General features: G+C 62.1%; 14 protein-coding genes and 2 non-coding genes across 54 annotated transcripts; 8 read left to right on the top strand and 8 right to left on the bottom strand.

Annotated features, from left to right (window-relative positions):
- Positions 1-971: 971 nt before the first annotated feature.
- PCSK4 (proprotein convertase subtilisin/kexin type 4) lies at positions 972-140,471 on the bottom strand. Of its 12 annotated transcripts, none has more exons than XM_053220215.1 (16): positions 138,742-139,094; positions 138,390-138,494; positions 136,835-136,927; positions 136,632-136,760; positions 136,473-136,549; positions 136,284-136,372; positions 135,891-136,063; positions 135,594-135,806; positions 135,002-135,102; positions 134,812-134,915; positions 134,624-134,741; positions 134,212-134,430; positions 133,866-133,990; positions 133,469-133,591; positions 131,398-133,331; positions 972-1,139 (listed from the first exon to the last, which is right to left on the bottom strand). In XM_053220215.1, the coding sequence occupies exons 1-15, from the start codon at positions 138,934-138,936 to the stop codon at positions 132,877-132,879; spliced, it is 2,319 nt and encodes a 772-aa protein (XP_053076190.1). In that variant the 5' UTR covers positions 138,937-139,094; the 3' UTR covers positions 972-1,139; positions 131,398-132,876. The 12 variants fall into 12 exon arrangements, with proteins under 12 accessions (XP_053076190.1, XP_053076193.1, XP_053076192.1 ...); XM_053220218.1 differs by lacking the exons at positions 972-1,139; positions 138,742-139,094 and adding exons at positions 139,840-140,197; positions 140,303-140,471 and having other exon boundaries at positions 132,876-133,331; XM_053220217.1 differs by lacking the exons at positions 972-1,139; positions 138,742-139,094 and adding exons at positions 139,840-140,182; positions 140,303-140,471 and having other exon boundaries at positions 132,876-133,331.
- On the top strand, positions 33,092-50,585 carry PWWP3A (PWWP domain containing 3A, DNA repair factor). 10 transcript variants are annotated; one of them, XR_008297376.1, is made up of 15 exons: positions 33,092-33,226; positions 33,981-34,106; positions 34,730-34,815; positions 35,933-36,003; positions 36,125-36,235; positions 37,502-38,329; positions 39,493-39,594; positions 41,457-41,527; positions 42,890-42,966; positions 43,638-43,698; positions 45,420-45,495; positions 45,822-45,917; positions 46,457-46,893; positions 48,060-48,133; positions 48,230-48,485. XR_008297376.1 is itself a non-coding variant. In XM_027049406.2 (15 exons), the coding sequence occupies exons 2-15, from the start codon at positions 34,050-34,052 to the stop codon at positions 50,313-50,315; spliced, it is 2,172 nt and encodes a 723-aa protein (XP_026905207.1). In that variant the 5' UTR covers positions 33,092-33,226; positions 33,981-34,049; the 3' UTR covers positions 50,316-50,585. The 10 variants fall into 10 exon arrangements, 9 of the variants coding, with proteins under 9 accessions (XP_026905207.1, XP_053076202.1, XP_053076210.1 ...); XM_027049406.2 differs by lacking the exon at positions 48,060-48,133 and adding an exon at positions 50,261-50,585 and having other exon boundaries at positions 45,867-45,917; positions 48,396-48,484; XM_053220227.1 differs by lacking the exon at positions 48,060-48,133 and adding an exon at positions 50,261-50,585 and having other exon boundaries at positions 48,396-48,484.
- Positions 52,780-52,852, bottom strand: TRNAF-GAA (transfer RNA phenylalanine (anticodon GAA)). The gene has a single exon. It is a non-coding gene; the product is annotated as a tRNA-Phe (tRNA).
- On the top strand, positions 52,994-53,067 carry TRNAN-GUU (transfer RNA asparagine (anticodon GUU)). Its single transcript has one exon. It is a non-coding gene; the product is annotated as a tRNA-Asn (tRNA).
- Positions 53,251-59,909, top strand: NDUFS7 (NADH:ubiquinone oxidoreductase core subunit S7). The gene is made up of 8 exons (XM_027049499.2): positions 53,251-53,366; positions 54,381-54,414; positions 55,291-55,359; positions 55,703-55,820; positions 57,104-57,283; positions 57,353-57,399; positions 58,096-58,184; positions 59,755-59,909. The coding sequence occupies exons 1-8, from the start codon at positions 53,351-53,353 to the stop codon at positions 59,850-59,852; spliced, it is 651 nt and encodes a 216-aa protein (XP_026905300.1). The 5' UTR covers positions 53,251-53,350; the 3' UTR covers positions 59,853-59,909.
- Positions 60,413-63,628, bottom strand: GAMT (guanidinoacetate N-methyltransferase). Its single transcript, XM_027049490.2, has 6 exons — positions 63,371-63,628; positions 62,258-62,403; positions 61,987-62,050; positions 61,611-61,678; positions 61,344-61,454; positions 60,413-60,807 (listed from the first exon to the last, which is right to left on the bottom strand). The coding sequence occupies exons 1-6, from the start codon at positions 63,549-63,551 to the stop codon at positions 60,667-60,669; spliced, it is 711 nt and encodes a 236-aa protein (XP_026905291.1). The 5' UTR covers positions 63,552-63,628; the 3' UTR covers positions 60,413-60,666.
- DAZAP1 (DAZ associated protein 1) lies at positions 69,748-94,593 on the top strand. Of its 9 annotated transcripts, XM_053220237.1 has the most exons (15): positions 69,748-70,051; positions 71,125-71,251; positions 77,527-77,591; positions 77,702-77,742; positions 78,369-78,535; positions 78,827-78,892; positions 80,763-80,873; positions 82,082-82,130; positions 85,376-85,458; positions 88,289-88,442; positions 89,815-89,844; positions 89,972-90,112; positions 91,457-91,633; positions 92,626-92,715; positions 93,635-93,752. In XM_053220237.1, exons 1-14 carry the CDS (start codon positions 70,023-70,025, stop codon positions 92,703-92,705), a joined length of 1,320 nt encoding a protein of 439 aa, XP_053076212.1. In that variant the 5' UTR covers positions 69,748-70,022; the 3' UTR covers positions 92,706-92,715; positions 93,635-93,752. The 9 variants fall into 9 exon arrangements, with proteins under 9 accessions (XP_053076212.1, XP_053076211.1, XP_026905251.2 ...); XM_053220236.1 differs by lacking the exon at positions 92,626-92,715 and having other exon boundaries at positions 69,768-70,051; positions 80,766-80,873; positions 93,635-94,593; XM_027049450.2 differs by lacking the exon at positions 92,626-92,715 and having other exon boundaries at positions 69,772-70,051; positions 93,635-94,593.
- On the top strand, positions 97,813-99,318 carry RPS15 (ribosomal protein S15). Its single transcript, XM_027049507.2, has 4 exons — positions 97,813-97,893; positions 98,255-98,340; positions 98,844-99,078; positions 99,170-99,318. Exons 1-4 carry the CDS (start codon positions 97,828-97,830, stop codon positions 99,281-99,283), a joined length of 501 nt encoding a protein of 166 aa, XP_026905308.1. The 5' UTR covers positions 97,813-97,827; the 3' UTR covers positions 99,284-99,318.
- Positions 103,232-124,986, top strand: APC2 (APC regulator of WNT signaling pathway 2). Of its 3 annotated transcripts, none has more exons than XM_027049373.2 (15): positions 103,232-103,378; positions 109,224-109,382; positions 109,521-109,611; positions 109,717-109,897; positions 110,871-110,979; positions 111,063-111,176; positions 111,732-111,809; positions 111,998-112,096; positions 112,635-113,022; positions 113,470-113,565; positions 116,263-116,402; positions 116,744-116,821; positions 117,063-117,179; positions 117,468-117,682; positions 119,431-124,986. In XM_027049373.2, exons 1-15 carry the CDS (start codon positions 103,325-103,327, stop codon positions 124,373-124,375), a joined length of 6,864 nt encoding a protein of 2,287 aa, XP_026905174.2. In that variant the 5' UTR covers positions 103,232-103,324; the 3' UTR covers positions 124,376-124,986. The 3 variants fall into 3 exon arrangements, with proteins under 3 accessions (XP_026905174.2, XP_026905173.2, XP_026905175.2); XM_027049372.2 differs by having other exon boundaries at positions 111,060-111,176; XM_027049374.2 differs by lacking the exon at positions 103,232-103,378 and adding an exon at positions 105,870-106,627 and having other exon boundaries at positions 111,060-111,176.
- Positions 126,657-127,959, bottom strand: LOC128315005 (uncharacterized). Its single transcript, XM_053220315.1, has 3 exons — positions 127,951-127,959; positions 127,292-127,895; positions 126,657-127,235 (listed from the first exon to the last, which is right to left on the bottom strand). The coding sequence occupies exons 1-3, from the start codon at positions 127,957-127,959 to the stop codon at positions 126,964-126,966; spliced, it is 885 nt and encodes a 294-aa protein (XP_053076290.1). The 3' UTR covers positions 126,657-126,963.
- CA2H19orf25 (chromosome A2 C19orf25 homolog) lies at positions 127,886-131,392 on the bottom strand. 3 transcript variants are annotated; one of them, XM_027049510.2, is made up of 3 exons: positions 131,271-131,392; positions 130,083-130,214; positions 127,886-128,305 (listed from the first exon to the last, which is right to left on the bottom strand). In XM_027049510.2, exons 2-3 carry the CDS (start codon positions 130,210-130,212, stop codon positions 128,079-128,081), a joined length of 357 nt encoding a protein of 118 aa, XP_026905311.1. In that variant the 5' UTR covers positions 130,213-130,214; positions 131,271-131,392; the 3' UTR covers positions 127,886-128,078. The 3 variants fall into 3 exon arrangements, with proteins under 3 accessions (XP_026905311.1, XP_026905309.1, XP_026905310.1); XM_027049508.2 differs by lacking the exon at positions 131,271-131,392 and adding an exon at positions 130,470-130,599; XM_027049509.2 differs by lacking the exon at positions 131,271-131,392 and adding an exon at positions 130,462-130,556.
- REEP6 (receptor accessory protein 6) lies at positions 139,925-144,288 on the top strand. 2 transcript variants are annotated; one of them, XM_027049502.2, is made up of 6 exons: positions 139,925-140,039; positions 143,048-143,141; positions 143,229-143,367; positions 143,546-143,714; positions 143,890-143,952; positions 144,113-144,288. In XM_027049502.2, the coding sequence occupies exons 1-6, from the start codon at positions 139,925-139,927 to the stop codon at positions 144,148-144,150; spliced, it is 618 nt and encodes a 205-aa protein (XP_026905303.1). In that variant the 3' UTR covers positions 144,151-144,288. The 2 variants fall into 2 exon arrangements, with proteins under 2 accessions (XP_026905303.1, XP_053076215.1); XM_053220240.1 differs by lacking the exon at positions 143,890-143,952.
- Positions 144,289-149,958: 5,670 nt separating this feature from the next.
- Positions 149,959-155,876, bottom strand: ADAMTSL5 (ADAMTS like 5). Of its 4 annotated transcripts, none has more exons than XM_053220210.1 (13): positions 155,746-155,876; positions 155,276-155,471; positions 155,075-155,166; positions 154,769-154,829; positions 154,508-154,616; positions 153,804-154,013; positions 153,029-153,156; positions 152,648-152,759; positions 152,211-152,297; positions 151,905-152,068; positions 151,565-151,763; positions 151,420-151,491; positions 149,959-151,084 (listed from the first exon to the last, which is right to left on the bottom strand). In XM_053220210.1, the coding sequence occupies exons 1-13, from the start codon at positions 155,799-155,801 to the stop codon at positions 150,783-150,785; spliced, it is 1,788 nt and encodes a 595-aa protein (XP_053076185.1). In that variant the 5' UTR covers positions 155,802-155,876; the 3' UTR covers positions 149,959-150,782. The 4 variants fall into 4 exon arrangements, with proteins under 4 accessions (XP_053076185.1, XP_053076186.1, XP_053076187.1 ...); XM_053220211.1 differs by having other exon boundaries at positions 151,565-151,751; XM_053220212.1 differs by lacking the exon at positions 153,804-154,013.
- Positions 155,877-158,961: 3,085 nt separating this feature from the next.
- Positions 158,962-173,657, top strand: PLK5 (polo like kinase 5 (inactive)). Its single transcript, XM_027049435.2, has 16 exons — positions 158,962-159,047; positions 161,203-165,324; positions 165,952-166,065; positions 166,179-166,295; positions 168,299-168,428; positions 168,500-168,587; positions 168,673-168,768; positions 169,272-169,470; positions 169,555-169,681; positions 169,889-169,965; positions 170,119-170,203; positions 170,480-170,557; positions 171,225-171,381; positions 172,111-172,240; positions 172,320-172,430; positions 173,360-173,657. The coding sequence occupies exons 2-16, from the start codon at positions 165,211-165,213 to the stop codon at positions 173,543-173,545; spliced, it is 1,809 nt and encodes a 602-aa protein (XP_026905236.2). The 5' UTR covers positions 158,962-159,047; positions 161,203-165,210; the 3' UTR covers positions 173,546-173,657.
- A 10,623-nt stretch (positions 173,658-184,280) lies between these two features.
- MEX3D (mex-3 RNA binding family member D) lies at positions 184,281-193,852 on the bottom strand. The gene is made up of 3 exons (XM_053220314.1): positions 193,718-193,852; positions 192,579-193,389; positions 184,281-186,446 (listed from the first exon to the last, which is right to left on the bottom strand). The coding sequence occupies exons 1-3, from the start codon at positions 193,850-193,852 to the stop codon at positions 185,083-185,085; spliced, it is 2,310 nt and encodes a 769-aa protein (XP_053076289.1). The 3' UTR covers positions 184,281-185,082.
- Positions 193,853-202,406: 8,554 nt separating this feature from the next.
- Positions 202,407-213,196, bottom strand: MBD3 (methyl-CpG binding domain protein 3). 3 transcript variants are annotated; one of them, XM_027049485.2, is made up of 6 exons: positions 213,038-213,196; positions 207,879-208,038; positions 207,026-207,163; positions 206,133-206,223; positions 205,643-205,820; positions 202,407-204,074 (listed from the first exon to the last, which is right to left on the bottom strand). In XM_027049485.2, exons 1-6 carry the CDS (start codon positions 213,049-213,051, stop codon positions 203,876-203,878), a joined length of 780 nt encoding a protein of 259 aa, XP_026905286.1. In that variant the 5' UTR covers positions 213,052-213,196; the 3' UTR covers positions 202,407-203,875. The 3 variants fall into 3 exon arrangements, with proteins under 3 accessions (XP_026905286.1, XP_026905285.1, XP_026905287.1); XM_027049484.2 differs by having other exon boundaries at positions 212,942-213,177; XM_027049486.2 differs by lacking the exon at positions 213,038-213,196 and adding an exon at positions 208,391-208,947.
- Between the last annotated feature and the right edge of the window lie 4,320 nt (positions 213,197-217,516).

Below are 217,516 nucleotides of genomic sequence, written 5' to 3'. Positions count from 1 at the left end.
GGCGGGCTTAAAGATGGAGGCTTAAAAAGAACAGCGGGTCCCCCCTCGGGCTGGGCTGTCCCGTGCTTCCCGTGCGCCCCATGTGCGAGGGGCCCGGCCGCGGGCTCAGGAGGCCTGGGGGCTGGGGCAGATCTCGGCCCCGCCCTGTCCGGGGCCCAGCTGAGGCCGCTGTGCACCTCGGTGTTCTCGGCTGTGGAAGGGGGCCAGTGTCCACACCCGGGTGGGATCCCCGGGGCCCGTCTGGGGTTGGGATGAACGGGCAGAGTCCCGGGGGGCCCTCCCCGGGGGAGCAGGCAGGGCAGGGAGGGGCTGGGGGCTCGGCCAGAGTCCCTGTATCTCGCCCCATGAGGACAAGCTGCCGCGCGAAGGAGGCCGGGGTTCCCTGTCCCCCTTCTTAGAGCCCAGGACAGGGACCCAGCAGCCCCTCTGGGTCTGAACCAGACCGGAGGCTCACATTCGCAGACCTGAGGGTGGCGGTCCCAAAGGAGGAGGCCCCAGGAGGGATGGCACAGGCCAGAGACCCCGGACAGTGGCCACTGTTCAGGGTGCGGGATTTGAGGGCCTTCCCAGGCAGCTGGGGGTTGGGTGCGAGCGGGCATCAGCCCTGGCGACTGGGGGCCTCTGCTGAAGTTCTGCTGGGATACACGGCATTGTCTACATCTCTCTCCCTGGAGGGCAATCTGGACTCGGGCGGGCCACTTACCTTAGGCTACAGTGTCTGTGACCATTGTTGTTGAACAGTGACCTCCCTGTCCCTTTCAGCGTAAACAGCGGAATTAGGAAGGCAGCTTTTTCATGGAGATGAAATTCACACAACATACAATTAATCATCTTTATATGTACAATTCAGTGGCACTTAGTACATTCACAGAGCTGTGCAACCATCATCTCTATCCAATTCTGGAACATTCCATCACCCCCAAAGGAAACTCCGTCCCCATCACTAGTCACTCCCCACCCCCCACCTTCTCCAGTCTCTGGCCCCCACGAGCCCCTTCCCGTCCGTGCACGGGCCTGTTCTGGACGTTTCACACACGCGGACTCACAGCCCGTGTGGCCTCTCGTGTCGCGTTCCCTCCCTGAGCGTCGTGTGTTCGGGGTCCGTCCGCGGGGCGGCGGGTGTGGACGCCTCACTCCTGCTCGCGGCCTAGGGATGTGCCCGTGTGTGGTTATAAAAAGGTAACTTTTTTGAAAACTTGTGTTGGCACGGGGTTCCCAGGGACTCGCCATCTGGGTGAACTGGGAGCCCCAGGGATAGCGGAGGGCCCCAGATGGTGTTTGTGGCCACAGGTGTCTGGGTCACCCATTGCCCCAGGCTGCCCTGGGGGCCTTCCAGTCAGGCTGGCCGTGGCCGTGGCCGTGGCCGGTGGGTCAGCAAGCAGATTAAGGCAGACCTGCAGTGGGTTTTCAGAGGCTTCACGAGCTCCTCCCGTGTGCTGGGCCTTGTGCCTGGTTCCCGGGAATCACGTCGGTGGGCCAAGCCTCCTCCGAGGCTCCAGGGGAAGGCTCTTCCTGCCTCTTCCAGCTCCTGGGGTCCCATTGTTCCTTGGCTGGTGGCCTGTCCCTCCAATCTCCGCCTCCATTGTCAAGTGCCCTTCTCCTGCCTCTTAGAAAAACACTTGTCACTGGGTTTGGGACCTACCCTGATCAGGATGATCTCATCTTGAGATCCTTAATAACATCTGCAAAAAACCTTTTTTTATAAGTAAGCTCAGGGGCGCCCGGGTGGCTCAGTCGGTTAAGCGTCCGACTTCAGCTCAGGTCACGATCTCACGGTCCGTGAGTTCGAGCCCCGCGTCGGGCTCTGGGCTGATGATGGCCCAGAGCCTGGAGCCTGCTTCCGATTCTGTGTCTCCCTCTCTCTCTGACCCTCCCCCATTCATGCTCTGCCTCTCTCTGTCTCAAAAATAAATAAACGTTAAAAAAAAAATAAAAAAAAAAATAAGTAAGCTCAAGTCTGACTTGGGCTCAGGTCATGGTCTCCTGGTTCGTGAGTTCGAGCCCCACGTCGGGCTCTGCGCTGACAGCCCGGAGCCTGGAGTCTGCCTCAGATTCTGTGTCTCCTTTGCTGCCCTCCCTGCTTATGCTCTCTCTCTCAAAAATAAATAAACATTAAAAAAATTTTTTTAAAAAAAGAAGTAAGCTCAAAATCAGTTTCCAGGGTTTATAACATGGACGAATCTTTTTTTGGGGCAGGGAGGGTCCCCAGGCAGAGCAGGAAGAGGCCAGGCATGCAGGCCCGGATCCCTAGGGAGCCAGGTATGTTTCCAAATGTTCTGTGGCCTCTCTGCAGCTTGAGGGCAGACTCGGGTCGTTCCCTGAAAGTTCCAGAGGCCCGGTGTTGCCGCTGTCATGCGACCTTGGTGTCGGGACAGCACGGAGCATCATGTCACCCAGGGTTTGCCGTGCTGCTGTCTCCACAGCTCCTGGGATTCTGCACGTGGCCTATAGGACGAGAGAAGAGAACGAGATAGGTGTGTGTTTAACTGGTGTTCTTGAGTCCGAGTTGGCCACCTGCATGGACGACGACACCAGGAGGCCTCAGCCCCGGGGAGCAGCCAGCCCAACCCTGGGACCCTGGGTTGAGCACCAACTGCTCCCTTTTTCCAATTTTTCTATTTGACATCATAACCATTACTCACAGCTCAGCAGCATGAAGCATGTCGTGCCGCCGCCCCCAGCACCCGTCTCCAGAACTTTCCATCTCCCCAGACTGAGACTCTGTCCCCATGAAACACGGACTCCCCGCCCCCTGCCCCACCCCTGGCTCCCACAGTCTATTCTCTGGCTCTGTGGACGGGACTCCTCTGGGACCCCCTGTGCGTGGGGTCGCGCAGGACGTGTCCTTCTGTGTCCGGCTCCTGTCACTGCGCACAGTGGCCTCCGGGTCCGTCCACGTGGTGGCAGGTGGCAGGACGTCCTTCCTCCCTGGGGCTGGGTCACATTCCAGCGTGTGGATGGACACACCGTGTTTGTCCTTCATCCATGGAGGGACCCTGGGGTGTTTCCACCTTTCGGCCGTTGTGAATCATGCTGCCGTGAACGCAGGGGTGCAGGTGTCTGTCTCAGCCCCTGCCTTCCATTCCCCGGGTGCACGCCCGGGATCTGAGTCGCCGGTCGCGTGGTGATTCCGTGGATAACTTTTGAGCAGCTGCCGGCTGCTTTGCACAGTCCTCCCCACTGCATGTTGTCCCCAGCTGCACACAAGGTCAAGTTTCTCCACTGGGCACCGGCTCCCGAGCCAGCCTTGCTCCCGTGGCGTTATTACAGAAGAGATCCTACGTTTGCTTGCTGAGCCTGTATCTACTACTTTTGCCGAAAATGCGGGCGTGGGCACCGGCCCCCAGTGGGTACGACCCTCTGCGGGACAGCCCGTTTGGAGAGATGCCCGCGTGGGAGCTCCCTGTCGGGGCCAGCTCCGAAGCAACGTTTGGGAGGGTGCCTCCTGTACGATGTGGCTGACCTGCGTCCCCGAGCCTGTGGCCCTGCTGGTGCTCTGCACCAGGTCAGAGTGACCGAGTGTGTGCGTTTCCCGCGGCTGCCACGGCAAATGACCGCACAGAGTGGCTTCAAACAACAGAAATTTGTTCCCACCCAGTTCTGGAGGCCAAAAGTTCAAAATCAGGGTGTCACAGGCTCGCCCTCCCTCTGAAGCCTCCAGGGGACGATCCTCTCCCAGCGTCTGGTGGTTTCCTGGCCATCCCAGGCGCCCTTTGGCTTGTGGACATGTCACTCCAATCCTCGTCTCCGCTGACACGTGGCTTCTCTGTGTGTCTGTGTCCAGTTCCCCTCCTCTTACGAGGACACGATCATCAGATTCAGGCCCACCCTGCTCCAGCGTGACCCCATCTTAACTAATTACTTCTGCAAAGACCCTATTTGCAAATAAGGCCCCATTCACAGGTTCCGAGGGTTGGGACACGTGGGGACCTTTGTCTCTGGGGGACACAACTGAACCCACAACACTGAGGGATGAGAAAACCCACCTTCTAGAGATTAGAAGGAATTCACGTAAATGCCAGTGGGAGAAAAAAGTCAAGCAAATTCTTTTTTATTTAAATGTTTATTTATTTAGAGACAGCGAGTGACAGCATGAGAGGGGGAGGGGCCGAGAGAGAGAATCCCAAGCAGGCCCAACGAGGGGCTCAAACTCGATACTGAGAGATCACGACCAGAGCCGATATCAAGAGTTGGTCGCTTAACCCACCGAGCCATCCAGGCGTCCCCAAGCAGATTCTTAGATGACAAGACGTTCTGGCCAGAGGAGCCTGGGCAGGCGGGACGACAGAATACAACGTGAAATCCTGGACGGGATCCGGGAGCAGACAGAAGACATTACCGGAGAAATGGGTGAAATCCGCTTCCTAAGGCTGGGATTTCTGTATTGTGACACAGGCAGGCCGAGTCCGAGGACCCCGAGGGAGCCCGGCAGCACCAGCCGGGAGGGTCCCCGGCTGCACGAGGGGTAGAAACCAAGTGCAGTGCCATTGTCCTGGAACACGTCTGGGATCCGGGTCTTTTCAGGTGCCATCAGGTGTGTGGGGGCGAGGAGGAAAGTAGAGAACGACCACCACCAACTTCCTCGCCTCCCCCATGGGGTGGGAACAGACCTCTGGCTTACTCGGAGGCAAGGGTTGCTACGGAGCGGGAGTCGCTGGGGCTGAGCAGAGAAACGGCAGAGACGCGGCCTTTTTGAACCTGAGCCCATGGCTCCAGACCTAGCGGTGTGCCGGGGCCACTTCCTGGAGGGAAGGTCAGGTGTGGACGTGGGGCGGGGGGAGCAAATCATTCGGAAATAAAAAGCTCACTTAGAAAACACGGGCCAGGGTCATTCTTGAACCATAACGTCCTAGAAGAAATTCCACATAGGGATTTTTTTTTAATCCTGGGGTGAGAGAATCGTTCGGAAGCACGCTCTAGAAGCCAGAAACCATAGGCAGAAAGCGTCCGCGATCTGACCATCGATCGACACGTTTAAAACCAATTACACATACGGGTGCACGGTGAATATCCTGAATTGAGAACACCTCTTGTAAATCATCAAGGACCAAGCCAAGAAAAAAAAAAAAATGAGCAAAGTGTGAAAATGCAGCTCTTAGCAGTGGGATGAGCGGGAAGGGGCCTTCGGCACTGGCGACCGAAGAGCTCACCCGAAGGGAGATGGCGTTTGTGTTCCGTTTTGTTTTTCCAGGAAGGGGTGGCCGTGTGGCTGATGAAGCTTTAAGCCGGTCACGGCGTGTATTCATCCTTCACACTTATATAGGTGAGCCCCACGCCGATATAAAGCGTAACTTTTTACTAACGGTCTGTATAATCTATTGTAAAAAGTTTAAATTATGCCACGTCAAGGAAGCTGGGCGGAGGAAGACAAACCCTGTGTGATCTCACTCCTGCGTGGAATCTGAAACAGAAACCGAGCTCAGGGGGCACAGAGAACAGACTGGCGGATGCCAGAGGCGGGGGCGCGGGAAACGGGTGACGGGGCTCGACAGGTGCAGACTTGCAGTTACAAAGTGAGGAGGTCACCTGTCACGTGCGGGATAGGTAATGGGACTGTATTGTGAATTCGAAAGCTGCTAAGAGAGCACGGCCTGGAGAAGACGGCGTGCACCTGTGCGTGGTGACGGGCGCCGACCAGGCCCGCTGACATCGGTTGGCCACGTACACGAACACCAAGTCATTGTGTTGTGTGCCTGAGACTAGTACGGTGTCACGTGTCCATTATATCTCAGGTTGCAAAAAAAACCCCAAAAAACAAAAAAAAACCATGCAACAGAAAAGAAAGTTTAAATGCACCGGAGGGCTCGTGGCATGCGCGTCAATGTGTGCGTGTTCCAGGCCCAGCGACTCCACTTCTAGAAACACGTCATCCGGGAGTCACCCCCTTCAAGGATGTGCTCTGTGCGTCCAGCGCCCGTGTCCCCGCCGGCAGCCAGAACAGCCCGCGCTCACCTTCGGGATGGCACTTTCACGTGGGGGGATCCCGAGGGGCCGCTCTAAACGAGAACGCACGTCCGTATCCGGGGACAAGGGAAGAAACGGCCCATCAGACGGCGTGGGAAACAGGCCGTGACCCGGCAACTGCCCGATTCGTCCCTGGCATTCACCCCAGAGAAGTGAGACTTTCGTATCCGCTCAGAGCCCGCGCACGAACACGACGGCCCCCGACGGGCACCAACCCAGGGGCCCCTCAGCAAGCCAGCCGGCACCCGCACGCCGCGGAAAACCGCCTGGCGAGACAAAGGCCACACTGCGGAGGAGCAACAGCCGGGTGGGCCCTCGGGGCTTGTGCTCCACAGAAGTGCATCTCCAAAGGCGGGGAGAGAACATTCTCACAATGACACACTCATGGACACGGACAGCAGATCCGTGGGGCCCGGCGGTGGGGGGTGGCAACGGGTCAGCCAGGGGGGGCTCTCCGCGGTGACGGGAACGCTCCGTATGCTGACGGGGTGCCGGGCACACACGCGGACACGCGGCACAGCAGCTCAGAGCTCCGGCCACCCCGTGCCGGCCCCGCACTAGGCGTCAGCGCGGACGGAGGGGGCGCCGGGTGTAGGGGCTTCCCTGTACGGCCTTTGCGAGTGCCCGTGAACCTGTGGTCATTTCTAAAGAAAGAGTAAAAAACAAACAAACAAAAAAAACCTTCAGCAGCACGAAAAAAAAAAAAAGATCCCATTTGCATAAAAACACAAACTCCCTGAGGACGCTCACGGGATGCTGACATCGGTCCACTGTGGGGCCGCGTCTCCTGGTGTCTCTCCCTTCCTCCTTTGTCCATTTCGGAGTTAAAAAAAAAAAATGTTGTTCAGGGCGCCAGGCCGGCTCAGTCAGTGGAGCGCATGACTCTTGATCTCGGGGTTGTGAGTTTGAGCCCCACGTTGGGCATGGAAATTACTTAAAAAAAAAATGAAGAAAAAAAATTTTAAGGAGAACGTATTCTTGCGATACAAAAAAAAAAAAAACAAAAAACCAGTTCAACATTTTTGGGAGACATCCGCCTGTATTCTGGGAGACGGTGTGCTAGGTTTTCAGCGCGCCGGGTGGTTGCACGGTCGCGTCATTGTCTGTGGTCCCCGGACCCAGCGGTCTGTGATTTTACAGTTGTCACTGTTTCTCACAGGAGGGTCGCGCAAGGGCAGCGCTAACCCCTGCTCTGACAGGGAATTAGTGTCAGAGCCGGCCCGGGGCCGGGACCTGCTCCCGGACCCCTGCCCTGTCGCCTCCCCGTGCCGACCGACCCCCGGCCCCCGTGGTGCCTCGCGGGCCCTGGCAGAACACTGGTGGCCTCCTTGCCACTACGAGCATGCCGAGAACGTGAAAGACGGGAAGGCGCCCACGCCGCCCGCGCAGTTCTCGGCGCACAGGCGTCCACCGGACCCACGCTGGCCCCGAGCAGGCGCATCTGCCTGTGTCCACACCCCCAGCCCGGTGCTCACGGACCACTTTTCTTTCCCCCGACGACGGACATGTACCCCGTGCGTCACTTGGCCCCGGTGACTGTCGCAGCCTTTCCCCCACGCACCCTGTCCTCCCCGCTGGGCTGCGGTCTGCCTTCGCAGCCCTGCCCGCTTGCCCCCGGCGCCCGGCTCTGGACAGACGTCACCTCCTGGAGGAACGGAGCCCCGCGCTTGGCCAGGCCGGAGGTGATCTGTCCGCGGTGGCTGACTTAAAAGTCCCCGAAGGCAGGCTGCTACCCCAAGCTCCCGTGACTGCCGTCGGGCTGGCGTCCTTCTCCTCTGCAGGTCAGTGGTCAGCGTTAGCTGCCTGAGCTCCGCCTCCCTCTCCCCGGGGCTCCTCTCCCCGGGCCCGGGCTCTCGTCCGGCTCCAGCCAGGCCGGCCGCCCTGCGTGCGCTTCTCTGGGGGTGTTGGAGGCGTGGGGCTCACGTGGTGCCGCCACCGTCTCTCGGGACCCTGCTTTCTCGAGGGCCCCGGGACCGCCCCACGTGCCGAGCGCTCGGAAGCAGAGGGACGGGCGGCGGGGGGTAGGTGCCAGGCGGCTGTCCAAGCTGTCCCTTGCCCAGGCAGCCCACCAGGCCGGAGGGCCGCCTGCCCACTCCTCCTACGGGCAAGAAACGCCGTGTCTTGTTCTGAGTGTGTTTTCTTTGGCTCTAAGCAGAGTGCTGCCTTCCTTGCCCTTCTGGAAATGTCCCCCTGCAAACTATAGTAAAGTCTTAAGACCAAAACCCGGAAAACCCCGACAAACCCTCCACTCGGTAACCCACGGGAAGCAGGGAGAACCTTCTCCATCCTGGTGCTGACAGGACGGCAGACAGGTGTCCCTGTTGGGGAGGGAGGCCGCGGTGGGGTCAGGGGGTGGAAGTCAGGAGGGCGGGATGGAACGAGTGACAAGGGGCAAGCCGAGGGCCCCACATCCAGCCCCGGGGCACTCACTGTGGGGCCACCCTCTCCGAGCTGTCTTAGGCCCCAGCTCTGACCCGTCCCAGTTCCAGGGCCCAGTGCTCAGCAGGACCTTCTCCCAAAAAGCTGTGCTGACTGCCCGCGGGGATGCTGGGCCCCAGGAGTCCTGGGGGGTGGGGGGGGCAGGGCAGGGGCACAATGGGCCCGCTGAACCCTCCCACGGTTCCGGTTCTCCTGAAATTGGATGGACACGGCTGCAGAAAGCCTCAGCCTCTCTCGCGGCCAGCCGGTGGTGCACAAAGCGGGCTGTCGTCCCACGTTTTCTGCTGTCCCTGCCTGTTGTCTGCTGTCCCCAGGGCCACTGTGGAAATCGGGGGCCGAGAGCCCTTCCAGCCAGGCAGGCTCTCTTTGTCCCTGTTTTGTGTGTCATTTTGGGGAGACAATAGGGGACACTTTCCTTTCCACCCTCCGGACAAGGCCTGGTAACAGCTCTCTGCCGACGGCAGTCACGGTCGCACCCTCTTGCGTCTGGGTACTTGAGGGCTCTCTAGGGAGAAGGGGGGCCAGCTCCCGGCCTTGCACCCACTCCTTCCCCCTGCGGGCTCTGCGGGGACTGGCTGTCCCGCCCAGCAGAATCCTGAACCGTGACCAGCGTCTATTTCCCCTTGGGGTCACCGGGTCTCCCTCGATGGCAAGCGTCTGCAGACGCCGTAGCCGTTAACCGGCCGCGAGAGCAGCTGGACGCAGGAGATGGCCTCGGGCCGAGGGGTGCGAGGTGGAAACCCTGGCAAATACCCGAGAGCCGCAGCCTGGGCTGGCCGGACCGGCGTCGGGTAGGATACGGGCCCTGAACCCACAGCCCGGCAGCCCGGCTCAGGGCCATCTCCGTGGAGCTGCCTGAGGCAACACTGTGGAGAATGCAGCATTCAGCTGACCGGAAGAAAAGTGGGCAGACACATCTTGGGGGACCGTCCAGGGCAAAGACTCACAGGCGGCAGGAAGCCAGAGCGAGTATCTTACTGCAAAAGAAAAAGTCAGTCGGTTCTGGAAACTACCAGGGTCAGCCCATTTCCCAACCCGGGCTCGTGTGGGGCGGCCGCGCTCTGCTCCTCGCCTCTGCAGCCCACCCTCCCTCTCACGGGTCCGACTCGGACACTGGGGGTCCGCTGCTCCGTGGCCCCCAGAGGGCCGGGCTGCGCTCCTCTGCCTCAGGGGCGGTCCTGTTTCATCCGACCAGGGACGGGGGCGGGGGGGGGCAGATGCCGGTTGCGTGGGCCCTGCCTGCAAACAGGACGGGTTTCTGTGCCGAGAGGGGGTGGCAGAGCCTGGAAGGCGCCGTGCGCACACCCGGGGTGGTCCCTGTTGGCCGTGAAGTCCTGGGTGGGGGTGTCGTGGCCCCCTGCCTGGACCTCAGATCGCCCCACCTGGAGGGCATCTTCCAGCCTGGCTAAACAGGGCTTTGTGAGGGCGGCTGGTGTCCCCGATCCTGTGGAATGCCCTGGCTCCTGGGACAAATTCCCCCTCTAGGTTTATTTTTTTGAGAGAGAGAGAGGGAGAGCGAGCGAGTGTACATGCGTGCTCGGGGAAGGGGCAGAGAGGAGACAAACTCCCCCTCTAACATCGTCCCTGAAGTCTTTTTTAAAATCAAGGTGAAATTTCCGTAACATAATCATCTTAAAGCTAACACTTTAGTGACGTCTCGTACATCTGAAAGGTTGTGCCACCACCACCTCTATCTAGTTCCAGAACATTCCATCACCCCAAAAGGAGAGCCCAGCCGCATTAGCAGTCACTCCCCCTCCCCAGCCCTTGGTGCCCAAGAACCCACCTTCTGCTTGTGTGGACTGGCCTGTCGCGACATCTCACATCAGCGAAATCACTTTGCGTAAGGAGGTCCCAAATACCGCACGGCACATACTTAACGCTAAAAGTTATCTGTTTTTATCTCAAACGTTCTGCTGGTCGTCCTGGATTCTTACTCTACACCCAGCCACCCATCTGGACGGGGCTGGTGGCTGGCACTCTCCTAGAGCGGGGCCCCTGCTCACCTTTGGGACTCTCCCAGCACGCGTCTGTGCCACAAGCAGCCCCACCCCCACCCAGGGCCCGGTCTCAGCTATGGAGACTGGGGGCCGTTCCTGTTGGGGGGGGGGGTCACTTCTGCTCTCCTGGAGTTTATCTGAAAAGCTGAGGGCGTGAGCCTTGGCCAGCCCCGTTCTCTGTGCACCTGCGAGGGGGTGGGGGGGGTGGGGACACGGCTCCTGAAGGCCCTGGCCTGTGGAAGTCTGGCCGCCGGCTGCGGCGGAAGCCACCCAGCTGCCATGGCGGGCACAGGTCTGGACACACGGCTCATCCCGTGCTGACGAAGCTTCTGCACACGGCCGGGAAGAACCAGGCTCCTGGCCCACCTAGGGCTGACCCAGGTACGCAAAAGGCAGCAGAGAAACCTGCTTCTCGAATCAAACGCTGAGTGAAACACATCATTTGCCTGGAGGTGAAAACGTCAATAGTCTCAAAGCCACAGTGGGTGACGAGGGAGACAGATGTCCGTGTGCTGCCCGGGGCCTGGGATGTGTCACCGCTGCCCGTGGCACCGAGGGACCCCCCCACGTCCCAGTACAGGCCTGAAGCCGCCACCCCAACGTCCAGGCTGGCGGCCTCTGGTCGCTGCAAAGGTGGAGGGCAGCGAGAGGCAGGTGGTTTCTGGTTCCAGGAGACTGGCTGTGCAGTATAAGCCCTCAGCTCTGTGACCCAGCGTGTCCCAAAGCGACCCCCAGGCGCCCCCAGGGACCAACAGGGCTCACTGCTTCCCAGGCCGAGGAATGCTGTGCTTTGAAAGCGTTTTCTGATCTTTCATCATCATTGCTATTATTACTAGGCTTTAATCTTTGGGACAGTCTCGGACTCACAGAAAAGCTGTGGGGACGGCACAGAGCCCCTGGTCACATCCAGGCCCCTCGAGGGTTCGGCTTCTCTGCCACCGCTGACGGCCGGCCGGGCTGCTGTGTTACTGCTCAGAGGCCCTCAGTCTCCCTGCGGCCCCTCTCTGCCCCAGGACCTGTTGGGATCCCCCACGACGTCTCCACAGGCCCCTCCGGCCGAGACCTTGTTTTTACGCTGAGGACGGCTTGGGGGAGAGCCGGTCAGTGATTTCACGGGATGCCCCCTACTGAGGTTTGTCCGGTGCTGCTCTCACGGTCGGGCCGGGTCATGGGTTTGGGAGGAAGATCAACATACCACACAAATCAAGCGTCCGTGAAGAATTTTTCGATTACAAAATTCTTGAATGATGGAGGTTTCTTAGAGAACGAAACTCAGAGAAGAGAATATACCCACTGAATCACACACACACGTACATACGGAATGCGTGCGTACGTAGGTTTGCATACGCGCGTTTTAAAAGTAAAACATCCACTTAAAAAAATTAAGACCGTATCACAGCACTGTTTTCTCAGAAACATCTTTATGAGATAGAATTCACGTTCTGTACAGGTCGCCCGGTTAGAATGTACGATCCAATTATTTTTGAAATACCGTACCGTTAATTGTTTCAACACGGTGGTAGAATACACGTAACACAGAATGTGCCATTTGAAGCACCGTCCGGTGTGCGATTCGGGGGCGTTCATTACAGTCCCGGTGTCCCTCGGCACCCGGCCCGGTCCCACGGCCGGTCTCTCGGGGCAGCTACCAGCCACGCAGCAGATATCTGACAATGTGGTTTTTGTTTTTAATTTGCCAGAGAGCGTAAAGATGTCGGGTCTCCCGAGCTCATCAGCCACCTGTAATTCCTTCCTTACCGATCTTCCGATAATCTTTCTGGAACGGTACCTTGTTTCTCGGCCTGATGGGGCTCTCTGGAACACGGTTCATCAGCCTTTTCCGGCAAAATCCTGCAGACGTGTTTCCAGACTGGGGAGCAGCACGCACGTGTCCGTCGCTGCCCCTCTGTGCAACCAGGGCCCCGCTCCCTGTCCCTGGGAAGTAGGTCAGGGTCTCAGTTCCTGGTCTACTCCCAAGGAATGTGAGCTGCTAAGACGGTAAAAACAACTGGAAACCACTGGACAAAAAAAGTACGATCGGTTTCACATCAGTGGGAGAGGGGGCGGGCACTACGGGAGCTGCCCGGCGACTCTGGCGCACCCACCCCAGGCCCACACTCACGGCTTCTTCCTTGAAAGTCGCCTGCCACTTCCACGGTGGCTCCCTGGTCCCCCGACTCGGCTACCAGCAGAATGGGCTTTCTACAGGCAGGTTTTGTCTCTTGGCTGTTTAGAACAGACTGCCATCGAAGCATGGGGTCCTCTGACGGGGAGTGAGCTCAGGGGTGATTCCTAAGCCTGGTGTCTCTGGACTCCTCATCTGTGTGGTTCCCTAGCAGAGAAGCCTTTTCAGTTTTCTACACAAGCCATCATAAACTCGGTGGCTTAAAATCATAGACATTGATTCTTTGACGGTCCCGGAGCCATTAGTCCCAACACCCAGGTGTGGGCAGGGCTGGATTCCCTCGGGACCCCAGGGAGCCCCGTCTCCTCCCTTTCCCGGCTCCCGGAGGCGCCGCGTCCTGGGCCGGTGGCCCCTCCTCATCCTCGTGGCCAGAGGCTCGGGGTCGGGGTCTGCCCATCTCTCTGCCTCCCTCTTCGTGAGGACCTCGTGAGGACGCCGGGCCCCCGGGCACCCAGGGTCACCTCACCCCCACTTCGGGGCCTTGACTTGCTCCCACCTGCAAAGTCCTTCTGCCGTGTGAGGCGGCACGTCCCAGGCCCTGACACCAGGATGGGGGCGTCTCTGGGACTGTGTTCTAAGCCCACTCAGTGAAATGGGAGCATTCTCTTTCCCTCTGGGCTCTCAGCACAGATCTCACGTGCCCAAGACAAGCTGTATACACAGGTTTGAATGAGCCGGTGGCCAGGAGGGTCCGGGGAAGGCTTGGAGTGGCCGGGGGCAGATACAGAGAACCCCTCCAGCCCTAGGCCTCCTCCAGGGGCCCGCACAGAGGCCTGGGTTGCCTCAGAGATGGGGGCCCGGCTCGGTCTCAGACGCCACAGATGAGGCATCGTGAGAACAGATCGGCAGCAAAGCCACTCCTGGACCCAGGCCACGTAGGCTCCCAGGCTCTGGAAAACCTGCTGATAGAAAAGCTACATCCACGTGTGCCCGAGTGGGGGGACCAGGCAGACGCTGCGGAGGGGCCGAGCGGCCGTTTAAGGAGGAAGCCGTGAGCACAGGGTTAGGGCCGGTGATTGAGGACCCCTGGGCTCAGCACTCTCCCCTCTCTTGGTCCCGTGTGTGCGTTTCGGGCTCTTCGGGGGCTACCGGTCACTGGGCTGCTCTCGCCTCGCTGCCGGCCGGCTGAAGACAGAAGCAGGCTTCTGAGGGGTGAGAATCTGTCACCGCTGCACACAAAGCCAGCGGCAGAGGCACCCGGAAGGAGGGCCAAGCTCCCGGCAGGCGCCCTCAAACCGCACAGTGGAAGGCGAGGGCCGGTCATCTAGACCCGGGATGCGGGGATGGGCACCGGAACGCTTGTCCGGCCAACGGGAAGGAGTGGGCAGGGCATCCAGCAAGCGGCGTGGAGATCTTGAGATGCCCACATCCCACGCATGAGAAATCACGTGGGCACACAGAGCTGCGAGGAAAGCGGGGCCTCCAGCCATGCGCCCCGGGAGAAGGGAAGAGAACGCTTGGGGACACGGCAGCCTGTGTTGGCATGAACTGTGTGTGTATTTGTGTCCTTAGAGTCTGGGTCTTGTTATGGGTTGTGCTGTGTCCTCCCCCCAGATCCGTATGTCGAAGTCCTGACCCTCAGACCTCAGAAGGGGACCTTATTTGGGAAGAGGGTTGTTGCAGGTATAGTTAGTTGGGGTGAGGTCACGCTGGAGTAGGGTGGGCCCTAAAGCAATGACTGGCGTCCTTCTAAAAAGGGGACGTTGGGACTCACTAGCAGGGAGAAGCCCCGCGACGATGGGGCCGAGATGGGGTGATGCTTCTACAGGCCAAGGGACGCCAAGATTGCAGTGATCCCCCCAGTGATGCTGGGAGAGCCTGAGGCAGATTCTCCGTCAGCAGGAACAGCCGTGTGACACCTTCATCTTGGACTTGTGGCTCCAGAGCCGGGACAGAATAAATGACCGCCATTTGGGCCGCCTGGTCAGTGGTGCTTCGTTACAGCTGCCCCAGGTAACCAACACAGGTATCTATTTTTATGAATAATAAATTACTCGTAGGGGGCCTGGGTGGAGGGGCGCCTGGGTGGCTCAGCCGGTTAAGCGTCCGACTTCAGCTCAGGTCATGAGCTCACAGCTCGTGGGTTCGAGCCCCGCGTTGGGCTCTGTGCCGACAGCTCGGAGCCTGGAGCCCGCTTCGGATCCTGTGTCTCCCTCTCTCTCTGCCCCTAACCCACTCACATCCTGTCTCTCTCTCTCTCAAAAATATATAAACCTTAAACAAATGAAAAACGTAATAAACTACTTGTAGAAGTAAGACCTGCTCCTCGTCCACGTTCAGACTCTCAGCAAGCAAACCACTAAACAGCTGGGGGGGGCGGCAGCGCACGGAGGCGGCTGGGACCGGTGCTCCGGTGCGTCAGGGAGTGTGGCCCCGAGGACGCCGCTGCACAGAGCCCCCCACCCCCTCCCCCACGCCCCCACCTCTCGCCGGGTCTTGTCAGGGCTCTCTGCAGTGTAGGCAGAAGGCCCTTCTCCATAGGAGCTGACCGAAGAACGTTCTGGGAGACCAACCCTGGGAGGCAGTGATCCACCAGCGGACACCTCGTGACAGGGAAAAGGCCGCCCAGCCCTTCGGTTGTGCGGGGGGGGGGGGGGGGGGGGGAAAGCCACGCACTGGCCTCGGGCTCCCCAGGTGGACAACCGCGCGCAGCTCCAAGACCCCGGGCCTCCCTTGCGGTTGCTCTGAGGTCGATCCCCGCCTCCCCTGCAGGGGTGGCCCTGGCCTCCCCGTTCGTTTCCCCCAGGTCTTCCCTCTGGTCCCTGTCCTCACGTGTCTCAAACCGTTTCTCAAGGCCATGTCCACTTCTCTTGCTGCTCTGGGGTGAATGCTGAGTTTTGGAGAGCTGTCCCGTGGACAGTAAAAACCGCGAAGACGGCATGGAGAGCTCTCGTGGTCCCCCCCGCCCGTTTCCCGTACTCCTGACACCTGGCCTCGGCGTGGTACGTTTGTCACAAGCAGCGAATCGATGTCGCTACACTCTATCCAGACTTCTGTTTCCTGTCATGTCCTTCTCTGTCCCAGGCCCTCTCCACCCCGGGATCCCACGTGACATCAGGTGTCACATTTCTGTTGGCCCCTCGGGGCTGAGACCGTTTCTCAGACTCGTTTCAGCGCCCTGGGCGGTGGCGTTTTGTAGGACGCCGCTCTGCCGGGGCTCGGCTCGTGTTCCCACGGTTAGACTGGGGTGGCCGTTTCGGGCAGGACCCCCTGGCCCACCCCCGTTTCTGTGGGTGGTTCCGCGAACTTCTCGGGGCACGCAAGTTGCCCTCCTGGACCGAGGCCAGGACGCACCCCGCGCTTCGCGCACACTTCCCCATGCTGGTAACCGAGGCGCTTTGGTTTCCTAGAGTTATTCAGTGTTGGAGTTTTGCGTTTTACTCATATTTATGACCTTTAAAGATTGAAGGATACTGCCTGTGTCTGTAATCCTCACTGAAATGTCTACTTTGCCCTGGTTTTCAACTTCAAATAAAAGGAACCATACTCTGAAAAAACAAAGGAAAACCTCAGATCCCAGAGCCTGAAAACAAAAAGTAACATCTCTGTGTCCTTAAAAAATACTCAAACGTTCTGGTCATTCGTATATATACTTTGAAATGTATGCCCTGTCTGGAATTTCAGAAGTAAATACTTTTAATAGCTGGTGGCTTTTCTCTAGGACCATTTTAGAATACACTGTATGGGTTTTTTTAGCTGAAAAAAGACAGGACATCAGCTGAGACCCTTTAGTGGAGACCCGCCCATGGCAGTGGTGCTCACTGGGCAGTCCCGCCCCAGGGACAGCAGGTGGCGTCTGGGACGGCTGTGGTCATCAAGACCACTTGGGGGGGGGGGAGCCGGCGATGCCCAGATGCCCTGATGGCAGCACTGCCGAGGGGGGAGACCCTGCCCCACTGACGGAGTGTCCTGTGTGTGTCCGCGCCCAGACTTCCCTTTTATAAAAACACTATCGTTGGATTGGGGACCGTCCAAGCTCCAGGGTGACGTCACCTGAACTAATTACATCTGCGTGGCCCTATTCCTAAATAAAGTTCTGTTCCGAAGTCTCGGACTCCAACCTGTGAGCTCGGAGGTCACAGCTGGAGCCCCTGCGCTGTGCACGTTTGACCCCCTGCCTCTGTGCTGTCAAGTCAAGCACCGTGTCGGGGTCCCTCAGGGCCCAGGCCTGTCTTCCCTGTGAGTCTCTGCGTGGGGACCACCTGCTTTGGGAGGAGGGGACGGCACTTAGAAGCTTCCTTTCAACTCACTACCTCCAACCTTCAACTGCACCGTTTAAGGAGCCGGGACGGACCCTGATCCCAGAAGGCACAGTCCTGCCGTGGCCCCGCACAGGCCTCGTGCCTGCCGCCTGTCCCCCAGGTACCGAGACTGCGTCCTGACAGACGGGCCCCCTGAACGCCGCCCTTCCCTGATGCTTTGCACTTCTGGGCCCCCAAAAAGAGCAAGGGGTGTGGCAGCTGTGGGACCCACCGGTTCCGGGGTGCTGCGAGCACAGGGGGACTTCATTGCAAGCCACAGCCACTCTCAGCTGTTGCCTCCTTTCGCCCGGAGGACTGTGGGTTCCATCGAGTCTGCATTTCAGAACAAACAGCGTTTTCCTGATGCTTCCGGAACCTTTGGTTCTCCAGTGGAATATTAACACCCTCCTTCTTTCTAGCAAGGACACAGGGAGTCTGTCTCCCGTGTAGGGGACTCTGGCCTTGACATGGGTTTGCAGAAACACAACATTCTGTGGAGTTTTTATTTATTTTTAGCTTATTTTTTTAGTAATCTCCACACCCAACGTGGGGCTCAAACTCACGACCCTGAGACCAAGAGTCACATGCTCCTCCGAATGAGCCAGCCAGGCGCCCCTGGAGTTACGGTTTTTAAAACATTTTATCGATCGGTTTCGCATTCAGAGAATGAAATTTTGGATGCTAAGGAGACCGATGCTTCCTGACCATGTGTTTCACTTCATTTTCGGAAGACTGTAAGTGAGTTCATCTGGTCTTTATTAAAAGAATTAAAAAGCCTAAACACACTACAGTTTGCCTCATAAGCTGACCCACAGGCTGTGGCAAATATGAAATACAAGTCAACTAAAACAGACGCTTGCGCTTTTAATTTCCTGCCCAGATCCGTGATGGAAGTGTCCCGTGCAGAGGACAGCAGCACGTAAGAAATAGAGCCCAAGTCTCAATCCTGCCCCTGGGGAGGGGGTAGTGTGTTTCACTGTCCCATGGGGACAGAGTCTCGGTCTGGGGACACGGAAAGTTGAGGAGATGGAGGGTGGGGGTGGCTGCACGACAGTATGCTCAAGGCCACTGAGGTGTGCACTGGAAAATGGCTAAAGTGGCAATTTTATGTCAAACGTATTTGACCGCAATTTTAAAACCCTGCCCCTGGCTGAGGGTCAGGGTAGAAACACACCCGGCCCTTTGGAGTCGGCCGGCTCTGAAAGCGCACCTGCCTGGGGAGAAGGGCGCGCCGTCGGTGCAATCGGGTGCAGACAGTTGCAAAAGCAGGGCACAAACCTACATCCGGACTTGGTTCCTAGCCCGGTGCAGCCTTCAGGGGCGGGGGTGCAAACCCGGCTTCGATGCGCGGTCAGTGCTCTCGGGGTTCCTTCACCAATCTGCCAGGCATCAGTGGGAGCCAAGGTTCTTCGGGATTGAGGAAGGCAGAGTCCCCTTAGGGGGATGACAGGCACAGCCCCCCGACTCTAGACAATGATGTTGCAAGAGTGGTGAGCGCAGCGTAACCTGCAAATCGCTAAGCTGTGAACCTGAGACTAACGTCACGTCGGGTGTCAGCTCTACTTCAGTTAAAACAAAAGGCAAATTCCTTATTTCCACTCAGTGTCTCGGGGGGAAATGAAACAGGGTGGGGTGACCCTGAGAAATCTGGGTACCGGGTACCAGGGGGAGCACTCGTATGGGCGTGGGCGGGGACTGGAAGGGGTGGGGAGTGGGGGCTGGTGGCTGTGTGACCGTCTGGGAACAATGTGAGACAATACCATGGAGGACCTCGAAGAAAACAAATAAAAGCAGCCGTAGATTACACGTCTGGGGGAAGAAGGAGGAAACAGAAAGGAGGAAGGAAACAAATCTCCCCGGAGGCGCTTGTTTGAAATGCAGATGACACTGTGCAGCGTGCCCTGAAATGCCTAATAGTTGAAATGAAAGGCTTTTTTAAAAAAATCAAAGGCAGACAGGATGGGAACTCAACGGGGCCTAATCCTTGACTCTTTGTTGAAGAGACTCCCCCCGTCCCGGTCTGGGAACGCAGGTGTCGCCGTGGTGTGGAGGATGAAGCCACTGGAGAACAACTGAAGGGGGCGGCAGAGGGGTCGCGTTCCTGACAGGGTGTCTGTCACCCTCTGACCCCACCGCTGGACACGCCAGGAAACATCCCAGATGGCATGGGAAATGCTGGACTCGAGGCACGGACTTAAAATTGTTTCTTAATGCCATACAATGCACACAACATCCACATCCTAACCATGTCTAAGTGCACAGCTCAGCGGCACCAGGCACACTCAGTGTCCTCCGGCCGCCCCCACCACCCGTCTCCAGAACTTTCCATCTCCCCAGACTGACCCTGCCCCCATGAAGCACGGACTCTCCGCCCCTGCCCCGGCCCCGGCTCTCGCCATCTATTCTCTGGCTCTGCGGACGGGACTCCTCTGGGGACCCCCTGTGGGTGGGGTCGCGCAGGACGTGTCCTTCTGTGTCTGGCTCCTGTCACTGCGCACAGTGGCCTCCGGGTCCCTCTGCGTGGTGGCAGGTGGCAGGACGTCCTTCCTCCCCGAGGCTGGGTCACATTCCAGTGTGCGGACAGACACATCGTGTTCACCTTTCCTTTGTCGACGGACACCTGGGTTGATTTCAACTCTTGTCTCCCGTAGATAGTGCTGCTGTGGACATGGGTGCGCAGCTGTCTCGTCGATATTTCAGCGCTTTCCGCGTTTCTGGGTAGATGCCCGGAGTGGGGCTGCTGGGTCATACGGTCATCCTATTTTTAGCTTTTTGAGGAGCTGCCATACTATTTTCCACAGCAGCTGCGCCTTTGCCCCCACGCCTGAGCTCAGCCAGCAGCCAGGGCCAGCGGAGGGTAGATGCCAGGCCCGGCTCCCGGCGCGGGGGTCCCTGCGGTGGCCGGGGCACACAAGCGTGCCGGTGTCGGTCACCCGAGGCCGCGACTCTATCGGTCTGCCTGGCCAGCCGTAAGAAAATACCACAGATGGGGACTTAGGTGTTCATTCTCTCCCAGCTCTGGAGACCAGGAGTCTGAGACCGAGGTGCTGGCGGGGCCGGTTTCGGCGTTGTCTAAGTAGGGTGTCTCTTGATCGGACGGGGGCCCCCAAATGTGCTAGCTGGGGGGCGCAGGTGGTGAAAGGGTCCCCTGGGGCAGAACGGAGGAGACAGAATGGAAGCGAACTGGGAGAGGGCAGGGCAGCAGAGGAGAGGCGGTGGGTGCGGGCGATTTTAAAGCGGGAAGGAAAGGAGGGGTGGCACCGCATCCATCTCTCCCCTTTGTGATAGCTGCCTGGCCGTAGGTAGCCCACTGGTCGGTGAGGACCTATGGATTTTCGGGGTGAGCCCCCGGAAGGGCCTGTCGGGATTCAGCCGGGTGGTCCGGCGGCCCTTTGTACGTCCCGTTGCTCAAGCCTGTTTGCCTCAAAGCGGCCTCGGCGGTCTCTCCCGAGGCCTCTCCCCTTGGCGTGTAGACAGCCATCTTCTGCCCGCGTCCTCATGTGGCCTCCCCTGCGTCCCAACGTCCTCCTCTTATAAGGGCGCCAGCCACGTCGGGTTAGGGCCCACCTTTGCAACCTCCTAACAGCCGCCGAAACAAGTTAACCACACGCACGCTGGGCGGTGAAAACATAAATCCATTCTCTCAGTTCTAGAGGTCAGAAGTCCCCTGTCATTCTCACTGGGTCAAAAGCACAGGTCCCATCCAAATCCTTAATCGCATCTCAACTATTCCTCTTCTGTTACACATTTCACAGGCTCCAGGAATTAGGACGCGGGCATCTTCCGGCGGCCGAGTTAGTTGACCACACCACCCCCGAGATCACTGCTCAGCCACGGAAAGCAATGGAGCGCTAATACACGTCCTGTAGATGGCCCCTGGACACACTCGGGGAGGGGGCCAGACGCGAGAGGCCACAGGGTGTGTGATTCCATGTGAGCGAAATGTCCGGAACAGACTCATCCACAGACAGGAAGGGGGCCTGCGGGTGCTGGGGGCTGGGGAAGGGGTGGTGATGGATGCTAATGGAGACAGGGACTCTTTTGGGGGTGATGGAATGTTCTAGAACTAGACAGAGGTAGTGGTTACACAACATAGCGAATAATACCACTGAATTGAACGCTTTAAGTGGGTAAGTTGTATTATATGTGAATTTTATCAGCATAAACCCACTTAACATTTGTTCAAATTGCAATAAAGTTAGTTTTAAGTGTTTGATTAAAAAAAAAAACGGGCAGCTGGGGCACCTGGCTCAGAGCTCAGAGCCTGGAGCCTGCTTCAGATTCTGTGTCTCCCTCTCTCTCTCTCTGCCCCTTGCCCACTCATGCTCTCTCTCTCTCAAAAATGAACATTAAAGTATACACATATGGGAATGCAAGCTGGTGCAGCCACTCTGGAAAACAGTATGGAGGTTCCTCAAAAAATTAAAAATAGAACTACCCTACGACCCAGCAATTGCACTACTAGGCATTTATCCAAGAGATAAAGGTGTGCTGTTTCAAAAGGACACATGCACCCCCATGTTTACAGCAGCACCATCGACAAGAGCCAAAGTATGGAAAGAGCCCAAATGTCCATCGATGGATGAATGGATCAAGAACACACACACACACACACACACACACACACACACACACACAATGGAGTATTACTAGGCAATCAAAAAGAATGAAATCTTGCCATTTGCAACTACGTGGGTGGAACTGGAGGGTATTATGCTAAGTGAAATTTGTCAGTCAGAGAAAGACAAAAATCACGAATTCACTCCTATGAGGACTTTAAGAGAAAAACAGATGAACATAAGGGAAGGGAAACAAAAATAATATAAAAACTGGGAGGGGGGGCAAAACAGAAGAGACTCATAAATATGGAGAACAAATTGAGGGTTCCTGGAGGGGTTGTGGGAGGGGGGATGGGCTAAATGGGGGAGGGGCACCAAGGAATCTACTCTTGAAATAACTGTTGCACTATATGCTAATTTGGATGTAAATTAAAAAAAAAAAAGACTTGATGAAAGGGAGGACCTGGAATAAGTGAGAAATTGAGATAAATTAAATTTCTTGGTGCAAATTCAGTGTAGGAATATAGTAACATTCATAAAGAATGTTTTAGTGTTTACAAATGTGTATCTTTACTATTCCTTACGTGTGTGCAGAATAAATCCCTCCCCCGGCAAAATAAAGAAAATAAATAAATAAAATAAAACATATATACACATGTATCTCAGGGGCGCCTGGGTGGCTCAGTTGGTCGAACGCCTGACTCCTGATTTCGGCTGAGGTCACTCATGATCCCAGGATCGTGGGATCAAGCCCTGTGTCATGCTTGGCACTGAGCATGAAGCCTGCTTGAGATTCTCTCTCTCTCTCTCTCTCTCTCTCTCTCTCTCTCTCCACCTCTGCCCCTCTCCCCCACTCCTGTGCACACACTCTCTCCCTCTAAAATAAAAATATATATACATATACATATATATACACACACATATATATCCGTATCTATCTCATGACCAATTTTCCTCAGTTTCTGGAGGCTTGTGTGACACACGCGCACCTGTTGAAAGCTCCCTGTTAAATGAGCCAAAACAAATGACGCCACCAAAGGTTCTCACGGAAATAGTCGAATCCACGTAATGTTCCTAGAAGCTCCATTTGCCCCTTTGGAGAAAAGTCTACACAAGTCCAAGTAATAAATAGGGTTGCCAGATTTGCCAAATAAAAATACAGAACACCCAGTTACCTATGAAACTTACATATGTAACAAGTATTTTTTTAGGATGCAATAAAGAGGACTCAGACTAAATCAGTAGCTGTATGTCAATACCGCATCTCACGTGTACTATGTATAATTTGCATGTAACGTGTACCTAGCGATTTAATCCCCTATTTTACCTGGCAAACCCAATGTATAAGGCTGTTGGTAACAACGCTGACCAAAAGAGGTATGGTGAGGAACTTGGTAACTGTGATGTTTTTATGGGTTGAACGTGTCTCCCAAAAGTCACGTTGAAGTCCTAACCCTCAGGAATCCATGAATGCGGCCTTATTTGGAAAGAAGGTCTTTGCAGATGTAATTAGTTTTCTTTCAAAAAATTTTTAATGTTTATTTATTTTGAAAAAAAAAATTTAGTGTTTATTTTCGACAGAGAGAGACAGAGCATGAGCGGGGGAGGGGCCGAGAGAGAGGGAGACACAGAATCCAAAGCAGGCTCCAGTCCCCGAGCTGTCAGCACAGAGCCCGACGCGGGGCTCGAACTCACGGACCGCGAGATCATGACCTGAGCCGAAGTCGGACGCTCAAACGACTGAGCCACCCAGGCGCCCCTTATTTATTTATTTTGAGAGAGAGAGAGAGGCAGAGAGAGAATCCCAAGCAGGCCCCACAGTGTCAGCACAGAGCCTGATTCGGGGCTCAAACCCATGAACCACAAGGCCATGACCCGAGCAGAAACCAAGAGTCGGGGCCGAAACCAAGAGCTCAACCGACTGAGCCACGCAGGCACCCCAAGATGAAATTAGTTAAGATGAGGTCACAGTGGGTGAGAGACCTAAATGCACTGAGAGGTGTGCTTGTCAGATGAAGGGAACGTGGACACGGACACAGAGAAAAGACAGCACCTATAAGCCAAGAGACACCAGGGGACACCGGAGCCACTGAGCGGCTGGAAGAGGCAGGAAGGTTCCTCCCTAGTGGCCTCCAGGAGGAGCATGGCCCTGCCACACCTTCCGTTTGGGTTTTTGGCTTCCCTGACTGGGAGATGCTCAATCTCTGCTTGAGGTGTTTTGTCACCACGGTCCTAGAAAAGTAATACGGCTATGATCTACATCCTGTGCAGAAACCCAGGCCGAGGGCCTCAAGCTGTCCCGTTAGTATTTCCTCTCCATGTGCTAATCCCGTGCACATCCCAAAGGACAGTCCCTGTGGATGACACCATGTCACGACCCCTGTGAGAACTAACCTCATACGTGCTAAATGCACGTAATGCACGTAAACAGCAGGGTCCTGAGGCGGACAGGTTTTGGTTCTCAGAAAGCCATGTTTGGGGGGAAAGATCAACTAAGCTCTGTTCACCGAAATCAGCTTCCGAATGTCAGGAGACGGCGGAGAGAGAAAGATGGGGCTCTCCTCTCCTCCCGCGGTGGCCTGCGCCCAAAGAGAAGCCCTGATGAACAGGCGGAAGTTCTCGAGAAGAAGGCTGTCTGAAGGGCTGTCTTTTCGTTGGTTTTTTCACGCGCCAGGCAGTGAACCCGCACTGGGTGCAGGGGCCAGGTTTGTCCTGAGGACACCGAGGGAGCAAGCTGGACAATTTGAGGCTACCTCTAGGAATGATGGCAGGAATGCAATTAGTCTATGGCCACAGGCCTCATCCAGAGTGATCCTGCCTCCAGGGAACACCGGGCAATGTCTGAAGACATCTGTGGTTGACGCGACTGGGGTGGTCCCGACATCGAGCGGGTGGGGGCTAGGGACGCTGCTCAACCCCGCACGATGCCCAAGGAGGCCCCAATGGCAGCGCTGAAGAGGGGGTACACCTTCTTCCTGCCCGTCAGCAAAGCCACCGATAAGCCCTGAAGGCCAAGTCGGGAGCCTGGGCCCCCAGGAGCTGACGGTGGGGCAGCGTGCTGGGAAGGGAGGTCAACGAGGTGTGGCACACACGGTTAGTTAGCAGGGCTACACGCCCCACCGGGGCCAGCGGGAGCCGGTCCGAGCAGGGAAGGGCTAGCACGATGCAGATGATCTTCAAATACAGCACAACCTTGGATTGCGAGTAACTTGTTCTGCAAGCGTTCCGCATGACAAGGGAACGTTTCTAACAAACTTTAACTTCATGAACGAGCGATGCCTTGCAATACGAGTAATACGTGACCTTGAACATCACATGATCACAACGGAGCCAATAGTTCTTGAAACTCGCTTTGATATGCAAGTGCTTTTGACGATAAGCACGTCCCTGGAACGAATCATGACTGCAAACCAAGGTTTTACTGGCATTTTACTTTTTGGGGCGCCTGGGTGGCTCAGTTGGTCAAGCATCTGACTCTTGATTTTGGCTCAGGTCATGATCTCAGGTTCATGGAGTAGAGCCCTGAGTTGGGCTCTGTGCTGACAGCAGGAACCTGTTTGGGATTCTCCCGGCCCCCCCGCCCCTCCCTGGCTGGTTCACTCTCTCTCTCTCTCTCCCTCCAAATAAGTAAACGTTAACATATATATATTTTTTACTTTTTGGTCACCTTTTTCAAAAAAACAGAAGTAACGCAGGCCCAAGGTAAGCAAAGCTCAGGAACGTGACAGAGTCCCATCCACCCCCTCCTCCAGGACTGCCCTGCACCCACCGACCGGCCTGCGTCAGCGCAACGTGAGGCCGGGTCAAGTCTATGGGCCTTGGTTCTCCGAGGAGCGTGAAGGCACGTTAGGGTTTTGTTGGTCTAAACCGTCGCTTGGGTCTCCTCCGGCTCCTTGCACGCGTCAACATTCACCTCTCCGACGGACTTGGCCGCACGCCGACGGCGGCTGGCTGGCAGGCTTGCCCTCTGCTTGAGCGGAGCAGGACCAGTTCAGGGAGGGTCTGGCCAACTGCTGGTATAAGGCACAGGGGCCCCCGAAAGGGATGTTGGCAGTTGCCATGGCGTCCATCTGCTCTGCCTTTGTTTCCCAGCCATGTCTCTGTCCCGAGACCTCTGGTGGGGCCCCTGCCCTCACGGCCCCTCGCCCTCTCCTCCAGAACAGCGGCCATTCCCTCACACTGAGGACCTCAGTGGCTTCTCCGTGAGCCCATTCGCCTCACATCCTAAGGGCCTCCCGACCGTTCCCCAGGACCAATTAAGGTATTTCCCTAACCAAGCCCACTCGTGTGTCTAAAGTATGTTCTGGTGCCCGCTGGTAAAACTAATTTTTCCCCATCCTGTACAATACAGTCGTGAATGACACGCCATCTCCCATTGGCGGGAGGTCAGTGTCTGGGGAAGACAAGTATGTAGACAAAAAATAACGTTACGGTGACAATCAGCGACGCTATGCCCCGTAATGGCCGCCGTAACAAACCCCTGCAGCTCAGCGTCCGTGAACAACAAAGGTTCATTTGCTCCCATGCACTACAAGGACTGGGTTAAACGGTCTTCCCCCCCATTTTCACCTCCACCAGGAACCTCAGAATGTGACGGAAGTTCGGTCTTTGCCAACGGCGAAGATGAGATTGTAATGGATCGGGGTGGGCCCTACCTCCAATGACTGGTGCCCTTATAAGGAGCAGGGACACACAGCAGGGAAGGAGCCCGTGAAAAGACACAGGCAGAGAGAGGAGGGACGCGTCCACAAACCAAGGACCGCCGGAGTCCCCAGAAGCCGGGAGGCAGATGTGGGACAGATGCTGCCTCAGAGCCCCAGAAGGAACCCATCCTGCTGACACCGAGATCTCAGACTTCTCCGGAAGCACGAGACCGTAAGTGTCTCTGGTTTCAAGACACTGGGTTACCATGCTCTGCTCCGGCAGCCAAAGGGGCTCCCACGCCAGTCCCCCACTACAGTCGGCGGGGCTCGGCTGCACCGCCGTCCTCCTCGCTCTCGGGCCCGGCCGAGGGGGCAGCCAGCCTCAGGAGGAGAACGGGCTCCTGGGGCGGACGGAAAGGGGCGAGGGGACACACGCGTGGTCGCCATGCCTTGCTCGCCTTTCATCCGCCAGCATACGTGCCGCGGCCGTCTCCGCGCTAAGTGGGGCAGGAAGCGCCGGTCGCCACGTGCCCCGGGCACAGGACACACGGAGACTGCGGCAGGGGCCACCGCGCTTTAGGTGCAGACCGGCCGTGGGTCCCCAGGGAGGGTCTCACGAAGGAGCTGGAACTTGAGCCGGGCCTCTGGGGGGCAAGGTGGCGGGCGGACCACGAGGAAGGCAAGTCAGGGAACGCGGGAACCCCACCACAGCGGATGGAGGAACGCCACGCACGTACTTGTCTCCTACCACCACGTAGCAAGTTATCGCGAACTGAGAGGCTGAAAGCAACGCTCTTCCGAACGTCTCTGTGGGTCCAGAGTGAGGGAACACGTGGCCCGGCATCCTGCTGCGACGGCCACGGTGGCGAACCTGGCGCGGGCTGGGCCTGTGCGGCCTCTGAGGCAGGGTCCCCTTCCAGGCTCACAAGGCTGATGACAGAATTCCCTTGCTGGCAGCCGCATCCCTGGTGACGGCCTGCTTCCCCAAGGCCAGAGGAGAGTCTGTGACCTCATGAGGACCCCAGTCCCTCTTCTAAAGGGCTCCCCTGATTAGCTCAGGCCCACCCAGAATAATTCCCTTTTTGATGAACGGAAGGTCACCTGAGCAGGAATCTTCATTCCATCCGGAAAACCCTTTCACGTTCGCCATATGTCACACCGCCATAGACACGACAGCCGTCACATCGCAGGTTCTACTCGCACTCGAGGACAGGGGATTCCACGAGGTCGTGAGCCACTGGGGACCATCTTAGCATTCTGCCTGCCACACCACCAAACACACAGCGCAGGTGAGAGATGGGGGCGGGAATGGCCCACGGGAGGCAGGCAGGCAAGAGAGGAGCTGGAGACGTGCCGGTGCCACCTGAGGTCTCAGCGAGAGGCGTAGGACGTGCGGGTGCCCTGGTCTTCGGGGTTTATTCTCAGTGCCCCAGAATCACAGCACCCGCCTTCCCCCGACTTTCCATGCTGTGGGGGCAAGCGTCCTGAGTAACAGAGACTCTGCTCTGGTCTACGGAGGGCTTCCTGGCCCGGTCCACGGGGCAGCCCCGCAGGGAGGCATCTGCCCACTGAATCACCTGCTTACTCTGTCACCCGATCATCATTTCTTCTGGACCCCAGCCGAGGCTCCATGCACCACAGACACTGGAAGGAAGGTCCCCACTTCTCCCCCAGGCTGGGTGGGGAACAGACAAAGCCCCCCTTCCCTACCACCGTGACCACAGGGAAAGGCAGTGGATATTAGGGGAGATAATGCGGTCTCCCCTACTCACAATGGGTAAACTGAGACACAGGCGACGTGCCCCAGGAGCATGACCCAAATACTTAGGTCTTCTGTCCACCCCACAGCACCTGCCTCCTTGAAATGAACCCTTCTGTGCTCGCCAGGACCCTAGGTGTGGGGTGCCAGGCACCACGTAAAACACTCACAGGCCAGGGCCCTCTCAACCACCCATGGGGTAAGGCGTGGACAGGTTCTGCTGGCAAGATTTGCTAGTTGTCCCCTGATGTCCCTTCTCCTCCAAGTAGGGGAGCCTCACTTATGACTGCGCAAGTGACTCCTAGAGTAAAGACAACTTTCCCAGCCTGCCTGCAGCAGCACGTAGCTGCGTGGGTACGTTTGGGCCCGTGGAGTGTAGGGCAGGCGTGGTACGTCCAGTGTTTCGGTCACGCCCTCCACGCCTCCTTGGTCCCCTGCATGGGACAGACGGGCCCCAAAGATGGTCACACTTTCATCTTTGGAAACCATGCATATAGGGGATTGAGATTAGGGGCTTTAAAATAGGGAGATTGTCCGCTACATGCACAGCATGGAACACGACTCAGACAAAAAGGAAAGAACTCCTGATCCGTGTGAGAATTCGAAGGCATCTCTGGAGTATTGTGCTGAGTGGGATCACCAGATCTCCAAAAGTTGGTGCTGTATGGTTGCATCTACAGAGCATTCTCAGGGGATTACAGAGATGGGCCGCAGATTTGTGGTACCCAGGGGTGAGGGGTGGCAGTGGGCGGCGGGCGGGGGGGGTGTCTGTCAGGGGTAACTGGAGGGTAGCTGGCCTGTATGTTGACTGGGGTGGTGAGTATTTAAGTCTATGCATCATCCGGCTCAGACTTCAACACACCGCTATGTGACATCACTGTTCTGGTTTTGATACTACGTTATAGATACACAAAATATAACCATTGGGGGAAGCAGAGAGAAAGGTACCAGGGACCTCTCTGGACTAATTCTGCAAATTTCCGTGGATGTATAATTATTTTAAAATAACAAATGAGAAAACAAAAACAGAAAACACTTGGGGCACATGGCTGGCTCAGACTTTTTTTTTTTAATGTATATTTATTTTTGAGGGAGAGAGCGAGCGAGCCAAGAAGGGGCAGAGAGAGAGGGAGACACAGAATCTGAAGCAGGCTGCAGGCTCCAAGCTGTCAGCACGCAGCCGATACAGGGCTCGAACCCATGAACCATGAGGTCATGACCTGAGCCGAAGTCTGGTGCTTAACTGACTGAGCCACCCAGGTGCCCCAGTACAGTGGATTCTTCATCTCAGGGTTGTGAGTTCAAGGTCCATGTTGAATACAGAAATTACTTAAAAATAACATCTTAGGGGTACCTGGGTGGCTCAGTTGGTTAAGCATCCGACTTCGGCTCAGGTCATGATCTCACGGTTTGTGACTTGAGCCCTGCATTGGGCTCTGTGCTGAGAGCTCAGAGCCTGGAGCCTGCTTTTGGTTCTCTGTCTCCCTCTCCCTCTGCCTCCCTCCCCCCCCCCACTTGCACTCTCTTTCTCTCAAGAATGAATAAAGATTAAAAAAACAAAGTAAAATAAAATCTTAAAAACAAAAACAGGGGTCCCTGGGTGGCTCAGTGAGTTAAGCGTCCTACTCTTGATTTCGGCTCAGGTCATGATCTTATGGTTCCTGAGACGGAGTCTGGTGTTGGGCTCAGAAGAACCGGCCCGGAATTCTTTATGCCTCTCTCCCTGCCCTTCCCCCGTGCATAAAAGCAAATGAGCATGCTCTTTCCTTTCTCTCTCCCTCCCTCCCGCTCTCTCTCTCTCTCTCTCTCTCAAAATAAATTAAAAAAAACCAAACCAAAAACCCTCACAGGGCACATCCAAGCCTTGAGGGACTCCCTCCGCTTTCCCTAACCCTTGTTCTTGGCCTTACCAGGCACCATTTAGTTTCTCTGACAAGCAGGGCTTTCCACCACCACAGGGCCTTTGCTCAACCCCCTAAACTCTGAAAGCTCTCAGTCCCCAGACCATTTAGAAACCAGGTTTTCAGGCTCAATGCCATTTCCTTGATCCCTTCCCACCCACTGAACCCTGGCACCAAACACCGTTGTCCCTGTTACTCTCATGGCTCCCTGAACCACTCCTGTATTAGGTCTGTCAGGGTCTGTATGCGTGTTACGGTACAAGAGTACAGTCTGGCCTTTGGAGCTAGACTTGTTTCACATCTTAGCTCCGCCTTGGACAAATGACTCAACCTTCTTCTCTTCGGGCTTCCTTGTCTGCAAAATGGGTTGTACTCCTGGGAACCTTGAGCGGCCACGTAAGCAGCCGGTCACCCCTCTGAGTGAGCGCGTGGAGAGACCGCACGGAGGGGGAAAAGCCCCGAGAGCACACAGGCAGGCTCCAGCTGACATGCCAGCTGAATGCAAGCCCACGGGGGACCACTGGGGAGAGCCGCGGAGGACGCACGCAGCTGAACCCGGGCCAGGCTGCAGACCTGTGAAGATCCGAAATCGGTTGTCCTGGGTACGAGGCTTTGTGCTGCTTTGCGGTACGGCGAAAACCAAAATAACGGGGCTAATTATTATACTGACATCTTAGGGTTCCTGCGTTAAATACATTTAATTAAAAACTGCTTTGATGTTTGTGGTCACTACTTTTTTTTTAATGCTTATTTTTGAGAGAGACACAGTGTGAGCGAGAGAGGGGCAGAGAGAGCGGGAGACACAGAATCCGAAGCAGGCTCCAGGCTCCGAGCTGTCGGCACAGAGCCCAACGCGGGGCTCGAACCCACGAACCATGAGATCGTGACTGAAGCTGAAGTCGGATGCTTAACCGACTGAGCCCCCCAGGCGCCCTGTTGTTCCTACTTTATTACATGTGTCTCCGTCACCCTGTGAGCTTCCTGAGTGTTATTTTCCTCACCATCGTATGCCCAGTCCCTGTCACCAAGCAGTCACTCATGTACTTGTTTAAAACATAAAAACATAGGGCCGTGGCGGGGGGGCGGGGAGGGTTCAGTTGAGTGTCGGACTCTTGATTTTGGCTCAGGCTGTGACCTCAGGGATTGAGCCTGCTTGGGACTGTGTCGCTCTCTCCCTCCGCCCAACTCCCCCACACGCTCTAATATAAAAATTAAAATTAAAAAAAATAAACATATAACCCAAATCCCTGAGACTCACAGCTGCATAAAAGGGTCTGCTTCTAAAGCAGCAGATTTGCCGAGAGAACGTTCTTTAACAAGGTATATCCTTCTTGGAATCACTTAAGGCTTTAATTAAAAACTTTCTCCTACTGGAACCACGTCTAGAACACCTCTCTTCTTCCGTGCGTTCAGAACACAAGGCTAACCACGCTTCTGCTGCTGGAAACTGAGGGGCCTCGCGAGGTCTTCCCTGGCGTAAACCTGCTGCAGTACGCCGGCAGCACGCCCGTCCTGGGACACATCTGACCAGGTCCTGGGGCCACATCCGTCCGTCTTGGGGGCACATCTGACCAGGTCCTGGGGGCACATCCGACCGGTCTTGGGGCCACATCCGTCCGTCTTGGGGGCACATCCGCCCATCTTGGGGGCACATCCGACCAGGTCTTGGGGCCACATCCGCCCAGGTCTTGGGGCCACATCCGTCCGTCTTGGGGCCACATCCGTCCGTCTTGGGGGCACATCTGACCAGGTCCTGGGGGCACATCCGACCGGTCTTGGGGCCACATCCGTCCGTCTTGGGGGCACACGTGACCAGGTCCTGGGGGCACATTCGACCTGGTCCTGGGGCCACATCGCCCGTCTTGGGGCACATCTGCCCATCTTGGGGCTCATCTGACCAGATTTGGGGGCACATTCGCCCGTCTTGGGGCACATCCGACCAGGTCCTGGGGGCACATCGACCTGGTCCTGGGGCCACATCGCCCGTCTTGGGGCACATCTGACCAGATTTTGGGGCACATCCGACCAGGTCTTGGTGCACATCCGCCCAGGTCTTGGGGCCACATCCGTCCGTCTTGGGGGCACATCTGACCAGGTCCTGGGGGCACATCCGACCTGGTCTTGGGGCCACATCCGTCCGTCTTGGGGGCACACCTGACCAGGTCTTGGGGCACATCCGCCCGTATCCTCACGACTAACCCCGGCTGGAAGCTCCGAACCCTCGGAGAGCACAGACGAGATCTTGGTCGAGCGGCTCTCCAGGCCCGCAGCCCCGACTTCGCACTGCCCGCTAACGCCCGGCGGCCGGCCCGCCCGGCGGGACGACCCCTCTCGTCCCCGTGAACGTGACGGGGGGGGGGGGGGCCCGGGAACGCCCGAAGCTCGCTCGTCAACCAGTAACACGAAACCCACGGTTACGACGGACACACGCAGCCCAGGAGGCGAGCCGCTAAACCACAGCGGAGTCCGAACTTCCTAAAACGATTCGACCGCGGTTGCAGAACTGCCTCCGAAGCTACACTCGAGCAGAGTTTCAGTCCGTTCGAGCCCCGGTCAGGCCTGGAAGGGGCCCGGGGCCCGGAGCCCGGAGCCCTAGAGCACGACCCGCGCCAGCAGGCGGGAGCCCGCCGGAAGCGCCTTCCCTCTGCCCGCGGGGCAGCCCCGCCCCCGGGGTCAGCCCGCTACGCCCCGCCCCCACCCGGGCGTCCCCTCCCCTCCCCCTCTGCCCCCCCCTGCCCGCGATAGCCCCGCCCCCCCGTCGTCAGCTTTCCCCTCCTCCCTCACCCCCCGCCCCCGACAGCGGCTGGACGTGAGGCGGAGGGGGGGGCGATCCCCGGGGTCGTCTTGCTGAGGGTCGTGCCTCGCCGAGCGCCGGGGATGAAGCTGGAGAGAAGCGACGCGACCCCGCGGCCCTGCCCACGCGCTGGTACCTGCTTCCCGGGCCGCTCCCAGAGGCTGCGCCGTGGGAGCCGCGGCAGCACGTGGCGCCTCAGGAACGTGAAGGTTCTGGAAGGCTCTGGAAGGTTCTCTCGCGCCACGGGAGGCCGCCTTCGACAGGCCGCGCCGCCCGGAGGCGGGTTCGCAAAGGGAACTCGGCCGAACCCTCTCACAGGCTCGCGTGCCGGGCCGGCCGCCGTCGCCGCCCGCTACGCGCCCCTCGGCTTCGCGCCCGCGCGCCCTCCAGGCGCCCGTCAGTCACTCTGCGTCTCGTGCGCGCGCGCGCGCGCGCGCCCGCCCGCCTGCCCGCCCAGCTCCTGTCCGTCAACCGCGCGCTCACGCCCAGCCAGACGGAAGGGGCGGGGCCCGGGGCGGGTACGTGCGCCCCATTGGTCGGCGGCGGGGGTGGAGCTTGGCGGTGCCGCCAGGCCGGCCCCGCCCCCGGCCCGCGGGGAGCGGCGGCGGCGGCGGCGGCGGCGGAGGCGGTGAGCGCGGGCTCGGGTGGGGAGGCTCGGGTGCCGACGCCGTTGGGCCGCCACGGCCTCCTCGCTCTCCGCCCGGGGCTCGGGGCCACCGCGCTGGGGAGGCCGGCCGCCCGGTGAGCCCCGCGGCCCGCGGTTGGCGGGCGGGGGCTGAGGCGGCCGGGCCGGGCCTGGGCGGGGAGGAGCGAACCCCCAAAGGAGGCCCTCCCCGGGGCGTTGAGCGCGGGGGGAGGGGGCCGCCGCTTTCGCCCCTTTCTCTGTTCACCGCGGCCCCTCGTCGGCTGCGTGCGCCCCCGTCCCTCCCCGGGTCCCCGTCTGCAACCGCTTTCGCCCGCCGCCTGCGCCCCTCTGTGCGCGAACGAGCCCCCCTCTGCTCTCCGTGCGTAGCCAGGCCTGTGTGTCCCCTGCGGTGACGAGCGGCCCGCAGCTGTCCCCGTCCTTCCAGGGCCAGAGCAGGCGAAAAGAGCGGCCGTTTCCTCCCATTTTATTTTTTTTGCAACTGGGGGCAACTGCTCACTCCCCAAACGGGGGAGGGTTGTAAGCTTTGTTTAAATCGCTTCCCGTGCGAAGGTGGGAGGCAGGCCTTCAGCACGCAGAAGAGTTGCTCGGGAGCCTCTTAGGCGGGAGCCAGACAGACCCTGGGGGTGGGGGGCGGCGGCTGCATTTGATTTCCGAGAGAAGGGCGGGCGCCTCCCCGGGTACCCAGGCCAGCCCAGCCGTTTCTTGACGCTGAGCATCTCCGCGCAAGATTACAGGAGTGACCCTCTTAACTCGAGGCGAAGCCCCAGTGACCCGTGCCCTTGAGGGTCCCGTCTGTGCTAAGGTGGCCAGCTATCGCTTTTATGAACCACTGTGCGCATCTTGTTGCAGGGGCACATCGAGTCAGACCTTCAAGTACTTTGTGCCAAATCACTACCACCTGCCACATGAGTCTAAGTCATGACCGACGCCAAGTATGTCCTCTGCAGATGGGAAGAGCGATTATGGCCTGCAAAGGTGACAGCCGTTGTTGTGTAATTTCAGGAGTTAGAAGTGACTTTTGGGTGACAAGTAAAATCTTCATCGGGAGGAGGCTGGGAGTTCTTTCGGTGACATGATTGAGCCCGAGCAGTTGGCGCCCGGATCTCTTGGCACCGAACCTCACGCATTCCCCGGTTAATGGGGTTCTTTCTGGTCTGCTGCTTACAAGGTTACGCTTCCAGAAGTGTCCTTTTTTCTACACTTAGGAAAATTAACAGACTCTGCTTTAAAAAGGGCTGTGAGGCAGTTTGTAATTCCAGGAAATATCTGGAAGGGAGCCTTGTGGTAGTAAATAATGGGAGTGCCTCGGGGACACTTTCTAGCAACGCAACAGGGAGAGTGCTGCACTGCCAGGCCGGGACCCTGCTCCCCGCCTGGGTCAGCCCCTGACCCCGAGGGCCTCGGTTTCCCCATCTGTAGAAGGGCAGGATTAGACAGGAGGTTGCTGAGGTCTGGGGGTGGGATATTTTAAGAGTCACCGGCCGCGGCTGCGCTGCCCAGTGCTGCTTTGCGTCAACTGTTTGTTGTGTCTTAGTGACAAGGATTTTGTGTTTTTGGTTTTGTTTTGTTTTGTTTTCTGCTTTATTTTTTTAATACAGGTTTTGGCCAGAACGGAGGTGGCAACAAAAACTAAGAGGAAAAAGGAATTTTTTCTAAGTGTTCAAATACTCTCCCTAGATGAAAAGTTAAGTGTTGTGGGGTCTTTTTTTTTTTTTTTTCAATGTTATCTTTTTTTCCGAATGGGATTTCTTTTACTGTCCCCCTGCCAAAAAGTGAAGTAAACTCTTAAGCGCTTCTTAACTCTTTAGTTACTGTAACTGACGTGTGTTCGTAATACCCTTAAGAGGCAAACGCTGATTTTTTTTTTTTTTTTTTTTTTTTACGTCTGTCTGGAAATGAACATTTATACGAAGGGCTCTGTGTGAGAGAGCGCGGTACAAAAACAACAAGCATAAATAACACGCCGGGGAAGCGCTTGTTGGGGTTCGCACGTGGATAGTTCCTTCCCGCAGATTTGCGTGTGTTTTTCTCAGAAACTGGTGGGACGGGCCCCTGTCAGTTTTGACGTGTTTGCTGTTTCAGCCTGTCCGTCCAGTAAGAAGCTATTATTTAGCATTCGGACGGCAAATGCTCGGCTACGGGGCAGCATTCCTCTCCTTTGTTATCCGGTGACAGAAGAACAAAATATCGGCCAGAATGATTAAAATGCTCACATCATGTAGGATTGTGGTATTGCTGGGTCTAACGGGAGAATTCCCCAGAGAGAATAAAAGCTCGTCCGCTCTGGTTACAGCTTCCCCAGGTCCCCGTCCCTCTTCAGAGCCGCCTCCTAAGCTCACTTGGTCCCCAGCTCACACTTTCCCTGCGGCTGGGAAGGTAATTGAATACTCGAGTTTAAAAGGACAGCGCATCCTTTTAAACTAAAACACACCTGCTGGGCTGTAAACAGCTTTTAGTGACATTACCTTCTACTCTGAGAACCTAACAAAGGAGTCGTTTGTGTAGTTGAAAGTAGGATTTGCCTCATAAAAGTCACAATTTGAATTCATTCTTACTCTTAAATCCAGCCAACCTTTTCTGTCTTAAAAGGGAGAAAAGCAAAAAAGCCACATTCACCAGGGTCCTTACTGCCTCTAACCTCGGGCACGCGAATTCCTAGTTGGCCGTGACTTTTGGTTTAAGCACAAGGTTGAGAAGGAAGAAAATGAATGTAACTCTTTTGTCATCTAAAGAAAACCACGTTTGAAAATGTCTTCGCGGCCTTGGCTGGTAGCAGGTAACGGGCGTTTCTGTCCCCGCAGGATTAAGGTGAGGAGCACGGAAGTGGAGGCCTTGAAGACGGCTCACATCGAACGAATCGCTTCCACGTTGGGTAAGAGCACATCTTTAGGTAACAAAGAGACAGCGTGGGAGAATGCAAAGACCCCGCTTCCCAGGGGACCCCGCGCTGAAGGAGGAGAAGAAAATGGATCCGCTTTCTTAAACCCTTGCAGAGTCTACCCTGGGACCGATCCTGTTCCGGACTCCCTGCGCGGCCGTCTGCGAGCGTTGGGATCTGCTGGTCGCATCCGTGGCCTCCGGTGTACATAAGAATGAGACCCGGAGTGCGTTTGCCTCCGTGAGGAGAGGGGGGAAGACGCGTCCTTTCTCCCCCCGCCCCCGTCCCATAGCAAGACTGCAGAAACGGCCTTGGCGCTGCTCTTTTCTCTGCCCGGGGGTTGAGAGCAGTGGGTTGCGTATTTACATTCCCTAGCTGGGCTCTGGGGAGAAAGGACTATGTGACCAGCATCACTGCGGGACGCCCCCCGCGTGCCAGTGCCCTCCTGGGTGGGCGCGAGGCCGGTGGGAGATGGGAGGCCGACACCCACCCCTTCACCTTTCCTAGGTGGGAGCACCCGAGCCTCACGGTGCTGGGGCTGAGTGCCTGCTCACCTGGTGGCCACTCGGCAGACCAAGCAGAAGTGTTTTCTGTCGCCTTGGAGAGGGGGCACGCACCCCGTATACCGAGAGCTGTTGGTCTTGTGAAAAGGCTGACCGGGAGTCCTTCCAGGGGTGTTTAGGAAATAGGATCTATTTTCCTATGTCGTTGGAAAACTGTTTTGTTCAAAGCGGCGTCCACTGGGCACATCTTAGGTGGCGTTGGCCATCACCTCTCGGACGCTCCTCGTCATTTGTTCCAATCATGTCAGGGGCCGGTTATTTGTGGGAGCCTTTAATATTCAACAGGGAAAAATACTGTGCCAATAGGTGTTGTGCCCGCTGAGTTGTGACATTGCAGCCGTCGTCTTGTTCAAATAAGCAGTCCGGGTCTGTGTGTCGGAATGAATAAACAAAACCATTGCAGCCGGGAGGTCAGGCTAAAATCTCAAGCTCGTGATGCTCGTTTCTGGCTTTGAAATGCTTTGCGAAGAAGTATGGAAAACCTACCAGCCCACGATGGGTCCCTTTCACGGGCGCCACCCAAGAATTTGGTGCTGGCGAGTTCTTTGTGGGGTTGGCGAGGGTTTTTCTTGACCTCATTGAATTTGCAGTTGTGAGGCTGAGCCAATTCGGGAAGCAGGAAGCGTCTGAGTAGCTGGCTGCATTGTTTGGTGACCTGGAGGGATTTATCTTTGTAAGCCACGCAGGTTAGGGTCAGTCAGGTTGTTTTTGGAAAAGCAGAGCACCCCGCCCCCCCTCCCCCCCCCCCCCGCGGTCCCAAACAATAGCTGTTGTTTTGTGGCCTTGTCCCCCTTTGGGGAAGATGTGGCTGAGGAGGGGCAGACCTCCCTTCAGGTGTGAAAGCCACCGAGGACCTTGGAGGACCTTGGGTGACCGGTGGCTTGGTGGCTTGGGCGTCACCAGGCTTTGTCTGCTTCCCGTTCTTGCAGCCTCCCAGAATGAGGTTCCTGCTGAACCCCTAGAGGAGCTGGCCTACAGACGCTCGCTTCGAGTGGCCCTGGATGTTTTGAACGAGAGCACAGGTCTGCCTCAAGAAAGCCCTTCTAGAGAAGAAAGAACCGCTCTGTGTTCACGAGAGAAGCCCATGGAACTGGCCTCCTTGCTCTGTGACCCTGCCTCTTCCTGCGTCCAGGAGGCTGTGCCGGACACATCTGGACCCGAGAGGAGGGAACGTGTCCACCCGAGGCTGTCAGGTTCCCCCACTTGTCAAAAGGACCCCAGGTGCAAGGTGGACCACAAGAAGGAGCTCAGGAAAAGTGCAAGCCCACACGCCTTGGTAGTCCCACCAGCCACAGGTGGTTCTCAGGATGGTCGTGGGTCGAGAACGTGCTGTGCAAGTCGGACAACCCCTCGTAAAAGGGGAAGAAGTGTAGCTCGGGAGCCCGCCGTGGGTCAGAGCGCACCTTCTGTCTCGGAGGGAGACGATGAAGAAAGCCGCCTGCCAGCCCCCGGCTCACCTCCCACAGTGAAGGAGGAGGGTCTCCGGGCCAAAGGACGAGACCCCAGCTTACCTTTGCCTGGCCCCACCGGGCCCCCAGCCTGCCCGGATGCCCAAGGCCTCCCTGCCAAGCGGCCTCGCCCCGATAGTGGCCAGAGGCCACCCGCGGCACGGCTGGAGCCGGGGGCAGTGGCGTCCCCCAGGCAGGGGCCCGGGAAATGCAGGGCTCTGCCCGGCGCTGCCAGACTCCACCTGCCTGCCCCCCGGGCGTCCACGGAGGAGACGGGAGATCTTCGAGTCCTCGTGGAGGAAGCTAAAGGTCTGTGGCCGAGAGTCGCCTTGTGCTGGCAGAGGGCGGATTGGGGTTCTCCCGTGGTCCGTGCGGGGCCGGCTCCGGCTCCGGCTCCGGCTCCTGGTGTATTTCTAACTAGAGCTTAAGGAGAGCAGATCAGAACGCAGGGCAGATGTTTCCTGGTTCCTGTTTAGGTGGTCTTTCCCACCAGGTTGTAACTAGCCCAGCGCCTCCCGAATCCCTGTGTTTTTGGTTTCGTTTTGAGCCGGAGAGGGGACGGGTCACTGGAGGCCGGGCCTGGTGCTTGAGGGACGCTGTGGCCGCACCCCGCACGCTCTCTGATGCTCAAACCTGCAGGAGCCGGTCCTGTTGAACGGGCGAGAACCTCAGAAGTGATTAACTCAGAACGCTTTCAACCTTTTTTTTTTTTTTAACGCTTATTTATTTTTGAGAGAGAGAGAAAGCGGGGAAGGGGCAGTACAGAGGGAGACACAGAATCCAAAGCAGGGTCTGTGCTGTCAGCAGAGAGCCTGATGTGGGCCTCGAACCCACGACCTGTGAGATCGTGACCTGAGCCAAAGTCGGACACTTAATCCACTGAGCCACCCAGGCGCCCCCGGGCTCCTGACTTTTTAAGAATTCCTGTGGAGACACACTTCTGTGTGTGTGTGTGTGTGCGCGCGCGCACGCAGTCACGCACCGTGGCTCCTTCCGGTCTTTCCGTGGCGGTATCCCACTGATTTCTGCGTGGTTCGGTACCTCGAGATCCCCTGGCTGCACACTCGGGTTTCTGCTGTGAGTTTAAACTCGGCGAGGCCGTGTCCCAGTGCCTACGGGGGCCGCGGGGAGGTGCGCCGCACCCCTCTCCCCGTGACCCTGCGTTCTCCCGGCCCCTGTTCGTTCACCTTGCCGGAGCTCGCTGCTTTGTGTGCCGGCCGTGCTCGGAGACCGAGAGCCCTCTCCCCTCCCTCGGTCTCTCCGCCTCTCCCCCACCCCCTTTCCCTCTCGTTTGTCTTTCTTTGGAATGTACGTTAGTCAAAGTGAGTCCTGTTTGAATCCGGCAAGGTGAGAGCATGCGTGACGCGGGACCTTTCATTTTTGCGTTTACGGTCTCGTATCACGACACGGTTTCTGGGGATGAGTTCCTGGAACGGTAGAGATGAAAGTAAGTAACCTGATGCCATTGGCAGCCCGTCCGACTTCGGGAGAGTCCGTGGAGCGTGCGCCCGTCCGTTCCGTTCTGGAGGAGGAGGAGGACGAAGAGGAGCCCCCCCGCATCCTGTTGTACCACGGTAAGGTGCGGGGCGCGGGGGTGACGGCCCCCGGCCAGTTCAGTTTCCTCCTGCTGCACTGACAGCTTCGGAAGCTTCAGAAGTGCCGCGTTCTGAGCGCTCTGTCTTGACAAGGATCACCACACAAAGGGGAGGGCGACTCCCTGGGAGGAGACGGGCCAGCCCTCCCTGCCGGCTCGCGGCTTCCTTTCTGTGTCGTCCCGTCCCCTCCGTGGGAAGGAAGGACAGCCAAGTGGAGAGAGGGGTCCGTCGCCACTCTTGGGGGGCGGGGGGGGGGCAGCCCGGTGCCGCCCGCGGACCTTTGGGGATGGCGTTTGCACGCGTGTCCGGAGACGCAGGGTCTCCGGCCCGGGGCCCCTCCCACACGTGCTGCGGGCCCCCGGCAAACATGCGTGCGGGGAGGTGCCCTGGCCCCCTGTGGAAGGGTGGGAGGCGCGGACCTGAACCAGCGACCGACAGCACGTTAGTCTGTTTCCTGGAGTAAATCGTTCAGAACGAATTTTCTGTTGAGACTTACTCCTGAGCTATCCGTTTGAACGTAGTCTGATATTTTTTAGCCTTTTCGTCACGAAACCTATAGATTCACAAGATGTCGCAGAAAGAGTACAGTGTGGGGGAACCCCTCCTTCAAGGGTCGCCCCACCGTACCCCGGGAGGCCACCGTGCCGGTCGCGCTCTTATGACTCGGCTCTTTTCGCCAGACATGCCCCGTTCCGTGCGGTTTTCGTTTTTGTAACTTGTTGACCCGACACGCTTTACGTTTCTGCGTGGTCTTCCGATGACTCTTCGTGGCAACGATTTGTTACTTCCTGAGCCCTCCCCCACCTTCAGTTACCCAGATAGTTCCACCATGGGGGGCTGCAGCCTGCAGGGCACAAACCTCGGGGAGGGAGCTCTGTGTAGGCTTGGCTCCCGGGAGCAGGGAGCAGGGCAGAGCTCACCGGCCGGAGAAGGGACACTGGGCCTTCTTCCTCAAGGGCGTCTTCCTCTCGGCCGCTGCCAGCGGAGGGGGTTGCTGGGTCCCCACGGCCCCGAGAAGCCGCCGCGCTTGTTCTCGGCCCTGTTTTGTGCTTCCATCTGGGTTGGTCGTCTCCCCCGCCTCCCGGCAGCCTGACGTCCGTCTGGGTGCTTCCCCAGACCTGTTTGTCCTCCCGGGGCCCTGACGGTTGTCTCAGAAACTGGGTGCTTTTCGCCAGATGGATGCCAGGCGTCTCGCCGGCCGGCCGTGCTGCTGTCGCTGCACCCGCTGGTCGCCGGGGCGGCTCCGCAGGCAGGGAAGGGCGGCCTCCTGTCTGCGGGGTTTTGTGACCTGATTGTCTCAGTTCCACCTGTGATTCTGTGCTGCAGTGTGGTGGTTTGGGGCCGGAAATCCTGTCAAACTTTGTTCACAAACACGGAGTTAGCAAGTGATGATTTCAGCGATTCCTTTTGGGTTTTTTTTTATTTTTTATTTTTTGCTTTTTAAGAGTCCCGTTTTTCAGACTGATGAGCTTCCTAGGAATCTGGTTCTCGCGTTGGGGTTTCTGTGCCACGCTTTTTAAAAAATGTTCTACTTTGGAAGAATTTGAGATTTACAGGCAAGTGGCAAAGGTAGCACCGAGTGCTCCCTGCCTGGCACCTTCCCGTGTCACCACCTGCGTGACCAGGCATATCGTCCCGTGAAGAAACCAGCTCTTAACCACAGGGTGTGCTCACGACTGGCCCTTGGATGCCGTCCCAGCCGCTGGGGTCTCTGACCGGAGTTAGGGCGCGTCAGATTCAGGCCAAGTCCCGACAGTTGTTTTCTCTTAAGTTGTTGAATTTGGTGCATGATGGGGAGCTGACTTAATGTTCTTTTTGTCTTTGTTTCTTTTTAATTCTAGAACCACGCTCCTTTGAAGTAGGAATGCTGGTCTGGCTGAAACACCAGAAGTACCCCTTCTGGCCAGCAGTGGTGAGCATGGGGCCGGCTCCGGGGGCCCCGCAGCAACCCCCACCCTTCGGCTCACTCGCGCTCTGCTGTTGTCATTTGGACGCCGGCAGATATTTTCCCCGGGGAAAACCGATGGGCTTATAATTACGAGCAAGGTTTCTGGAGACGTTTGCCTGAGTAAGGGGTGTTTGATCATTTGGGCGCAGTTGAGTGTGAGGGTCCTGGGCCCAATCTCTGCCGGGCAGGCTCAGGAAAACCTGCCTGAAGGGAGGTCTGCGATCTGCTCATGTCTGACTTCGTGCGCTTGAAACCTTTCCCCTGCGGGAGCGTCGAGCTGGGTGAGGTTTTGGGGCAGGGGCCGGTTGTGCACGTGCGGTGACTGACCCAGCACAGCGAACTCCTGGCTTTCTCCGGGCCGGGACGCTGCAGGCTGTCCGTTTGTTTTTGGGCAAAGGCAGCATCCTGGCTGTCAGCCCCTCCATCCCGTATCCTCCTCTGTGCCCCTGCGGTGTGGACAGGACCCTGCAATGCTAGCTGTAGTTCTTTAACTCGCGGTCAGAGACAGTGACGTGTAATAAGGAAGACGTTTGCCGGAGTCGGGAGACACTCCTGTTGCTGCGAGGCTGGCCTCCGTGGATGGGGCTGACTGGCCGTAGCAGCAAGTGTGGTTCGCATATGGGCAGAACGTGTGGCTTGAGCACAGGCTCAGGTAGAAGGGGGGGGGGTGGTCCTTGGGTCAGCGTCTTGTCACAGTTGTGGGGAGTCGTCGATCGGGGCCCCTCGGCTTACTTTCAGCACTCGCGTGCCCCTTGCGATTGGCACCTTTTCCCGGACCTCCTCCTTTTCTCCAGTGCCCTGGGGGCCCCGCTGGGGAGCGGATCTCCAAGCTCACAGGTTCCTGGGGTGCACCCTTGGTTTATGGCTGAGCCGGGGACCCAGAGGGGTGCCAGGGGGGCGGGGAGGCTGGCCAGAGTCAGGCACCCTGCTTCCCTGTGTCCTCGGCTGGTCGCCACTCTCTCTGTTCACGTTTCTCGTCCTGAAAATGAGGATGAGCTTGCCCTGCTAAGGCAGGGGAGGGTCCACGTGTCACACACGCAGGTGGTCAGAAGCAGTGGGCTTCGCGCTCTGTGTCACAAAAGAAAAGGAAGCAAAGCAGGAACCACGTGGTTCTGCTCCACTGTGAGCGCTGACGGCAGTGCATGAAGCAGCCGGGCGGTGTTTGAGCGTGTCCCACGCGGACTTTGTCCATTCTCCCGGCCGGCCATGTTCCTGGCCACGCGCCGCTCATGTGCGTCTGCACAACGGAAACGTGTCAAGAGCGTATTTCAGACCCGTGCCTTCTTCTGGGTTCTTGATGCTTTGTTTTCTCGGATTTGCCAACAGGTCAAGAGCGTCCGGCGAAGGGAGAAGAAAGCCAGCGTGCTCTTCATTGAGGGCCACATGGACCCGAAAGGGAGAGGGTAACCCAGCTCTCTGCTCTCTGTAGATGGTTCCCCAGTGAAGGCCTGGCCGCTCGGGGGCACTGAGGTCGGGGGGGGGGGGGGCCCTGTGATCCAGCTCCCGGGGGAAGAATCCAGACAGAGGGACCGGTCAGATGGTCCAGTTGTCTGCGCTCTATCTGCCGGCTCTGAAGTGAGGTCCGGACACCCCTTGGATCCCGCCATTCCCCACAAACCGTACTGTGACTCGGGCGGGTGCTGTGAGCGGCGGCCTGCCTCCCCGACTTCCGCCATTTGCTTGGTTGCCTGGTCACCCTCTACTGGTCCCCTGTCCCGGGATGAAAATGCACACGAACATCCCCTTCTGCTCAAAGGGCGCTTCAGAAACACGTTTTGGAGGCGAACACGTAGAGCTGGCCTCTGACCCTCTGGCCCTGGGTTGCTGCCTCCGCCTCCCGTGGGCGTCCTCGGCTGTGTCCCCTAGGGGTCCTCTCGGGGCCTGCCGGTCACCTGCCGGGCCTGTCTCTGAGGGGCTTCCTCGGGCAGCCCAGAGAGCGATGGCCTTCGATCAGGAAGCCGGTGCTGGCGGAGGCCCCCGTGGCCCTGACTGGTTTCAGCAGAGGAAAGGGAGGCGTTTTCTCATGTCGGGAGGTCGGGTTCCTTCATGTTAAGCTTTGCTCGTCTGCTTCTAGCATCACCGTGTCTCTCCGGAGATTGAAGCACTTTGACTGCAAAGAGAAACAGGAACTTCTGGTAGGTGGATTGTCGGTGTTTCTATAAACGACTCCCTTGGCGGCTGGTGGCCCTGCTCCCCGCGTGATCTGGTCCGCGGCGCTGTGCCTGGTGGGGACCACCGTCCCAGGGGAGGTTGCCAGCCGTCCCCTCGTCGTACAGGTGGGGCTTTGGCGCAGAGGACAGTTTGCCCGGTGCGAGGCCGGCCCCTTCCGCGGGTCGTCGTGCAGAGGCCGCCCGTGTGACAGAGATCGCGACGGTGCCCCACAGGGGCTTCCTGGGCTTCCCGGGGGCCGAGACCCCGCGTCGAAGCGCTGTGGTCGACTCTTGATTGTACAACGAGCCCACGAGCCGCGTGTCCATAGAACACGTGGTCTGTTTGACTCTGAGACGCCAGCTTTCAAAACGCGAGGCCGGCTGGGGGGCGGGGGGTAGGGGCCTGCTGGCCTCCCTCTGGTGCCGGTCTTTTTCCAGCCTGGGGAGCGGCTTCCTGGAGTTCAGGTCGCGGTGAAGCCTCCTGTAGGGGGAGCGGCTTGTCCCTGCTGTTTGCCAGGATTTCCCCGGGGCCTCAAGGGTGGAGGCCCCCCAGGGGTTGTGTGGTTCTGAGGACTGTGGGTGGTGTCTGGAAGGTGGCACCCTTCTCCTCCTCCCGCTGACGGGCGTATGTCTGTGCCGTGGCCCTGCCGTCCGTCTGTCTCGTCTGCTGTGACCTCACTTTGGCCCCTGAGCAGCAGCCTGCGCTGGGCTCCCTGTCCCTGTCAGGGTGCCCGTCGGCGTGGTCTCTTTCTCTAAGGGGGCCTGCCGTGGCCTCAGGACCTTCCACGCCCCCTGAAACACAGTCCCCCGTCGGGGCTCCGGGAGCTTTCCCAGGGTGGAGGAGTTGGAGAGGAGGACAGGAGTCTTGCTTTGAGGTCTGCGTGGTCTAACCACGTGAAGAATTGGGTTTTGTGACAAAGATGGCACGTGGCCTCGCGTGATCCAGACGCTGGGATGGTGCCTGTTCCCTGTCTTCCTGCTGACCTGTGGGGTGGGAGCGCGGGGTCTCCGACAGGCCGGTCTGGCCGAAGGAGCGCCCCCTCCTGGAGCGACTCTTTGCACTGCTTTGGTCCTGGTGTCAAGGCCATGGGCTGTGCCCTGGGCTTCCCTGATGAGCGCCCGCTGTCCCAGGGGCCGCTCTGCAAGCCCAGCCGAGCCCAGAGCCCCCCTCCCTCCAGAGCCGCCTGTGCTGCCTCTGTCCCACAGGAGGAGGCCGGGCTGAGGTGGCCCGGGAGGTGGAGCTCAGGTAGTGGGTCCCCGTCCTGGCTCAGGGGTCCTCGGTTTGCAGGCGAAAACCTCGAGGCCTAGGCGGGCGCCCCCCGCCCCCCCGGTGGCCAGGTGTCCTTCCTCCTCGGGCGGCCCTGCTCCCAACGGACCCGGCGCTGTCCCGAGCAGAGGACGCCGAGAGTCCCCTTGGAAGGGTTTACGTTGTGTGACTTTCAAGTCTTGCCTGTGTGAGGGTGACACCAGCCGCGTGTGGGGGCGTCCGCCTCTGTCCCGTAGAGTCCCCAGCTCTCCTGTCCTGAAGTGCTCAGCTCACACGTGACCCCTTTCCAAGCAGCTCGGGCCCCAGACCTGGGCCTCCGTGTGCATTGCCGCACCCGGCATGTGTCTGCTGACCGGACGTGGGAGCCGGGGCGTGGAGACGGGCGCAGGAGCCCCTGTGGCCTCCCGCTCACGTCTGCGTCCGGGCCTTGTCGTTGCAGAACGAAGCCAAGGAGGACTTCGACCAGGCCATCGGCTGGTGCGTCTCCCTGATCACGGACTACAGGGTCCGGCTCGGTAGGTGGGCCCGCGAGCCCTCAGACAGAGGGGCGGCCTGGGCGCCGGGGCGCAGGCCTGCTTCCGTGGGTTCCCTGCCTGGGCCCGGGGCAGCCTCGTCCCCGGCAGAGGCGAGGGCCAAGCTGCTAGGTGTGGACGGGAGGTGGAGAGCTGGCTTCCGTGTGCCCCAGGTTCTGTTGTTGGGAGTCTAGACGGCGGCCCTTCTGGGCACCTCCTGCGCCATGAGGCACCCTGACGGCAGTGCTGGGTTCCGTCAGCTGGAAGCGGTCTGGGTGGTGCCGACGTGACGCAGGTGTCCTGACCCAGCCACCCTGGGGCATTTCCAGAGCCGCCTCTGATGGTGACCGGGCTCCCCCCTGCCCCCTCTGCAGGCTGTGGCTCTTTTGCTGGCTCCTTCCTGGAATATTACGCGGCTGATATAAGTAAGTCCGCTGACTCCTCTTCAGAGCCGCGAAGCAGCTGTCTTCGGTGTCTGAAGCTCGGGAGGGGATGTCTGGGTGGATGGGCCGTGCCGGAGCCCGAGCCTGAGCCTGGATCTCCAGGGGCAAGCCCCGCCGTGCCTCCTGCCCCCTGTCCGCTGGGCACCGGGCCTCGCCTCTAAAGCGTGGCTGGCGGTGCTTCGCGCCTGCCTTCCCCGTGGCCCGGGTCTTCGGTTAACCGACGGGTACGCCGCACCCCCTTGTCCCCGGCTGCCGGTGTGGGGCCGGAGGAGTCCGTGCTTCCTTGGGGGGCCCGGGGGTTCCGCTCGGCTCCGCTCTCCTGGGCCACATTCGGATCGGGCCGAGCTGGGGAGGGATGTGGGGACCCGTCAGAGGAGGAGGCCTTGTGCGTGTTGCCTTGGGCCCTCCCCGGGGGCCCGGGGCCTCTCCCCCGCAGCCTGGGCGCCACAGTTAGCGACGGGAGGTGGCGGGAAGTCCTCTCAGCCGGGCCGGCGGTCCCAGGACGTGTCGGTGCTCCGCAGGTTACCCTGTCCGCAAGTCCATCCAGCAGGACGTGTTGGGGACCAGGTTTCCCCAGCTGAGCAAGGGGGACCCTGAAGAGCCTGTGGCGGGGAGCCCTCAGGGAAGGAGGCGGCCTCGCAGGAAGGTCCTCCCCGACCGCTCGCGGGCTGCCCGGGACCGGGCCAACCAGAAGCTGGTGGAGTACATCGTGAAGGCCAGGGGCGCCGAGGGCCACCTGCGGGCCATCCTGAGGAACAGGAAGCCATCCCGGTGGCTGAAGACCTTCCTGAACTCGGGCCAGTACGTGACCTGCGTGGAGACGTACCTGGAGGACGAGGAACAGCTGGACCTGGTGGTGAAATACCTCCAGGGCGTCTACCAGGAGACGGGCAGCAGGGCGCTGGCGCGGATCAACGCCGACAGGATCCGCTTCGTCCTGGACGTTCTTCTGCCTGAAGTGAGTGGCCGCAGGCCGGTTCCGCGCGGTGAGGGGTGGGGGGTCGGCAGCCGGCGCCCGGCGAGAGCCCCTCCCAGCTCTGCCCGGAAGCCGGGGCGCCGTCCACAGTGTATGGGGGGGGGGGGGTTGCTGCGGGGCTGGGGTCTCGGGAAGTCGGCGGGGGAGCGGGGCATCGTGGTGTGGAGCCAGGCACCCGCCCTGTCTGCTCCTGTCTGTGGGTGGTGTGATGGCCTCCGTGGTTAAGCCTCGTGGCCGGTGGGGGGGGAGAGGGGAGGGGAGAACGAGAGCTGAGTGCTTTGTCCGTGTATGCACGCGAGGACTTTTCCAGAACGGGAGCTGCCTGGGGAGATGCGGCAGCCGGGGTTTGCCGGGCAGGAGCACATGAGACCCTGCCGGTTATCTGGAGGGTCAGGGGCTTTGCTCGCGCGTACATGTGCGTGCAGAAAATTACCGTGCTCAAAAACCCGTAACTTTATACAAACTGGAAGCTTTCAGGTTGGTATAAAAGTAAAACACTGTCACGTAGCCTGTGCGGAATGGTGGCCTCTCTCCGTTTGTACCTCTAGCTCTCTCCACATAACTACGGGGGGAGATCCCCAGTTCTTGGTCCTGAAGTACTTCAGTGTGTGTCTCTCAAATAGGGTGGTTCTGCCCCAGAGATGCTGGTCCCCGTGCGGGGACGGCTGTGGTTCCCGCTGAGGGGGCTCCAGCCACCCAGCAGGTGGGGCCTGGGATGCTGCTGAACCCCCACAGTGCCCGGGACACCCCCAAGAGTAACGTGCCCCGACGTCAGCAGTGCCCAGGTTGGGGGGGGGCCTGTAAAGATTTTTTTCAGTATTTATTTTTGGGAGAGTGTAAGCAGGAGAGGGGCGGAGGCCAGAGGATCCGAGGTGGGGTCTGTGCTGAGAGCAGTGAGCCCGAGGTGGGGCTTGAAATCACAAACCGCGAGATCGCGATGTGAGCCAGAGTCCGACGCTCGACTGACTGAGCCACCCCAGCGCCCCTAAAGATTGTATTTTCAAGTAGCGTCTATGCCCGACGGCGGCCTAAGCTCGGGGCCCAGAAACCAAGAGTCAAGGTCTCCACGAGCCCAGCCTGCCGGGCGCCCCGTACAGGCTCTTTGAAAAGGCTTTCTGACGTAACCATGATTCCGTTATCTAACAAAGTGAACGAGGACTCAACACCAGACGTACCGCGTGCTCGGACCATCAGTCTTGTAGTTTTCCCTGTGGTGTGAACAGTAAGCTTACAACTTTTCTAAAACATCCTGGTTGGTTTGGGTCCCGCCTTCCATTCTCTGCTGCTAGTGACACGAACTCTCTCCCTCGTCCCCAAGACACGGCATTACTGACGCCATTCAAAAACGTCCAGAGACTTCAGGGAATCTGTGCGCGTTTGTGGAGGCTGGTCCGAAGTCGCCCCGGGCCCCACGCCCATCTCTCGAGCCCCGTGTGCAGCGTGGGCCCACCGCCCGTGGCTGAGCGCCCCCTGCCCTCTTGCAGGCCATCATCTGTGCGATCGCTGCGGTGGACGCTGTGGATTACGAGACGGCCGAGGCAAAGTACCTCCGAGGACCTTCGCTCAGCTACCGGTAGGCTGCTCCGGGCGCCGCCCCCGACCGGCGGCAGCGAGTCTGGAAGGGCTCGTGTTCGCTGGCGGCTGTGAGCCGGGCCCTCTTCCTGACACGCTGGCTCAGGTTCCCGGTGGGGGAACAAATCGTGAACGGTCAAAATGCACGTTAGCGCTTGGCCGGGAGTTGCCGGGGGGACCCAGCGAAGCCAGTGGTGGACGTTCCCCGCTAGCGAGTCTGGACAGGGGCCCGGGGTCCCCGAGCTGGTCAGGGCAGGCAGATCTGGACCCAAGCCCAGGCCCGCGCCACGGTCCGCGGGCCGTGCGCCGGGCCCGCTCCCTGGACGCGTGCCAGCCTTGCTGAGCCTGATCGCGGTTGTTGCAGTCACTCATTTCAAACTCTCTCCCCCTTGCCCCAATGCCGTGGCCGCTGAGAAAACACAGTAGGATTACGTGGCGACACTCGCCCTGGCCCATTCCTAGCTGGTCAGAAGAATGTGGTGATCAAGATGTTTCTCTTCTGTCGGCATAGTTCACCGCCCTTGGATTTTTGGCCCCCAGAGCCCCTAATCCTGTCTCTGGGCTTGCTGCCAGGCCTCGCTGGGAACAGGCGGGGCCCGCGTGGCTGTGACAGGCTGAAGACTCAACTAGAGTCACGGGCCAGGGTCTGTGTCCGGGTCCAGCTGGGCACACTGCCCCGGGCTGCTGGTGTGCGCCTCGGTGGGCGGGGAGGCCTCCTGCGTCACTGTCCACGGAAGAGCCAGTGTGGCTCTGCGTGCGGGAGGGTTGACCTGGCTGCACTAAGCAGAGCAAGAAGGGTCTTTGGGAAACTCGGTGTCTCTGGCCCTGGGTCTCCGTCCGGTGTGGCGCCCTCCACACACAGATAGGGAACGGTGTTCTCGGGCGAGCGGGGCGGGGGCGCCCATGTCCGGAGCGCCTCTCGGGGACTGGCCGCTCCGCCGGTGAGGACAGCCCCGTCTTCACGCTTTGCTGCTGCCCTGGGTCGCCAGCGTCAGAGCGTCGGGAGTATCCGCACCCTTTACCTGCCACGAATGTGTCGGGCACCACGGAGATGACGCTGGCCGTGCTGATGATGGACCCCAGGGACGTGGCCTCGAACCGAGGGCAGGGCGGCCGGTCTTCCTGCCCCACGAAGCGGCCTCACGTTCCGCCGGAGCCGCGTGCTCACGTGGACTTGCAGGCGCTTCGCTAGGCGCCGTCTGCGTCTGTGACTTCTGTCACTGTGGCCGCCTGGACAAGTGTGACACACCGTGCCTCGGTTATGTGATTCCTTAGCAGGGTGCGCTTAGCGAGGACAGTCTGATATTTCACTTTCTTTAAAGAGTTTATTTAAAAAAAATCGTGAGATGTGCATAACACAGAATTCGCCTTCTTCAACTGTCTTCACACACACAGCTCAGCGGCTTGCCCCCAGCTGTCTTGCCCCCAACATCTGTCTCCAGAACTTTCTGTCTCCCTAAATTGAGACCCTGTCCCCATGGAACACCGACTCTTTCCCACCCTTGAAGACACAGTGAATTCCTGGGGCACCTGGGTGGCTCAGTCGGTTAAGCATGAGGCTTTTGCTCAGGTCATGATCCTGTGGCTCGTGGGTTCAAGCCCCGCGTTGGGCTCAGAGCCTGGAGCCTGCTTGGGATTCTGTGTCTCCTCTCTCTGCCTCTCCCCTGCTCACGCTCTGTCTCTGAAGAATAAACGAACACTAAAAAAAAAAAAAAAAAAAAAAAAAAAAGACACAATGAATTATTAAAATGAGGTTATCTCCTTTTATTTTCTGAAGGGAAAAAGAAATGTTTGATAACCAACTCCTGGAAGAAAGGAGTCAGCGGTGCTGACGCTGGAGGGGCTGCTGCACGGGTCCTGTGGCCGGTGGGTCCGTGCCATCCTCACGGGGGCTGGAGTGTGCGTGCTTCTCAGCTGTGGCTTCTGTTTTCCTGGCTTTTTTTGGAAGGTACAGTTCCTGAAAGATTTTTGAAGCAAATGTTTTTATTTTCCTTCATATTATTATTTGTGACTGTGCTGTATTGTTTAACATAAGGTGCACATTTGTTTTTTTATGTTAAAAAGCATTGTATCCAGTATTAAAGAGTTTTAAAACAGCCCGACGTGCGTGTCTGCCTCCAGATCACCTGTGTCTGTCCCCAGGTGGGCCCTGAGTCCACGGTGTCGCTCCGGTATCTCGTGCTGTAGCATTCGCTGTGACTCCTCGTGCACGAGAACACGTGGAACGTACACTTGGCGACGGCCTCGTTCCACTCCGTCCCCGTGTGGGGCGCGCGTCACAGTGCGAGCCCGCCACCACAGTGTCCCATCGCGTGCATTTTCATGCGTGGCCGCGTCTGGCCTGGCGCGGAGCATCATCTCACCAGCAGGCCCCCGGGGTAGCTGATCTGCCTGGAGAGCTGTGACGTCATACTCGCAACGGCAGAGGTCGTTGTGTGTGTGTGCGGCCGTGGGGTTGCGCCGTGGGGGCCGCGAGTGCCACTCCGGCCGGCCGGTTCCTGCAGATGACGGCCTTCGTCTGGAGGCCAGGCTCCCGTTCCTGCCCTGACACAAAGAAAGGGGGCAGGTCTCGTCACCCCGATGGCCTGAGCGTCCCCATCTCGGGACCCTGACCTTTGGTGACCTGCCACGTAAAGGATCTTGACTTAGTTTCACCTGGCCGGGCCTTGCACGGAGTCCCAGACATCTGGCTACCTGTCACAGCCGTGCTCAAATGAATTATTTACTGTAAGCTGACGGAAGATTGTACTTGGAAGTCCACGGAGGGGAGGTTCGTTTCGAAACCCCGGCCCGGAGGCGCAAGGCAACGGTCCCACCTCTTCCTGTGGTCACCGCTGGCCCCCATCCCTACTTCTTGGGATGGGGATGTCCTTGCACGCACCTCGGTACCTCTTCAAGTCTACTGCTTATCTAAAAAAAGAATCTTGAGTTATTTGGGTGCTGGGGGGTGGGGGTGGGGACACCTTGCTGGCTCAGGTGGTGCCTTGACTCTTGGTAGGTTAGAGCCCCCCATCGGGCCCACTGGAAGTTACTTAAAAGTAAAATCTTAAAAGCAGGGCGCCTGGGTGGCTCAGTCAGTTAAGCATCTGACCCTTGATTTTGCCTTAGGGCCTGGTCCCAAGGTTCGTATCGATTCGAGCCCTGTGTGGGGCTCTGAGGTGACAGCACGGAGCCTGCTTGGAATCCTCTGTCTTCTGTCTCTGTCCCTCCTCCACTGGCGCTGTCTCTCAAAACAAATAAACTTTACAAAAAACAAAAGTCACGTACCGTGTACGGGATAAGAATCTGAACATCTGTTCAAGAAACTGCCCATCCCCCACCGTCCCGGGTCCCCCGATCCCCAATTCACAGTTCCCTGCCGGATGCGTGCCGTCCCCGTTCCAGGTTCTGCTCCCCCAGCCGGCCTGCCCTTGTGGGGGGGTTCTCCATCAGGCTCCGGGGGGGGGGGGCACCTCCCCTCCCCCTCCATCAACCAGCCTCGCATGCCCTTTGCCCCTGCGGGTGCCCTCTCTTGACTAACGGAGTACCCCAGGACCTAGTGGTGGACTGGAAACCCAAGAGCAGGCTGGCCATGACTCTGGCATCTCATGGGGTAGCCGTCAGATGGGCTGGGGACTCCGCTCCGGGTAGCTCGCTCTGCTCCCTTGCTCTCCTCGCTCACGGGGCAAGGACGTTCCACGAGAATGAAAGGTGAATAAGGCTCAGACTTACGTTAAAACTATCTATGTTCACTTTGGTTCGCGAATTGCCGCAGGTGCTGACGACAGGGGACTGGGTGTTGGGTACATGGGAATTCTGTGTTGGCGACTTTTCCGTGCCTAAAATTATTCCGAAATGCAAAGTTTATTTAAATTTAAAAAGAAATCCAGCTCCACAGGCTAGTGGGTAGTGGGAAGGAAATGGGAAGGGGCCTGGAGCTCCTCGTTGGAGCCAGACCTGCCGGCTGTGCCTGGCATTCGCGACCGGCCCCGGCGCGGGCTCCAGGACCCGACGGACTTGTCCCGCCTGGAGGCCAGCCTGCCGCTCACCTGCGCTTGCAGATGTGAGCCTGCGTCCCCAAGTGTAAAATCCAGCAGAAGGATCTTAAGAATTCAGTGACACGCAAGCGGCAAGTGTTTTTGCGAACTCTGTTTGGTGGGTTTTGACCGAATGGGCTGGAATCGTGGTCCAGGGGGTGGGGCAAGGGTTGTGAGGGTCCCGTTCTGGGTTCTGTCCCACCCACGCTGGCCCGGGGTGACCTTGGGGTGGTGGTGGTGGGCGGAAGGGCTTCCCTCTCTGCAGGGGCGTCAAAACGGCTGCCGAAACCCGGGCTCGAACCAGGGACCTTTAGATCTTCAGTCTAACGCTCTCCCAGCTGAGCTATTTCGGCGGGGCGGCAGGGGTCGCTCTCACCCGGAGTCCTCCCCCGCGCCGCGCCGCACCCCGCCGCCCGCGCGCCGCCTCGGCCGGCGCCTTGCGTCCCGGCCGCGCGCGCCTCATAAAGCCTCGCGGGGCGCCGGGCGGCAGCGCCGTCTCTGTGGCGCAATCGGTTAGCGCGTTCGGCTGTTAACCGAAAGGTTGGTGGTTCGAGCCCACCCAGGGACGCACTTTTGGACTTTTGTTCCTGAGGTAAGCAGACGGCGAGCGACGCCCCAGCTTTTGCCGGGACGCTCCTCGCGCCCCCCCCCCCCCCCCCCCCCCGCCGCGTCAGCCCGTCCCGCGTGGGGTGTCTGGCGGCACGCGTCAGCAGGAAGTCCGCGCGGGCGGAACGTCCCAGGCCCGGCTCCTCGCTTCCGCGCCCGGGCCGAGCCGCTTTGGGAGACGGCCCTGGAGACCCGGAGCGCTAAGGCGGACGGACCGCAGGGGTTGTTTGAAGGCCGAGGCCAACATGGCGGCGCTGGCGGGTGAGTGCGTCGGGGGTCGCGGGGTCGCGGGGCTGCCCCTCCGGGTCCCGGGAGGGGAGCGGCGCGGGGACGGCGAGGAAACAGGCACGCGGTCCGGCCGGGCGGGGACCGGTGTCCAGCCCGCCCCGCTGCAGAGACCCCCGTCCCCGGATTAGGGATTGAACGCGCAGGACAGAAGTCACAGCGCGAAGAAAGGCGGTCGCGCGGAGACACCGTGGTCAGGACGCTGCTTCGAAACGCGGGTGGTGCGTTCGTGGTCCAAGGGCCGAGCGGCGAGATCTGGCGGCACCTGAGGGGGGAAGGGCGTTTACTGTGCTGTGAGCTTATCCGCAGCCCTCAGTCTCCAACTGAGGAAACCGAGGCACAGAGAGAGGCGGCCCGCCGGGGAGCTTGGTCTTCAGGCCGAGCCTCCGAAACCCCAGAGCCCCGGCCCGGGGCCCGGAGCCCGGAGCCTCGCTGGTGTCTGCGGATTTGTTTACTCGCGCACACTTGTGGGGCACCAAGTCACAGGACCCCAGGGAAGCCGCATCTTGGGAGAGACAGGCACCGCACAACACATACATGGAGACGCCACAGGGTGACAGGATCTAGGGAGTCTGGGGAGCTGGTGTAGACCCGAACCCTGCCCGTAGGAAGCGCAGGCCAAGTGCACGTGTGGGGCAGGGTGCTCCAGGCAGCGGAAGCCGCAGGTGCAAAGGCCCTGGGGCAGGAGGGACACAGACGTGCTTGAGGAAAGGGAGGATGGTCCTGGTGTGGTTTGGCTTTTCGTTCAGGGCTTGGGGTATCGAGCAGGGCCGTGACACCGTGTGGCTCGTATTCTGAAAGACCTCTCTTCGCAAGGGTCTGTTAAGGGGAATTTAGATAGACCAAGGGTAGGAGGAAGGAAATGCCGGGCGGGGGGAACTTGTGGGGAAGCTCCCGGAGGCCGCACCCTGCGGGCCCATCTAGGTCCCGGGTTTACTGCCAGTGCTGCTGCCTGGGCTCATCGCCTCCACCACACGGTTCTCTCTGCAGCTCCCGGCCTTCTCCGCCAGATCCTTGCCCTGCGGTGAGTGTCTGTGTGTCCCTCCCCCACCTCAAGGCCCTGACACGGAGGGTTCAGTGGGGCCAGGGGACGGGCAGGGGGTGGGTCAGAGCACCTCGGAGCTGGGACGGCCCTTCAGCAGCACCAGGCAGGGGGCCCAGCTGCCGAAGGTCGCACAGCGAGTCGGGCAGCGCTGGGGCTGACGGTGTCCGGCGGCAGGTGGGGTTCAGGCCCCTTAGTGGGGACCGTCCACGTGGTGGCAGAGCCGCCACTCAGACCCGCACCTGCCTGCCCGGGTTCCCTCACAACTCGCTTGTTGCCTGTTGCGGGAAGGCGTCTGGCGCATCTGCTCAGACCGCAGCCTCGGGCAGGCCTCCTTAGGACGGGGAGGCAGGTGGCCACCGTGCCCGCTCGGTGGACGGAGCCCGGAAGTCAAACCTCCAGTGCCATGGGACCCGGGACATGGCCAGTCTAAGGAGAGGCTCTTCCTAATGGAGGGAGGTGGGGGGGCTTTGAGAAGCACACGGATTTGGGCTGAGTTTGCCCTGTTTGGATAAGGACTTTTTCCTGGGCATAACATACACACTCGGTGTGAAGTAAAGGGGAAAATGAGAGAATTATAAAACGAAAACCACATACTTTGCAGCCCAGGGCTCGGCAGACGTTTTCCACGAAGGGCCAGGCTGTCTCTGTGGAGACCACTCAGCGCGGCCTTTGTGAAAAGGGCCGCAGAAAAGCAGGAATGGGTGGATGTGGTGGCCAGTCAATAAAACTTTATTTACAAAAACAGGCAGAGGGCCAGATTTGGCCCCGGGTGAAGTTTCCCCCTGAGTGTGGCCCCTGTGACAGCGTCGCGGGGCACCCCAGGCTCGTCTTCACGTGCACCCCCTCTCCGCGCAGCTCCGGTGTGGGCGTGGCTCTGCAGGGTCGAAGTGTCCATTCGAGCGCGGCCGCTGACAGCCCCAGCAGGTGAGGCCAGCCCTCCTGGGCACCTGCACACACCCGAAAGCCTCCCCTTGGCACGGCAGCTGCCCATGGTGACTCCAGTCCCTCCCCCTGCCCAGGAGGGTCATACGGCATGGTCCCCGCCCTCAGGGCGCGCCTGAGACTCCGGCTGCGCGTCCCCAGACCAGAAGGGCCCTTCATTTCCTTCCTTCGCTCAGCAGGCACGTCCTGCCCCCGGCCCGGCGGCCCGGATGCTGGGGGCCAGCTTGGTGCTGCCCTCTGAGAGGCTGCTCTGGGCTGCAGGCTGTCCGGATGCCCGCCTGGCTGACGTCCCCTCCCTCCCCTGCACTCTGTGTTCTGTGTCCAGCACCCAGCCCGCTGTGTCCAAGGCCGGAGCCGTGGTCCCCAAACCCACCGCGCTTCCCAGCAGCCGGGGCGAGTATGTGGTGGCCAAGCTGGACGACCTCATCAACTGGGCCCGCCGGGTGAGCCCCCGCCCCCTCCTCCGTCCCTCGGGCCCCCTGCCGCGTGTGCGTGCACACGTGCGCACCTGCCCCTGGCTGCTCCTGGCCCTGATGTCCTCTCGGTGCCCCTGCCCTGCTTCCTGGTCCCTCCCTTGGCCCCCAGAGAGGATGGCCTGCCTGCCGTCTGTAGTTTTTCTGTTTCTGTTCATTCTTCTTTTTTTTTTTTTTTTCAACGTTTATTTATTTTTGGGACAGAGAGAGACAGAGCATGAATGGGGGAGGGGCAGAGAGAGAGGGAGACACAGAATCGGAAACAGGCTCCAGGCTCTGAGCCATCAGCCCAGAGCCTGACGCGGGGCTCGAACTCACGGACTGCGAGATCGTGACCTGGCTGAAGTCGGATGCTTAACCGACTGCGCCACCCAGGCGCCCCCCCCCTTTTTTTTTTTTTTCTTTAAAGCTTATTTATTTTGAGAGAGGGAGAGGGAGACCGAGTGGAGGAGGGGCAGAGAGTGAGAACCCCAAGCAGGACCCGCCTTGTCAGTGCAGAGCCTGGCACGGGGCTTGAACTCACAAACTGAGATCATGACCTGAGCCGAAGGCGAGAGTTGGACTCTTGGCTGACTTAGCTGCCCGGGCGCCCCACCCTCCCTCTTTCCTCTTCTAATATAGGAGTGATTTTTGTAATTGGGAGCGTTGTGCAGGCCAAGAACAGGGGCTCCTTCCTGGGAAAAGCCTGAACACCCTCCCCCACCCCCAGGACTGACCACAGAGCCGTGCGTGTTGGGTCCCCTCCCTCGAATCGTGCGCGTCTGCGCCGCCCACTGACCACCTGTTTCGCAGGACAGTAGCTCCTCTTGGTGTGCCGGGGGTGTCCAGGGGCCGGCCACCGTTAAGAGTCCCCCGCTGTTTCTGTCTGTGTGTAAGAGTGGGGCCACGGCGAACATTCTGCCAGGGCCTTCAGCCACAGCACGGAGGTGCCCCGCGCGGCATTGCCCGTGGCGGTGGAACCCCGCGATGCTGTCAGGGTCGACCTGCTGTGTGGCCTAAGCCCTGCCACCTGTATTAGCACGAAGCGGGCAGTGGGGGGCCACGTCCCGGTCCCTGACTGGGCAGACGGAGGAAGTGCTGCGCCCCCTGCCCCGGGGTGGCTCACTTCACCTTCCTGGAGGGCACACTGGGCCAGTGACCGGCACCGGAGGTCACGTGGTGGAGAGCAGGGGGGCGGCGTGGCTGGCGTGCCGTGAACACGGTGCGCCGTCCCCCCGTGCCCTTCCCGGGCTGACCGCCCTGGCCCCCGGCAGAGTTCCCTGTGGCCCATGACTTTCGGCCTGGCCTGCTGCGCCGTGGAGATGATGCACATGGCCGCGCCCCGCTATGACATGGACCGCTTCGGCGTGGTCTTCCGCGCCAGCCCGCGCCAGGCGGACGTCATGATCGTGGCCGGCACGCTCACCAACAAGATGGCCCCGGCCCTGCGCAAGGTAGGCTGACCCCGCGGCCCGCCCCCCGCCCCGGCCCGAGCCGCGCCCAGACCCCGCCGTCTCTTCCAGGTCTATGACCAGATGCCGGAGCCTCGCTACGTCGTGTCCATGGGCAGGTGAGTGCCGGGCGGGCCCACCACAGACACGCCCGTGATGTGCCGGCGCGTTTCCCGCCGGTCTGTGCCCGCTACCCTGCCGTCGCGGTCCCGGAGCCCCGGGTCTGCGTCCGCGGCCCGCCCCAGAACGTCCCTCCCGTCCGCGCAGTCGCTCCCGTTCTGTCTGTGCCTGCCTTGGCCTGCCCCGTGCGCGCTCCGTCTCCTCGCCTCCGCGTGCCGCCCACTGACCACCCTCCCTGCGTCGTCAGGCGGTCACGTCACTCAGCTCTTGTGTTGAGCCGCCTTAAGTTCATCCTGTTCCCGTGCGCGGGTCCGTGATTTTCTCTAATCCCAGAACATTCGATCGGCCCGGAAGGAAACCCTGTCCCCCTCCCCGGCCCCCGGCCCCCACGAGCCCCTCTCCTGTCCCCGGATGAGCCTGTTCTGGACGTTTCACACACGCGGACTCACACCCCGTGTGGCCTCTCGTGTCTGGTTCCCTCCCTGAGCGTCGTGTGCTCGGGGTCCGCCCATTTGCTTCTGCTCTGCCTGATCCCGCAGAAGGCGTCAGGTGGCCATTCTGTTTCCTGTGCCTCCACCCCGCACTCCTGCCCGCTCCTGACGCCTGTGTGCCCTGGAAGGCCGCCGTGATTGGGGGGGCGGGTAGGGAGGGCAGGCCGGGGTGGCCAGCGTGGCCCTCACGTGCCCCCCCTGCAGCTGTGCCAACGGAGGCGGCTACTACCACTACTCGTACTCCGTCGTGAGGGGCTGTGACCGCATCGTGCCCGTGGACATCTACGTCCCAGGTAGGCCCGCGCGGCCCCCGCGGCAGAGCCCTGCCCACACCCTCCCGCTCCACGGGGCACCTGCACTCCAGAGACAGTGGGCTCCCCCCATCAAAAGGAGGGTCAGATTTCGGTCCAGGCAGAAGGGTGAATCCCCGGCCTCCCCCTCCCCTGCCCCTCGAAGGTCTCCCCACCCGAAGAGTCTTGGCTTGTATCCAGATGTTGGAGCAGGCCGCTGCCGAAGCCTGGCCTGAGCCGGGGGGGCAGGGGGGCTGCAGGCACCTGCGAGCTTTAAACTACGTTTCGTGTACAAAACCAGAAAAAAACCAGCCAAAAATAAGGGAACCGTGTGCACGGTTCTCATTCTCGCCAAGGAGAGCGAGACTCCCCTGGCCCCAGATTGCCGGGGTGGCCAGATTCAGGAAATAAAAATCCAGGGCAACCCCCCCCCCCCCCCGCCCGTGATATTTGTCGGGAAACGAGTAATAGTTTTCTTGGCGTAAGTAAATACATCTCCTACGACGCGCGTGGTACACGGACACTGGAGAAGCACTGACTGTTTGTCTCAAGTGCACAGTAACTGGCGTCCTGTGTGTTACCTGGCCACCCGCAGGCCCCAGGCATCCGCCCCGCCGCTGGTTGGAGGTCAGGGGTCGGTGCGTAGCCTGCGGACGGGCTCTCAGTGCCGGCGCCGAACACCCGACCCGAGTGTCTGCGGAGCAGGGGTGCTCAAGGCCGCCATTCCACGTCCCCCGAGAAGCCCAAGTCCCGCCTGGCATCTCATGAGGCAGAGAAAGGGGTTTTGACGTTGGAGTCGAGTTCACCGTAACGTGGTGTTGATTCGTTTCGCATTCTGCGGATGTCCACGCCGGGCCCTGGGCAGCCCCCAGGCCGGGGGGACGGAGCCGGTCTGGTAGGGAGGGCACGTAGGACGCCCCTGCGGGCCAGGGGCCAGGCCCCGGTCAGTTCCCCTGCTGGGGACAGGGACTGTAGGGGAGCATTTCTCCAGGGCTGCCCATCGGTCTGTGGACCATATGGGCCTCCCTGCCCGCCCCCAGCCGCTCTGCCCCCTCAACTCCCCCCGCCCACTCTTTGAAGGGCCCGCCACCAGGCGAGTGTGACCCAGGGTCAGGAGGCAGGCCGCACGTGTCCCGCCAGGGGTCTCTGAGCCGGGTCGTGGCAATAGCGGGCAGGGCGGCTTGGCCCAGGAGGGGTGGCCTCGGCCTCCCCACTGCCCAGGGCTTGGAGGCCAGGGTCAGGATCCGGGCACCGCCCATCTTGCTGGCTCCTGCCCCGTGATGGGCCAGACCCGCCGCCCAGGCGGTAGCGACGAAAGCGGGTACTGGAGCGGGGGCCCCGCCTCACCCTCCGCCTGGACCCGGCTCTGCAGCCCTCGGCGAGGCCCTTTCACTTGCATCCTGGCTCAGGCACCCTCTGCTGAGCGGCGGCGGAAAACGAGGGTCGGCGGCCCCGGCAGGGAAGATGGGCGCGGGGCCTACCATGCAGCCGCTGGTCCAGGATAGCCTAGGGCCAAGGGGCCCCCCTCCCTGCCACAGGGAAACTGAGGCCCCCCCCCCCCCCCCCCGTGCAGGCTGCCCGCCCACGGCTGAGGCCCTGCTCTACGGCATCCTGCAGCTGCAGAAGAAGATCAAGCGGGAGAAGAGGCTCCGCATCTGGTACCGCAGGTAGTGCCGGCCCCTGCGGCAGCCCTGAGGATGGCCAATAAACCTGCTACACCCACCTCGCTGCCACCCTCTCCGCGTGCCACGTGTGGGCGGTGGGGCCTCGGGGAGGTGTGGGAGCTGCCCGCGCGTGGCCTCCCCGAGACCGACGACGGAGGGGAGCGGACGGGCCCGGGAGCCCGTGGAGGGGCACAGAGGAGGGCAGCGGGTGACCACGTGGGCGCCAGAGGGTGGGAAAGTCGGGGCGCGGCCAGCCTCGGGCGGCACGTCTCGGGCTGTGGTGTGGGTCCTCGCCAGCAAGGCTGGGCTTCCAGGGTTTGCTTTCCTTCAAGGCCCCGCCTGACGGTGGGACCAGAGACGCGGTGGCCCTGATGCGGCTCCGCACCCCGTCTGTACCCCCGCTGCTGACTGGAGGCAGGGGCTCACGAGCTCTGACGGCTACTCCGGTCCACCGGCCTGGGCGCCAGGAGGGTCACGTGCTGGCCCAGAGACACGGGGGCTCCCCAGAAATCCATTTAACACATGCTGCTCTTGGTTTTGGGGGGCAGAAGGAAACGAAAGTGCGGGTGCGGCGCACCGTGCTGGGCAAGCCCAGTGTTAGTGTTTATTTTACCCTCGGTGCCCCTGAGAGGAAGGTAGCGGTATCCCCTTGCAGGGAAGGTCAGGGAAGCTGGCCCTGCGTCCCACTGCGGGTGTGGGCCGGGACTTGAACCCAGGGCCACGAGAGCCCAGAGCCTGCACTCCCGGCTGCGAAGGCACCGAGTGGGGCACGGGGATGGGACTGCGGCCCCCCTGTGGTCAAGCCGGAGGCCCAGGCGGGCTCAGTGCTTGGTGACCAGGGGCGTGATCATCCGAGGGAAGGCGTAATAGCGGCACTCGGCCGGTGGGACCAGCTCCATCACCTCCGTGTGGATGTTCTCCCGCCTGAAGCCCGCTTCCAACAGGGCTGGCACCTGTGTCTCCTGGCGGCGGGAGAGACAGGCCAGGTCACTGCAAGCCACCAGGCCACACGAGACCCCCAAGGCGCCCACTCTTCCTGGCACAGCGTTTGTAATTGCCAAGGCCCCCGGGAGGGAGCCCCAGTCTGGGGGGGGGGGGGGCATCTCCAGGGGTCTCGACTCGGGCAGCAGTTTCCTGCTGTCATGGGCTGCCAGCCGCTGCCTACTGCACATCCTCTCAGGCAGCAGGGAGAACGTGAGCCGAGGCCGGAGACAGCGTGGCTAAACCAATAAAGACACGCTGGGTGGAGGAGGGCAGAAGGAGGGGGATGCCTGGGTGGGGAGGCTGGGCTGTATCCCTGTATCCTGAGGGCACTGGGGAGCCAGGAAGGTGTTATAGCTGGGGAGAGTCTTGACACACTTCTTCCTGGAGCTCACCTTCCACCCAAGAGATCAGCCCCTGAGGTCAAGAACCACCCCCTAGGTCACAAGCTACTCCAGCTGCTGCCTGGCTCGGGGGGTGGGGCAGGGACCCACGGGGAGCTCCCAGGCTGCCGCACCTGGAACATGGTGGTGATGTCCGAGTACTTGGACTTCATCAGCTCCCCCCACGACGTGAGGTTGCAGTAGGTGAGAATGCCCCCGGGCTTCAGCAGGCGAAAGGCATGGTCCTGGGCAGGGGACAGTGATCAGGAGGGATCACCCAGGGCGGCCTCCTGCATCCCAGCAGGCCAGAGAAACAGGAAGAAGTGTCCTGTGTGTGAATGGCAGGCCTCCCCTCCCCCGCTCAGCCCTGGGGGGTGACCATCCCACCCAGCGGGTCCTACCTTGATGAAGGCGAACTGGTGGGTATGCCAGGTCTCCTCGGACAGGGGATAGGTGTCATACAGGATACCTGCATAGGAAGTCACAGGCTACGCGGTCAGGGCCGGGTGCAGCCTCACCAGCAGCGTCTGCACAGGGAGACTAGACCCCAGAGGCTTCACCCAGCACTCAGTGTGCTGCCTCCTCTGGGAACGGGGTCCTGCTCAGTTGTCCACACACCTGCCGAGTGCCAGGCCCTGGCTCTCGGATCTGTACCCCCAAGTGAAACATTGCAGCGTGTGTTCCTTAGAGGGTCCCTCTGCAGGCCAAGGAAGGAAGGGGCTAGTGGTGGAAAATGAGGCAGGGGCTCCCCCCCACCCAGCCCCCAAGCCCGCTCACCATCAAAGTGGCCGTCTGGCAGGGTAGGGGCCACCTCCTCCCACAGGCCTTTCAAGGGAACCACCTTGGGGCGGGGGAGAAACAAAACAGATCTGGAGTCACAGGGGTCCAGGATCTTCCCACCTGCTGCAAGGGAGAGGGCTGAGGAGCTCCCAAGGGAGAAGACCACTTCCTCCATTTTTGCACTGCCTGGGCCCCCAGCCCCTCCCAGGAAAGGGCCTCGACCCCACAGGGTAGTGCTGAGGGGGGACGTGCAGGCAGAGGCGGGCACCTTGTGTGGCTGCCGCTGGGCCCAGTCCTGGAGGCGCTGGAAGACGCCATCATTGCACTCGATGATCCAGTGTTCGTCGATGGGGGCCTCTTGCACCCTGGAAGCTGCGATCGCCATGCCAAAGCCCACCTCCAGGACCCGGCCCCCTGGGCAAAGATCCCAGCATCACACACCGGGCTGGGGCTGGGGGAGCTGCCTGGAGGAGGGGGCCCGAGGGCAGGGTCTTTGCAGAGAGAAACGTTTGCCACAAGGACAGGAGAGCACAAGTGGGGCAGAGGCGGAGGGTGACACAGAACACACTAGCCCTGAGAGGGAACAGCGTGGGCTCTGGCCAGGGGCCAGAGAGGGTGGCAAGCCAGGGAGGCGTGGGCAGCGGATTTTAGGCCCAGCCCCAGTGGGGAGGTCAGATCCTGGACTTTGATTCCTGGTGGTGCTTATCTCTTGATTCGGTTACTTTTCTCTGGCCTCCCCCCTCCTGCTGCCTGCAATGAAGTTTCTGCAGGAGAAGGGGGGTGAGTTTGAGGCCTGCAACAGTTGGGGAGGAGGTGGTCCCCATTGGACAAGAGACGGGTGATAGAAACATCCCAACCACGCAGGGACACTGCGTGTGCAAAGGCCTGGAGGACCCATGCCTGGCCCCTGGGGACCTGGGGAGCCCTCGGCACCCCTCAGGCTCTGAACGAGGCACAGGGCCACCGGGACAGCTGTTTGGCAGGGCAGCCTCAGCTCTCCCAGAGCTATTCGTAGCCGGGGCGGGGCTTCTGGGAACTCCTGGGCAGCGCTCCCCCACCCCCCTCGCTTGGCCGCCACCGCGTCCCCGACTTCACGGGAAGACAGCGGCTGAGCTCCGCCCGAGGTCGTCATGGTGGGGCCCATTCCCTCGACCCAGACCCTTCCCCATCTGGAAGTTTCTGGTACTTAGTAGGCGCCTTCTGCGTGCAAGCCCGTGCCTGCAGCACCCCCTTTACTTCCCCGTTGCTCCCCGCTAGCCTCATTTTACGGGCGGGAAAACCAGAGACACGGAGAGGCTCCGATGCACATCGGCTGGAGAACCGGCTGGACCCCAGATCTGAGCGTCCTGCGGCCTCGGGTTACAAGTGGGTGCCCGGCTACCTTTGGAGGAGGCGGCGGCCGCCAGCTCGTGCATGTAGGGGGTCTCCCAGCGCTCCATCACCGGCTTGCCCAGGATCTGCAGGTGCATGTCCGCCGCGTCGTAGGCCGCGGGCGCCATCTGCCACGCGGGGCTGCAGTTCTCGCCGGGGGCGAAGATGGGGGGCGCGGCGGGGACACTCATGCTGCGGCGGGGACGAGCTACTGGACTGCGCTCGCGACGCGTGGGCCTGATCCCTGCGAGGCCTTCTGGGGCGGGGGCGGGGCGGGGCCGCAGGCCAGAGGGGCGGGGCCGCGGGCCAGAGGGGGCGGGGCGGCCCGCAGGCCGGAGGGGCGGGGCCGGGACAGGTGGGCGGAGCCGGGAGCGGATTGCACGGAGGTCTGATGGGCCTCTAGCGGCCACTGGGCCAAAGGCGCCCTGTGCATCCTGTGTAAACAGATGGCACTGGCTAATACCCAGTTTTGTTTTCTTTTTTATTTGAGAGGCAGGGAGAGAGAGCGAGTGAGGTAGAGAGGCAGAGGGAGGGAGAGAGGCTCGTGCCGCGGGATCCCACGACTCATAACCTGACCCAAAAAAGAGTCTGACGCTCAGCTGACTGAGCCGCCCAGGTGCCCCTAAATGTCACCCAGCTTAAGGGATGCCCTGGGATGGCCTGCCTGAGGCAGGAAAAAGCAGGCTACTATTTGCTAGCTATTGCTGTGTAACCAATTACCCCAAACGTAGCCACTTCAAGCAACATGGGTTTATTATCTCCGTTTCTGTGGGTCAGGACTCCAGGTGCTGCTCAGCGGGTCCTCTGTTTCACGACCTCTCACAATGCTGCAGGCAAAGTGCCAGCCAGTTCCGGGGTCTCCTCTGAAGGCTCATGCAGGGAAGGATCCACTTCCAAGCTCATTGACTGGCTGTTGGTCTCAGCCGGTTCCTTTGGGGCTGTTGGTAGGAGGGCCTCAGTCCCTGGCCACATGAGCCTCCCCGACCAGACAGCATGCTTCATTAGAACCAACGAGAGAATCTGCAATGTCAGAATTGTTTGGAATCTAATCATAGAAGCCGTATCTCTTCACCCGGACATACTGTATTGGTTAGAAGTCAGGCACACAAGGGTAGGGGTCACACAAGGCCACGAATGCTAAGAAGTAGGGATCACGGGGAGATTCTCCGAGGCTGCTGCCTACACAGACCCTAAGTGACAGCAATGAGAGGCAGTCTGCTTGGAGCCTCCCCTGTGGCTTCAGTGTCCCCAGAGAGGAGGGACCTCCCAGGGGTCACCGAGATGCAACCTGAGCTCCATCCCCAAAAGTGGCCATGGGCCTGGTACGGTCTGCCTGGCAACTTAGCCAAGTGCTTTCTGTTCCAAGTTCACCTTCCTCTCCTCCCAAATGGGGTGGCTATGCTTGTTCCCTCTCATGTGGGTGAGTGAATGACACATGGTCATTCCTTGTGTCCGCTCTTCGTGGGAGACCCTAGGGTGTGCTGTTCTCATCTGCATCTCACAGCCTGCAGACCTGGGATCAGAGAGGGAAAGTGACGTCCTCGAGGCCGTACAGTGAATCAGTGTCACAGACGACAGGAGGAGGGATGCGTCTGACTCCAGACCACAGTCTTAAAAGATTACACATATGAAGTATGTGTATTTCTGACTAGAAAAGTAACATGTTTGATCAATCCTTCAAGTGTTACACAGTCGGGGGGCGCCTGGGTGGTTCAGTCGGTTAAGCATCCAACTTCAGCTCAGGTCATTTTCTCATGGTTCATGGGTTCAAACCCCACATCGGGCTCTGCTGTGCTGACAGCTTGGAGCCCGTAGCCTGCTTCAGATTTTGTGTCTCCCCCTCTCTCTGCCCCTCCCCCACTTGCGCTCTGTCTCTGTCTCTCTCAAAAATAAATAAACATTTAAAAAAAAATGTTACAGAGTTGGCATCAGCCTGAAGGTTGCATCCCCCTGCTGTTGTTTCGGTACAATTTAGAATGGTTTTTATGTTTTTAAATGGCTGGAAAAAAAATCAAAAGAAGACTATTTTACAGCACATGATAATCATACGACGTTCACATTTAAATTTACGTGTGGGTAAATACTTTTATTGGCACATAGCCGTCTCCACTTATTAGAATTAGGACTCGGGAGTTTTCTGGCTATAACAGTACAGGTGAGTCATCGCCATGAAGATCTTGCAGCCAACAAAACCAAAATATTTCCTATTTAGCTCTGTACAGAAAAAGTCTACCAGCCCCATTATAGAGTAATGGGTCGTGGGAAGCGAAATTCATTCGTCAAACACACATGGAGTACCTTGCTTCGGTGGTCCCATCCTGCCCCTCCTGGAGCTCACAGCCTGTTGTGGGGGATGAACAAGAGTAAGGGATAAGTGGGGCAACTGGCTGGCTCGGTCGGTGGGACATGCAACTCTTGATGTCAGGGTCCTGAGTTTGAGCCCCAAGTTGGGCATGGAACCTACTTAAAAAAAATAAATAAATAAAAAGTTAAAGTAAAAAATCAGCAATATGTGAATGAGATTACTACAAGCCACGTGGCAGCTGTGACAGGACTCTCCCCGTGATTCCTGGCCCACGCCTAGCTGCTTTACCGGGCAATGTCCCTGTCACCGTATTTTTGTGTGTGTGTATAGTATTATATACAAAATTAATCTTCTTAAAAAAAATTTTTTTTTCAACGTTTATTTATTTTTGGGACAGAGAGAGACAGAGCATGAACGGGGAGGGGCAGAGAGAGAGGAAGACACAGAATCAGAAACAGGCTCCAGGCTCTGAGCCATCAGCCCAGAGCCTGACGCGGGGCTCGAACTCATGGACCGCGAGATCGTGACCTGGCTGAAGTCGGACGCTTAACCGACTGCGCCACCCAGGCGCCCCCAAAATTATACTTTTTAAGTGAAAAGGGACCAGGGGCGCCTGGGTGGATAAGTTGGTTGGGCAAACAACTGCAGCTCAGGTCATGATTTCGCAGTTGGAGCCCCGCGTCGGGCTCTATGCGACAGCTCGGAGCCTGGAGCCTGCTTCGGATTCTGTGTCTCCCTCTCTTTCTGCCCCTGCCCCGCTCGTGCTCTCTCTCTCTCTCTCTCAAAAATAAATAAGCATTGGGGCGCCTGGGTGGCTCAGTCGGTTGAGCGACTTCAGCTCAGGTCATGATCTCGCGGTCCGTGAGTTCGAGCCCCGCATCGGGCTCTGTGCTGACAGCTCAGAGCCTGGAGCCTGTTTCAGATTCTGTGTCTCCCTCTCTCTCTCTGACCCTCCCCCATTCATGCTCTGTCTCCCTCTGTCTCAAAAATAAATAAAGGTTAAAAAAAATTTATAAAAATAAATAAGCATTAAAAAAAAGGGGGGGAATCGGACAGATATTTGTATATCCATGTTCACTGCGGCACTGTTCACGATAGCTAAGAGGTGGAGACAACCCAAACGTCCCTCAGTGGATGAAGGATATACACAATGTGGTCTGTCCACACTGGAATATGATTCAGCCCTTAAAAAGGAAGGAGGCATGCCTCGTTGGCTCAGATTGAGGAGCGTGTGACTCTTGAACTCAGGGTCATGAGTTCAAGCCCTACATTGGGTGTAGAGATTACTTAAATAAATAAAACTTTTTTTATGGAGTGCCTGGGTGGCTCCATCAGTTAAGCATCCGACTGTGGCTCAGGTCGTGATCTCACGATTTGTGAGCTGAAGCCCCATGTCGGGCTTTGCGCTGACAGTTCAGAGCCTGGAGTCTGCTTAGGGATTCTGTGTCTCCCTCTCTCTCTGCCCCTCCCCCGCTCATGCTCTGTCTCCGTCTCTCAAAAATAAATAAAAATTAAAATAAACAAATACTAAAAAAAATTTTTTTTTAATATTTATTTATTTTTGAAAGAGACAGAGACAGAATGCAAGTGGGTTGGGGCAGAGAGAGAGAGAGAGAGAGAGAGAGAAGCACAAAATCCAAAGTAGGCTCCAGGCTCCGAGCTGTCAGCACAGAGCCCGATGTGGAGCTCGAACTCACAAGCTGTGAGATCATGACCTGAGCCGAAGTCAGACGCTCAACCGACTGAGCCACCCAGGTGCCCCTGAATAAAACTTTTTTAAATAAAATAAAATAAAATAAAATAAAATGGAAGGACATCCTGCCGCCTGCCACCACATGGACGGACCCAGAGGACACTGTGCGCAGTGACAGAAGCCAGACACAGAAGGACACGTCCTGCATGACCCCACTCACAGGGGGTCCCTAGAGGAGTCCCGTCCACAGAGACAGAGAGTAGATGGGGGGAGCCAGGGCTGGGGAGTCCATGTTTCATGGGGACAGAGTCTCAGTTTGGGGACATGGGAAGTTCTGGAGACGGATGGTGGGGGCAGCTGCATGACAGAGTGTGCTTGGTGCCACTGAGCTGTGCACTTTAGAAATAGTGACAATGCTAGAGGCACCTGGGTGGCTCAATTAAATGTCTGACTTCAGTTCAGGTCATGATCTCGTGGTTGGTGAGTTCGAACCCTACATGGGGCTCTGTGCTGACAGCTTGGACCCTACAGCCTGCTTCCGATTCTGTCTCTCTCTCTGCCCCTTCCCCGCTGGCACTCTCTCTCTCTCTCAAAAATAAACGTAAAAAAAAAAACAAAAAAAACAAATAGTGACAATGCTAAATTTTATGTTATGTGTACTTTACAATAAAAAAGGGACCCAAACCATATTTTGTGTCTTCAATATGCACATATTCATAGGAGTAAATTCAGAAGTGTCCACATACCCATTTTTGTCACAGCATTTGCTATGGGGTGGGAGGGAGGAAATGAGTCAGAAAGGAGGGAAAAATCCAGCTGGCTAGTTCAGTTTAAAAAGATATGAAGCAAACGTAACACTAACATATATTTGTTCCAGTGGCAGATAACATGGGTCTTAGTTATTTTATTCCTGGTTGGTGTCTGTACTTTTAATGTTTTTGTTGTAGTTTTTAATTAGGGTCCAAACCTAATGTGGGGCTTGAACTCTCAAACCTGAGTTCAAGGGTCCCATGTTCTACCAACCGAGCCAGTTGGGCACCCCGGTGTCTGTATTTTTAAAAATATATTATTTTCAAAAGTTTGTGTCTGACTTCCTTCATTTAACCACTTGCTGTGTATTTCATTCATGCCCTTCATGGTTTATTTATCCAGATACCAGTAGATGGACATGTGGGGTTTTTTTTTTTTTCCTCCAGGTTTTCTGATTTTAATAGCGGACTGTTAGCTTCCTGGGACATCTCTGTGCACACAGTGGGGCCAGCATTTGGGGGATACATTCCTCAAAGTGGGGTCGTGGAGCTGGCCCCATTGGAAGGACAATGCCACCCTGCCTCTCATGTTTGCTTCCCCGTCACCTGTCCCCAGTGCACTCATGTCCACGTCTTGGATATGTCCGTCCAGCTCCCCAGGAACCCCACAATGGGCTACCGGTCCCTGCCAAGTGCTACTGATTTCTTTCGACCTGCAAAAAAGCAAAGCAAAGCAAAGCAAAACAAAAACCGCGCACGAGGACGAGGTCGGTTCCCAGGTGGGGGACACAACGCCTGCCTGATGCTACCTGGGACTACGCACTCATTTCTCTCCTGCTGGCCTCCCTCTCCCATCTGCAAATGGGGACTGAGCTACTCCAAGCGGGTGACTACTGAAATTGACACCGATGCCCACATGCCTTGCAAACTATAAAGTGGGCGAGACGAAGTTGTATTTTAAACGTTTTGTTTTGTACCGTTTGCCTGCGACCTAGTTCCTTCACTCCTTCCATTCACTTAATTTTACGACGACGAGTAAGGGAACTTATGGCAGGCGGGGAGTAAGCGGAGTCCCGCGGCACAGGTCACCCGAACGACCCGACTGTCCCCAGAGCCCGTGGTCGCGCGCCGGTCGCCCAGCTCCGGGCTGCAGGGCCGTCCTGCGGGGCGCTCACGGGCGTGCCCGGCGTCCACCCGCGGTTCCATCTGCGGACGGGGCCCGGCGGGCCCTCCCACCCACCGTCACCGCGGTCTTGCCGGCAGCCGCCGCTGCAGCCGCCATCCCCTCCCGGGAAACGAGTTCCGGGAAGTAGCGGAGGTGCAGGCGTGGGAAGGGGCGCCTCCACCCGGCGTGACCCCGCGCCGGGCGTGGCCTTTGCCCACTGTTGACCCCGCGCGCCACTTCCGACCTGAACTCAAACAAGGAAGCCAAGCCGCGCCTGCGCCCCGCGGTGCCTAGCTCGGAGCGCCCAAGCGTGAACGCGCGCGCACGCAGCACGCAGCACGCACGCGGCTCGGCCCGCGAGCCCCCCTCCGCGGGGTGGGGCCGACGCCGGCGCGGGGGGGACTCCACTTCCCAGAACACCCTGCGGCGACGCCGAGAGCCGAGGAGGACCGAGGCCGCCGCGCGGTGGTGGCTACCGCACGCAAGGCACGCACGCAGGAACGCACGCACTTAGGCGGGCGCACCCCTGGCCCCGCCCCCGGAGGCCCCGTGCGGGAGCGCGCCCGGGCGTGCGCAGGGCGGCGGCGCGGGCGCGGTGGCGCGCGGTGACCGTTGGCGCTGAGGGGAGGAGGCAGCGCGGCCGCCGCCGTTGCGCAGATCCGGGCCGCGGCTGTGGGGAGGGCGCCGGGGCCGGTGACCTTCCGGAGGCGGGAGCGAGCCAGGGGGCCCGGGACGCCGAGCGCCGCCGCCATGAACAACTCGGGCGCTGACGAGATCGGGTGAGGACGCGCCGGCCTGCGCCGTCGCCGCCCAGACGCCGCCCCGGCCCCCGTCAAGGTCACGCCGCCGGGCCGCGCTGGGGCCCGGTGGCCTGGGGGTCCGCGCACCCGGGACGCGGCGAGAGGGGGGGTGGCGAGCGGGATCCTGGGAGTCCGGCGTCCCGCCGCTTCCTGGCCAGGGCGCCCCTGGGAGGGTCGGGGGGGACCCCGCTGTTTCCTGCCTGAGGTGGACTCGGAACGGGAGCTCCCGGCGGGTGGGGGGGGTGTCAGGACGTCCCCGCCGCCGCCGCCGCCGCCGCCGCCGCGCCCGACTTTCCCGCTGGGGGAATCGGACGCGGGAAACTGGGGATCCGGGTCGTCTCGTCCGCCCCCCGCGTCTGGGTTTTTTGCTGGGGGACCCGGAACGGGGCTCTGGGAGCGTCCGCAGGGACCCCGCTGCTTTCTGGCCGAGCGGGACCCGCAGCGGGAGCTCCGGAGGGGTCTGGGGCGCCTTGTCTTCCGCCTCGCTTGCACTTCCCGGTGGCGGAGCCCGAGCGGAAACGGGAGGGTTCTGGGGCGCCCGGGGCTCCCCCGCCCCCAGCCCGCGCACCAACTTGGCGGGTCGGCGCACGTGGCGGGCCCGGCCCCGGAGTGCCAGTTCCGCCGCCGCGCAGAACTTGTTCCAGCCGGGACTCGGGGTGGCGGCTCGCCCCGTTTCCGCTCTTGGCCCCTTCCCGAAGTGCTAAGAACGCGGAAGGTTCGCAGACCGAGGGCTCGGGGGCGAAGGTCACGGGGGGGGGGGGCGGCCGGGGCCGGAGCCCTCGGCAGCGTGTCCATCTCCGCGCGCCCGCGCCATCTGATGGGTTCGCAGCTGGAGCCCCTTGCGGCTCGCGCCCCGCGACAGACGTGCCGGGGGGTGGACAGCAGAGGCCCGCTTCCCGGGGCCTCTGCTTGAGCAGCTACTAGTGGGGAGTTCGTGTCGTAATTACAGCCCGTGTGATGCTCACGCGGCCCGGAGCGGAGCCCGAGATCCCCGAGGGGCTCGGAAACCCATTTCTGTCCTAGTTCGGGGCTCGGACTAGTTTTCTTTGCAGACACTGGCTCCTGCCCGGCCGGCGTGGTTTTTCGGTTACATTTCTCCGGCGGCCCCAGGGCGGGTGTGCGTGTCCCCACGCCCGGAGCTTTGAAGAGGCGCGGGTTTGTGGTCAAGCGCTGGGTTCGGTAAGTCCTTGTGCGGCCTCCAGGTCCAGGTTACACGGGCGGACGTGACAGGCATGTTGTGCCCCCCCCCCCCCCCCAAAACGGCACACCGCAGCGGCCCTGGAGGGAGACCCTTAGCTCCCCGCTGAGCTTGTCAGGGGCGGCGGGGGGGCCTGGACACCTGTGTTCTTCGGGTCACGTAGGTGGGGGGGGGGTGTCACAGTGTGTCCAACTGGAAACCAGGGAACAGGGACACCGTGCTCCAGAGATGGGGCAGAGTCTGACGGAAGAGAGCGTGCACCTGTCACCTCCCCATGGCCGTGGCCTTCCAGAGCGCTGCCCAAAGTGCGGGGTCCCTCACAAGGGCCAGCAGCGGTTAGGAGGGAAGGGAGCCTGGACACCCCGAGACCGGCCCTCGGGTGTGCTGCCAGGGCCCGAGCCCGGGTCTGCCGAGGCCGTGGAGCTGGCGGTGGGGCCGGGGGCCGGTGGGCCTGGTTCCCTTCCCCTCTCCCCTCGAAAAGCCACCCCGATCGCCCACCTTTGAAAGTTGTCAAGACAGGGGTCCCCGAAATCTCTTCGTGTTTTGCAAGTGGAAATCTGTTGCCAGGAAGTATCGATCGGTCTCTTTTCCCAGAGTATGCTTGTCTCTACTCCGTCCAGTGGGGTTTCGGGGTCTGCTTTGGTCTCCTTGCCACCACATCCCGGGGCGGGGGGGGGGGGCAGTGTCCCTTGGGCCCCCTGACGAGCCCTGATGCCGTTTCCCGTGAGGGGTCCACACCTGCCTGCTTTGGGGTGGTTCCCACGCAGGAGCTCCTGTTGTGCCTAGAGCCAGGTGATGGTGATGGCAGATGTGACCGGGACGTGACAGGTCTGAGTGACGTCCCGTGAGCTGCATCTTCATCTCCAGTCTCCTTCGCTCTGGTCTTTGGCCAGCCTCGTACTGAGGGAGCTCTTGATAGGTGGGAAGGGCTTGCTCCCCCTTTGCTAACAGGAGCCCTGTGTGTGGGGCGCCCACCAGCGTACGAATGTACTCGTGAGTTTGAGTCTTCAACGAAAGAGAGCCCCGCCAGGTGGTGACCGCTGAGCTGGCTCAGGTTCCTCTGAAGCGAAGGCTGTGGGGAGAGAGGAGGCTGGTGAAAACCGGGGTCCCGACTGTCCCAATCAGCCAGAGCAGAGGGAGGGCCGGGTCTCAAGGGCAGAGGGGTGATCGGAGCAGCAGCGTCACGTGTGGCCACACGGAGCAGATGTGTGACGGGCTGATAGCCTCCCTTCTGAGCCAGGGACCCGGGGACGGACGCTCACCTTGCTGGGGGTGGCACTGAGCCCCCGTTCCCCTGCCGTAACCTCAGGAAGTTGGTTTCGTGGAGGGTCTCACGATTCTGACCCTGGAACCGGTGCAGGCACAAGGCTTCAGGGACCCCGAAGGCGCCTGGGATCTTGTGGGTGCTCGTGAGCGCTCGGCAGGGGCCAGTTCCTGTTAGGACGGAGCCCGCTCGTGTGGTGGAACTGGAGAGAGGTCGGGGGAGGATTTCATCTGGCTCGTGTCTTACTAGTAGGACGGGGCAACTGGACACTCTCAAGGGGAGAGTCCGTGGGAGAGAACTGACTCCAGGGAGAGAAGGCAAGGTGGCGTCCGGGGCACTTTGAGAGGCGGTGCGGGCAGGCAGCGGGAGGCCGAGGCCGCTGGAGCCAGAAGCACAGAAGGTGGGTGACCCCAGCTGCCCCAGCAGCCCAGTGGTCCTCTGAGTGCTGGCAGGATGGGGCCAGAGGCCTGGGCCTTGAGGGGCAGGGACTCGTTGACTACCCGCTTTCACTAGCGCCTGGGAGGTGGGAAGAGTCCTGATGGTCTGGTCAGAGAGGTCGTGCTTGGGGAGGGGGCCATTTCTTGCAACGTAGGGGCGGTGAGACCTGAACGGGTGGAGGGTAGAGCTGCTCCCCTTGGCATTTTGGAGCTGTTCTGGGACAGGGTTTCTCTCCAGCCCTGCTGCCATTTGGGGCATCCTGGGCACCGCGGGGGCGAGCAGCATCCCTGGCCCCCACGCACTCAGTCCCAGGAGCACCCCTGCTTGTGATAATCTCAGACGTCCCCAGATATTGCGCAGTGTCACCTGGGGGCAAGATCACTCTAAATGAGACACCTGTTTGATGTCTACTCTTTTCAGCCTGGTTCCCAGTGTGTCCCTGCCGCTTGTTCCCCTGGTTTAGCTTTCGTTTCCCGTAGTGGGAACTAGTCTGACGCCTGTAGGGGGGGTCATGGTGTTGGGAGACTCTCTGGTCGAGTTCGTTCTGTTTTCAGCTTTCGCATCTGGTCGAGCACCTTGACCGGTGGTGCGCCCTCCTCACAAGCAGAAACTCACCCAGAGTACCTCACCAGTGACACCCTTCCTAGAGCACCTGCTGGGAGCTGGGCCCGAACTTTGTCCCCCAGGTCCAGCCCTTTCCTCTGCAGGGCAGACCGAGGTTTAGAAGGGCAGGGGACTTGCCCAGGGACCCCTAAGACGAGCCAGAGCTGGGAGTCCCGTGCTCTTGGTGAGCCAGGAGAGCCCTTGTAGGGAATGGCAGGGATCAGGGCCAGGCCCAAATGTGTACATTTTGTCCCTCAGTGAGGTGGTGCTGTCGTCACAGGGTGACTGTCTTCATCACAGTGTCACACCTTGTCAGAATTGTGAGTAGCGTTTTCAGCAGCAGGTCATTTGTTTGAGGCTCTTGCCGGGTACCAGGGTGTATGTGTGTGGGGGGGGAGGAGCTTACAGTGGAAGGCTGCAGGCATCGGGAGTTAATGCCAGGCACTGGGGGTGTCCTGGGGTTCTCTCCTGAATGTGTCACTCAACCCCCACAGTGGTCGGGAGGGGGGGTGATCTCACTTTGCTGGCAGGAGGGAAGCCTGAGCTGCTGAGGGCAGGGCCGGCAGAGGCAGGTTCTGGGGTAAGGGCTGAGTCCCAACAGTTGCCTTCCGGGTCTTTTCTTCTGTTGCAGTGGGAGGGCCAGAAGTGGGGTGGCTCCCTGGCGTCTGGGCCGGTGCTGTGTGTTCCTCCTCGGACTGCTTCCCTCCCTACGGGGAAACAGGACATACTTAGGGACACAGGGTCCCAGTGTGACCGCACCAGAGGAGCAGGAAAGTGCGAGCATGGGCTCTGGGTTGCGTGTCTTTAAGTCGAAAGGGCTGTTGCTAAACAACCAGGATCAGTCCTGGGCCCTCTGCTTTTCGCCCTCCAGAGCTAAGCTAAGCTCTGTCGCACTGCTGCCTTACTGGTGGCTGTCTCACCAGGCACGGTGGCACTTTCTGAAGCCTGCGAGCGTGCTGCCGAGGGGCAGAGCCTGCAGTGGCTGGCCTGGGCCAGGGGAAGCTGCCGAAGATTTACTTTCTGGCAGAAACAGCACGCGGCTGCCCTAAAGTACACAGAGCTGGAGCGGGGTCGTGCTCCAGAGCAGGGTTCGGTCTCAGTGGGTGGGCAAGGGGAAGAGTCCACCAGGGCCTGGTGCCCGGGTTACCCTTGCAGAGCCCCTTCCGAGAGGAGGTCGGCAGGAGGGCACGGACGGCCTCTCCCTGGCTCTCTGGGTGGTGGTATTGCCCATTCCCCCTCAAGAACCTGGCTCTCGGTCACCTGGGAGAGCCAGGAGGTCCCCTTGGCCGTCTGCGGGGTTCAGGGGCTGTGGGGGGCCCCTGACTTTCCGCTTCTGCTGAGTAATGACTCTCGTGCGCTTAAGAGCAGGGAAGGGCTGGAGGGGGAACCACACAGTCAGCCGTCCGCTTCGTCTGCAGGGTCCCGTGTGTGAGCACCCGTTGACACCTGAGAGCCACACGCTGCCAGGTGAGCGTGTCTAGGCCGCCCCGGGATGGCTGCTGGGGTGAACGGTCTCACACTCGGCGCCAGGCGTGCATGCACATCCGTGTCGACCGGTCAGGGTTTTGCTGCCCGGGCAGCAGTGGAGCCGTGCCTGGCCGGGCCCGGCTGGGCCTGCTAAACGCACTGTGGTCTCTGAGGCTCAGAGGTTGGGGCTTTGTGCTGGGGCTCTGGAGGGGCCCTACGCAGGACCTTCCGGAACCCGTTGGCACCTTCTGTCTGCGGACCAGGGAAAGTATGCCCTCGGAGCAGGAGGAGAGGAAGTAGAAAGTCCCAGAGCAGCTAGCGCTGAAGCCTGGAGCTCTCTTCCCCTAGTGACCAGCTGTGCCTGTCGGGGCAGGTCCCCTAGAGCCTGCAGCCGGGAGACCTGGAGTCCTGTTGTTTCCGCAGCGAGGGACATCTCTCGGAGCTTATGGTTTTATAGACCTTGAGCTTGCAGAACATTGCAAAATGGTCACCAAGGTCCCTAGATGCTCTTTCCCAGCCAGACTCCTCAGGCTTACATTTTGCCCCATTTGTGCGTCCCCTCCATACTCTGCGTCCGTCTTTTGTGAAGTATCGGGGAGTGAGCAGAGCCCTGTGTCCCTTTGTGAACAAGAATGTTCTCTGAAATCAGCAGAGCACAATAAAACGAGAGCACAGCGTTGATGCCTTTTTACCATCCAGTCCACAGGGCAGTCTAGGTTGTCAGTTGTGTGGGTGATGGTATTTCTGGTCTTTTCTCCTTAATGTCTGATTTTGAAATTTAAATAAGGGCTGCAACCAAGACTGGTCAGACGAGTTCCTTCCTTCCTTCCTAGGCCTGCCGCTGGCGAAGGATTGGGTTGCTTGGAAGGATACCTGCTTATGACCTTGCCGTTTTGGCTGGAGGCGTGCTAGATAGAGGCTGGTGTGTGGCTCAGAAAGTTAGGTTTTGTTTTGTTTTGTTGAAGAATGCTCGAGGTCTCTTTTTCCTGCATGAATTTGCGTTTTCACAGCAAACCCTTGTTCGCTACTGTGTGGAAGGGGTGGGCCGGCACGCGGCTCCGAGGCGGCTCCTCCTCCGGGGTGCCAGCCGGCCTGGGGGCCTGCAGCCACTCATCGGCTGGGCGCCGGGCCCTGCGAGGGCGGGCCGTCCTGAGTCCCGGCTTGCTCTGGGCAGCGCCCTGGGCCTCTGGGGAGGCCTCCCTCCCCTGGGAGCGTTTGGAGGTGGGAAGGAGCCTGGCCTGGCTCTGAAGGGTACTAGGAGACACGGACTTAAGTTAATGAGGCCTAAATGGAGGCCTCCCCCTGCTGCTTGATCAGCACGTTCCCTGAAACTTGCCCCTTACGGAGCTGCCTCGGCCAGATGTGCCTGCCCGGTGCCCCCCTCCCTGGACCGTGGCGGCCGGCTTGCGGGCATTTTGAGGCTGGCACTGGGTACCTGTCTCGTGGTGGGAATGGTTTCTCACGCACCGTGCGTGAGTTGCCTGTTCTCAGAGAACAGGCCACGGTAGGAATGAGCCCAGGGCGGGCACGCGGGGGTTTGTCCTGGGGTGGAGGATGTGGCACCCTGTCTGGCAGCCCTTCTTGGTTGCTCCGGAGTGCATTTGTCTTCAAGTTGCGCTCAGCTGCAGACGCTGGGACCGCGGAGCCCCGTGTCCCAGATGCGGACTGAGCTTTGGCCGCCCGCTGGCATCTGAAGACCGATCAGGTGGCATCCAGGTCCCACTCTGAGGGTGACAGCGGTCATGCCCCCTCTTCCTGGGGGACGCCAGCAGCACAGAGCCGCCACCGCTGCAGTTGAAGCCCCTCCTCTGCCGAACCCGCTCTCTGGGTTCGTGGGGGGCCCGAGCGGTGCCTGAAGGGGCCTGTGGGTCTTGGAGATACGTGTGAGCTCTGCCCCAGTAAGGGCTGGAGTAGCTGTAGCACGCTGGCCTGTCCTAGGACGTGCCCCAGTGCCTCAGTTTCCAGGCCTGGCCAGCCCGGGGGCATTGGGAATGGTGGACACCACCCTGTGGCCTGTTGGCGTTCTAGACCCCGCTAGAGGTGGGGTGTGCAGAAGAGGCAGGTAGGTGATAGTGCGATTCCTCTTGAAGGTTCCAGCCTGGGCTGCCTTGGGGCGGGAAGTATGGGCCAGGGTTTCAGTACTGAGTGATCTGTGGGTCCCTGCTCACGACCATGTGGACAATACCTGAGGCTGTAACCTAGAGCCCCCACCCCTGCTGCCGCTCTGGTTTGTTGAGTGTGCTTTCAGACCCGACTTCTAACTCCATAGTATCTGCAAGAGCAGTGGGGAAGTGTGCCCCGTAACCGCACCCCGGATCCTCTGCAGTTTGGGGGCTCCTGTTGGTGCATTTTGCAAGGTCTCGTTTTCTCACCGGTTTGGTCAGTGACGGTGTGTGGCTCTGGATGTGTCGTCTTTGCTTATGCGTCGTGACCCTCGCTCCCCGTCGTCTTGGTAGGTCTTGATGTCGTCTTTCCTGTCTACAGCTGGCAAGGCCGGGCGGTGGCCACGGTGGACACACGTCGTTGCCACAATCGCACGGCACATGTAGGCACGTCTCCACCAGCTTCTCGTGGATTGCCATCTGAGGAGGGGGCAGGTGGCTGACATGTTTGAGGCAAGGACTATCTTGACCCTAAACGTGTTCTTGTTGAATTGCAGGAAGCTCTTCGTGGGCGGTCTTGACTGGAGCACCACCCAAGGTAGGTGGCGGGGACCGCCTGTATGCCAGGCACCGTGCCTCCCCTTGGTCGTGAACGCGTGTGAATTTGTGTCTCGCTACTACTTTTGGGGGGGAAGGGTTTCTTTCCTTCTTGGTTAGCTTACTGTCTTGAATTCTGGGGAGGAGGGGCGCTGGACCGGGAGTCGTCCTGGAGTCCTGGCAGAGGTAGGGGAGGGACGTGGAGGGCAGGAGACGAGTGTGGAGGTCTGCAGGCTTGCTGGCGCGGTCGCCGAGCTCAGGCCCCGTGCAGGGCCCTAAGCAGCTTGTGGTAGTCGACGTTCCCGGTGGCCGCCTGGCTCCCCTCACACTTCGCTTTTCAGATTGCCTTTGGCCACTGCCGTTGTCAGTCGCACCCCCCCGCTAATTCACGCAGAGACATGTGCGTCCGTGTCTAGGATCCCCAGTCCTTCCCCAGGGGCCTCCTGCCCTTTCCGTCTTCAACCACCCCCGTCCGCTGATGTGCCAGTTTAAGAGTTGCTGGTTGCACTTCCCAGGTCAGCCTGAAGGGCCAGGAGCACGTGTGCGTGTGTGCTTACACACCTGCTGTGATATTGTGCTTAACGCTCTGGTGTGTGTGTCTGTGTTTTTGTCCCAATCTCTGAGCAGAGACTCTACGCAGCTACTTTTCCCAATATGGAGAAGTTGTAGACTGTGTGATCATGAAAGATAAAACCACCAACCAGTCTCGAGGCTTTGGGTTTGTCAAATTTAAAGACCCAAACTGTGTGGGGACGGTGCTGGCCAGCAGACCACACACACTGGACGGCCGAAACGTAAGTGTCCTTCCTCAGTCTACCACCCGCATCCCCCCTTCCCCCTGCCCCGGCCCTGCTGTGCGTGGCCCCTTCAGCTGCGTCTGCCGCTGGGCTTGAGAGGTGCTCACGCCAAGGGGTGTTTTAGCGGGGTTGGCTTAAGGGGTTGCAGCTCCGGGCTGAGGCTGTATGACGGAGTAGGTCGTGGACCTGGGGTGAATGACGGGGGGCACGTGCTTGCTGGCCGTGCCGGCACCTTTTCTGGAGGAAATAGCTTCGTGCTCACGATGGGCTCGTTTGAAACTTCTACAGATCGACCCAAAGCCATGCACACCTCGGGGGATGCAGCCGGAGAGGACACGGCCGAAGGAAGGATGGGTAAGGGGCCGGGCTGGGTGAGGTGGTCTCTCGGTGTGTCGTGTGCGTTCGTGGCCACAGTCGGAAGGAAATACGCACCTCTGATCTGGTGTCTTTGCTCCTTACGATTGAGAGCAACAGAGGCCCAATTCGGTATCTGAGCAGCCGAGGGTTGCTTGGATCCATCCAATGGCGCACGTTGTTCATCTCATAGCCGAGAGAAGTGCTCTTACTAGTCTGTCTTAGCGGGAGGAAAAAGACTGCTCGCACCCGTTTGTGATCCAGAACGGTCCGTTTTCTCCTCATCGGTGGTGGCTCTGCGCCTACCCCAGGGGGGGGTCCCCGTGTCAGAGCGCCCTCTGCACCTGCCCCCCACCCCCTCTGCTTGCCGGCCGTGCCTGCCCAGGTGCTGCGGCTCAGGGGCAAGGGGCCATTTGCCCGTGTCCAAGAGCCTGCTTGCCGGTTGTTCGAACAACTGAGTCAGGATCCACCGGTGTGGCGGCTCCTCAGGGATTCTCTGAGCGGCGTGTGGCCCTTGGTGCTTGGCCAACTGGAGCAGACCCGTCCTCCGTCCACTGTCGCCCGTACCTCCCCTTCCACCACCCAGCAGGTCTCAGAAGACTGTCATCCAGGAAGCCTTTGTCCTAGCAGAGAGGCCTGGCCAGAGCCGGGCCGGAGGCAGAGGGCACATATCTGATCAGCCTGTCTGGGCCAGGGCCCGAGAACCTGAATTTCTAGCAGAGTCCAACTGCTGCTTGTAGACAAGGGCTTCAGACCCTTGAAACAGTTTTTATTTTCCCAATTTCCTATCAGGAAACTTTCCAGGAACTTTACAGAAAGATCGGAAGAGTAGTGCGTCAGATATATCTGTTCGCTTCATCAATTGTTAATATTTTCCTGAAGTTGCCTGTGTTTCTGTCTCATCTCTGTATCTCCTGCTCCTAAGTTCTGGAGCGTGCAGCTCCTGTAAGCACGTCCTCCCACAGAATACCCACCCCCACAGCTGAAGCAGCAGCCGTGGTGCCCAGGGCCACCTGTGTCCAGACAGTGCACTCGTGGCTCTGGGCTTCTTCCACAGGTGGTGTCATACCTCTTCTCTTCAGACTGGAACCGAGGCCGCCACGTTCACATTCCATTTGGTTACTCGTGTTCTTTACTAAGACGGAATGGTCATGTAGGGTAACCGCATTTTGATGGCATTTGACCCCTGTGTGGACCTGTGAGACCTCGCCCACCCCCAGAGTTCAGTCGTGTTGTCCAGAGCGGCTAGGATGACGTAGTCTGGGAGCCCCGTGGCCAGGAAGGATGAGGGGCATGTGAGGACTGCGGTGGGGAGGCAGCCCCCTAGGAGTAGGGGCCGAGGTCTGGTCCTCCACCTGGAGTCCAGCGCTTCCCTCCCAGGCGTGAGGCCGTCTGCAGAGAGGGAGGGATCGCTGGGGTCAGTTGAGGCAAGTGGCTTCTCAGTTACTGCAACTTCCCATGGTCCTCTCCGGTCACCCACTAAAAACCTGGAAAGCTGTTTTCATCATCGCGGCCACCTTGCCCTCCTGAGGCCTTGCTTTTCGGATCGTAGAGCCTTACACTTTACAGCCGTTGTCGTTCGGGATAATTACGCAAGGGACCCACCACACGCTCCGTGCACACGCATTGGAAATGCAGTGGTGCCCGTGCTGCCGGGTCCCTGTCACCTTGGGACTCCCTGGAAAAATGGGAAAAGTTACAATGGCTTGCCAATTGTGATTCTCTTTGGATTCAGTGGGGTTTTGGACTGTTTGGGTCTGGCTTTTCGCTGGTTCCTAAAACCAACGCCGAGTGTAGCTCACGTACGCACTGTAGAGAGGGTTGTGAGGGTTCCCTGCACGGACTAACCATGTTTTCCCTCTTGAAACAGCAGAAAGGACCCAGGAGCGATAACAGTAAATCAAATAAGATATTTGTCGGTGGGATCCCTCACAATTGCGGTGAGACAGAGCTCAGGGAATACTTCAAGAAATTCGGAGTGGTGAGTTGTTCTGGGCCGGAGCACGGCAGGGCGGGGCGGGAGTGGTGGAGCCAAGTGTGCACAGAGGTTAAGCCTGGCAGCTGTCTCCTCGGGGCCTGTGTCTTCCCCAGAGCGGGCCTGAGCCCAGGAGAGGGGATGTGCGGCTTTTCCAGGCGCACAGTCGCTCGCCAGGCCGACCTCCCGAAAGGCCCTTCCGGTCAGCCGGAGGTGCCACAGTGTAGGGTGCTAGGATAGTGTTGGGGAGAAGCAGGGGTTGGCCTGGCGGTGGGAGCCAGACTTCTGTGTCTCATCACGGGAGGAATGTTCTAGCCCAGGTCCTCAGAGCAGCCGTGCAGACCCTGCCATCTGGGAGGGCGCCGGCTCGGGCCCTGTGCTGCCCTGCTCCGGCGGCTCGCGCGTCCTGTGGGCCGCCGGGCACTCATACCCTGGCCGGGTGTCGTGGGAGATTCTTGAACCTGTCACCTGCTCGGTTTTTCCTCAGTGACAGCAGACCTTCTCCCCAGGCCGGTTCTGTTCCTGGAAGAGGCTGGAATCCATTAGAGTCTTCCTGGGGGGTTAGCATCACTTGTGCTCGGTTCTAGTAGGGCAGGCAGAAGAGGAGACAGACAGCATGCAGGCTCGTGGGGGGAGGAGGAGGGGCGTCCCAGTCACCCGAAGCAAAGGCGTGGGGTCGCCCCGGACCCCGACGGGCCGCGCACCCTGTTGGCGGGCCGTCCCCTTGCCCTCCCTACGGCCTGTTTGTCGGGGGGGCACCTGAGTGTGCCAAGGGCGCCAGAGCATGTGGCGTTGTGTGCTCGGGGAGAGGAGAGATGCCGTCCCGGTGGACGTCTGTCAGGGAGGGCGGAGCTGAGCTGACCGGGACACGGGCCCTTCCATCCTGGCGCCTGAGCCTTTGGGCTTGTCTGTGAAGGGAAAGGCGCGCTGTGGTCCTCACCCCCCGCCCTCCAGCTGGAGTGCGGGGCCGGGTCCCTGGTGTCCCGGTGGCTCCGTGTGAGCACTTGGGGCAGAGGTGGCCTGTGCTTCCCTGTCTCGGGTCCCGTGAGTCTCGGGCGTCAAAGCCCTTAAGGCTGGCCTCGGGGCCTCTGGACTTGCCCGGGGAGTGTCCGCAGGCAGCCCCGAGCTGCCGTTGCCTCGGGAGTTCTGTGGTAGCCAGATGTGCTCGTGGCCGCCCGTGGCACCCGGATTCTCGAACACCGTCTCTCTTGCAGGTCACAGAAGTGGTCATGATCTACGACGCAGAGAAACAGAGGCCTCGAGGTAAAAGAGATGAAGTTTGTCCTTGACCTTCCCCTTCAGATGGCAAACTATCTCACGATGAGGTGGTGGTGGTGGCGAGCATTGCCTCAGAGAAGGATGATTTGGAGACATGATTAAAACGTAGGCCCTTCCTGTGCAGCCCCAGCCTGTCTGCTTCCCAAGGTCAGGCGTCCTAGGGTTTTTTTGGCTCGTTCTTTTGAAGTTTTTACAACTTGACGTGAATTTTAACACGGTTTCTGTTTTTAAATGTGTACAGAAAGATCGGTGCTTTTTTTCAAATGGTGCGCTCGTCACTCAGGGCCGCGTCCTGCTCAGAGTCCCCCCGCCACCCCCGCCCCGCCCCGCCCCGCCCCGGCAGGCCTCATTCCATGGCGTCAGGCTAGGTCTGCCCCAGCTCGGCTTGAACGTGACTTGACTTTATCATCCCATGCTTTTTTTTTTGTTTTTCTTGTTTCCTGTTCCCCTAAGACTGGGGCAGCGGGAGGAGGGTGAGGAGCTGCCTCAATGCATCCCCATGAGGTTCCTGGGGCTGGGACAGTGGGCACCCAATTTCTGTGCCCCCCCTTTTCCTTTTTTTCTTTCTTTTTTTCCCCCCTTTTTCTTCTTCTTTTTTCTTTTTTCTTTTTTTTTTTTTTTTTTTTGTGGCTGCTGCTGTCTGCCCGCCCGTATGATTTGGTTCATCCACCGCTTTTGGACCGGCTGTGTGAGCTGCCCTGCCAGTCTGGGCGCCGTGCAGCCCGCGCCCCAGCCCCGTCGGAGGCCCCCCTAGCGCACTGAGCCGGCGCCGCCGCAGCATGCGCCCGCCATGCTGGAGAATAGTTTGCCATTTGAACTTCCTTCCTTCTCTTCCTCCATGATAAGTGACGTATCCTCACCTCATGTCGATTAGGCTGTTAAGTCTTAGCTTAATTTTAACGTGGACATACATGCTTAGTGACGTACTTAAGTGTTTCATAGTAAAGTACAGTAACGTTAAGTAAGTTGTTTTTCCTTTTCTCTCTGTGAATTGTTTGTGATTAACGATATCTCTTTAGATTTCTCTTCTCCAGGTGCTAAATTATATCACACAGGTACAGGCCAGTCCCGCAGTCAGAGGAGGGAACGGGCTTTGCTCCAGTGGGGTGTAAACGAAGTTTCAGTGTGTTTCTGTCCGCTTCCTCAGTGGTGATGTCGCCTCTTGACAGACAGATGCGTCCCTAGACGCCCCGCCCCGGGGCTCCTTACCCAAGACTCACCGCCTCTTGCGCTATAACGGACCACGCCAGCCCTGTGGTTGCAGACACTCCTGCACTTTGGGAAAATGTTAATTTTTAAACCTGCTGTTCATCACCCATGTTGTGTTCCACTATTTGCCTCGGGTCTTGTGAAACTTCAGGACATGGAATCCTGAGGGCTGCTCTTAGATTCCTACCCCTGGTCGGTCCCCTGAGGCCTGGCCCTGGGCCCAGGGAGCACACTGAGCTGCCGTGGGCTGGGGGTGCAGGCAGGAGGAGGTGGTGGGGAGAGCGCTTCGGGCTTGGCCTTGGGACCCACGTTCCCATGGAGGCTCACGCTGCCCTCCTCCGCATCAGGCTCTGAGTCCCTGCGAGCACCCAGACCAGCACAGGGCAGCACAGGGTGGGAGCGACCACAGGAGCCCCCAGTGGGCTGGGCGGGGGCGCCCAAGAGAGCCCATCCCGCTTTCTCCTCTTCCTAGGTCTTTTCCAAGGCTCTGCCTCCTTCCTCCCTCTCTGCTCATTTAAGACACTATCCCTGTCCGTGTCCGGGGGATTCTGCATGTGTCTCACCGGGTACAGCAAGACTCTGACCCTGCCCCGCCCCTGGTCCCGGCCGCTGCCTCTGCTCGCCTCACACCTTCCTCTCCGGCGTCTCCCCGCTCCAGCTTCTAGCTCCCCCTGTTTGTCTTTCGTCCTCGTCCCGCTGCCGCCATTCCGCTCCTTCTCGCACGCCGTGTGCAGATTCTTGTGTGAGTGTGTGCATAGTCACGCTCGGGCACACGCGTGTGCAGACACAGAAGCCTCCCGAATCCTGGGTGTCCCTCTCTTCCGGCCTCATCCAAGTTTCTGAGCTGTCTTCCCCCCCCCCCCCCCATCCTCTCCAGCAAGGTTTTGTCTCCAGTCCCACCTGGTCCAGCTCCAGCCACTGCAGCCTCAGAGCTCAGAGTCCCTCCTCCATCAGCTTGAGGGGCCCTGGGATTGGCCGCTCCTCCCCGACTCCCCCTCCCTGCCCACTCTGACTCCTCAGCCCAGGCCTGGGCGGCAGGCGGCACTTTCCCCGCACAGGCCCGACCCAGGCTCTTTCCATCGGCCCCGCCCCCGCCCCACGCCCCTCTCCTGCCCGGTCCGGGCTGCCAGCCCTTCCCCTCAGCTGCCTTTTGTTCTCCGGCGTCTTCTGGCGGCTCTGTGCCGCACGCGTCCTTTTGTGCTCAGAGCAGACGGGCCCCGGGGGAGACAGTGCAGTCGACCGAGGACCAGACGTGCCACGTTAGCCGGGCGGTCACACTCACCCAGACCAACCAAACTTCGTTTATACTGCCACTTTCTTGTGTTTGGGAAACGCTAAATTTTTTTCCCGTTAAAATTCTCTCTTTGATGACACGGTGCCTCTCGCTCTTGCTGCTGACAGCAGAGTTTGACCTGCTGGAACCCGTTGTGGCCTGTATCTTTGTGTATTTTACTTAAGTAGATACGTACAGATAGACACCTGTATACATACGTATGTTACTTCTAGAGGACTCCTTGGGCTTACCCAACAGCGTTGGATAAGCTTAGCGAGGCACTAACTGTGTAGAGACCGTACTTCTGTTTAACGCGCTAGAACGATATATGGCTGCTGTCAGCACTAGTTGCAAAGCAAATTGCAAGCCGAGGGGGAGAATCCCGGGTTTCAGAAAAGCAGACGCGCACCCACGGCACACACACACCCCCCCCCCCCGACGGAGGCGGAGCTCTCGGCCCGCTCCCCTGCCCCGGGGGAGCACGGCGGCCCCCTCCGCCGCGCGCTCTGGCTCCGGCCCGGCGCCCACCGTCTTACCGCTCGGCTGCCGCGCTCCGCGACGGCCCCCCCCCGCCCCCCGTGGCTCCCCCTGTGTTTCCACACGGAGCCCCGCCTGCGTCACCGCAGCCGCACACACTCGGCTTCCTGAAACCCTGGGGCGACCCCTCGGCCCGGCCCTGATACTGTTCATCACCCTGTTTTGTGTCACAACGCCCTGCTACCTTGATTCACTCTTCGTCGTTGGCTAGGTTTTGGATTTATTACTTTCGAGGACGAACAATCAGTGGACCAGGCTGTCAACATGCATTTTCACGACATCATGGGCAAAAAAGTGTGTAGTTGTAGTTTTATTTTACCTTAAGATCAAACCAAGTCTTAGGCAACTTAGGGATTTCACTGGAAACACAGATTCCTTAACGGTAAAGGGGGCTGGGTCAGTCAGTGGGGGGGGGGGGGAGGCAGGGGGGGGGTCTGCCAAAGCTGGGGGCCCATCCTGCCTGAGGGGCTCTGCTCCCAGCACCCCTCGCTCTGGATCCCCCTGGGACCGGTGGGCGGGGTGGGCCCCGGCCGAGGGGCTCAGTCCGGGGTGGGGGGGGGGGCTTGTGGGCTGGCCTCCAGTGAAATCGCAGGTTGTCTCAGGCTTGGTTTCAGTGACCACTCCTTCAGATGTCTGTCCCGCATTCCGATTGTCTCAGCCGCCCCGTAACGTGGGGGGCGGCGAACCCTTGAAAACCGATTCCGTGTGAAACCGAAAGAGACGTAAACATCCTGAAGGATTGGTTTTTTTTTAATTGGGTCACTTACTGTGAAACTCCGGCCCCAAGCACATGCTCTCGGTAGTACTTACCTCCGTGCAGTCAAGTGACCTCTGGTTGTCCCGTCTTCATACTGTGTTGCTGCCGCGGACGCGGGCGGCTCGGAGCTGTGGTGGGGGGGGCTCACTCAAATAAACCGCTGGTAGAAATTCTTCAGCGTGGGGTCCCTTAGCGTTAGCAGAGGCTTTGCAGGACTCCCGTCTCGGGCCTTTCAGAACCTGCTCTGTGCAGCCCGGCGGGCCACGTGGGTGCCACGAAGCCGGCACTTCCTCGTTCCCTCGGCCACCAAGCCCGGGCCTGGTGACAGGGCCGTGGCTGTTTTTGTCAGTTAAGATAGCGTGCGGGCAATGAGGCACCACGGGGTCCTGCCCCTCCTGCCCCTCCTGCCCCCCCCCCCCCCAGCCCCGCAGCCCGCTCCCCGGAAGTTGATAAGCACGGCCGCGTGCGCAGCTGTGTGCATCCAAAGGAGGCTAGTGCAGGTGTTGTCGCAGGCTTAATTCCGTCTGAACCCGAGCGAGCATACACAAGTCTCGCTCCGACGTCCATTGAAGCTTTTAGTTCAGAATTTGCATGCAGATCTCAAGGACGCATGCCAGTTACGAACACAAGTGCAAAGGAGTCCGCGTTCAATACTTGAAGGTACCGTGACATTTAAAACTTGGACGGAGCCTGGGCCCACTCTAGGGGCAGAAAGGCCGATAAGCGCACGGATCTGCTCCCGTCTCCAGGCGGCCGTCCCCGCCCCGGTTTTGTAGGACGCATCGGTGTCTGAGTCTGGTCTGCACGGAGCACAGAGCGGAGACTGAGGTGGCTTCTCGGTGTGGGGCTCAACTTGTACAGTAAGGTGCACACGGGCGGGAGCCCCCAGCCTCGCCCTGTCCCCACGGCCCGACCTTCACTGGCGGGCTGGCTCCTTAGTGGGGGTCCCTCCAGAAAGGCCTGGGGTCCCCCTCCAGTTAGAAGCAATAGGGTGAGTGACTGCACCCACGTTCCCACAGGAGGACGGTAGACGTTGTTTTTAAACAAAAATTACGAGGGCTGCTTCGCTTTATCAGCAGGAACCAAATTCCCCTAAGGAGGGTGCGTGAAGACTCGTTAGTTGGAGTTCTTCGAAAGGGTCCCTTGGTCCTGCTGTCACATCGCCTTGAGCTACCGGGGATTTTGTTCCTCTCCGTGGAGTGTCCTTGGGGCCCCAGGAATGTGGCGTCTTTGTGCCTCTGTCCCAGTCCCTGTGTGTTAGACAGGAAGGGGTCTTAGGGCGCCACTGATGGAACTTTGAATACATAACACTTATTAGCTCATCAGATGATGAGATTCCAAGGAGGACTCCAAGTGGCTTTATTGTCTCTTCTCATTAAAACTTGTCATAAAAAAACAAAATTTCAAGGTTCTCAACTGCCGAAGCAGCCCTATAATTGGGGGACAGAGGCTGTGGAAGGGAGAGAGCTGTGTGGTGGCCACAGCGCCTAGTGCAGGTAGGACACTAAGGTAGGGCACCTCTGGGTCCCCGTCCCCCCCCCCCCCCCCCCCACTGCTGTGGCTCCTGACAACACCCGACAGGAAGGGTCCTGGGCTGCTGACCTAACACAGTATGAAGATTGCTTACTGATTCAAATGTCCATTTTATTGCATGTTCGTTTACTTTTTTTGTTAGATGTAATGTAAGATTCTCTTTATCACATCCATTCCCTCTGACATTATTTTGAGTTAATTGAGATTCTTTAAGCGTTAGCCTGGGGAAGGTAAGTCCTTATCTTCCATTAGACATTTTAAATAAAAAACCTAAGGAAACCAACTGTGTTTCTCAGGTATGAGCTCACGGCACAGGGCAGGGCGGGTGGGCTCCAGAGAGGCCTCGTGCGTGTGGGCCCGGCTGCTCCCCGACGTGCTCCGTAGCGGCGGGCTCCTGCCACGCCGGGGCCCTTGGGAGGCCCGGGGAGAGGGCTGTGACTGTTCGGGCGGTCCTGATCTCTGTGTCCCTGGGATGAGGAGGCCACCGAAGGAGAAAGCTGTCATTTTACCTTCACTGAAAGACCCCTTGTTACCCAGAACTCTTGAGGGTTCTTGGCCTTCATTCGGTGCCCCGCAGCGGGTGGGGCTTAACACATCTTACGTTGCATCTGTTGTACCTGAGAAACATGTTTTAAGCAAAAAAAAAGAAAAAGAAAAAAAAGAAAAAAATTTAATTAAAAAAAAAAAGAATACTGGCCTAAGGTTTATAGTTAAGTTTTAGTTTTAAGTCATAATAAGATGCTAAGTGTAGTCATAAGTTATCAAGGGTGTGTCTGAAGGGAAGGGGGTCCGGGACCCTCGGCATCTCCCTAAACCACAGCTCCATTTGTCTAGGTGGAAGTTAAACGGGCCGAGCCACGCGACAGCAAAAGCCAAGCGCCGGGACAGCCAGGTGCCAGCCAGTGGGGCAGCCGGGTCGTGCCCAGTGCTGCTAATGGCTGGGCAGGCCAGCCCCCACCCACGTGGCAGCAAGGATACGGCCCACAAGGTGAGTCCCCAGCACCCAGAACCGCCGGGCCCCCGGGTGGCCGCCTCAGGGGTTTCTGCTCGGGGGGCCGGGGTCCCAAGCCCGCGGGGTGGTGGGTCCACGAAGGCACAGGTGGTACTCCCTGCTCGTCCGGCCCCAGGGTCTCCTGCCCAGCAGGTTGGCGTGCGGGCTCCATGCTGGTCCCCCGATAGCACGCGTGCCCCTAGAGGGGCACCTTCTGGTCGGCACGCAGACCGGAAAGGGGCCAGGTTCCAGGTCGTCACCTGGTCCGTGTGGAGGATGGTGGTGTGTCTGGGCCGTAGCCGAGTCCCCGTCTGTGGTTTGGGCAGATGAGTCTCAACCGTAGTTGGCAGAGGGCAGTGAGCATCTTTACTCCAAGTACCGTGCTCTGGAGGAGGGCCTCCCAGGCCTGAGGGAGTAGTTCGATGCCTCGTGCTGACACCTTTGCTGTCCCCGGGGTCTGTGGCAGTGCCTTGGGGGTAGGGGGATGGGCAGAAGGACCTGGTGGATTTGAGAGTCCGTCACTGTCACCATCACCCCCTCTAGTGGGCCTGGCCTGGCCCTCTCGGGGGCCCAGATAAGATGCTCTTAGGGAGACTGGGGCTTTTGCCCCAGAGTCCTGTTTCCTTCACCCTCTCGGTCTGCTCCTGCTCCTTGGGCTGTCAGATCCTCGTGATGGGTCAGCAGAGTGGTTAAGGACAGCTTGGCAGAAGGATTGGGGTGCCTAGGGGCTCCAGGACAGGATCTGGTAGCCTCTACCCCCTTTAGTGTCCAAGGAGGGGCAGAAGGAGGTCAGGTGGGCCTGTCTGCATCCAGAGGCACCTGGCGCCCCCTCTTGGGGCTCACAGAGTCGTCTTTTAAAAAATTCTTTATTGCAGAAGAACACACAGCCCTAGAAAACCAGTTATCCCGCGTGCCCACTAGCTCGGCTGGTGGCCGGCCCCGAGCCCCCACCGCCCAGCCTGAGGTCCCACCTGTGTCTCCCAGCCCCTGATCTGTGGGTGTTCCTCCCACCCTTTCTGGTGGGTTCTGTGGAAGGGCCGGGGCCACCTGACCCAACAGGCTTCTCTTGGGAGCCCCTCCCCCACCCCAGCCCCCATCCCATAGAAGCAGGACGCGAGCGGCAGCTCTTTCCCCATACCCAGGTGCTGGAGAAGCTCTGGGGGTCACGCCTGTGCTCCCGGTCTACCACGGGCTCCTCTGACGCCTTCCTCGGGGCTGGGACATCCCGCCCTGGTGCCCACAGTGCAACAGGACGCCAGGCCCCTCGGGTGCGTTTCCAGAAGGGCTTCTCACCGGCACAGCCAGTGCTGTCGGGGGGAGCGGGGCTCAGCTGACGGGCACCAACCACCCTCTCTGTTTTCCTGTTTAGGAATGTGGGTACCAGCCGGACAGGCAATCGGTAAGTCCTCATCATGGGCAACTGAGAAGGAACAGGGTCTGAAATGGGGCAGCCCCGCGGCGGGCCAGGGCGGCCCGGAGCCTCGTGTGCCACGCCCTTGCCCTCACCTCTGTGTCCTGTGTTACAGGTGGCTATGGACCGCCCCCTGCGGGAAGAGGAGCCCCCCCACCGCCGCCACCGTTCACCTCTTACATTGTGTCCACCCCTCCTGGAGGCTTCCCCCCTCCTCAGGGCTTCCCACAGGGCTACGGTGCCCCTCCACAGTTCAGTAAGTCCTGTGGGCCCCAGGAGGGGGGCTGGGGTGCCGCGTGTCCACGCCCCTCTGCTCGGAGGGCCGTGTGGATGACACCTGTGTCGTCCAAGATGAGCGTGCCACGTCACTGGGGCGGGCCCTGCGAGCGGTCGCAGCACGGGGCCTTTGGACCTGGCCTTGTAACTTGTAACAGAGCAGCGAAGGGCTAGAGGGCATACGAGCTGGAGTCTCAGTCCTCCCTCCTCTGTTCTGCTTTGTGCCCGGGCGGCTGACGGCTGGCAGGCCTGCAAGGTTCAGTGCTCGTCCCTGGTAGGAAGGGGTTGTGGCCAGGGCACCTGGTGGCTCAGTCGGTTGAGCATGTGACTCTTGTCCCCTCTGCCCCCTCCCCTGTTCGTGCGTGTGTGCTGTCTCCCCGCTGCTTTTTCTCTCCGGGGGGGGGGGGGGGGGGAGGGTCTAAAGGAAAAAAGAAAAGGGTGTGGCCACTCCTGGTGACTGGGTCTTCAGGAGGAAAGAGACCCTCACCTGATTGAGTGTGGCTGGCCACTGCTCTTGCCCTGCGGCCCACACAGACTGTCCCCCGGTCTTCCCGTGAAGACCTTGGGCGCCCACATGTGTTCTGCTTTTGGGATGCACCACAGGCTTGGGTCAGTCACATTTTTCGGGCTCCACGGCTGCCCGTGGCCCGGACCACATCAGATTTTCTTTTTCTTTTTAATGTTTATTTATTTTTGAGAGAGAGAGAGAGAGAGAGACAGTGCAAGCAGGGGAGGGGCAGAGAGAAGGGGAGACACAGAATCCGAGGCAGGCTCTAGGCTCTGAGCTGTCAGCAGAGAGCCCGATGTGGGGCTTGAATTCACGAACTGTGAGATCATAATCTGAGCCTAAGTCGGACGCTTAACTGACTGAGCCACCTAGGTGCCCCAGATTTTTATTTCTAACAAGAACACAGGTGGATAGAAACCGGTTTTCTGGAGCCCCCCAGGACAGAGTGTGGACAGGCGTGACCCCCGCCCTCGTGAAAGGCTCACTGTGATTCTTCTTGTCTTCTCAGAGCACAGATTGTGCTTTGTTAGGCACCTGGTTTTGGTTTTTTCAAGAGTATTTCAGTGCAGTTACTCCCTGTGGAGTTCCTGTCTGAGACTCGCTGTCAGAGGTGCGGTGACAGGCTGCCCCAGGCCCACCCGGGCACCCCAGCCTTCCAGACCATCGCTAGTCCGCATGCCGCCTTCTCCCAGCCGGGGCACATCCCCAGGACCTGGCCACTTGGTGCGTCTCGGCAGGAAATGGCGCGGGCAGCTCCCGTAGGCTGGGCCGCGGTCGTGCACTGTGTGTGTGTCTTCCTCTCCTGTTTGCGCGCAGGCTTTGGCTACGGGCCCCCGCCTCCACCGCCGGATCAGTTTGCCCCGCCTGGGGTCCCTCCTCCACCTGCTACTCCAGGGGCAGCACCTCTGGCCTTCCCACCGCCTCCGTCTCAGGCCGCCCCCGACATGAGCAAGCCCCCGACGGCCCAGCCAGACTTCCCCTACAGCCAGTACGGTGAGTGGCTGTAACTCTCGCCCGCGCCGGAGACCTGCGTTCAAGGCCTGGGGCCGGGGATCCGGCCCCGCCACCTTCCGCCTTCCTCCCTGCCAGCGTCTGTGACGGAGGCCCGCTCTGCTGGGGCTTGTCGGAGAGCGTCCGGCAAAATGAAAAGAAGGATTTTGGTTTCCTGGGGTTTTGCTAGGGAGCTGTCTGAGAAACGCATCCATCGCGTGAGCGGCAGGTGTCCCAGGGCCTGTGGGTTGGGGAGCCTGCGGCTGTGACCGGGCCCCCAGGAGAATGGTGCGCACGGGCTCAGTGGGGCGCCCCCAGTAGGCACTGTTCCTTGGTCTCGTTTTCCAAGTGCAGCGTGCAGGGAGGGCACCTGTTGGCCACGTGGGCTCGTGGCTCTGGTCTGTGGCGGGCGCTGGCGAGGGCGTCACCATGCTTCACTGGAGGGGCTGGTCGTGGACTAGGTGCCTCTGAGCCCGGGGTCTACGAGGTGGTGGCCCGTGGCGTGCATGGGAGGGGCTCGTGAGGACGGGGCTGGGCCCCGTGTCCTGGGTAGAGCAGGCCTCCATCCTGGGCCTCCTGCCACCTCTGCGGGGCCACGCAGGCGGGCTGCCTGTCTTCTGGGGCTTCGGGGGCTCCTGTGGGAGCCATGGCTTCGGCCCACGTCTCCTCGCCTGGGGCTCTGCTACTCCCACGTGGTTGTTCACACTGTGTTTCGCCCAAGACTTCAGTGTCTATGCGTGAGGCTGTTCTTGCCCTCGATTGCCGTTCTCGGCCGGCTGCTCCCAGTAGCCCGGCATCGCAGCAGCTTGGCCCCTTGGCGCCGTGCCACGCCACGGTCCCTGAGTGCGTGGGTTGTCACCCCCCCACCCCAGCAGAACACGTGTCCGGCGCACGAGCAGCCCCGGGCGGGGGTGTGCTGACCGCCAGCGTGGCCCCGCCCCGCCCCTCTGCCCAGGCTGCCCTGGGGTAGTCACCCTGGTCTCGTCTCTTGCCAGGCCTGGCTACCTATTCTCAAGACCCGTCAGGCTTCGGGCCCATACTTTGTTTACACTCTTATGGTCAGGCTGAGCAGTGATGTGGCCTAGGTAGGTGGCACCTTCTCATCCACGGTCCCCACTCTGCCTGTACCGGGCAGCGGGCACGGCCTCCTCTGCCGTCCTGGGCGGGGGTGGACCTGGCGGTGCCCTCTGGGACGGGGCCCTTGCTGGGGCGAGGATCTCAACTGGCCACAGCCCGTGGGCCCTAGAGCTCTGCCTCTGCGGGCAGCAGGCGTCGGCGCCCCATGTGCACCCTCTACTGGGGATCCGGGGGCCTTGGGACACGCCTTCACCCCAGGCGTGCAGGCTGGTGCCGGTCCCCTTTCCAGAGTGCCTCCCACGCATTCTGAGGTCAGCTTCAGGCTCTAGGCCCTGTTCCGAGGAGGGCCCTGGCCCGCCCGGGGCAGGCTCTGCAGGCACGGTGCCCAGAGTCACTTACGCCTGGCGTTGGGTTGGGCACACAGTCTTTCCTCACACCCGTCGGTCTTAGGGAAGATCCCAGGTGGGGTCAGCGCTGCAGAGAGGACCGTCTCGGGTCTGGGGGTCACCCTGGAGGGAGGGGCCTGGGCTAGGCTTGCATTTCTTAATCGCTGGGAATTGTGCCTGAGCTCCCTGCCTGCACCCCTTCCCCCCCGCCCCCCGGGTGCATCACACTAAGATTAAACTTTTTAGAAACCCTCAGTCTACTGAGCCGGGCCGGGTCCTCTTAACATTTCCGAGCTCAAAGGTCTCCAGTGGCCAGGGCCCAACCCCAGGTCCTCGGGACTGGGTGGGGAGGCGAGGCCGAGGTCGGATGGGACAGGCTGTGGGGTCCTCCGGGTCTCCGAGCTGCTTTTCCTTCTGCACAGAGACCGTGGTCAGGGCCCTGCGGGGGGGTCGGGACGGGCTCTACGGGCACGGACCGCTCCCTGGCCGTTAGGGCGAGAGCTGCCATCCCGCCGCAGCTCACCGGGCTCCTTTCCTGCAGGTTACGGACAGGACTTGGCCGGCTTCGGACAGGGCTTCTCAGATCCCAGCCAGCAGCCCCCCTCGTATGGGGGCCCCTCAGTGCCGGGCTCGGGGGGCCCCCCCGCCGGCGGAAGTGGCTTTGGACGAGGTCAGAACCACAACGTGCAAGGATTCCACCCGTACCGACGCTAGCTGGCCGGCGCCGTGTGGATGTCAGGGCGGCCGAGACCCAGGATTTAAAACTTGTGAACTCGTGACAATCACAAACTTGGCAGAAAAATAGCGGCTCACCGTTGGGGGGAGGGGGGCGAGAGGCTTTTGGAGGCGGCTGTGGGTGTCTGGACTGAAGTTTTTAAACATATTTCTTTCTCTAACCCATCAGCACAATAAAAAAAAGTCACTGGTTCAACAACAGGGTTTAAAAAAAATGTCTTCAGCTTTAATTCAAAACTTCAGGTTTCTTTTTCTTCCTTTTTTTTGAAATTATTTTCCTGAGCCTTTTGTTTTACCGTATATTGTAAACTTTTATGTTAAAGAAAAAATATACATTTACAAATTGTGAGATTTTTAAGAGAAATTTTCTACGATGTATACTGGCTTATTTTTTAATTTAAAGCAGGGTTTCCGTCGGCACTGGTGGCAGTGAGGGGCGTTTCAGTGCCTCACTCCTGGCTTTGAGGGTCGGGGCTTGTTGGTCCAGAAACTCTGGGAGCTTACAGAAAAAGTCTACTGAGCGTGTTTTGTTTTTTGTTTATTCCTTGCTTTTGTCGACTGACCTGCCTGGCAGCGCCCGCAGGTGCGCCGTGGGGGCCGCCGCGCCCGCCCAGCCTCTGCCGGCGCCGCCCCGCGTCCGCCCCGGCAGCAAGGACAAGGAGGCCTTGTCAGCCGCTCTCCCGCGCACGTGGTTTCAGGGCAGGGCGTCCCCACCGACCAGTTTGACCCTGGTTTGAATAAAGAGAAGTGCGTTTGGATTAGAAACCCACGTTGTGTGCTTTTATTCCCTCCTTGCTGTCGGCTGTGCGTCCCTTCTGTGTCCAGGAGGAGCCCGTCCCTGCGGGAGACCTGTGCCGGCCCTCCCCACCTCCCGGGGCTCAGGAGCCAGGCCCCACCTGCCCGCGTGGGGAGCCGGGGACCTGGTGCAAGCTGCCGGCCCAGGCTCCCGGGGCTCAGCGGCCACCCGCCGAATGCCAAGGGAAAGGTGCTCGGACGGATCCGGGTGGGTGGGGGCCATCCCGTGGCCGGGGCGGGAGGCAGCATGATGGCCCCGGCTCCTAGAGCTCAAGGACCAACGGTGGAGGTGAGGGAGGAGGGAAGCCTGAGCCAGGAGGTGGGGAGGGCTGAGCTCTGGCCAGCATCCCACGGCGGCCACCAGGTGTCTGCCAGGCCTTTCCAGCCCTGGGTATTTGGACCTTTCTGTCCCTTTTCTTGACTGCTCCTTCCCCAGTGAGAAGGGGCTGACGCTCAGCGAAGGCCCTGTTTGCAGCCCCAACGGGAGGGGGAGTCCGTTCGCCTGCGCACAGGGCTTCCTGCTCTGGGCCCCGCTTCCTGTGGGAGTGGGGAGGGGCTCCTGGGTCTGGGGGAGGCTGGCCCTGGGGATCCGCTTTGAACCAAATGGGTCAGTCCTCCCCTGTTCTGATGTGGGGGGTGTCTAAGGGCCCCCGTGACAGATCACCACCCACCTAGGGCTTAAAGCCGCTCACAAATCGTCTTTGACAGTTCTGGGCCCCAGGGATCCCCGTCTCCCACCTTTCCCGGCTTCCAGAGGCCCCTCTTCCATTCTCACGGCCAGCAGTGCGGGGTCCGCCCGTCTCTGTCCCCTTCTCATGAGGACCTCGTGTGGACGCTGGGTACCCAGGGTCACCCCCGCCTCAGGCCTTGCGAAGGTCCCCTCTGTTGCGTGAGGGGACAGATCCCTGGTCCCAGAACCAGGTCTGGGGTCTTTGGAGGCTGTTATTCTCTCATTCTAAAGACCACAATGAAGATTTTAAAGCGTAAAAAGAACGGATTGCTCCAAAATGCACGGGGTGCCACCACAGTGTGTGGGGCCGGAGATGAAGTACTGAAGGAAACAGCCAGTAGCCCTCGCCCCCGCCCACAGCCCGCTCGCGATCTGCGGCAGGGAGGGTGGCTCAGCCCAAAGGCGAAGAGAAGCCCTCAAAATGCCCCTGCGGGGCCGCACCTGCCCGCCCCCGCCAGAGTCTTCTCCCTGCCCTCAGGAGGTGCCGCCACGGCCGGTTTACAGACGAGCAGGACTGGGCCTTCCATCCACACCGCGTGCCATCGCGACGTTAAACATGAGCTCCTTTCACTTGTGAAATTCTCTGTAAAATTAGGGTTCCCTGGTGAGAGGCCGTCGTGCAAACGACGCACGGATTTCCAGCTGGCCAGGAGCTCCTGGGACCCCCACCTTGCTCTGCTGGGCACAGGCGAGCCCCCTTCACACCCTGAAGGACACACCCCGTAGCCCTCAAACACCGTGCTTGTGCTGCGTCGCAGACAGGGAGGGACATCCCCTTCTTTGGGAGGGTTTAATTGGCTCTACCCGCAGGATTGTAGAAATGGTTGAGGAGGCCCAGCTTCTTTCCAGACTTCTGTTCCCCCCAGGCCAGCCCCGGCTCCCCACAAAGCCACTGGTCTAAGCCAGACCCCACCCAGCAATCCAGCTTGGGGCCAGGAAGGGGCTGAAGCCTCAGTCGCGGCCGTGGGCACCGTAGAGTCAGCTGGGTGGTGGGGCGGTGGTGGCAGCACCCACCTCCTTTCTACCGCAGGGTCTTTGCACGCTGGCTCCCTCTTCCCGGAACTCACCCTCCAGCCAGTGGTCTCTCCCATCCCCTGGTGTTCAGTGTGGTGCTGGGTTTACCCCTGCCATTTCGCTTTTTCTCTGTGCTGTGTGCCTTGTTTTGTTCTTACGCTTCTCTGTTCATGCTTTTGCGTTAAATGAGTATTTCCTAAGGTAGCGTTTTAGTTCTTTTAATGATTTTTTTGTCATATTTTTTGAGTTATTTTCATTGAGGCTGTTCTAGAGCTTACCATATGTTTTTTTTTTTTTTCTTTTTGAAAAAACTCTTTTACGTTTGTTCATTTTTGAAAGATAGAGACAGAGCACAAGCAGGGGAGGGGAGGAGAGAAAGGGGGACACAGAATCCAAATCAGGCGCCAGGCTCCGAGCTGTCAGCACAGAGCCCGGCACAGGGCTGCAACTCCGGAATCAGGAGATCATGACCTGAGCCGAAATCAGGAGTCGGACGCTTAACCTACTGAGCCACCCAGGCGCCAGGTTGTTTCCTTATTGTGGCAAAATGCGCATTAAGACTTGCCATTGTAACCATCTCTTAAGTGCACAGCTCAGTGACATCAAGCACACTCAACAGTGTCCTGCACCCGCCCCCACCACCCGTCTCCAGAACTTTCCATCTCCCCAGACTGAGACTCTGTCCCCATGAAACACGGGCTCCCCGCCCCCTGCCCCACCCCTGGCTCCCACCATCTACTCTCTGTCTCTGTGGACGGGACTCCTCTGGGGACCCCCTGTGAGTGGGGTCACGCAGGACGGTGTCCTTCTGTGTCTGGCTTCTCTCACTGCACACAGTGTCCTGCGGGTCCGTCCACGTGGTGGCGGGTGGCAGATGTCCTTCCTTCCTAAGGCTGGATCCTACTCCGGCGTGTGGATGGACCACATCGTGTTTATCCTTCATCCGCGGATGCATACTTGGGCTGTAGTGGATCATGCTGCTGTGGACATGTAAATCTCCCTGCTCTCAGTTATTGGGGTGTACACCCAGAAGTGGGACAGGACTATATAGCTCTAATTTCTTGTCCCTTTTTCTCTGTCATCGTTATACACGTCACGTGCACAGACGTTACAGAAACCTAGTAGTGCATCGCTACGGTTGCTACTGTACCTGAGGCCCTCCGTTAAAGGCGGCGGGTCCCCATCAGGGCCGCCTTCTCGGGGCACCTGTGCGGAGCCAGCGCCCCGCCCCTCCCGGCCGTCCGCCGCCCGCACTAGGACGCTGGGCCCGAACCCACGGGGAGCACCTGCTGCTCGCAGGAGCGCGAGGTTCCGAGAGAGGCGGCGATGTGTCCGAGGCCCCAGCCGCAGCGTCTCCTTAGCGAGCGCCGCCTGCGCTCGGCCCTCCCGCCAGCGGAGGGCGCGCTCATCAGCCGAGAAAGCGGAAGCCCGTCCGAGCTGTCGGGCGCGGGGCGGGGCTCATGGGCGACCTCGTGATAATCGCGCAGGCGCGGAGGGGCGGTCCTTTCCGAAGAGCTGACAAGATGGTGAGTCCCGCGGGTTGGCGCGCCTGTTCCCGACTCATCCGGCGCCATCCGCGGTCTGGCCGCGCCGTGAAGGCCGGAGTCAGGCCGCCCTGCTGCGGCAGCCATCTCTTGAGCCTCCGGGGCCGCCGCCTATCGGGGTGCGGGGCGGGCCGGGCTGGTGTCGGGATGACGCGGGGCGGGGAAGGCCCGCGCAGGCAGTCGTGTCCTGGCCGAGCCCCAGCGACCCGGGGCCGCCCGCGCTCCCCGGGGACGGGCGGGAGGCCGTGTGTCCCCGCGGGCCCCCGTGGGCGCCCGAGGGCGGCCGCGGGGGTGGGAGGCGAGTCTGCGGCCGCCCTCTGACCCGCGCCCCGGGCCCGCGCAGGCGGAAGTGGAACAGAAGAAGAAGCGCACTTTCCGCAAGTTCACCTACCGCGGCGTGGACCTGGACCAGCTGCTGGACATGTCCTAGTAAGGGGGGCCGGGCGGGGCCGGGGCGCTGTTTGGGCGCAGCGACGTTTGGGTCGAACCTAATTGCTGGTGTCCCCTCGTGACACTGTTTACACCCGCCGAAAACGCGGGAAGCTAGAACGGGCTGGGGTTTGGCACGTGGCCGGAAGCTCCTAGGCAGGGTGGCGGGGGTCTGGCTTGGATGCGGGGACACGGGCTTCTCGGATTCCCCGCAGCCTTCCTGAGCGTGAGCTTGGGTCAGCGGGGCCGTGAGGGGCCGCCCCCCCCCCCCTTCCGGGGACACAGGTCGGCAGAGGCCTAGTTGGCTGGAGGTGCAGCAGTTTGCCCACGAGGTGCCGGCCACGTAGCCGCCTGCCTCAGTTTCCCCATCTGCAGCTCGCAGCTCTTGACCTTGGGGGCTTCTCCCCAGATTTGGGGCGGTGCGGGGCAGCAGCGACGTTCGCGGCTGCACCCTGGGGGCTGTCGCGGCCCAGCCGCTCACGCCATCGCGCCCTGCCCCCCAGCGAGCAGCTGATGCAGCTGTACAGCGCCCGGCAGCGGCGGAGGCTGAACCGGGGTCTGCGCCGGAAGCAGCACTCGCTGCTGAAGCGCCTGCGTAAGGCCAAGAAGGAGGCCCCCCCGATGGAGAAGCCCGAGGTGGTGAAGACGCACCTGCGGGACATGATCATCCTGCCCGAGATGGTGGGCAGCATGGTGGGCGTCTACAACGGCAAGACCTTCAACCAGGTGGAAATCAAGGTACCCGTGGGGCGCTGCGGGGCGGGGCGGGCAGCGGGGGCGTGTCCGCTCACGGTCGCCTGACTCCGTGCCCTGCTCCTCCCCCCTGCAGCCTGAGATGATTGGCCACTACCTGGGCGAGTTCTCCATCACCTACAAGCCGGTGAAGCACGGCAGGCCCGGCATAGGGGCCACCCACTCGTCCCGCTTCATCCCCCTCAAGTAGTCCGTTCGGCCAATAAAGACGCAGCCTTTTCTGGTCGCGAGTCTGACTGTTCCTTCCCTTCCGTGGGGCTGGGCCTGCTCACCAGTTGGAGGCTCAGGTGGTGCGTGATTTGGGCCCGTGCTGGGCAGCAGGTGGCCCTGGTTTCCTGCTGTGGACACAGGGATGGCCCCGCTTAACAGCAGGGCCCAGCGCTCTGTGGGTAGGGGCTCCGCATGAATGACCTCGGCCCCGTGACCAGTGCAGGTTCTGTGCGGTCTTGTCTGTGTCCCCTCTGTGCTTCTGGATCCTTCAACCGAAATCCCACAGGTGCAGCCACAGGCCTTCCCTGGGCCTGCTTCAGCCCATACAGGTGGTCACTCCTGGGTCCAGGGCAGTGTCTCCCCTGGAGCCACCATGCCCTTCAGGGCTCCTCCTCCCTTGTTGTCCGGTTCTGGGGGTGTGCGTGCCCACAGGTGAAGTCCACGACCAGCAGGAGGCTTTGCGCAGCCTGAACACTCCCTTCCTGAGTCTGCACACGCCGGCCCGGTGACCCTCAGGTGCTGTCTGTCCGGTTTCAGACACGTCTCATGTGGTTTCCAGGGGCAGGGTCACGCCAGCCCCTAGGGTCTGATGAAGGGTCCCAACCCTGCTCCCCTCAAGTATTTCTGTCGAGATTTGTTCCATGATGAGGAAGCCCTGCCGACCAGGGTGGACGACTCCTCGGTAGGCAGTGGCCCCTTTGGCTCGCTGATGGACAGTGTGGGGGGGATGGTCGAGGTGGGAACCCTGGCCAGCAGGAGAGTGTGAAGCTGGCTGGCTGCCTGCCGCATGTGTGACAGTGGTCACAGTGTCCGCGCCTCTGTTGGGGCCGTGAGGGCCGGCCAGGCGGGGAAGGGAGGGAGACCGCGGAATGGAAAGGCGCTCCTGCCTCCCTGCCCTCCCCCTAGCGGCCACTACCACCACCTCCGGGCTTCCTTCCTCTGCATTTTGATTTGCTCGCTGTTCTCTCTTGGGTTGTGGCTGGCTGTGTTTATAATCCACAGCAGAAGGCAGCACGGGGAACGGCCGGGCAGCTTGTGTGGCCAGGTTAAACGGGTTCCCCCAGGTGGGCAGAAGGAACCAGTGTTGGGACCAGATGATCTGGAAGTACGTCTGTGGCCTGTGTGGCGCCATCCCTGATAAGGCAGCCCTGTCGCCCGGAAGACGTGGGCCGAGAATCTAAACAAGTGGTGGGTGTCTGGTGTGGCAGGAAGCAAGGCCACCGGAGGCTGCGTGGGCTGGTGCGAGGGGCCTGGAGCTGCCGGTGGGGATGCTGAAGATCGGGGACTCGGGTGTCCTTTTGGACAGCCCCCTGAGCCTGGCCGCGCTGCAGAGAGGCCGACCCACCATGTGAAGCTGGACTATGACTGGGGCGTGTTAGATGGGACCTTAATTGAGGTGACTGGGTGCCTTGCACTTTAAAGGCCGTGGTCAGAGCTGTCGACTGACATCTGGTCAACACTGTCCACACTCCCTTCGTTTGGAACAGCAGAAGCCTCTGTGACCTCCGCTAGCAAACTGCCCACGAGGCCCAGCGAGAAGAGGGAGGGTTCGCTGTGTCACTCCTCAAAGAGTAAAACTGTTGGGTGTCTGGGTGGCTCAGTCAATTGACTCTTGATTTCAGCTCAGGTTACGGTCCCAGGGTTGTGGGATCGAGCCCCGTGTCCGGTTCCACACTGAGTGTTTAGCCTCCACTCCTCACACGTGCACATGCTCTCAAAGACAAAACAAAAGCCTTAGAATACAAGAAACTTGTTTCATGTAAGGTTGGCCTCGGGGAGAAGAATGCCCAGGGCGGCTGAGCCCCTTTCCTGGAACGTGGGTTGTGACCCTGAGCTTGGAAAGCCATAAAAATGGGCAGAGCATGCTTGGGTGAGCTTGGGTGGCTCAGTCAGTTGAGCATCGGACTCTTCATCTCCGGTCTGGGTCTCAGGGTTGTGAGTTCAGGTCCTGCACTGGGCATGAAGTCTACTTAAAAAACAGCTCTTAAGGCACTAGGCCTCCCTGGGGGAGCAAAGTGCACATGCAGACCGTTGTCTGAGGACGGGAGAATCCCTGGTGCAGATGGTGGTGGGTGCCAACCAGGGCTCAGGCTCATGCACCCAGTGATGGGCGGACTTCAGGCCAAAGGGCTTGCCATCTGTTCTTGTAGGTAAACCTTTGTTGGCGTTCACTCCACTGGCCCGTGCAGCCGAAGTTGGGCCTTTATTACAGATTTTGTTCTACAAAAACCAGCAGGACCCTCCCGGACAGCCATACTGCCGTCACCCCCTTTAGGGCTTTGGAACCCTCACTGGAAGCTTCCCGCGCTGCCACCATGGGCCTGGGTGGGCTCAGGGAGGGAAGGATCAGCGATTACTGTTTTCTTTAATTGCAGTTTGAATTTCTATCAACCACTTACGTGTAATTGGGGGGCAATGCATATTAGTGTTAAAAGTGAAAGCGATTGTGTCCCACTCAGACCGAAGTGCCCACCCCGGCCGTCAAGTGACACTCCAGGCCAGGATGCACTCTCCAGAGCCCAGGCTGTGGGGTAGGGGCCTTAGTCATCGGGCTGTCTCACTACCGGGCCCCTCTAATGGCCCGAGGTTCAGGCTCTGCCTTCAGACCCCCGGTCACATCCCTGCCTTTGTTTCCTTCTGCGTCTGACGCTCTGGTCCAGCCCACTGGGTTGCAGCCCACATTCACACCCACCTGTCATCCCCAGTACCTCAGCCACACAGGCAGCCCCCACTCTGGTGCTGGGTTCCCCTCTCCCGCCCCCCCCCCCCCCCCCCGCCCAAGCCAACTGGGCCAGCTGCCTTCAGAGCCTGTCCCAGATCTGGCCAGGTCGCTATTTCTCACCTGTTGGTCAATTTGAAACAAGCAGGTATTCACCCCCTGACTTCCCCAGGCTCCAGAAAGCACCCCGAGTCCTGACTTGTTCTCACGTCCAGCCTTTCCTGCCGGACACCTACCCACTGGTTCATGGCACCTGCTTGCAGAGGCCAAGGCAACGCCCCCTTTCTCTCGCTGCTTGTCCTTTGCTGTTCCAGGACTTAGCACAGTTCCTGAAAACGACCCTCCGCGACCCCTGCCCCCATCCCTCCCGGACTAACACAGTCCCCTCCTCCCTGGTCTCCCACTGCCACCAAAGGGCGCCGGTGAGCACCGCGTCTGGCGAGTCCCTGCTCTGCCCACCGCCCCCCAAGGCTCGCAGGGGTCGTCACATGTTCCTGGGACCCTGCACAACGCCCCCCCCCCGCCTCACACACACACACACCTCCTCCCTTTGCGCTGGCTGTTACATGTGCCGGGATGCTGTTACTCGGGTCTATTAAGTGTCCTTCCCAGCAGCCTTCCACGCTCCCACCTCCCTGCTGTTTTCACCGCTCACAGCGGGCCAAGTTACTGTCCTCTTGTCGGCGGCCATTCCCTCTCCTCCCAGTGTGCTAGTTTCCCACGGGCATTCTGTTGCAACGACTGTTTACTGCACAAGGCCCGGCACACAGTAGGTGCTTAACAGAGGCTGCTTGAATGACTTGGACGGATGTCTGTCGACGTGTGGTGTGAGCCAACAAGTCCCATCACTGAGTCCGGCAAACTGGACGCGCACCGCAAATGTTTGCTGAATGACTAATGGATTGAGCGCGCAGCCGGAGCCTGGCCGCTGCGGGCCCACGATCCAGGCCGGCAGCCGATTGCGGCCACAGGGCGGCGCCTCCCTCCATCCTTGCGAGATCGCCATTCTCCTCGGGACCCCTCCCCGCTCTCCCTCGTCCCCCCTCCCCCTCTGCTCACTCAGGTCCCCCTCCTCACACCGCCCACCCGAGTCCTCAGTCCCACGAGACGCCCTCCCCCCGCTCCTGCGAAGTCCCGCAGACCCGCTCGTCCGCTGCCTCCCGGAGGAGTCCCCGCCCGGCCCCGCGGTGCGAGCCCTCCCCGTAGTCGCTCCGCGCAGGCGCAGGGAGTCTCGGCCGAACCTCCCCCCTACCCGAGCAGCTGAGGGCGGGGCGCAGGCTGGTCCGGGGCGGCCGCGGCTCCATGGGGCTCTTGGGGCTGCTGAGCCTGCTGCACTCAGCCTTCTTCGGGGACCAGGTAAGGCTTGGGGGGCACTCCGACACGCGCACGGAGCTGGACGGGTCTGGGGTCTCGCGCGGTCGCCGCGGAGACCGTTGCCAGGGCAACCGCTTCAGGCTGTGCTCCGGAGGGGAACCCCTCCCCCGCGTCGCAGCGGATCCCCCCCCACCCCGGGTCTGCGCAAGCGCAGCCTTGGAGAAAGACCACCCCCCCCCCCAGACCCCTCCCCACTGCGCGGACGCAGAGAGCAGCTGGGGCGGTGGGGACTGCGACGGGGGACCGTCTAGCTGAGGCTCCGTCCCGCACTGGCGGATAGGGGCTGGGCCACACCCTGCACCTCTTGGGGCCTCAGTTTCCCTTTCTGGGCTCCCAGCGCAGGGCCGACTCCGACCTTCACCGACGTTGAGGTTCACAATATGCATCCCACCGGGCCTGAGAGCTTTGCCGGCCTCCGTAATCGTTCTGAACCTCGGGGCTCTCACGTTCCCGATTTAACGGGAAACTGAGACTGGGGGCGCCGCGAGGAGCCCCAGCCTTCGTCTGGGTTGGAGCCTGAGCGCGGGGCGGAGGCGCCAGCAAAGGACCAGGCCCGGTGGCCGAGGGGAGCTGTCCGCGGTGCTGACAGGACGCTCTCTTGCCCTCTCCCTGCCCGGGAAACTGAGGCCCGGAAACCCGGCAGGGGATCCACCCCGGATCCGGTTTCGGGGGCACGGCGCCACCACTCCGTCATCTCCAGTAGTATTCCCTTTTCCATCAGGGCTCTGCTCTGTCACCCAGCCCGCGCCCCATCTCTGTGGTCGCATGACAACCTGGTGCCTCTCTGCTTCCCTCTCCCCCAACCCCAGCTCCGAGTTGGGGGCGGGGGGGGGGCACCCATGGTTCTGCCCGGAGCCCCTAGCACAGTGGATGGTCAGTGGAAGAGCGCGGGCCATCAAGTGGGAGGAGACACTGAGGTCAGGCTCAGAAGACTCAAAGGCCCTCTGAGTGACCCTGTTGTGATGGGCCAGATGCTGGCATGGGGCGGGGGGCGGGGGGGGGGGGGGGGGGCAGGGGGAAGGGATGGTCTCAGGATGAGGATGTGGATAAGCGAGCCCCACGATTCAACTCTCCCCTTGAGAGCCCAGCAGCGGTAGGGAGCACAGAGGATCCCAAGGAGGGCGCTTGGGGAGGACCCCCACCCCCACCCCCACCTAGGCCTGGGTACTGTGCCTTGAGGGGCTCCTCATTCCCCCAAGACTGGGCTTGGGGTCCCGGGGTGCCGTGGGGTTTCCCGAGGCTCTGTGGTTCTCGGATTTCCAGTGATGCCTGAGTCTGACTGTGGCTCAAGAATTTAAAGGGTCAGGGATATTCGGGGATGAGGGGCAGGGTGTCAGAGATGTGGTGCTCCAGAGGCTTGGGGACAACGGCATCTTGTCTTGTAGTCTCAGTGCCTTGTGCCCTCAGCCTTCTGGTCCCCAGGGAGGGGGAAGCCCAAGGCTGGGGAGGCTCACAAGTGTGCTCCCTGGCTTAAGCCTCAGTGTCCTCACACATACGAGGGCAAGGCTGGCCATTAGACCACTTAGACTGGCTGAGAGGGGTCTGGGGAGCAGCCACACCTGAGACTGGGTGGGGGGACAGGACTTAGTTCTGTGCAGGCAAGGATTCTCCAACCCACCTCCCAGTCAGCAAAACAGGAAACTGAGGCCAAAGAGAGAGACGGCCAAGGTCACGGTGAAGCTGGGCCCTAGGCTTTGTCCTCTCCCCCTGCCCCCATTCCGGCTCTGGCCAGTCTGCTGTGCTCTCGGTGAACAGCTCGGACTGCCCCTGCTCTAAACCCCTGGTAGTGAGCTGGCACGGCCAGACAGGGGACTGGCCGCTCAGCTCCAGGGACAGCACATGTCATTCCTTCAGCCCCCGGGGAATACCTTTCCCCTCCTTGCTTCCATAGCCAACTCTTACTCATCCGGGAGAGGCCAAGCACTGGTGTCCTTTTGCGCAGCCTTCCCAGCTTCCAGAAAGAGCCCCTCTGCCCCCCACACCCCCTTCCCAGGGCCCACAGGCTGGGGACTGCTGCCTTTGGCTGGACTGCCAGGCCCCCTCTCAGGGCCCCCCCGCCCCCCCCCCCCGCAGTGCTAGCCCAGGGCGGGCACACGGGACCTCCTGCCGTAGACCCAACAGAACACAACGTGGTGTGTGTGCCCTTGGCTGCCTGCCTTGCACCAGCCCTTACAAAGGCTGCACCCCCCACCCCACTTTACCAGGGAGGGGGAGGGGAACAAGGTTCTCGAGGCAAACGTTTGCCACGGCGCCCCCTCCCCCAGCCAGGAAAGACAGAGGCAGGCCCCCTAAACCACGTCTCCTGGCCCAGAGCCTCCTTCCTCCTTGGGGCGTGCATGTGTCGGAGGCAGTAAAGACTGGCCCCAGCTGCAAAGTTCTGGCTCTGTGGACCCATCGAGGACCTGAGACAGCTGGGACCCCAGGCTTCTCCTTGGCCTTACCTTCTGTGAGGGTGAAATAGTGTAATGGGAGACAGAGACAGATTGAAAGAGACCGAGCGACATGGGGTGGACAGGGAGTCGCGGCAGACACCCCTGGAAGAGCTCTGTCAGGCGGGAGACAGAGGCGCCGGGGTCCCCAGCGCCTCTCAGCCTGCCCGCCCACCCCCTCACGCCCACCCCTTCATGCTGGCCGTGACCCCGCTGGCAGGGGGTGGGGAGTGCAGTCTGGATCCCGAGCCCTGCCCCGCCCTCACCCGTCCGCACGAGGCTCGGCTGGATCCGTCGGGAGGGGCTGGCCTCCCCCTTGCCCCCCCCCCCCCCAATTCTGATGTAACATCCGAGACCGCATGCTTTTTTTTATTCTCAAATTCTCCGGATCCAGCCGCCGGAGGTTCTTGACCGCTTTACCCCGGAACGGGTGGAGGGCACAGGGTCCTCGTCCTCGGGGCGCCCCCCCCCCCCCCTCCGCAAGCCCTGCACACGCAGTCCCTGAACCCGCCCGGAGGCCCGACGTCCGGCTGCCGCCGCTGGTCCCCGCCCCGGGGCCACCATTGGCTGTTGCCATGGCACCAGTCCGTCTTCCCGCGCCGCAATTGGCCGCCGCGCCCGCATCCCGCATCCCGCATCCTCCCCCGCGCGCGGTGGTCTCGCCCAGCTCCGGGAGCGGCGGCGCCGCCTGGCCAGGCCGGGACCGGGCTTTGTCCGCCCCAGAGCCCTCTGCCTGCGCCGCCGAGACCCCGGAGCCCCCGCCCCGCGGCGCCCCCGCCAGCCCGGCCCAGCCCGAGATACAGTAAGCGCCTCCCCGGGTGGAGGGCAGGGGGCGCGTCCTCCGCCTCAGCCGGGGGCGGGGGGTGGGGGTCGGGGGTGTCGCCATCCCCTTCTCTCTGCTTCACCTGTCAGCACACGCTTCGTTTCTCCAAGGTGGAGCCAGAAAGGGAAACTGAGAACCAGGGAGGTTGGGCCCCTGCGTCGCTGCTGCCCGGCCCACGCACACACCCACCCACGGGGTTCCACACTCCGACCTCCCAGTCTGCAGGCAAGCCTGCTGTGTGCTTGGGGGGTAGTGCTCCTCCTCCTTGGACATCAGGCTCCTTCTCTGTAACGTGGGGTTTGAAGGAGGGGCCCCTTTGGGCCACATCTGCCGTCCCCCCCTGAAATGTGGCCACTCACGGCTCAACCAGGGGAACTGCCAGCTATTGGTGCTTTCCCTTCTGCAATGGAGATCTCTCGGGGAGGCTCCCAGGAGTCCCCTGACGCAGCCTGGGGATGAAGTCCAGGCAGGAGGGCTTCCTGGAGGAAGCTGCACCTTGAAGGGTGGCAGGAGTCAGGAAAGGTGCTCCAGGCAGAAAACTGCACGTGCAGAGGCCTGGGGAAGGACACTGCAGCGTGGCTGCTGGGTGTCAGCGAGGCAGGGTGCATGTGGAGGAATTGGCTCTTGTCTTGAGGGCACTGGGGAGCCATGGGCGGTACTGGCGCGAGGGAGGGATGGAATCCAATCGTGACTTTCAAAGCTTCCTTTTGGCTTTCCGTGAGAGTGGACTGTGGGAGGCCAGCGAGGCTGCCCTGATGGAAAGGGTGTGGGGGCCTGGGGGAGAGGGGGCCCGGCTGGGCAAAGCTTGAGGGGCTGGTGGGAGTGTGGAGTTGGGGAGGCCAGGCTGGAATGAGGGGAGTCTGGTGGGTGGCCCTACCGCCAAGCTCAGCGCGATGAGGACACAGCAGTGACCACCAGGCGTCGGGGGAGTGAAGGTGTCCCAGGCTTAGCCTGGAACATCCAAGACGAGGGAAACCTGGTGTGTGTGGGGGGGGGGGGATGGGCAGCCCTGGGTGGGGTTCCAGGAGCCGGCCTGGGTTTAGGGAGTGGGAGGGACACTCAACAGAGTCCTACACCACCTAGAGCTTCCCTGAGGCTGTGCTGGGCGTGGCAGCCGGACCCCAGCAGTCTTGCCACAGCCCCTGGCCTGAGTCCCAGCTGGGAGCTCCCCGCCCCCCCCCCCCCCCAGCCTCGGGCAGGGCCGATATTGGGGTGGGAGGCAAAGGCCCTCGGCCTTCCCTACCTGACACATTTACTCCCACTTGACTGTCCCGTCTGCCCTCCCACCGACCCGCAGAGCCGAGTTCTTCTCAACCCTCAGATGGGCAAAGCGAGGCCCGCAGAGGCCAGAAAGCACTGCCTGGACTTCTGAGTCCTCCCAGTGTCGGGTCCCGGTCGTGCCTTGCCGGCCTTGCCTGTTTCTTCCTCTGAGCACAACAGCCCAGTGGCGGTCCCTGAGGCTCGGGACTGTGGCCAGCGAGCCAGATGACGGGTCAGGCATACAGCAGGTCCTCCCAAAGGGTCAGGATGGCCCAAGCCCATCACCCCACGCTTATTCCAGGCCCAGCGAGCCCTTGGTGGTCCCAGGGTGGGTGGGGTGGGGAGGGTTCTGGGGGCAGGAGCAGAGGGAGCACAGTGAGTGACGGGGCACGTGAATGAGTGCATGTGGCCAGGCTGGGGGGGCGGAGAGCAAGTGCCTCCCTGTGGGCTGGGGAGGGCGGGCTGATCTGGGGGGGGGGGGCTCCGGGGAGGAGGTGGAGGAGACCACGGCCTGCCACTGGTGCGCCTCAGACAAAGGCGGAGGGAGGGGGCGGGGATGGGAAGGGAACAAAGAGGGAAGGGGGGGGGGTGGGGAGGAGGTGGGACAGCTCCGGGGAGGGCCCAGCCCAGAGAGGAGGAGCTGCCAGCCAGCTGGACCGAGGAGGCTGGGCCAGAGTGAGGACAGCCACACACAAAGAAGCGGGTGGCAGTGGGAGAGCCCGGGGGCTGGCGCAGGGCTGCCGGGAGGGGAGCCGGGCCAGGCAGGTGGCTGCTGGGCTCCAGCTGTTGGTGGAGGGGGTGTGGGGGTGGCGGGGGGTGACCGTGGTGGGCTTGGGTCTGCCGGCCCGGCTGCCCAGCTCCGGGCGCCCCACCATCACCTGGCCCTGGCTCTCTGAGCCGTGTTCTTGGCCTCCACAGCGGTTCTAGCCTCCTGGGCTGGGCCCGCTGGCGGTCTGCCCGCCACACCTCGGGGCAGCTGCGTTGCTGTGGGAGAGGGCCTCGGATGTCCGTGTGTCTGTCTAGCTGCCCGCCTGTGTGTCTGGGAGCCCGGCAGTGAGGGTGCACACGTACTCGTGTCTGCTGGCCACCTGGGCGTTGGGGCTGCGTGTCTCCACGTCCACCCCGGGGCTCTGCCCCTCTGCCTCCCATTGGCCCTGCCCGTGCCTGTCCTCCGGGACGCCGGAGTTCTGCCTGCAGGGGTCCACACCTGGCGCTCCCGCTGGGATTCATCCCCAAGATCAGATGGGAGAGCTGGGGCTTAGATCAGGGCACTCTCCCTAGACCCCTGGGTGAACCCGCTGACCTGTGGCCCCAGGCGCTGCAGGAGCTGAAGATGACGAGCTCCGTGGCGCCCTACGAGCAGCTGGTGCGGCAGGTGGAGGCCTTGAAGGCCGAGAACAGTCACCTGAGGCAGGAGCTGCGAGACAACTCGAGCCACCTGTCCAAGCTAGAGACGGAGACGTCCGGCATGAAGGTGAGGGTGGGGCTGCGCAGAGGCCTCGGGCTGCCCTTACAGGGACAGACGCCAGGGGGTGCTGGACCCAGAGACCCACAGGCCAGCCCAGGGCAGCAGGCTCACGCTGCCGGACACCCTCTCCCGCCCCCACCTTAGGAGGTCCTGAAGCACTTACAAGGCAAGCTGGAGCAGGAGGCCGGAGTGCTGGTGTCCTTGGGGCAGACGGAGGTGCTGGAACAGCTGAAAGGTGAGGGGCCCACGGGGGGGCAATCCCCAGCTTGCCCCCAGAGGTTGCTGGGAGGAGGGGCGGGAAGGGGCACTGACCTTGCCTTCTCCCTCCGCGCCCATGCAGCCCTGCAGATGGACATCACCAGCCTGTACAACCTCAAGTTCCAGCCCCCAGCCCTGGGTCCTGAGCCCACTGGCCGGACCCCCGAAGGAAGTCCAGTACACGGCTCCGGGCCTTCTAAGGACAGCTTTGGGGAGCTGAGCCGGGCGACCATCCGGCTGCTGGAGGAACTGGACCGGGAGAGGTGAGATGGCAGGTGGCGGGACCTGGCCGCTGGAAGCTGTCACGCAGCTCCGCCCCCAGCCGGCTCCGCCCCAGCACCTCTGCCCGCTGATTGGCCCACCGGCACGTGTTCCACCCACCTCCTGAGTCGGCCTTGCCCACGCCCACTCCACGTGGCTCCAGTGGACCTCAGCTGGAGGACGGAGAGGAAGGGGGAGTCCCTGGCACAGGGCAAGGCTCCTGGGAGATGTCCCCACGGGTCCCCAGCATGCAGGCTTCGCGAGGGACAGGGCTGTGTCCATTGCCAGGGTCAGGACTGGAGCCAGAAGGGCTCAAGGCAGCCTTTGTGCAGAGAGGGCTGTGGCCCAAGAAACCTGGGCCGGGGGCCAGCAGAGGAAAGCAGGGTCAGGGCGCCCAGCTCGGCTCGGCCGGGTTGTGTGGGGTGGGATGCGGCAGTGCAAGAGCGGCTTGGAGTTGAGGCCATGCTGTGCTGTGGGACCTCAGGCCAGTCTCCTCACCCCTCCCAGCCCCAGGCTTCCGCTCTGTAGTTCTATGTAACAAAATTATTTAAAGTCAATAAATTTTTATTTGAAGAAAAAGAAAAAGAAAAAGAAAAAGACCCTGAGCCTGAACGTGGAGCTCTGTAAAACGGGAATGGCAGCATCGCCCCCCACAGGGTTAACCGGGAGCCTGTTGCGCCCGGAGCAATCTGAGCCTGACTTGGTCTTTGTAGGCTAGAGGGAGATGAGCAAGCGTGGGAGAGGTGTTAGCACAGCCCCCTCGGGGTCTTTCTCTGGGGACCACAACTTATAAAGTTGAATCGATTTTCTGCACCCCACCCCAGTCCCGGGAGCGCCAAGGGCGAGACTTTGCCACGCCGTTCAACTTGGCACACAGCGCCCAACAAGTGATCACACAAATCAAAATAAACAACGCATGCAGGACGGCTCCCGCCCTGCGAGCCTGCGCCCACCGACTGCCCGCCCCCTCCCCAGGTGCTTCCTGTTGAACGAGATCGAGAAGGAGGAGAAGGAGAAGCTCTGGTATTACTCACAGCTGCAGGGCCTGTCCAAGCGCCTGGACGAGCTCCCGCACGTGGAGACGGTGAGCGCGCGGGGGACGGCGCGGGGGGAAGGGGCTCGGGCCCGGGCGCCCCCTCACCGCGGCCCGCCCGCCCCTCCCAGCAGTTCTCGATGCAGATGGACCTGATCCGGCAGCAGCTGGAGTTCGAGGCCCAGCACATCCGCTCGCTGATGGAAGAACGCTTCGGCACCTCGGACGAGATGGTGCAGCGCGCGCAGGTGAGGCGGCGGGCGGGGCGGGGCGCTGGAGGCTCTTCCGGGGAAGAGCGCGTCACTGGGCGGAGCGCAGGGACTGCTGTGGGAGGGGTCTGGATCGGGAGGCGGAGCCAGGGGGGGGGTAGAGCCCTTTGTGGGTGGGGCCAGAGGGAGCGAAGGGCGGAGCCGGGCTCCGAGGGCAGGGTCCGAGAACTGTGGGGGGTAGGGGACGGTCAGTGGGCGGAACCGAGTATGAGCCAGCCCTGGGCCGCGGTCCGTGGGCCGGAGGCGATCAGGGAGTGGGCGGGTCCGGAAGGGTGGGGCGGGGTCAAGCAAGAGAGTGGGTGGAGCCAGCGCCTGGGTGGGGCCGGGCTGTGGGCGGAGTCAGATACTGCAGCGAGGGTGTTTAGGGTGGGCGGGACCATATAGAGGAATGGGGGTGGGGCCAGGGTGGGGCCGAAGCAGAATGCCGATGGAGAAGTGGGTGGGGTCATACAGCAGTGGGCGGAGTCAGACCCGGGGGTGGGGTCAGCCCCGGGGGTGGGGTCAGCCCCAGCGCGCCTCTTTCTCTTGGCTCAGATCCGCGCTTCTCGCTTGGAGCAAATCGATCAGGAGCTGCTGTCCGCACAGGACCGGGTGCAACAGACAGAGCCCCAGGTACTGGGAGGGGTGGCGCCAGGGTCCTGGGGTGGTGACGGGTCTAGGCAGTGAAGAGACCGCTAGGGCTCTGCCCGGTCCAGGAATGGGCCTGCAGCCCCCACCCACATCGTCACGGGGGTTGGCAGCCTGGGCGCTTTGTGGGGTGCTCCCCAACAGAGCCCCCAGGCCTGGCGTTCTCCGCACAGGCCCTGCTGGCGGTGAAGTCGGTGCCGGTGGACGAGGATCCAGAGACTGAAGTCCCCACACACCCGGAGGATGGTGTCCCTCAGCCCGGCAACAGCAAGGTGAGGGGGCGTCCAGGTTTGTGGGGGAGGAGGCCGGTGGGTTGAGGCAAGGGGTGCAGATGGCCAGCTGGGTGGAGGTGCATGGTGACCTGGGTCCTGCCTCTCTGTCCGATGTGGGGGGCCTTCCCTCCGCCGTCTCCATAAAGCGGCCCCAGGTGTGGAAGGGCCACCCTGGGGTGAGGTGTGTGCTGAGGCTGGCAGGGCCAGGACGTGGGTGGGGACAGCTGTCCTGTGTGTTGGGACGGCACCCTAGACTTAGAGGTAGGAGGTCACCCACGGGAGTACCGCGTGAGGACGACAGTCAACTTGGCCCTCCTCAACCGGGGGCGACCCAGTGCCCTCCCCAGGTGTGTGCCACTGCCCACAGGAAGATGCAGGGTGAGGGTGTCGGGGGTGAGAGCAAGTGACGGTCCTGGGCTGGGTCACAAGACGCTCACTGTGTCTGGCCGGCCCACCGGGGGTTCAGGGACTGGCTGGAGCCAGGTGAGCCGGGCGTGGTTCACCGCCCCCCTTGACCCCCGTCCACTGCCCCTCGTAGGTGGAGGTGGTCTTCTGGCTGCTGTCCATGCTGGCAACGCGTGACCAGGAGGACACGGCGCGCACCCTGCTGGCCATGTCCAGCTCGCCGGAGAGCTGCGTGGCCATGCGCCGCTCGGGGTGCCTGCCGCTGCTGCTGCAGATCCTGCACGGCACCGAGGCCGGCGTTGGGGGTCGCGACGGAAGCCCCGGGGCGACGGGCGCCAAGGACGCACGCATGCGCGCCAACGCGGCGCTGCACAACATCGTCTTCTCGCAACCTGACCAGGGCCTGGCGCGCAAGGAGATGCGCGTCCTGCACGTGCTGGAGCAGATCCGGGCCTATTGTGAGACCTGCTGGGACTGGCTGCAGGCCAGGGACGGCGCCGAGGGAGGCGGCGCCAGCGGCGGTGAGCCAGCGAGGGGGGCCGCCGCCGGGCCCCTTCTCGGTGGCCTGCGCCGGCGAGGCTTGTGGGAACGTTGTCTTGGCGGATGGGTACAGGGGTGGCCCCCGACACCTGATGACACGGGGTGGGTGCTCAGGAAACTGCCGCCGAATGCAGGGATAGGTCGTGGGTCCCCAGAGAACAGAGTGTGAGGTTCCCGGTGTTTGCAGCTGATTGCAGTTACCTTATGACAAAAGCCGCAGGCGTCACCTCCCCTCCCTTGGCCGTCCTGGCTGAGGCGGCACCCCCTGCGTGGGTTGGCGGGAGGCGTGGGAAGGAGCCCCAGCGCTCTGCGAGCCCCGCGTGCAGCCCTGTGAAAAAGCCTGGGGTCTCTGCAGGGATGCAGAAGGCAGGGCGGGGCGGGCACCCACCGGCAGTGGGAGGGCGCTGACCTGGTCCCCTGGCCCACAGCTCCAGTCCCCATCGAGCCCCAGATCTGCCAGGCCACCTGTGCCGTGATGAAGCTGTCTTTTGACGAGGAATACCGCCGAGCCATGAACGAGCTGGGTGAGTGCCCCCTCGCCTCCCGCAGGAGGGCCCCGATGCCTCGGTGTTTGGTGGAGGGGCTGGGGACGGGGGGTGGGGGTGGGGGGCTCGACCTTGTGAAGTTTCAGGTTTGGGGGTGTTACGAGTATCCTCTTTTTCCATATAAAAGTCATCAAAGCACGGAAAAAAGAAATAGCAAAGGCCAAAGTTCGCATCCATATGCTGAGTTTGGCTGTAAGAGTTACAAAACACACGGCTTCTCACCCAGCCGGTGGTCAGAGCGCCCCAAGGTTGGGTCGGGTCCCGTGTGGTTTGGCTGCGTGGAGGGGGGAGCACGGGGTGAGGGGCTTTGGCGCCAGCGGGTTCTTTAGGAGTGTGCACACCTTTGGGGCACCCCTGCGCCCCGTGGCCGGATTGACAAAGTAAGACACACAGAAATAGGAAGGCAGGCGGGCAGCAAGCAACCCGTGGGACCCCCCCCCCCACCGCCGATCCGGAAACAGCCTGTGTCCAACAGTAAGTCCTGTTGTCGTGTCAGTCCTCCTCGTGTCGTCCGGGGAAAGTGGAGGAGGTGGTAAGGTCTCTTCTCTACACAATGCACGTGCACACACGTGCCCAGAATGCAGTGTAGACAGGAGAACGGAGTGGCCCTGGGCTCCACTTCCCCCAGCCGATGCCAGGCAGGAAAACAAGGATTTCAGTTTTCATTGTCTCCTTCTGACCGTGAACGTTTGTACTACGAACAGGTGGGAATTTCATATAAAACTGGTTCTCAGAGTGTGGCCCACAGGGACCCCTGGGGGTTCCCGAGATCCTTCTCGGAGGTCCACAAGGTCGCGATTGTTTTTGCCTTTGCCACCCCCGTTTTTTCTCGTGCGTGCGTGTGTTCAGTGGGGTTTCCAGATGCTGCTACTCTGAGGACCACTGGGCTGTACGTTCTGGGGTTTAAAAGGCTTCTTCTTTTTATTTTTTTAATAAAAAAAAAAACTTTTTAAAGTGTTTATTTTTGAGAGAGAGACAGAGACAGAGCGAGACAGAGACAGAGCGTGAGCAGGGGAGGGGCAGAGAGAGGGAGACATGGAATCCGAAGCAGGCCCCAGGCTCTGAGCCGTCAGCACAGAACCCGACACAGGGCTCGAACCCACAAACTGTGAGGTCATGACCTGAGCCAACATCGGACCCTTAACCGACTGAGCTCCCCAGGCTCCCCAAACGCTTCGTTTTAATTTCTAGCATGGAACAGCTTTCACCCACAAGAACAGAATCTCTCTGGGGGTCCTCAGAAAAGTTCAGAGGATACAGGGGTCCGAGGCCAAAACACTTGCATGCCGCTGTTGTCCACCGAGGCCCCCTAGCAGGGGGGTCCCCCACTCCCAGCACAAGCACCCCACCCACGGCCGAGTTCGCAGTCCCTTCTCCCTCCTCCGGTTTGCTTCTGTCCTGCGGGTTTCCAGCAGCGGACAATTTCACGTTATGGAGCATTGAAGGCCTGAGAAGTGTCCCCTGTAATAACTTACAATTACGCATCGCAAACTTTTTAGGGGCGTCAGGCCAGCTCCATTGGAAAAGCGCGTGACTCTTCATCTCAGGGTTGTGAGTTCGAGCCCCACATCGGGTGTGGAGCCTACTTAAGAAAGTTAAATTGTGGTAACATACACCCAGCCTAAAACTCACCATTGTAACCGTCTCTAAGCGCACAGCTCGGCGGCGTCAGGCACTCATGCTGTCCTGCACCCGTCCCCGCCACCCGTCTCCAGAACTTTCCATCTCCCCGGACCGAGACTCTGTCCCATGAAACACTGAGTCCCCACCCCTGGCTCCCACTGTCTACTCTCTCTGTCTCTGTGGACGGGACTCCTCTGGGGACCCCCTGTGGGTGGGGTCACGGGACGTGTCCTCCTGTGTCTGCCTTCTGTCACACAAGTAAACTCGGGCAGAAGGTCTCCAAGGTGTGCCCACAAGGTGTGGCGGCAGGTGGCAGGGCTCCCGGTCATGGTTGAGCACCGCTGCCCCAGTGGCGGGACACACTGTGGTCTCGGGTTGGTCCCCTGGCGGACACCCGGGTTGTTGTGACCGTGGCGCGTGGCCTGTTGACGTCGGGGTGTTCAGGTGCACGCGGGCCGCTGACGTCCCCAGAGGGTGCCCGGCCGGCCTGCCCCGGGCCCGGGGGTGAGCACGTTGCCTCCGGCACGTTTGCCGCGTGAAGAGGGAGAAGCTTCTTGAGTCTGTGCCGCGCCTGCCCCTTCTCTGCCTGCCGCCGTCTCTCCCGGGCCGGTCTTCCCAGGGCCGTCCGCCCGTCCCTACGCTGGGCACGCTGGCCCCCCGCCGGTGGCTCCTGGGCTCGCGCCGTGCAGACCCTGCCCTCAGTGGCTCCTGCTCTAATGGTCCTGACGGAATTCTCACGTGGGGTGCTGGAGGGCGTCCGTGACTCCGGCGCTGGGAGTACAGGCAGGAGTCTGGGCAAATAGGGAAGAGCGTTCGGGCCGAGGGAACAGCTGGGCGAAGGCCTGGTACTGGGGCAGAACCCTCGGAGCCAGCTGCACAGGTAGACCTGCCGAGGGCGGGGGTGGGGCGGGAAGGGGCCGAGGGCGTCTGGGCAGGGGGCGCTCACAGGCCGAGGTGGGGGGGGGGGGGGGCGGAGGGCAGGCGGGCTGTGGGGGCGGGGGCGGGGCTCACCACCTGTCCGGGCCGCACCGTGCCCCTTCCGCACCCCTGCAGGTGGGCTGCAGGCCGTGGCAGAGTTACTACAAGTTGACTACGAGATGCACAGAATGACCCGGGACCCGCTGAACCTCGCCCTCCGTCGATACGCCGGCATGACCCTCACCAACCTCACCTTTGGAGACGTGGCCAACAAGGTGCCTGGGGCCGGCCAGAGGGCGGGCAGGGTCAGCGCGCTCCAGGCCCGGGCCTGCCTCGACCTCGTGCCAGCCTTGAAACGGTCCTGAGGGGGGAGACAGTTGTCCCCGACTTCCAGGCGGAGGCCCAGAAGGCTGGTGTCCGAACGTGGCCACCGGGGCCGCCACGCTCGGGGCTGGGGGAGGCTGGGTGGCGTCGGCGCCGCCCTAAGCCTCTTTCCTCCTTGGAGCCACTGGGTGAGGAGGGGCGGGGCTCGGGCCCTTGCACACAATAGGTCTACCTCTCGCCCCCCCCTTTCCCCCGCCCGCTGTGGCGCGACTTTCCTCCGTCACGTCAACAGGCCGCACTGTGTGCCCGCCGGGGCTGCATGGAGGCCATCGTGGCCCAGCTGGCTTCTGAGAGTGAGGAGCTGCACCAGGTGCGGGGGCGGGGGGGCAGCGTGGCGGGGTGGTGGGGGTGGTGGGGGGTGGGGGGGTGGGGGGAGGCCCAGAGGGCAGCTCACTGCCCGAGGCCTTTCTGCCGGCCAAGTCCCCTCTCCTCTGGGTGTGACGGGGCTCCCGTGGTGGGCGCCCCCGCCTGGCGCAGGGGTGAGGACGCGATTGCGGCCGCCCGAGGAGCCAGGGCTCCAGGTCCACCGCGCCCGCTCCGCCCCGCCCCAGGTTGTGTCCAGCATCCTGCGCAACCTGTCCTGGCGGGCCGACATCCACAGCAAGAAGGTGCTGCGGGAGGTGGGCAGCATGACCGCCCTGATGCGGTGCGTCCTTCGAGCCTCCAAGGTGGGCACAGGGGCGGGGCGGGGGGGGGGGTGCGGGGACGCGCACGGGCGTGGGGTGGGCCCGGCCTGACCGAGCGCTGCCGAGCGGGTGGCCCAGCCGTGGGTCCGCCGGCCCCGCGTCTCAGAACCCCGTGACGGTCAATGTGATTGCTTCTCGCTCTCACTCGAAGGCGTGTCTGGGTGCCAGCGTTGGGTCCGCAGCTCGATGGGGTGGGGGAGAGGCGGGTGCGCCGGGCTCGCTGGGCCCCCACCAATCACCCCCCACCCCCCCGCCCCGCTCGGCGCCCAGGAGTCCACCCTGAAGAGTGTGCTCAGCGCCCTGTGGAACCTGTCGGCGCACAGCACGGAGAACAAGGCGGCCATCTGCCAGGTGGACGGCGCCCTGGGCTTCCTGGTGAGGACACTGACCTACAAGTGCCAGAGCAACTCGCTGGCCGTCATCGAGAGTGGCGGTGGCATCCTGCGCAACGTGTCCAGCCTCATCGCCACGCGGGAGGACTACAGGTCGCCCCCCCCTCCCCCCGCCGGGGCTCTGGGACGGGTGGGGGGGGGGGCACTGGGGGAAGCTGGGCCCCAGGCGCAGACCGGGGTGGGGCTGGCAGATCCCACTCTGCTGGGAACCGAGGACAAGCCCTGATTGTGCTGTGAATGAATGGTCCCGATTTGTCCCTGGAGACTAAGTTTTTTTTTTAACATAAGTATACCCCAAATTTTGTGTGGGGTGTACTCGTATAATCAACGTTTAGTTAACTTATTAAAATGAAAACATGGGGGCGCCTGGGTGGTTCAGTCTGACTCTTAATCTGGGCTCAGGTCGTGATCTCACAGTTCGGGAAATCGAGCCCCACATCGGGCTCTGTGCTGAGCACGGCGCCTGCTTGGGGTTCCCCGTCTCTCTCTGCCCCTTCCCTGTGCGCACACATACAGGTGCTCTCTCAAAATAAACATTTCAAACTAAAATAAAAATAAAACGTATTATTTTTCAGATAATGTTAATAAATACTTGTTCTCTGTTACAATCTTTACTAAGTAATATTAAAACCTCTTTTTTAAATACTTATTAATTTTGCAAGAGAGAGAAAGTGCAAGCAGGGGAGAGGCAGAGAGGGAGAGAGACAGCATTCCAAGCGAGGTCCGCACCGACAGGGCACAGCCCAACGTGGGACTCAAACCCACAAATATGAGACCATGACCCAAGCTGAGAGCAAGGCTCGGATGCTTAACCGACAGAGCCACACAGGCGCCCCGATGCTTGTTCTTTATAAAAATAAAGTATTGTTTATTGGATGATAATCAGTAACGTTTTTAATGTAAGAAAACACAAAACACTTGTCTTCAATATAAGTATATCCCAAATATTGCATGGGCTCTACTTGTGCTAAAGATTTTCTTTATTAAATCAATAAAACACTTATTTACTAGGTAATACTAATCATTAACAATGCTTAGGGGTTTTTTTCTTAAAAGATTTTATTTTTAAGTAGCCTCTACACCCGGTATGAGGCTCAAACTCACCACGCTGAGCCAGCCAGGCACTCTGATACTTTTAAAAACAGATAAAACTTATCTTCAGCATAAGTATACCCCAAATATCATGAGATGTAGTTGTGCTAAAATGAGGTAAAGTCAAACTGAAGTTCACTTTAAAAAAGGTATTTTTTTAAATGTCTACTTATTTATTTTTTAAATGTTATTATTTTTTTAATGTTTATTCATTTTTGAAAGAGAGAGAGAGCACAGGCAGGGGTGGGGCAGAGAGAGAGGGGGGAACACAGAATCCGAAGCAGGCCCCAGGCTCTGAGCTGTCAGCACAGAGCCCGATGTGGGGCTCGAACCCACGAACTGTGAGACCATGACCCAGGCTGAAGTCAGATGCTTAACCGACTGGGCCACCCGGGTGCCCCTCTATTTATTTATTTTGAGGGAGTGCATGTGAGCGGGGAGGGGCAGAGAGAGAGAATCCCAAGAAGGCTCCGTGCTACCAGCGCAGAGCCCCACCCTGGGTTCGAACGCATGAAACGTGAGATCGTGACACGAGCCAAAATCAACAGTCGGACACCTAACTGACCGAGCCCCCCTGCGCCCCTAGAAGAAAGTATTATCATTTCACCATGTGATGTCGCACCACGTATTTATTCGGTGTTCTGAAACGCAAAGTCGCCTGGGGAGCCCCGGACTCCTATTTGCGGGGGCGGGGGCGGGGGGGGGGGGGAGGGCGCTGGGCGCAGGCCTGACGCCCCCTCGTGCCGCAGGCAGGTGCTGCGGGACCACAACTGTCTGCAGACGCTGCTGCAGCACCTGACGTCCCACAGCCTGACCATCGTGAGCAACGCGTGCGGCACGCTCTGGAACCTGTCGGCCCGCAGCCCGCGCGACCAGGAGCTGCTGTGGGACCTGGGGGCCGTGGGCATGCTGCGGAACCTGGTGCACTCCAAGCACAAGATGATCGCCATGGGCAGCGCCGCGGCCCTGCGCAACCTGCTGGCCCACCGGCCCGCCAAGTACCAGGCGACGGCCACCGCCGTGTCCCCCGGCGCGTGCGCACCCAGTCTGTACGTGAGGAAGCAGCGGGCGCTGGAGGCCGAGCTGGACACGCGACATCTGGCCCAGGCGCTCGACCACCTGGAGAAGCAGGGCCTGCCGGAGGCCGAGGCCGAGGCCGCCTCCAAGAAGCCGCTGCCACCCCTGCGGCACCTGGACGGGCTGGCCCGGGACTACGCCTCCGACTCCGGCTGCTTCGACGACGACGAGGCGCCCTCCCTGGCCGCCGCCGCCTCGACCGCGGAGCCCGCCAGCCCCGCCGTGCTGTCCCTCTTCCTGGGCAGCCCCTTCCTGCAGGGACAGGCTCTGGCCCGCGCCCCGCCCGCCCGCCGCAGCGGCCCGGAGGCGGAGAAGGAGGCCGGCGGGGAGGCGGCCGTGGCGGCCAGGGCCAAGGCCAAGCTGGCGCTGGCGGTGGCGCGGATCGACCGGCTGGTGGAGGACATCTCAGCCCTGCACACCTCGTCCGACGACAGCTTCAGCCTCAGCTCCGGGGACCCCGGGCAGGAGGCCCCGCGGGAGGGCCGCGCCCAGTCCTGCTCCCCTTGCCGGCGGCCGGAGGGCAGGCGGCAGGAGGCCGGCGGCCGGGCCCACCCGCTGCTGCGGCTCCAGGCCGCCCACGCCAGCCTGTCCAACGACAGCCTCAACAGCGGCAGCAGCGCCGGTGACGGGCGCTGCCCCCGCGAGCACACGAGGCCCTGCCCGCTGGCCGTGCTGGCCGAGCACCACGAGGGGGCCCCGTGCAGCCAGGCGCGGCCCAGCCGGCTGGACCTCAGCCTGCCGGGCGGCCGGGAGCCGGCCAGGAGGGACGGCTCTGCAGCCGACGCCTGCGTGCGCACCATCAAGCTCTCGCCCACCTACCAGCACGTGCCGCTCTTCGAGGGCCACCCCAGGGCGGGGGCGGGCGCGGGGCCCCTGGCCGCCGGGGCCCGGAAGCAGGCCTGGCTGCCCACGGAGGGCCTGAGCCAGCTGCCCGAGAAGCCGGCGGCAGAGACGGCGCCCCTCCGCCTGTCCCGCTGCAGCTCTCTGTCCTCGCTGTCCTCGGCCGGCCGCCCCGGCCCCAGTGAGGCCGGGGACCTGGACAGCGACTCGTCCCTGGAGGCACTGGAGGAGGCGGGACCCGGCAAGGCGGACCTGGACGGAGCCTGGCTCGGGCCTGGGGCCGCCTCCCTGCCCGTGGCCATCCCGGCGCCGCACCGGGGCCGCGGCCTGGGGGCGGAGGACACCACGCCGTCCAGCTCCTCCGAGAACTGCGTGCAGGAGACGCCGCTCGTGCTGAGCCGCTGCAGCTCCGTGAGCTCCCTGAGCAGTTTCGAGAGCCCGTCCATCGCCAGCTCCGTCCCCAGCGACCCGTGCAGCGGGCTGGGCAGCGGCACGGTCAGCCCCAGCGAGCTGCCCGACAGCCCCGGGCAGACCATGCCGCCCAGCCGCAGCAAGACGCCCCCGCTGGCCCCTGCGCCCCCCGGCGAGCGCGAGAGCACCGAGTTCAGCTTGCAGTGGGAGAGCTACGTGAAGCGATTCCTGGACATCGCCGACCGCCGGGAGCGCTGCCGGCTGCCGTCGGAGCTCGACGCCGGCAGCGTCCGCTTCACGGTGGAGAAGCCGGACGAGAACTTCTCGTGCGCCTCGAGCCTCAGCGCGCTGGCCCTGCACGAGCACTACGTGCAGAAGGATGTGGAGCTGCGGCTGCTGCCCCCCGCCTGCCCGGATCGCGGCGGCGGCCCCGGCCCCGGTCCCGGCCCGCACCTCGCGGGGCACCGCCGGCGGGACGAGGCCGCTGGGTGCCTGGAGGGGCCGGCAGCCGCCGACCAGGAGCTGCAGCTGCTGCGCGAGTGCCTGGGGGCAGCCGTGCCCGCCCGGCTCCGCAAGGTGGCCTCGGCCCTGGTGCCCGGCCGCCGCGCGCTGCCCGTGCCCGTGTACATGCTGGTGCCCGCCCCCGCCCGGGGGGACGACTCACGCACCGACTCGGCCGAGGGCACGCCGGTCACCTTCTCCAGTGCCACCTCGCTCAGCGACGAGACGCTGCAGGGACCTCCCAGGGACCCACCCGCCGGGCAGGCAGCCGGCCGGAAGACCGCAGGTCGGGAGGCCGCCGCCAGGCAGGCCACCGGGCACCGCCACGGGGCGTGGGGCGGGGGCCGGAGCGCAGAGCAGGCCCGGGGGGCGGGCACGAGACGGGCGGGGCTGGAGCTGCCCCTCCGCCAGCCCTCGAGCGCCTGCACGGACAGGGACGGCCCCCGCCCGGGCCAGGCACGTGGGGACGGGGCACCGCAGTCGCTGTGCCTCACGACGCCCACCGAGGAGGCCGTGTACTGCTTCTACGACAACGACTCCGATGAAGAGCCGTCCGAGGCGGTGGCGCCCCCGCGGCGGGCGTCCGCCATCCCCCGTGCCGTGAAGAGAGAGCACCCGGCCGGCAGGAAGGACGCGCAGGCCACACCCAAGGCCGCGGCCAAGGCCCTGCCCGCTGCCCGCGCCCAGCCCAGCCTCATCGCCGACGAGACCCCACCATGCTATTCCCTGAGCTCCTCCGCCAGCTCCCTCAGCGAGCCTGAGCCCCCTGAGCAGCCGGCCAGCCGGCCCCGTGCTCCCGAGCCGGCCGTCGCCAAAGTCGTGGGCCCCGGGGGCGGGTGCAGCGGCGCCCCCGGCCCGCGGGCGGGGACGGGGCCGGGGCCGGGGCCGCTCCGGCGCTGTGTCGGGTCAGCCGTGCCCGGGCGCCGGCTCCAGGCGTCAGGCCCGCGGCGCCGCAAGCCCCAGGCTGCCCGGCCAGACAAGCGGCCAGCGGAGCGGCCCCAGGAGCGCGGTGACGAGGCGGCGGGCTCAGACCAGGCCTCCGACCTGGACAGCGTCGAGTGGCGCGCCATCCAAGAGGGCGCCAACTCCATCGTCACGTGGCTGCACCAGGCGGCGGCCGCGGCCACCCACGAGGCCTCATCTGGCTCTGACTCCATCCTGTCGGAATCCGGGCTGTCAGGCTCCACCCTGCAGCCGCCGGTGCACAGGAAGGGACAGCGGCTGCAGGCGGGCGGTGCCGCGAGGCCGAGGCCGGAGAAGCGGGACTCAACCCTGGCCCAGCACGGCCCCAGTGGCCCCGAGAAGCTGCGTGGTGCTCAGAAGATGGCGTGCAGGGTGCCGGCCGTGCTCCGGGGACGGACCGTGATCTATGTGCCCAGCCCGGCCCCCCGGGCACAGCCCAGAGGCAACCCCGGCACCCGTGTGGCACCGAGGAAGGTGGGAGCCCCTGCGCAGCCCGCAGCCCCGGCCAAAGCCCCCAGCCCCGGGCAGCAGCAGCAGCAGCAGCAGCAGCAGCAGCGGTCTCGAAGCCTACACCGGCCGGGCAAGATCTCGGAGCTGGCGGCACTGAGCCCCCCCCAGCGGAGCGCCACGCCGCCCGCCCGCCTGGCCAAGGCCCCCTCGTCCGGCTCCTCCCCGGCCTCCCCGGCCTCCCAGCCCCCGCCCAGGAGGCCGCCCTCGGGCCCCCAGGCTGCGGGGCCCCTACCTGGCCCCGGGGCGTCTCTGGCGCCCCAGACGCCCGCGCGGGCCCTACTGTCCAAGCAGCACAAGACGCAGAAGTCACCCGTGCGGATCCCCTTCATGCAGAGGCCCGCCAGGCGGGGGCCGCCAGCCCTGGCCCGGGCAGCCCCAGAGCCGGGCCCCAGGGGCCGGGCAGGAGCCGAGGGAAGCCTGGGTGCCCGAGGGGGCCGCCTGGGCCTGGTGCGCGTGGCCTCCGCCCGCTCCAGTGGCAGCGAGTCCTCCGACCGCTCGGGTTTCCGGCGGCAGCTGACCTTCGTCAAGGAGTCCGCGGGCCTGCCGCGCCGCCGCCGCTCAGAGGTGGCCGCGCCCGAGGCCGCGACCTCCGCCTCCCAGGGCGGCTCCCCCCGGCGCGGTCGGCCCGCCCTGCCCGCCGTCTTCCTGTGCTCCTCGCGCTGCGACGAGCTGCGGGCGGCCCCCCGACGACCCCCTGCAGCCAGGCCCAGCCCCGGCGAGCGGCCGGCGCGGCGCCCCAGCTCCGAAAGCCCGTCCCGCCTGCCCGTCCGCACGCCGGCCGCCCGGCCCGAGGCCGTCAAGCGCTACGCCTCCCTGCCGCACATCGGCGCGCTGCCGGGGCCCGCGGCCGACGCCGCCCGCCGCAGCAGCGACGGGGAGGCCCGGCCGCTCCCGAGGGTGGCGGCCCCGGGCACCACGTGGCGTCGCATCCGGGACGAGGACGTTCCACACATCCTTCGGAGCACGCTGCCCGCCACCGCCCTGCCCCTGGTGGGCGCCTCCCCCGAGGAGGGCCCCGGCGAGCCCCCGCAGCGCAAGACCAGCGACGCCGTGGTCCAGACCGAGGACTTCGTTGCCGCCAAGACCAACTCCAGCACGTCTCCGAGCCTGGAGAGCAGGGGGCCCCCCCAGGCCCTGGGTGGCGGCCCCACATCCTTCCCTGGCAGCGATGTGGATGGGCCCTGCCCCCCCAAGGCGCCCACCTCTGCCCCCTTCGTCCATGAGGGCCTGGGGGTGGCCGTGGGAGGCTTTCCCACCAGCCGGCACGGCTCCCCCAGCCGCGCGGCCCGCGTGCCCCCCTTCAACTATGTGCCCAGCCCCATGGTGGCAGCCGCCGCCGACTTGGCCGCAGAGAAAGCCCCCGCCGCTGCCCCCGCCAGCCTTCTGGAATAGTGGCCGGAGCCGGCCTTCTGGAACATCCTCTCCCGGTCGAGGGCTGGCCTGGCTGCCCAGGGGGTGGTCCCACGGTCCATCTACCCTCCAGAGCCAGAGCCCCTGCCCTTGGAGCCCCCCTGCAGCCTGAATCGGCCTCCCATCTCATGCACAGATGCTTGCTCCGCGCCGCGGGGGCTCTGGAAGGACGTGGAGCTGAGGGCTGGAGCTGCGGTCCCAACCTGGCCCCCACGCAGAGACCACCCTCCTAGCTCGGGCTGCCCCGCGCAGTGTGCTCGCGGCCCCGAGCTTCAGCAAGACCCTCCCGTTTCGGGAGGTGCAGGGAAGTGGCAACCCGCCCGGCGTGGGGGACGGAGCGGGGAGGGTGGCCCCCTCGAGCGGGCGCCCGCCCGCGCGCGCCGGGATGAAGCCTGTAACGTTGGAGGCCGGGTAATTGGTTAATGATGGCTTTGCCGGTTGGCTTGCCGTCTCAGCGCCAGCTGGGGGTGTGGGGGCGGGCGCGGCTGAGCCCCAGACAGCGCCGTCTAGCGAGTCGGGAGCGCCCCGCCGCCGGGCGGCCCGGAACTGCAGGGAGAGACTGGTGCCCGGTCGATGGGGACGGTCAGCGGTGTGGTCGGACAGCCCGGCTGGGGCGGGGGCGCGCGACCGCAACGGGCGGGAGGAAGCGTGTGGAGGGACGCCCCCGGAGGCCACCGCCGCCGGGCTTCCCTATTCCGTTCTCCTTCGCCACGCACGAAGCGCTGGGCCCCACGGGCCTCGCGCCAGGGACGGCGCAGCTGCGGGAGACGCCGGCCCCGGGCCGGGGAGGGGAACGGATGGCAGACGGCGAGCCCCGAGGCCTCACTTCTACCCTCTCACGAGCAGCTCAGGGCCCCCGGGTGCGCGCGCGTCCAGCCTCAGCCCCGAGAAGGCCTCCGTGCAGGGAGAGCCGGCGACCTCTTTCCTGCGGTGCGGGGGCCCCCGGGGAGAAGCTGATCCTGGCGAGCGGATCTGCTGAGACAGCCGCCCCGCCGGAGCGCCACCCCCGCCGGGGCAGATGCCGTCAGGGGAGACAGCGTGGCCGCCGCAAGTCCCTTCTCTGAAGAGCAGTGGAGAGCCCCCACCCGCGGGCACCGCTGACCCTCCCCGTCGCCCAGAAGGGGTTCCAGTGGCCGCCACCCTCGGCTCGGGGAGCCCCTGGGAGCCATGCTGACCCCGATGCCACACGCACCCTGCTGCATCGCACCCCCAGATGCCGCATCCCGTGGGACGGGAGCCAGGCCCAACCTGAGCGTCCGGCAGGCGGGGATGGCGTGTGAGCCCGCGTAAGGCTTCGGCCGCCCCTCGGGCCACACAGGCCCGTGTCAGAGACCCCCAGTCCCCGTCCCCGCGGTAGCCCGCGGGGCCCGGACTGGGGGTCGCCCGGCTCCTTTGTGCACCTGGGGACTGCCAAATACCGTCTGTGCTTCCAGCCCCCGCGGGCCAGGCTTCCCCGAAGTGGCCTGGCGGGAGGGAAGAGGCAGCAGCAGGCCCGCCAGCGGCTCGTCCAGCCACAGGGCCCGGGGCTTCGAGCACCCACGCACTGTGAGACCCTGGGCACTGCTTTCGCCGCTCTGTGCCTCAGGCTCCCCACGTGGGCCGTGGGGAGAAGTCCCAGAGCTACCTCTTGGGCGAGTGGAGAGACCACCAAGACTGGGGGAGAGACCTCGCTGCCGCCCCCCCGCCTGCCTCTCCCCGGGGGGGCCGGAAGGCAGCCCCACGCGGGCCAGCACACAGGCGCTCCCTCCCCATCCGTGCCCGGCAGCCACTTTTGCCTTTTCCAACCCCCTGCACTGGGGGCACAGCCACACCTCATCATCCAGCCTGGGCGGGCCACAGGGGCCCTGGCGGCACAGATTCCTGGAGGCGGCGGTTGGCGGTCACCGGACAATCAACCTGAGTCGGGGGCTGAAGACCTAAGGTCTCAGGACCCAAAGGACCGACCCAGCCACCCGCCAAGGGGACACGTCAAGGACCCATCCGCCTCTGGGGCACTCCTGGGGTGACCCCGGGCCTGTGACTTCGGGCCCAGGGCCGGCCGGACGCATCCGCTGGCGCAGCATTACCTCACCCCTGCCGCCCCCGCCGGCCTCCCGGTTGGTGGCCACGGCACCCCACAGCCCGAGCGTGGTTGTCCCGGCTCATCCCTTCGTGTCTCCGTCCCGGGTCTCTGCAGCACCACAGGCCACGTGTAAATACAGCCCATCCACCCCCACTGACCACGCAGCCGGCGTCTGGCGGGAGGAAGCCACGGAACCAGGCGTCTCACATGCACCTTTAATAAACAGCTGTTGAATCGCGCTGATGCTTGTGGCTGCGTTTCCAAGTGGGCGAGGAAGGGGTTGGGGGCCAGGAGGGGACTCCGGGGCCTTCTGTCCTGCCCACCCCTTCTGGGGTCCGGGTGATGGCCCAGCCTGGCTTCTGCCGGGAGCAAGCAGATGCCCCTTTGGGCAGGTCCCTGGACGCAGAGCCTGAGTGTGGGCCCGGGATCCCAGGTCGACAGCACCAGGAGGCCAGCGGGTGTGCCCCTGCCTGACCCCAGGGGACTCCGAGTGGACAGCACCCCGGAGTCAGGAAGCGCTGGAGACCAGGGCCAGGCAGGGAAAGCGGAAGAACTTCTCACCAAGGGCGTGCCGTGAGCAGCGGGGCGGGCGTGCGATGGTCGGGCGTCCCCAAGGCCCCCTTTCTGGGTCTTGGTTTTGGGGCCTCTCAGGGTTAAGCAGGCTCCCCTTCTTCAGGGAAAGAGAAACACCTCCGGGGATGCTCGGGGTCCCCCGTGTCAGGGTCCTGCTGTGGCACTTCGGAGCTCCCACGGAGCCCCGGACGGGCAGCCACGAGCAGCCTGGCTTCTGGGACGCCTCTTGCAGCCAGCCACCTCCGCTCCAGGTTTCTGAAAGTTGCTCTTTTTGAGCGAAAAGCCCTTTTCAAGATCCGCTCCTGTTCCATACACCTGCCCGTAGACGAAGCCTTCCAGGATGAAGGCAGCCAGCGAGGGCTCGGGTGGGAGACTGGCCAGCTCGTCCCCTCCCGGGAGCCAGGCCAGGCACCCCCGTGATGGGGTGGGTCCCAGGTGGGTCCCGCACCCCGACGGGTAACCCGCCCCGCAGGAGCGCCCAGGCCTCGGATCAGGGTGCTCAGTAGGGGCACCACCAGAGGCCCCGTCTCCGGTCCGGGCCCTGCTGGGCAAGTGCTCCTCCAGCAGCCGGCCACTGTCTGGAGGGAACGGGGTGCTCTGCCGGAATCTTGGGCCCCCCCCCCCCCCGCAGTACACGCAGAGATGGGTGGAGACAGAAAGCAGCCGGGGTTCCACGGGGTTCCATCTCCGTTGCGATGACGCGGGGAAGCAGGGTCGCGAGGGGCAAAGAGGTTGGACGGACCGGCCCTCGGGTGCCGGGGACCCCGCACGAAGCCCGGTCTGGGCTCCACAGCCGGGGCGAGCGGCACCCACACTGCCCCAGACCCGCCCCTCGAAAGGGGCCCGCGCCCGGCGAGGCAGCTGTGTCTGTCACCCCCCACACAGGCTGTGGGCCCCGGGGTCTCCGGGCCCCGGGGCGAGCCCAGGCCATGCGACCCAGGGGCCCAGGTGTGAGGTGTGCCGGGTCAGGTGTCTCGGGGGGGACCAAAGGTGCCGGTGAGCCGCAGGGCGCCCTGCCGGGGTGCGCGCTAAGGCGAGCTGGCGGGCCAGTCAGCCCAAGGAGGCGGCCACGGCCCCTGGGGGCGCCCCCTGCTTCAGCAGGCGGACTTCCCGCTCCAGCCCCTCGCCAGCCCGCCACAGGTCCTCACGCTTCTGCTTCAGCCCGTCGCCCGCCTGCTGCAGACGCTGATTCATGGCTACGTAGGCGCGGCTCTGCTGGTAAAGCTGCTGCTGCTGGGCCTCCGCGTCCTCCGCCCTCCCGGAGAGGCCTGGGGAGTCTGGGGACAGCACACAGCACCCCAGTCAGGGAGTGACAGGGAGAGGATCCGGCTGGGGGCACGGATCACAGAAGGGGCGGGACACCCCTGTCCGGGGATCGGCCTCCACGTCTGCCCGCAGAGGGCGGGGGCCCACAACGGAGCCACAGAGCAGGCTGGCTCCCGCCCCACTCTCGTCCCGCAACCTTTTCCCTGTTCTCGAGACCTCGTGAGACCCAGCGCCCGGGGTTGGGAGGAGGAGGATTGGGACACGCATTTCCCAGCGGCCCACTTCCTAAAACAGCTCACGCCCGGCCAGCAGCGGAGACCCCACAGGGCTCAGGTCCCCTAGAGACATGTCAGATGCTCCCGACGTGCCCGCAGGCGGTCTCGGACAGGAGCCCCGCCAGCAGGGGGAGCCCCTCTCCCTTCAGTGAGCCCGAACGCAGCCCGTGCCTCAGTCTCCCCACCGTCAGGATGCTGGGGGCCCTGGGCTCAAGCAGCCTTCCAAGAAGCAGCTGCAGGACGGGGATAAACACCAGTTGTGCCCCACCTGCCAGAACATTCTGGATGGTGGAAAGCCCTGCAGGTGAGCTGTCCAGTACAGAACCAGCCGCCAGCCAGGAGTGGTTCTCGAGCACTTGAAGCATGGCCACACGGAGCAAAGAACCCAAGTTTTACTACTTCTTAATTTTTTTTTTTAATTCCCAAAGCAGGGGCGGGTGGATGACTCTGTTGGTCAAGCGTCCAACTCCTGATTTCAGCTCAGGTCATGATCTCACAGTTCCAGAGTTCCAGCCCCGCGTCAGGCTCCGCGCTGAGCATGACACCTGCTTAAAATTCTCTCTCTTCCTCCCTCCCTCTCTCAAAATAAGTAAATAAACTTAAAAAAAAAAATCCCAAAACGTTTCTCACCATCTATGGCTTCACAAGACTTAATGGTGAATTCTCTTCCCACTAGACCAGCCCGAGGGCGGGCACTGGCCTCGACTTTGTTCACCTCCTGACCCAGTGCCCAGAGCAGCACCTGGCACGAGGCCGGTACCTTCTTCGGGAAGGTTGAACGAGTGAGTCAACGAACCTCATCAGGGCCACAGCTAAGCGAGCGGGCTCTGTGCCAGTACCACGACGCGGCCACTGAAATCCCAACTTCAAGCCATTCCCCTTCTCACCGAGTATCCTCCCCCACCGCCACTGAAAAATCCGTTTGTTCGTGTTTTAATTTTAGGATTTCACTTTTAAATAATCTCCACACCCGGCGTGGGGCAGGAACCCAGAACCCCGAGATCCAGAGTCCGCGCGCTCCGCGGGCTGAGTCAAAATTCCATTTCTAGGGGCGCCTGGGTGGCTCAGTCGGTTAAGCAGCCGACTTCGGCTCAGGTCACGATCTCGCGGTCCGTGAGTTCGAGCCCCGCGTCAGGCTCTGGGCTGATGGCTCGGAGCCTGGAGCCTGTTTCCGATTCTGTGTCTCCCTCTCTCTCTGCCCCTCCCCCGTTCATGCTCTGTCTCTCTCTGTCCCAAAAATAAATAAACGTTAAAAAAAAAAAATGCATTTCTAGCTCCCTGGCTTTTTACCAGAACAGGCGACAACCGGGATGTGGCGGCGGATCCCCGTTCCAGACGCCCCTCTGCAGCTGCGCCCCACTTTACAGACGTGCGGCGGAAGCTCAGAAAGGGTAAGGACGGCGCTGAAATCGAAGCTGCTAACTCCTCGGCCGCTCAGCGCTTCTCCCCGCCCCTTGCCGCTGGGGTCTCAGGGTCGACCCACCCCCCCGCTCGTGCCCGGACTCCCCCCTACCTTCCAGGGCCAGGGCGGTGAACACGGGGTCCTCGGAGGGCGCACCCCGCACGTCCTCCAGGATCTGCTCCACCGTGGGGGGCGCTGGGCGAGTGGGCAGTACCACCCGCTTCTTGGCCTTGGAACCCATCCCTGGAGGCGACAGAAGAGGCACTTGACGGGGGCGTCTCCCTCTCGGCGTTTCCCTGGGCCCTTCCTCCGTCCAGTGAACTCCTACACACCCATCGGAGCCCCGTGCCCGGGGAAGCCCACCCTGCCCCGCCCCGCTGGGCTCGCTTCGCCCCTGGCCCTCCCAACGACCGACAACTTGGGGCCAGGGGTTTCCGCATCCGACTCCATCCCCGCCTCAGTTTCCCCGTTAATGCCCCGAAAGCACTACCGCCTGACCCAGGCGCGCGCACTGAGCCGCCGGCACCGCCGACAACCCACTTCCGCTTCCGGTCGGAGCACGGTCCCGCCCAGCAGGCACGTGACGCGTACTTCGAGCCTCCTCCGGCACCTGCCCGCCGCTCGTCAGGAGGCCACACCCCCTCTTAAAGGCGCCGCGCCTCTAAAGGTCCTCAATGGTTTGACTGGACCTGGGAAGTACGTGACCTCAACCTCCCCGGCGCGCCAGGCCTGGAAGAGCATGGGATGGCCAGGGGGTCCTGTCCCGGCTCCCCTCGCTGCGTAACAAAGCACCCAAGTCCGGTTTTCTGCCCAAAGTGGGCAGGGCGCCCAACCCACGTGGCTGTCGTGGGAACAAAGTTAACTGCCCTCTCGAGGGGGCTGGCCTGGCCTCGCCACTTCCCCGGGAGGTGGCCAGAGACGCCGGACGGAGCTCAGCCTGCTAGATTCCATCACAGTTGCCCCTCTGGTCCCTAGCACCTCCCACCTCTGCCCTGCCTGGTTCCTCCCCTGACAGCTAGGGCGGGAAGACAGGCTCAGAGACCAGGGCTGGTTTTGTGCCTTTTAACAGCTTTACTGGATGTTATCTACACACTACACGGTCCACCTGTTTAAAGTGTGCAATTCAATGGTTTTGAGAGAGATGTACAACCACCACCATAGTCTAATTCCAGAACATTCCATCACCCAAAAGACATCCCCGTTAGTTATCACCTCCCCCCCGCCCCCCAGCCCTCACGAGCCCCCCCCCTTGTGTCCGTGGATGAGCCTGTTCTGGACGTTACACACACTCGGACTCACACCCCGTATGGCCTCTCGTGTCTGGTTCCCTCCCTCAGCGTCGTGCGTTCAGGGTCCTTCCGCGCGGGGCGGCGGGCGTGAGCACCTCGCTGTTGGCGGCCGTGGGACGTGCGCGTGCACGGCGGACACGTTTATCTGTGGACGTGCGCGTGCGTGGACACACCTGAGTGACGTGCGCGTGCGCGATGGGCACATTGACCGTCCGTCCCTTGATGGGCATCTCGGTTGTTTCCATCTTCGGTTGTCGTGATTCCTCCTGCTGAGAATATCCCTGTAACGGTTTTGTGCAGATATATGTTCTTGTCTCTCTTGGGGACATGCCTAGAAGCCGAACTGCTGGGTCATACGGTAACTCTGATGATGAATGGTTTACAGAACCGGTTTCCCGAAGTGTCTGCCCCCCGCGGGCACATTTTGGGTGCTTGCTGTGTGCCAGTGGGAAAACTATCTCTCTCGATCTTACGTCGGGTGAAGCAAGCGCTGGGCTTGGTGCTGTTGCACAGATGAGGCCACCAAAACTGCAAGAAGGTGGCCAAGCACCCCTGGACGCACGGCCCGGCCCTGGCAGGTGCTCAGATCCGCACACATGCTCACAGCAGCAGGATTCACAATTCGCAGGATGTAGAAACAGCCCAACTGTGCATGGATGGATGAATGGATCAACACACAGCCCGCCCACTCGGCCGCGAGCAGGAGCGAGGACACCCGCCGTCTGCAGGGCTGAACACACAAAACTCAGGGAGGGAACCAGACACGAGAGGCCACGCAGGGTGTGAGTCCACGTGTGTGAAACGTCCAGAACGGGAAAATCCAGCTTGGGGGCCAGTGAAAGCAACATGCCTCCAGCCCATAATTCCCTCGGCCTCCCCACGACTCTCGGGGAGTAGAGAAGCAGCACGATTGTTATAGCTTCATAGACCCACCTGCGGGGCGGGGAACAGCCGCACGCATGCTCATTTGGGACTCGTGCTTCTCTTAAAGATCAGCGTCAAAGGGAAACACCCCAACAGGACGAGGGAAACTTAGGAGGAGTTAGGAATGCAGCGTGCCGCCCTGGGAACCCCCCACTTCACTCCTGCCCCCACCAGACTGGGGGCCCCGGGCCCCAGCTGCCCCTTTTCCCTGTGGGCCACAGGGTCCTCCAGGAGAAGACCGTTTCCAAGCGGGGTGCGGGGGAACCCCCAACCATGCCATGGGGACGGGGGCCTGCCCCTGCCCCAAAGGAGACCACAGACTTGGCACCTCCTATTCAACCTTTATTTGCAAACTCCGAGGTCTGACATGGTGCCAGAGACTCTGGGTGCTGTCATTGGTTCCCCTTGCCCCTCCCCCCACTTCTGGGGCTGGGAGGGGACGGCTGTCACAGCCCAGCCTCTGCCCCATCCCACCCTGCCCCCACCCCCACCCGTGTAGCTAGACTTCTCTCTCTCTCTTTCACCCGGACCTGCCAATTTCGGGTTCGGGATTCCAGCAGGCCGCCCCTGGCCTGAGGGCCTCAGTGATTAGCCAGAGCCTCCGGGGGCGGGTCCCTGCACCCCCCCGCCCAGGTTCCAGTCTGGAGCAAAGGAGCAGGATGGCAGTGCCTGCACAGACACACGTCTGCCCCCTACTCAGGTGTCTCTAGGTCCCGGCCAGCAGCTGGACCTGGGGTGGTGGCGGGGGGGGCCCCCGCACACAGCGGTGGGCAGCCTACAGCGAGGACGCTGCGGAGTGAGGGGCTCCCGAAGGCCACGGCCAGCGGGGCCAGTACCACGGCCCGGGCTCGGCCGCGGTGGCGGCCGGGGTGGGCGACTGCGGCGGGCTGCGGGGAGGCCGCTGGGAGGGACGGGTCCTGAGCAGGAGCCGCGACGCTCGTCCAGCGTGGAGGCCGGGGGGGCAGGCAGTGCAGGGGAGCAGGGAGCGGCCGAGGCAGGTGTAGCAGGAGGCGCGGCGGCTCGAGCAGACGCACAGGGCGGGAGCGGCCAGGCCCAGCGGTCACCGCCTGCCGGGTGTGGCCGAGGTACCTGGGCGGGCAGTAGGAGAGGCGGAGGTGGCCGAGGACGTGGGCGGGGCCGTGGCGTTCTGCACGGGGCACACGTACGTTGGGGTGTGAGGCCAGGGCCCGCCGCCCCATATGCCCTCCCGCCCCGGGCCGCACACGCACACTGCCCACTGCTGCCGCCCCCCAGCGAGCAGGCCGTGCCGCGCCAGGCACTCACCCTGGCACGGCCCCTCTGTGTCCCGCTGCACGCACGCGCTGCTGGTCACCTGGGGGCCCGGGGGCCGCGCCGTCATGTCCTCGGCCGTCCCGTAGAGCAGCAGCGTGTAGCGGTACAGCGTCCCTGGGCGGGGGTCGCGGGGGGCACGGGGAAAAGGGGGACAGGCTGTCGGCACCTGGCCCGCCCTCCTGGCTCCTCTCCCCGGCCGCCCCGCCCCGCCCCGGAGTCCCAGACGCCCATGGCCCCCAGGCCGGACGCCCACCGGGCGCCGGTAACTGGCATCTACTATTCTCCGAAGATACCCGCTCAGTGTCCCAGGGAGACCCCGGACCCCTCTGCAGCGGGGGATCCCAGGCCGGTCCAGGGCCCGAGGCCCCAGCCTGGGTGTCGTTCTCACCCGTGTTGAAGTAGTAGCCCTTGTTTTCCAGGCCCAGCGTCCACGGGCCCCGCGGGTCCTCGTCCCAGAAGTGGGTGGACATAAAGATCCAGTTGTTGTAGCCTTGGCCGCTGACGTCCAAGGGTCTGGGGCAGGAGGGAGGGTGGGTGGGGGTGGAGAGGGGGCTTCAAAGCCCCGAGGACAGTGGGGTCTGCAGGGCCGAGCACGGCTGTTGGCAGGGCTCCCGAGAGGGGAGCGTGTCGGGTGTCCGGCCTGAGCAGACCCCCCCCCCGACCCCACAGCACACTGCCCACACCCGAGGAAGGACAGAGCGGCTGCCACGGGGCCAGGTACCCCACCCCTGCACCTGATGGCCACGAGCGTGGAGCGGGTGCCCATGGGGCTCGTGAGCGAGATCTCCAGGTCCCCACGGCGACTGTAGGACAGTGAGAGCTGCACCTGCACGTGCTCCAGCGAGCGGATGTGGTTGGCTCGGCCAGCGCACGCCGACACGTTCCTCCTCACTTGCGTCAGCGGCAAGATGGGGCTGGGGGCGGTGCGGGCTGTGAGCGCCCCTTCTGCGGGCCTGCGGGGGGGGGGGGGCACCGGGGTCTGGGCTCACGTCGTGGAGCCCACCCTCTTTCTCATCTTATAGATGGGGAAAGTGAGGCAACGGGTGCTGGGCCCCACGCGTCTGTCACCCCCTCCCCCGCGGCGATGACGGTGCGGGGAGAGAACAGGCGGACACAGCGGAGGCGCGGCGGCGGAGGGCTGCTCACGTGGGGGTGTGTACGATCTCAATGACGCACTTCTGCTGGCGCTGTGTGGGCAGCCACGTTCGAGCCATGTCCACCAGCAACCTGGCATCCAGCAGCCCATAGCCATAGTGGTGGCTCACTGCGTGGACGGGCGGTGGTCACTCGCCCTGGGGGCGTGGCGTCCCCCCCTCCGCCCGGCCCCACCTCACCTTGGCGCCCCACGCCGTTGGTCCTCCAGTCCTCAGCCTGGAGCTGCGCGGGTCTGGACGCACGGACCACCAAGTGCTGCATATCCCTCCATGTCAAGAACGGGCTGGGGGCAGGCGAGGGTAGGTGAGCTGGGGCCGGGCCAGGCGGGGGGAGGTGAGCGCAGTAAGCGGGGTCCCCTCCAGCACCTACTTGGCCTCCAGAGCCAGGGCGATCATGCCCGCGGCCAGCGGGGCCGACGCCGAGGTGCCCGTGTGTTTGTCCGTGCACCGGTGGTGCAGATCCGTGGTGACCTAGGGGCAGAGACGGGGGCTCGGGGGGGACCGGTGCACAGGGAGACCCGGCCTTTGTGCAAAATGCGTCAAGGGTTCAAGAAGGTGCCGCAGAGGCACCTCCAGGAACGGGGCCCTGAGCACCACCCAGGTCACACAGCTGGGGAGCCTGCCCCGCCAGAGACAGGAGGGTAGACGAAGGGGTGAGGACACTGGGGCCTGGTCTTGGGAACCCTCTGTGTTCCAGGTGCCACAGGGCAGCCCTGGGAGGGGGGAAAGTGGGGGGCGGGACGGAAGGTGGGGGGAGGGGACGGGCAGGGAGGGGTGGGGGAGGGGAGGCACCAAGGGGGAAGACCACAGGGTCGTGGGGGGAAGGTGGGACAAGGACAGATGGGAAGGGAAAGGAGACAAGGGGAGGGAAGGGAGGGGAGGAGGGGAGGGGAGGGGGAAGCAGGCGTGGAGGGGGGGCCTCCCCCTGCCCCCGGGTCCCCCCCCCCCCCCCCGGCACTCACGATCTGCGGGTCGGTGGCCACGCCGCTGCTGTAGGTGGTGGTGAGCGTGGAGGCGCAGGCCTCGCTGTACCAGGGCGCGCGGCCCTCGCGGGTGGTGCTGCCCACGGAGAGCGTGTACACGCTGTTGGTGTAGCCGTCGCAGTTGCAATTGTCGTAGTGCAGGCCGCCGTTGCCCGACGCCCAGACGAAGAGAGTGCCCAGCCCACCGCGGCCCTGCACGTGGGCACGAGGGAGCAGATGGGCGCGTCGGCCTCCAGGGCCGGCCCAGGCCCTCCGAGGCCCCCGGGGTGGGCTCACCTTGGTCACGCCGCGCCTGAAGGCCTCGCGGGTGAGGACGCCCGGGCCATCCACCGTGCGGCCGTCGTCCTCGGGGCCCCAGCTGGCGCTGTAGATGTGGATGTGCTGCGGCTGCAGGCTCAGCGACTGGGCCTCGATGACGTCCGTGATGGTGCCGTCCAGCATGCGCACACCTGCAGGGGTGGGCGTCCGGCCTCCGTGGTCAGCCCACCGCGCCCCCCCCCCCCAGGCCCCCTCTGGAGCGGGGGCGTCTGCGCAGGGCTCAGCTCTCCCCCTACCTGAGCTTGGGCCCTGCATCCCCCAGAGCCGCCTAACTCTGCCCGCAATCCCTGGGTGCCCCGTGCCGTCCGGGCCGCCCTCCGTCCCCGGGGTGCAGGAGCCGGGCCCCGATACCTCCGATCCGGGCATTGTAGGCGACACCCGCTCCACAGAACCCGTTGTTTGCGATTGCGGCCACTTCCCCGGCACAGCGGGTCCCGTGCCTGGCACCAAGGCAGAGAGGGGGGCCAGTCCCAGCCCCCCCCGGCTCCCCACAAGGCACTGGCGCCGCCCTCACACACCCCGCAGGACGCCGCCGCTCACCGGTTCTCGTCGCCGGGCGTGTATCGCGGCTGGGGGTCTGGGTCGTAGTCATTGAAGTCGTAGCTGGCCAGGGGGTCCTGGGGGCCGAGCGGGGGCGTGAGGGACGGGGGCAGGCCGCGGGACCTGGCACAGCCCCCACCCCAGTCCCCACGGTCTCACGTAGTTGGCCCAGAGGTCCGGGTGGTCCTTCTCGATGCCATCGTCCAGGACAGAGATCACAATGCCCCGGCCTGACAGCCCCTGGCTCCAGACCTGCAGGACGTTCAGGTCCGGCCGCACCTTGTTGTTCTGTGCAAGGCAGGGGCCGGGGTCAGCGGGGCTCCGGCCCCGCCCGGCCCCACCGCCCGGCCCAGCCCGCTCACCATGTACCACTGCTTGGAGAACCAGGGGTCCGTGGGCACCACCACCGAGCGCTTGACACGCCGCCGCAGCGTCTGCTGCTCGAACCACTGCACCTGCACACAGACGCGCGCTGCAGGAGGGCGCCGGGCCCCCAGAGCCAGCCCGCCCTCCACCCCTCCACCCGCTGGTGCGGCTCTCACACCCGCGCACCTGGCGGGGCCTTGACCGGCTCCACCAAGCCTTTCCCACCAATTCTGGGCCGCGGGGCCCGAGTCTGCCTCCAGGGTCTGCGTCGGTCTCCTCCCCAGGCCCACCAGGGGACGACTCTGTGTGGGCCGCGGCTGGAGCGGGGCTGTGTCTGGGTCGCCTGCTGCTTGTCCTGGGTCCGTCAAGGTGTGGGACGGGGCCCGGGACCTCGTGCTTGCTGAGGCTGCTCTTTGGGGTCCCCGTGTGCCTGGGGCTCTGCCTTCAGAGGGGACCAAGGCCCTAGCACCAGTCCCCAGGGCCCACTGCTCTTGAGGCCCAGCCCTATCCCTTCCCCAGTCCCTGTTCTAGATCCTTCTGCCCAAGATCTGCCCATCTCCCTGCTGTAGCGGCCACCCCTCGTAAGACATCCCTGGATGGCCATACCTGCCTCCACCCTGGTTCCCCACCTGCCCCCCTGCCTCCTTACAACACAGTAGCATCACTCTCTGCAGAGCCCCTCCCATGCTGCCCCCCTCTCCAGGGCCCACAAAGCCCCGCCTATCTGGCCCCCACCAGCCTCCCTCTGCTGCAGTCACAGTGGTGCCTCACCCCAGGGCCTTTGCACACAGCCATTCTGCCTGCCCCAGGTTGGTCTTCCTCAGACCTTTTTGTCCTTTCTTCCTTGTTGATCTCCCCCCCCCCCGCCCCGCCCTGAACCAGCTCCTGTGCCCTCACCCTCATCCCAGTGATGGTGCAATTGTCTCCCCATGTGCCCAGCTCCAGACACGGGAGCTGGCCCCAATTTCTCTCTGTCCCACACGTCTAATCCATTGGCAAGCCCTGGCCTCTCTCGTGCAAACCACACCTTGAACTGGCAACTTCTCCCCGTTCCCAGTGCTCCCAGTGGGTTTCAAGTGATCAAGCCTCTCGCCTCCATGCTGATCAGCCCCCCAGCCCAAACCCCATCTTGGCTCCTGAGGGTTTACAAAGTCAGCCTCAAGTCCCCAGCTTGGCATCGAAAGCCTTTTCCCAATCTGGCACCTCTCTGAGCATCTCACAGCCTCACTGGCTGACTTCAGGCAGGATTCCTACTCCCGGTCATAAAAAGGACCAATTCCCTTCTCTCCATCCCGTGAACTAGAATGTTATCTGCCGTCTTTACAGAGTATGTGGGAACCCTGACCTTTAGGGGGAGAGAGAAGATGGGGGCGGGGGGGGGGGCAAAAAGAAATGCTGACAGTGTGCCAAGGCCCCGAGGTGAGCTCAGCATGCACACGTGCCCTGTTGCTGTCCACGGATGGTCCCTATCGTACAGACTGGGGGACCAAGTGGAAACCGAGACTCAGAGAGGGCAGGTGGCTTGGATAACAAGTGGCTGCGCAGGCTCACCTTGGGGTCTTTTTTCAGGCGCAGGCGATGGCCCCAGTGTGGGCTCAGGGACTGCTGGACCACGCCCCGGTGCCTCAGGTGGAAGTACTGCCCGTCAGGAAAGATCTGGGAACGCGAGGGGGCATCCACAACGATGGCACCTGCCTCCGAGACGGAGTCCCCAGGACAGTGGCCAACATCCTCCCCCAACCAGGTGCGCCGCTGGGGGCTTCAGGTGCCCTCGGGGGGTCCCAGAGTCTGAAGCTGGTCGAGGCCTGGGTGAGCTGGGGGTCCTTGATATCTTGGGTACCCCTCCCGTCTGCCGGAGGGGTGTCCAGCCCCTGCCCCTCCTGTCCCTTCGGGTGCCACCCACCTGCCCCAGGTAGACGAAGCCGAATTTGCGCGCCAGGCGCTCGGCCTCCCGGTAACCCTGGGACACCCGCACGGCCCAGCTGCTGACATAGATGGGGACCCGGGCCGAGGACCACCCCACAGGCAGGGGGCCAACGAGGGCCAGGCCCAGAGCCAAGGCAAGGCGTAGCCAGAGCGCAGTCCAGGCGGGCCGCATGGCGGCGGGGGGCGGGGCCGGGGCGGGGCCTCCGAAACCCCTCCCCCCGGCCAAACCGCCGAGTGGGCCCAAGCGCCCGCCCCGCCCCCGGGGCCATAGCAACCCCTGAAAGGCGTCAACTCCCAGGGGTCCTTGCGGCTGTCTCCCTCCCCCGCCCCCCCCCACCTCAAGGAGCGCAAAGATCCGGCCGAAGACGGGGCGGGGGGGGGGCGGGGAACACCCCCGCCCTGGTCTTCCACAGATCCAAACCCTCTGGAGCCTCAGTCTCCCTCATTTGTACAGTGACCAAAACTTCCGACCGACCTAGAGGAGAGTGTTCAAGGTTGCTCCCCCCTGGCCCGCCCCTTTATCCCCGCCCCCTTGCCTGCCCACCCCTCCCTCTAGAATTAGTCCTGCCTCCTACCCGGCCCAACCAGAATTGTTCTTCTGAGTAAGTCCCGCCTCCCCAGCTTAGCTCTGTCCCATCCCCCCCTCCTCCGAGAGTCTGTCCCCCGCTCCTTTATGGTCAACCCCGCCCCTCCTCTGTTCTCGCCAATCAGCTCTGGTCTTTCTCCAGTTCCTCCCGTCAGCTCCGCCCCTCGGCACGCTTCTCTCCTCCTCCCCCAGCTCCACCCCCGCAATGGCTCAGCCAATAATCCCCGGCCATGACCCCACCCCTTCAATCAGCTACGTCCCGCTTCCGCTCCGCCAATCGGCACCCTCGGCCTCCGCGCCCCGCCCTCTGCCCCGGGCGTCGCAGCTGGGGCGGCCGCGGCCCGCCAGAGGGCAATGCGGCGGGGGAGAAGGGGCAGGCCCCACCTCCTTTGTCCGCCCTGCCCTCCCATTGGCCGCAGTGGGGGGCAGGGGGCGGAGACCAGCGCAGGGGCGGAGACCAGCTCGGGGGCGGAGCGGGGCTTCTCGCACCTGGGTAAAGCGGCACGCGCGCTGCGGGGCAGGTGTGCGGGGCCGCGGTCGAGCTCGGGCTGCCAGGCCCCGGCTCGCCGGTGTCATGGACGGCCTGCGCCAGCGCTTCGAGCACTTTCTGGAACAAAGGAACTTGGCCACCGAAGCGCTAAGGGCGCTCGAAGCCAAGACAGGTGTCGACAAGCGGTACTTAGCCACGGGTGAGCAGTCCGGGGCGCTCTGGGCTCCTGTCCCATTTCGCCGATGGGCACACTGAGGCCCTGGGGCAACGGGGTCCCGGGCCTGGCCCCTTCCGGCCGGCGTCTTCTGCAGGGTCCGGGCTCGGACGGTGGGGAGCACCCCCCTGGTGAGACAGATCCTGAGGGGTCATGGACCAGGACTTTGCGTCTGCCCGCAGCCCCTCCTCTGCCCCCGCCCTGCGACCTCTGGCTAGTGTCACTCCCTCTCTCGGGCCCAGTAGTACCTCCACTCCAGTCCTCAGGTCTGGAGACCGTTCGCTGCCCCCTCCGTGGTGGCCCTGGGTGAATTCCAGGCCAAAGTCCGGTTCTTCCAGTTGCTCGGTCCACCCTGGGGGAGGGGAGAGCGGCGGGTAGACAGCCAGTGCCCTGGGAGTCTTGCCACACCCCCGTCCCACAGGAACATCAGCCTGGAAGCAAGAGTAGAGATTTTTCCGCCCCCCCCCACCCCCCCTGCTCCCGGCCAGGAGAAGGGTCACTCCCATTCCCCTCCCCCATTGTTTTTCTACCAGTCACCTCCCCTTGGCTTGCCGTGTCCCTCTCCCACCCTGTGCTTTGGCCCGCTGTGCCTAACTAGTTGAGCTGGGTTGTTTGGCCCTGTGGTGGGGTTGGGCAAATATTGGCTGGGGGGCCATAGAGCCGGGAGCCAGCCCTTCTGACTGCTACCCCTCCAGTCCCCCTCCTCTTCCTCTTCCTCGGTGGCCTTGGATGCCCCCTGCCACTCTCCCAAACTGTCTAGTAAGTACTCCTTAAACGCTCCCTCCCCTCTTTTTCCATGTCCCAGGCCCCATGCCACCTCTTCCAGGAAGCCCCCTGGAGCGAATTCCAGGAACACTTTGTCCAGAAGTGGGGGGGGGGGGGGTGTTGGGTGAGGACAGGGACACATGTACTGAGCACCTTCTGTGTGCAGATCCCAGCAGTCCACTTTCCTCCCATTTTCCCCCAGCTGGGGAATCCGTGCCAGGCAGGGAAGCTCCACAGTTTACTCCCCCAGGCCTCCAGTGCCCAGGCCATGTCAGCCTAGCCAGGAACCTGTCCCTGGGAGCAGGCCCTGACTTCTCTGCTGACTTTCCACATCCCTGATACCCGTGGGCAGGGCTTTAGTCATAGAGCACTGGGGAGGGGCCTATCGGGGAAGCTGGGAGGCACAGGGGGGGAAACTGAGGCCCAGAGAGTCAGGGGCTTTGTGGAAGGCTGCCTCTGACCTCCTCCCCCCCCCCCCCCGTCTGGAGCATTCGCCCCTCCCTACCCACCCCCCTCCCTGAGCCCTGTCTGTTGCTGATCTCTGGGATGGTGCCCCCCCTCAAATGTCCAAGGTCATCCCCCCGTTGCTGAGGCTGCAGGAATAGGGATTGAGGGAGAGGTGCCCTGGGACACCTGCTCCCCCCAACTAGCAATTGGGGGTGACATCCCCCTTGGGCCTCACCCGCCCCAGATGGTCAAATCCCCAGCCCAGGTAACAAAGGAAACCCAGACGAGGCAGTGACCAGACCTCCTGGGGCCAACTGGGGAGGCCCCCTTCCCTGTCCTGACCCCAGACCCGAGGGATAAAGACTAACCCAGGTGGAGGGAAGGGAGGGGGTGCCCTTTGGTACTCAAGTGACCTCTGTCTCTACAGATAACCGCCTGGGGAGGAGGCCGGAGGCTGTAAAATGCTCCCAGGAGCCCAGAGGCTCTCTGAGTGACCTTGGTGCCCCCTCCTCCCAGCTGCCCTGTTGTTCTGGCCAGTGAGTGAGACACAGCAGGGAAGCACAGAGACCCGCGCACTTAATGAAGGCAGTGTTTCCAAGGACTCTTTGCAGAGCAGCTAACACTCTTGGCTCCCCACCTCCCCCAGCAGTGTGTGCTCCGGGCCCCATCACTGGGAATGTGTTTGTGCCCCCAGAAGGTGCTCGGCAAACCTGTAGAAAAGAGGAGCTCTCTCTGTTGAGTGGTATTAGCTATCCCCAAGGCCGCCTGAGGAGGCAGGGTCATTACCACCCCATTGGCAGATGGGGAAACTGAGGCTCCAAGCAGAGAGAAAGACTTGCTCGGTGTCACGCAGTGAGTGGAAAACGTTCAGCTGTCTCCCACTAAGACAACAGCCCTCACTTGAGGCTATGCTGTCCCCCTCGGGGTACTGAACAATGTCTGGGGACATCTGTGGTTGTCGCGGCTGGGGGCGCCCCTGGCACGGATGAGTGGGGGCCAGGGATGCTGTTCAGCCCCCACAGCTCCCGGGGCGCCCCCACGAAAGATGTTCTGGCCCGGATTGTCTGCGGTGGCCAGGATGAAAAACCGTATTGAGACAAAGATTACCAATGTTGCCTTTGTCTGCTCACTGGGAATCAAGTCTTCTTTTTTTAACGTTCATTTATTTTTGAGAGGGAGAGAGACAGAGCTTGAGCAGGGGAGGAGTAGAGAAAGACAGACACACAGAATCTGAAGCAGGCTCCAGGCTCCGAGCTGTCAGCACAGAGCCCGATGTGGGGCTCGAACTCACGAGCTGTGAGATCTTGACCTGAGCTGCCCAGGCGCCTCCGGGAATCACATCTTAAAGAAGGAATGAACAGCCTTACTTCTAGGTTTTTCTCCTGATGTTTGCGTTCAAATGCTGGGCTTTTGTGCCCTGCCCTCCCCTCGGGACCCAGAGTAAGGCAATTATGATTGCAGGTGGTCACTTACTCATTCAACACGTGTTTATTGGTCAACTACTCTACCCATCAGGGCCAAGGTCCCCACCTGCCCTTGGGGAGTTCACAGTTCGGGGGTGGGGGGGCCGACTGATAACTGGTTGCACGTACGAGGAGACACGGGGCTCAGGGCCATAGTAGGCGTCACCAGGGCGCTGCGGGGGCAGCAGGCCTATCCCGGAGGGGTCTCTCGTAGGGGCAGCGAGTGTGGCAGCCTGGGTCTGCCAGGCCAGGAGGAGGCCTCCGGTGCCAGGGTCGGCTCGGAGCGCGCCGCCCTGCCCACACCCTCTCCTCCCGCAGGAGCCGCCACTCTGCTAAGCCTGTATCTTCTGTTCGGCTTCGGGGCGTCTCTACTGTGCAATGTAATCGGATTTGTGTACCCAGCATATGCTTCGTGAGTGCCTGCTGGCTGTCCGGGTGTTGGGAGGGGGTGTCGGGGGCTCTGGACAGCCCCTGACTCTGCGCGCCTCCCCGCCCCCAGAATCAAAGCTATCGAGAGCCCAAGCAAAGAAGACGACACTGTGTGGCTCACCTACTGGGTGGTGTATGGACTGTTCGGGCTGGCCGAGTTCTTCAGCGACCTACTCCTGTCCTGGTTCCCTTTCTACTACGCGGGCAAGGTGGGTGGCCCCCGGGACGCACGCAGGTGCCCAGGAGGCCAGGGGTGCGAGGGGGAGACCCGGCCCCTTCTCTGCGGAACTAGCCCCCCGCCCCCACCAGGGGCGTCTGATGGAGGCGGTCCATCTGGTGGGGGAGGCCCGCCCTGCACGGGTCTTGACCCCCGCCCCGTGCCCGCAGTGCGCCTTCCTGTTGTTCTGCATGGTTCCCGGGCCCTGGAACGGGGCTCACATGCTGTATCATCGCGCGATACGGCCGCTGTTTCTAAAGCACCACGAGGCCGTGGACAGCGTCGTGAGAGACCTCGGCGGGAGAGCCCTGGACGTGGCAGTGGGAATAACCCGGGACGGTGTGTGCTCACAGGGTGCGGGGGCGTCGGTCCGCCGCAGGCCCTGTCCGTCTGTGCCCCCCACCCGCCTGCCCCTGCCCACTTTCCCTCCTGCCCCTGCCCGGCCCCTGTCTGGCCTCCGTGTGGCTGCACCCCCTCACTGTCAGCCTCTCTCTCCTACGCTTTCGGGAACCAGTCATGCAGACCCTGGCCCGCGGCCGGGCTCTCGTCACCCCCGCCGCTGCCCTTGGAGCCCAGCGTACGTACTCCCGGGCCTGGGCGGCAGGGCCCGCGTGTGCAGGCGCTGTCCCCACGGAGGGTGGGAAGACAGCCCCGGCCCCGGCCGCCTTGCCCCCGACTGACTCCCTGCGGCCCCGGGGCCGGGCCTGCCTCACCCCCCCACGGCCATCTCTCTGCAGCCCAAGCAAGCGTGACCCAGCCCCAGAAGGACAAGTGAAACCCTCGTCCAGCCGCTACGCAGACCTGCCGCCTGGCGAGCTGGGGGGCACATCACACCCCAAGCCCTCCACGAACTCCTCGACTGACGCCTCGGGGGAGCCCCCCGCCAGCCCCGCCTCCCCGAGCAAGCCGCTCCCTGGGAGCGCCTCCCAGACCACCTCGGGCCAGTCCCCGCCGGACACCCCGGCCGGCGGCTCCCGGCTGCCCTCCAAGTCCCAGAGCCGGCTTCGGCTCCGGGCACGAGTGAGCTCCTCCGGCCAGCCACGCCCCCGGTCATCTGTCACCTCCTCGGGCCAACCCCAGCCGGCCCCCCAGCCCGCGGGCCCCAAGCAGCGCACCAGCACCTCCCCCAGCCAGGGTCCCCCCGTGGCACAGCCCCCCGGGAAAGCCTCGGACGGGCCGGGGGAGCTGGCCCCCCAGGCCTCCAAGGGCAGCCCACCGCCCACCAGCAGCACCTCGGCGCCCCAGCTGCCGGCCCCCTCCCCGTGCGGGTCCTCGGCCGAGTACACGTCCGAGTCCACCACGGAGGTCACGTGCAGCTGGCCCCACCTCAGACACCGGCTTCGCTGCCTCCAGCACTGCTGGCGGCTGAAGCATCTGGCCTGCTAGGGGGGCTCAATAAAGCTCATCTGACGACCCGTCTGGCCGTGTCCTCGGGGGTGGGGGAGCCCCTGGCCGGCGTCTCCCGATCCGGAGCCGACGCCGTGTGCCCCGCTTCGCAGACGTGGAGACTGAGGCCCGGAGCGGCGCCCCCGCCTGCCTGGGGTCTTGCCACGGGGCTGAGAAGGATCACAGAGGAGAGCTCGAGAGAGAATTGGCATCTGAGTCCTTTATTTGGGAGGGGGTCCTGGGGAAAGGACGGAAGGGGGCGGGGTGTGCGATGGGGGGAGAAAGGAGCTCTGGGGGCCAGGGTCACAGACACGCCTGAGGCTTTCCCTGCCCCCGTCCCACCGGGGGTGGGCGGGGGGCAGTGGTCCTCCCCTCCAGCCCGCGCCCCCTGCCAGCAGCACCTGGCCCGGGACCACAGGGTGCCTCCAGCCAAGGTGGGGGGCCGGAGACTGGGGGAAGACGGGGTGTCGCCCGCAGGGCCTCCTACAGCCCGTGGCTCCTCTCCTGTCTCGTTTTGTCTTTAGTTGGTTTCTTTCTTTTTTTTTTTTTTTTTAAGTTTACTTCTGAGAGAGAATCCCAAGCAGGCTCCCCGCTGCCAGCGCAGAGCCTGACGTGCGGCTTGAACTCACGATCCCTGAAATCATGACCTGAGCTGAAACCGAGAGCTGGACGCTTAACCGGCCGAGCCCCCCCAGCGCCCCTAGTCGGTTTCTTTTTTGACACCAACATGACCCCGATCGTAAAACCAGGCAGAGACACAAGGAAGGAAGGAAGGAAGGTGCCCAGCCCGTTGTGTGGATAGAGACGCGAAGAGTCTAAGAAAGGGCAAACTCAATCCAACGGCGTCTTCAAAACAATAGAACACCCCCCATTCGAGGTGGGGTTCCTGGAAGCAGAGCCCGAGTCGGAAGCTGGGTGGGTGGGGGGGCCGCTGAGCAAGGAGCTGGTCTCGGCTGGGAGACACGACCCTGAGCAGGAAGTGGACCCTGGAGTTCTGGCCCAAGGCAGGCGGGGTGTCACCTGTGTCTCCTCCAGAGTCTCAGCCCCACCCGAGAGGGGGCTGTAAGCTCATGGCTCGTCCCATCCAAAGGCAAGTCCCTAGCCAGGCATCTGCAGACACACTAGGAAGGCCCCAGGGCCCCCCAGCGTCCAGCTCAGTCAGCCCCCCACCCAGGACCTGCTTCTCCAAGATCCCAGTTGGTCACAGCCCTGGGGGAAACACGGAGGAGCATCAGGATGAACGAGGCAGATGCTCACAAGGCTTATACCTCCGTGGTGCTCCGCTGGGGGTGATGCTGCCCCAGGGGCATCAGACGATGTGGAGACACTTGAGGTGTCTGTGCCGTGTCGCACAATCCCTCTCCGTGCCCTGGCAGTCCCAGCTTGTCCGCAGCTGGTGGTGGCCACTGGCGAGCGATGGGTCCGATTCATTCATTTGATCATTCAGCAACTATTGAGCACCCACTGTATGCCAGGCACTGTTCCAACAGTCAAGGGAAGAGTGATGGCCCAGAGAGAGAAAAAAATCTCTGCTCCTGAGGATTTGGGGAGGTGACAATCAGCATGATAAACATGGATGTCAGAGGGAGGTGAATGTTCTGGGGAAACATGCAGTGGGGAGGTGGGGGGTGGCGGCAACAATATCAGGAACAGTCAGAGAAGGACCTGTCTGCGGGAGTGACATTTGAGTAGAGGCATGAAGGAGATAGGAAAGTCAGGTCAGAGGCACGAGTCTTGCGAAAGCCAGGGCAAAAGTGATCCGGGCAGAGAGAAGAGCACGTACAAAGGTCCTGAGGTAGGACTGTGCCTGGAGGGCTAGAGGAAGAGTGGGGTGGTCAGCGTGGATGGAGCTGAATGAGGGGGAGAAGGGAGGGGAGTGTGGGGTGAGCCTGAGCACACGGACACCCGGAAGGCATGGTGAGGACTTTGGGTTTTGCTTGGGGACGCAGGCTTCGCTGGGATCGAGGGTAATCATTAATGAGTCCCCCGCCCTGCTGAGAGGTCCACACGGGTGTTGGGGACAGGGATCTGGGAATCTGCTTTTCACTGGCCCAACTGTCTGAACAACGTGGGGTGGCCGTAGTCCGGGGAAAGGGTGGCGGTACCGGGCTCTCTCTGCACCTGGCACTGTCCCCCGCCATCCAAGGGGGACAGCACAATGGGCTCTAGAGGCGTCCCTCCAAAGATGGTCCCCGGCCCACCCAGGGTCAGCTCACCACGTGGGAACAATGACATCTAGCCCCTCGGACTTGTTTCTTCACTTAACATACGGAAGAGTGTAAGCAGTGACTCGGGGACAACACGGCCCCTCCCAGCCACCCGGCAGTGGCCACGTGCCTCCCTGTCCAGCTCAGAGCCGTGTCCATCAGACGCACCGCGTCGCTGGAGGGGTCGCTCACACGGTAGTGTCTGGGGCTGGTGGACAGGATTCATTTGGCTCGTGCGCACCATCCACCGTCGATGGAATGGTCTCCAGCTTGTGGTTACTGCGACTCAAGCTGCCAGGAACATTCTAGAACCGGCCTTCGGTGAGCAGAGCTCTGGTTTCCCCGGGGCGCACACCTGTCAGAGAGTGCAGGGTGAGCATTTCTCAGTGTCGTGGGGTGGCTGGAAAGAGCCACGAGCACACTGGGAGGCTCAACATCACAGACGTTTATTCTCCCACATTCTGGAAGCGGAGGTCAGGGTGTGGCAGGACCAAGCTCCTCCCTCGGCAGGCTCCAGGGCAAGGTCCTGTCCACCTGTCCCAACTCCTGGAGGCCCCAGGCGTCCCTGGGCTCGTGGCTGCGTCCCTCCAGTGCCTGCCTCTGTGGCCATGTGGCTGTCTCCTCTGTCTCCATCTAACAAAGACACTTGTCACTGGGTTTAGGGCTCACCTTGGTAATCCAGGATGATCTCGTCTTCAGACTCTTAGTTACGTCTGAAAAGGCCCTTTTGCCAAACAAGGTCCTGGTCACAGGTTCCGGAGACTAGGGTTCAGCCCGTCACTGTGCGCGTACCTTCATCTGGAGCAGACGTGGCCAAGCTGTACCCCAAAGTGGTCCCCCCAGTGCCTCCTGTGACCCGCATGTAACCCTGTGGGCTGTAGGACGGCCCGGGGCTCTCAGCGGCGGTGGGGGCCCAGGCCCTCGGTGGGTTAACCCTGGCTCAGGGTCAGAGAGAGTAGGCGGGCCCGGGGCAGGCATTAGGGGGGTGCTGGCTGCAGAGAATTAAAAATAGTAAGAAAAGCATCAGGACCCCAGAGCCAGCGTTCTGCGACGTCGTGGGGAAAACTTCAGGGGGCGAAGGAAACAATCGTTGCCAGAATCGCTATGTTACTGACGGGACGCAAGCTTCGAACTCGCATTTGTGTTCTTTACCCTTTAACAGACCCTGTGGGTTCAGAGAAGCCCCAGTGATGACCCACCTGTCGCAGCCAAGGGAGCTCGCTGCAGGGAAGTCTGACCGTCCTCGCTCGTGGTCCCTTCCGGCGACCACATGGGCACTGTGTATCCCCATGGGGACACAGGGACTGCTAAAAACCGAGACCGGGGATTGTAGAGAGGACGACACAGCCCTGGGGTCACCCCGTTTCTGTCATTCTCTGACCACCTGGAGTGCGTGTTCGTGTGCGGGATTTGAACATCTGTACAATTCCCGCGGCGTCTTCTCTTAAGTGTTCAAGTGTTTGTTTTATTTCCTTTTATTTTAATTTTTTAAATGTTTATTTATTTATTTATTTTTTGAGACAGAGACAGAGACAGAGCATGAACAGGGGAGGGTCAGAGAGAGGGGGAGACACAGAACCCGAAGCAGGCTCCAGTCCCTGAGCTGTCAGCACAGAGCCCGACGCGGGGCTCGAACTCACGGACCGTGAGATCATGAGCTGAGCCGAAGTCGGACGCTCAAACGACTGAGCCCCCCAGGCGCCCCCTCCTGTTTCTTTTAAAGCGAAAGAGCAAATCAGGACATCAAGGGACCGTCCGCGGCGACTGGTACGCGATCGGCCCTGGAAACAATGTTGCCTCACGGAGCGGGGTGCCACTCAGGGGTCCTGTCTGCCAGGGCGCATCCCGCACTGGTCTCTCCTCCACCGGCTGGGCCAGGCGGTCCAGGAGCTCGGGCAGGGCTGCCCCGTGGACCCCCCAGTCCCCGACATAGCCCACTCAGTGGCAGAGGTGCAGGGACAACCTCGGGCAGCCCTGACGGGCACAGAGGGGCCTTGGGTGTAGGTGCCAGTGTCAGGAAGCCAGAGTGTGGGGAGAGGTGTTGCTGAGGAAGGCTAGCACCCAGGGGAGAGGCAGGGGCCGTCTGGGTGCAGGCATCGCCAGGTGCCTAGCGTCCCTTCCTTTCCCGTCCTACCACTAGGGGGCGCCCAGGCCCCACACCACCCTCCAGCGCTGTGCCCCGTATAACACCGGCGGGAGGGAGGGGGGCAGGGGGGCCCCAGCTTCAGTACTTGCGGGGGGGGGGCAGGGGGGCCCCAGCTTCAGTACTTGCGGGGGGGCAGGGGGGCCCCAGCTTCAGTACTTGCGGGGGGGGCAGGGGGGCCCCAGCTTCAGTACTTGGGGGGGGGGGATGGGGCCAGGTCTGGGACCCAGAGGCAGGGGAAGGAGTCCGAGGGATGCGGTTCCCATGCTCAGAGCTGCGAGGGGCTGAAAGGATACTCGCAGATGGGGAAACTGAGGCCCAGGGAGGGGCAGGGTCTGGCCACAGGTCACCTGCAAGGTCAGGCACTGAGCCTGAGACCCACAGTTGAGCGTCCTGTGTCCTAAAGGAAAACACAACCACGGACGGTACAGAAGACCAGAGTGTCCCATCCAGGGAGAGAAGGTAAAGGGTGGCCCTTCCAGAGTGCCCCCAGAAGGTTTGTTGGGTGACACCCTCCAGGTGCCTCCAATTCACACTTGGCCTAGGTCTGCCCTCCTGGCCCCAGAAGACTGATGAGTAGAACATATCCAGGAGAACACAGGAGGACAGGGACCAGGGCCCCGGGTGGCATGAGATGGCAGTGTGGCCCTCAGGGGGCGTGGGGAGGGGGCACTGGACCAGGAGGAGGAGGAGGAGGGCTGGGGTGCACGTGAGAGTGTTGTGCACACATCGTGACAGCGTGACCGTGGGTCTGACCACCAGCACATCCCGGAATTTCTGCAGCCGCGTATGTGTCACTGGGGTGTCCTTGTCGTAAAAGGGCTCGCAAAGATTAAATAGGCAGGAACAGGGATGGGTAGCAGTGTTGTCCGAAAGAAACCCAGCCAGGGGCATCTGGCCAGCTCAGTCGGGGGAGGATGTGATTCTAGGTCTCTGGGTTGTGGGTTCGGGCCCCACATTGGGCGTAGAGATTATTTTAAAAATAAAATCGGAAGGAAGGAAGGAAGGGACGAAGGGACGAAGGGAGGAAGGAGGAGAAAAGGAAAAAAAGGAAAGGAAAGAAAGAAAGACCCAGCCAGACTTGCTGAGGCACTCAAGATTATCTCTGAGCTTCCTGGTGGCCGGGGCAAAAGGGGAAATGGGTACCTTACAGTACCTGGGTAGGCGTGTCTTCTAGGGAGCATGTCTGTTGGAGACGGTGTCTCTGAACACATGAGGCGTACGTGTGTCAGTGAGAAGAGAGAGCACAGAGTGTCAGGGAGTTAAACAGCAGTGAACGTCCTGGTAGCCAGGGCAAGAGGGGAAACTGCTCTATTCCAAGGTCTTGTTGGGCAGTCTTCCTTTGGGCCATGCTCGTTTGTGACAGTGTCTCTACGAAGGTGAGCATGGGGCAAAGCAAATAAAAGCAGACACAAAGTTTCTAAGTATAAATCATCTATGAGCTTCCTGGCAGCCAGAGTGAGAGAGGAAATAAGAGCGTCTCTTCAGTGTGTCCTCCCTCACCAGTGCCTCCTGCTCATGACAGTGGACCTGACTGGGTGCAGGGACAGCTAAGCATGTGTAGTAGGCGGGAAGCCACTGGAAGCCGGGGCAAGACGGGAAATATGCTGAGTTTGAGCCCGGTCAGGCATGCCTCTGTTGCTGTAGGTGGCGGGGGCCCGGTCCCGCGGCTCAGGCGGGGCAGTGTCGGGCAGCCAGGCGCACGCGGCTGTCCTCGGCAGGGCTCCACGCTCGGGCGTAGCCAGTGTGGGGCAGCAGCAGCCGGTCCTGAGTGCCGTCAGGGCTGATGAGGCGCTGGACAGCCAGCAGGTACTCGCGATGGAGGTCCAGCCGCGGGCAGGGGCAGCGACCCAGGGCCCACACGTACTCCAGGGCCCGCAGTGGCGAGCGGTTCTTATAGATGAGCTGCACGCGAACCTCATAGCGCGTCTCCTGGGCCTGTTGGAGGCGGCTCAGCACTCGGGCCCTGAACACTGTGGGCAGGACTTTGCTGAGGCCGACTGGACACTCCACCCTGGGCACCCCCCCCCCCAGGTGCACCCCGTTGCCAGAGAAAGGAACCGGGGCCAGATGGAGCACTGGGGGTCGCTGGGGACTGTGGAGAGGGGCCTGGGATCAATGAGGGGTCCAAGTTCAGATGAGGGCAAAGGGTCAGATCAAGGAGTCCCATTAGGGGCAGAAGGAGTCAAGCTGGAGTCAGGTCAAGGAGTCAAGGGTAAAGTCAGATCGCCGTCAGGGGGCAGCAGGACAGGGCTGAAGTTCAGGTCAACCAGGAGTCAGGTAGCGGTTGGGGTTAGGAGTCTCTCACCGAAGTCGCCGCCGCAATAGTGGAGCAGCCGGTGCGCGCGACCTCGAGTGTCTGGGCACGGTGAGCAGGGGTCTGTGGGGGGCGCACGGTGAAGGGCACGGACCTCACCTCCCTGCTAGCTCCCACCGGGCCGTCCCCACCTCACCTGGGGCGGGGGGCGCGGTCCTCGGGGAACCGGCAGCTGGGGCCGCGGGGGCTTCAGCGGGCTGTGGTTCCACCTCCCGAGGCTGCGGCTGCCGCAGGGACCAGCCCAGGGCCTGCGCCTGCGCCTGGAAGGGGCCGTAGCGCTCCCGAGGGAGCCAGAACTCGAACTCGATGCCGGGGTTGGGCTCCTGCAGGAGGACCTGGAGGGGTGTCACGCCGAGGGAGCTGCACTCGGACCCGATGGCCCAGCTTCCCCCCTCTGGCCCCCGGCCCCCGGCCCCCATCCAGTAGCCAAGCGCCCCCTCCATCTCCCAGCTGCCCCCGCAGAGCCTGGGCCGCACCTGCAGGAGCAGGTCTTGGGAGGTGGGCCCAGCCGCGCGCAGCGTCTCCTCTGGCCCCGCAGCGCGGGTGTAGACCACACGGGTGCCCGCCGCCTCGTAGGTCCCGGGTGGGCTGACCGCCCAGTTCCCGTTGAGCACGTGGCGCCCGTCGACCCCTATCAGCGCTGCAAGGGAAAGGTCAGCCCGGGCTCCGGGAACCGGCCCGTTCCGCCTCCCGCACCCCTTCCCCCCCAGCCGCAGCCGCAGCCTCCCTGGCTGTATCCGAGGCGGCCAGCAAGACGCCTCCCCCTTCGGGCCCTGCGATACCCAGGTGGTTGCGGCTCCGGTGGGCTACGCGGATGTGTCTGGCGCCCTCGGGGATCAAGGTCACGTTCCAGTACCCAGCGAAGGCACCTGGGCGGAAGGAAAGGAGGGCGTTGGGCGCGAGTGGGAGGGTATTTGAGGGATGAGTTGAGGATTAAATGAGATACTGCGGTAAGCAAGTTAGCCAGGGTCCTGGCACCTCCACAACGCTCGGTAAACTTTTGGAGGTAAGATTATTCTCGCTTAAGTGCAGCTGGGAAAGAGTTAAAACCCCATCTGTTCCGGGAAGGGCGGGACCATCTGACAGTAACCAGTCAGAATGAAGAGAGGGAGGGGGCTGGGCCACGGACTGCCCAATCAGCTCGGGATTTCGCTTCCGGGCCCGAGGCTCGTTAAAGGGCCCGCTCTGGGCAAGCGGGTACGACGGGGAGGGCGGTCACCGGAGTCACGGAACACGCGCTGCACGAAAAGGCACGACTCGTTGGCGCCGCCGCAGCGGCCGCAGTGATCTTCGCGGGCGTCCGAGCCCAGCAAACCGTCACAGCCGGCGCTCTACAGGGGCGGGGAGGACGAGCGCGGCTTCGCGGACAGCCCCTGGCCTGGGACAGCCCTAGGAGGCGGGGCCGGGGCGGGGCCTAAGGGGAAAGGGGCGGAGTGGAGCCTGGCATGGGCGGGACACGGGGCGGGGGGGGGGCGGGGGGTGTGCGATGCTGGGGGCGGTGCTTGGAGAAGGGGGCGGGACCCGGGAGAGAAAGGAGTGGGGTCCGTGGCCAGGGCCTGGATGTGAGGTGGACGGGGGGCGGGGCCCGGCGAGGCCTTACGAGGCAGCGGCCGGCCACGCAGAGCCCCTGGGCCCCGGGGCTGCAGGGGGTGCCGTCCAGGACGCGGCCGAAGGTGTGGTAGAAGGCGTGCCCCTCGGCCAGGCAGTGAAGGTCGCACTGGTTGGGCGCTGGGGACAGAAGGAATTGTTGGGCCAGTCCAGGACGTCTGTCGGGGCTTCTGGCCTCCTCCCCCTCAGGCATGTGAGGCCCAGGGACTCAGCCAAAGCCACACTTGGAGGCTTTGGTTAGAGCCAGGATTGGAACTTAGGTGGCGTCTGCCTTCAGCTCCCAGACCCTCCGAGGCAAGTACCCGGGGCAAGTACCCAGGGCCGACGCATGCATGCATGCATGCATGCATGCATGCATTCCTGTCAAGCCCTAACATTAGGGAGCCCATTGTTCATGCTTTCGTCCTGCAAACATTCACAGAGCACCTATTACTTTCCCGACACCGTTCCAGGCTCTGTGGTATGGCAGTGGGCAGAAGTCACTCAGCACACGGGCCCTGCACCCAGCATGTGCCCAATAAAAAGTGCCCAGTGCTGGAGCACCTGGGTGGCTCAGTCAGTTACGTGTCTGACTTCGGCTCAGGTCTTGATCTCACAGTTTGTGAGTTCGGGCCCTGCACCAGGCTCTCTGCGGTGGGCACAGAGCTGGCTTTGAATCCTCTGTCCCCCTCTCTCTCTGCCCCTTCCTCTCTCTCTCTCTCTCTCTCTCAAAAATAAATAAACATTGGGAGAAAAAGAATTTTAAAAAAGGAGTATTCAGTACTGACTGAATGCGGAGCAGCTGGGTGTGTCACTGGCCCCCCCCCCCCCCCCCGGACTCAGTTTCCTGGCTGCCTGGCAGTGGGGCACAGTGGACAGTCTGGTCGCAGGCTCAAGCTCACAGCCGCAGGGATCCGTGCTCCTCCTGGCTCCCACTTCTCTGAGCCTGGCTGGCAGACCCTGCCTGGCACAGAGCCCAAGCTGGCCTTGGAGGGCCTCTGGGGGGGTGGGGGGGGGGATCATGGCAAATTTCCTCTAATTCTTAGGGGGGAAAAACACACAAAAAAACCAAAACACCCACGAGGCTGACCGATGGAATCTTCTCCATTGTCAGCTTTTCTTATCTGTATCTGCTTCCACTATGGTGTCTAAAGCTGTTTCCCTTAAATGCGGAGGCACACTGCCCCGGGCACACAGTTACATAACTTGCTATTTTCAGCTAAATGCGGCAACAATTCCTGCCGCCACGCCACCGGGAGAAGTTTGAGAACTGTTGGCCTCTGGATGCGGCTCCACGCAAATCCTCAGTCTGTGTTCAACCCCGTGCAGAACAAACCCTGCCTCCCTGTGCTGCTTTCCCCTCCACTTCAACTCCTATGCATCCTTCAAAGCCCCAGTGCTGATGTTCTCTTGCAATCCTCTGGTCGTCTTTCTTTCTCAGCAGCCCCTCCTCCCTGCCTCCTGTGGACCAACAGGAGGCAAGGCTACTCACCACCATAGAAGGGCACCCACTGGTAAGTCGTCTGGGTGCCTAGAACAGGGTGGCCATTGTAGAGGGCACACTGGAGGTCTCGGAATGGAATGGCCCCTGGGGGACAGTCCTGAGGACAAAGATGGGTAGGTCCGAGGCTGGGAGAGCCCCAGGGGAGCCCAGAGAGCCTGGCAGGGTGGCAGGTGTATTTGGGGGGCACGAGTGGGGAAGCAGGAAGTCTTCGAGGCGCACCCGAGGGCCCCAGAGGCGGACAGAACTTACCGGCAAATGGCAGAGGCGGTACTCATGGGTGTCTCCCCAGCATGTGTCTAACCCGGGAAGCCTACAAGGAACAAGAGGGCCAGAGTGTGGTCAGGACCCCCAGTAACCCTCTTTCCAGAGCTGGCCTGCCCACCCTTGGGCCCGGCCGCCCCCACCCACATTCCAGCCGGATCAGTGGGATTAGAAGGCACAGCATGTGTGGGCAGGCAGAGGGTGCGGCCAGCAGTGGGGCGGGCTGGCGGGAGAGGAGGGGCAGGCACCCCCCCTCCCACCCCATCCTGCTAAGCCCCAGCTTTCTGCGCTCACCAGATGCAGCGACGGCTGCGCACAGAGACACCCCGCCCACAAGAGCTGGAACAGCGACTCCAGGAACCCCAGGGGGTCCACTCACCTGGACCCTACTTGGGGAGAGAGAGGCACCATCGGCCTGGAGAGAAGCCAGTGGCCCCCACACCGCCGGCCAGGTCCCCAAGCCCACTGGCCCCCTGGACTCGTGTCCCCCCTTACCTGGGCACTGCCCCCTAAACCACAGTTCAGGAGGGTCCACAGCAGAAGCAGGTTCTGGAGGGGGCGGGGTGTGGGGGAGCAGAGAGGGCGCGGCAGTGGGGGCGCCAGCAGGCCGGGGTCGGAACCCCAGCTCTGTGCCCACTGGCTGTGTGATGTGGGGCAGTCATTTAACCTCTCTGGGCCTCTGTTCTCATCTCTGAAAAGTGGGGTAATAACAGGGCCCCCGTTACAGGAAAGTCTGAGGGGTCCGTCAGACCAGATAAGAAAAGCAGGCTGCACAGAGCCTGGTGAGGGGGAGGGAGAGCTCAAAGAATTATCTGCTTTTATTGCTATTGTTTGTCGTCTGATTACATGCACACAGCAAGTGCTTAATCTGTGCCTGATTATGGAAGGAATCACTCCAGGACAGTGCACAGGAATCTCCAGTGTCGGGACCCCATCACCACTCTCCCCACCGTCAATGCGTCTACCTTTCTGGGTGGCCAAGGGCCAGCCACTCCACATCCCCAGGCCTCAGTTTCCCCATCTGTACAATGGGGATCAGCTGGTCTCAGTCCAGCGCTGTATGAGGGACTGTGGAGAAGGTGCGGCTGGCGGGGCTGGCTCGGGGGCTGAGTCCCGGGCAGAAGCCCCCTGGCTGCACCTGGGCCTCCAGGGCCACCTCGGCTCCCAGACCTGTGGTGGCAGGGAGCCCCTGGATTGGGGGTCACAAGGCGGGTTGACCTGGCCCCAGTCCAGCCGGTGCCCCGTGACCTCATGTGCAGAGGATGTGGGCTCCACCAAGGGCAGCCTGCAGAGGAAAAGGAGCCATTGATGAGGGTGGTGCAGGAACGAGGGAGGCCTCTGAGGGGGTAGACTTGTCTGCCAGGGCCTCAGTTTCCCCATCTGTCAGAGAAAGGGTGAAGTCCCTTGCCATCCACATCCTCCTCGTGACCATGGCATTGCCAGAGAAAGGCGGAGGGAAGCGGCCACCCCGTGAGTCCTTTCTCAGGCCAGGGCCAGGGTCCCCGAAGGGCTGAAAGAACCAGCTGGACTCTTCCAGCCCTGAGTTTCAGGGCCCTGGTCCTGTACCAGTGGACTCTGGACCCTCTGCAGCCTCAGTTTCCCTGGTTCTCAGGCTCTGACATTCGGACCTGGGGCATCAGGCGCTGGGACGCATGGTGGCCCCGGGTGCTGAGAACCTTGGGGACCACTGGGCAGGGCCCTTCTCTGCCCAGAGCTGTGTAGCCGGCTGTGTCTGTGCCCCTCTGAACCCCGAGTCCGGGCTGGCCTTGGAGAGCTCAGATGGTGGTGGGGGGGGGGGGGGGGCTTGGCCTTTTCACACGCAGCCCCCTCGCACCACACACACCGAGCGCTAGCCCCTGAGGTGGGAATCCAAACCCGGTGCTAGAAGCGCCATTTTTCTGCTCGCCAGAGAACCCTCCCGGAGGAGTATGACACATCCCGTTTTGGCCGCGCCCCAGCCTGCAGGTGTGATCCCGGAGCAAGCCACACCTCTAGGCCTCAGTTTCCCCAGGAGGGGGCGGGGATGAGCTCTCTCCCACCCTGGGATCGCTGCCAGGCCAGCCCCTCACCGGCCCGGGCCCGGGGACGGGGAGGAGACGCCGGCCGGGATTGTGGGGGGATAGGAAGAGGGACTTACCGGCTACGGAGAGCCCAGGCGGCACGTCCCGGCTCCCCGGGCGGCCGCAGGACAGGCGGAAGCGGCGGGGCCCGCGGGGAGGGGCGGGGGGAGCCAGGAGCAGCCCCTCCCACCCGGCCTCCCAGGGCGCGCCCAGGCCGGGGTCCCGCGGAGGGCAGCCCCGTGCGCCCTCGCGCGGCGGTTGCGCGCCTCGGCGCGGATCTACGGCAGGGGACTGCCCCGCGCGGGCGCCGGCGCCTCAGACCACGGCCTGGTGTTCCAGAGTCCGTATCCCGGTGACCTTGGAAAGCCCCGGGGCGGGGGAGACGTGAGGGAACCGACCGCCTCTACCCCCCCGCCCCCCCACCCCGGGGCTGCTATTCCGGGCGTCGCGCTCAGGGCCCGGGAATGTGCGAGAACCGAGGTGGCCCTGCCGTGGTTCCGGGAGTCCGGGACGCTGTCCCGTTTCCACCGACGCCCAGATCGCGTCCCCGCGAGGGTCCCCATTCCCGGTCAGTACCTCCCTCCCCTGGTCCTGCCCCCGAAGCCTCCCTCAAGGTTACCCTACTGAGGAACCCGCGCGCCCGGTTGCAATCCTGAGGCTCCCACTCCGGGTCCCGGCCACCCCAGAGCAGGGCCCCAATGCACTGGGAGAAGCTCAGCTCGAGGGGCCGGGCGTGGGGGGGCGGAGAGCCCCCTTCCAGGCCCTCCAGGAGCATTCCCGGGCACTGCTGTCACCAGAGGACGTGCCCCACCCTGCCTTCCGCCCTCCCAGGCTGAGCATGGATTTGGAACCAGACCCTCTCGCACAGGGGCGTGCCCCCGCTCCATGACTTATTTTCCCATCCGGACAGTGGGGTCCGCAGGGTTCCTCACCGAGACACTTCCAAGTGGACCTCAGCTGTTTCCGGGGACAGGCAAGGACAGGGTCCCCCTAGGGCTCCTCATCACCCCCCCCCCTTTCCCAGCTTAGCATGGGCACACTGACCCCTCACCCTGCCCACGCAGGGAGGCAGCAGGGGCCCTGTGCTCACCCCTCCCCTGCCTCCTTGCTGTTGCCCGTGAGGCTTCCTGACAGGTTCGAGAAGATGGGGCCACCGAGGGGTCGATGAACGGCCTGCCCCCCTGGTCGCTGGGCAAGCCCATGCTCAGCCTGATTGCCCCCCATCCTGGAAGCTGGCTGTGGGGTGTCCGGCCCTGACCACAGGGACGGGGGTGCCGGTCCAGCTCTGTCTGCCCACCAGCCTGGAGGGGCTCAGGGCAGGGCCGCTCAAGGCCATCTGTTCAGGCAGTGTTTACTGAGCATGTACTATGCGCAGGGGGAGCCGGGAACAGCCCTGCTAACCAGGCAATCCTACCTCTTGATCAGGACACAGAGAAGTGTCCCAGGCCCCCTGCAGATGGGGTTGGAGGGAGGCCCTCGCCCAAGAGGTGATCACCAGGAGGAGGGGGCAGCCCAGGCAGAGGAAACAGCGCGTGCAGAGCCCCGGAGGCTAGAATGAGAGAAAAAGGGACAATCAGGAGGGCGGGGTGGGGGGGTGGGGTGGGGGGAGGTCAGAGAGGGGCCAAGGGGTGGAGGCCAGGGCGGTGGGAGTCGTGCCTTAGTTTGGGAGAAGCCACCCCTGGCTGCTCTGGGGGCAGGAAAGCAGCGAAGAGGCAGCCGCCTCCTGCGGGGACCGGGGTTGTGCGGGCGTGCAGGGTGGAGGTGAGGGGGGGCGCGCAGCTGTCGGGGAGTGGAGCGTATAGGCTCCCGCAGGAGCCCCGTCGGGAAGAGGTGAGGCGGGAGCTTGGCCAGAGCTGCTGGGAAGGGAGGTGCCCATTTGCTGCGGGAGGGTGGGAGTGGGGAGGGCAGGTCCAGAGGTCACTTCCGGATGGGTGTGGGGGGACACGTCTGGGGGTCAACCAAGAAGAGGCTGGGAGAGCAGGGGCTGTGTCCTGCAGGACGTGTGGGCGTCCTTGGCACGGCGGGATGTCTAGAGTCACGGATGAGGTCACGGGGCGTGAGCGAGGACTGAACGGAGACTGGGGCCTGCGTCCCAGGGGCCCCGGGGTGGGCGGGGGGGCGGTGCTAGGGGCCGAGGGACAGGGAGCCTCTGGGCGGAAGGAGGGCGGACCAGGGGATCAGCGCTGCCGGAGGCACTCAGTGACTTGGTGAGGTGAAGCGTGGTTGGACGGGGGCTGAGAGAGGACAGCAGGAGTGGGGGACGCCTACTGCGGGCGTGAGCTGGGGCCCGGGGCCCGGCGGGCGTCGGAAGTAAATCGGGTTTGGTCCTGCGGCTCCCCCTAGTGGACAAGCGCCCTCCCTCGGAGGTGCGTCTTCCGCTCCGCAGCGCGCATACAGCAGTCCCCGTGGCCCGCAGGGAGGGTACGCAGCAGGTGCTCTGCCCTGCCCGGGGGCCTAGCGCCTGGGGAGATGCCGCTCACGGCGCCGGGTGGGGATGGGGTGCAGATACGGTGTCCTGGGCCCGCGCCCCTGCCTCTGCTCCCCGGGCCCCAGCCTCCCGCCTCCGCGCTCCGGCGGCCTCCGGGCCGGACTCGGCAGATTCCCAGGGAAGGAGGCCAAGAGCTCGGGCGGGAACCTCGCGCAGGTGGAGGGGTGGCCGCGAGGTTCAGACTCCAGGTGCGGCGGCATCTCGGCCCCTCCCCCGCCCCTCCCGGGGCCCCGGCCTCGACCTCCAATAGGGGGGCGGTCCGTGCGGTCCCTCACCCTGAGCTCTAGCCCGGGCCGTCCCTGAGGCAGAGGGGACACCGGTCCTGCGGATGTGGGTCGGCTGGGCTCTGCTACCTCTGAGGCCTTGTGACCTTGTGGCTTAGGAAGTGCCCATGAGCGGCCTTCGTGGCCTCCTGGTGCACCCCCCCCCCCAACTCCCCCTGGCCTCCTGTGATCCCTCGGACCTGGCCACGTGGTCCCCAGGGCACTTCAGCCTCCTGCGGAGATGGGGTGGGGGGGTTCCTGCCACCGTGCTCCAGAACTCTGGGTCTCTGGAGCGCCCCGAGATGAATCCTCACCCCACTCAATGGGTCGGGACACTGAGGTGTGGAGGGACCGAGCTGCACGCAGCAGGGTCCCCACATCTGAATGGGTGAGGGAGTGGCCGGAGGGGGGCTTGGGGACCCTCGAGGCAGGACCTGGAGAGGGTGCTCCCAGCAAAGGCCAGGTGGCTGGGGGCCCGGGGCGAGGACGCCTGGCGGGGAGGCCTGTGCAGCTGGACGGGGTGGCGGTGGGGGCGGGGGGGGGGGGGAGGTTACTCACACATGGCCTGTCATCTAAGGTGTTCGCCTCAAATCAAGAAAGTTACGCACGATGTGGTGCCATTTACAGAAGAGAATATCCCTGGCACATAAACTCTGACAGGAAGCGGAAAGGAATAAACCCCTCGTGTCGCCCACGATGATCTCCGGGCAGGGTTACGGGTGACTGCGTTCCTGCTTCTGATTCTGATTTCTTTAAGAGCGTTTTTATTTCAGGGGCGCCCGGGGGGCTCAGTCGGTTGAGCATCCGACTTCGGCCTAGGTCATGATCTCAGGGCTCTTGGGTTCGAGCCCCGCGGTCAGCGCGGAGCCCGCTTCGGACCCTCTGTCCCCCTCTGTCTCTCTGCCCCACCCCCGCTCGCGCCCTCCTCTCTCCAAGATAAATAAAAACATTTAAAAAGTTTTTTAAAAAGAAAAGTTGTATTTTGGAATAATTTTACATTTATAGAAAGTTGCAAAGATGTGAGAGTTTCTGTCTACCCTTTCTCATCAGTGGTATAATCCACCGCCCCAAGAGGTCCCTGTCCTCGTCCTCAGAACCTGCAGACGTGTCCCCTCATGCGGCAGAGGGGACCTTGTCAAGGCCCCTGAGGCGGGGGTGACCCTGGGTGCCCCGGGGACCCGGTGTCGTCATGAGAGGGAGGCAGAGAGCCGGGCGGACCCCGCGCTGCTGGCCTTGAGGATGAGGAGGGGCCGCGGGCCCAGGATGCGAGGCCTCTGGAAGCCGGAAAAGGGGGGAGAGGGGGCTCCCTGGGGCTCCGGGGGGAACCGGCCCTGCCCACGCCCGGGCGCTAGGACTTCTGGCTCCACAACATGAGGTTGATAAACGTGTGATTCTTTTCAAAGCCACCAAACGTGTGGTAATTTGTTACAGAAACCCTAGGAGACAAGCACTCTTGTCGCAACTCGGACACCGATATTGGAGTGTTGCTATGACCGATTGATGACATCAGTAATTGCCGTGACTACTGACCAAACTCCACCTTTTATTTGGAGTTCTCTATGTGTTGTTGTTGTTTTCTTTTTTGAAACTGAATCCCTTTTTCCGTTCTAGGATCTCATCCAGGATCCCACATGACAATGAGCTATTTTTCTCGTAATTGGTAAAAAAAAAAACAAACAAAAAAGACCCGGGCAGATAAAATACAGATTACGCCTCTAGAAATCTGGCCGGCTCTGACGCTCAAACAGCACCTCGCTCACAGCCAGAGTCAACCGATGTCCCTGAATAGAGGTCGAGGCCGCATCCAGCTGGAGAGAGGACAGCAGGGAAAGTGTTCCCCCTGCAGGGACAGCGCCCCCTGAGGACCCTGAGGGCACGCCCGCCGCAGGCAGGGTCCTGGGCAGTCTGGAGAGGGTCTGCGCTTGAGTGGGGCCACCCAGCAGGTCGGCACCCGTGGGGCACACGGCAGGGTCAGACACAGACCTGTGTCTTCGTGTGACATGTCCAATCTGGTGGGACGGGAACCAGCAGACCTGCAAGGACGTGCATAATTTCAAGTTGTGAAGGACCACAGAGGGAATCACAGGGTGGAGGTGGCCTCCTAGCTGCTAGCAGAGGAGAAGGAGCTGCTGGGAGGAGACTCAGGACTGGGGGGCATCATGAGCACAAAGCACGGCATATGCAAAGGCCCTGAGGTTGGGATGCGCTTGGTATGGGGTCTTGGGCCAACAGGGAGGCCAGGGGGTTGATGCTCCCTCGTCTTCCTCTCGGGCAGATAGTCCTGAGGAATGTCCTACCCAGTTCCTCAGGGGCCCACAGTGGTTACGAGGGCCCGCCCTGCCCCATCCTCCCCGGCCCCTCACTCCTGCTCTCCGGACCAACCCGCTGCACCAAACCCTTGCTTCAGGCTCCGTGTTTGGCCGAGTCCAGACTGAGATGTGGGAGGAGAGACAAGCCTCCCGCTTCAGTGTCCTGCTGGTCTGGACAATGTCATCGAGAGGGAGTGAGGACAGGGTACAGCGGCCTCAGCTGCAGGCGACGAGGGAAGGAAGAGCAGCCTCAGAGGACCCCGGAAAAGATTGGGAAGCAAGCAGGGAAAGAAGCCCGCGGACGGGTGTCTGGGAGGACAAGCGAGGACGGCGCTTCTGGAAGGAGCCAGCGATGCACATGAGGCTGGGAGAGGCAAGGACAAAGTCGGGTCCTGGGGTGGGGGGGGCCGATTCTTGCCTCCCCTACGGTCCAGGCCAGTGCGGCGACAGCGTGCTGCCCAGGTCGGGCCGTCCCCGGGGACTGCAAGGGGGGGGTGCGTGCTCACAGGACAGGCACGGAGTCCGCGGCCTTTCAAAGGCCGGGAAGGGATCCGAGCCTCACGCTCCCCCGCGTCGGGCACCTTGCAGAGCTGACTGTGCCACGTTTCACCCCGTGCCCAGTCCCTTGAGCCTCCCTCGGGCGCCTCACCGCTGGGGGCCGTCTCCGCGGCCCCCCTCCACCCACCGCAGGTGCCCTGTGCGGTGCTGTCTCTGCACTGCTCCCGGGAAATGTGCTGAGTCCGGGGAGTTATCTCAGGTCAGCGAAGGAACAGACGGGAGGGAAAGCAGGCCTGCGGCCGGAGCGCGGTGGCTCCCAGGCGGGGGCGGCCAGGCCAGGTGCCCACCCGTGACCACCTCAGCCTCCGGCGCCTGGGCAGGGGTCAGCGTGGGGGGGCAGCCACCCCTCTGCAATCCGCAGTCCTCTGCCTGGCGAGCTGCCTCGTGCGCGCATCTGTAAAACCGGATGTTGGTGAGCCCCTGATGCCGTCCTCGCTCTGTGGGAGCGTGGCCGGGGGGGGGGGGTCGAACGTGGCGTGGCCTTACCGTCTCAACCACCTTCCAGTGGCAGTGGCATCGAGCGCACTCACACTGTCGCGCAGCCGCCCCCGCCATCCGCCTCCAGAACCTTCCATCTCCCCAGACTGAGACCCTGCCCCCATGAAGCATGACTCCCCGCCCCCTGCCATCCACTCTCTGTCTCTGTGGACGGGACTCCTCTAGGGGGTCACGCGGGACGCGTCCCTCTGTGCCCGGCTCCTGTCACTGCGCAGTGTCCTCGGGTCCGTCCACACGGTGGCAGGCGGCAGGACGTCCTAACTTTCCGAGTCTGGACGAGACTCCGGCGTGTGGATGGACGCGCTGTGTTTATCCATCCTATGCCAGCGGACGCGTTTATGTGCTTTGTTTTATTGTAATGTCTCTTCGTTTCGGAGGGGCAGGGGAGAGGGTCGCTGCTGAGGGGAGGCGGAGCATGGGAGGTTCCCTCCCTGCCGCCCACCCCCCCCCCCCACCGGGCCCGTGGTGGACGCTCAGCCAGGAAGATGGGGGTCCAGAGGGCCCAGCCACCTGCCCCCTCAGAGCTCCCAGGGCCACCGGGACAGGAGCGTAGGGGGATGGCGCGGGGTGCGGACAGGGCTCTGGACTCCAGTCATCCTGGCTTGCGTCTGCCCTCCTGAGTCTCAGTTTTCTGACCTGTAATATGGGGCTAAGAAGAGCCTGTACCCAAGGATGGGCTTACACACATTTGCCTCTGGAAGCCCCCCCTGACCCCCCACCCCCCCGCCGTGGTGCAGCCTGGGTGATCTCCTGGCGGTCAGTCTAGGAGGACCAGGCGTGTCTGACTTGGGCATTCGGAGCCCAGGGCGGGTTCTGCAGGCTGATAAGTAGGCACTTAACAAATACCTGAATTAACACCCAGATGGCGGTGTGCTACTGAGACAGAACAGATTTCAGGGTGACAGCGACATGATGGCCCAGGCCCATGGCCCCCCAGCCACCCACCTTCTGTCACGCTGCACTTGGTTCCCATCGGCAGGAAACTTAGGCTCCCTGGATGCAGCCACCTGGCCCCCCGGTGGTGGCCCGAAACCCTTGCCTGGCACGGAGGCCGGTCCCCCCGCAAAAGTACCCGAGTCTTACTCTGTCCTATGCACTGGGGCCCCCCGAGGGTCCCTCGTGCCTTCGTTATCCCCGTTTGACACCCCGGGTGGACATGTGACAGCTCAGAAGGTGTATCCTGTCCCTGGCATCGTGACCGGGCCACATTCCGAAATCTGGTCTCTGGAAAATTCCACGGCCCGATTCCAGCCACAGGGAGCCCTGCTAACCCCTCCCCATTCGTTGTGTTATGTAACATTTGGGGATTAGTACTGTGGCATCCAGAGGCAGCCGCCTGGACTCAAACCCAGGACTGTCCCTTCCTGGCTGTGTAAGCAAAGCAACGACATCCCCAGGCCTCAGTGTGCTCACCTGTAAAATGGGAACAGGGCCGGTTCCCGTGTCCCAGGACTTACGTAAGAGTACACGAAAGAACACAAGGAAAGAGCTTGGAACTGAGTCTGAGGTGTGGCTCGGAGATGTCCCCGCCGGTTCCCAGGAGGGTCCCAGACAGCCCACTAGCCCTTTCACCTGTCTCCCCTTGGCCGCCCGTGCCGGGAGTCACAAACCCTTGTCTGCTCTTGGGTCCCCAGATTCTGTTCCTCCTCGCTGCCTAGCGCCCTGAATATATGGTACCCCTACCCCCCAGCGGGGCCCCTCCTGGGTCCCTGCCCCAGGCCTCACTCCCTTTCCAACCAGCTCCAGCCCCAGAGATACTGGTTTTCTTTCTCCTCCTCTGAATCCTGCCACGGCTCCCAGTGCCACGAGAGCCCCGTCAAGCCCTCGCTTCCAGTCGCCTCTCCCTGGAAAAGCCTCCTAGAGGAGACGATCCTCTGACCTCAGTTTTCTGCTCAGGGCAATGGGCACGTTAACACTTCACAGCCTGGCGGGAGGCGCAGGCTTGGAACAGCAGCGAGCCGGCTGATCGCACCGGATTGGCGCAGGGCTGTCGCGCCGGGCGCGAGCTCCTGTCTCATCACTGAAACTCCCTCCAGCCCGGTGTCCCCGTGCGCCCCCGCCCCCCCCCGCTCACCGCGCACACCTGCCCCCGCCGGCGCCTGGCCACGCCCCGAGCGTCGGGCCACGCCCCCTCCCCGCCCCCTCAGCCAATAAGACGCGCCCCAGCGGCGCGCAGCCCCGGGAGCAGCCGCGCGGTGGTCCCGCTGAGGCTGCGCCAGTGCCCGCGCCGAGCGCCCGCCAGGCTCCCGGCGGGATGGAACCCGGGCCGCGGCGGCGGCGGGGGCACAGTTGCCGCCCGCCGGTCTCCGTCTTCCTGCGCGACCCGAACTCCGGGCGCGTCTACAGGCGCGGAAAGCTGATCGGCAGGGTGCGGCACGCCCGGCACCACGAGTGCGCGGCGAGGGTCCGGGGCCGCGCGGGGGTCCCGGCGGGGCGGGGAGGGGTGTGCGCGCGCGATCGCGAGCCCCGGCGAGCCCCCGGGTTTTCCTTCTGCGTGTGTCGTGTGTCCGCGCGAGTTTGGGGTCTGGCTTTGGGCTTGCGCGGGTTGCGCGGCCGCGTCTGTGGCGTACCCCTGCACCGCGTGCGCTGTGGCGGGAACCGCGCTTTGGCGTCCTGTGCGGTGCCCGTAGATCGGCCGTCTGTCCGGGGCTGTGGGTGAGCGCTCGAGTGTTCCAGGGCTCCGTGCCTCTGCAAGAACTCTGTCGTGTTGTCTCCAGGCGCGCGTCTGAATGTGCTTCCGCGTCTGCGTGTGTCCATATGCTATATTGTGGTCCGCTGGCTGGGTGTTTCCAGATCTGGATACGTCTGGGGACGCGTCCCTGCGTTTTCCTGCATGCTCGGGGGGGGGGGGGGGTTGCCTGTGCGGGTCTGAGGGTGTGAGCTGTGTGTCCGCGCGTCTCCTGTTGTCTGTGTGTCTGTGCACGTGAAGAGGCCTGGTCACCTGTCCGCACACCTGCGCACACTTGGCCGCTGAGCCGGGCACCTCTCGCTGCAGGGTGCCTTCAGCCGCTGCTACAAGCTGATGGACATGTCCACCAGCGCGGTGTTTGCCCTCAAGGTGGTGCCTCGTGGTGGGGGCGGGGCCGGGCGGCTCCGCACCCGGGGGAAGGTAGGCCCAGACCTTCGCTCGCAGGGGGGCGCCAGACAGGTTCCTGCCCTTGGGGGTGAGGGTGTACGCCCCTGGGCCCGAGTACTAGGGGTCAGGTGGGGCCACGCCTGCAGGTGGAACGTGAGATCGCCCTGCACAGCCGCCTGCGACACCGAAACATTGTAGCCTTCCACGGACACTTTGCTGACCGCGACCACGTGTACATGGTGCTGGAGTACTGCAGCCGCCAGGTGCCCCGGGGCGGGTGGAGAGGGAGCCTGCACCGCGCCCCGCCCCCCCCCATGTTTGTGGTGCTCCCCTCGCCCACCTGTGTGTCTCTGTACTTACCTGTCTCTACTGTGTCTGCACCAGAGGCGTCTGTGCTCGTCCATTATGCACCGGTGCCCACCTAGGCTCGGGTGACTCACTTCTGCACACCAGGACTCACTTGTGTCCACTTGTGCCCGTTTATTCATCTGGCCCATCTCTTCATCTGTGCCCATGTAGGACCACCTTAACTCGATCCAGCCCCCCTGAGCACAGCTGTGCCCGCCTGTGTCTATCCTGTGCCCTCCTGTGCCCACCTGTGCTCACCTGTGCCCTCCTGTGCTCACTTGTGCCTACCTGTGCACACCTTTGCTCACCTGTGCCCTCCTGTGCTCACCTGTGCCCACCTGTGCTCGCCTGTGCCCTCCTGTGCTCACCTGTGCCCACCTGTGCCCTCCTGTGCTCACCTGTGCCTACCTGTGCTCACCTGTGCCTACCTGTGCACACCTTTGCTCACCTGTGCCCTCCTGTGCCTACCTGTGCCCACCTGTGCTCGCCTGTGCCCACCTGTGCTCACCCGTGCCCTCCTGTGCTCACCCGTGCCCACCTGTGCTCACCCGTGCCCTCCTGTGCTCACCCGTGCCCGCCTGTGCTCACCCGTGCCTACTTGTGCCCTCCTGTGCCCTCCTGTGCCCACCTGTGCCCTCCTGTGCTCACCTGTGCCCCCTGTGCTCGCCTGTGCTCACCTGTGCCCTCCTGTGCTCACCTGTGCCTACCTGTGCTCACCTGTGCCTACCTGTGCACACCTTTGCTCACCTGTGCCCTCCTGTGCCTACCTGTGCCCACCTGTGCTCGCCTGTGCCCTCCTGTGCCTACCTGTGCCCACCTGTGCTCACCCGTGCCCTCCTGTGCTCACCCTTGCCCACCTGTGCTCACCCGTGCCCTCCTGTGCTCACCCTTGCCCACCTGTGCTCACCCGTGCCCTCCTGTGCCTACCTGTGCCCACCTGTGCTCACCCGTGCCCTCCTGTGCTCACCCTTGCCCACCTGTGCTCACCAGTGCCCTCCTGTGCTCACCCGTGCCCGCCTGTGCTCACCCGTGCCTACCTGTGCCCACCTGTGCCCTCCTGTGCTCACCTGTGCCCACCTGTGCTCGCCTGTGCCCTCCTGTGCCCACCTGTGCCCTCCTGTGCTCACCTGTGCCCCCTGTGCTCGCCTGTGCTCACCTGTGCCCTCCTGTGCTCACCTGTGCCTACCTGTGCTCACCTGTGCCTACCTGTGCACACCTTTGCTCACCTGTGCCCTCCTGTGCCTACCTGTGCCCACCTGTGCTCGCCTGTGCCCTCCTGTGCCTACCCGTGCCCACCTGTGCTCACCCGTGCCCTCCTGTGCTCACCCTTGCCCACCTGTGCTCACCCGTGCCTACCTGTGCCCTCCTGTGCCCACCTGTGCCCTCCTGTGCCCACCTGTGCTCGCCTGTGCCCTCCTGTGCTCACTTGTGCCCACCTGTGCTCACCCGTGCCTACCTGTGACCACCTGTGCCCTCCCGTGCTCACCTGTGCCCTCCCGTGCCCACCTGTGCCCTCCCGTGCTCACCTGTGCCCTCCTGTGCCTACCTGTGCCCACCTGTGCTCGCCTGTGCCCTCCTGTGCCTACCCATGCCCACCTGTGCTCACCCGTGCCCTCCTGTGCTCACCCGTGCCCGCCTGTGCTCACCCGTGCCTACCTGTGCCCTCCTGTGCCCTCCTGTGCCCACCTGTGCCCTCCTGTGCCCACCTGTGCTCGCCTGTGCCCTCCTGTGCTCACTTGTGCCCACCTGTGCTCACCCGTGCCTACCTGTGACCACCTGTGCCCTCCCGTGCTCACCTGTGCCCTCCCGTGCCCACCTGTGCCCTCCCGTGCTCACCTGTGCCCTCCTGTGCCCACCTTTGCTCACCTGTGCCCACCTGTGCATCCTCCATGCCACTGCTGCCCGCGGTCACCTGCAGTCACTGGCCCACGTTCTGGAGGCGCGGCAGACCCTGACGGAGCCCGAGGTGCGCTACTACCTGCGGGGCCTGGTCAGCGGCCTGTGCTACCTGCACCAGCGGCGCATTGTGCACCGCGACCTGAAGCCCAGTGAGTGGGGGGAGGGGCGCGGGGGGGCGTGGCTTCCGCCCTCATACCCCGTTGCCCCCCGCCCCTGGCAGGTAACTTCTTCCTGAACAAGAACATGGTGCTAAAGATTGGAGACCTGGGGCTGGCTGCCAGGGTGGGGCCGGGGGGCCGCTGCCACAGGTACACGGAGGGCGCGAGGGCGCGGGCGGGGCCGGTCTGGCACGCGGGCCCCAGCGTTCCCGAGCCCGCCGTCATCCCCTCCCAGAGTGCTCTGCGGGACCCCAAACTTCCTGGCCCCGGAGGTCATCTCCAGGAGTGGACACTCCTGCCAGTCAGACATCTGGGCTCTCGGCTGCATCATGTGAGTGGGTCCCGGGGAGCCCCGGGCCTGGGGAAGAGGGCAGGGGCAGGCGAGGACAGGTGTGAGTATGTAGGGGGGAGGGCGAATGGGGACAGGCAGGCGTGAGCGAGCCTAGGACACGTGTGGACAGGCGTGGGCGGGCGCGGGGCCGGTGGGAGCCGTGCGAGTGTGCGGGTGTGCATAGGGCACGTGGGAGGGAACACGGGTTCGAGCCGGCACGGAGGTGTGGACGGGCGTGTGCCGGTGCACGCGGGCAGATGCGGGTAGGTCCGCGGTCGTGAGGTCCCGGGAGTGGAACCCGCGCAGGCGGGCGTGCAGACAGACGTTGGCGTCAGCCGAGTGGACGGGACCGGCCAGGTGGGAGCGGGTGTGGGGCAGGTGCGGGAAAGCGGACGCGAAGCCTGTCCGGAGCAGGGGGGTGTGGGTAGGGGCACGCCAAGCCTGGGCACCCAGGCCCCTGCCCCACCCTCCACCCCTACCCCCCTCCCCCGCCCCCGGGGCAGGTACACAGCGCTGACCGGGGCCCCTCCCTTCACGGCGGCTCCCCTGTCGGAGATGTACCAGAACATCAGAGCCGGCCGCTACCCCGAGCCTGCCCACCTGTCCCCCAACGCGCGCCGCCTCATCGCCCGCCTGCTGGCGCCCGACCCCGCGGAGCGGCCCAGCCTGGACCGCCTGTTGCGGGATGACTTCTTCACACAGGTGCGTGGGGTCCAGCGGGGGTGCCGAGGCCCGGGGGCCGGGCAGCCCGGGCCCGGTGCTGACCCCCGGGGCCCGCCTCCAAAGGGCTTCACCCCGGACCGGCTGCCGGCCCGCTCCTGCCACAGCCCACCCATCTTTACCATGCCCCAGCCTCTGCGCAGGCTCGTCCGGAAGGTGGGCCAGCTGCTGCTGGCCCAGTGCCGGCCCCCCTGTGAGTACTGCCCCCGCCCGCCTCCCCTGCTCCCGGCCCCCCTCCCCTGCTCCCGGCCGCCTGCACCCGCCCCCGCCTAGCCGTGGGTCCTTTCCACTCCTCCGCACCTTCCCATCCGTGGCAGAGGCGGATGTGGGTGGCGGATACCCCCCTGCTGCACGGGGGGCCGGGCTGTGCCCCCCCCCCAAACTCCTTGCGCTCCCCCAGGCCCCTGCACTCCTAACAAGGCCTCGGATTCAGGAGGAGGTGGTTCAGATCCTGACTCCACGGAGTGGGGCGGTGAGGTGAGGGCTCGGGGCAGCGCGCACTTGGAGGCGCGTGGGACGCATTCTTACGGGGGGAGGGGCTTCAGAGCCACGAGGCTGGAGCCCCTCCCCCACCTCAGGGCCCTCCTGGGGGCCCAGGGCCTCCCCTCACGCCTGCTGCTTCCTCCCCAGGCCTCCCTGTTGGACAGAGAGGCTCCCCGCTCCGCAGTCCCCGTCTACCTGCTCACCCACGGGACCCTCCGGAGTGACCCAGCCGGTGAGCAGTCACTCCATCCTAGGCGGGGGCTGCTGGTGGGGAGTGAGGGTAGAGAGGTGGGGGGCGGTGACTGGCCCTTGCCAGGGTCACCGCCCCTCTCTTGGCCTCACCTTTCCCACCTGTAAAATGGGAACGATGTTCAGAATCATTCTGGGTTCAAAATAAGGTTTATCCAGATTTGAGAGTTGGGGGCGGGGCTGGTGGGAGGGGCCCCTCGTGGTGGGGGGCCAGGCCTGTCCTCCCTCCACGTCCCCCCACATAGATCTGTCTCCCCAGGGCCCAAGGGGAGCCGGAGGCAGGAGGTAGAGGCGGCCATCAGGAACTTGCTGCTCTGCCTGGATCCCAGCCTCCCAGGTAGGAGCCCAGCGGACTCACCCGGGCCACCTGCCTCTTCACATCCAAAGACAAGCGCCTTGTTCTGTCCAGGGTCCTGCCGGTATTTCTGGGGCTCTGCTGCGGGAGCTGAGCTGAGAGAGGCTTCAGAGCACAGTGATGCCCACCCCATGCACTCCCCACCTCGACCCCCACCAGCACCCACCGCGTCCTGCCCCTCCTTGGTCACTGTCCTCGGAGCTTTTTCTTTCCCGTAGGATCCGGTGGGTTCTGCTTAGTCTTCGGTCTCACGCCCTCTTCCTCACCCTCCTCCTCGCGGCTGTAGCACAGAAGGACCCTAGACTTTAAGGCTCTTCCATCGGTGGAGCCAACTCGTGTTCAAATGTCTTCAGTAAACAGTGGAAGATGATTTGAGATTTTCAGCGAAGGCAGCCCGGAGAGCGCCCAGTGCGGCTCAGCCAGCTTCCCGGGGCCGCTGGATTTCCCGTGTTCTCACTAATGCCCTTTTTCTCCCAGGATCCCATCCAGGATTCCATAAGCCACTGAGCAGTTTGTGTTTAACACAAAAATTTTTTTTAATGAAATAAAGGGAAGCCTGTAGTGTCCGTGTGCCCCAGCCCCGTCCTCCCCCGCTCTCCCACCAGGCCCCGCTGAGACCCCCTTGCTCAGCTCCCTTCTTTGCGCCCAGCCCCACAGGACCCCCCGGGAGGGCAGCAGCCGGTCCTCTGGGCCCCCACGTGGGTGGATTATTCCAGCAAGTACGGCTTCGGCTATCAGCTGTCGGATGGGGGCAGCGGTGTCCTGTTTCGGGACGGCACGCACATGGCCCTGCGCCCCCCGGGGGAGTAAGTTTTGGGGCTCCTGTGCCCCCCCACCTTTCCTTATTCATTCTGCAAGTATTTATTAAAATAGGGCCTGCTCTGCGCATCTGTAAGCCCTTCCTGCCTAACCACTTTGCAGGGGGTGGGGGTGGAGGTGACCCTCTACAACCTGGTTGTGGAGGGGCTTTCTGAAGAAGTGACATTCAGGCGAGACCTGAAAGATGGGAAGGAGCCTGTCAGGAACAGCATCTGAGGCACGGGGAACAGCATGTGCAAAGCTCCTGACATGGGTCCCAGCGCAGTGGGTTTGAGGAAAAGTGAGATGGGGGGACAGGGAGGCTGTGAAGTCAGTGACCTTCAAGCCGTGGTTGGAACAGGTCACGTTTGACATGACCTTCACGGCAGGAGTGACATAGAGACTCAGCAGGGAGACAGTTGGACTGGTCAGGTAGGGACAGGCCGTGGCGGGGTGGGGGGTGGGAGGAGAGGGCAGGAAGGCGGGAGCAGCCCTGAGGCAGGATGGGAAGATGGCAGAGGGGTGGGTTTGGGGGCGTGTCAGGATCTCAGTAGGGACGTGCTGGGTCCACGGCTCCGGCGAGCGGCCAGGGCTGCAGGTGTGGCTAGAGGGGCCGTGAGGAGCTGGTCTCCAGATCCCCATCCCAGGGGGTGTGGCTGGTGGGAAGGTGTCCTCGGGCCTCAGGTGCCCAGGATCGAGGCTGTGGCAGCCAGCACCGCCCCGTACCCCCTCTCCAGCCGGGTCTGCTACACGTCCGCGCGGGGGAAGCTGGACACGTTCGCCCCGAGGGACGCGCCCAGCCCGCTGGGCGCCAAGCTGGCCGTCCTCCGGCTCTTGGCCCGATACATGCAGCAGCGGCCGCGGGAGGTAAGGGCCGGACGGGGGCGGGGCCGGGCCGCTGGGGACATGGCCAGCCCGAGGCCCGCAAGGCTGGGTCTCTCCGCAGGAGGAGGGCTGGCCCGTGTCCACCCCCCCGGCGGCCCCCGGCCACTGCCTGCTGCGCTTCCTCGTGTCGGACCGGGCTTTGCTGCTGCTTTTCAGCGACGGGACACTGCAGGTGAGTGCACAGGGTGGACCTCGTCCCCGGTGGCCTCCGCGGGGCAGCCCCAGGCCCCTGGGCCGTCAGGCACTGTTGGGGGCGCGGCCAGGGGCAGCGGGGCATGTTGACCTCTAAGTGCAAACACCGCGAAACCGAAAACGTGTGTCCGTGCCGGGGCAGCGTGATTCGGGGTCATCTCCACGGGTGGCGTTCGCAGCTGCCAGAATGTCATCTCCCCGGAAAGTCATTTCTAGATTGAGGCTTTCCCGAGCGGTCATGGTGACGTCAGTCTGACACATCCTAGCCAGCCCCCAGTCCGACGGCCCGGGCAGGGCTTTCGTTGTTATTATTTTTTAAAATTTTTAAGGTTTTATTATATTTTTGACGGACAGAGCATGAGCAGGGGAGGGACAGAGAGAGAGAGGGAGACACAGAATCGGAAGCAGCTCCAGGCTCCAAGCTGTCCGCACAGAGCCCGACACGGGGCTCGAACCCGCGAACCGCGAGATCGTGACCTGAGCCCAAGTTGGACGCTCAACCGACTGAGCCCCCCAGGCGCCCCTGCTTTCCTTGTTATTTGTAAAAATTATGATTTTATTTTCCAGGAACCCCTCCCTGCCTGTTCAGACTAGAGTGGGGCTAGCACGTTCGCACTGACCCAGGCGGGGCCGCAGCTGGGGAGGCCAGTTCACCCGGGTCGCAGGCTTAAGAGCAGGGGTCTCACTGGGTGGCCGTGGGAAGGGGAGTCCCCGTCTGAGTCTTGTTGTCCCGTCGGTGCAGTAGGACCCCCGGGCTTGCTCCCTGAGCTCCTGGAGGGGGGATGGGGGTCGGCTGCTGAGACCCAGGCAGGTGGCTCTCAGCCTCCTTCCACCTGCCCTGTTCATGCCAGGGCAGGGGGTAGGCCCGGGGGGCCCTCTCTCCTGACCTCGCTCCTCTCCCCTTGGCAGGTGAGCTGCCTCGGAGACCAGGCTCACCTGGTCCTGAGCGGCCAGGGCTGGGAGCTGCGGCTCACGGTCCGGGAACGCGGCCAGCGCAGCACCACGCACGCCCTGGGCGCCCTGCGGAGCCCCAGCTGCGCCCTGGCCACCCGGCAGCGCCTTCTCCACGCTCTTCACATGCTGCAGAGCGTCTAATGCCGGGGCCCCGGCTCCGTTCAGGCTCTGGTTCCCCAGAGGGGTGTCCCTGGGGACAGCATGGCGGGGGGGGGGGTGGCGGGGGGCTCGCTTTGTGTCATGACTGTTCAACCCAGACTTTTGTGCGGCTTTGTCCTTTTTTTTATTAAAGAAAAGTTGGCTCCCTAGCCTGCCGTCCGCCTCTCTGGTGGCGTCAGATGCCTCGTGGCCTGTAAGTGGAGGGGACATTTAGACCAGCCTGCCCTGAGCTCACTCCTCTTCCTAGCACAGATCTCCGCCAACACAGAAACTCACACCAGAGCGGCTGTGCCATGACCCGAGAGCTGAAAGCGTGTGACCTTTGCTCAGTGGCCGGGCAGGGAAGTCGGTGGCCCCTGCTCTGCAGGGAAGGCGTCTTGTGACAGCCAGGGGACATGTGCTCCCAGGGCTGGCCGACGACTGGGAGCTACACGCAGCCTACTCTCATAGAGACACGAATTCCAGAAAGGACCGGCCGGCCAGCAAACAGCCCAGGGACGGCTGAGATTTTGAGACCGGAGGCTTGGGGAGGCCGGCTGCTCCCTGACTCCGACTGCTGGGAGACTTTTTTTGTTTTTTTTAAAGTTTTTATTTATTTTTGAGAGAGTGTGAGCAGGGCAGGGGCAGAGAGAGAGGGGGACACAAAATCCGAAGCAGGCTCCAGGCTCCGAGCTGTCAGCACGGAGCCCCACATGGGGCTCGAACCCACAAACCGTGAGGTCATGACCTGAGCCGAAGTCAGACACTTAACCCACTGAGCCACCCAGGCGCCCCATATCATTTTTTAAAATGCCCTCAGCCTTTAGAGAGTCCTTGGTGGGGGCGGTCCTGCCCCCAGGGGGTGTGGGGTCGGCAGCTGTCACATGGGAGGGGGATGGGTGGGGGCGGTCCTACATCAAGGGGGTGGGGCCAGGGTGCTGCTCTGTCCCCAGGTACCCGGATGCCCCTAAGTCCCCAGTGCCGGGGAGAGACCGTGCTTTAGAGAAACTGAAGTATTCACAGGCCTGATGCTTAATTTTATTGGAATCAGGGAAGCAAACAGTGAAGATGAAAAGCAACATTGTGGGGGAGGGGTGGCTCCCGGTACCCATGCAGCACCCTGCCCACCGCCATCGCTGTCATTGTGCCTCGGCTGGCGCCCACGTCATGTCATGTCCATCAGGAGAGAGGACAGGGGGTTGGGGGGTGCCTCCCAGGCAGATCGCAGCCCCGCTCAGGACCCCCTGTGCTGCGGGCGCCCCTGGGACCAGAGCGGCCCCCGGGCACCCTGCAAGCTGTCCCTGCTGAGCCACTTTCTGTCGATTCCAAAAGTGTAACGTGGATGCCATCTACTTGTGACAAGTTGCAAACTGGCAGAGCGGCCGCCTTCCTGGGGAGGTCGTGGGGGCGCCGGCACTCGGGTTTCCCCAGCGAAGAAGGAAACCATCAATGTGCCCTTGCCTTTTCCCTCAACCATGTGCCTGGATGCATTTCTGCGCCTGCGTGTGAAGGCCCGCCTCCCGCCCGCTGCCAGTGCAAGGGAGGGACGAGGGAAAGCTGGCTCTTCGGCCGAGGGAGGTCGGGAGGCCGCATGCCTTGGTGTGGCCTGACGTGGGAGGAGAGACTCTCGTGTACAAGAGGGGCGGGAGCTGAAGAGCCCTGGGAGAACCTGGGAGGAAGGGGGTGTGGATGGGAGAGGAACTGGCAGAAGGGAGACAGAAAACACTGGATATAAATTTACATCCTGCGGTTTTTGCCCTTTTAGTAGTAGTATGGACATGAAATTTACATAACATGCAATTAACCATTTTTAAAAATTTTTCCATGTTTATTTTTGAGAGAGAGTGTGTGTGTGAGCAGGGGAGGGGTTGAGAGAGAGGGAGACACAGAATCGGAAGCAGGCTCCAGGCTTGGAGCCGTCAGCCCAGAGTCCGACGCGGGGCTCGAACCCTCACACCGTGAGATCATGGCCTGAGCTGAAGTCGGGCGCTCAACCGACTGACCCACCCAGGCGCCGTGCCATTAACCATTTTATTTATTTTATTTTATTTTTTGTATTTTTCCCCAGCCCGTTAACCACTTTAAAGTGCATAACTCAGGGCCACCCGCGTGGCTCAGTCGGCTAAATGTCTGACTCTAGAGTTCAGCTCAGGTCGTGATCTCGTGGTTCTTGAGATCAAGCCCCATGTGGCCGGGCTTTGTGCTGACAGTGGGGAGCCTGCTTGGGATTCTGTTTCTCTCTCTTAAAATAAAATAAATAATAAACTTAAAGTGTACAACTCAGTGGCGTTGAGTGCATTCATAATGTTATGCAACCACCACTTCCATCTAGTTCCAGAACATTCCATGAGCACAAGAGGAAACTCCACCCCCATTAGCAGTCACCTCCCCCTCACGAGGCCCCTTCCCGTCCGTGGATGAGCCCGTTCCGGACGTTTCACACACGCGGACTCACACCCCGCGTGGCCTCTCGTGTCGGGTTCCCTCCCTGAGCGTCGTGTGTTTGGGGTCCGTCCGCGGGGCAGTGGGGGTGGGCGCCTCGCTCCTGCTCGCGGCCGAGGGACGTGCCGTGCCTGGTGGGCACATTGTGATTGTGCCATTCACCTGTGGGTGGCTTCGTGTTACACATGACAGAAACCCCTCCTCACACAAAGGACCGGCTTCCAGTGCCGAAATGGTGGAGAGTCGGACGCAGGCCAAGGACCCCTTCTGCCTCTCTCTCCCTTTCTCCGTCTTTTGTGCTACCAACTTCTGTGTTGACTTCGCTCGTTAGCAGGCTCTGAGGCCAAGTGGGGGAAATGTGTCAGCCAGACTCTCCCATCAATGCAGGCAGAAGTCCCAGGTTGAAGCCTACTGGCCAGGCCTGGGCTACGTGGCTGCCCCTCCCCCAGCCAGATCACCTGGAAGGAGGGAGAGGGGTCCGCGAGGAGGGGAGGGGATGCCGACCTTCCCCGGTCGTGTTGCTTCGCCTTGGTGTGTCTCCGGTCAACAGACCGTCTTCTGGGGGTGGCCTCCTCGCCGGCACTCAGCAGCCCCAGTGTCTTGCTATCCACACCCTTGGGTCACAAAAGATACAGGTGTCTGCCTGGCGCTCTCTGGGGTCGCTGGCTCGGCGCCCTCACCCCTGTGGCCTGATGGTGCTCAGACAGCGCCGTACAGAGGCCCGAGCCTCCCGCCAGCAGCCCTGGCCGGCCGCCTGGGAGCGGGTCCTCGGGCCCCAGCTGAGCCCCTCGGACCAGGCAGCCCCAGCCCGCCTGTGACCAGAACCTCGTGAGAGACCCCGAGCCAGAGCCACACATCTGGACCCCTTCCCACTTCCCGAACTCCAGAAATGATGAAGGAAAAAGACAAGTGTATTTCGCTGCTTCAGGTCACTCGGCTTTGTGCCGATTTGCTACCACTCGGCCGTAGCGAAACACGCATTGGACCCAGCCCGGGACCCAGCACCCTCAGCATGTAGCTGCCCGTCTTGCACAGTGCCCTGCCCTCAGTGCCTGCCCGCGCCCGTCTGCGGCCCCACAGCGGCGCCGGCTCAGCGAGCAGCCGGCCCACACCACCCAGTATCTGGGTGACCTCCCAGACCAGCTCTCAGCCGGAGGGTGCGAACTGCAGGAGGGGCAGGGAGCCCCCCACCCCCACCCCAGACTCCCACGCTGCGAGTTTCTGGAGTCTTCTTCAGACAGGGTAACAGGGCACGTCAAGAAATAAAATCATTAGCCTCCCTTTGGTGGGCGCTTGCAAGGGTCGAAGCTTCAGGAAGAGGCAGCGAATGCGTGCCAGGCCGGGCCTTTCTTTCTTTCATTTTTATTTTGTTAAGAGGAAGCCACCGCGGGGCACCTGGGTGGCTCAGTCGGTTAGGCGGCCGACTTCGGCTCAGGTCATGATCTCGCGGTCTGTGAGTTCAAGCCCCGCATCGGGCTCTGTGCTGACAGCTCAGAGCCCGGAGCCTGTTTTGGTTTCTGTGTCTCCCTCTCTCTCTCTGACCCTCCCCCATTCATGCTCTGTCTCTCTCTGTCTCAAAAATAAATAAACGTTAAAAAAAAATTAAAAACAAAAAAAAAACAAAAAAAACAGAAGAGGAAGCCACCGAGAGAATGGATGCTCCGAAGGATGCAGGGAACTTGGCTTTCCCCGCGCCCTGCCTCTGGACCACGTTCCCATTGGTCTGTGGGAGCGCGCGATGCGACGCCTCCTCCAATCAGCAGCAGGCGGGGCGGGGCCGCCCCCCCCCCCCGCGCAGCCGGGCAGATGTGATTGGCTGCTGCTGTGGCAACCGCGTGTGACGTCATAAAGCTTCGCAGGGGCCAGGTCCCGGACGCCGGCTTCGCGTGCCCCGCCTGCTCTAATCCACGTAACTCGGCTTGGGGTCGGGGGTTCTCTCCCCCACTTACCAGACGAGGAAACTGAGGCACGCGGGTGACCTCGGTATGTAACTGCTGGGAGAAAAGTGTGGCTGGGGGCATGTCCACCTGTCCCCCTGCCAAACGGGGAAGTTTTAAAATCCTGGTGACTCCCGAGAGCCTGCGAGTGAGAACATACCATCGCAGACAGGTCACGGAGAACAAGAGCCTCCTGATACAACGTTTATGAAGTGACAACATCTTAGGAATGGGGGACAGATGAGTGGTTGCCAGGGTTACGGGTGTGGGGGGGACACTTGCGGGGTGGACGCACGGATTTCCCCAGCTGGTGAACTTGTGGGCGATGCCATACCACACAGGTGAGTGCGAGTAGAATGAAAACAAGTGGATTGAAATAAGGGAGGTGATTGTATCAACGACAATATCCGGGTGGAGATACTGACTATCGATTTGTAAAATGTGACCATCAGGGAGAACCGGGCCAAGTGCACAAGGGAGTTTCTCAGCGGCCTTTCTCACAACCGCAGGTGACTCTGCAGTGGCCTCAGTAAAGGCTTCAATCACAAAAACCCCGCTGCTGGTTCCTCCATAAGTTAAACACAGGATTACCGTATGGCCCAGGAAGCCCACCCCTGGGTGTATCCCCAAGACGATTTCCAACACGTGTTCGGAACCAAAACTGTGTTCGAGGTTCCATGCTGTCCGTAGAATTGATTAGGATTGACATCGGCCGTCATCTCCTGCCTGCAGTGGTTGAAAATGGTTTTCAGCTCCCAATTGATACATGTAAATAGGTCAGATTTTCTCCACCGGCAAATCTCAACCTCTCTCTGCAGATGGGAGACTAATCAGATGTATTTTTACAGTCAGACGACATTTATTGCTTGGCTTTCAGAACTTGTCCTGGGACCCGGCCCCTGTGTCCTTCACCATGGGACCTCGTTCTGCCTCCTCGTCTCGTGGGGCGCCTGAGCGGCTCAGTCGTTTAAACATCTGACTTCGGCCCAGGTCATGATCTCACAGTTTGTGGGTTCGAGCCCCGCGTCGGGCTCTGTGCTGACAGCTTGGAGCTCCGAGCCTGGAGCCTGCTTGGGATTTTGGGTCTCCCTCTGTCTGCCCTTCCCCGCGTGCTCGCTCTCTCTCAAAAATAAACATTTAAGAAAAAGCCAATGAACTGGAGTCCTTTCTGCTACTGGGGACAGTGGCAAAATTCTCATGGAGAGGGGTGTTCAGGTTGTCCTGTGTCACCCTTGGCCAAGGCCAGATCTGGTGTGAGTAAAGGAAAAACTCAGTTCTTTGGGGTCCTGTCATTTACTCAATCAACAAACATTTAGGGAGTGCCCCCTGTGTGCCAGGGCTGAGCTGCTGGCCCAGGGACGGTCAGTGGTGAAAGGTGGAAAAGGTGGGTCCGTTTGTGGCCTGAGGGAGCCCACAACCCCGGGGGCGAAGAGACCCTAGTCTCCACTTTACCAATTCAAGCCCAACGCCGGTCCCCGCGGCCGTTGAGGCGTCTTGTGCCGTTCGGGCCGCACGGTGGCGACAGAGCACGGGCTGCTCTGGCCCAGTCCGGTTGTGGGTGGGGCCTGTCCTGAGGATAGCGCAGGGGGCCGTGGGGGCACAGGTGCTTGGGGGCTTTCTACTTCACCCCGGTTCTGCCCCAGAGCACACCCGCTCCGGGCTATGGCGAGAAACAGGCCTCAAGGTATATCAATGACCTGTGCGCTTAGTTCTGGTCCATATTAACCACCCCCACCCGTGTCCTGCTGGCTTGGCCCCACCTTTACCTGCCAGGCAGAATTTAGGAGCCCCAAGACGGAGCTCCCGGGCACACGCCTTTGTAAATTGATGCCTTTCTGTCTCTCTATTCCGCCCCCCCCCCCCCGCCCCTTGCCAAATACAGCAAATACAAACACACAACATCCTGTTCAATCTGAATTCCAGGTCAGTAACCAGCGCAAAATCTGAAATATTAAAATGAAATGATTCAGGTTAACTGGGCGTCCTGTATCTTCCAGAGTGATCGCTCCAGCTCTGGTCACCGGGAGCTCTTTTCCTGCGGTGGCTCCTGTGTCCCTTGGACACACCCCCATCCTTGTGGGCTGTTTGAACACATCCTTACCTTCCCAGACCACACGGTGTCTGGGCTCATTTTGTATTTTCGTTGTGCGGGCCACAGGATCAGCTGTGTTTGCAAGGGTTTGGGGTAACTTGACCGCAGCTGCACAAATCCCCCCCAAACCTGCCCGCTTAAACCACTCACGCTGGTTCTCCAACAGTGCTGGGCTTACAGGTCCTAACACCCAGGCGAGGGCAGGGTTGGTTCCCCGGGGGCCCCAAGAAGTCCTGTTTCCCCCACTTTTCCGGCTTCCAGAGGCACCACATCCTGGGCCCGCGGGCCCTCCCCGTCCCCACGGCCAGCAACGCGGCCTCTCGTGAGGTCTCCCTCTCGTGAGGACGCTGGGCGCCCCAGGCACCCAGGGTCACCTCCGCCTCAGGGGCCTGGGCTTGCTGCCTCCTGCACAGTCCCCTCTGCCATGTAGGTGACATGCCGCCTCCTCTGTGACCCTTGTTGTTTTGGGGCCTCCACACACAGTTATCTCAGTTTCTAGGCACTCTGGCCTTCCCTCCTGCTTCCCTTGTTGAAAAGTATTTCGAAGTCTGCATAGCATAGTACCTTCCTCGATGCTTCCTTGTTTGTGGACATTTAAATTTAATTAATGCAAAATTAAAAGTTCCATTTCTTAATGGCACAAGTCACCTTTCAGATGCTCAGTCACTCAGTGTGGCTGGCTGGCGGCTCTTGTAATGGAGAGCTCAGATCTAGAACATTCCCATCATCGCAGAAAGTTCTGTTGGACAATGCTGGACTGGAACATTCTAGAGTGATCCTGTTCAGTATAGGAGCCATCAGCCATATGTGGCTGTTTACGTTTACATTTATTTAAAAATTTTTAATATTTATTTGTAAGACAGAGTGCAAGCTAGGGAGAGGCGGGGGCGGGGGGAGGGGGGACTCTATGCTGACAACAGAGAACCTGATGGCAGGGCTTGAACTCAGGAGCCGTGACACCATGACCCGAGCCTAAGTCGGATGTTCAACTGACTGAACCACCCAGGCGCCCCCACGTTTATATTTAAATTCTATTGGCCACTGGATTCCAGCATAGGCTGGTGTGACTTTCTCCTTGTAAAGGCTAAGGTCCAGGGGTGAGGGAGACAAAAATGGGGACTGCCGTGGGAGGGCTGACTGGGATGCATGAGACTAAAGGAGTCCCAAGGCCATGTTCCAGTTAAGCATTTCAACCTTGTCTCCCAGTGTTGTAACCCGTCCCTCTGACTACTCTTTGTCCCCTGAACATGCCCTGTGATCCCATCACCTCCAAGCCTTTGCCACACTGTCTCCCCATGACCAATCAACCCCTCTAGCTAGCCTTCCCCTTATTCCTGGGGCAGAATTCATCTCTCTTCTTCTGAAGTTCTGACTTACCCACCCACCATCCCTCCACTCACTGGCCCGTCATCCATCCATTCATTCATTCATTCACCCTCCACCTGTCTATTTACTCGTCCATCCATCTATCCATCCATCCAACAAATACTAAGCACCTTCCAGGTTCCGGGCATTGTTTATTCTTCTGTTTGGTTTGTTGGAGTTTTCCCGGCCCCAGAGGGGTTGTGTCTGCATTGATCCCCTCCAGAATGTATTCTCCGAGGGCACAGGTGGAGGGCGGGAACTACTACAAGCCAGCATGTAACATACCTACAGGTGATTAAGCCCTGATTAAGCCCCCATTTTACAGATAAGAAAACTGAGGTCAGGGAGATGACATGCCCAGGGTCATGAAGCAGGAAGGTGGTCCGTCTGTCTTTAGAGATTCTTTCCCTACACTGGTGGGCATGAGGTGACATATCCCTCCTGTCCCAGGGAACTCTCAAGGGAACACGTGGTCATGCAGGTGACTTATCGGTCCCGCAGCGAACCCACTTTGCAGATGGGAGAACCATGGGGTTACACTTCAGCATCTCCCTGAAATCTGATGAGACACAGAATGGAGGCCTTCTCAGCAGATACTGGATGAGAGTCACATTGATGTGCTGAGCCCGTGAACCCAGAGGGCGACGAAAAGTTGTCTCAGTCTTTGGCTTCCCACAGTGTGCCTGGATGTGAAGAAGCTGACCTTTTGCTGAGCATCCCTGACCCCGGGAAACGCTCCCCAGCCCTCTGGCCAGGAATATAGCCCCTGTAGGTGGTTATGAGTTTGAGTTACTCGAGCTCACAATGGCTCAAGCAAAGCAGGAGAGCTTACTGGCACTCATAACTAAGAGGTCGGGATGGACCGCCTTCAGGCACAGCTGGATCCAGGGCCTCAAATGGCAAGCTCAAGAATCCACCTGGGGTCTCAGCTTTCCCCGGGAGCCCCAGGAGCTCTGGCATCCACATCCCCGCAGTAGAGAGCGAGCACATCCCTCAGACATTTCTGGTAAGTTCTAGGACAGCAAGAGCTCAGATCAGGCCTGCCCCTATTACATCTTTCAGAAACCCCTTGCTTGGGCTCCAGCCCCCACCCCCTTTCCAAGGACTTACTTTCGACCCCCTCGATGTCCCGTCTTTCCCTTGACCCCTCAGCCCCTCGAGGGGCTGCTTTCTTCTTGTGTCCAAAATGCCAGGGGGACTGGTCTCCTCACTCTCACCTCCCACTGCCCCCATAGCCTCCGGCAGGATGGCCACGGCCTGACTTCACCCCAGGTCGCCTGGGGCCACTGCAGCCGTGTTCAACCCCACCGCTGAACTGAGGGCCAGACCCCACGTCACGTGTCGCCCACCCCCCCCCCCGTACTGTTTCCCGTGGCTGCTGTAACATTGCCACAAAGCGAGTGAGAGGCATTTGCTCCTCACGGCTGGCTCCTTCCAGAGGCTCTAGGGAAGGTCCTCTGTGCCTCTTCCAGCCTCTGGGGCCCCAGGCGTCCCTGGCTCAACTTCACATGGCTTCTCTCTGTGGGGCCAGGTCTCAAATCCCCCCCCCCGTGCGTGTGTCTTTTTTTTAAACGTTATTTATTTTGAGAGAGACAGAGAGAGAGAGAGAGGGAGAGACAGAATCCCAAGCAGGCTCTGCACTGTCAGCGCAGAGCCCGATGCGGGGCTCGAACTCACCAACTGTGAGACCATGACCTGAGCTGAGATCAGGAGTTGGGCGCTTACCGACCAGGGGCCCCTGTATGCATGTCCTTTATAAGGATGCTCGTCATGAGACTTGGGGTCCGCCTTAATTCAGGGGGAGCCTCAGTTATATCTGCAAAGATCCTTTATCCAAATACGGTCCATTCACAGGTTCCGGGGCCATGACTCAACCAGTTCAGCCGCGATCCTCACCAGAGCCGAGAGCGTGGAGAACCCGTTTCACACGTGGGGGAAACTCCAGGCAGAGTGAACCGGAGCCCCAGGTGTGTGTAGCTGTTCGAGACCCACCCCGGGCCCTGCAGCCCCAGGTGCCGCTGGTCAGCTGGAGGGGCTGACGCGGCCACCACTCCCTGGGGACCTGCCCACGGGGTTCCCCATCCATCTGCCCCTCCTGTTGCCCCACCTGTCTTCAGGAGCCCCCCGCCTCCTCCTGGAAGCCCTCCAGGTGGCTCCACCACGCCTTCCTGGCTTTCCTAGCAGGCTCTGTTCTGCAGGCCCCTCCTCACCGCCCACTCAAGCCAGCAGCCCGTGGGCCCCTGGCTCCCAAGCTTGTCTCCAGAGCAGTCCTGGGCCCTCCCTGTCACCGTGTCCCATGCCTCCTACCCCACCCTCCACTCACTCCCAAGCATTCTTCCTCTCCTTGGGAACTCTGGTGGCACCCGCTGACTGCAGACGGTCCAACCCATGGTCCCACAGTCCCGACTCCGGGCCAAAGTCAGTCATCTAGTGGCCCCCTTGCTCCCCACTAGACCTAGAGGGTGAGGGATGGCATGTGCGGCTACAACTCAGACATCCTTTGGGGCTGGGAGGTGTTAGAACCCATGCTGCGAGTGGGGCTCCCAACCTGTCTCTCCTGCAAAATGGGCTGGGAGACACCCCCCCCACACTCCCCCCAGAGCCTGGCACCCCTCCCTCCACAGCAGCCAAAGCTGGTCCCATGGTCAGCTGTCCCCTGGAACGTGGGGGCCCTGAACCTCAGGAAAGGGGGACCTGGCTGGACCACCTTCTCCGCAGACCCAATGCTCCCGTCTGGAAGCAGACACGGGGCCCGGCTTCTGGAAGAGCATGGCTTGGACATGGGGTATCCTGAGTCCAGATGCCTTTATCTGGAAGATTAGGGGGTGAAGGGGCCGGATCTGAGCACCCCCTCCCCCAACCCTCCCTCCCACGCCCACCCGCCCCACACCACTCCAAGGGCTCACAGGTAGCAAAAGGGCTTTATTAAGAAGGCTTTAAAGTCAAAAAATAAAACTCTTGATACAATTTTCTGAACCCTTAAGTCAGCTCAGCAAATATATAATCAGTAATTTAGCTGTGTAAGATGAAAGGTCCGTTACTTTATTTAAAATAAAATATATTTTAGTTCTTAAAATTTATTCCATAAAGTACATATTTCCCTATAAATTCCCTACATATACACAAGAGGTAAAAAGTAAAAGTTTTAAAAAAAACACAATTTAAAAAAATTTAAAAACTGACAACAGAAACCACAGCAGAAGGGTATTAATAATTAAAAACACAAAGTTAGAAATTTCTGGTTGGGACCCTCCCCACCCCCCCCACCCTTCCAGCCTGTCCCCCCGCTGACGTACAAAAGGGTAACTGGTGAGCCCCCCACAGGGAGTAAAAACGTCGCATTGTCCTCCTAGGGGCCTCTGCGGAGGCCGAGGCCGCCTCCCAGGCCAGCAGGTCCTGTCTGAAATCCGCCAAGTCCCAAAGGACAACCGGGAGTTGTAAAAATCGGGTGTGTGTGTGTGTATATATATTTTTTATCTTCGTAAAAAGATCACCCTGGGGGCCGGGGAGTCTTTAGAAAGTGCAGGCAGACCTTTTCTCTCTGGTTTATTTCAACTTGTCGACTCAATACTGTTTATTGGTTAAGAACTGTGGTGCCGTCGGGCGGCCGTCTCCACGCCTGGGACCGAGTTAAAGCTCGTCTGCGATCGATCGCTGGCCGCGCCGCCCCCGCGCCCGCCGCCCCCCACCCCTGCCCCGGGCCGCTAGGAAAAGATATGAATGGCCTGGGTGGCGGGCGTGCGGCAGGCGGGGCACTCGGGCTCGCTCTTGCCGCAGATGCGGACGGCGCAGTCCATGCAGAAGAGGTTGTGGCCGCAGGGCACCAGCGCGGCCATCACCTCGCCCTCGGCGCACACCACGCACTCGCGCGCCAGGGCCGGGGCGGGGGCGGCCGGGGGCTTGCGGCCGCCCTCGGAGGAGCTGGAGTCCAGGGGGGGACACGCCGCGGCCGCGGCGGCGCCGCCGGGCAACGAGGTGGCGGCGGGGAAGGCCGGCAGCGAGCCCGGCGCCGGCCGCCAGGCCAGGGCGCCCACCGGGTCCGCGGCGCCGCCGCGGCGGGCCAGCGGGAGCTCCAGGCCCAGGGCCGCGGGCTCGGGCAGCGTGGGCGAGTGGCGCGGCGAGCCGGTCCCGCTGCTGCGCCGGGCGCCCGGCGCGGGGGGCGCGGGGGCCCCGTTGACGGCCGAGCAGCCGCTGAAGTTGGGCAGCGGCGCGGCCCGCTCGAAGGGGGCCCAGATGGTGGCCGCGGCGGGCACGGTCAGGTCCAGCGCCAGGAAGTCGAAGCCGAAGTCACAGTCCTCGGGGGCAGGCGGCCCCGAGGGGGCCCCCGGGCCGTCGCCGCCGAAGGAGAAGCCCCCGTTGCCCGAGCCGCCGCCTCCGCCGCCGGCGCCACCGTAGGGGCTGGCGGGGCCCGCCTCAGGCACTGGCGCCCCCCCGCGGCCCCCGGCATAGAAGGCCTCGGGGCCCCCCGGCGCGCCCAGGGCCGCGTCGCCGCGGAGACCAGCCGTGGGCGCCGGGGGCCGCCGCCCCGGGTTGGGGGCCTTGGCCCAGAGGCCGGCGGCCGTCCCGAGCAGGTCCAGACACACGTCGGTGCCGTTGGCATGGAAGTCGCTGTCGGGGCCCGCGTCCGTGAAGGCGCCCGTGCGCAGCGTGATGTGCGCCTCGATCTCCTCGCGCGCCCGGTCCACGTTCTCGGGCATGCCCGTCACGGCGAACACGGGCTCCTTGTCCCGCCCCGGCGTCACGATGTAGGTGTGCGTCCGCTGCTGGATGCGCTTGATGGTGGCGCCCTTGGGCCCCACCACCAGCCCCACCACGCGGTAGGGCACGCGCACCTGGATGGTGGTCTGTCCCGGCAGGTGCGGCGGGCCCTGCGCGGCGCCCGGCAGCCCGCCCGCCTTGCTGCGCGTGGCGCGGATCACCGAGAAGTGTTCGGCGGCCGACAGGATCTCGCGTTTGGCCATCTCCACATCCTCCTTGCGGCCAGTCACGATGAAGACGGGCTCCTCCCCGCGCACCGGCGTCTTGATGTAGGTGTTTGTCTTGGCCCGCAGAGCCTTGATCTTGCACCCTGGGGGTGGCGGTGGGGAGAGACAGTGAGGATGGGGACCCCTCCCCAGGGCAGCCCTTGGAGGAGCAGCTGCAGGGGCCGGCCGGCCCGGTGGGGGGTGGGGGGAGGGCTGGGAGCCCCCCACCTCGCTGCCCTCTCCACCCTGGCCTTTATCCTCAGACACGCATCTCGGTTTCCCCTCTGGTCCCAGGCTGGAAGGTGGTGGCGGCTTTGGCTAGAAGGCAAGGAGGACCCCACTGCGGGTTGAATGGTGCCCCCCGAAATTCACGTCTACCCGGTACGTGTGAACAGGACTGTATTTGGAAAGGTCTTTGCAGGCGTCATTAGTTAACAGGAGGTCGCACGGGAGTGGGGTTAGCCCTGAACCCAGTGACAGGTGTCCTTATAAGAGGGACACAAAGACAGCGATTGGGACGAGGCAGCCACAGGCCCCGGGCGCAGGGGACCGGCGGCCACCACCAGAAGCTAGGTGAGCAAGTTCGGGGGACGATCCTGCTCCTCCTGGAGGGAGCGTGGCCCAGCCAACACCTTGCATTCGTACGTCCGCGCTCCGTGGGGGGATTCGTTTCTATTGTTTCAAGCCACCCAGTCTGTTCTGTCAGTCCCAGGACGCTAATGCAGACCCCCGACACGGAGTCCCCATCAACACCTGGGATTTTCTCCTGGCCAGCTGACCCCACCCCTCCCACGCCAGCCCACAGGGAGCCCAGGTCTCACTCAGTCTCTTGCACCCTCACTCACTCCACCCAAAGGTCCTGTGGTCCCAGCCTCTGAGGGGATGATGCTCACCGACACAGCACTGCGCTGTCGCAGGCCGGGCGGGGGGCCTGACACTGTGGGGGGCACCGGAGTATCGGCGTGCAGCGTGGGCTGGGAGGCCCCGGGCTGTGACGGGGTGCCTGTCCAGGCGTCTGACACCCCCACCTCCTCTCTGGGGGGGCCTTCTGAGACATCCTGAGTCTGGGTGACCCCCCCCCCCCACCGGCTCTGGGCGGCAAGAGGGACACGGGGATACTGTTTCAATACAGAGGGCGCCCCGGTGAGGATAACACTGTTGCCGACTTCTCAGGTAGAAGCTTACAAAGCTGGGGGACCAGAGCACCTGCCCTGGAAGGAATCCAAGATGCACCAGACAGGGGGGACTGCTCGGCGCGAGGGAACCCTGGGAGGTGGCAGGGTTGTCCCAGGGGCAGCCCCACCCTGAGCCCAAGGACAGCAGGCCCGTCCAGAGCTTTGAGCAAAAGCACAGCCAAGTGAATGGGGTCAGAAACCTCCAGGGGAGGGTGGAAGTTGGGGCGTGGCCCATCCCCTGGGTCCCGAGCCCCCACCCCCGTGTCCTCCCTCAGTGGCTCACCGCCTCACTGGCATCCCCCCAAAACCCACCCTGACCCAGACCCGTCTCCACTTCTGTCCAGATGGTCCCCTCCCCACGTGGCGGCTGGTGGGTAAGCTTCCAAACCACACGTGTCAGTCCGGACCCTCTCCGGGGGCTCCGCCCGCCCTGGCTTCCCTGCCCCCACACGGCCTTTACCCTCCTTACCAGTGTCCTCAGTGCCGCCTGCCTGCACCCCCTTCTCTGCATCCAGTCACCGCCCAGCGCCCCTTCCTCCAGGAAGCCCATACTGATCGCACCAGGGTCCCAGCACACACTTCTCAGCCTACTTCCTGAGCTCCCCCTGCTGGTGGCCTGTGAGGATCAGCGCACGGGGGTCACAGGGGCCGCTCAAAGGACCGTCCCGTGTCTGTTTCCTCACGGGTAAGAGAAGGGCACAAACTGACCCGGCCTCATGGGCCTGGGGCCACAAGGGCCACGGACTGGCAGGTGCCCCCAGGCAGGTGCCCAGCCGTCACCTGCATGTGCACGGCCAGCAGGCCCATGCAGAGGACAGGGAACAAGGCCGGGAGAAGGGGTGGGGGGTCACCGGAGCCAGGGTGGGAGAGGAAACCGGCGTGGGGGGGCAGCCTGGTTCCCCTCACACAGAACTGGCACCCATCCTGCCCCCCCCCAAAAGGTGGCCCTGGACGGAGCCTCCAGCGGCCAAGAGGAGACGCATTTCCACGGTGACACCATTTGAGCCAAGCCCCACCCTTGCCAAGACCCCAAGAAATGACAGAGTTTGAGGGGGCGGTGGGGCCGCCAGGTCTGGGAAACCGAGGCCCCGAGCGTGAACCAGCCACCTTCCCGCCCTGGTGGGTACAAGCCAGTGAAGCCAGAGTGGGTGATGGCAGGGACCAAGCCTCCCGCTTGGGGGGAACCCTGGGGGACACCACTTATGGCTGGTCCCGGGCTGAAATGCAGATTCCCGGGCCCTGCCACCAGGAAGCCACCTCGGGCAGGTGCGCCCGGGGAAAGGGGGTGACCGCCCTGAGGCTGTCTCTGCCCCGCCCCAGCACCTCCCACCTCGCTGCAGTTGGGCCCCCGCCCTCGTATGGGGTTGCCGAGGGTCCCCGTGCGGAGCCAGGTCCCAACCCTCATGTGACCTCATTCTGGGGTCCTGGCCACCCGTGTGCTGCCCCAGGGACCCCGCACAGAGACCACAGACAGGCTGGCCCCTGCAAGGAGGACCCAAACCAGGGGAGGACTCCCAGGGTGCCTGGCAGAGGGAACCATGGGGGCAGAGTTCGGAAGCAGGACAGCGCTGGGACACATCCTCACAATGACCAGTGCAGTGCTGTCCCCAAGGCAGGGCCCAAATGGGCTGCAGTCCTGTGGGGGGAGGCCGCGTCACCGTGGGGCGGTCTGTTTGGTGGGCGGGGGGAGCTGGCCGGTGCGGGCGACCTGGGCATGGCAGGCCAGGTCTACGCTCACCAACACCAGGAACCCCCAACCCAGAGCCAGGGGACCCCCTTCTTTCTGTGCCCCACAGCGGACACACAGAAACAGGGGGGCCTGGGCCCCAGCACAGCCCCACAGCGCCCCCAACTGCCAGTAAGAGCACCGAGGCCCGCAGCGCTGGGGCCGGGCTCCGGGGGGGTCGGCGCGGGGGAGCAGTGGGCAAAGCAGGCTTCTCCCCACTGAGAGAGGTCAGCCCGAGAGCGCGGACCCCAGCCTGACGGCAGCAGAGACAGAGGGACCCGGTGTGGCTGAGCACCAGCTCGTCTCTGGTATCATTCACTCCTTCCTGACCCAAACCTCCAGGCAGCTGCCCACGACTTTGACCCAGCCCAGCCCAGCCCCACAGGGACACGCCCAGCAAGGGTGCAAGCTAGCCGGAGGCTCTGAGGACGGGGCCCAAGGTCACACCTGGGGCAAGTGGGCACCAGCCTCCCAGGTGACCTTTGCTGACAGGCTGGAGGGAGACCACCCTGACTCTTTGTGGAGTCTCGCTTTTCCTGCCTGTAAAATGGGGTCGTGTCCCCCCAACCCTGGAGCCGTGGGAGGTAAAGTCCTCTCCTGGGCCCCACCTCTGTTCCCTGCGGCGCAGACCGAGCCCAAGGGACTAAGGTCCAAATCCCAGCCCTGCCGACCCGGCCTTGGCCCGTGTCTCTGCCCCCCGTGACCCGCAGCTACGGGGAACCTTCTCTGGGGGATCTCTTGAGGCTCAGCGGGGCGGGGCAGGCTGAGGCCCCCAGGCAGGCACCTTGTAGGCGCTGCAACCGGAGGGAGGAGAGCGAACTCTCGGCGTCTGTGGTCGCTTACCCTGTCCCCGGAGGGTGCGGGAACCCACTCTAAGATTGAAAAGACAGCTCAGGTGAGGGCCAGGGGAAGGGTCGACCCCAGGTCTGTGCGATGCTGGCCTGGCCACTAGGGGATGGAGTGGTCCTGGGCCCGGGTCTTGAGGAGTTCAGGGCCTGCACTGGGGAGAGCCTGAACAGTAGGAAGGGGCAGGCTTCGTGTCTGGGAACCCACAAGGTGGGGGGCAGATGGGGGAGCGGAGGGGGGCAGGCAGGACTGGGGCACAGTCTTCCAGGCTGTGCTTGGCAGCTGGGCCGGAGAAGACGGCAGCCACAACTGGTCCTAGGGCTGAGAGACTCAGGGTGCCAGCCAGTCCCGAGGTCACGCTTCCCCACCGGATACCCCGCGTCCCACTTACGGGACGTACCACACGCCAGCCTGGGGCTACGCTTACAGCCGTCCTGCTTGAGGGGCGCTAGGCTGGCTCTGTCGGTTTAGCGGTTTAGCGTCCGACTCTTGACTTCCGCTCGGGTTACGATCTCACGGCTCGTGAGTGTGAGGCCGGCATGGAGCTCTGTGCTGACAGGGCAGAGCCTGCTTGGGGTTCTCTCTCCCTCTCGACCCCTCCCCTGCTCAGGTTGGCCCGCGCGCGCTCTTTCTCTCTCCCTCTTTCAAGATAAACACATAAACTTAAGCACCAAAAGCGCTCTCTAGCTTGGGGACCCTCACCAATCCCCCGAGAGAGGTGCTGTCCCCCGACCCCAGAGAAAAGATCCCACCCGCCTTGGGTCACGGGGCCGGCCCAGTCTGCACCCCGACAGCCTGCCTTCCTGTCTGCCACCAGCAAGACCCCAAACGGACACCCAATAAACGGGTGCCAAAACACCACCCAGGAGTTCGGGCGGCAGCTTGGTCCCCTACAACCACAGGCATAGGTCGGGGCGCTCTCTGCTTGACTCCCAAGAACACTGGTGTGGGCTCGGCCTGTCCAAAAGGACCCCCCTGGGTGCCAGGACACGCGCGTTCACGGGGACCATGCCCTCGTGCTCTGGGGCCGTGTCCCCCCAACCAGCCAGCAGATCAGCCTAGTGATTTTGGACAACAGCCCCCGGGGCTGGGTTTCCACGCCTGCCCCACCCCCCAGCCCCCAGCCCCCAGCCCCGGGCAAAGCTGGTTATACCTCCCAGGACAGGTGTGGGGGACCGGGGCCAGGAAGGGACTGCAACAGGGTGGCGGCGGGAAGCGTCAGGCTGGAGTCCTGCTGTGCTGGCTCCGAGACCCGCCTGTCCCCTCCCCTACCCCCAACTCCTGGGCCCTCACCCAGGCACGACATCTGCACGCAAAGCAGGAGGACTAACTGGGCAAACCACCCCTCCCACCAGGAACTCCCTGAGGGCAGCGTGTCGGGGGCGCCCCTGTGGTCCCTCTGCCCCTGGTGGCAAGGTGACAAGTCACCATGAGATTCAAGCCCCCCCCCCCCCCCCCCCCCCCCCCCCGGCTCCTGTTACTGAGTCGGCGCTCCAAGGCCAGCCTGTCCTGCAGCACCATCTCAAACCCCGCCCAGACCCCACCCCACGTTCTAGAACCTGGCCTCCAAGCCGGGAGCGGGGCACAGAGAGGTGCAGGCAGGAGAGAGCTGGGGCTGGGGGCTGCCGGCTGAAAGGGTGGGTGGGCGTGTGTCCGGAGGAGCACTGCCTACCATCCTCCCGCCCGCCCGCAGCTCCAGGGCCAATGAGCAGCCGCCGGCCTGATGTCACCCTGCAAATCTCAGACTGGCTCTCTAACAAAGAGAACAATGGGGCGGCCACAGGGACTCTCTGACAATGCTGTTACCAGGACCCCCACACCCCGGGGTCTGCTGCCACGGCCTGCCAGGGGAGGGCTACGAGGCTGGACCCCAGGAGAGCTTTTACAGCTGGTCCTTAAGCATGTCCCCAAATCCCCGACTTGGGGCTGACAGTGGGGTGGGGATCCTCATCCTGTCCTCCGGCCCCACACCCCCAGCAGGGCCCCCAGGCTGGCAAGTGGAGATGTATACCCTCTTTGTACGCCCAACTTCTGTCTCGACCCTGCCTGAGCCCCCCCCCCGCCCCGCCCCCAAGCCCCCCCCAAGCCCCAGCGAGCCCCGCCCCATGCCTGCTTTGGGTGTGGAGCGCCCACCGCCCAGCCCAGCCTCCTGGTCCTCGGATGCCACCGCTGGCGACCCGGCACCTGGGCAGAGGTGCTGCACGGAGGACCTTGACCCGGCTGGGGGCGTCCAGACAAAGGCAGCGGCGGCCGGAGCGCAGAGAGGAGGAGCGCGGGCTGCGCCCAACTTTCTCGCGCGGCCCACGGCAGGACAAAGGCGCACAGGCGGCCCCTGAGGCCCGGAGCCCACACGCGGGGCGTGGCCAGGGTCTGGCGTCCGGCCGCGGGCAGGGCAGGGCAGGGCAGGGCTGGGGCGGCCCCCTCCCCAGGGCGAGCGGCGCGGGGACCCCGGGAAGCTGGGCGCGGCGCCCCAGACGGCGGCCACTCACCCTGGCGACCCACGATCTCGGCGACGTGCTCGGAACTGGGCACGGGCACGCACTCGGTCATGTTCACGCTCTTCTTGCGGCTGCCGATCACGTTCATCTGCTCGGCCAGCAACGTCGAGGGGCCGAGGGCCGCGGGGTGCGGCGCGAAGCCAGCGAACACGTCGGGCGGCGACGGCCGGGGCGGCGGCGGGCTCACGTCGGGCTCCAGCAGCGGCAGCGAGCCCGGCGCCACCGCCTCGGCCACCGCGGGTGCGCCCGCCTCGGGCCCGTCGGGGGGCGCGGGCTCGGCCGCCGCCCCGCCGTCCGCGCCGCCCGCCGCCGCCGCCCCGCCGTCCCCGCCGCCCGCGGCCGCCCCCTCGTCGTCCGGGCCGCCCGCGCCCCCCAGCCCCAGCCCCGAGAGCTGGTCCAGCGCCAGGCGCAGCGCGGCGGCGGCGGCGGCGGCAGCGGCCGCGTCGTCGGGCGCGGCCTCCTCGGCGCCCTCGGGCAGGGGCGGCGGCGGCGGGGGCGGCGGGGGCGGGGGCGGGGGGGGCGGGCGCGGGCTGGGGTCGCCGCCGCCGCCGTCGGGCTGGCCGGTGGAGCCGGGCATGGCGGCGCTAGCGCTCGGGCCCGCGCCCCTGCCTCTCGGCCGCCAGCCGCCCGCGCCGCCGCCGCCGCCGCCCGCGCCGCCGCCGCGCTCCGCCTCTGAGAGCTGGGCCGCCGGCCCCCGGCATCCAGCGGCGGGGCGGGCGCGGCGGGCGGGGCGGCGGCGCGGGGCTGCTCGGGCCGCGGGCGGCGGGGCGGCGCGACTCTGCTTGCTGCTCGGCGGCGGGGGCTCGGCGGCGGCGGCGGCGGCGCGGGCGGCGGCGGCGGCGGCGGCGGCGGCGCGGACGCTGCTTCCCTCCCGCCCGCCCGCCGCCCTCCTCCGGCCGCCGCCGCCCCGCCCCGTGACGCGCGCGCGGCCAACAATGGGGCGCCGGCAAGGCGCACGCGCGCGCGGGGCGGGGCGCGGTCACGTGGCGGGCGCGGGCGCGGGCGCAGGTAGGTGCCCGCGGGCCGCGGCTCCCTGCGCGCGCGGCTCCTCTCGCTGCCCAGGCCTCGCACGCGCCCGCTGCCCCCCTCCCCGCGCACGCGCCAGCCCCTCCCCCAATTCCCCTCCTGACCTCGGGGGGTGCCCCGGCGGGGGGGTGCTGCCAGAGCCCGCGCCTCCGCCACGTGGGTGGTGGTGTTTCCCGACTGGGGGCGCCCTGGCCCGCGGGCTCCCGAGAGCAGCCCGGTGCGCCCACCCCCAAAGTCATCGTGCGCCCGCGGCCCTTCCTGCAGCGGCCCCTCGGGTGCGGGAAGGAGCCCTCCGGCGTCTCCCCGTGCGGTTTCTCACGCTAAATGAGCTGGAGGCAGCCTCCGAGCGGACCCGGCCCGGACTCCTGCCTGGCTGTGGAACCTCCTCTGGCGGAGGACACAGGTTCCCGAGGTGGGAGAGGGATAGGCTGGCCCCTTTTGCCTGCCCCCGGCTCTGCCCCCTGACCGGGGTACCCCCCACCCTACCCCATGCAGGGCGTGAGCCACAGCCTCCTCCACCCCCTGTCAATTCTCCCCACACCTCAGACTTCCCTGACAGGCGCCCCTGACACTGCTGCCTGGGTGCCCACGCCTGGAACCTTCCCCACCCTAAAACGTCTTTTTTCCTGACCCCCAGGTTCACATCCAGCCTAAGTGTCTCTCTCAGGGTCCCAGACTTCTCTTTTGTGCACTTGAACACTCAAGAGTGTTTAATCACTTGTGACAACTTATGTCCAGTGCCCTCCCCATGGGACCAAGTCCCCCTGGCAGTGGGGGGGTGGGGGGGCCTGGAGGGACCTGCAGATGGGCAGATTGGCGCTCCCGCTCACCCTCCTGGTCTCCCAGCCACAGGCCTTGTCCCCATCACTCCCACAAAAGAGTCCACTGGCTATAGCCACCCACCCACATGACGTGTGCTGGCCCACTGGGCCAGCCTCAGGTCCCCTTACCCCTCCATCGCCAGCACTGATCATCAATGCCTTTTCTCGGGGCCAGGCCTTGGCACTTGCTGATCCCCCTTCCTGGGGCCCCAGCCAGGGTGGAAGGAGGTGGCCTGTCCTTTTGGCCTGCTGGAGGGGTGGGGAGAAGTCAGACATGTTTCAGCTGGGGGCAGGGACAATAACAGTGGGCGAAAGGAGACTCATTTGGTAGCGACAGGTGGAGAACAGGCCACGGCGTGGCCTGCTCCGGGGCGCACTTCTGGAGCTTATGCACCAACACACACGTTCCTTAACGCACCTCCTGGCCCCATCAGTCCCCGCAGAGAGGGCTTCAGACAAGCTGGGTGCAGGGTGGCTCACGTCCTGGGCTAGGCACTTGTGTGCCCAAGATGGCCGTCTCTTCCCTGACTCTCTGCTTTCCAGTGTCTGCTCCTAGGCCCCATTCACATGTCCTGTCCTTCCCTCTGGGGGACTTGGGACGGGAGGTAGCATCTAATGATGGGGGAGAAACAGCTACAGAGTGGCCTGGGGGAAGCCGCCCCCAGCTCCTGGCTGCCACCCGGAGACACCAGTGTACCTGGGGGTAGGGGGCGTGTGCAGGCTCTGCTCACAGAGGCAGGCATCCAGCCAACGGGAAGGTGACGAGGACAGAGAACAAGAGAGGGCTTGGGAGTTAGCACAGTAGCTGGCATTAAAACTTCAGCAGGAAGTTAGTTGGAAGACTCAAGTTGGAGAAATCTAGAAAGTCAGGCAAAAAGAATTGGGAACTGGAGCGGAGGGGGAGAACAGGAATAAGCCAGGGATTCCAGAGAGAGCAGAGGGAAAGTGGAGGGAGCTGTCCAAGAAATAATGGAAGGGGACTGTGGGGCCAGAGTCTCTGGATAGCTGGGACCCCGCAGCTTGTCCTCGGAAGACTTGTCAAGGGTCCTGGGACTCCTAAATGCTTCCAGGCCATATTATAAATAACCCAGAAAAAGAAGGCCTAGGTTCCTGGGGAAATGGTGGCAAACCCGAAGGTTTGGGAGGAAGAATCGAGAGGTTTCATGCCAGCCGAGTCCGCACAGATCAGCTTAGCAAGATGCACTCCAGCAGAACGAGGGAGGAAGTTAAGTCACAGGCGCTACCACGGGAAGGGAAGCGAGCAGGAGAGAAAGCCACAGAGGCACTCCGGGAAGTGGGACTGGGGGATCACCGAGCCACTGGGCTGCGGGGAGGCGGCCATTGGGAGCAAAGACAGCTGCCAATTTGAAAAGGAGGACCTTCCGGCAAACGGATTCGGAGTCAGAAGAACCGAGGGAGCGGGGACTCTAGAGTCTTTGAATCAGCATACCATCAGGACGCGTCAACGCTGCCCTGTCTGATGTTGGCATGGATGCTCAGCCACGGCCCTGTGGTGATGCACTTTAGAAGTCCTTCTAGAACTGGAAGCCACTGACCTCTGGGCAGCGTGCACGCTGCAGCATCTGGGAGGCAGAAGGTGGTGTCCGCAGTGTGGCTTGAGACACAGCAGGAATGGGACAGAGGGAGGGAGGGGCAGACGTGGATGGTGCCATGGGTGAAAGGTTGCTGGTAAACCCTGGGACAGGCTTTCTGCCCTGTGCTGCTGACGTCCAGGGCGGGTCCTTCTCTGGGGGGTGCTGTTCCGGGCACTGTGGTATGTCCAGCCGCGGCCCTGGCCTCTGCTACTTGATTCCAGGAGCCACCACCCCCCCCCCCCCCCGGTTAGTTTCCTTTGGTCTCACTTAGCAAATTACCACAAACTACGTGGCTTCAAACACCAGTTTATTCTCTCCAAGTCCCGGGGCCTAGGAATCCCAGGTCAAGGTATGGCGGGACTGTGGCTGGCAGGCCTCAGCGTGCCGTGGCCGTGGCCGCCTCACCGCAGTCGGCCTCCGTAGTCACGTGGCTTCTCTTTGTGCCTCTGTGTCCACGTCTCTCACGAGGACAGTCGGCGGCCATGGGATTCGGGGCCACCCACTCCAGTGTGACCGCATCTTAATTCATTACATCTACTTCCAAGTAGGGTCCCGTTCACAGGTTCAGGGATCGGAGCATGGACGAATTCTTTGGGGGCACACAGTGCACCCCACAGAACCCCCCCAGGCAGGACGACCGAGAATGTCTGCAGACAGGTCCCCTGGGTGCACGGTCACCCCGCGTGAGAAGTGCTCACCCTTCCGTGCCGACCCATGTGTGGTCGCTGTAGGCGGTGGGCTCGTGAGGGTCATTGCAGAATTCCCTGGACTCTGTGCCGAGCTGAGCTGAAGTGCCTCCAGTGGGGTGTTGGAATGGAACAATGTGGGAGCGGAGGGGGAGGTTCTGGGGGGGCGGCAGGGGCCCCGAGCATCCTTCCTGAGGCTGGTGCCGGCACGTGGGTTTCATTTGTCTATTTCAAAGCTTTCCATAATAAAAAAAAAAATTTTTTTTTAAGTGTATTTATTTATTTATTTATTTAGAGAGAGCGGGGGTGGGAGGCGCAGGGAGGGGCAGAGAGAGAGGGAGACAGCCAATCCCAAACAGGCTCTGTGCTGTCAGCACAGAGCCTGATGCGGGGCTTGAACACACAAACCATGAGACCATGACCCAAGCTGAAGTCCGTTTACCGACTGAGTCACCCAGGTGCCCCCCCAAATATATATATATATGTATATATATATATATATTTTTAAGTTTACTTTTTTTTAAGTTTATTTACTTTGAGAGAGAAAGAGAGCATGAGCAGAGGAGAGGCAGAGAGAGAGAGAGAGAGGGAATCCCAAGCAGGTTCTACACTGTCAGCACAGAGCCCCAGGCGGGGCTCGAACTCACCAACTGTGAGATCATGACCTGAGCCGAAACCAAGAGTTGGATACTTAACCAACTAAGCCCCTATTTTTAAGTTTAGAAACTATCCTTTGAGGGGTGCCTGGGTGGCTCAGTCGGTTAAGCATCCGACTTGGGCTCAGGTTATGACCTCTCAGTTCGTGAGTTCGAGCCCCGCATCAGACTCCGTGCCGACAGCTCGGAGCCTGGAGCCTGCTTCCGATTCTGTGTCTCCCTCTCTCTCTGTCCCTTCCCCATTCACGCTCTGTCTCTCTCTCTCTCTCTCTCTCTCTCAAAAATAAATAAACATTAAAAAAAATTAAAAAGAAAAAAGAAACTGTCCTTTGAGAGATTCCTTTGGAGAGGTCTGGAAATGAAAACAGCATCCAAATCCCCCACGGTGGGTTGGGGCCCACACCCGCTGTGCCCCGGACGGACCCCGAACACACAACACTCAGGGAGGGAACCAGACACGAGAGGCCACGCGGGGTGTGAGTCCACGTGTGTGAAACGTTCAGAATAGGCTCATCCACGGACAGGAGGGGGGCTCGTGAGGGCCGGGGACTGGGGGGTGACTGCTGATGGGGACGGGGCTGAGACGGGGGTGGGAGTTTGGGGGACCGAGAAGGATAAAATGCAGCATGGAGGAAAATGCTCCAGAAAAGGTTCTCCTCTGGGGAGCACGGGGCCGAGCATGGCTACTTTCCATCATGAGGATTTTAGTGACATTGACCTCTGCATTTTTAACTATACGCTTTTTTTTTTTTTTTTTTTTTTTTTTAAACAGTTCTTAAAATGCGCTTGGGAAATGCTGTGACAGAGACCCTATTACACCGGCTCCCGGGACCCTTCACCGGGCTTGAGTGGCTTGGCGGGGGGAGCCCGGGTGTGTGCTCCTCCCGCTGTGCTCCCCTTCCAGGGCTGCCCTCCTCCGTGGGCACACTTTGAAAGAAGAAACGGTCAAGGAAAAAAGAGAACATTGCCAAAGAATATAAAACCACAAAAGTGGCCTTCCCTGGAGTTTGTATTTTCGGCCTTCTCCCTTATCGCGATAACGTGTGCTCACGGCCGGCGATTTGGGACGCAGGATAACGTTTGTGGATCGAGTGTTGTTGTCTGAGACGGAACTTATGTGCCACGAAACACGCTTTTTTTTTTCTTTTAAGTTTTTGTTTTCGTTCCAGGCAGTTAACATACAGCGTTATATTCGTTTCAGAAAACACACCCGTTTTTACCGCCAGGTTGATGAACTCCGCCTGCCCAGACCTGCAGCCCAGAGAGTCCCCTCCCGCCCCACTGCCGTCCAGCCCCCGTGGACCAGTCTCTTCTGCAGCGTCACGTCAATAACGGGCTTGCTTTGTGCCGTCTCCTGTAGCAAGTTTCTTGCCCTCAGCCGAAGTTCATTTTTGTCTTTTTTGTTTGTTTTTCAAGATTCCCGGCCCAGCAGCTTTGTGTCCCCTGCAGGCCTCCCACTCTCCCCTCCCCGATGGCCGTGTAGGTGCCCGCGGTCTCCCTGCAAACTGGCTGGGATCTCGTCGCTCTGCACACACTTCAGGTTCCTGAGACCCTGAAATCTTTTTATTGTTAAAACTGAGATAATTCGTGTGCATCCAAGTTTGTCCTTCTATTTATTAAAACATATTTTTTAAATATTTATTTATTTATTTATTTATTTATTTATTTATTTATTTATTTTTGAGAGAGAGAGAAATAGGCTGCGAGCAGGAGAGAGAGAGGGGGACACGGAATCCACAGGAGGTTCCAGGCTCCGGGCTGTCAGCACAGAGCCTGATGTGGGGCTCGACCCCGCAAACCTCCAGACCATGACCTGAGCCGAAGTCGGACGTTCAACTGACTGAGCCACCCGGGCGCCCCGAAGTTTGCCCTTTTAAAGTAGACAGTTCAGTGGCTTTTAGGAAAATCAAGGACTTGTGCAGTCATCACCGCTGTCAACTTCAGAACACTATCATTACCCAAACAAGACACCCTGTCCCCACTAGCAGCACCCCCAGCCCCCGAACCCCCAAGCCCCTGGCACCCATGAATCCACTTTCTGTCTCTACGGATTGCCCTCTCCTGACCTTTCACTTAAGCGAGTCCCGCTCTGGCCGTGTTAAGGGCTCTCCGGGCAAACGGAAGCAGCGGGGCCCACGGAGAGATCTCTAAGGGGACACAAGGGGACTGGCTCACGTGGTTATGGAGGCCAAGAGGCCCACGGCCCGCCGTCCACAAGCGGGAGCCCTGGGAGGGTCGTGACCCAGCCGGAGTCTGGGGGCCTTGCCTTGCGTGCGCTGCGCAAGACGGCCGTCTCAGCTCAGGAGGAGAAGGCGACACCGTTTTGTTCCATTTGGGCCCCTGGTGGACTGAGCGATGCCCACGTTGATGAGCGAGATCCCTCCACGCTGCCTGCCGGATCAAATTCTCATCCCTTCCAGACACGTGCGTGGACGCACCCAGAACTAATGTGTCCCAGCTACCTGGGCATCCCTTGGCCTCGGCAAGTTGATGCAAAATTAACATCACGTTTGGGAAAAAAAAAACAAAAAACAAAACACCCCATGGTGGCCTCTTGTGGCTGGTTCCCTCCCTGAGCGTCGTGTTCAGGGTCGTCCGCGGGGCAGCCGGCCTGGGCAGCTTGCGGCCGAGGGACGTGTGCGTGCGTGGACGTATTTTCTGCATCCATTTATTTGTTGATAGACCCTTGGGTTATTTCCATTTCTTGAGTGCCTTGAGTCTCGACCAAGACTTGCCCAGTCTTACTAGGGATGGGGGACTGGGCAGCCCCCTAGCAAAAGCAAAGAGCCCCTGTTCTAGACTTTTTTTTTTTTTTTTTAAGTAGGCTTCATGCCCAAGGCGGGGCTCAGACTCACGACCCTGAAATCAGGACCTGAGCTGAGATCAAGAGTCAGGCACTTCAGGGGCGCCTGGGGGGCTCAGTCAGTTAAGTGGCCGATTCTTGGTTTCAGCTCAGGTCATGATCTCGTGGTTCGTGAGATTGATCCCCACGTTGGGCTCTGCGGTGACAGTATGGAGCCTGCTTGGGATCCTCTCTCTGCTCCTCTCCCCTGCCCTTGCTCTCTCTCAAATAAATAAATATTAAAAAAAAAAAAAAAAAAAAAAAGTCAGACGCCCAAACCAACGGAGCTACCCAGACGCACCTAAGAGTTTCTGTTATAGAATGTGTGTGAGAACTTTCCAGATGACAGAACGTTCTCCGTCTCCTCTGTCCAGTTCAGTAGCCACCAGTCCGGTGTGTAAGGAAGGGGCTGTTAAATTAGTTGTAGCCAGTTTGAACTGAACTGCCATATGTGGCTGGAACGGACCATTCCAGAAATCTGAGCGAGCTGGTCCCTCTGCCCCAGTCCTGCCACCATTTGACTAATAAAATCCCAACTTGTTTTGTTGGGAGTCACTGCCTGAGGTTACCCGAGGCTCCCTTCCTCCTCGGACTCCGTGGGTCCTGAGCTCGACCAGCTCCAGGCCTCGTGCGGCCACTGCCGGCCTCCCCGAGGGGCCCGCACGCAAAAGGCCAGGCGGCAGGAGCGAGCTCGGACGGAAAGGTGAGATGGCCAAGCCACAGGGGCCAGGCCACGCCGGGCTGCAGGCTTCCCGAAAAGACCAGGGGTCTTACTTCAGGGTAATGGGGCCGGGGGCGGAGAGACGGATGGATCCGCGCTGCTGGCTGTGGCGACGGAGAGGCCATGGGCCAAGGACGCGGCGCCTCTGGAAGCCGGGGAAGGGGCGAGATGGGGCTCCCCGGGGCCCCGGCCCTGCCCATGCCTGGGTGTTAGGACTTACGGCTCCAGGACTGTCAGGGAATCGGCGTGTGGCGATGCGTCACAGTGGCCCTGGGAGGCTCGCGCGGTCCGGGAAGTCCTATGCCTGCCCCGGACTGGGGACAGCCGGGCACCCGGTGGAGACACGGGGGTGGCTCCGGTCTGCAGCGTGGATATCCCTGAGCTGATGGCACCCGACAGGTGGCACTGGGAGAGTTTGGAGCCGGACGCACCCTGGGACTTGTGGCCCGGGATCGCCCTCCTCAGTCCTTGCGCCACAAGTCTCTCTGGGGACAGGAAAGAATTCAGGAGGGGCCCTCAGGCTTGCAAAGAGCCCCAGCTCAAGGTCAGGATGGGCTCGGGGCTGTGTGGAGGCCCTACCGTGGGGCGGGTAGCATTTCACCCCCGCGCCACGGTCCCAGTCCACTGTATGGACGGACACGTCTTCTGTACCCATTCGTGTGTGGATGCGCCCTTGGGCAGGCACCCTGGACACTGTTCTCGCTCCGGAGGTCCCGAGGCCAGTGGCCACTCAGGGACGCTCTGGGCCTGGGGTCAGGGAGACGCAAGTTCTCCGCCAGGCTGGATGTCTTTCCAGCTGGCGCCCCTGGCAAGGTGCTACCCTGTGCCGGTTTCCCTTCCGGGAGCTGGGCTCTTCCAGGAGGGCAGGACTAACTGCGGAGCAGAGTGAGCGCGCGCGGAGACAGAGCAGGGTGGGGCGGGAGAGACAAGCCCCATGTGGCGGGGCGTAGGGTGGAGGGGCTCCGGGCAGCCGCCTCCCTGCTACCCCGGCAGGGCAGACCGTCCGCTGCCCGTAGATGCGGGGCAGGGCTGGCCGGGCACCGGGGCTGGCAGGGGCCTTATCACGCAGGGCCCCAGTCCCCAGTCCCCTTGGGAGCCGGCCAGGACGCCCCCACCTGAGCTCCCGGCGCAGACCCCCCACGCCTGAGACTTGGGCTTTCTCTGGTCCCGGCGGCAGGGGACCTGGGGGCTCCGAGGCAGTCACAGGGACTCCTCTGGGCAGGTGCTCAGCCCTCAGGAAGCCTTCACCACACTGGCTCTTTCACCAAAAGTCGGAGGAGCTTCTGAGGCCTGGGGGGGGGGCTCCGCCCTCCCTGGGAAAGGCCACCGGGGTCCTCGGATTCCCCAGCCCCTGTCTCCAGCCCCTGATAAGGCAACAAACACAACCAGCACGGAAGGCCCAGGCGGGGGTCCACCCTCCCTGGACACAAAGGCCCCAGGCATTCAGAATTAAACCAAGGCTGCAAACCACACTCACCGAGATGGCTTTATTCAACGGTTGCCCACTGACAGGGTGCCTCCCGGGCCCCCGCACTCAGGCCCGCACAGGGGCCAGCCCCGGACGTAGCTCCCTCTCAGTGGCCGTGGCCCCCCGGGAAGGGCAGGATGGCCCGCGGCCTCGCGGAGGGGCCTTCCCCCCACCCCCTCCCCCCCCGCCCCGGCCGGCATCGGCACCACAGCCCATGCGGGGCACCCCCTGGGTGGGTCTCGAGGGTTTGTGCTTTGACTGGGCTTGAGAGATGCTGCCGGTCTGACATCCTCGGAGGCGCAGGTGGCTCCCACCTCCCCCACCCCCTGCATCAGCCAGGGTGACAGCCGCACGGGGCAGCGACCCGGGGCCTTCCCAACAGTCTCAGGCTGTGGGGCAGGGCCGGGCAGGGACAGGGTGGCTCCCCTCACCCAAGGCACTCAGGGTTGGAGGGGACGGGGATTAAGGACCACAATTCTGACGCCCTGTGTCCAGGGCTCCCCGGAGGCTGCTGCTCAGGGCACCGCGCGCTCAGGGATGCTGGGCCGGAAAACACGCCCCAGGATGGGAACTCAGGAGAGCTTTGGCCCCGAGAGCCGGGAGTCACTGTCCCTGCTGCACGGGGGAGGGAGGAGACAGGGAGGCAGCTGGCCGTGAGCAGTTTCTTTCTGCAGTGGCTGAGCCTCCGGCAGGGCAGGTGTCCACAGAGTTCACGTCCACGTGCGGCCGACACAAGGCTCGGGCCGTCACGCGGACGTCCCGCCTCATCCGTGTCCCGGGTTTACTGAAGGAAAACGTCTGGGTGGCCCCACTGCCTCCGGAGGAACTCCGGGCCATCATGGCTGGGGAGCCATCCCGCACCCCTTTCCGGAAAGGCCGGTGTGCTGGCCCTGGACCATCATCCCTCGTGCAGGGATCGGGGACCAAGCCCGTTCCAAAAAACGTTTCTCTGGCCCCTCAAGCACCCTCGCAGGCCGCCTGGGGGCAGCTGTCCTGTGTGAGGCAGCTGTGAGGATGAGGCCGGCCCCGAGTCCACCGCGGAATGACAGCGACGGCTCCAAGCGGGGGCCTCCCGCGGGCAGGGCCCGGGAGCGGCTGGCACTTCGGGTCTCACGTCCTCTGGAGAGGAGCAAGCGCGGCAGCCCGCCGGGCAGGGGCGGTCCTCCAGCCGTGCCCCCGGGGACCCCGGGGAGGGGACACGCCTGGGAAGACCTAGGAGGGGCCCCCTTCCCCCCGGGCCGGGCCCAGCCACAGAGCCCGGTCCAAGCGTGGAGACGGCGGGGTCGGCAGGCGGCTCCCCGTGGGCAGGGCCTCCGCAAGGACGGGGAGAGGGCGCCATCGGCGCCCTGGCGGGGAGCTGCCCTCCGGGGACGCCGGCACAGCCGCCGCCCCGCGTGGGGCACGTCCCTCACCCCTGCGGGCCCTGCCCGCGCGCGAGCTGTGGACCGGGACCCGCCTGGCCAGCGACCTGCTCTACACGTGCTCCGTTTCCTGGTCCTGGTCGGGCTCCTCCTCGTCGTCCTCGTCGTCCTCGTCGTCGTCCTCGTCGGCGCCCGTCTTGTCCAGCGGAGCCTCGCCGTCCCGGGCCAGCTCCTCCACGTGCGCCAACATGTCGGCCATCAGCGCCTCCTCCAGCCGCTTGCGCACCTGCTGTACCAGCTCTTCCTGCTTCCTGGGAACACAGGGGCTGCGCTGGCCGCGGCACGTCCCTGCCTCCGGGAAGACGGCACGAGGCCAGGAGGAGAGTGCGGGCAGGCGTACGTGGGCGGGTCACCTCCGGGGCCCTCTGTCCCACGTCCTGGCGGCAACCTTTGCAGAGCGAGCCGCCCTCCGGCTCAGCTTCCGTGTCCTACGGTCTGTCTCCGCCTGGGCGACCCCGGGGCTGGGGGCTCAAGTCCCCAGATGCGTGCCCCCCCCCCCCCCCCCCGTCTGCCTCTGCCCCTCCCAGCAGGCCCCGCAGGCCCGGCCAATGGGTCACCACCTGTCTGCTTCCCCCTGGGGTCCAGCGCACGGGCGCACGGAGTCCCCGAACTGTCGCTTGAGTGGGGTTTGCAAAGAAAAAGCAGACAACGGTGTCGGGTCACCGCACCCGGCCAGAGTGTCACTCGCCCCGTGGCTGATGGGAGTTTTGCAAGCACCCAATTCTAGGCGGAGAACGGCGTTCTCGGTCTTTCGGCTTCTGCTACCACAGCCTAGAAAGCCGTCAGCCCAGACTGTGAGAAGGCCCGCCTCCCCTCCCTCGCCCGAACGTGACCCGGCACGCGTCTGTCCCCGGGCCTGGCAGACGCTGGCCCCGGCCCGTGCGGCACCACGCTGCTGGCTGCTCGTCCCCTCTCCAGACACGACCGAGTCCGCTGCCCGACCCTCCCTCAGGACTGAGCTCCTCCCAGTTCTAGAAGTTCTGCTCAGCCGTAAACACCCACCTAGCCCTTCCGGACGGTCGCGTTCTTCCGTTCTACCTCCAACTCCCTGGCAGCGCACTCCTCTGCGGGGCCGTGGGCTATTCCCCGGCGTCACCCCGCGGGGCCTGGGGCTCGGCTCAGTCCTGCGGCAGGGCGCCCGCCCACAGGCCGCTCCGCCGTGGTTCCGGCCCCTTCTGTGTGGGGCCCACAGAGAGCCCCTACCCTGCTCTGACCTTGGCTGTGTGTTCACACCTCGGTTCGAGAGGACACACGTTCCACGCTGCCGGCTCAAACGTCTCCCCGCCGGGACGCCTGCCCGGATGGTTCCAGCAGACAGATGCCTCCCGCCACAAGCCCGCCTGCACCTGGACACCAGCTCAGCTGGGAAACCCTCCCGAGGCGCCCCAGCCCCCGGCCCAGCTTAGGTCCGGCCGACATTCCAGGCCCCGGGGCGTGTCTGGGGCTCACGGCACTCTCTGCGGCACCCCCCACCCCGGCAGGCACCCCGAAAGGCCTCACGTGCCCGAGACGGGCAGGCCACACTGTGAGCCTGTCCACACGGGGGAAGAGCCACTTTCTCTTCCCAAGAACATTCCCAAACGGCAAGGATACTTCCCGTTCCTTCTGCAGGCCGCCTCTGGTCTGCCCTCGATTGAAGACTCACGGAAAAGCTCCCGCGGGTGCTTTCCACACCCGTGCCCTCGCGGGGACCACATCCGCTTTGACCCCCAAAGAGCGCCGGCGGAACAGCGGGGCCGTGGGGAGACCAGAGCTCTCACACACGGGGGCCACGCCGGCCACAGGCAGGAGCCGGACGGGGGCGCGCGTGGGCCGGTACCTGATGTCCTCGTCGGTCACCATGAAGGCCTTGCAGAGAGGCTGGGCCGTGTTCAGCCACACCCCGGGGTTCTTCTCCACGGCGGCTGAGAGCTGCCCAGTGATGGGCATGGTGCTGGTGTGCAGGGCGCTGGCGATGGCCGACAGCAGGGTCTCGTCCGTGCAGCCGGGTCCCACGCCTACCAGGGGGCAGGAGGGCGCTCAGCACTGGGCACCCGAGGCCGCCCTCCCTCAGCCTCTGGTTTCGCTCCCGAGTCTCCCATCACAGGCACACGATCCCTCTCGTGACAGCAGCAGAGGCTGTGACTGGCGGTTACGGCGTGCTTGTGTTTTTACGACGCGCGAGCAAAATCAACACACGTCCGGCCTCTTAGGGACCCGCCCCGCAGGACAGCCCTTGTGCCACACTCCGGCCACACCCACCCCTCCACCCCTGTCCTTCCCCTCAACCCCCCCCACCCTGCCCAGCCCTACCCCTCTCCTGGGATTACCCTGCAGGCCTTTGGGGAGGTCCATGGTTTTCACGAGCTCCTCGGCGATGTCGAAGGCGTTCAGGCCACTCAGCTTCTTCTCCCAGAAGAGCTGCCACCGGACAAACAGACGTGAGGCCGGCGGACGGCCAGCTGTGCCCCCACAACAGGCAGCCGTGCCCCGGGGGAGAGCTGGGGCGCATCCTCGTGGAGGGTGGCAGTCCCGGCGTGACCTCTGACCCCCACACCTGCCAGAGCACCTCGCTTGGGAACGAGGGTGCTGCTGGCCTCTGCCTGGTCCTCCCGGGGCCGGAGAGGCCCCAACCCGGGAAGCGAGACTTGCCGTCGGCATTGGCAGTCTATGGTTCCCAAAAGATGGCCCAACCCCAGCGGGGCAACGCCCCCCTCACGCTGACGTTCAGAAGCGCAACGTCCACCCAGAGCTGAGCTGTGAGGCCCATCAGAGGCCCCGGGCGCAGGGGGATGGACCCGGTCAACCCACCACGACCGGGCACCATCGACAGGCAGGGGACGGACCCAGCAGCCCCTGAAGGTGCGTGGAGCTCGCGCCCAGACGGCACCGGGGACTCTGGGGACGGTGCACTGAGAGGCGTGCTCCAAAGCAGGAGGCAGAGGACAGGTCTCTGAGTGGTTACTTAGTTGGCTACAATCCAAATGCCACCGAGGGCGGTGAAGACGGGGGGCCCCGTGAGCGGCTCCCACAGCTTCCTGCTCCCGCCCAGGCCGCACGCCAGCTACGTACGGGCGTTTGTAAAGACGCACAAAAGCACAGGTGACCATGGTTTTTAGAAAGCAGGTTATCAGGCGGCACGTGTGCCCCCACAGGACGCAAGCAGGCTGGCACACGGCGGCCCAGGAAGTGTGGGGGCAGGAGGCCGGGCCCGTGGGCTCACCTGTCGAGGCTGCTCCACGGCCTTCTGGGGGTCACTCTTCACTTTGTTGCTGGGGTGGTTGGTGATCTTGGTCACCGGCTGCTTGAAAATGGAAGCCGTCTGCCTGACGGGGAGGGCTGTGTTCAGGTCAGGCTTGCCCTGCAGAGACACACAAGCTGGCACCGCAGCCCCGGGGGCCTCAGCAGGGGCTCGTCCTGGGGGCCTCGGGGAGCAGAGCCCGCGTCTCTCGGTCACCAGCATACCCTGTGGCGTCCACAGATCTGGCCCAGACCCTGCCTACTGGCCGTGCACCTGTCCTGTCGGTGGGGCGTGGCCCAGAGGGCACCCTGGCTGGCACTGTCCTGTAGTCAGGACCGCAGCTCATCCCCCCTCCCCCCGCCCCCTCCCCCCCCCCCCCCCCCCCCCCCCCCGCCCGGACAGGCATCTATCGGAGACTGGAGGACACACAGTGTCACCGGGCGCCGGCCGAACATGTGCTGCTTTCTGGTCCCGCTGCTGGGCCGGGCGACAGACTGTGACAGACACGCCAGAGATAGCCAGCGGCAGCGGGCCCGTGGCCTCTCCCAGGGACAGAGTGCAGACGACATCTTCCCTTCTTTCTCCTTTTCCGTGGCGTCCAAATTTCCCTCAACAGATAGGACCTTAGCGCGATTCGGGGTGAGTGGAAACCTCTCTCTCCCCACCAAAAGCGTTGATTTTTTTAACGTGTTTCTTAAATCAGGTTTTTCAATAAACCCTAAGCCCAACGGGGGGCTCAGACTCATGACCCTGAGACCTGGACTCCCATGCTCCACCGACTGAGCCAGCCAGGTGCCCCCAACAGTGGCTCTGAACGGCGAGCCCGAGCGCTCACCTTGACCTGGCTGGAGGAGTCGTAGCGGACCCTCTGCCGGCTCCGGCTTGCCTTGCTCATCAGCAGCTTGCCCGTCCGGAAGTCAAAGGTGCTCAGGTCCATGGAGCCGCCCAGGTAGCGGGCCAGCTGCGGCTTGCTGCGGAACTTCTTCCCACTGGGGCTGCGGGCAGAGAGGGGGTCAGCGGCGGGCAGGCGCGCTGGGCCGACCCCTGACTCCAGCGCCGCCTCTCGGCCAGGGCTCCCGGCAGACGCCGGCACCGCGGGAGGAATGCACCGACGGGACAAGGCCGGGGCCCAGCCCTGGGAGCCCGGCTGACGTTTCAGAACTCCCAGAAGCAGAATTAGGCCATGTTCTGGAGAAAAGAACCCGGGATAGCAGATGCTCTAACAACAGTCTCCTTCTCGTGGGTACCACATCGGGGACTGGGGTGTCCTGGGGGTGGGACCCGTCAGGAAACTGGAAGACCAGGTGCCACGAAGCCCCGGCCGTGAAGCTCTGCGCCCTTGCTCACCTTGTGGACGGACCGGGGGCCACCTGCCTGTCTGGGAAGCTACGGACACGGAGCACAGGGCTGCAGTGCCAAGGAGCTACAAAGGACCCGCACGGGGCCCGGAGGCGTTAGGGACGACAGCTGGGATCGCCGACTGGCGCGGCCGCTGTGGACAACTCAGGCGGCTCCTCCAACGACCGGACGGCAGCCCCACGCTCAACATCTACCTCAGGCCGGGCAAATACACGTCCACGCAAAACTGCCACCCGGAGGTGTTCGGAGCAGCGGGGTTCGTAGCAGGCACGAAGTGAAAACAGCCCAACTCTCCGTCGATGAACAAACATCATGTGTCCACTGTGCACAGTAACGTCCCTCGGCCGCCGGCAGGAGCGAGGCGCCCACACCCGGTGCCCCGAATGCACGACGCTCAGGGAGGGAACCAGACACGAGAGGCCACGCGGGGTGTGAGCCCGCGTGCGTGAAGCGTCCAGAACGGGCTCATCCGCGGACGGGAAGGGGGCTCGTGAGGGCCGGGGCTCCTCTTGGGGGCAATGGAACGTTTTAAAGTTGGCCGTGGTGATGGCCGCGTGACTGTGACATACCACAATCTATCGGCTTGCACACTTTAAGCGGGTAGGCTGTGCGGTCTGCGGCTCGCCTCTCCCTCGAGCTGCCAGAAGCAACACTTGTGTGGCACCCAGCAGGCCTGGTGCCTTTCCAAGACGTCATTGCTGCCAACGCGATGAGCAGTCCCTCTCCGAAACAGCTCATCAGTCTGAGATCGGTGAGGGTTTATTTTGTTCATCTCCCCTGAAGAGGCTCTGGGATGAGCCCCTAATTCAAGCAACTGCCTGTCTGCTCCCCGCCCCCGCCACTCTGCTAGGGACAATGGAGGGTTGTGGGACCTGGTACGGCCAGAAGGAAGCCCCTCCTAGGACGCCAGGACCCCAGCGTGTGGCCAGCTGCGCTCTGGGAACCCCCACCAGGAGCTCCGCACAGGCAGGGCTGCGGCTGCAGACCGTGCTGTTCCCCTGGGCCTGGCCACGTGTGCCGGGCCCAGGCGCCCAGCACGGAGAGCTCCTGGCGGCCCGGGGTCCCAAGGCTGCTGGGGACTCTCCGGGAAGATTTTCTTTTCTAGGACGCTGTGCTGGTTGATGCGACCAGAGCCTATGGTGCCCAGGGCCGTGGGAAGGAACCTGGGTCAAATACAGCCACACAGAGGGAGGAGGGGACCCCGCGAAACACTCGCCAGCATCTCTGGGCCTCCAGTCACCTGCGCTTGCTACACGAGAACAGGAAGTAGACACGGGGCACAGAGTAGTGGCTGCTTAGAACTGGCACGTGGCGGCATTGGGCACTGGCGGCTGGGGGGTCTGGGGCTCTCCTGGAGAATGTTCTAAAACCGACTGTGGAGGTCGCCGTACCCATGTGTGAAAACTATTCAGTCGCGCATTTTAAATGGGTGATCTATGAGGTGTAGATCCTAATCTCAAAAAAGGTGTTAAGAAAAAACAAAAGAACAAGACAAAAAGTGCGTTAGTAGATCCCAGAGGCTGGGGGAGGCGGGGGAGGGGGGCAAAGCTAACAGGCATAGGCCTCATTTTGGGTAATGGAATGTTCTAGAACTATGTAGTGGTGATGGCTGCACAACTTTGTGAATGTACTGAAAACCACCGCATAGGACACTTTTAAAGGACGGATCAGAGAGAATGTGGATTATGTCCCAACTTTTAACAAAGGTTCTAGATATCTGTATTAACAGAGGAAGATGTCCCTGATAGTTTATTGAGAAACACACACACACACACACACACACACACCCCTAACAACCCTGGATTTAACAAAACTGCACACATAAGAATAAAAGAGCACAGACCAGGGGCTAGAAGCATGGGGACGGAGTGGGGACGGAGGGCTGCGGGCTGGCCCCTGTCAAGTGGCTGGCTGTGGGGACACCAGCCAGCACCTAGCCCAGAGCCTCAGGCCAGAGGAGATGGACACAGGCCCAAAAGGCAGCCCCCCTTCTCATCTGTAGAAAGGGCTGCTGTGAGGGTCGCCTGGACCAGAGAGTGGGCACTGACACCCGTGAGGCCCTGACAGCAAAGTGCACCTGCTTACAGCCAACCTCACCCTGCTGCCCAAGGAAGGGGGGAGGGGGCGATGTGCTAACCACCTTCTGCTCTTCCTGAGCAATGAGATCTTCTGGTGGATTCCTCTCTACTCTACACTCCTCCAAAGAATGAGCCCTGAGGACAGGGTACTAACATCCCACAAACCCTCAGCTTCCTGCCTGGGCAAAACTGTCACGCGGCGAGCTTATTTTCACAATACAGAGGAGATGCGGCTGCGGCCTGATGCTCCCGCCGCCCACCCCCCAATCTCAGCAGAGCCCGGTCTTCGAGCTACAACGACGGGAGTGGTGTGAGGTCACCCCGCCTCTCCTGAGTGACAATCTGGCAAAGCACGCACTCGCTTCCTCCACTCTCTGGACAAGGAAATCGAGATCCACCGGTTCCTAGGGACAAGGCTTGGACCCCAATCCAGGCCTGACTCAAAGCCCTTATGTTCTGCCTTCCCTCTGCATTAAGAAAATTCGAAAAGTCCATCCGTGCTCTTGCCTGGTTGCCTGGTTGAGCAGGAGCCCCAACAGGTGAAGAGGCCACAGACACATGTTCCACAAAACATCATGGGTTCCCGATCACATCCCCCCACAAACCTCCCACCCATCGGGAGGGAAGGTGACACCCACCTGCCTGGTGGGTCATCCAGACCAATGACTTGGGGATGGCGTTGGACCCTACCCCTTCTTCCTCCCCTCAGGCCCACCTCTGGGTTATCTGTCCGGCCCATTTGGAACTTTTCCGCGCTGCCAGAACCCCAAGCTCAGGTCTAGGGCCTCAGAGTAAGGTCCCATTTGGCCGAGGCCCAAAGAGGCCCACACACAGGTGGCGACAAGAGGCAGAGCAATGTTATTGTCAAGGTGTTCCGGCCATGCTGACCTCGGCTCAGCCTCCCAGGTTCTCTGCACAGGATGCCCTCTGCCTGGAGAGCTCCTCCCAGCTCCACTGTCAGTGCTCAGCTCCGTGTCACCTCTTCAGGGAGGCCCTCGCTGAGCTGCCCCAGCCTCAACCCAGCACCCCATTACTGGTCCTCACAGACCCCTGGACTTCTCAGTGTAGGTCACCACCTGTAACTACGGGAGTAACAGGGTGCCAGCTGATGCTGTCACCCAGGGGAAGAAGGTCTCACTCCCATCTGACTGAATGGCCAGGACCCAGCAGGTGCTGCAGAGGGTGTCTGTGAAATTAACAAAGGACTAGAGCTAGAGAGACCCGCTTCTTCGGCCTTTACACCTAAAAAGAAAAGCTGACACACAAGCATGCTTGGAATTAAACCAAGCAGGTGGTTCCCAAACTGAGACCTCCTCACTAACCCAGCAGGACAGAACCGCAAAGATTCAGGCTTTTTAAACAGTCAGAAAGAGAGTGACGTCGCAGACTGCAGCAGTGGCCATGTCCCCAAGAGACACTGCTTGTGCCTCCACGAGGTCAATGCTGGCAGTCACAGGGTCCCTGCTCTTTTTGGAACCCAGAACCTGAGCGGGTACTGGACGAGCTGCCATTCCTTCCCTGCTCACTTCCCTCACTCCTTCCCAAACGGGGCTGGCGAAGGCCCACGAGGGACTCAAGTGCTGGGTGGACAGCACAGCACTCCCGCCCCTCTAGGCATCACCCAGGCAGTTTCTGGGCCCTTGACCAGTGGCACGACCCCCAGCACCGGCCCGCCTTCAACACGTGGCGGGTGTCCCTCTTTACTTTGTTAGAGACCTGAACGTGCCCACCCAGGATCCTGAAGCAAGGGGGAGAGAGCCATCAAAGCTGGCTCAGAAACAAAAGCATCTTCCACCAATCGGAGAGAAAAAAGGAGGGAGAAGGAAAACAGCAGGTGGCCAACTGTCTGGGGCTGGGCTGCCAGCCGCCCACTAATTCTTTATTCCGCCGAGAACCTTCCTCGCCATTTCTCCCCGGCCAACGGCAGCCCCTCCTTGCAATCTGGGGGAGGGGTGCTCACGAAGTCTCGCGCCTCCTGTCTTTGAGACTGGAGGGGCCACGACTCACGGGAGCGGCGGTCTCGGAGGGGGCCCGTGGATGGCGGAGGAGCCCCGCGGCCCCGGGGAGGGCCCCCGCCACCCCGGGAAGGGCCCCGGCCCCCCAGAGCGTCCCCGCCTCGGGCGGCGCGCGCCCCGCCGATCCAAGGGAGAGCCCAGCCCCCACCCCCGCCTCCCAGCGGCGTCTGGCCCGCGCCGGGCGCCCCTCGCCCCGCCAGCGGGCCTGCTGCGGCCGCGGGAACAAAGGCCACCGCCCGCCCGGCGCCGACCCGCGCTCCACGCGGCCGCGGGAAGGGGAAGCACGCACGCGCACTGGACTGGGGCCGCCGCGCGCCGGCACGCACGCACGCACGCACGACGCACGCGCGGGCCCAGGCCGCAGCCCGGGTCGAGGCGCCCAGGCCGCCGCAGAGGCCGCTGGGAGGCGCCCGTTGGGGCCCTGCCCGGCCGGCACGTTCATTCACCTATAGTAAAAGACATCCCTGTGGCCGGCCGACAGCCCCGACCTTCTGGGCACTTCTTCCCTCTCCCAGCCCTGCGGGAGCGCCGGGCACTCCCACCTCTTCCGCTCCATCGCGCCCGGCTCCTCGGCTCGCCGCCGCCGCCGCCGCCGCCCGGACCCCCGCTCGCCGCCGCCGCCTCAGCTGCCTCCGCTGCCGCCGCCGCCGCCACTTGCCGCGGCTGTTCCGGCCCGCGGGCCCCCGCCCTCCGCCCCCAGCCGGGCACGCGCCGGCTTTGCCGCCCTCTTGGCCCCCTCCCCGCGCTCGCCAGCCCCCGCTCGGGGGGCCCGCTCCGCCCACCCGCCCGCGCGGGGCCCCGTGCTGCGCAGGCGCCGCGCGGGTCCCACCCCGCGGCCGCCGGCCCCGCCCCATGGCGGCGGCCCCAATCAGCGCGCGGCCAGGGGTGGGGCCGGCGGCGGCGCGCGCTCCGCCCGCCCCGCCCCGCGCCTGCGCCCTCGGCCCCACGACCGGCCAGCTGCCGGACCGTCCCGCGCCCGCGCGGTGTCCAGTCCTGGGTTCTGCCTCTCGTCCCGTGCTCCCAGGTCCCCGCTCGAATCCCGGGTTACCCGCTCCAGTGTCGGCCCTCCATCCGTCCCACCGTCCCCCTGGTCTCCCAGCCTCCGGGCACCGTCGGTGGCCGCCGCCCTCCACGCCCCAAATCGCTCCCACCGCCTTTCTAACGCCTCCGAATCGAGGAGTCAGCCCCCCCTCTCCCGGCTCCACCTTTAGCACGGCGGCCTTCCGTCCCCGGGTCTGGGACCTTCCTACGGAATCTCTCGCCTCCACTTTTGACCCCTCCCCCAAGCCCTTCCTGGCCGCGGCGAGAGACCCGGTGGATTCCCCCTCTCAGCCCCTCCTGTGGCTGGCCCAGGGCGGGTGTTGAAGGAAAGACACCTGAACGAGTGGACAGGGCTGTGACCAGTCCCGGGGGAAGGCTGAGTCTCCCGACGGGCCTGACCTGGCGTCCGGTCCCCGTGTGGGAGAGGAGCAGGGCGGGGGGTGGGGCCTGCTCGGCCGAGGACAGCGGAGGGCCGGGGTCTTCACTGCCCTGGAGCTCTGTGATCACGCTTGGGTCGGAGCCAGGTCCTCGTCGGGCGGCCCCAGACCACCGCGTGGAGGGCAGGAGTAACTCGTTTACTTCATGTTTTGGGGTTAAGTGCAGCTTCTGACAGTTCCGTACGCCTCCTTTCCTCCTGCGGTCTCACAGGTAAAAGGGCAAAGCGGTCAGGCTGGCAGGCTGAGCGGTCACCGCGCAAAGCTGGTTTGGGCACTGTTTCCTGGCTGGGGAGTTCAGGCCGGGACCCGGGACTTCAGGACCCTGGCCTTTGTGGAGGGCAATCCTCGTAACTACTGCGGGTCTTTTTCTCGCTTGTACGATTTTATGTTAAGAACTAGTTAAAGGTATGGGTGGTGATTGCAGTCAGTGAGCCCACGTGAAGGCACATAAAGGAAAAGGTATGAACGTTCTTGTGTCAGAGGCCCCTGGTACCGTCCCCAGGCCCTGCTTTCTAGTTTTGGGGTGCATATCCAGAAGTGCGATTGCTGGGTCACATTGTAATTCTAGGTTTAATTTTTAGAACTGTCCAACTGCTTTCCACGGCACCTGCCCCATTTCACATTCCTGCCAGTGATGCATGAAGGCTCCCTATTTTGCCACATCCTTGCTAATGTTATTTTCTGGGTTTTGATAGTACAGTATTGATGGATGTGTACTGTGGGGTCATAAGATTTGACCTGAAGAACCACCATTGAGGGGCGCTGCCCGGCTGGCTCAGTCAGTGGGGCATGTGACTCTTGATCTCAGGGTTGAGTTAGCCCTACATTGGGTGTGGAGCCTACCTATAAACAAAACAAAAAAACCAAAACACCACCACAATAAAGTCAAAAATGCTCCCTAGGTAGCGCCCCTCCACCCTTCTCCTCGGGCATCCAGCCTGTCAGCCCTCGCTTGCTTCTCAGGGAATTTGACCCTCTCGAGCCCAGGCTGTCTCCAGAGCATAGACACGGGGCCTGTGAACATCGTGGGGCCCAAGCCCCTGGGATTGCCCCCTGAAGGGCTGGTCCAGGGCCTTTGTGAGCGGGCACGGAATTTACGGGGAGGGTGCACATGATGGGGGTGCCAGCAGAGAGGAGAGGCTGGGAGCCCTAGGAAGGGGGACGGGCAGTGGTGCTCCCCTCCTGGTTTGCTGGAACTTTGCTCTTTGGAAACGAGCTCCCTTTCCTGGGCTGGCTGGCGCAGGCCCCGAGCAGACGCCCTCTCCTGCCCATCTACACAAGGTAAGAAACAGAAACCAAACCAGCTGACACGTGAAGAGGCAGGCCTCTCCCTTCAGTACTGTGAACACTGGGGCTGGGTGACTGGGGGCCGTCCTGGTCACCACGGAGCGTTGAACAGCATCCCTCACACCACCCAATCGACGCCAGCACGGATGTTCCCAGCCCGCAGTCCCTGAGCTGGTAGGAAGCCTGCCTGGCACTCAGCAGGGGTGTGGCATGGAAAGCTGTGCCAGAGACCTCAGTGTACTGTGACTACCGTAACCACTTAAGATGAATGCAAAAACCCGTGACACACGAAATGTCAACTTTTATGTATTTATAAGTGATCTCTACAGCCAATGTGGGGCTCAGACTCATCACCCTGAGATCAAGAGTCACAGGCTCTACCAACTGAGCCAGCCAGGCGTCTCCAAGATGTCAGATTTTTGTTATTTCTCCAAAACGTCAAATTTTTAGATAAAGGATTGAATAGTGTTGTGCTGAGCCATTGTGGAGCCCAAGAGAAAATGAAAGAGTTGTGACTCCGCCCCCCTCAGGACTTAAAGTGGTTGGGAAAGCATTAAAATACTGAAAAGTTGTACGGGTGCCTGGGGGGCTCAGCCGGTCAAGCGGCCGACCCGATTCCAGCTCAGGTTATGATCTTGGGGTTCGGGAGTTTGAGTCCCGCAAAGGGCTCTGTAGTGACAGCATGGGGCCAGCCTGGGATTTTCTCTCTGTCCCTCCCCTGCTTGCTAAGTCAAGTTTTAAAAAATACCGAAAAGTAGTATTTTAAAAAAATACTTATTTCTGAGAGTGAGTGAGTGTGTGCAAGCAGGGGAGGGACATAAAGAGGGAGACGGGGGATCGCTGACAGCAGAGAGCCAGATGTGGGGCTCAAACTCATGAGCCTGAGCCAAAGCCAGATGCTTAACAGACTGAATCACCTAGGTGTCCCTGAAAAGCTGTATTAAAACTCACAGTAATTTGTTTAAATATCGTATTTATAACAGAGTCTGAGTTAGAATTCGACTTTTCTGGCTTTCATGGAAGCAAACTCAGCTATATTTTCATTAAAACCATTAAACATTACAAAAACACACAAAATTACGGGAATAGGGGCACACGTTTCTTTCCGCTTCAGGTCATGCTACGATTCAGCACAGCCCCGGGGCTGTGGACTATCCAGCCCCTGCGTGAGTTGGGAATTGTTAAAAAAGCAGAAGCAGAAAAACTTAGCAACTCACTTATCTCAGAGCTGTTCACTTGTGTTTAAGCGACAGACATTATTTATACGTGTCTGCAGTGACATCGTGACACAGGTGTTGTTATGACGGCATCGACAGGATCTAACAGACCAGTTAAGTGTTGGTACTGGGCACCCATCTCACAGCCGCAGACATTGTCTGCGGTGCTATGGGCCCAGGAAACGTGCCCTGACTAAAAAAATGATGTGCAGAAGAGGGGATCACAAACGCCAGTACTTGAGTTGAAACGTGCAGCGGTTCCGAACGTGTCCTTCGCCACGTCAATTCTGTGCTAAAGCTCTAGTCCCGAGTGTGGCTGCTGGAGACGGGCCCCGGGGTGTGTGATGCGGGGAAAGCAAGGTCAGAAGGGTCAGGCCCTGTCCAGGTAGGGTTTGCGTCCTCAGAGACTTGCTGTCCCTCCCTCCCTGCACAGGTGCACTGAGGAAAGGCCACGTGAGGACACAGCAAGAAGGCAGCTGGCAGTCTGCAACTCGGGAAGCAGGAACTTCCTAGAAACAAGCCCTGCCAGAACCTGGATCTCGACTTCCAGCCCCCAGAATGGAGAACATTTTTATCCTGTTGCTTGAGCCACCCGGTCTGGTGTCTTGTAACGGCGGACTAACAGAACAGCTGTGTTCACAAATGTGCATGTATGTGCACACTGTTTCTAGAATTTTCCAGAACTGGGCAGGAGGGAGAGAACGGACTGTGTGCCACAGGTCCTTCTGTACCTGCTCATTTTTGTGACCTTCGTGTGACGGGCTAACATGCCTGCAAGGTCTGAGACTCTTCCCAAGTTCTTCTCCCTTGGAGTGAGGATTGGATGTGGGTTCGTGCTTCTGACAGGTGTGGACGAGGTGATGATGGAGACACTTCTGGGGAAAGGTCACTAAAGACCCATGGTGTCCACCTGCAGAGATGAAAAGTGGCTCCCGAGGCCCCTACACGAGGGCACCCACGCGAGCAGCTCCTCCCGCCCTGGTCCAGCCTCGGATGCCTTAACTGTGTCCTCCTGAGCCATCTGGAGTCAGGACCACCC

The sequence above is a fragment of the Acinonyx jubatus genome, chromosome A2 (assembly GCF_027475565.1).
Source record: "Acinonyx jubatus isolate Ajub_Pintada_27869175 chromosome A2, VMU_Ajub_asm_v1.0, whole genome shotgun sequence".
Lineage (NCBI taxonomy): Eukaryota > Metazoa > Chordata > Mammalia > Carnivora > Felidae > Acinonyx > Acinonyx jubatus.
This window is presented reverse-complemented; position numbering and strand designations above follow the sequence as displayed.

Excerpts from the sequence above, each read along its gene's own strand:
- PLK5 (XM_027049435.2), top strand. The coding sequence starts at position 165,211 with ATGGAACCCGGGCCGCGGCGGCGGCGGGGGCACAGTTGCCGCCCGCCG. Across the intron at positions 169,471-169,554 it reads GGGATGACTTCTTCACACAG|GGCTTCACCCCGGACCGGCT; the intron begins GTGCGTGGGGTC and ends CCGCCTCCAAAG. Across the intron at positions 171,382-172,110 it reads GCCCTGCGCCCCCCGGGGGA|CCGGGTCTGCTACACGTCCG; the intron begins GTAAGTTTTGGG and ends CCCCCTCTCCAG.
- MBD3 (XM_027049484.2), bottom strand. The coding sequence starts at position 213,051 with ATGGAGCGGAAGAGGTGGGAGTGCCCGGCGCTCCCGCAGGGCTGGGAG. Across the intron at positions 208,039-212,941 it reads AGGGATGTCTTTTACTATAG|CCCCAGTGGGAAGAAGTTCC; the intron begins GTGAATGAACGT and ends CTCTGCCCGCAG. Across the intron at positions 206,224-207,025 it reads CCGTGGAGCAGCCTCGACAG|CTCTTCTGGGAGAAGAAGCT; the intron begins GTGAGCCCACGG and ends GTCCGGTGGCAG.
- NDUFS7 (XM_027049499.2), top strand. Across the intron at positions 57,284-57,352 it reads TGGCCCCGGCCCTGCGCAAG|GTCTATGACCAGATGCCGGA; the intron begins GTAGGCTGACCC and ends CGTCTCTTCCAG. Across the intron at positions 57,400-58,095 it reads TACGTCGTGTCCATGGGCAG|CTGTGCCAACGGAGGCGGCT; the intron begins GTGAGTGCCGGG and ends CCCCCCCTGCAG.
- LOC128315005 (XM_053220315.1), bottom strand. Across the intron at positions 127,236-127,291 it reads CTTTTCGCTCAAAAAGAGCA|GCTGCTCGTGGCTGCCCGTC; the intron begins ACTTTCAGAAAC and ends CCCAGAAGCCAG.
- REEP6 (XM_027049502.2), top strand. The coding sequence starts at position 139,925 with ATGGACGGCCTGCGCCAGCGCTTCGAGCACTTTCTGGAACAAAGGAAC. Across the intron at positions 140,040-143,047 it reads CAAGCGGTACTTAGCCACGG|GAGCCGCCACTCTGCTAAGC; the intron begins GTGAGCAGTCCG and ends CTCCTCCCGCAG. Across the intron at positions 143,368-143,545 it reads CTTTCTACTACGCGGGCAAG|TGCGCCTTCCTGTTGTTCTG; the intron begins GTGGGTGGCCCC and ends CCGTGCCCGCAG.
- DAZAP1 (XM_027049450.2), top strand. The coding sequence starts at position 70,023 with ATGAACAACTCGGGCGCTGACGAGATCGG. Across the intron at positions 77,592-77,701 it reads CAATCGCACGGCACATGTAG|GAAGCTCTTCGTGGGCGGTC; the intron begins GCACGTCTCCAC and ends GTTGAATTGCAG. Across the intron at positions 77,743-78,368 it reads TGACTGGAGCACCACCCAAG|AGACTCTACGCAGCTACTTT; the intron begins GTAGGTGGCGGG and ends ATCTCTGAGCAG.
- APC2 (XM_027049372.2), top strand. The coding sequence starts at position 103,325 with ATGGGGCTCTTGGGGCTGCTGAGCCTGCTGCACTCAGCCTTCTTCGGG. Across the intron at positions 110,980-111,059 it reads AGCTCCCGCACGTGGAGACG|CAGTTCTCGATGCAGATGGA; the intron begins GTGAGCGCGCGG and ends CGCCCCTCCCAG. Across the intron at positions 113,566-116,262 it reads CCGAGCCATGAACGAGCTGG|GTGGGCTGCAGGCCGTGGCA; the intron begins GTGAGTGCCCCC and ends GCACCCCTGCAG.
- MEX3D (XM_053220314.1), bottom strand. The coding sequence starts at position 193,852 with ATGACTTTGGGGGTGGGCGCACCGGGCTGCTCTCGGGAGCCCGCGGGC. Across the intron at positions 193,390-193,717 it reads CCGCCGGGGCACCCCCCGAG|CCCCCGCCGCCGAGCAGCAA; the intron begins GTCAGGAGGGGA and ends GCCGCCGCCGAG. Across the intron at positions 186,447-192,578 it reads CGAGATCGTGGGTCGCCAGG|GGTGCAAGATCAAGGCTCTG; the intron begins GTGAGTGGCCGC and ends CGCCACCCCCAG.
- RPS15 (XM_027049507.2), top strand. The coding sequence starts at position 97,828 with ATGGGCGACCTCGTGATAATCGCGCAGGCGCGGAGGGGCGGTCCTTTC. Across the intron at positions 97,894-98,254 it reads TCCGAAGAGCTGACAAGATG|GCGGAAGTGGAACAGAAGAA; the intron begins GTGAGTCCCGCG and ends GGGCCCGCGCAG. Across the intron at positions 98,341-98,843 it reads CAGCTGCTGGACATGTCCTA|CGAGCAGCTGATGCAGCTGT; the intron begins GTAAGGGGGGCC and ends CCTGCCCCCCAG.
- CA2H19orf25 (XM_027049510.2), bottom strand. The coding sequence starts at position 130,212 with ATGGGTTCCAAGGCCAAGAAGCGGGTGGTACTGCCCACTCGCCCAGCG. Across the intron at positions 128,306-130,082 it reads CACCGCCCTGGCCCTGGAAG|ACTCCCCAGGCCTCTCCGGG; the intron begins GTAGGGGGGAGT and ends TGCTGTCCCCAG.
- GAMT (XM_027049490.2), bottom strand. The coding sequence starts at position 63,551 with ATGAGTGTCCCCGCCGCGCCCCCCATCTTCGCCCCCGGCGAGAACTGC. Across the intron at positions 62,051-62,257 it reads CCCAGCGGCAGCCACACAAG|GTGGTTCCCTTGAAAGGCCT; the intron begins GTGCCCGCCTCT and ends CCCCGCCCCAAG. Across the intron at positions 61,455-61,610 it reads ACCAGTTCGCCTTCATCAAG|GACCATGCCTTTCGCCTGCT; the intron begins GTAGGACCCGCT and ends TCCCCTGCCCAG.
- PCSK4 (XM_053220215.1), bottom strand. The coding sequence starts at position 138,936 with ATGCGGCCCGCCTGGACTGCGCTCTGGCTACGCCTTGCCTTGGCTCTG. Across the intron at positions 136,064-136,283 it reads CTACAATGCCCGGATCGGAG|GTGTGCGCATGCTGGACGGC; the intron begins GTATCGGGGCCC and ends CCACCCCTGCAG. Across the intron at positions 134,742-134,811 it reads CAACGGCGTGGGGCGCCAAG|TGAGCCACCACTATGGCTAT; the intron begins GTGAGGTGGGGC and ends CCGTCCACGCAG.
- ADAMTSL5 (XM_053220210.1), bottom strand. The coding sequence starts at position 155,801 with ATGGGGAAACTGAGGCCTGGGGATGTGGAGTGGCTGGCCCTTGGCCAC. Across the intron at positions 154,617-154,768 it reads ACCGCCTCTGCCATTTGCCG|GACTGTCCCCCAGGGGCCAT; the intron begins GTAAGTTCTGTC and ends CTTTGTCCTCAG. Across the intron at positions 151,492-151,564 it reads GACCGCGCCCCCCGCCCCAG|ACCCCTGCTCACCGTGCCCA; the intron begins GTGAGGTGGGGA and ends CGCCCCCCACAG.
- PWWP3A (XM_053220227.1), top strand. The coding sequence starts at position 34,050 with ATGACCGACGCCAAGTATGTCCTCTGCAGATGGGAAGAGCGATTATGG. Across the intron at positions 36,004-36,124 it reads ACGAATCGCTTCCACGTTGG|AGTCTACCCTGGGACCGATC; the intron begins GTAAGAGCACAT and ends AAACCCTTGCAG. Across the intron at positions 43,699-45,419 it reads AAGAGAAACAGGAACTTCTG|AACGAAGCCAAGGAGGACTT; the intron begins GTAGGTGGATTG and ends TTGTCGTTGCAG.